The 241,728-nt window shown below is 44.4% G+C and overlaps 3 protein-coding genes across 3 annotated transcripts; 2 read left to right on the top strand and 1 right to left on the bottom strand.

The window, feature by feature from the left end:
- Window positions 1-6,950: 6,950 nt before the first annotated feature.
- Window positions 6,951-20,914, top strand: TM9SF1 (transmembrane 9 superfamily member 1). Its single transcript, XM_044287411.1, has 6 exons — window positions 6,951-7,086; window positions 8,754-9,070; window positions 16,909-17,509; window positions 17,599-17,784; window positions 19,502-19,775; window positions 19,897-20,914. The coding sequence occupies exons 2-6, from the start codon at window positions 8,756-8,758 to the stop codon at window positions 20,288-20,290; spliced, it is 1,770 nt and encodes a 589-aa protein (XP_044143346.1). The 5' UTR covers window positions 6,951-7,086; window positions 8,754-8,755; the 3' UTR covers window positions 20,291-20,914.
- A 16,568-nt stretch (window positions 20,915-37,482) lies between these two features.
- On the top strand, window positions 37,483-171,329 carry IPO4 (importin 4). Its single transcript, XM_044273143.1, has 31 exons — window positions 37,483-37,661; window positions 42,751-42,837; window positions 52,937-53,016; window positions 59,195-59,236; window positions 62,032-62,161; window positions 82,701-82,880; window positions 82,966-83,031; window positions 86,363-86,464; window positions 91,439-91,522; window positions 98,275-98,442; window positions 98,878-98,931; window positions 100,332-100,441; window positions 101,198-101,306; window positions 106,410-106,539; window positions 107,391-107,504; window positions 107,685-107,798; window positions 107,909-108,032; window positions 109,600-109,711; window positions 110,757-110,866; window positions 122,980-123,057; window positions 123,434-123,491; window positions 126,264-126,369; window positions 126,492-126,685; window positions 126,764-126,808; window positions 141,470-141,595; window positions 144,867-145,075; window positions 153,765-153,897; window positions 155,853-155,957; window positions 158,285-158,354; window positions 170,839-170,982; window positions 171,102-171,329. Exons 1-30 carry the CDS (start codon window positions 37,596-37,598, stop codon window positions 170,961-170,963), a joined length of 3,231 nt encoding a protein of 1,076 aa, XP_044129078.1. The 5' UTR covers window positions 37,483-37,595; the 3' UTR covers window positions 170,964-170,982; window positions 171,102-171,329.
- On the bottom strand, window positions 128,683-139,261 carry LOC122922526. Its single transcript, XM_044273155.1, has 2 exons — window positions 138,697-139,261; window positions 128,683-129,644 (listed from the first exon to the last, which is right to left on the bottom strand). Exons 1-2 carry the CDS (start codon window positions 138,839-138,841, stop codon window positions 128,971-128,973), a joined length of 819 nt encoding a protein of 272 aa, XP_044129090.1. The 5' UTR covers window positions 138,842-139,261; the 3' UTR covers window positions 128,683-128,970.
- Window positions 171,330-241,728: the final 70,399 nt, after the last annotated feature.

Genomic DNA, 241,728 nt, shown 5'->3' with positions numbered 1-241,728 from the left:
AACTGTCACTTACCAGTAGGAGGAGCTCCCGGCCGTTCACAGACATCGCAGCAGCAAGCAGGTAAGTATGAATCTTCTACTGTTGAGACCGCACACTGCCACCAATGTTACTGCTATAGAGGGAGGGAGGGGGGGGGTGGGTGGGGGGGGCGGGCGGCGATGGTGGTTGGCACACTGTGCCACCAACGATTTAATACAATAGAGGGAGGGAGGGGGGCGATGCTGGTTGGCACACTGTGCCACCAACGATTTAATACAATAGAGGGAGGGAGGGGGGCCGATGGTGGTTGGCACACTGTGCCACCAACGATTTAATACAATAGAGGGAGGGAGGGGGGGCGATGGTGGTTGGCACACTGTGCCACCAACGATATTCAAACTGGGGAGGGGGGGGGGGTCTGCCCCCTGCTGCCTGGCAGCCCTGATCTCTTACAGGGGAATATGATAGTACAATTAACCCCTTTAGGTGCCACACCTGAAGGGGTTAATTGTGCTATCATATCCCCCTGTAAGAGATCGGGTGCTGCCAGGCAGCAGGGGGCAGTCTTGTACAAAGTTTGCAGTGTATTCTAACTAGAAGCGTCCCCATCACCATGGGAACGCTTCTGTGTTAGAATATACTGTCGGAAATGAGTTTTCACGAAGTGAAAACTTAGATCAGAAAAAGCTTTTATGCAGACGGATCTTCGGATCCGTCTGTATGAAAGCAACCTACGGACACGGATGCCAATCTTGTGTGCATCCGTGTTCTTTCACGGACCCATTGACTTGAATGGGTCCGTGAACCGTTGTCCGTCAAAAAAATAGGACAGGTCATATTTTTTTGACGGACAGGATACACGGATCACGGCCTCGGCTGCAAAACGGTGCATTTTCCGATTTTTCCACGGACCCATTGAAAGTCAATGGGTCCGTGAAAAAAAACGGAAAACGGCACAACGGCCACGGATGCACACAACGGTCGTGTGCATGAGGCCTTAAACTGTTTTTCATCTGAAATAACGAATTTCACCTCGTCAGAGCCCATACGTTTGAAGGCTATACGGAGACGAATAGCTGTACAGCATTCAAAGTTTTAACTAAAGCGACTTTGGATCTAGGATCCTAGGCTCACTTCGCTCGACGCTAGTGAACAGAAGCAGTCGATTTATACCAGCTGCATGGCCAGAATACATTACGAAATAGGCCTCATGCACACGACAGTGATTTTCACTGTCAGTGATTTGGCTTCAGTGGTCCGTGTCCAATTTTGCTTCAGTTGCGTTTCCTTGTGTCTTCCTTTTTTTTTGTCTGACAGGGAAAAAAAAGGAAGGTTAATGAAAAGTGTAATTTTTTTGCACCAAGGTCTTGTAGAAAAAAAACGGACATGGATGACATACCAGTTGTGCATCCGTTTTTTTTTTACGGACCCGTTGACTTGAATGGGTCCGTCCTCTGTTTTCCACTAACAAGAATAGGACAGGTTATATTTTTTTTGGACGGACTGGAATCACGGACGCGGAGAAAAAACTGAGGACTATCAGTTTTTTTTTTTCACAGCTCCATAGAAATGAATGGGACCTCCGCTAAACTGTGAAAAATGACAGAACGGACGCGGATGCACACAACGGTCGTGTGCATGAGGCCATACAGTGGTCAGAACGAGCGCCATATATTTGAAGCACCTATTCCACTTTTTCTGACGTAGAATTTGGGATAAAGTGGGTGAGACCAAGGGTAACTTTTTTTTTTTATTACAGTTTTTTTTTTCTATAAGATGTCTTCCACTTAAGTAAAAAAAATAAGTCATAAATTCATCTGAAAACTGTAAAGTTTGCACTTTAACTGGGCATGTTTGATGCACATGTACTGGAAAATCGGTGGGGCAGGGGAGCCAAAACTGAGCTTTGCTATGGGGCCCTATGAGTGTGGGCCCTTGTCACTCCTATCTCAAGCATCAATGACAGTGGACCATCATTCCAGTACTTCATAACACGTCTGCTATTTAGTAATGTATGGTGAAGTATTATTCTCAGACACAGAACAAAGGGACATTTGAAACTCATTTTATTTAGGGCTCATGCACATGACAGTATTTTGCGTTCAGTATACTGCCCATTTTTTTTGTTTAGTATGCGGTACATATACTGAACCATTCATTTCAATGGTTCAGGAAAAGAAGTGTCTACGTGTGCATTCCGTTTCAGTATTTCCGTACCGTGAAAAGACAGAACATGTCCTATTCTTGTCCGCAAATCACGGTGCTTAGCTCCATTCAAGTCAATGGGTCTGCAAAAAAAAACTGAACACATACGGAAATGCATCCGTATGTCTTCCGTATCCGTTCCGTTTTTGCGGAACCATCTATTGAAAATGTTATGCCCAGCCCAATTTTTTCTATGCAATTACTGTATAATGTATATGGCATACGGAAAAACTGATCTGTAAAAAACAGACCACAAAACACAGAAAAAGCCATACGGTCGTGTTCATGAGCCCTAAGGCTGGGTTCACATCACGTTTTCCCGGTCCATTTAAAGGGAACCTGTCACCGGGATTTGGGGGTATAAGGCTGAGGACATGGGTTGCTAGATGGCCACTAGCACATCCGCAATACCCAGTCCCCATAGCTCTGTGTGCTTTTATTGTGTAAAAATAACCGATTTGTTACATATGCAAATTAACCTGAGATGTGTCCTGTCCCTGACTCATCTCACATACAGGACTCATCTCAGGTTAATTTGCATATGTATCAAATCGGGGTTTTTTACACAATAAAAGCACACAAAGCTATGGGGACTGGGTATTGCGGATGTGCTAGCGGCCATCTAGCAACCCATGTCCTCAGCTCTATACCCAAAATCCAGGTGACAGGTTCCCTTTAACTAGGAATAAGCAAACTTATATTTTGAAGTTTGGGTTGTGGTATAATCTGAATTGCGTCATGGATTCTGTTACCACGGACCATAATGCAATTTCATGATGGAATGCATAACGGAATGCCTTTAGAGACATTCCGTCATAATAGAAGTCTATGAGTCCTCTCCTGCATAACGTAAACCAGACAGATCCGTTTTGCAGCCCATAGACTTTTATTATGACGGAATGAATAACGGAATGTCTCTAAAGGCATTCCGTTATGGTCCGTGGTAACGGAATCCATAACGCAATTAAGATTATACCACAACCCGAACTCGAATTTCAAAATATAAAATTCGCTCATCCCTACATTTAACATATACAAAAACATACGTATTAGGCTAGTTTCACACTAGCGTTCGGCTGTCCGCTCGTGAGCTCCGTTTGAAGGGGCTCATGAGCGGACCCGAACACTTCCGTCCAGCCCTGATGCAGTCTGAATGGATGCGGATCCGCTCAGACTGCATCAGTCTGGCGGCGTTCAGCCTCCGCTCCGCAGGCGGACACCTGAACGCTGCTTGCAGCGTTCTGGTGTCCGTCTGGCCATGCGGAGGCGTGCGGATCCGTCCAGACTTACAATGTAAGTCAATGGGGACGGATCCGTTTGAAGATGCCACAATATGGCTCAATCTTCAAACGGATCCGTCCCCCATTGACTTTCAATGTAAAAGTCTGGACGGATCCGCTCAGGCTAATTTCACACTTAGCTATTTTTTGCCAATATAATGCAGACGGATCCGTTCTGAACGGAGCCACCGTCTGCATTAATATGATCGGATCCGTTCAGAACGGATCCGATCGAACGATAGTGTGAAAGTAGCCTTAAATAGATGCCTCAGACCAGTGCCGCACCTACAGGGGGGGGTCCAGCGGGTCTGGACCCCCCCTAGAAAAACCAGGCAAATTTATTTATTTTTTTATCCTTCAGGGCCGCACTGCCGATCACCACAGGCGGCGCGGCCCTGGATGTAATTGCGGCGGTGGGGGGGGGGGGGGCAGTAGGAGATGAGCGCTTCCATTGTCATCTCCATATCTAATCCATCTGTATCGCCGTCCTTAGGACAGCGATACAGATGCCTGTGCTGCGGCAGGGGAGGGAGAGGTGTGTCCCTCCCCTGTTCTTCTGATAGGCCGCAGGCACTAATGCCGGTTCAGGCGGCGCGATGACGTCATCATCGCGCCGCCTCAGCCGGGCAGCACACAGCAGGGACACAGGCCGCTGCTGATGGAGGTAAGTATCAGTGTATTTATTTATTTATTTTTGGAGGGGGGAGCTGGCACTATGGGGGCACTAAAGGGGAGAACGGCACTATGGGGCATCTGGTGGTACATTTTTTTGGGGTGGCACTTCTTGAGGGCACCTTATGGGGGAGAGGGGCACCATGGGGGAGAGGAGCACTATGGGGGCTCTAAAGGGGCTTTTTTTTTTTTACACATTATGGGGGGCACTATAGGGGAGAACGGCACTAGGGGGCATCTGGTCGAACTATAGGGGCATTATTTGGGGGGCACTATGGGGGCTCTAAAAGGGCTTTTTTTTGACACATTATGGGGGGCACTATAGGGGAGAACGGCACTATGGGGGCATTATTTGGGGGCACTATGGGGAAGTGGGGGTTCTAAAGGGGCCTTTTTTTCTTATTGGCACATGGGGGCATCTGGTGGCACTAAGGGGGCATTTTTTACTGGCACATTATGGGAGGCACTATAGGGGAGGGCGGCACTATGGAGGAGTGGAGCACTATTGGGGCATATGGTGGCACTTTGAAGGGGCATTTTTTACTGGCACATTATGGGGCGGCACCATGGGGGAGAGGAGCACTATGGGGGCATCTGGGGGGGTCTAAAGGGGCTTTTTTTATTGACACATTATGGGGGCACTATAGGGGCATTATTTGGGGGCACTAAGGGAAAGTGGGGGCTCTAAAGGGGCCTTTATTCTTATTGGCACATTATGGGGGCATTATGGTATCTGGTGGCACTAAGGGGGCATTTTTTTACTGGCACATTATGGTAGGCACTATGGGGGAGAGGAGCACTATTGGGGCATATGGTGGCACTTAGAAGGGGCATTTTTTACTGGCATATTATGGGGACACTATGGGGAAGGGGGAGAGGAGCACTATAAGGGCATTTACTGGGGCACTATATAGGAGTATTTTATACTGGCATACATTATGGGAACATTAGCTCAACAGCGGGCACTAAGCGGCGGTATTTCATGTACGGTCATATTGTAGGGAGAATTATTAGTACTAGGAGGTATTATGCGGAGCTTTGCTAATACTGGGGGGCTATGAGGAACATGATTACTAGTATGGGCACTATAGGGGCATTATTACTACTAAGTGTGCTATACTAAGTGTGCTCTGGCAGAGAATTATTTCTATTTTGGGGAGCCTGTTACTATGGGGGGCACCCTGCCACAGTATCAGCTTAGCACAATAATTTTTGGGGGACATTATCTTTATACTATTAGTGTCTGGGCGCAGTCATTTTTTTAGAGCACTGTGTGCCAATAATTGTTGAAGGGGGCACTATCTGTGTGGTAGTAGTATTTCCAGGGGGACTGTTTCTGCAGTATAGTATTGGGGGCACAGTGGGCACAGTATTGGGGCACTATCTGTGTGGTAGCAGTATTTTCAGGGGGACTGTCTCTGCAGTATAGTATTGGGGGCACAGCGGGCACAGTATTGGGGCACTATCTGTGTGGTAGCAGTATTTCCAGAGGGACTGTTTCTGCAGTATAGTATTGGGGGCCCGGGGTACACAGTATTGGGGGTGGCAGGAAAGGGTGTTCAGAAGATGTGAAGATGATGGAAATGTGGGAAACTAATGTCTGTTTGTCAATCTCTGCAGAGATGGGAGATGGCTGAAAAATCATCATGGCGGTCTGGTCTGAATGGAGAAGATGAGGAAAGAGAACGTCTACAACAAAGGTGGATGTAAGAGGTATGGGTGCTATATAGGAGAGGAGATGCTCCGGCTCCTCCCCTGCCATTTGCAGAAGGAGGATTCAGAGCTGGGTGAGGATGGCCAAAGGGGGCAGCAGGCAGATGGTGGGGGGAACCACAGGCCTTGAGCAGGATCGGGGGAGGGAGGAGAGCAGAGGAGCTTCCTGGCTGTAGCCTGCTGTTTATTGTATGATGTGAAGCAGGCAGTGCAGCCACTCCCCTCCGTATGATGTGTAGAGACAGGCCGCAACTATAGAATGTCAGCGGTACAGTGTTTGTTGGGAGTGGCCTATTATATGTAGGAGGGGCTTTTAATAATGGGCTTTGCGCGCCGCATTGTTATTTTCCTACAGAGCTTTTAGAATCGCCAAGTAAAAGAATCAGCGCAACACACTACACCCCTCCCCTGCATTTTTAAATATAAAGGGGGCTTTGAAAAATTTAATTAGCACAGCGCACTACACATGCCACATTTTTTTTGCCTTTCGGACCCCCCCTAGACAAAATTCCTAGGTGCTCCCCTGCCTCAGACTGATGCCATACAGTGGCATCTGTTCCGCATAGAGTTCCATTATAAAAAAATAATAAAAAAAGTATACTTTATTTACCGGACCGTGCAGGATACAAGAACGTGGGGTGCTGCATTTTTGTATCTTTTTTTTTTTTTTTTTTTTTTTTTTACGTGTACATCAAATGGAGGCATTAAACGTGATGTGAACCCACCCTAAAAACGTCGCACATTCCAATGCAGAGAAAAACGCGTGCGGCAGATGCGTCACGTGACAAAACTGACATAAGTGGAATATTCAGCACCAAGGCAATTATCCACATAAGCAGAGACGGAAGGAGAGCCCCTGGCTATCCTGGAATCACTGGCTGTGCAACCCCTTCCTAGCCATTCATGGAGAGTTGCCCAGGTAACACACCTCAGGCATGCTGAGGAACAAGTCGCGGTACCGCCCACTCCTAGGACAGAGCTGCTGACGTGTTCGGGTCGTCTAACGCAATGCCGGAAGGACCCCCTGTACTATGACGTTGTGTCCCGCCGGTAATAAGGGGCGCGGAGCGCGGTGTACTTACCTAGCATTAGGATATTTAGAACACTAAATTTAGGGACTTTCGGGAAGATACGGAGTGGAAGTGCGCTGGATCAGGCAGGCGTAGGACGAATCTATGACGTCACGAGAGTGAAGGACCCCGGGATCTGTCAGAGGATCCTGGAGACGGAGTGCAGGTAAGAAGTGGGCAACAGTCAGGTTCCCTTGGTTCGCTGCTGCCTGCTCTATGCTCATTGCAGGTAGTTCCCCTGGCAGCAGAAGCGGCGCCATATATATGTCAGTGTGCCCACTCACTATCACCATGGTGTCCATAGTGATTCCACACGCATATAGATAAGAGGTATGCTAGGTAACGCCTGTATACTGCCAGGTGTACAGAGGAAGCAGTCAGGAGGGCTGGCATAGTGAGATAGCCTAGGAGGCAGGTGCACAGCAGTCACTATTGGCACCTATGGAAGCCTCTTGCTGGGTTACCTTCCTGACTGGCTCCTCAATCTGACCGCCAACTCCTGTGTCTTATCCCATCGTTTTCTCTGAATGCCAAAAGACTGGAGATTGGTCGTACAAGCTGCAGTATTGTGACATACGTATTGTCCCATTACACTATGTATACCCATCAAAAACAGCATCTGTCAGCAGGGTCAACCCTACTAAACCAGGCCTAACCCTGCTGTATCCAACAATACTTATTTATTCTACCCTGCGCCGTTAAGAAGAAAAATCAGTTTCTTGTAATATGCAGATCAGGCTCCTGGAGCACCGATGGGCCGACTTAAGCTTTGAAGCACCAGTTTGTCAAATTCACTACTTCCCCTTGGTTGACAGGGCCAGATATCTATAAACCTAGTATTGGCACAAGCGCTGAGCGGAACGGGTGCCATAGCCGTGGGTTGCCTGCTGTTTCTTATAGCAGACACCCACAGCTGATGACCGCAACCGGCAGTAATGCCAATCGTGGACATTTAACCCCCTCAGATGCCGTAGTCAATCCTGACCACGGCATCTGAGCATGTGAAACACCGGAAGCGCGCGGGATACCCCGTGCGGTGATCGGAGGAGCCAGAGCTTGTGTGCAGCAGCCCCTGTCTTTGTGACTGACAGGAGGCTGCTGCATAGTATTTCCTATGGAGCCCCTGCCTGTAATAGGGCTCCATAGGAGACAAGCATCTTTCTCATAGACTCCAATGCTAGTGCATTGGAGTCTATGAGAATAGCAATCTAATGATTGCATGTTATAGTTCCCTATGGGAACTATAAAAAAGTGTTAAAAAAATATAACGTTTTTAAAAATAAAAAAAAACATAAAAAAATGAACCCCCATACAGCTCTGTACATATGATCACAAAAAGTTATCGGGGTCAAAATATGGCGCTGAAAAAATAAAACTGATCTTTTTTTTCCCCCACTTTTATTATTTTATCATGTATCAAAACGCAAGAAAAACTTATACCTATAAAAGGTATTGCTGGATTCGTACTGACCTGTAGAATAAAGTAGTTGGTCAGTTTTATCGCACATTAAATGTCGTAAATAAAAAAAACATAAAACTATGGTGGAAATGCATTATTTTTTGTTTTTTTGGGCAATTTCAATTTGGAATTTTCCTGCTTCCCACTACATCATATGCAATATTAAATGGTGGCGTTGGAAAGTACAGCTTGTCCTGCAAAAAAACAAGCCCTCATATGGCTACGTGAACAGACAAATAAAAAAAGTTATAGCTCTGGGAAGGCAGGGAGCGCAAAACGAAAACGCAAAATAAAACTCTGCTTTTATTTTCATACTGTTCTTGATCTTTCTTTGCAACAGTTTTTCAAATCAAGTGTTTTTTTCTCTCTTTTAGACATGTATGTCTTGCACTCTTTGGCCGTTCTTTGTGTGTGGACTATGGTTCCTTCACCGATTACCGGGGACAATCGATACAAGCAAGGTGATGCAGTAATGCTGTATGTGAATAAAGTGGGGCCATATCATAACCCACAGGAGACCTATCATTACTATCAGCTGCCAGTGTGTGCCCCTTCACAAATTCGTCACAAGAGCCTGACCCTGGGAGAGGTGCTTGATGGAGATCGGATGGCAGAGTCCATGTACAAGATAGCATTCCGCGTTAACGTGGAGAGAGAGCCCCTCTGTGAGCTCAAGCTGGCTGTTAGTCAGGTAAGACATTACACCCTCCTGTCTCAGCAGATCTCTTCATCATCGCCGTATAAAGGTTTTGTTTCCCGTTTATGATGTGCAATAATCTTTTAATTGCCTTATAATCTATGAACCAAATACTGCAATACATCAGGTCAGTGCTTTCAGTTCCCAAAAGCCTTTTAAGAAATTAAAGGTAGGTTCTGTTTCGTCGCTTTAGACAGCTCTTCCACATTTTCTATGCAGATATATGAAGACACTAGCAGAAGGTCCCGGCTTCACACGGGTACATTTCATCTATTTCATTTAATGTTTGCGTGTGTTGTTAAAAGATATCGACAGTATCCACTATAATAGTGACATCTACAGTACCATCCACAGAGGCCTGTCCCTTAACAGGAACATCCACAGCGTCCTTCCCTTATATAGTGACCTCCACAGTGGCCGCCCCTTTTTTAGTGACCTCCACAGTAACTTGTCTTGTTAACAGTGATTTCCACAATAACCCACCCCCTTAACAGTGACCTCCACAGAGCTCCATTCCCTTAAAATTTGACCTCCACACACCCTGCCCCTTAACAGTGACCTCTACAGCACCCCTCCCCTTAACACTGACCTCCATAGCAGACCAGCCCCTTACCTGTGACCTCCACCGTTTCCTGCCTCCTTAACAGTGACCTCCACAGCAGCTTGCCCCCTTAACAGTGACCTCCACAGAAGCCGCCCCTTTATTAGTGACCTCCACAGTACCCCATCTCCTTAACAGTTATTTCCACAACACTCCGTCCCCTTAACAGAAGCCTCTACAGCATTTTGCCCCTTAACACTGACCTCCACAGCAGCCTGCCGCTAGGGTGGCCAGAGGTCCAGTTTTAGGCCGGACAGTCCGTCCAGACCGTTTCAGGCTCCTTGTTCTCTGTCCGGCGTAGGGCATGGATGGACCCAGGGATGTTCTTTTGAACAGCTCACTCTCAGACAGCAGGACTGTGCTGTCTGAGCGTGAGCTGCAGGGATAAAGTCACCCTCCCTCCCCTGCAGCTGACAGAAGATGATTTTTTTTTTTTACCTTTAATTTTTTCAATTCTCGTCATCTGCGGAGTGGGAAGGGGCGTGGCTTAGCGCGACCTGGTGGTGGGGTTTTAAGTCCCCCTTAACTGTGACCTCCACAGCACTCCGCTCCCTTAACAGTGTCATCCACAGTGCCCTGCCCCTTTAAAGCTGACCTACAGCAGTGAAGAAAAATGGCTGGGTTGTTATGGAAACCTGGTGTAAAACTGTGTGTATGTGGAGACTAAGGCCTGCAAGCTTATATTGGCTGATAAGGGTCATGTGACTAGGCTTCTCTTGGCTAATGCATTTTTAGGGAATATCTCAGGAACAGTACGTGCTAGAGAGCTAAGACCTGGTCTAAAACCTTCCTTGACACGTGATGTACCCGTGTGCCAAATTTCGTGATTGTAAATGCAACGGTGCAGATTCCTTTAGCGGACATACATACACACATTCAGCTTTATACTGTATATTAGATCATTTTCCTGTTTCCACTAGGGCTGGGAAATTAATCAAATTGATTTTATTAATCCCAAAAACACAAATGCAATAGCACTCTTCAACCAGCACTCTGCCCTGCCTCTATGCTGGATGTTGAATGAGGCATTAGTGTACATTTTGGCCGAAGCGTAATAAGCCACTCACCACGTGAAGGTCGCCTCTATGAGAGGTCCCTAACACTAGTTCCTACCTGTTATGGGACATGACAGCCACCCAAAGTCCAGGAAACGCAGGTACAGCATGCATGCCAGGCACACTCTGCTTTTAACCCCGTCCGGTGCCATATCAGCTTCCATCGGATCCAGGGATGCAAGTACCAACATGCATGCTGAGCCCACTATACAGGGAGTGCAGAATTATTAGGCAAGTTGTATTTTTGAGGATTAATTTTATTATTGAACAACAACCATGTTCTCAATGAACCCAAAAAACTCATTAATATCAAAGCTGAATATTTTTGGAAGTAGTTTTTAGTTTGTCTTTAGTTTTAGCTATTTTAGGGGGATATCTGTGTGTGCAGGTGACTATTACTGTGCATAATTATTAGGCAACTTAACAAAAAACAAATATATACCCATTTCAATTATTTATTTTTACCAGTGAAACCAATATAACATCTCAACATTCACAAATATACATTTCTGACATTCAAAAACAAAACAAAAACAAATCCGTGACCAATATAGCCACCTTTCTTTGCAAGGACACTCAAAAGCCTGCCATCCATGGATTCTGTCAGTGCTTTGATCTGTTCACCATCAACATTGCGTGCAGCAGCAACCACAGCCTCCCAGACACTGTTCAGAGAGGTGTACTGTTTTCCCTCCTTGTAAATCTCACATTTGATGATGGACCACAGGTTCTCAATGGGGTTCAGATCAGGTGAACAAGGAGGCCGTGTCATTAGATTTTCTTCTTTTATACCCTTTCTTGCCAGCCACGTTGTGGAGTACTTGGACGCGTGTGATGGAGCATTGTCCTGCATGAAAATCATGTTTTTCTTACCTTGCAGACTTCTTCCTGTACCACTGCTTGAAGAAGGTGTCTTCCAGAAACTGGCAGTAGGACTGGGAGTTGAGCTTGACTCCATCCTCAACCCAAAAAGGCCCCACAAGCTCATCTTTGATGATACCAGCCCAAAACAGTACTCCACCTCCACCTTGCTGGCGTCTGAGTCGGACTGGAGCTCTCTGCCCTTTACCAATCAAGCCATCTGGCCCATCAAGACTCACTCTCATTTCATCAGTCCATAAAACCTTAGAAAAATCAGTCTTGAGATTTTTCTTGGCCCAGTCTTGACGTTTCAGCTTGTGTGTCTTGTTCAGTGGTGGTCGTCTTTCAGCCTTTCTTACCTTGGCCATGTCTCTGAGTATTGCACACCTTGTGCTTTTGGGCACTCCAGTGATGTTGCAGCTCTGAAATATGGCCAAACTGGTGGCAAGTGGCATCTTGGCAGCTGCACGCTTGACTTTTCTCAGTTCATGGGCAGTTATTTTGCGCCTTGGTTTTTCCACACGCTTCTTGCGACCCTGTTGACTATTTTGAATGAAACGCTTGATTGTTCGATGATCACGCTTCAGAAGCTTTGCAATTTTAAGAGTGCTGCATACCTCTGCAAGATATCTCACTATTTTTGCCTTTTCTGAGCCTGTCAAGTCCTTCTTTTGACCCATTTTGCCTAATAATTATGCACACCTGATATAGGGTGTTGATGTCATTAGACCACACCCCTTCTCATTACAGAGATGCACATCACCTAATATGCTTAATTGGTAGTAGGCTTTCGAGCCTATACAGCTTGGAGTAAGACAACTTACATAAAGAGGATGATGTGGTCAAAATACTCATTTGCCTAATAATTCTGCACGTAGTGTATACTTCTCCTGGAGCCAAATGGCTACTGGTAGGCGCTATGAAAGCAGACTCAGTTTTATACTGACTTTTAAAACCAGCCTCCAGGGCAGACTAACTGGTCAGGTGTGCATGACTGCATGGAGATCGCCACGCCTCCAATATATACTACAAAGAAAAAAATGTGGGTGGTTCAGTCAGCACAACCCTGTATGCAGGTGCACATTGCTATGGCGAAATACACATACAAACGCAAAAACACAAATGCAATAGCACTCTGCAACCAGCACTCTGCCCTGCCTCTATGCTGGATGTTGAATGAGGCATTAGTGTACATTTTGGCCAAAGCGTAATAAGCCACTCACCACGTGAAGGTCGCCTCCATGAGTGGTCCCTAACACTAGTTCCTACCTGTTATGGGCCACGACAGCCACACAAAGTCCATGGAGCGCAGGTACAGCATGCACGCCAGGCACATTCTGCTTTTAACCCCGTCCGGTGCCATATCAGCTTCCATCGGATCCAGGGATGCAAGTACCAACATGCATGCTGAGCCCACTATATACTTCTCCTGGAGCCAAATGGCTACTGGTAGGTGCTGTATAAGCAAACTCAGTTTTATACTGACTTTAAAACCAGCCTCCAGGGCATTTTATTAATCATCATTTCAGTGGATATCAATAGTGATTTTATTAGAATCGTGACATCAGTATAGCCTCGCCCTTGGGCCTCATGCATACAACCGTATTCTGTGATCGTACTGCAATATTTTGCGGATTGCTCACAGACCCGTTCATTTCTATCGGTCTGCAAAAAAAAAAAAAATTGATATAATCTGTGTGCCATCCGCATACATGCAGCTGGGCTGTAAATTATAGAACCTGTCCTACGCTTGCATGTTTTGTGGGTCCTGTGAAAATTGCGGGATGCAGATAGACTTCATCCATATTTTGCAGATCCGCAATTTGTGGACCACAAAACTGATATGGGGGGGTGTCAGAGGCCTTACAGACAGGGCTAATATTGGGCTGCAAGAACACTGTAGGACCCTGTACTGAGTGAAGCCGGGCTCCTACTGTAACCGAGAGCAGAAGTAAATCTGATCCAGGCTTTTTAAAGGGATATTCCAGTTGTGACTAGCTACCCCCAATTCTCAGGATAGGGGGTAAATGCTAGATTGATGGGGATCCTACTACTGGAACTCCCACCAATCACGAGAAAGGAGACCCATACACTTTAGGGACCCCTGATATGAATGGAGTGGCAAGTCGGGCATGCAAACTGCTGCTCTATTAATTTATATTCCAGAAATAGAGCGCTGTGCAGATGTTGCTTGACCTGACGCTCCTTTCATTTCAGGGGGCCCGAAGGGGGTATGGGGTCTCCGTTCTCGTGAGCAGTGGGGACCCTAGTGGTAGGATTTTATATATATATATAATATATATATTTTTTATTTATTTCTTTGCATGAGACTTATAGGCCAGACAGCCCCTTTAAATGGGTTGTATGATCATGGACAATGAATGGGGGCATATCACTAGGATATGCCCCTATTGTCTTATAGGTGTGGGTCCCACCGCTGGGACCCGCACCTATATCGAGAACGGGGCCCACAAGTGAAGGAGGGCGCAGCCGCCCTCTATTCATTTTCTATGGGGCTGGCGAAAATAGCAGCAGTGGGACCCGCACCTATAAGACAATGGGGGCATATCCTAGCGATATTCCCCCATTGTCCATGATGAGACAAACCCTTTAAGTGCTTTGCTTACTGAGCAGCAGTCATTCAGGGAAGACATGATAGTTTACTTTGTGACCAATACATTAGTTGTAAATGGAATGAATTCTTAAGATATTCTAGATAAACTGGTTGGTACATTCCAGTGTTCTCTTGGTTGGCTCTGCTTGCTGTGGTAATTGCTAATTGAGTAATTGTTGGTTTAGGCTACATTCACACAACAGTGAAAAAAAAAAAGTTTGTTTAAAACTGATAAACTGTCAGTTGTTAAAGGGGTTCTCCGGGAATTAAGAAAATGAAAATATGCAAATACTACTTTATTATAAATATATTCCCAAATACCTTTTTTTAGTTATAATGGCTCGTTTTGACTGGGGAGCAATCATCAGGAGAAACAAAATGGCCGCCATCCTACAAAACCTTTCCTAAATACACAGGAGGACAAGTTACTTCACAACACTGAGCTAAAGAGCTGCCTCATCCTCCTCTCTGCTCTGACTGTCAGAGTGACAGTCTGGTCAGCTGTGAGGAGCCCTCAAACAGCTTATTGGTGGAGTTGTCAAACATCCCCCAATCTTATATTAATGACCTGTCCTCAGGATAGGCCATCAATATAAAAATCCTGGAGCTTTTAAAAAAAAAAATAAAAAAAAAATGGCCAGACAACTGCTTTAATTTTAACAAACATAGTTAAACCTCTCTTATTATTATTTATCATTCATTGATCTCTTTATATTGATAACACACTATAGTTTAATCCTCTTCTAGTGAACAAATGAGAGAGCATCTTATCATATGGATTAAGGACCTTACTGATCGATGAGTCATTCAAAGATTGTCTTCTTTTTATTTTATGCACTTATATAGCGCTACTATATTCCGCAGCACTTTACAGACATTAGCCTCCACTTATATAGCGCTACTATATTCCGCAGCACTTTACAGACATTAGCACCCCCTAAATAGCGCTACTATATTCCGCAGCTCTTTACAGACATTAGCATCCACTTATATAGCGCTACTATATTCTGCAGCGCTTTACAGACATTAGCATCCACTTATATAGCGCTACTATATTCCGCAGCTCTTTACAGACATTAGCATCCACTTATATAGCGCTACTATATTCTGCAGCGCTTTACAGACATTAGCATCCACTTATATAGCGCTACTATATTCTGCAGCACTTTACAGACATTAGCATCCACTTATATAGCGCTACTATATTCCGCAGCACTTTACAGACATTAGCATCCACTTATATAGCGCTACTATATTCCACGGCGCTTTACAGACATTAGCATCCACTTATATAGCACTACTATATTCCACAGCACTTTACAGACATTAGCATCCACTTATATAGCGCTACTATAGTCCACAGCGCTTTACAGACATTAGCATCCACTTTATATAGCGCTACTATATTCCACAGTACTTTACAGACATTAGCATCCACTTATATAGCGCTACTATATTCCGCAGCTCTTTACAGACATTAGCATCCACTTATATAGCGCTACTATATTCCACAGCGCTTTACAGACATTAGCATCTACTTATATAGCGCTACTATATTCCGCAGCACTTTACAGACATTAGCATCCACTTTATATAGCGCTACTATATTCCACAGTACTTTACAGACATTAGCATCCACTTATATAGCGCTACTATATTCCGCAGCGCTTTACAGACATTAGCATCCACTTATATAGCACTACTATAGTCCACAGCACTTTACAGACATTAGCATCCACTTATATAGCGCTACTATATTCCGCAGCACTTTACAGACATTAGCATCCACTTATATAGCGCTACTATATTCCACAGCGCTTTACAGACATTAGCATCCACTTATATAGCGCTACTATATTGCACAGCACTTTACAGACATTAGTATCCACTTATATAGCACTACTATATTCCACAGCGCTTTACAGACATTAGCATCCACTTATATAGCGCTACTATATTCCGCAGCACTTTACAGACATTAGCATCCACTTATATAGCGCTACTATATTCCGCAGCGCTTTACAGACATTAGCATCCACTTATATAGCGCTACTATATTCCACAGCACTTTACAGACATTAGCATCCACTTATATAGCGCTACTATATTCCACAGCCCTTTACAGTCTTTAGCATCCACTTATATAGCGCTACTATATTCCACAGCACTTTACAGACATTAGCATCCACTTATATAGCGCTACTATATTCCACAGCGCTTTACAGACATTAGCATCCACTTTATATAGCGTTACTACTATATTCCGCAGCGCTTTACAGACATTAGCATCCACTTATATAGCGCTACTACTATATTCCGCAGCGCTTTACAGACATTAGCATCCACTTATATAGCGCTACTATATTCCACAGCACTTTACAGACATTAGCATCCAACTGCCTCACAATCTAAGGTCCCTATCAGTATGTCTTTGGAGTGTGGGAGGAAACCGGAGAACCAGCAAAAACCCATGCAAACACGGGGAGAACATACAAACTCCATGCAGATGTTGTCCTTGCCCTAGCGCTGCAGGGCACCAGTGCTAACCACTGAGCCACCGTCTTCTATGGATAGGAGGAACTCTGTATAAGTAATACTTGGATATGATAGTATAAAGTATTCTTGAATTCTTCAATTTTTTTTGTGTTATCTTCATCTTTTACTAATATATGCAGTGTATTTCTATTTTTCTTTCTTTAAGGTAGAGGAGCTACGTCAAGCCATTGAAGAACTGTACTACTTTGAGTTTGTTTTGGATGATATACCAATTCGTGGTTTTGTGGGATATATGGAGGAGAGTGGCTTCTTGCCACACACTCATAAGATTGGTTTGTGGGCACACCTGGACTTCAACATTGAGTATAAAGACGACCGTATAATATTCGCCAATGTTAGTGTCCGAGATGTGAAACCGTTCAGTTTGGATGATGTCAGGGAGCCTCTTAGCTTGACTCACACTTACAGTGTACGCTGGTTCCCTACATCTGTCACCTATGAGAGACGCGGTGACCGCCTTAGAGACTCTAGCTTCTTCCCAAAAAGCTTGGAGATTCATTGGCTTTCAATCATCAATTCCATGGTGCTAGTTTTTTTGCTCCTGGGGTTTGTGGTAATTATTCTCATGCGTGTTCTTAAGAGCGACCTTGCACGGTACAATCTAGATGAGGAGGGAACAGATGACATGGAACAGGGAGACAACGGATGGAAGATTATACACACAGATGTTTTCCGTTTCCCACCTTACCGAAGTCTCCTTTGTGCTGTGCTTGGAGTAGGGTCTCAGTTTCTTGCACTTGGCACAGGTAATGTTTTAGACAGTACAAGACAGATCTTTGTGTTCTGTTACTCTCATAGACTCTCCTGATTAATATATTGTCCATTCTCTCCTTAGGCATCATAGTAATGGTTCTTCTTGGCATGTTTAATGTGCACAGACATGGTGCTATCAATTCTGCCGCTATCTTACTGTATGCCCTCACTTGCTGCATCTCCGGCTATGTGTCTAGTAATTTTTATCGACAGTTGGGGGGAGATCGCTGGGTGTGGAACATCGTCTTGACTACTAGTCTTTTCTCAGGTAGTGCCTTCTTTATTACATATTCCATCTCTGATAACATCTTACTGTTTTTTAACATCTTTATGGTTTATGTCTAAGGGCTCTTTCACATCTGCGTTATTGTCTTCCGGCATAGAGTTCCGTCGTCGGGGCTCTATGCCGGAAGAATACTGATCAGGATTATCCTAATGCATTCTGAATGGACAGTCCGTCCTTCAGGATGCATCAGGATGTCTTCCGTTACGGAACGGAACGTTTTTTGGCCGCAGCAAATAGCGCAGCATGCTGCGCTTTTTGCTCCGGCCAAAAATCCGGAACACTTGCCGCAAGGCCGGATCCGGAATGAATGCCCATTGAAAGGCATTGATCCGGATCCGGCCTTAAGCTAAACGTCGTTTCGGCGCATTGCCGGATGCAACGTTTAGCTTTTTCTCAATGGTTACCATGGCTGCCGGGACGCTAAAGTCCTGGCAACCATGGTAAAGTGTAGTGGGGAGCAGCATACTTACCATCCGTGCGGCTCCCGGGGCGCTCCAGAGTGACGTCAGGGCGCCCCAGGCGCATGGATGACGTGATCGCATGGATCACATGATCCATGCGCATGGGGCGCTCTGACGTCACTCTGGAGCGCCCCGGGAGCCGCGCGGACTGTAAGTATGCCGCTCCCCCGCTCCCCACTACTACTATGGCAACCAGGACTTTAATAGCGTCCTGGGTGCCATAGTAACACTGAAAGCAATTTGAAGACGGATCCGTCTTCAAATGCTTTCAGTACACTTGCGTTTTTCCGGATCCGGCGTGTAATTCCGGCAAGTGGAGTACACGCCGGATCCGGACAACGCAAGTGTGAAAGAGGCCTAAGCTTGAAAAGTCTAACTCTGGATTTACAAGGCCCAATTATTGGGAACGAATGTTCCTACGAATGCTCGTTTCCGATACTCTGCCTTTCTCAAGGCGCCGCAGATCACCTGATGAGCGAGTGAAATGCTTCATCATCGGGTAAAACGGTTGGGCAGCAGATGTGCGGTGTGAACAGCACTCTGCTGCCCAGAAACAGTGCAGCTGTAGGAGGAAGAGCGATAGCAGTAGGCATTGCTGTAAATGCAGCTGTAGGAGGAAGAGCGATAGCAGTAGGCATTGCTGTAAATGCAGCTGCTCACTGACGAGCAGTCAATTGTTGGGAAGGAACACTTTCTTCCCAACAATCATCTGCTCATCAGCGCAGATGGACACAAATGGAGCCTGACAGACCCCGTTGACTTTTAGGGCTGTTTCACACAAGCGGATGCCATGCGTGACATCCGCTCCGTGAAAGAGTGCCAAGACCCGCTCCGGACAGCAGAGACACGGAGCAGTAACATGATTGATAATGCTCTGTGCCTCTCTGTGATCTCTTTACTACAAAATCACAGGGAGATAAAGTTGTCACTGTTATTTCGTAGTAAAGAGGTCACAGATAGGCACGGAGCATTATCAGTCATGTTACTGCTCCGTGCCTCTGCAGTCTGCATCGGGTCTTGGCTGTCATTCACGCAGCGGGTGTCACGCACGGCACCCGCTCGTGTGAAACAGCCCTTAATGGTTCTGTCAAGTTTCCATCATGGTGTCAGTTTTCATGAAGAATAGCACAGTGTGATCTGAGAGCAATGTGAAGAAAACCTAATGTTTGCTTTCATTTATAACACAAGTATCTTGCCCCGTCTGAAAATGACTCGCATAATCATTTTTCTATACGCAGCCCCATTTTTCCTTACTTGGAGTGTTGTAAACTCAGTTCATTGGGCCAACGGTTCAACACAAGCTCTTCCAGCAACCACAATCCTCCTCCTCCTCACTGTCTGGCTTCTGGTTGGATTTCCACTTACTGTTATTGGAGGCATTTTTGGTAAAAACAGTGCAGGAAACTTTGAAGCTCCATGTCGGACTAAGAACATTGCTAGAGAGATCCCTCGTCAACCATGGTACAAGTCTGCTCCAGTCCATATGGCTATTGGTGGATTCCTGCCATTCAGGTATGATGACCTTTTCCTCTTGTTTTCAGCCGTTGTTACGGACTTGCCTATAAATGTGGCTTTGCAAATATTTGCTTAGACTGTTGTGCACCTATTAATCTACCTTTTTCTTTCTTCACAGTGCCATCTCTGTGGAGCTGTACTACATCTTTGCTACTGTGTGGGGACGGGAGCAGTACACTCTGTATGGGATACTGTTCATTGTATTTGCCATCCTGCTAAGTGTTGGCGCGTGCATCTCGGTGGCACTGACCTACTTCCAGCTGTCGGGTGAAGATTATCGCTGGTGGTGGCGGTCCATTATGAGCACAGGATCCACTGGAGCGTTTATCTTTCTGTACTCTGTCTTCTACTACTGGCGGCGTTCTAATATGTCAGGGGCTGTTCAGACTGTAGAGTTCTTTGGCTACTCTTTCCTTACTGCATACGTCTTCTTTCTTATGCTTGGGACAGTCAGTTTCACAGCATCTCTTCGATTTATTCGCTATATATATGTCAACCTTAAAATGGACTGAGGTAGTGAGCCCGGAACCATTGTTGTGCTTTCAATGCTACGTATGGATAATGGACCAAGAATGGAAGAGACTATGCAAAGGGAGGACCGGAGATCATGCAGCTGCAGCTAGAGGGAAGCCTTCCAAGACCTGACATGGGGAGCTGGGAGAGGCATTCACATGGAGAACTATTTAGCGCAAGCATTGTCAAGTTCCGTGTCACGTATTGAGAGATTTAAAAGGAAAGTAGAATCCGAAATGGCAGAGGTCAGAAGCATATAAAGTATAATAAGTATTTCGGCAGTCCTTTGTGTGGAAGTATGATAGGCTCCTGTTCCTCTGCTGCCAGTCTTTTTCTATTCATGCCTTTCTCAGACTGCTAAATTTGTAAAGAATGCTTCAAATGTCTATCCAGCTACCTGTCGTAATCCAGACTGCTGCAGATTGTCTGCTCATGGAGAAGTCTCCTTTTCCCTGTGGCCTGTGTCAGGAGGTCTACTGGAATGACCTGGCCTGTCTTGTTACTTGGTCTCCTGGGTTGTCCTCGGCCTGACAGACAGTCTTGCTCTCTATTGGACTTCTGTACAAATATATTTATATCTTTTGATTTTTCCTTTTTACAAAATAAAAAAATATATATGAAAACTGTGACTAAATTTAATTGCAGCTATTGTAGATCTGGTTCATGCAAGTGCCTATGGTCAGTGGATGAGCCGTATATGTTTAGTGCGATGGAATGAATCTGGATGATTTTCAGTGAAAGTTTTTTCCTTATTGTCCAAGACAGGGATTTGATTCTACCCTTGGCACTAACCGTACCTATGACTCCTGCACGGAGCTGTAATATGGCACTATGGCTATGTGCATGACTTGCTTATATCATTTAAATACCTTTTTGAGTCTGGGTTTGGTCTTATTAGTGATGCACACCTTTATAAATGTGCATACAGAGATGGCTATCAGTCCGCCCCCTGGACTCCTTAGCCTTGAATGTGCAAGTAATCACTCCTTCAAGATCAGGCTAATTTTGAAAATTATGTTTTCGTTTATCCTCCTCACCTTTCAAGAGCCATTCCTTTGACATAGTCATATGAGGGTTTTTTTTTCTGCAGGGCAAGTTGTGCTTTTTAATGGCGGTATTTAAAGGGGTTTGTCACATTTTGGCAGAACCCCCTATCCTAGCCAGATCTGCAAAGGGAAACATACTTGCCTGCTCCCCACTGCTGGGTCCCATTTTTTTATTTTTTTTATCTCCCTGGCCTCAGCTGCCTCTCTCAAGTCCCCCGCTGTCAACATCCACTTTTACGCTGCTGCAGCCAACGACTGGTTGCAGAGGTGACCTGTCCCCTTAGCATTATGTGACAAATTGACATGAAGCAAAGGGGGGGGAGTTCACTGCAGTGGCGTCAAAGCAGATATTGACAGCAGGGAACCCAAGCGAGGTCGCCAAGGCTGGGGAGCAAAGAAGCCGGGACCCAGCGCAAGGGACATATGCTTCCTTATGCAGATCTGGCCAGGAATGGGTCTGCCCAAAAGATGGCCAATCCCATTAATGTTCCATATAACGCAAGGTAAAAATAGTCTTTATTATATCTTTATTATGCTTTGCTATTTTTACATTATTCAAAACCTTTTCAAAATTTGTGCAGTTTCTTCATATTCAAGTGTGTGAGGTTCGTTGTTTTTTTTTTTTTTTTGCAAAGTTTGCCGTAGACTTTATTGGGAAACGTGCAGCTTTTTCTGCAGTTTTTATTCAATTTCTTGGGAGGAGAGGTGACCATTGTTGCAGGTTAAATAACATGATACTTTTTCATTGCAGTTATACCAATTATGTTTCATCTTTTTTTTTCTTACCTTTTTATTTTCAATATGATAAATGACGAAAGGTGGGGAGTTTAATTTAAAGGGCATCTGTAAGCAGATTTGTACCTATGAAACGGGCATGTGTGCTTGGCAGCTGAAGGCGTTGCCATTACACCTAGAGGCTCAGCCCTCTCTGCAACTGCCTTGACCTCTGCACTTTGGTTGTCAGAGCCAGGTGTGATCACGTTCACACTGCCTGGCCCTATTAATCAAAGTGGAGAGGGTGCAGCAGTTTCGGAGAGAATGGAGCCTCTATGTTTAATGGCAACTTCCCCGTTGCAATCCGGAAACGTATGAACATGGAACCAACACAGATGCCTTCAGCTGCCAAGCCCACATGTAACAGGTCAGCCACTTTCATAGGTGCAAAACTGCTGACAGACGGTCTTTACAATATTTGTATGTTTTTATTTTAAACATGTTTTTATATCATTATTTTAGTCCCCTTAGGGCACTTGAACATGTATTATACACTGCAATAGTTATGTATTGCTTTTATTTATGAAACTGATCTAGCAAAATTAAATGAGCACTGTGATTGGTTCCTGTAAGCAACAAGGCAGTAGTCTTCTGCTGCATGAGTATTGACAGGTTGCTGGCCACTGCTTTGCAAAGCAAAGCAACCATTTAAGTAATATACAGGTTTGTTCCTTAATCCTGGAATCCCACAGCCTGCCCCTTGAAATAGAAGATTCATACTTACTTGCTCCAGCAGTGCATGGCCATGGTCACAGGTACCACCCCTGCCAGTGACTGGCTTCAGTGGTAATGTGGCCACAAGCAGCACGTCACCGCTGGAGTGGTCCATGAGACCATACCCATGGATTGCCAGATGTAAACTGTGCAGGGACCGGAAGATGGAGACAGCATGGGCAGTGCGGAGGACTGGTGCAGCATGGAGCAGGTAGGTATGAATCTCCCCTTTTCAGGGGGCAGGCTGGAGGTACTTGACAAGGGATAACTAGAGATATGTAGTTCCTGGAGCCTAGTACACATATGAGAGGAATCTTAGGGATATGTACCGTATTTTTCGGACTATAACACTTTTTCCCCCAAAAGTGAGGAAAAGCTAATTAAGCACTCGCAGCGAGTGGTGAGGGAAGTGCTTAACTGGCTGTACTCCCTGGTCTTCTTCCAGACCCCATTCTCCACTGTGTCCTGACTGCGTAAAGAGTCAGGACGTAGTGAACTTAGGCACGCACTATTACCTGATGCTGTGCGACGTCAGGTCATAGTGCAGCGCTGGCCGGAAGAAGAGTAGGTTGCCGTGAGTCCTGGATCTGCAGAGTGGCAATGCCGTCCAAAGCAGGACAGGTAAGTTTTTTGTTTTTTAATGTCTCATCTGAGGCTAATGGAGGCTGGGGGTCTGATCTTAGGCTGATGGAGCTTAAGGGTCTGATCTGAGGTCTAATGAAGACTAGGGGTCTGATTTGGGGGTATGATGAGCATTGGGGGTCTGTTCTTGATTGATTTATTTATTTTTATTATATATTTTTTTTATTGTATTATTTTCCTCCTCTAAATCCTCGGTGCTTCTCCTATAGTCCAAAAAAAGGTAATGATCCCCAATCACTTTTTCAGACACTGTCACAGTACAACCAGGCTAGTTTAATTGATTATGTGAAGGAATGGTGGCTGCCCACTGTGCCATATTAATGTAATCAAATTGAAAAATCCTTCACCAAAGATCTTTCTCTAAGGTCTCATGTACATGACTGTACGTGTTTAGCAATCTACAAAACACTGAAACTAGCAATGTGTCCTGCACTTATTCTATTCTTGTATGCAAAACGAACAAGAATGGGACATTTTCTATCTTTTCCCGGCGCTTCCCCAACGGCACTGACAGGAGGGTGTCCCCGCCTCCTGGACAGGACACAACACTGGAGCTCCAGATTTAAAAGGCATTCTCTCCTTACCTAAGCCAGTGTTGTTTCCTGTCCCTGGAGAGCGCAGAAGCTCCTGCTCTAGCTGGTATGCCGGAATATTCACTGCACGGCCTTATTGTTTCCCCGTGACTTGGGCCGATGCAGAGGTCGGGGTCAGTGCGTCACCTCCATTTATACCCACAGCCCATTATGACATCATATGTAAATGAGTCATGGCCCCTATTATGATGCCATAAGTAAGTGAGTCATCTGCCAGGATTCGAATGATGACATCACAAGCAGTGTCTCAACATGACAGCGGCCATTTTGAATGTAATAAGTTACAGACTACAGATAATGGGTTAGCACTTTGTATTTGCAGTACCCCAGAGAAGGTGGCAGCTGCAAATGGCTTGTTCTTTAATCTAATGTTATTTAATGTTAGGATATGTTTTGATTTAACATGTATTGCACCCAGCACATCCATGGATGGATGGCAAAGCCAAGGGTTAATAATCCTAGCTCAGTCCTTTGCAGTAGGTTGTGTGGGTAACCAGGATCAGCCCGCAGATCAGTTACCCTGGGTTCACACCTGAGCGTTCTGAAAGGAGCGCTCTGTATGCGTGATTGTACCGGTGTTTGCAATCGCGCATACAGAGACAAGCGAACGCCCATTGTCGTGCGTTCCCGAAAGTCTATGTATGGGAACGCGCGACAAGACGCCCCAAAGAAGCTCATGGACTTCTTGGGGCGTCTGGCGTTTTACAGCGCGATCGTACGCTGCTGTAAAACGCCCAGGTGAGAACCATTCCCGTAGGGAAGTATTGGTTTCTCCTTGTTGCCTTGTTGAGCGTTTTACAGCGCGTAGGAAACGCTCAGGTGTGAACCCAGCCTTAGGGAGTTATTGGTGAGAGTTCAGAGAGGAAGAAATTTGTGCCTGATGCTCCCTCCTCTCAGGCCCAAGAAACCTACTGAGACTAACAGATCTCTGCAAGATATATGGAAAAAGAGAAAGACAGAGAGAAAAGGAGAGCTTAGAATCTGCATGGCCAAGCATAGGAGTTAGCAACGTAATCTGTGACTACACCCATTCAGACTTTGCTGAAGCTAGGGACATTTTTAAGACGCCCTTTACACCTGGACACAACCTGCCCAGACATGCCATCAAAACCCTGTATCCTACAATGTACATTAGAGCTATTACTGCCAAGGCAATGTTTCCGGCCATAGATTCCACTGAGAGAGTCTTTAGCAAGTAAGTGTTCATAGAGGGCCATAACTGCTATCCTTGCCTAAATGCATACACCGCTATCTGGGAGAGAACTGCACTATGTACAGTTGGGAATGTGTTTAGCTTTAGTTAGATGTACTATAATTCCAATTTTGCTATATAGTAAAGCGAGATGTTTATTTTTCTTCCTGTGGCCTTTTTTTTTACTTTTATACAATACCCTGGCTATTTCTCTCTACCCGCCCTGCCTTGAACCCATCCAGACACCTAACATCACAGGCACCCCAACTACCATCCAGCAGGAGCTCCAGAATCAGGGTGTACCCCGAGGGAAGAAAAGGCACATCCTCCTTGCATGGCCCTAGGAAGCAACGGTGTGAGGACAGCCACCATGATTGCCTGTGACAGCCAGAGCCACTGCCACTTCTATCCTCCGCTCCGGCTCCTCATGGGCTTGTTGCATAGCTAAACTCTGTGTAATGCCCCCAGAATTTTTAATGCTTCATGCAGTGCCTCCAGTATAAACACTGGGAGCACTACAAGGGGCATAATAAATACTAGGGGTATTACAACAGACAGTATAACTATTGGGGCACTAAGGGCTCATTATTAATATTGGGAACACTGCAAAAGCCAGTATAAATATTGTGGGGGTGGATACAGGGGGCATTATAAATATTGGGTGCACCATTACTAATAAGTGCACTCTATGATAGGATTTGATACAGAAGCTCAGCAGACAGTATCACTCATGATGGGATTAGATACATAGCTCAGCAGACAGTATCACACATGATGGGATTAGATACTGCAGCTCAGGAGACAGTATCACACATGATGGGATTAGATACTGCAGCTCAGCAGACAGTATCACACATGATGGGATTAGATACTGCAGCTCAGCAGACAGTATGACACATGATGGGATTAGATACTGCAGCTCAGCAGACAGTATGACACATGATGGGATTAGATACTGCAGCTCAGCAGACAGTATGACACATGATGGGATTAGATACAGCAGTTCAGCAGACAGTATCACACATGATGGGATTAGATACACAGCACACCTGCTTGGTAATTTTTGGGAGTCTCATACCAGTAAATGGAGAGGGCACTGTGCATGTGTGGGGTGATCTCTGTTCACTTCAGGACCTGGTACCCACACCTATCTGATATTTATGGCATATTCTAGTGGTATACCATAAATGTCCCAGATGAGAATACCCCTTTAATAAACTTCCTCTTTGGAGTTCATTGGTTACCCATCCTTAAAGAGTTTAGCCCGTTCAATACACCCCTAGGAAAACACAACAATCTTTTATTTATTTTATTTTTTTATAAAGAAACACTTTATTTATTATAAAGTGGTTTTGGAGTTCTGTGGCTCTGGCCCTTTAAGGGATGTGGAGGCTCCTTCTTCCCTTTCTCCTGGGATTCTTCCAATGGAGGAGATTGAGTGTCGCACCTCAAGCAGGTTTTCGGGGCCCGCAGAGGGTCAAACACAGCTCTCACATTTAGGGCTGCAGCTAACGATTATTTGAATAATCGATTAGTTGCCGATTAATTTCTACGATTAATCGGGAAAAACGACAAAATTACAAAACAGAGGTTTATATGATCTTACTTGAAAAATTATGTTCAAAGGCCATATTAAAACAAATTGTGGACGACACTTATGGGGGATCTGTGGACGACACTTATGGGGGATCTGTGGACGACACTTATGGGGGATCTGTGGACGACACTTATGGGGGATCTGTGGACGACACTTATGGGGGATCTGTGGACGACACTTATGGGGGGATCTGTGGACGACACTTATGGGGGATCTGTGGACGACACTATTATGGGGGATCTGTGGACGACACTTATGGGGGATCTGTGGACGACACTTATGGGGGATCTGTGGACGACATTTATGGGGGGATCTGTGGACGACATTTATGGGGGGATCTGTGGACGACACTTATGGGGGGATCTGTGGACGACACTTATGGGGGGATCTGTGGACGACACTTATGGGGGGGGATCTGTGGACGACACTTATGGGGGGATCTGTGGACGACACTTATGGGGGGGATCTGTGGACGACACTTATGGGGGGATCTGTGGACGACACTTATGGGGGATCTGTGGACGACACTTATGGGGGATCTGTGGACGACACTTATGGGGGGATCTGTGGACGACACTTATGGGGGGATCTGTGGACGACACTTATGGGGGGATCTGTGGACGACACTTATGGGGGGATCTGTGGACGGCGTTTATGGGGGATCTGTGGACGACACTATTATGGGGGATCTGTGGACGGCGTTTATGGGGGATCTGTGGACGGCGTTTATGGGGGATCTGTGGACGGCGTTTATGGGGGATCTGTGGACGGCGTTTATGGGGGATCTGTGGACGACACTTATGGGGGATCTGTGGACGACACTATTATGGGGGATCTGTGGACGGCGTAGTTATGGAGAGGGGGATATGTGCACTGTTATGGGCATAACAGTGCACAGATCCCTTTCCTCATAACAGTGCACAGACCCCCCTTCCCATAGCAGTGCCATACACAGACCCCCCCTCCTCCCCATAGCAGTGCTATACACAGATCCTCCCCCCTCCCCATAGCAGTGCTATACACAGACCCCCCTTCCCCCTAACAGCCCCGGCGCTTGCATCTTTATTTTACCTTTTTACAATGACGCTCCCGCTCCTGTAACAGCCAGGCAGAGCGGACGGCGGCGTAACGTCACTCAATCACGTGACGCGCCTGCTCCGCCCACTTCATGAATGAAGGAGGCGGAGCAGGCGCGTCACGTGATTGAGTGACGTTACGCCGCCGTCCGCTCTGCCTGGCTGTTACAGGAGCGGGAGCGTCATTGTAAAAAGGTAAAATAAAGATGCAGCGCCCGCCCGCCCGCCCGCCCGAATAGCAACGAATCGGCGATTATTCGATAACTGGATTCGTCGACAACGAATCCAGTTATCGAATATAATCGATTACATCGATTAATCGTTGCAGCCCTACTCACATTGCATAGAAAAGAAAGAAAAGCGGCCAAACATACCCGATCTGGTCCTGTGCTGCTCGTCAGAGGCCCCTAATGGTTAGAGCCAGCCATGGAGACTGAGGCTAGGGTCAGTGCGTCACCTCAATATATAACCACCGCCCATTATGATGTCATCTGTAAATGAGCCATGGCCACTATTATGATGCCATAAGTAAGTGAGTCATCTGCCAGGAGTCTAATGATGACATCACAAGCAGGATCTCAACATGACAGCGGCCATTTTGAATGTAATAAGGTACAGACTACAGATAATGGGACAGCACTTTGTCCTTTGAGCTGATTACCTTATAAACTCACTTCAGAAACTTCCCAAATGTACTAATTTTCAGAAACTTTGCAAATGTTGGACAATGCCAATATTGCATGAAAACAATATGTACATGTGCTCAGACAGTATTAGTAAATCTATCTCACCGCACCCCCTTGTTAGATGCAGCAGATAAGCCGCCTAGTGAGTGCAGCAGCCTCCTCACAGCTTACCAAGAAGAGCGCCATATATTGTGTAGTGGTCATGCTTGGTATTGCAGCTCAGGCCCTTTCACTTTTTATTTTTTTCATAGGCTTCACTGTTATAAGGGGGAACTAACTAACAGGGCTTTACTTTTGTATAGTGGGCTCTAATAGGCCATTCTCTCGTGTGTGGGGACACTAAGGTACTGTATACCTCCCAACTTTTAAAAATCCAAAGGAGGGTGAATATTGGCAATTTTTTCATTAAACCACACCTCTAACTCAGCTCAATGTCTATCTTTAGACCCACACAGTATAATGCCCCTTTGTGCCCCCACATAGTAGAACGTCTTAGTGCCCCCATACAGAAGGATTTCCCCTAAGTGCCCCCACACAACAGAATGCCTCCTTAAAGAAGAATGCCCCATTTAGTGTCCCCTTACAGTAGAATGCCCCCTTCCTGCACCCACATAGCAGTTATGACCCCTTAGTCCCCCCATACAGTAGAATGTCCCCTTAGTGCCCCTACACAGTAGAATGCCACTTTTAGTGCCCCAACACAACAGAATGCCTCCTTTAGTGCCCCCTTAAAGAAGAATGCCCCGTTTATTGTCCCTTTACAGTATAATTCTCCCTTTAGTTCCCTCTTACAGTAGAATGCCCCTTTAGTGCCCCCAGACAGTAGTTATGCCCATTAGTTTCTAATAAGTATGTGATATCTGATTACACTCTAGTTAAGACACTAGATTTCAATGTCCTGACAGAATGAGAGGGGGCCCCCTAGAGTGTATTAGCTTGGGGGACACATGGTTGCACAGCCCCTGTGTAAAGGGGTCAGGTTTTCTCCCCTTATCTGTGTTGGAGTTTCTGCTGGACATTGTTATTTTGTCCACCTCTTTCCTTGCTGCCTACTTGTCGCTGTCCTATATTTCAATATGATGGTTACCTGCCAATGGATTGGTTACCAGTACAGAGCGCAACGCTGGTTGCGGGGCCATTGCTCAGAAGATTTTTTCAGTTGTTCACTCAGGATTGGCTTGCTGTGCGCTGTTGGGGGAAGATTGGCTTTTATATTCAGCGATCATCGTGTTCAAGCTGCACAAGTCAGAAGATTGAAGCCAGAAGCTGACCTGCGCCCACCCTCCCTGCCTGTTATTTATATTTTGTCGCAGTGTTTATTAGTGGGGACTTTGGTCACTCACTTTGCTGTGTGGACTTGGATCTGTAATGTTCATTATAAATGGATTATTTATTGATTATAGTTTATATGACTTTGTATACATACAGTACAGACCAAAAGTTTGGACACACCTTCTCATTCAAAGAGTTTTCTTTATTTTCATGACTATGAAAATTGTAGATTCACACTAAAGGCATCAAAACTATGAATTAACACATGTGGAATTATATACATAACAAAAAAGGGTGAAACAACTGAAAATGTGTCATATTCTAGGTTCTTCAAAGTAGCCACCTTTTGCTTTGATTACTGCTTTGCACACTCTTGGCATTCTCTTGATGAGCTTCAAGAGGTAGTCACCTGAAATGGTTTTCACTTCATAGGTGTGCCCTGTCAGGTTTAATAAGTGGGATTTCTTGCCTTATAAATGGGGTTGGGACCATCAGTTGCGTTGTGGAGAAGTCAGGTGGATACACAGCTTATAGTCCTACTGAATAGACTGTTAGAATTTGTATTATGGCAAGAAAAAAATCAGCTTGTTGGCCCTTTTGCCTTCACTCTGCGGTCCAGCTCACCCCAAACCATCTCGATTGGGTTCAGGTCCGGTGACTGTGGAGGCCAAGTCATCTGGCGCAGCACCCCATCACTCTCCTTCATGGTCAAATAGCCCTTACACAGCCTGGAGGTGTGTTTGGGGTCATTGTCCTGTTGAAAAATAAATGATGGTCCAACTAAACGCAAACCGGATGGAATAGCATGCCGCTGCAAGATGCTGTGGTAGCCATGCTGGTTCAGTATGCCTTCAATTTTGAATAAATCCCCAACAGTGTCACTAGCAAAGCACACGCACACCATCACACCTCCTCCTCCATGCTTCACAGTGGGAACCAGGCATGTAGAGTCCACCCGTTCACCTTTTCTGCGTCACACAAAGACACGGTGGTTGAAACCAAAGATCTCAAATTTGGACTCATCAGACCAAAGCACAGATTTCCACTGGTCTAATGTCCATTCCTTGTGTTCTTTAGCCCAAACAAGTCTCTTCTGCTTGTTGCCTGTCCTTAGCAGTGGTTTCCTAGCAGATATTCTACCATGAAGGCCTGATTCACACAGTCTCCTCTTAACAGTTGTTCTAGATATGTGTCTGCTGCTAGAACTCTGTGTGGGATTGACCTGGTCTCTAATCTGAGCTGCTGTTAACCTGCAATTTCTGAGGCTGGTGACTCGGATGAACTTATCCTCCGCAGCAGAGATGACTCTTGGTCTTCCTTTCCTGGGGCGGTCCGCATGTGAGCCAGTTTCTTGGTAGCGCTTGATGGTTTTTGTGACTGCACTTGGGGACACTTTCAAAGTTTTCCCAATTTTTCGGACTGACTGACCTTCATTTCTTAAAGTAATGATGGCCACTCGTTTTTCTTTACTTAGCTGATTTTTTTCTTGCCATAATACAAATTCTAACAGTCTATTCAGTAGGACTATAAGCTGTGTATCCACCTGACTTCTCCACAACGCAACTGATGGTCCCAACCCCATTTATAAGGCAAGAAATCCCACTTATTAAACCTGACAGGGCACACCTATGAAGTGAAAACCATTTCAGGTGACTACCTCTTGAAGCTCATCAAGAGAATGCCAAGAGTGTGCAAATCAGTAATCAAAGCAAAAGGTGGCTACTTTGAAGAACCTAGAATATGACACATTTTCAGTTGTTTCACGCTTTTTTGTTATGTATATAATTCCACATGTGTTAATTCATAGTTTTGATGCCTTCAGTGTGAATCTACAATTTTCATAGTCATGAAAATAAAAAAAACTCTTTGAATGAGAAGGTGTGTCCAAACTTTTGGTCTGTACTGTATATATTTATTTACATCTTTAATAAATACTGCAGCCTTATTCATCCAGCTAATGGCTCTTTCACACTTGCGTTGTTCTGTTCCGGCATAGAGTTCCGTCGTCGGGGCTCTATGCCGGAAGAATCCTGATCAGGATTATCCCCATGCATTCTGAATGGAGAGAAATCCGTTTAGGATGCATCAGGATGTCTTCAGTGCTGCGCTTTTTGCTCCGGCCAAAAATCCTGAACACTTGCCGCAAGGCCGGATCCGGAATGAATGCCCATTGAAAGGCATTAATCCGGATCCGGCCTTAAGCTAAACGTCGTTTTGGCGCATTACCGGATCCGACGTTTAGCTTTTTCTGAATGGTTACCATGGCTGCCAGGACGCTAAAGTCCTGTTTGCCATGGTAAAGTGTAGTGGGGAGCGGGGGAGCAGTATACTTACCGTCCGTGCGGCTCCCGGGGCGCTTCAGAGTGACGTCAGGGCGCCCCGCGCGCATGGATGACGTGATCGCATGGACACGTCATCCATGCGCATGGGGCGCTCTGACGTCATTCTGGAGCCGCACGGACGGTAAGTATACTGCTCCCCCGCTCCCCACTACTACTATGGCAACCAGGACTTTAATAGCGTCCTGGCTGCCATAGGAACACTGAACGCATTTTGAAGACTGATCCGTCTTCAAATGCTTTCAGTTCACTTGCGTTTTTCCGGATCCGGCGTGTAATTCCGGCAAATGGAGTACACGACGGATCCGGACAACGCAAGTGTGAAAGAGCCCTTAGAAGTACATCCAGGCCCCTCTTGAATCCCTTTATTATACTCACCATCACCACCTCCTCAGGCAGAGAGACTTTCAGGATACTGTAGTCCACCCATTCCAGTTATTACTTTAGTTGCCCTCCTCTGAACCCTCTCCAGCTCTGCTATGTCTGCCTTGTTCACAGGAGCCCAGAACTGTACACAGTACTCCGTGTGTAGTCTGACTAGTGATTTGTAAAGTGGTAGGACTATGTTCTCATCACGGGCATCTATGCCCCTTTTGATGCAACCCATTATCTTATTGGCCTTGGCAGCAGCTGCCTGACACTGGTTTCTGCAGCTTAGTTTGCTATTCACTAAAATTCCTAGGTCCTTTTCAATGTCAGTGTTACCGAGTGTTTTACCATTTAGTATGTACGGATGACTTGCATTATTCTTTCCCATGTGCATAACTTTACACTTGTCAATGTTAAACCTCATCTGTCACTTCTCTGCCCAAGCTTCCAATCTATCCAGATCCCTCTGAAGTAGTATATTGTCCTCTTCAGTGTTAATTACTTTACACAGTTTAGTGTCATCTGTGAAAATTGATACTTTACTATGCAAGCCTTCTACAAGATCATTAATAAATATATTGAAGAGAATAGGGCCCAATACTGACCCGAGGTACCCCACTAGTGACAGTGACTCAATCTGAGTGTGTACCACTAATAACCACCCTCTGTTTTCTATCATTGAGCCAGTTACTTACCCACTTACAGACGTTTTCTCCCAGTCCGAGCATTCTCATTTTATATACTAACCTTTTATGTGGTACAGTGTCAAATGCTTTGGAGAAGTCCAGATACACGACATCCATTGATTCCCCGCTGTCAAGTCTAGAACTTACCTCCTTATAGAAACTGATTAAATTAGTTTGACATGACCGATCCCTCATAAATCCCATGCTGATATGGAGTTATTTGTTTATTTTTTATTGAGGTACTCCAAGATAGAATCTCTAAGAAAACCTTCAAACTGTTTACCCACGACAGATGTTAAACTTACCGGCCTATACTTTCCAGGCTTTGTTTTTGGACCCCATTCTGAATATTGGCACCACATTTGCTATGCACCAATCCTGTGGGACATTCCCTGTCAGTATAGAGTCTGCAAATATCAGAAATAAGGGTCTGGCTATGACATTACTTAATTCCCTTAGGATACGGGGGTGTATGCCATCCGGTCCTGGCAATTTGTCTATTTTTCTATTTTTAAGTCGCTGTTGTACTTCTTCCTGGGTCAGACAGGACACTTTTAATGGGGAATTTACTTTTACATTCTGCATTTCATCTGACAGTTTATTTTCCTTAGTGAATACATTGGAGAAATAAATATTTAATAGCTTTGCTTTCTCCTCGTCGCTCTCTGCAATTCCCCCCTCATTACTCTGTAGGGGGCCGACACCTTCAGATTTATACTTTTTACCATTTATATAATTGAAGAACATTTTAGGGTTAGTTTTGCTCTCTTTGGCAATTAATCTCTCGGTCTCTAGTTTGGCTGCTTTTGTTTGTTTTTTACATATTTAATTTTTTTCCTTATAGTTTTTCAGTGCTTCCTCACTAGTCTCCTGTTTTAGTGATTTAAATGCTTTCTTTTTGTTATTTATTGCTTTCTTTACAGTTCTGTTTATCCACATTGGTTTCTTCTTGTTCCTTAATGTTTTATTCCCATACGGTATGTGCCTCTCATAATTAAATTTTAGGATCCTTTTAAAGATATCCAATTTTGTGGCTGTATTTTTATTTTTGAGGACTTTGTCCCAGTTAGTTTGGCCTATGGCCTCTCTTAGTTGGCTAAATTTAGCTTTTTTGAAGTTTGGTATTTTTGTTCCTCCGTGTAGAAACGCTCTTTTGAATGATAATTGGAAGGTTATTACTTTATGGTCACTATTTCCCAGGTGTCCCCCGACCTGCACATCTGTTGTTCTGTCAGGCCTATTGGTTAATACTAAGTCCAGTATGGCCGTCCCGGCCTCTAGTCGGGTCCTGAACCAGTTGGGAGAGGTAATTGTCTTTGGTTATTGCTAAGAACCTGTTTCCTTTATGAGATGTACAGGTTTCAGTTTCCCAGTCTATATCTGGGTAGTTGAAGTCCCCCATAATAACCACCTCATTATGACTTGCCCCCTCATCTATCTCGTTTAGTAGTAGATTTTCTGTGGACTCTGGTATATTAGGTGGTTTATAATAAACTCCTATTAGTAACTTATTATTGTTTTTAGCTCCATGTATCTCTACCCACAGTGGCTCCACATGTTCATGTCCCTCACTTATATCTTCACGGACTGTGGGCTTTAGACAGGACTTTACATAAAGGAGAACCCCTCCTCCTCTCCGGTTTTGACGATCCTTTCTAAACAGACTGTAACCTTGTACATTAACCGCCCAGTGATGTCTCAGTTATTCCCACTATGTCATAGTTCTCCTCACACATCACTAATTCCAGTTCCCCAGTTTTATTTGTCAGGCTTCGGGCATTAGTATACATACATTCAAGAGGTTTAAGTATATTTTTTACCCTACACCTTTCCTTCTGAACTGTTGTAGTCCCTCCTCCCATTCCTCCCCCAGTCCCACTACCTTGCCCCCGGTCTCTATCTGCACTTTCTTCCCCTCCTATAATGTAATTACCCTCCCCCCCCAGTCCCTAGTTTAATCACTTCTCCAACCTTCTAGCCATCTTTCTCCCCAGCACAGCTGCCCCTTCCCCATTGAGGTGCAGCCCATCCCTACGATAGAGCCTGTAGCAGACAGAGAAGTCGGCCCAGTTCTCCAGGAACCCAAACCCCTCCTTCCTACACCAGTTCTTGAGCCACTTGTTAACCTCCCTAATCTCCTGCTGCCTTTCTTGCGTGGTTCGTGGTACAGGTAGTATTTCAGAAAATACTAACTTTGAGGTACTTGCTCTTAGCTTGTGACCTAAATCCGTAAAATCATTTTTAAGGACAATTCACCTACCTCTAACTTTGTCACTGGTTCTGATATGGATCTTCTCCAGCCCCTCCCAGTAATCTGTCAACCCCATCCGCGATATGTCGAACTTGAGTACCAGGAAGACAACACACCATTCGACGATCCTGGTCTTTGTGACAGATCGCCCTATCTGTGCCCTCTTACGGTGGATATGCCAAGATATGTGCCCAGTGCCCCCTTCACAGGAAGTGAAAAAACAAACAATAAATACTCCTCCCCTCAGTCATCTGGCTCCTCCCATGATCTGCACTCCCCATCAGCAGCAGCAGGATACCGTGACACATTGCACTGCTGTGTAGGAGGAGCAGAGGCTGATTCCTGGGTTAACTACCACAGATCGCAGCTACTTGTCATAGAGGTCGGGTGTGGCTATATGATTCTGCAGCCAGCACCCACCTCCTGTTGAATTTTAATGAATGAGTTAGTTAACATCATTGGTGGCGCAGTGACCACAGCCCCTCCCCTCCTCTCACTGGTGGCAGCGGCACAGGGAGGAGGGAGACACTGCTTCTGTCTCCCCTGTGCTACTGAGGGAACACGGATCGCGCTGAGAGCAGCGCGATCCTTGTTCCCGATTCGTTATCGGCATATTGGCAAAATAGATGCCGATACCAATAACTTTCAAAATCCTGAATATCGGCTGATAATATCGGTAAAACCAATAATCGGTCGATCCCTACTCTGTGCGCCCCCCTTCATAGTAATAAAGTCCTCTGTGACCCCTCTGTGGCTTATGTAGATTTCTGGGTTGCAGGCTCTGCCCACACAAGCCAGCAGCTGATCTGCAGGCTGAATGGTGGAGCAGGGAGAAGTGTTTCTGCTTCACCATTCGGAGCACGACTGGCCTGAAGAAGGGGAGGAGCGTGGGTAGCTAAGCGGTGAGTGACCCAGCTCCCTGTGCTCCAGCAATGAGCGCTTCCATCTTCTGGCCTCTGGCAGCTGTGCTGTGGGCTCCCCGCACGAGCTGTGGGCCCACAGCACTTGCCCGGGTATGCCGGGTGCTGACGCCGGCCTTGAGGGGCACTATTATCAATAAAGGAGCTCTGGGATAGTATTATTACTATTGGTGGAACTTTTGGCAGCACTTTGGGGGACTATATGCTAATGTTATTCTGTAAGTATAGTGTTTGTGGAGCACAGTGGGAACAGTATTGGGGGTAGCAGGATGACAATATTGGGGCACCAGGAGGGGGACGATGATGTTAAAGTACAGACCTAAGACGTCTGTGTGGCAAACTCTACAGAGATGAGACATGACTGAAAGAAGTCATGGCGATCTGGAACAAACAGAGAAGATGAGAACATCTACTCCAGAGGAGACATCACTGTATATAAGAGGTATGTGGTGCTGTACATAATGTCCAATTCAAATATGCCTTTAGCAGTAGGGCTGGGGGGCAGGGGTTGCATTGAGAACTTCAATTTTCACCACAGAAAGCTAGAATTGACCCTGGCCACAACTTTAAGCTGTGGACAAATAGGTAACAGTGATTCCTGGCCTGCTGTCCTGGTTGGGGCCCCTTGACATAACTTTGCTTGGAGCCCCAGAAATGCCAAGCCTGCCCCTGGCCATATGATTACCAACAGAGGCGGAACAAGGCATTTGAGAGAAACAGTTGCCTCTCCTTTTCACCTAGCTTCATTGCACCCTAGACATAAGCCTATCCTGCCAACTCTTCCTCCCAACCCTTGTGATAACATAAGGGAAGGGTGAATAAAGTTACCCAGTTTAAACCCTTGATTCGCACAATCCACTTGGTGTCAAGTAATATATAAACACAATGAGACATTTTTATGTAAATGCCACAGAATGAATGTGCGGACATGGCAGCTCGCGGCTGGCAAACCCAACTATACTCTGGCAGACAGGCGGCCACGCTTTCCCTGCGAGTCTCTGCTCCTCCCAGTCAGCAGATGGCGCTGTGCTCGATTCTCGCTCGGCCGGACACCCACGTGGAGGAGACAGTTAGTGGCAGCTCCCGGTTACTGGGCTTGGCAAGACCCGTATTCCGGTGCCGGTGAACGGGGAAGCCGTTTGTCATCATGGCGCACATTCTGGAGGCCATACTAACAAGTCTCCTGCAGCCGGACAACGCTGTTATCCAGCAGGTAGTGTCTGGGGAATGGACAGTCCGTCCCGGGATGGGGGTAGAGTGTCAGGACTGCGGCAGGGATGCTGAGCCCTGGACATGGCGGCCACTTACCGTGAGGAATGTGACAGGACCAAGGGGAGACTCTGCTCCCTGTGTACTTCACAGCTGATGCTGTGTCACATATGTCCCTAAGCCCTGGATTATGTGCCAGTGATTTCCCTGGCACTGCCCTTACCCCATACCCCAGCACTGGGGACAGAAGTGTATGGGAGACTGTCAGTAATGTCCGCCAGCATCTCTGTATAGTCGGTGACTACTCTGCTCTCCTCAGTAGCATTGCGGTCCTGCATGGCCACTGTGTGGCAGTAATGTCTGTTGCTAAGCAACTTGCTGGCATTCTGATGCTATGAGGTAGTTTTGGTGCATTTTACACAGAATATAATTCTATAATCTCTGGCTTGCATTCCTCTTTTCTGTTTCTGTGACAGAACAGCGATGCAGAATGTCCATCGCAGATAGTTTCACACGTCAGTGATGACATCTGGGTCAAGCTGGTCAGTAGTTTGTCCGCGATGGAGCCGTGTTTGGTCCGAGGGTCTGTTTTTTTTGCCCTCAGGGTGTCCATGTTCCATAGACACTGCTAGCCTGAAAATTAATTTCCAGAGCATCTTCTATCAGTCGTCCATGGACATCACTGACACATCACATGATATGCCAGTTGTTTTCATGGACCCCTAGTCTTCAATGGGCTTGTTTGGTCCGCATCATGGACCAAAGTAGTGCATGTCTCAGTGGTTTCTCCACAGCCCCCAGTCAGTGGAAAATCGCCCGTGTGTAAACACATTAAAGGGAACCTGTCACCTAAAAAATGCCGCCCCTTACCCGTTCTCTCTTTACTGTGATTGACATCCTGCTGTGAGGCTGGGGTCGTGCATGATCGGTGCGCTCCTTGTCACTGCGCAATCCCAGCTCCCTCACTCAGCCGGTCTCTTTCCTCTCTCTGCGCATGCGCTGGGCTTTTCCATCGTGCGTGCACGCCTGGCACATGCGCAGAGGGAGAAAAGCGACCGGCTGAGTGTTGGTGCTGGGATTGCGCAGTGACATGGAGCACATCGAGCAAGACTTCCACGATCCCAGCCTTGATTTGTAAACATGGCGCCCACTCGCACGTGCAGCGGGCACCATGGCCAGATTTCTGCTGTTTCAAGCAGCAGAGACATGCGGCTAATTGCCGTGACCGTCAATAATGCCGATCGCGGTAATTAAATGCTTTAGATGTCGTGATCAATTGAGATCATGGCATCTAAATGCACAAAAACCCTGAAGCTTGCGCTTCTGGGCTTCCTACCGATTCCCCGTGCGTCCAATTGGGGTATCGGTAGTTCTGCTGAACACTTCCAGCCTTGCTGACGAGCCTGAAAGTGTTCATGCTGCAATTCTTGTTTTGGCCACAAAGTTTAAAAATATATAAAAAAAGATAAAAGTTTAAATCACCCCCGTTTACATATAAATAAAAAATAAATGCCTGAATAACACTAAATATGAACATCATGGGTATCACTGCGACCGAAAACGCCAATACTATTAAAATATTTAAAAAATCCAATACGGCCAATGGCGTGACAGAAAAAAGGGTCAAAATGCCATTTGCCATTTTTTCATTGCTTCTCTTACCCAAAAAAAAGAAATTAAATGTGATCAAAAAGTAACACACACTCCAAAATGGCATCGATAAAAACTACGTATTGTCCTGCAAAAAATGAGCCCCCACACAGCTCAGTAGACATAAGTATAAAAAAAGTCATGGGGGTCAGAATATGGTTATGTAAAAAAATAAAATAAAATTTTATCAAAGTTTTCATTTATTTTTACACTATTTAGACAAAAAAAACTATACATATGGGGTATCGTTGTAATCGTATTGACCCAGAGAATGAAGTTTTTGCCGCAAATGAAACGCTGTGGGGAAAAAAACTGTAAAACTGTTGAGGAATTTTTTTCCAAATTCCACCCCATTTTACCGCTTCCCACTACATTTTATGCCATAATTAATGGTGGCATTAGAAAGTGCAACTTGTCCCGCAAAAAATAAGCTGTCATACAGGTGTGTGAACAGAAATTTAAAAAAGTTATGGCTCAAGGACAATAGGGAAGAAAAATAAAAATGAAAAAACCTCCAGTAGTGAAAGGGTTAAACAGTCTGTCACCTCTTTTTCACTAATAAATCTGTACCACAGAAGATTGTAGACACATTCCACGCATACCTGTGTGCACTTTTTTGTCTGTATTTCATGTCCAAGAAAATCACTTTTAGGCCTCATGCAGACACGGCCATTATGCGGGCATCGGCACCATCACGGATGTGGACCAATTCACTTCCGTGGTGTTTCTGTCCATGCCTCCGCACCGCAAAAAAATAGAACATGTTCTATTTTTTTGTGGTGCGGACTCATCACGGACCCATTCAGGTTGAATGGATCTTGATCCATCCCGGCCGCTGCACGAGGCTTTATTCTGCTGGAAAACAGCTCTGCTGTTCCAAGTGCCCAAAGCATACCAGACTAAAGAGGGGAGGGCTACTGTAGCTGCTTATATCTTAGGAGTGGTACCAGCTAGATAGATATGGGCATTCTAACCTTTCAAACAAAAACAGAACCACGGCATTATATCCACTATATCAGAAGATATAGCCATTAGAAATCGAGTCAGGAGTGAAAGCTGTTTTTACTTTCACTTTCAGCTGGGCTCTTGGGAGCTGTTTTTGTCAGCAGAATAAGGCCCCTTTCACACGAGCGAGTTTTCCACGCGGGTGCAATGCGTGAGTTGAACGCATTGCACCCGCACTGAATCTGGACCCATTCATTTCTATGGGGCTGTGCACATGAGCGGTGAAAATCGCAGCATGTTCTATATTCTGTGTTTTTCACGCAACGCAGGCCCCATAGAATTGAATGGGGCTGCGTGAAAATCGCAAGCATCTGCCAGCAAGTGCGGATGCGGTGCGATTTTCACACACGGTTGCTAGGAGACGATCGGGATGGGGACACGATCATTATTATCTTCCCTTTTAACATGGTTATAAGGGAAAATAATAGCATTCTTAATACAGAATGCATAGTACAATAGGGCTGGAGGGGTTAAAAAAAAAAATAATAATAATATAACTCACCTTAATCCACTTGATCGCGCAGCCGGCACCTCTTCTGTCTTTATCTTTGCTGTGCACAGGAAAAGGACCTTTGATGACGGTCACTGCGCTCATCACATGGTCCGTCACATGATCCATCACCATGGTAAAAGATCATGTGATGGACCATGTGATGAGCGCAGTGACATCATCAAAGGTCCTATTCCTCAAAGAAGAAGACAGAAGAGATGCCGGCATGAACTCGCCATGCCCCTCACGGAATACCTTGGGGTGTCTTCTTTCCAAAATGGGGTCACATGTCGGGTATTTATACTGCCCTGGCATTTTAGGGGCCCTAAAGCGTGAGAAGAAGTCTGGAATCCAAATGCCTAAAAATGCCCTCCTAAAAGGTACTCATTGGAATTTGGGCCCCTTTGCCCACCTAGGCTGCAAAAAAATGTCACACATGTGGTATCGCCGTACTCAGGAGAAGTTGGTCAATGTGTTTTGGGGTGTCTTTTTACATATACCCATGCTGGATGAGAAATATCTCTCTAAAATGACAACTTTGTATAAAAAAATGTGAAAAGTTGACTTTTAGAGAGATATTTCTCTCAACCAGCATGGGTATATGTAAAAATACACCCCAAAACACATTGCCCAACTTCTTCTGAGTACGGCGATACCACGTGTGACACTTTTTTGCAGCCAAGATGCGCAAAGGGGCCCAAATTCCAAAGAGCACCTTTAGGATTTCACAGGGCATTTTTTACGCATTTGGATTCCAGACTTCTTCTCACGCTTTCGGTCCCCTAAAATGCCAGGGCAGTATAAAAAACCCATAAGTGACCCCATTTTGGAAAGAAGACACCCCAAGGTATTTCGTGATGGGCATAGTGAGTTCATGGAAGTTTTTCATTTTTTGTCACAAGTTAGTGGAATATGAGACTTCGTAAGAAAAAAAAAAAAAAACATAATTTTCTGCTAACCTGTGACAAAAAATAAAAACTTCTATGAACTCACTATGCCCATCAGCGAATACCTTGGGGTGTCTACTTTCAGAAATGGGGTCATTTGTGGGGCGTTTCTACTGTCTTGGCATTGTAGAACCTCAGGAATCATGACAGGTGCTCAGAAATACCACCAAATGAAAGCTCTATTAGTGAGAAGAAAAGGAGGTCAAATTCATTTGGGTGGTAAGTTGCAGGACCGAGCGATAAACGGTGAAAGTAGTGTAGTGCAGAATTGTAAAAAGTAGCCTGGTCATTAAGGGTGTTTAAGCTAGGGGGGCTGAAGTGGTTAAATGGATTGTCCAAGATTTTGATATTGATGACCTATCCCATTGTGTAGTTGAATGGAACTGGTAACTGCAGCGTTGCTCCCATTGAAGTGAAGAGGAGCAGCGCCATCCACTACACTGTGTAGTTCCAGCACTGCAGCTGCAAGGTAACAGCTGATCGGAGTTCGGTGTGTCGGACGCTTGCCAATCTGATATGGATGACCACTCCTCATTATCAGATTGGTGGGGGTCAGCTGTTCACCGCCGATCAGTTGATCTTGGAGCTGCCACGTACACTGGAGCGCTGGTGAGCGCAGCCGACTCCTGGCATCTCTCCAGGCTCTACGCAGCACATTGTATATGTATAGCGGCAGTGTTTGGTATTACAGCTCAACCCCTGAGTTGCGCCTACGCCATGTGACTGATGTACTATGACATCACATGGCCTAGGGAGAAGCTGTGGCACTCACAAAGTGCTGGTCTCTTCTAACAGTGATCAGCAGGGGTCTTGGGTGTCCGATAATGAACGGATAACCCCTTTAACATTATTGTTCTTTTTTTTTTTTTTTTTTTTTTTAGTTTTTTTTTAGTTTTACTTAGGGAAAACTGCAAAAAAAAAAGGCAGAGGGGGTCCAGTGTTTCTTTCCTTTTTATAGAACAGTACGTATATCAGGTTAAAATTCTTCCTGTCCTTTACAGGCCACTGCTCAGTTAAAAGAAGCTGTGAAGGATCCATCGATTATCCCAGCACTATGTGATGTACTGCAAGGTGCCCAAGACCCACAGGTACTGAGATTGTTTCCATAGATGATGTACTTGGGCCTGAATATGGACAGTCTGTAAAATCCCTTGTTATACAGTAGATAAGGCTACTTTCACACTAGCGTTCGATCGGATCCGTTCTGAACGGATCTGCTCATATTAATGCAGACGGTGGCTCCGTTCAGAACGGATCCGTCTGCATTATAACTTAGAAAAATTTTCTAAGTGTGAAAGTAGCCTGAGCGGATCCGTTCAGACTTTACATTGAAAGTCAATGGGGGACAGATCCGCTTGAAGATTGAGCCATATGGTGTCATCTTCAAGCGGATCCGTCCCCATTGACTTCCATTATAAGTCTGAACGGATCCGCACGGCCAGGCGGACACCCGAACGCTGCTTGCAGCGTTCAGGTGTCCGCTCACTGAGCGGAGCGGAGGCTGAGCGCTGGCACACGGATGCATTCTCAGTGGATCCGCCTCCACTGAGAATGCATTAGGGCCAGACGGCTGCGGTCAGGGCCGCTTGTGAGCCCCTTCAAACGGAGCTCACGAGCGGACACCTGAACGCAGGTGTGAAAGGAGCCTAAGATGAGTAACTGGAGCTAAAGGTAAGCACTGGGTGGCAGGGTGTAAAAGAAGAAGCAATTCACCAGCACCTAGTTAGAAAATTTTGACAAAACAATATGGGCGAAGGAGACATTTCCAGTTTTCTGTGAACTTTATACAGCAGGGCTCAGACACTAGTCGGGTACACTGCGAATTAGCCTTTTTTTGTAAAGAACTGCAATGTTGTGCAGAACCAGCAAGGTGGAATGAGATTTTATGGAATCTCCTCCACGTGCTATGTAAAAAAAAAAAAGAGAAAGAAGCAATATACGGTAAATGTTGGTTGATATCGGTAGCATGCCCATTTTCTACAACATAGATTTTATCCTTCGCAGTGAACACCTGTAATGATGCCGTTTTTTCCATTCGCATGCAGCAAAATCTGCACCATATATTTATCACCTAATGTTGTTAATGGGCCAAACCCTTTCATTCTCTTTGCATTAGTTATCGGATGAGGATTATTGATGTGATTGTACATTCCCTGGGAAAAGGGTTATGTAAATGAGATCCCATCCCAGACGACGAAAGCCGGCTCACTAGTGTCACCTATTAGATAGCTACCCTATTACTCAATGTCTGACCCTTTAAAGTGTACCTGTCATTCATTTATTTTTATTTTATTTTTTTAAGCTATCTTTATTTAAAACGCAACACATCTTACATAAGTTTGTACAACTGTCATCAAAACACATACAAACATATCCTGCTCATAAAGAAACATTCCATGACAAAAAACTGTGATCTGAGTGTTGCGCTCATTTATCAATCCAGCGAGAAACTTCAGCGAGCCATTTACCCTTCTACATAATGGTGATGTTGTATTAGGGTACTTTCACACTAGCATTATTCTTTTCCGTCCTAGGGGCTAAATACCGGATAAGAACTGATCAGTTTTATCCTAATGCATTCTGAATGGAGAGCAATCCGTTCAGGATGCATCAGGACGTCTTCAGTTCAGTCTTTTTGCCTTTTCAGAACAGAGATAATACAGCAGCATGCTGCGGTTTTATCTCCGTCCAAAATTCCAGAACACATGCCGGATTCGGCATTTTTTACCATTGACATGCATTAATGCCTGATCCGGCCCTGAGTGTTCCAGCAAAACGGATCCGGCATTGCGGTTTGCGCATGCTTAGACCGAAATTTTAAAAAATAAATAAAATAAATGCCGGATCCATTTTTCCAGATGACACCCGAGAGACTGATCTAGCATTTCAATGCATTTGTCATACGGATCAGGATCCTGATCCGTCTGATAAATGCCATCAGTTTGCACACATTTTGACGGATCCGGCAGGCAGTTACGGCGACGGGACTGCCTTCTGGAATCCTCTGCCTCAAGTGTGAAAGTATCCTTAGGCTGGGTTCACACCTGAGCGTTTTACAGCGCGTTCCTACACGCTGTAAAACGCCCGACGCCCCAAGAAGTACATGAGCTTCTTTAGGGCATCTTGTCGCGCGTTCCCGTACATAGACTTCAGTGGGAACGCGCGACAATGGGCGTTCGCTTGTTCCGGAGCCGCGTATGTGAGACGCCCGGAGAATCACGCATACAGAGCGCTCCATCGCGAACGCTCAGGTGTGAACCCAGCGTTGGCCTTAAATGTTGCAGCCTACCCAGCGTTCCCTTTAGTTGCTCGGTCAGGTACCATTGGGTCAAAAGTGAAGGGCCTCACTATCGATTCAATCTCTGAATTAGAGAGGAGCTGCACTATGAAACAGCTCAATTTTCTTTTTCTTTTTTTAAAGAACTTGCCTACACTTCCCTCTTTTCGAATCTCTGCTACTCTACAACCTCCTTGATGGAGTCGTGGGCTGCAGCAGTGCTGCAAAAGGCACCTCTTAGTCACGAAGTAAATGGCATGAAAAAGAACCGGAAGGCACTTTTTGTTGGGGCCCTCATTGCCAGTCTACTCGCAATATTGGAAGAGAAGTCATGGGTGTAAGGGGGATATTTATATCCCAGATCTCTTTGACTGCACCACTTGATCCCAAAGTGCATAGGACTGAGACAAGAGGTGTGGTCATACCCAGCAACAACACAGAAACAAGTGAAACCAAAAAGGCTGTCGGATCGCATCATGTGCAGCCAGTCTGTTAGATCTTCTGACCCCTGGCACGGGAGAGACTGTGACAATCAGTGAAAGTACCCTTAGCCTTCAATGTTGCAGCCTACCCAGCACTCCCTTTAGTTGCTCGGTCAGATACCATTGGGTCAAAGTGAAGGGCCTCGCTATCGATTAAATCTCCGAACTAGAGAGGAGCTGCACTATGAAACAGTGCCATTTTTTAAAGAACTTGCCTAGAGTTGAGGTATTGGGCCTGAAGGAGTCTCCTGTTCCTTCAGCTGGGAAGGAACAGGACTTCTTTGTCCTGACACTATTTCCAGGGCTATTTAGGGTCAGATAGGACTCTAGGTTCCTGCGTATGAACATTCCTACCATTGAGGTCTGTTCATACTGATAGTAGTCAGGGCTCGGTTTAGGGATTCACTAGGTGGTGACCTTTCCCCTTTCCCCTTTCCCTAGTTTCCAGGCCTAGTACCTTTTCACTTCCCTCTTGTGTTCGGTTTGGAGTTTACTACTCATACCATGCCGTGACACTGATGTCCGGAAACGCATGGGTAAGGCCCTCAGCTCTGTTTAAAGTAGAGTGCAGGGATCCCAAGGTGAACAGAAGTTTTTCTCCAGCTCATAATCCGAGTGGAAGCTCGAATGGCGCACCCAGTATACAGTGGAGGAAATAATTTTTTGACCCCTCACTGATTTTGTAAGTTTGTCCAATGACAAAGAAATGAAAAGTCTCAGAACAGTATCATTTCAATGGTAGGTTTATTGTAACAGTGGCAGATAGCACATCAAAAGGAAAATCGAAAAAATAACTTTAAATAAAAGATAGCAACTGATTTGCATTTCATTGAGTGAAATAAGTATTTGAACCCTCTAACAAAAAAAGACTTAATACTTGGTGGAAAAACCCTTGTTTGCAAGCACAGAGGTCAAACGTTTCTTGTAATTGATGACCAAGTTTGCGCACATTTTAGGAGGAATGTTGGTCCACTCCTCTTTGCAGATCATCTCTAAATCCCTAAGGTTTCGAGGCTGTCTCTGTGCAACTCTGAGCTTGAGCTCCCTCCATAGGTTTTCGATTGGATTAAGGTCCGGAGACTGACTAGGCCACTCCATGACCTTAATGTGCTTCTTCTTGAGCCACTCCTTTGTTGCCTTTGCTGTATGTTTTGGGTCATTGTCGTGCTGGAACACCCATCCACGACCCATTTTCAGTTTCCTGGCAGAGGGAAGGAGGTTGTCGCTCAGGATTTCACGATACATGGCTCCGTCCATTTTCCCGTTTATGCGAATAAGTTGTCCTGTGCCCTTAGCAGAAAAACACCCCCAAAGCAAAATGTTTCCACCCCCATGCTTGACGGTGGGGACGGTGTTTTGGGGGTCATAGGCAGCATTTTTCTTCCTCCAAACACAGCGAGTTGAGTTAATGCCAAAGAGCTCTATTTTGGTCTCATCAGACCACAGCACCTTCTCCCAGTCACTCTCTGAATCATTCAGGTGTTCATTGGCAAACTTCAGACGGGCCTGCACATGTGCCTTCCTGAGCAGGGGGACCTTGCGAGCCCTGCAGGATTTTAATCCATTGCGGTGTAATGTGTTTCCAATGGTTTTCTTGGTGACTGTGGTCCCTGCTAATTTGAGGTCATTAACTAACTCCTCCCGTGTAGTTCTAGGATGCTTTTTCACCTTTCTCAGAACCATTGACACCCCACGAGGTGAGATCGTGCGTGGAGCCCCAGAGCGAGGTCGATTGATGGTCATTTTGTGCTCCTTCCATTTTCGAACAATCGCACCAACAGTTGTCACCTTCTCTCCCAGCTTCTTGCTAATGGTTTTGTAGCCCATTCCAGCCTTGTGCAGGTCTACAATTTTGTCTCTGACATCCTTGGACAGCTCTTTGGTCTTTCCCATGTTGGAGAGTTTGGAGTCTGCTTGATTGATTGATTCTGTGGACAGGTGTCTTTTATACAGGTGACTAGTTAAGACAGGTGTCCTTAATGAGGGTGACTAATTGAGTAGAAGTGTCTAACCACTCTGTGGGAGCCAGAACTCTTAATGGTTGGTAGGGGTTCAAATACTTATTTCACTCAATGAAATGCAAATCAGTTGCTATCTTTTATTTAAAGTTATTTTTTCGATTTTCCTTTTGATGTGCCATCTGCCACTGTTACAATAAACCTACCATTGAAATGATACTGTTCTGAGACTTTTCATTTCTTTGTCATTGGACAAACTTACAAAATCAGTGAGGGGTCAAATAATTATTTCCTCCACTGTATATGTCATGTCTGAATAGGCAGGACAAGTTATACAGTAATATATTTGGTAGATTCATTCCTCCCATTATTTTTGATACCTATTCTGGGGCGCCTACCTTGCCAAAGAATATTCTGCATTCACTATGCAACCTGGTGATATCCGTATGCTTTATCAATAGGGGTAAGGACTGGAGGGGATATGAGAGTCTGGAGAAGATCATCATTTTAGTTAGATGTATCCTACCCAAGAGTGATAGGGGTATATTATGCTATTTACGCAATTCTTGAGCTATATTATGCAGTAGGGGAGTATAATTAAGTCTATATAGGGAGTCTACCGAGTGATCATTCTTTTTTTTATTTTTGTATTGTATTGGGGCAGTGATACTGACCATTTTTGTGATATACTTTAATTACTAAAATTGTTCATTTCTACTAGAACAATAGCTCTAAAGTGGCCCATTTTGAGCCTTAGCAATGCCCCTCTGTCTTCTGTTTACATAACAGTGGAGACTTGCTAAAGCTACTTTCACACTGGCGTTTTGGCTTTTTGTTAGTGAGATCCGTTCAGGGCTCTCAAAAGCGGTCCAAAACAGATCAGTTTTTCCCTGATGCACTCTGAATGGAAAAGGATCCGCTCAGAATGCATCAGTTTGCCTCCGATCAGTCTCCATTCCGCTTTGGAGGCGGACACCAAAATGCGACTTGCAGCGTTTTGGTGTCCATCTGATGAAACTGAGCCAAACAGATCCGTCCTGACACACAATGCAAGTCAATGGGGACAGATCTGTTTTCTTTGACACAATTTGGCACAATAGAAAACAAATCCGTCCTCCATTGACTTTCAGTGGTGTTCAAGATGGATCCGTCTTGGCTATGTTACAGATAATACAAACGGATCCGTTCTGAACGGATGCAGACATTTGTATTATTGGTGCAGATCCATCTGTGCAGATCCATGACGGATCCACACCAGACGGCAGTGTGAAAGTAGCCTTACACTGACTGTGTTATGTAAACTGAAAATACGATGAGTATCTCATCTGCACTGGGTTTGTGCGGCGAGCCGATGGACACAAGGCGCAAAACACAACCCGAGCTAGGATACAAGGTTTTTTATTGGAAAGATGACGCGTTTCGGGGTACTCAGGACCCCTTTATCAAGTCTGTATCCTTGTCACCGCAGGCTAGCTGGTGGACTCTCCAATAGAGTCCCTTTCAAAAGGGATAATGATTGGCACTGCTGGAAAGTGTGGCCAAGGAGTGTCCTGCTGTAGCGGCGCTTCTATGCTCACTGCACGTGTGGACTGCACGCCACACGTGCAGTGAGCATAGAAGCGCCGCTACAGCAGGACACTCCAGCAGCGCCGATCACGAGTACCCCGAAACGCGTCGTCTTTCCAATAAAAAAAACTTGTATCCTAGCTCGGGTGGTGTTTTGCACCTTGTGTCCATCGGCTCGCCGCACAAACCCAGTGCAGACGAGATCCTCATCGTATTTTCCAATACCTACCAAAGTGGCAGCTTGGCCCCCGCCCGTGGTCGTTTCAGACACCATCCGGCAGCACCAACCCAGACAACCTCTATTGTTCGAACCTCCCTCCACCAGAGTTGCACCACACTAAGTGCAACCGGACCAGGTGAGTACAGGTCCTTCTAAAAAAATTAGCATATTGTGATAAAGTTCATTATTTTCTGTAATGTACTGATAAACATTAGACTTTCATATATTTTAGATTCATTACACACCAACTGAAGTAGTTCAAGCCTTTTATTGTTTTAATATTGATGATTTTGGCATACAGCTCATGAAACCCCCAAATTCCTATCTAAAAAAATTAGCATATTACAATTTTTTTTTCTCTAAACGAGCTATTAACCTAATCATCTGAATCAACTAATTAACTCTAAACACCTGCAAAAGTTTCCTGAGGCTTTTAAAAACTCCCAGCCTGAATCATTACTCAAAACCGCAATCATGGGTAAGACTGCCGACCTGACTGCTGTCCAGAAGGCCATCATTGACACCCTCAAGCAAGAGGGTAAGACACAGAAAGAAATTTCTGAACGAATAGGCTGTTCCCAGAGTGCTGTATCAAGGCACCTGAGTGGGAAGTCTGTGGGAAGGAAAAAGTGTGGCAGAAAACGCTGCACAACGAGAAGAGGTGACCGGACCCTGAGGAAGATTGTGGAGAAGGACCGATTCCAGACCTTGGGGGACCTGCGGAAGCAGTGGACTGAGTCTGGAGTAGAAACATCCAGAGCCACCGGGTACAGGCGTGTGCAGGAAATGGGCTACAGGTGCCGCATTCCCCAGGTCAAGCCACTTTTGAACTAGAAACAGCGGCAGAAGCGCCTGACCTGGGCTACAGAGAAGCAGCACTGGACTGTTGCTCAGTGGTCCAAAGTACTTTTTTCGGATGAAAGCAAATTTTCCATGTCATTCGGAAATCAAGGTGCCAGAGTCTGGAGGAAGACTGGGGAGAGGGAAATGCCAAAATGCCTGAAGTCCAGTGTGAAGTACCCACAGTCAGTGATGGTCTGGGGTGCCATGTCAGCTGCTGGTGTTGGTCCACTGTGTTTTATCAAGGGCAGGGTCAATGCAGCTAGCTATCAGGAGATTTTGGAGCACTTCATGCTTCCATCTGCTGAAAAGCTTTATGGAGATGAAGAGTTCATTTTTCAGCACGACCTGGCACCTGCTCACAGTGCCAGAACCACTGGTAAATGGTTTACTGACCATGGTATTACTGTGCTCAATTGGCCTGCCAACTCTCCTAACCTGAACCCCATAGAGAATCTGTGGGATATTGGGAAGAGAAAGTTGAGAGACGCAAGACCCAACACTCTCGATGAGCTTAAGGCCACTATCGAAGCATCCTGGGCCTCCATAACACCTCAGCAGTGCCACAGGCTGATTGCCTCCATGCCACGCCGCATTGAAGCAGTCATTTCTGCAAAAGGATTCCCGACCAAGTATTGAGTGCAGAACTGAACATAATTATTTGAAGGTTGACTTTTTTTTGTATTAAAAACACTTTTCTTTTATTGGTCGGATGAAATATGCTAATTATTTTAGATAGGAATTTTGGGTTTTCATGAGCTGTATGCCAAAATCATCAATATTAAAACAATAAAAGGCTTGAACTACTTCAGTTGTGTGTAATGAATTTAAAATATATGAAAGTCTAATGTTTATCAGTACATTACAGAAAATAATGAACTTTATCACAATATGCAAATTTTTTTAGAAGGACCTGTAATTTCACTCATCCTGGTTAGGGACAAGGGGCAACATTTTGTTTACCTTCACCTATGAGCGCCTTCTCTCCTCTTGTGGCTGTCAAATTTATGTAAACTGAAGACAGAGGGGCATTGCTAAGGCTCAAATTGGGCCACTTCAGAGCTATTTTTCTAGTAGAAATGTACGATTTCATTAATTAAAGTATATCACAAAAATGGTCAGTATCACTGCCCCAATACATTACACAAATAAAAAGAAGGAAAGTTACACTTTAACAGGCATTGGAGCATGACTTAGAGCGTAAGTCAAAACCAGAATTGTATTTTCTTATGGAAAAAGTCTGCCATTGGCTTATGTCCTAAGTCTTCCTAAACCGACTGGTACTCTCCACAAGGAGAAATAGTACACTTGTACAAACGATGCAATAATCATGTTATTGGTTTATTGAAATTTTAAAAAAATGCATGTCTGGTAAGACGGTGCTAAGATTATGTTTAAAGGATAACTGTCATATTTTCACTCAAAATTAAATTTTCATATACTGTATGTTGCTGTTGTGGTGATAATCCATAGCCACTAATTATTGTGTTCACATACCACTGTGTTCACAACCGCTTTTGACAAGACTTCTTTCTGACTATCTTGTCAAGATGGCCGCCGATGCTCTTACCCTGAGGCTAAGACCTCCCTCCCTAACTACCTAGAATTAAGTCGGCTCATCTCGGGAACGCACAGCCTCACCCCAACCAATCGGCTTTCTCCAGACTTAAACACGCTGTCCTCCTACTGAGTAGATGATCGAGAATGTTTATCCCGAATATCTGCACTATCCCGGTCCGACGTGGCGTTCGGGACTGCCCACTACTACATCCTCCGTCTTCTGTATATAGAAGATAGGAGACGGTGGACACCTAGCAATGCTGTTTTAGCCGTACCACTGAAATGCCTGGGGAAGGAAAGAACATGCTGCAATTACTAGGTAATTCAATACCTATACAAAAGTATTAACTGGGGAACTAAGGTAAACTTAGTCAGACCAATCCAATTACATTAAAAAAAATGACAGTTACCCTTTAAAATAAATTTCTATGAGTAAATATATAATGTAAACGATAATATATGATACGTATTTTAATTCTGAAAAATTGCATTGAGCATTTCAACTTTTTCTTTAAAGGGATTCTGTCACCAGGTTTCACCCCTGTCAGATAAAAATATGCTGATGTTCAGGGCGTCTTCACGATTCCTAATGTGGGCTTATAAATGTCATCTGTAGGCTTATTTAGCTAAAAAACAGCTATTACTAACCTGTCAGTCAAACAAATAAGGTGCCCAAGGGGATGTCAATGGATGCAAGGTGCCGGCCGCACCCGCCGCCGTTCGTGCCCAGCGCTGCCTTTCCAGACTTCTGCGCCGCCTCCAAATCCTCTGTGCCGCCTCTCGCTCTCCTTCCCTCCCCCCTCCTCCTGCTGTAACATCTCGCGCATACAGGGGGTGAGCGAAGTGCCGGCGCATGCCCACTTCGCTGTATGAAGCCAAATGGAAAAGTCCGCATGGGCGCATCAGGCAGAGCCCTGTGCGCAAGCGCGAGATGTTACAGCAGAAGGAGGGGGGAGGGAGAGAGAGCGAGAGGCGGCACAGAGGATTAGGAGGCGGCGCAGAGGTCTGGAAAGGCGGCGCTGGGCATGAATGGCTGCGGGAGCGGCCGGCACCTTGCATTCATTGACATCCCCTTGGGCACCTTATTTGTTTGACTGACAGGTTAGTAATAGCTGTTTTTTAGCTAAATAAGCCCACAGATGACATTTATAAGCCCACATTAGGAAGCGTGAAGACACCCTGAACATCAGCATATTTTTATCTGACGGGTGAAACCTGGTGACAGAATCCCTTTAAACATCACAACTTTATTGTTAATTATGTATATTTATTTCATTGATACAGATTCGTCAGTTTTCAGCAGTTTTATTACGTAGACGTTTAATTAAAAGATGGAAGATAATGCCTGTAGATCAGCAAAAAAGGTGAATACATTTTATGATCAGACTGTCCTATCTCCTAGTAATTCTCACTTTCTTTACAAAATCACACTTAGGCTGGGTTCACATCACTGCTATTTATTTATTTTTTGTTTGTTCAGTGCCGTTAGAGGAGCAGAACGGCATAAATAACAGAAGTGCCAGATAAGGCAGATAACTGACCCATACATAGCTAAACAGAATGTTTTGGCTACAATAAGGTCCGTTCAGTTTCTGTGCGGAATCCTGTTATTTTACCTGCCCCAAAAAGTTTTGCATGCAGGACCTTTTCTTCTGGTGAGGCAAAGAGAGAAGGTCAACACTGTGGCCATCAATTCGCTGCATCGGTCACTTGCCCCTCTACCTCCCAGTCAACATGATTTTGTTATCAGCACAGCGAGGAGATGAAGATCCAGCAGCAGGGACCAGGTAAGTATGATCACTTCTGCTGGTTGGCCACTTTGGGAGGTCTGTTATACCCCTTTTAGGCTACATTCACACGTCAGTATTTTTCTATATCCCGAATTTCGTTTTTTTGCGGATCCGTTGTTCCTGAAAATGTTTCCGTATGTCATCCGTTTTTTGCGGATCCGCAAAAAACGGAAACATGTATAAATTTCACAAAGCAAATAAAGTTGTTTGGATTTCTTTGAAAAGAAATTGAAAAAAAAAAAAAGTGAATAAGTGATTTCTGTGGGCAGGATTTAATTTCCAGGAACGGATTCCACATAAAACGGAGCACGTCTGTAATGACATACGAATGTCATCCGTTGACTTTGTATTGTACCAGGATCCGATTTTTGCGGAAAAGAATAGGACAAGTTTTATATTTAATCGGACATGCGGAACGGAAACGGACAGCACACATTGTGTTGTCTGATTTTTTTTCCAGGACCCATTGAAAATGAATGGGTCCAGAACTGGTCCTGATCTGTTCCGCAAAAAACGGAACAGATCAGGAAAGAAACAACGGACGTGTGAATGGACCCTAATGGAACTGTGAGTAGTTTCACTACCTATTTATGGTTAAGTGCAGGTAGGAGCATGCATAGGTTTATGCATGTGCTCCTCTTCTTTCTCCAGTGCTGATGGGAAGGTGGCTTGTAATTGAGCCATGTCCAAAACCCCCACCTATGACTATAATGAAATGATAATGATACATGTGTTTGCAGCCCATTTAATTTATGCATTGACCTTTGAATATCATTACACTGTGCTTACAATAATGTACTCCTTACTGTACATATCAGTTGGGGCTCATAGAAAGACCACTATTCTAAAACATAATTCTTAAATGATAAAACCAATTCACCCATGATATGCAATGAAGAGAAAATAAATACAAAAATATATTTAAAAAAATAGCAAAACTATTCCGATGACATATGGTTGTCGGAAGGTATGGTAGACATCCTTCCACATTGTTGTTTTACATCCCCGTGTCAGGGCTGTCCTAGGGTCATTAGGAGACACGAGACACGGGATTGCCCCTATCGTTTGTAGGCAGGGCAGCAGAGATAGGGACATCACTAGGGACATTGCCCTACATCCTATGCTTATGATATGTCTACCATACCTTCCTACAACCATACGTCATCGGAATAGTTGTTTTGATATTTTTTTCAAATATATTTTTTGATTTATTTTCTCTTCATTGTATATCATGGGTAAATTGGTTTTATCATTTAAGAATTAAAGGTTATGTTTTAGAATAGTGGTCTTTCTGTGAGCCTTAGAAGTATTTACTACTTTCAGCAATAATTCCCCCCCGGACAGGGTTATGTCCCTTCTGTGATTTTGTACATATCAGTTGTCAGCCTAGTACTCTTAAACAAATCATGGAACTCCTAAAGGGACTTTTGATATTTTTAAAGGAATGTTTTCATCAAAATGGGTCTTTAAGAAGTCAATATTCATATAAATTTTCTATTTCATTTTTGGTTATATTTTGTTTCAATTTCTGCTATTGAAAAATACTAATTATTGTTCTTCTGTAGAAGTCAACACGTAGAGCTAATACATAGTTAACTCGTTGTTACTGTACTGCTGCTGTGACAGGAACATGTTATCTGCTGGTATAATAGTAGATTAGCAGAATTTGGGATAACGGTGTGACCGCTCTATTATTCTCCTGATAGTCCTAAATAAAGATGTCCTCAGAAGAGCATTGCAGTTATCAGTGTAATGTTTGATGCTCTGATTCAGTCTCTCATTTCCCTTCCCTCTCTGGCCGCAGTGAATGTTCTGGCTGAGAAACTCAAGCGAAGTTGCTTGCCATGATAAAAGTCCAAACATCACTTGTGTGAAAGAGCCCTTAGTCTTTCAAGTCAGTTGCAGTATGAATATGATGTTATACCAGATCTTCTCATAAAACACACAAAAAGTCTTAGGGTCCATTCACACGTCCGTTTTTTTTCTTTCCTGATCTGTTCAGTTTTTTCAGGAACAGATCAGGACCAGATCTGGACCCATTCATTTTCAATGGGTCCTGGAAAAAATCGGACAGCACAATGTGTGCTGTCCGTTTCCGTTGTTTCGTTCCGCATGTCCGTTTAAATATAAAACATGTCCTATTCTTGTCCTGAAAAATCGGATCCTGGTACAATGCAAAGTCAATGGTTCCGCAAAAAACGGAAGACATTCGGATGTCATTCCGTATGTCTTCCGTTTTTTGCGGAATCCGTTCCTGGAAACACATAGCAAATTTATTTATTTATTTTTTTATTTATTTTTTTCAAAGAAATCCAAACAACTTTATTTGATTATTGAAATGTATACATGTTTCAGTTTTTTGCGGATCCGAAAAAAACGGATGACATACGGAAACATTTTCAGGAACAACGAATCCGCAAAAAACGGACCGTTTTTCAGGATGAAAAAAAACAGGACGTGTGAATGGACCCTTAAGGGGACTTTCCAGGATAATCATTTTCAGAGCCTGTCCTTGCGATTGGAGATCAATATTAGATTGGTCGAGCTCCAACTCCTTCCAATGACCAATTAGGTGATTGAAAGGGCAGCATGCTCTGTGTCTGTTTCAGGGTCCCATATTTACAAATTTGAGTGCACTTAGATTTTCGCATAAATTGCACCAAAAATTGTGCTGTTTGGCACATCTAGGTTTAGAGAGAGTTTCTGTGTCTAGTCTGAGAAAAGGGTGTGGCCTAAAATTTTAGATTTTGCTTAAAAATTGTGCAATGATTCTGGTGTAAAATTCTGTCTCAAACTTAGCCAGCCAGTAGTTGGCAGAGTCAGAGAAAAGTTTCTGTCCCTGCACCAGATTTATCATCCAGCCTGACCCACTGTGTTAAACCTGGTACAGGTATAGACAGTTTGTCTAAGCGTACTCCATCTATAAGATTAGTAAACCTGGGTCAGTGTTTACCAGGCACAGCGCCATGCATTTGTAGTGGCTTATTTTGGTATTGCAGCAGCTCTGTCCATTTAAAGCAGGCATGCTCAACCTGCGGCCCTCCAGCTCTTGTAAAACTACAACTCCCACAATGCCCTGCTGTAGGCTGTTCGGGCATGCTGGGAGTTGTAGTTTTGTAACAGCTGGAGGACCACAGGTTGAGCATGCCTGATTTAAAGGGTTTCTGTCACCTGAAAATTGGGTATTAAGCTGGCTGACATTAGCGATGTGCTAATGTCAGCTGAACATAACTATATTAGTGCCATCTCACGGCCTAAAGGCTTTATTGAGAAAAACAAACTTTTATGATATATGCTAATTGGCCTCTAGGAGCAGGGGGGCCATTGCCCCTGCTCCTAGAGGCTCAGTTTGCCCACCTCTTTCTGCCCACCTCTTTTCACGACCTTCTTCTCTTGATTGACAGGGCCAGGCAGTGCTGCTCTCCTCCTGCCGGCCGTGTCTGCAGTTCAGTATTCGGCGCAGGTGCAGTGAGGGAAGGAAGCTCGGCGGCTGCTGGCTTCCTCACTGTGCCTGCGGGGAATACTGAACGGCGTGAAATTTACACTGCAGACACGGCCGGCGGGAGGAGAGCAGCGCTGCCTGGCCCTGTCAATCAAGAGAAGAAGGGCATGAAAAGAGGTGGGCAAACGAAGCCTCTGGGAGCAGGTTCAATGCCCCCCCTGCACCTAGACACTAATTGGCATATGATAAAAGTTTGTTTTTCTCAAAGGCTTTAGGCAGTGAGATGGCACTAATACAGTTATGTTCAGCTGACATTAGCATAGTATAATAGTTCATTTTTCTCAATAACGGCGCTAATATAGTTATGTTCAGCTGACATTAGCCCATCGCTAATGTCAGCCAGCTTAATGCCCATTTTTCAGGTGACAGAAACCCTTTAAGTGAGTGGAACAGAACTGCAGTACCATGCACAGCCCCTACCAGTTAGGGCCCATTCAGACGGTTCTTGTGCTTTGCGGATCCGCAAAACACTGATGCCGGTCGTGTGCGTGCCGCAATTTGAGTACCGCATATGGCCTCAACCACAGGGTTCCAGATAGCGAGCAAAATAGCGACTTTGTAGTCTTGTCGCCATTTGCGCCTAGACCCTCCGCTGCTTTGCCTCTTTCACACACAAGTTGAACTGACATGTGACGCGCTGCTCTCAGCGCGTGCCATGTTCTCCTCAGCAGCACAGGGGAGAAGGAGGCAGTCCCTCCCCCCTGTGCCACCGCCACCAATGGACTGTTAGCCGGTAGGAGGAGGGGAGGGGCTGTGGCCACTGCTCCACCAATAAATCAAGTCTATGCCTGAATATATACACGGCACCCAGCCTCTATGACTGCGCGCTGTGATCTGCCTCAATTAACCCCTCAGGTGCGGGTTCATTGCGGTGGATCGCAGCGTGCAGTCATAGAGGTCGGGTATGGGATATGGCCGGCACCCGCAGCCTGGGTTTGTATTTAGGCATAAACTATATTCATTGGTGACACAGTGCGCCCCCCCCAACCCCAGTATTATAAAGTATAATCATTGGTGGTGCAGTGTGCCCCCAACCCCTCCCCCAGTATTATAACTATTATAATCATTGGTGGCAGTGACCACAGGGTTCCCTTCCCTCCTCCTTATTAGTGGTGCAGTGGCAGCTTCTGATCGGAGTCCCAGCAGTGTAATCCTGGGGCTCCGATCGGTTACCATGGCAGCCAGGATGCTACTGAAGCCCTGGCTGCCATGGTAATCTCCCTGCTGCTGTGTGTACTATGCACACACCGTAGAGCTCTATTAGGGTGAATAGGACAAGGGATGAAAAGATCCCAGGTTCCTAGCCCCCTAAGGAGGCTAATGGTAAAAAAAAACAAAAAAAAAACACCAAATTACAAAAAGTTTAAATCGCCCCTTTCCCAAAATTAAATATATAAACAAACAAAAAATAAACTTATTACATATTGCCACGCCCGAAAAAGTGCGAACTATTAAAATATTTGAAAATATCTCCTATGCGGTGAACGCCATAACAGAGAAAACTAAAAAACTTGCAATTTGCAGGTTTTTTGTCACCTTGTCCAGAAAAAAATTAGGATCAGACTGTTCTATTATGGTCCAGACGTTCCATAGAAAGCACGTAGCTTTTTTGGTGTTTTATTTTTTTCACGTGTATCAAGTATTGCAGTACTTTTTTAGAGTGTCAAAATCGAATCAAAATTTTGGTATCGTGACAACCCTAGGTAAGACATGTCTTTTTTTTTTTTTCTTTCTTTTTTTTTTTTTATACCGTAATTATATGTATTTTAAATTTGGCGACTAAAAATTAAATTTGGCTCCTAAATTTTTCAGGTTCAGAGCCAATGGCTCCTTGATATTTTTTTTAGTCTGGAGCACTGAACCATAATAGAAAATGACTATTCTTGTCTGCTATTGCAGAGAAGAATAGGACTAGCTCTATCTTTTCTGCAGAGCCTCGGAATGGAACTATGGATGCGGACAGCACACAGTGTGCTGACTGCATCTTTTGCAGTCCCATTGAAATGAATGGGTCCGCACCCGTTCCGCAAAATTGTGGCGGTCTGAATGAGCCCTTATACAGATCTGTGACTTGTAAACAGTGTTAACTCACTGGAGCCTTTTAATCACCTCTGTTCACTATAACATTAGTTCCCTGACAAAATGGTTTCTAAAGTACAGGTGAGGACTTAGTTGTGCTTGTTTTCAGTGTTTCAGTGCTGTTTTGTATGTATTCTTTTCTTTATATTCAGCTTTTGTTTCTTTATCCAGTGTGAAAACCCTTCTGCTTGAAGCCATTCCAAAGGAACCAGAGTAAGTGAAAATGATTTGCTAATGTAATCTGCTAATAAAATACTATATGTTATTGGAAGCTTGACACGTTCTCTTAACTTAAAGGGGTTCTACGGGAATTTAGAAAATGAAAATACGTAAATATTACTTTATTATAAATATATTCCCAAATACCTCACGTTAGTTATAATGGCTTGTTTTGTCCGGGGTGCAATCATCAGGGGAAACAAAATGGCCGCCGTCCGAATTTAGTACACACAAAACCTGATAAGTTAATTTACAACACTGAGCTAAAGATTTATCTCATCCTCCTCTCTGCTCTGCTTGTCAGGGATTATGATCCTGAATAGGGCTGATAAGAACTTCACCTGAATCTCTGTAGAAATGGAGATTATGAGGAGGCATGAAATACAGAAAGGAAGGTGGGAATGTGGCTAGTGATCAGCAGCACTTGTATGCATGGATTACGACCACCCTGCAACCCAGTAGTGGTGGCCGTGCTTGTACACTATGGGAAAAAACACCTGCCTCTTGTGGCCAGGACTGTGGGCATAGGCACGCATGCGCAGTGGGTCCCGTCCCACCAACCATGTATCTGCACTGCAGCGGTGACCGTAGCCCCTGTAGGCCGCAAAAGATGCGGATAGCACACCGTGTTCTGTCCGAATATGTATGTCCTACATATATGTATGTATTTATGGACAAGAATAGGCATTTCCTTCATGGAGAAGGATGTTCCGTTCTGCAAAATGCGGAAGGCACACAGCCGGTATGTGTCTTTTGTGGAACTGGAATTTGCGGTCTGCAAAAACTGATACAGTCGTGTGAATGAGCCCTAAGGCTTTGTTCACATCTGTGGCCATGTTCAGTTATTCTGTACCAGTATAGGATCAGAAAAACGGAAAAGAAGATACTACGTTAGCCTACATGTTTTTTTTTGCTGCACTTTGCAGGATGGAAAAACCTGGTACACTACACCTTCCCTTCCTGCAGAGTCCTTAAAAAAAAAGTCCTTTTTTTGTTTTTTTTTTACAATGGAACTCCATGGTGATGATGTCACAGTATGGCATCTGTTGTGTATGTTGATCATATGACAAAAACCCACCCTTACATTCCCGATCCAGCACTTCCGTTATTTTCCTTGTTCTGCTCCATTAGATGAGAAGAACAACAGAAATAAATAGTGCTGGTGTGAATGGGGCCTAAGAAGTGGGTATTTAGGCAGGGAACCATTACTTGTCTAACAGCAGGCAATCGTAGCCAAGTGATAAAATCCAGTCCAATATGGCGGAACTTCCCTGTACTTTATCACTTGGCTATGAGGCTGGGTTCACACCTGAGCGTTTTACAGCGTGTTCCTACGCTCTGTAAAACGCTCAACAGGCAAGAACCAATTATTCCCTATGGGAATGGTTCTCACCTGAGCGTTTTACAGCGCATACGATCGCGCTGTAAAACGCCCGACGCCCCAAGAAGTACATGAGCTTCTTTGGGGCGTCTTGTCGCGCGTTCCCGTACATAGACTTCAGCGGGAACGCGCGACAATGGGCGTTCGCTTGTCTCTGTATGCGTGATTGCAAACGCCCGTACAATCGCGCATACAGAGCGCTCCATCGCGAACGCTCAGGTCTGAACCCAGCGTAATAGCCTGTCTGCATTCACTACATACTGCACCACATACATGCGTGTGATGAGTGTGTGGGGCAGGGTGTGATGTATACATGTGTGTGAAGTATGTAGTGCAGATCTTCTGCCTGTGTGAGCTAGGAGATGATCATGTCAGGTTGTGCAGAGCAGGGGGAGGGGAAGGGCAGATTTTTCACGCCCACAAATATTCATGAGGGAGAGCTCAGTCATTGTTATTACACGCCCCCCACAGTTTTGCTGCACCATAAAAAAAATGCATTAATAACAGAACTATGCAAAGGTGTAAGTATGTTGTTTTTTTTTCCCCAAAAAATCAAGCTTAACTAATGTACATGTAAGTCCGGATGAGCTTTATAATGTTTTTGTTTTTTTCTCCATTACTCGGATAACCCCTTTAATGGGAGCTGTCAGGTTACCATTGTGGATTCTGGCATTCTGCTGGACAAAATTAATAGTAGACTAAGTGGGAGATTTATCTAACTGGCTTAATTGCCCATAGAAACCAATCAGATTCCACCTTTCATTTTTGACAGCTCCTTTGGAAAATCAAAGGTGAAATCTGATTGGTTGCTATGGGCAACTAAGCCAGTTCTACTTTACACCAGTTTGATAAGTCTTCCCCTAAGTACTTTGCATTCCTTATACTACAATATGGTCTAGTGCTACATTGACATTTTTGTTTGGTTAAAACTGAAATCTTCAGCATTGATCATTCATCCTCCATGCAGCCTGGGCTGGTGAGAGCACGTACTAACTTTTTGATGCTTGTTATGGCCCCACATTGCACAATGGAGCAGCAAAGCAGTTAGAAATATGGTGGATCTGTAGACTGTTTCCACTAGCAACTGTAGAATATGTATGGCTGTTGTCATCCAGTCGTCGGTCTCCAGGGGAACTCTTGCATAATAGCTATTATGGGGGTCATTGATCAAACTGGTGTAAAGTAAAACTGGCTTAGTTGCCCATAGCAACCAATCAGATTCCACCTTTCACAGCTCCTTTGGAACACGAAAGGAGGAATCTGGTTGTTATGGGCAACTAAGCCTGTTCCACTTTAGACCAGTTTGATAAATGACCACCTATGTGCAGCAGGTTAGGGTTGGGAACTTGGGAGCTGAATGTTATCACATTGCCAGGGTTTTCTTCTGATATCTTATTGATGGTCTCAGGCACAAAGTTCGCTATGCTATTGCACAGCTTTCGGCAGTCATTCTGAGAAGTGAGAAGTTGGATCGCTGGCCACAGTTTTTCCACTTTGTGCTGCAGGCGTCTCGCAGTACCGTACCAGAACAGAGACAGGTACGTGTTTAAAACACTCACTTTGGTTTTCCATTGTCACTTTTCCTGAGATTATATATTTCTATAAATGTAGTTTCACCTTTTGACCTTGTAATAATAATATTATGCACATCTAGCATCTTAGAGGGGATATTTAGGCTACAGATATTGATGATTTATCCTCCAGATAGGGCAATAATATCAGATCCGTGGAGATATCGAGACTTGACACCTTTTTTTTTAAAGGGTTTCTGTCACCTGAAAAATGGGTATTAGGCTGGCTGACATTAGCGATGTGCTAATGTCAGCTGAACATAACTATATTAGTGCCATCTCACGGCCTAAAGCCTTTATTGAGAAAAACAAACTTTTATGATATATGCTAATTGGCCTCTAGGAGCAGGGGGGCGTTGAACCTGCTCCTAGAGGCTCCGTTTGCCCACCTCTTTTCACGCCCTTCTTCTCTTGATTGACAGGGCCAGGCAGCGCTGCTCTCCTCCCGCCGGCCGTGTCTGCAGTGTAAGTCTCATGCCGTTCAGTATTCGGCACAAGCTCAGTGAGGGAAGGACGCTCGGCGGCTGCTGGCTTCCTCACTGCGCCTGCGCCGAATACTGAACGGCGTGAGATTTACACTGCAGACACGGCCGGCGGGAGGAGAGCAGCGCTGCCTGGCCCTGTCAATCAAGAGAAGAAGGGCGTGAAAAGAGGTGGGCAAACGGAGCCTCTAGGAGCAGGTTCAACGCCCCCCCCCCCCCCGCGCCTAGAGTCTAATTTGCATATTATAAAAGTTTGTTTTTCTCAATAACAGCGGCAGGCAGTGAGATGGCACTAATATAGTTGTGTTCAGCTGACATTAGCACATCGCTAATGTCAGCCAGCTTAATACCCATTTTTCAGGTGACAGAAACCCTTTAACACTGTGGTGAATTTTTATACTACAGTTTTTGCAAGCACAATCTGTGTGCGTGCATGTGGCAGAGCACCAATCAGTAGTGTGCTCATTATGTTGGCTTGAAAGGCCAACATATTGTTCTTCGATTTTTTTATTTATTTTTTATTTATTTTTATTTTATTTTATTTTTTATTTTTTTTGTTTATTTTAGTGCCCCCTCTCTTTCTACAGTTTTGGGGGTGCATATACGCCAAACTTTCCACACTTCTTCGACCTATAGCGAAGTAAGTTGCTTGTTCTTTAATAAGCGATCCCACCCTCCGCTCCACTGCGGCGGACCACCGAAGACCCCTTTTTGGCCGTTTACTTTGACAGGGAACATTTTCAAATCGCTCCCACTCGCACAGTTTTGAAGCTACACTCCCCAAATGCAGACCACATATTGTTGGTGTCAACCCAAATAAAAAGGTTAATTTTGGGAGGGGACACTCAAAAGTAGGCGGAGCTAGCAACAACCAATGAAAATTTAGCTATTTTCTATACTCTACTCCTCTCACAGTTTTAGGAGTACAATTATGAAACTTTGCACACTTGTTCGGCGCATACCCGAATAGATTGTTTGTGCTTTGTTAACCGATCCCAACTAGGGTTGGGCGATATCCAAAATATTCAGACGATAATGATATTTTATCGCGATAGCGATATATATCTAGATAAATACCCGTTTAAAAGAAAAAAAAAACACAAGGAGACATTATACTATGCCCCCACAAATAACCCCATTTCGGAAAGTAGACACCCTAAGGTATTCACTGATGGGCATAGTGAGTTCATAGAACTTTTTATTTTTTGTCACAAGTTAGCGGAAAATGATGATTTTTCTTTTTTTCTTTTTTTTTTTTCTTACAATGTCTCATAGTCCACTAACTTGTGACAAAAAATAGAAACTTCCATGAACTCCCTATGCCCATCACGAAATACCTTGGGGTGTCTTCTTTCCAAAATGGGGTCACTTGTGGGGTAGTTATACTGCCTTGGCATTTTAGGGGCCCAAATGCGTGAGAAGTAGTTTGAAATCAAAATCTGTAAAAAATGACCGGTTAAATCCGAAAGGTGATCTTTGGAATGTGTGCCCCTTTGCCCACCTAGGCTGCAAAAAAGTGTCACACATCTGGTATCGCCGTACTCAGGAGAAGTTGGGGAATGTGTTTTGGGGTGTCATTTTACATATAACCATGCTGGGTGCGAGAAATATCTTGGCAAAAGACAACTTTTCCCATTTTTTTTTATACAAAGTTGGCATTTGACCAAGATATTTATCTCGCCCAGCATGGGTATATGTAAAATGACACCCCATAACACATTGCCCAACTTCTCCTGAGTACGGCGATTTTGTACGGGCGCACGGCAGGGCGCAGAAGGAAAGGAACGCCACATGGTTTTTGGAGGGCCGATTTCATTGGGATAATTTTAACTTGCCATGTCACATTTGAAGACCGCCTGATGCACCCATAGAGTAGAAACTCTAAAAAAAAAAAAAAAATTGCCCCATTTTGGAAACTTTGGGATAAGGTGGCAGTTTTGTTGGTACTCTTTTAGGGTACAGATGATTTTTGGTTGCTCTATATTACACTTTTTGTAAAGGAAAGGTAACAGAAAAAATAGCTGTTTTTGCACTGTTTTTATTTTTTGTTATTTACAACTTTCATCTGACAGGTTAGATCATGAGCTATTTTTATAGAGCAGGTTGTTACGGACGCGACAATACCAAATATGACAGTTTTACATAATAAAGCATTTAAAAAAAAAATATATATATTTTTTTTTGTGCCTCCATATTCTGAAAGCCATATTTTTTATTTTATTTTTTTCAGTATGAGATGACGGTTTGATTGGTACTATTTTAGGGTGCATATGACTATTTGATCGCTTGGTATTACTCTTTTTGTTACATCACCGTTTTATTTTTTTTGTTTAAGGTGTTCACCTGAGGGGTTAGGTCATGTGATATTTTTATAGAGCAGGTTGTTACGGACGTGGCAATACCTAATATGCATACTTTTGTTTATTTAAGTTTTACACAATACGGGTTGGGGAGCTGTCTTCGGGTCCCTATCTTCTCAGGGCCTCAATAATCTGGAGCTCAGGGCGATCTTTCTGGCTCTATCTCATTGGACACATCTTCTCTCCGGTCTTCCAGTCCGTGTCCAGACAGACAACTCCACTGCGGTGGCGTACCTGAATGATCAGGGGGGCACCAGGAGCAGGAGGCTTATGGAAGAGGCATCCCGCATACTTCGGTGGGCGGAGTCCTTCGTTCCGGGTTTTCCGCACCGTCCACATTCCCGGGGTCGACAATTGGGCGGCGGATTCTCTGTCGCCAAAGCCCTGACCCGGGTGAGTGGTCTCTTCACCCAGAGGTGTTTCTTCGTCTGTGTCAGCGTTGGGGCACGACGGACATAGACCTTTCCGCCTCTCAACCACAAGGTCCTGCGTTACTTTGCGATGTCTCGGGACCCTCAGGCACTGGCCTTGGATGCTCTGGTCCTTCCTTGGTCCCAGTTCGGCCACGTTTACCTCTTTCCTCCCATTCCGCTCCTTCCCAAGGTTCTCAAGCCCCTGAAGTTGGACCGGGTTCCGGCGATTCTGGTGGCCCCAGACTAGCCTCGCCGAGCATGGTACGCGGATCTTCTGTTCCTCCTCGCAGACGTGCCATGGCGCATCCCTCTGTGTCCCGACCTCCTTTCCCAAGGTCTGCTACTCTACACGAATTTACATCAGCTGCGTTTAACGGCGTGGCTGTTGAGGCCGTGGTTCTGAGGTTCCGCGGTCTCTCGGAGTCTGTTATTCAGACTATGCTCCATGCACGCAAGCCCCAGTCTTCCATAATTTATCATCGTACTTGGAAGACTTATTTTTCCTGGTGTGAGGCTGCCCAGTTTCCACATTAATGAGATGATTGTCCTTCTGTCCTAAACCTTCTCAACAGAGGGAGCGTTCTCTTCGCCGTTCGGATGTTGTTAGGGCGCTTCGCCTTTTATCTTCGGTTGACTGAGCTCTTTCGCTGGTTGGATTAGGTCCGCAGTTACGGAGGCCTATGTTGCCAAGGGTCGTGTTCCTTCCTTTTCCCTTTTGATTGACCGCTCATTCCACTAGGGCGGTTAGACATCAGGCCTTAGCTTCCCAGGTCTGCAAGGCTGCCACCTGGGCCTCTGTCCATACGTTTTCAAAATGTTACCACATCCACTCCTTGGCCTCTGCTGATACCAGTTTGGGTCGCAGGGTTCTGCAAGCAGCCGTGAATTAGTTGCGTTGCATGGCTGTTTTATTGCTGCCCTCCCTTGTGGACTGCTTTAGGACGTCCCATGGTGCTGTATCCCCCAATGCATTCAAGAGAAAATTGGATTTTTGTACTCACCGTAAGTTTTCTCTTGGTCCTTTTTGGTTTAGGACTTGTTGGCTTACAGTTTTGTCTTGTGCTCCTACTGCTTTTCTACCTACTGGTTTGCTCCTTCATCTGCAGTGAGTATAGCAGGGCTCCAGACAAAAACAAATATCAAGGAGCTATTGGCTCCTAACCTTAAAAATTTAGGAGCCAAATTTAAAATACATATAATTACAGTTTAATAATAAAAACAAAACAAAAACACAGGTCTAACCTAGGGTTGTCACAATACCAAAATTTTGACTCTATTTAATACCATAAAAAAGTATTGCGATACTTGATACCACGTTAAAAAAATAAAAACGCCAAAAAAGGCGCGTGCATTCCAGATTTTATGTCCAGTCCATTCGCTTGCATTCCAGTCCTAACCTAATTTTTGTCGGGACAAGGTGACAAAAAAATGGCAAATTGCAAGTGTTTATTTATTTTTTATTTTTTTTCTGTTACGGCGTTAAACGCATAGGAGATTTTTTTAAATATTTTAATAGTTCGCACTTTTTTTGGGCGTGGCGATATGTAATTTTTTGTATTGTTTATATATTTTATATGTAAAATTGGGCAAGGGGGTAATTTAAACTTAAAGGGACACTGACAGGGCCAATAAGCATATTGAGGTATATATATGTGACTACAGGTCTTATAATGGGTATTACAATCATATAAGTATCCCCCCTGTCCACATTATACAAACAGTAAACTTTAAGTTTTATAACCTGCTCCAAGGTCTGCAATCTGCCCAAGGGGCGGCGTTTCACTTCTCTTGCGCCCAGCCAGCCTCCCCAACTGCCGATTTGAAGCGTCGCCCAGTTCATGAATATTCAGTTTGCTGGGCGGCTTCTGCGGTCCCCGTTCTGAAGCGCTTCGCTTAACAGTGCCCGGCGCATGCGCCGGATCTTGTGAAGTCCGGTACAGTAAGCGCCGCCCAGCTCATCAATATTCACTTCGCTGGGCGGCGCTTACTGTCCCCGACTTCACAAGATCCGGCGCATGCGCAGGGCACTGTTAAGCGAAGCGCTTCAGAGCGGGGACCGCAGAAGCCGCCCAGCAAACTGAATATTCATGAACTGGGCGGCGCTTCAAATCGGCAGTTGGAGAGGCTGGCTGGGCGCAAGAGAGGTGAAACGCCGCCCCTTGGGCAGATTGCAGACCTTGGAGCAGGTTATAAAACTTAAAGTTTACTGTTTGTATAATGTGGACAGGGGGGATACTTATATGATTGTAATACCCATTATAAGACCTGTAGTCACATATATATACCTCAATATGCTTATTGGCCCTGTCGGTGTCCCTTTAATATTTTGGTGTTTTTTTAAACTTTTTTTAAACTTGTTATTTAATAACTATTTTCCCTTTTAGGGGCTAGAACCTGGGATCTTTCATCCCTTGTCCTATTCACCCTGATAGAGCTCTATCAGGGTAAATAGGACTTTACACTCTCCCTGCAGTTCTGTGCATAGCACACACGGCACAGTAGGGGCCATCCCTTCCGGCTCTTCAGCGTATGGGGCCCCAGTGAACACTGAACAGACGCGTCCACTCTGGGGTTCACCTGAACCCCCTACTTCTTTGGTGTAAGAGCGGCTCAGTCAGCTCCAACTCCGACCCCAGCTGGCTGAGCAAGGCCTACAGCTGAGCCCACCGGTAGTTATCCAGGCAGTCAAAGGGAAGGGCAGACTTCATGGACCCTGGGGCCCCCTTGTAGGGAGGCTTCCAGTAGGGCCCCTTGGGTTTGTAGTAGGGGGGCTGTAGCCAGTAAGTGGGCCCATAGTTTGGGAAGGGCGGATAGGGAGGGTGCATGATCAGAGTCCTGCAAGGAGTAGGTGGGCTGCGCGGCTGCTCCTTATATCAGCCTGTTATACCAGGCTCGTTACTTTAACGACCGGCAGCCCTGCGGCCTTTACACCTTCACTGCCAGCCACACTTGAGCCTCCCCAGCGTGGTGGCATCTCCGCATCGTAGGCTGTACAAATGGCGGAGTGCTCCCTCATACCGCTGCACATGCGCCAACCGATGGAACTGGTCACAATCCCACTTATCGGGCTCACACCAGAAAAGCCCCCCTTCCCCCCCACACTTCAGCATAATATAGGAAACTCACAGAGAGGGTTAGGTAGGCGGGGGCTATACTGGGCAGCGGCAGCCATTAGCAAGTGGCGAGGTGATCATCAGTCATCTCGCCACTTGCTAATGTTAAGTATGTAAAGGGTTAATAGGAGCCCCGTGCTGGTCAAGACACTAAAAAGCCAGTGAACCATATCTCTTTCAATAGTTCGTGCTTAGTAGGAGGGGAGGTTATCTCCTACTAAGAACGACTATTGAAAGAGATATGGTTCACTGGCTTTTTAGTGTCTTGACCAGCACGGGCTCCTATTAATCCTTTTCTTCCCTTATTAAGATAATTTTTGTGAGCCCAGGCAGGGAGCTCACACGGGCACCAGCAGCGGCTCCCTGAGTGTTATCAGGGTCGTAAAGACATAAGGATTAGCCTTTAGCAGCGGCAGCGCAGGGGTGACTGTGTCTGTGGAATGTTAAGTATGCGCTGAAAAACTTCTCAAGCTAACCTGTTCTGTGGAACAGTCTGCATGAAGCGGCTCCCCGTTTTCATGACTGAAGAGCAAGCTGCAACTGTGTTTAGCTCGGGTGAATGGGGGTGTGAGAGGAGCAGCCAATAGCAGGGCAGCCCGGGTATACTATGACCAATCGGCAGCCTCCTCACTAATAACAGAGCTCTGTACTGTGCGGAGCTCTGTTATTGGATTGCCGTCTGCCTGCTGTATGAAATCCCGTTCTTCTTAAAGCGGCAGAGCAGCAGAGGGTCTAGGCGCAAATGGCGACAAGACTACAAAGTCTTGTCGCCATTTTTTTAATTCTAGGTCGCATTTGCAATTCTAGGTCGCCATCTGGAGCCCTGTATAGCCCAGATAGCAGGAGCCAACACGTTTTACTTTTAGTGTCAGCCTCCTAGTGGCAGCTGGGCATATACCCATGGTGCTGTGTCCCCCAATGCATCCTACGAGAAAAGGATTTTACGGTGAGTACAAGAATCCAATTTTTAGTTTCTCCATATTCTGAGAGCCATAGTTTTTATTTTTTGGGCAATTGTCTTAGGTAGGGGCTAATTTTTTGCGAGATGAAATGACTGATTGGTATGATTTTGGGGTGCTTATGACTTTTTTTTATCGCTTGGTATTACACTTTTTGTGATGTAAGGTGACAAAAAACGGCTTTTTTGACACCGTTTTTTTTTTTTTTTTTAAATCTATTACGGTGTTCACCTGAGGGGTTAGGTCATGTGATATTTTTATAGAGCCGGTCGATATGGACGCTGAGATACCTAATATGTCTGCTTTTCTTTTTTTCCCTGTTTAAAAAAAATTATATTTTGAGCGATTTGTCTTGGGTAGAATATAATTTCTGCGGGATGAGGTGACTTTTGGCACTATTTTGGGGTGCGTATGACTTTTTGATCTGTTGCTATTACACTTTTTGTGATGTAAGGTAACAAAATGTTTTTTTGACACCATTTTATTAGTTTTTTTTTACGGTGTTCACCTGAGTGGTTAAATCATGTGATATTTTTATAGAGCAGGTCGTCACGGACGCGTTGATACCGAATATGTATACTTTTTATTTATTTAAGTTTTATACACTAATATTTTTGAAACAAACACATAAAAATTATGTTTTAGTGTCTCCATAGTCTGAGAGGTTTTTATTTTTATTTTTTTTGGGCGATTGTCCTAGGTAGGGTATCATTTTTGCGGGATGAGATGACTGTTTAAATGGCACTATTTTGGGGTTCATATGACTTTTTGATCGCTTGCTATTACACTGTTTGTGATGTAAGGTGACAAAATGGCTTTTTGACACAGTTTATTTTTTTACGGTGTTCTTCTGAGGGGTAAGGTCATGTGATATTTTTATAGAGAAGGTTACGGATGCGGCGATACCTAATATGTTAACTTTTTTTTTTTTACATTTAACACAATAAAAGCCTTTTTGAAACAAAAAAAATCATGTTTTAGTGTCTCCATAGTCTGAGAGCAATATATATATATATATATATATATATATATATATATATATATATATATATATATATATATATATATATATATCCAGAAAAAGGACGGCACTCCGGTCTTGTAAAAGTAGAAAAGTTCTTTATTCAACCATGCGGTGCAACGTTTCGGCTCCACTGAGCCTTTCTCATTTAAAAACACCAAGGGCTGGGGGATGGGCGAGGAGTGCTAAGTTCCAAAGAGGATGCCTAGTCCTCTATAATATACATATAAGCAAAAAACGGAACAGCATCTCCTGAGACTAATCGCAGGTGCAAGCTACCCGGCAATAATACAGCAAACAAATAAAGTAGCAGCACACCACTAAATGCACTAAGATGCACTTTTTTGCTTATATGTATATTATAGAGGACTAGGCATCCTCTTTGGAACTTAGCACTCCTCGCCCATCCCCCAGCCCTTGGTGTTTTTAAATCAGAGTGAAAATGGAGCTGGACCCTCCATGTTAGAGTAGGTCCCACCTGATAAGAAGCAACCTTGTCGCCGGGTAGGTGGGCCCGACATATTTTTGATCAATAATATGCGCTAATAGCTTCTTTACTGCATTTGCAGTAAATAATAATAATAATAATAATATTGGCGTCATGTATTTGACCCTGTTCACATATTCACCTGTATACTCAGTCTTAGTGCATTTAGTGGTGTGCTGCTACTTTATTTGTTTGCTGTATTATTGCCGGGTAGCTTGCACCTGCGATTAGTCTCAGGAGGTGCTGTTCCGTTTTTTGCTTTTATATATATATATATAATTTTTTTTAGGCGATTGTCCTATGTAGGGGCTCATTTTTTGTGGGATGAGGTGACTGTTAGATTGATAGTATTTTGGGGGGCATACACCTTTTTGATCGCTTGGTGTTGCACTTTTAGTGATGTAAGGTGACAAAAATAGCTTTTTTCTTTTACAGTTTTCATTTTTTTTTCTGGTGTCTATCGTACGGGTGGATGATGTGATATATTTATAGATATATTTCATTTTTTATTATAAAATCAGCGGAAAGGAGCGTTGAAAACACTTTTTTCCCCTTTTTAAAAAAACAACTTTATTTCAACTTTTGGGGGTCTGATGCCCTCTGCAATGCATTACAATACATCTGTATTGTAATGCATTGCATGTTAGTGTATTACACTGAGTAATACACTAACAGGTTGCCTAGGAGACGCAGCCTGAGGCTGGATCTCCTGGGCACCTGTAGAAGGCAGGTCCCCATGCCGTGCAAGGCATTGGGCAGCCTCTGCACGACATCCGGCTGCCTTGTCACACATCAGGTCCCACGCCACAGCAGCTTGGGGACCCGATGCGCTCCTTCACCTGCCGCAAACCACTTCTATGTCGCGGTCAGCGCTCACTGCGGCATAGAAGGGGTTAATCCGCCGGCATCGCTGTAAACAGCAGGGGCCCGGCTACCAGGGACTGCAGGACGCCTGCAGTGATCGGGCGGGCGCAGCTCCTGCACCCGCCCGATCAGCCCGCCGAGCATGTATGGCGAAATGCATTCTGGCACAGCTTCCCCTGCCGTACATGGCACAGCATTTTGCATTAAGGGGTTAAGGTCTCGTCTCTCTCACTCCTCGCAGGCCAAACTCTGTGTGTGGGAGTTGGAGAGACTTTTGTTGCCTGGCTGTTGTGATCACCTCTGCTTTTATCGAATTCTGTCGGTGGGCGGAGACATGAATATGGGGAGCTAGGAGGAGCCATATTGCGATATATCGCTGACACCGGTTTGCCACTCAACCCTAATCCCACCCTTCGTGCCCGTGGGGAGGCCCCCCCCGAAGACCCCACTTTTTGCCATAGACTTTCATTAGAAAATTGTAAACTTTTGCCACCCGTACAGCTTTGAAGTTAAACTCGCCAAACTTGGGTCACTTAAGTCATGGGGTCAATCTTAAAATATCTGTCACATTTCGGGGATTCTAAAAAGTGGGCGGGGCCACAAGCAGCCAATCAGATTTTCCCTATTGACTTCAATAAGAAAATGTAAAAAGCTGACATTCTCACAGTATTTTAGCCAGAGTACCCAAACTTGGCACCGTGGGTGACTGGGGTTAAAATGTATAAGAAAGTGGGCGGGTTCTACAATGGCCAATCAAATTTCAGCCATTTGTTTAAATTGGTAAAAACTGCTGCTGCTCTTAGACTGTTAATGGCAGGGTCCTCCACTTGGCACAGATGGTCACTGGAGGACTCAGATTAAAATTCAGAGAAGTGGGCGGGACCAAAAACAACCAATCGGATTTCTTTGATTTAAATGGGAAAAATTTAAAATATTGCCGTTCTCACATTATTGATGGCATGGACCTCAAATATCACAAATGTGGTCATTGGGTGTTTCAACTTCAAGCTTAGAAAAAGTGGGCAGAGCCAACAACAACTAATCAAATTTCACTCATTGATTTTCAATAGAAAAAATAAAACTGCTGCCATTTTCACACGTTAAATGCCATAATTCCCAAACCTTGGGAACCGTGTTCACAATTAGGAAAAAAAAAAAAAGGGGGACGGGATAACAACAGCCAATCAGATTTCAGCCATTGACCTTAATGAAAAAAAAAAAATAAATTGATGCTATTATCACCGTTTAAATGCCAAGTGTCCCAAACTTAGCACAATTACTCACTGGGTGACTGGTCAAAATTTAGGAAAAGTGGGTGGAGCCTAAAACAGCCAATCAGATTTCACCCATTGACTTCAATGTAAAACTTTCAATTATTGCCATTCTCACAGTTTTAAAGTCAGAGGCCAATCACATTTCAGGCATTCGTTTTATATGGGAAAATTTTAATTGCCGGCACTCTTAGACTGTTAATGGCAGGTTCCTCAAATTTGGCACTGTCAGTCATTGGGTGACTTGTATTAAAATTTTAATAAACCAGCTTAAACAGAATTTGTTCATATCTCTAGCGTTTTCAAGCCAACATCCTGTGGTTTCTTCTGAAATGACACCATCTAGTTTACATCTGCACATTTTTGAGGGTTTTTATTTACATTTTTTTGCGTGAAAAAAAGAACTGCAGTTAGTGCTAGTTAGTTAGATATAGGAGTTAGTGTCAGTTTAGAATTTTGCACGAACGCACCATCTGCGTGCGTGCATTTTGCAGAGCACTGTAGTGAATTTTTATACTACAGTTTTTGCACGCACGCACGATCTGTGTGTGTGCTGCAGAGCACAGATCAGTAGTGTGCTCATTTACATCTGCACATATTTTTATTTTATTTTTTACAGTTTTTTTGTGTGGAAAAAAGATTTGTCGTTAGATATATATACATACAGTTAGGTCCATATATATTTGGACACTGACACAAATTTTGTTTTTATTACCTGTTTACTAAAACATATTCAAGTTATAGTTATGTAATGGACATAGACATAAAGTCCAGACTTTTAGCTTTCATTTGAGGGTGTTGCCATATTTGGGGGGGGGAAATTGGGAACAAAGTGTGGTGTGCAATTTGTCCTGTTACCCTTGGGGAAAGTGAAAAATGTGGGTGTAAAGCAACTTTTTTGTGAAAAGAAAATGCAATTTTTCATTTTCACAACCATGTGTTTCCTAATTCTAGGAAACACCTTTGAGGTCAAAGTGCTCACTACACACCTTGAAATATTCCTTGAGGGGTGTAGTTTCCGGAATGGGGACACAGTTTGGGGGTTTCCACTGTAGGGCCACCTCAGGGTGTCTTCATATGTGACATAGCTCCCAATTACCATTCCAGCTTGTCGGGGATATAAAGCAAATGCTTTTTATATATATATATATAGATATATAGATATATAGATAGATAGATAGATATAAAATATAATAATTGGCAGCACCAACCTTGGAATATATTGGAGATTGGGTGCAAGCTCCAGTGGGAATAACGTCCCAGGATAATATCAATGAAAAACAGAGGAGCACTCCAGTAAGGTGAAAAAAAGAAAGCTGTTTATTCAAGCTTGACAAAGGCTTCATGTTGGAGCCGAAACGTCGCGTCACCACTGGGTGAAGAAACAGCTTTCTTTTTTTCACCTTGCTGCTCTGTTTTTCACTGAGACATATATATATATATATATATATATATATATATATATATATATACACGAATGGATCAAAAGAAAAATTATTCAAATGATATTGGTGGACATATAGGCACCTCAAAAATAGTTTGATCGAGAACCTAATTATCTTGTGCAATCAGTAAGAACAGGGTGCAAGTGTCTATGCAATATATTAATTATTTATTATACAATAATTTAGAATACAATCAAAAATGTATCAATGTAAACTTCAATGATATGCTGTACCCAGAATTCGCCACTAGATGGTGCCAACAAAACACTACTCAACCAACACAAGAATATTATGCAATACTGCTTTCAATTAGGAGAGATATATCAATCAATTGATTATGCACAGAAATTCAATAAAGACAATGACAGATGCAAACCCTTGCCCTGCCAAATCTTATGACCAATCTTGGATAATGGTAGTATTGCAATAAAACGTATAAAATATCAGCTTGATATCAAATTATGGAATACATTTTCCCATGAGAGAGTTTCTCCAATATTATGTCCTTTATTCAGTTATATGCATCGTAACTGAAATCAGCGACAATATTGATGTAGCAACTAACGTTACACGTTCGCAAATAAGCGGGTATCTGGCTAAGTATCAAGCCAATTAATTGTTATCAATACTACATATAACAATAGTATACATTACCCAAGGATGTAGGTGATAGGCAGAGTCTAGGGGAAGTCAGCTCTCCAAAATGTCCTGATAATCAAGAGCCTTCTCCCGACTCTTTCCTTTTTTTTTTTTTTCTTCTTGTGGTTCCCCTTCTTTTTGGTATGTGGTTTCTTAACCAAAACTTATCAGATGAGCACACCTTTCTAGTTTGGAACTTTCCAATCATTGTCGGATAGGCATGTACATTGATAAGGAATGTGACGTCATAACACTACCCAGAATGCACTTTTGCTACTGGTGGTGTGTTTCCTACTCATACCTAGGTGGCACTGTTGTATAAGCTATAAGCATCATACCATTAAGGGTTAACTCATACTTGCCTGACATCTTAAACTTTGAGGAGCATCTAGACAATTCTCACACTCTGGAATTCATGTTCAGATAAGAAATACAATGAAGCCTTTACTTGTATTTGTGTAGTTGTGTATCTTCTAACTGTCTAAATGTATAATTAATTGTTACAATAACACTAGTTCTTTTGAACGACGCAGTAATCTTCCCATAAATTTACTTCGGCCTACATTAAAAATCCATACAAATAGTGAATATAAACCAACATTGCTCTTAAAGGCAATGAATATCCATTATAACTAGAATAAGTAAATATATAACGGTTTACACTTCTGAAAAGGCATAACAAGCTAAATCCTCTCTCCAAAAGCCATATGGTGCTCCTTCCACTCTAAAGTCTGCTGTGCGCCCATACATCAGTTTTTGAGCACATATGGTCTGTTTCTGTAAAATCTAGATTCAGGGTAATAGATTTTGAGTTTTGTTTGGCTGTTAACCCTTGATGTGTTGCAGAAAAAAATAGATTAAAATTTAATATCTACTAAAATAAAATAAAAGTTTAATTTTGAAATTTCATTCCCATTTTCCTTTAATTCTCTGGGATACCTAAAGGGTTAACAAAGTTTGTAAAAATCAGTTTTGAATAACTTGAGGGGTGTAGTTTCTAAAATGGGGTGATTTATGGGTGGTTTATAATATGTAAGCCCCACAAAGTGACTTCATAACTGAACTGGTCCTTAAAAAATTGGGTTTTAGAAATTTTCTTAAACATTTTAAGATTTGCTTCTAAGCCTTCTAACGTCCCCAAAAAATAAAATGTCATTTTCAAAATGATCCAAACATGAAGTAGACATATGAGAAATGCAAAGTAATAACTATTTTTGAAGGTATTATTATCTATTTTAAAATTAGCGAAATTGGAAATTTGCTAATTTTTTTGTAAATTAGATATTTATATATTTTTTAAAAATAAAAATGAAATATTTTGACTTAAATTTACATGAAGTAAGTACAATATGTGACGAGAAAACAATCTCCAAATGGCCTGGATAAGTAAAAGTGTTTTAAAGTTATCACCACATAAAATTACACATGTCAGATTTGCTACAAATGGCCTGGTCCTTAAAGGGACACTGACAGGGCCAATAAGCATATTGAGGTATATATATTCGCAGTACAGGTCTTATAATGGGTATTACAATCATCTAAGTGTCCCCCCTGTCCACATTATACATACAGTAAACTTACGTTTTATAACCTGCTCCAACTGTCTTCAATCTGCCCAAGGGGCGGCGTTTCACCTCTCTTGCGCCCAGCCAGCCTCCCCAACTGCCGCTTTGATGCGTCGCCCAGCTCATGAATATTCAGTTTGCTGGGCGGCTTCTGCGGTCCCCGCTCTGAAGCGCTGCGCTTAACAGTGCTCGGCGCATGCGCCGGATCTTGTGAAGTCCGGTACAGTAAGCGCCGCCCAGCTCATCAATATTCACTTCGCTGGGCGCCGCTTACTGTCCCCGACTTCACAAGATCCGGCGCATGCGCAGGGCACTGTTCAGCGCAGCGCTTCAGAGCGGGGACCGCAGAAGCCGCCCAGCGAACTGAATATTCATGAGCTGGGCGGCGCTTCAAAGCGGCAGTTGGGGGAGGCTGGCTGGGCGCAAGAGAGGTGAAACGCCGCCCCTTGGGCAGATTGAAGACCGTTGGTGCAGGTTATAAAACGTAAGTTTACTGTATGTATAATGTGGACAGGGGGGACACTTAGATGATTGTAATACCCATTATAAGACCTGTACTGCCATATATATATACCTCAATATGCTTATTGGCCCTGTCAGTGTCCCGTTAAGGTGAAAAATGTCATGGTCCTGAAGGGGTCAAGACTCCTCATGTATTTACCATTTTTTTAAGTGTTTTTAAACATCAGCTGTTTGTGTCATGTTTCTTGTACTAATAAAGTCCATGAGATTTTATTTTTCTCTTGGTGTGCTCCTTTCGTACATGTGTACTTTAGGTTCATTTTGCACATGGTCAGCACCCTACTTTGTGCATTAACCACCTCAGCTCCCCTAGCTTAAACACCCTTAATGACCAGACCACTTTTTACAATTCTGCCCTACACTACTTTCACCGTTTATTGCTCGGTCATGCAACTTACCACCCAAATGAATTTTACCTCCTTTTCTTCTCACCAATAGCTTTCATTTGGTGGTATTTCATTGCTGTTGACATTTTTACTTTTTTTGTTATTAATCGAAATTTACCGAAATTTTTGCCAAAAAATGAAATTTTTTACTTTCAGTTGTAATTTTTTTTTTTTTAAAACGACATCTATATATAAATTTTTCTCTAAATTTATTGTTCTACATGTCTTTGATTAAAAAAAAAAGGTGGGTTTGGGTAAAAGTTATAGCGTTTACAAACTATGGTACAAAAATTTGAATTTCCGCTTTTTGAAGCAGCTCTGACTTTCTGAGCACCTGTCATGTTTCCTGAGGTTCTACAATGCCCAGACAGTAGAAAAAAATGACAAATAACCCCATTTCGGAAAGTAGACACCCTAAGGTATTCGCTGATGGGCATAGTGAGTTCATTGAACTTTTTATTTTTTGTCACAAGTTAGCAGAATTTTCTTTTTTCCTTACAAAGTCTCATATTCCACTAACTTGTGACAAAAAATAAAAACTTCCATGAACTCACTATGCCCATCATGAAATACCTTGGGCTGTCTTCTTTCCAAAATGGGGTCACTTGTGGGGTAGTTATACTGCCCTGGCATTTTAGGGGCCCAAATGCGTGCAAAGTAGTTTGAAATCAAAATGTGTAAAAAATGGCCTGTGAAATCCAAAAGGTGCTCTTTGGAATGTGGGCACCTTTGCCCACCTTGGCTGCAAAAAAATGTCACACATGTGGTATCGCCGTACTCAGGAGAAGTTGGGAAATGTGTTTTGGGGTGTCATTTTACATATACCCATGCTCTGGCTGACTTTTTTTCTCCTTTAGGCTCCTTACTTGGCCTCCATGTCAGGGAAGACACCCACAGACCGCATGCCCCCTAGGGGTTACTACATATTTTACGCACACCCATTGTTATAAATTTTTCCATGCAGACAGCCTAACCCTGTATGTGCACATTCCTTCCACCTAAACCCTCCTATGATACCCTGGGCTTCTCCATTCCCAAATCAGACAGGACTACGGCTGGTGAGTAGAGCACAAGGCTATCTTCGGCCATGCAGGATGGCATCAAGGCAGTCAGAAACATACTTCAAATTCAGGATGATCCCTCCTCCTCTCAGAACGAAGTATCTTCATTGCGCTAAGTGCCTCTCCTTGATCTTCCCTAACCATACAGATCTTAATGCATTCCTTGTTAAGGAGTGCCATCACTCTGATGAGCGGCTCCCGTCCTCTAAAAGTTCAGAAGTCCCCCTTCTCCAAGGAAACCTTGTCTAAATTGTCTTTCTGTCCTCAAATATATGCAAGTAGCTCGCCTAGTCAAGGCCACCACCCTCACTTTGGCTGACACTGCTTCTCTCTCTGATCTGTTGGACAAGAAGATAGATTCAGTCTCCAAGTCTGGCTTTGTTGCAGCTGGCTGAGGTATATGCCTGCGTTTGATGCCTCCTGGTTTGCTAAAGCCTCTTTTATATGGACCATACAGCTTCTTCAGAGCTTGTCTGCTGACCATGAACAAGCAAATGTCTCCTCGGTCTTTGAGTCCTATGCCAAACGGGCAGGGCCCCTACAGCTAATTTAGTGGCTATTCGGCATTCTGTATTTCTCCCTTCCTGGGAGGTGGACATGGCATCTAAGGAGCTCTTCCCCTTTTTGGGTGAAAATCTTTTCGGTAAATACTTGGAAGAGCTCATCTCTGAGGTGATGAGCAGCAAGAGTTCACTTTTACCCCAGAACAGCCCCCACCACCGCACCTCTTCCCAAATTCGTGTTGTTCCCTCTAGTGGGAGTCGGCTGCTCTTCTTTGGGAAATTTGGCTTGTGTCCATGGATAACCATTGGGTCCTGGATGTGGCGTCATTAGGATACAAAACAGACTTATCCGTCCCTCCCTCCAGCAGATTCTTCCTGTCATCTCCATCTCCATTCCAATTCATGCCCTCCCCTTTGAGCCTGCTAGGACCTTCTTTAGTAGCTGGCCCCTCGGACTGTTTCTCAGCAAATCTTTCCTCCCTGTTTCTGCTTGCCAACATTACTTTGTGCTCTGAACTCCTTTCCTAAGGTCCACTGTTCTTCCACAGTTTACTGCATTCAATGGTGTAGCTGTTGAATCTGTAGTTATAAGATTTTCTGGTCTCCGTGAGGCCATCATTCAGACAATGCTTAAGACATGTAAGCCTCAGCGGTGCTAGACTCTACCATTGCACTTGCTGGACCTATTTTTCCTTATTAGAATCATGGGATTTCCATCACCTGTTTTTCTCCTTTCCCAGAATTATTTCTCCAATCTGGGTTTGAAAAGGGTTCGTGGCTGGCGTCCCCTAAAGGCCAGCTCTCCGCTTTCAATTCTATTTCAGAAGACCCTAGCCTTTTTTTCATCAAGTGAAGGCTTTTCTTCACAGTGTGGCCCACTGCATTCTCCCTTTTTGCTATCCCTTTCAACTCTGGGACCTAAATCTGTTCCTTGATGCTCAGTCTCCCCCCTTCTGTTGTTCAAGGTGGATTTTCTTGTGGCTGTTAACTCTATTTCCAAGCTGACGATCCTGTCCTGTAGGTCCTCCTTTGTGTTTCTTGGCCAGGACAAGGTGGTCCTCCGCCTTGTCCCTTCGTTTCTTCCTAAGGTGGTTTCCTCCTTTCACTTTAATGAAGTCATCATTCTCCCCTCTTTTTGTCCTAACCCCTCTCATCCCTGAGACCATCTCTTGATTGGGATGATCAGAATTAATGTAGAGCGAATTGAGTTTCGGATCCAAGATCCAAAGCCTATTCACCCAAAACTCAGTTTTAATGCTTTATGGAGACCTGTCTCCGTACAGCATTAAAATGTATGGGCTCCGGCAAGGTGAAATTCGTCATCACCGAAGTCTCACGAGACTTCAGTGAATAACTTCGACATTTGATTTTTAAACTTGAAAACCATTTTAAAACAGAAATCCGAAGTTGCCTTCAGTACTGGCTGGTACCTCAGTACCAATGCCGACTTCAGACCCAAGTTTTGAAATGGTTTTCAAGTTCTAAAATCAAAGTCCGAAGTTATTCAGCACAGTCCTGCGAGACTTCGGTGATAATGAATTTCCTTCGCCAGAGCCCATACATTCGAATTCCATACGGAGACTAATCTCCATTCAGCATACAAATGATGTTTTGAGCGACTCAAGTTCAGATCTATGAATGCTTTAGGACATTCCACTATGCTGTGTCTCCCAATGTCATTCACAAGAAGATTTGGGTTTTGTACTTGCCAGAAAATACCTTTCTTGTTGGATGCATTGAGGACATAGATCCCATCTGTATTCTTTAGCTTTTCTTTCCGTTCCCATGGTTTTTCTAGGTTCTCTTTCGGGTTCAGGACGTGTCGGTTCTTGGTTCGTTTTTTTGCGGTTCGCCTCTCTCCTACTGCTTTTGGTTCCAACTAATTAGTCCAGTAAATATGTAGGTGGTATAGCCTAGTTACGCAGAGCCAACACTTCTTTTTTTCTAGTGTAAGCCTTGGCAGGTGGGCATATACCCCACGGTGCTTTGTCACCTACAGTTTAGGTGGGCTGACGTCATTTGGCAGGTTTGCTGTTGTGCTATGTTCTTTCCATTTGGTTATGATAGATTTGATGGTGCTCCTGGGGATTACCAAATATTTGGATATTTTTTATAACCTAACCCTGACTTATACTTCTTAACAACATTGTCCCTTACTTGTTTGGAGAGTTCCTTGGTCTTCATGGCAGTGTTTGGTTAGTGATGCCTCTTGCTTTGGTGTTGCAGCCTTTGGGGCCTTTCAAAAAAGGTGTGTATATGTAATGACAGATCATGTGACACTTAGATTGCACATAGATGCACATTATTTCACTAATTATGTGACTTCTGTAGGTAATTGGTTGCACCAGAGTTTTTTATGGGCTTCATAAAAAAGGGGGTGAATGCATACATAAATGCCAATTTTCTGTTTTCTATTTCTAAACAATAGTTTTATTTATATATTTTTATCATTTCACGTCACCAACTTAGACTATTGTGTTCTGATCCATCACATAAAATTCACATTAACAAAACATTGAACTAAGGCTACTTTCACACTAGCATTGTTTGAATTCGGCGTTCAATTCAGACACCGGAACTGCCCGCCGGATCCGGAAAAACGTGTGAAAACTGATCCATTTGAATCCTGATCAGGCTTTCGATCACAATGGAAAAATGCATTGGAAAAAACGGATCCGCCATTTATGGACTTTAACTTTTTTTTCCCTATTTTTTGGGTTTAACATGCAAAAGCCGGATCCGTTTTGACTGAACACATGGCGCCGGATCCGGCGTTAATGCAAGTCAATGGGAAAAAGGCCGGATCCGGCGTTCAGTCAAAGTGTTCAGGATTTTTGGCCGGAGGTAAAAATACTGCATGCTACGTTTTTCTGAAAAGCCTGATCAGTCATAAAGACTGAACAGATGACATCCTGAGGGACGGACTCTCCATTCAGAATGCATTAGGATAAAACTGATCAGTTCTTTTCCGGATTTGAGCCCCTAGGACGGAACTCAGCACCGGAAAAGAAAAACGCTAGTGTGAAAGTACCCTTAAGGCTGTAATGTACCAAAATACGAAAAAAGGCAAGGGGGTGAATACTTTTGCAAGGCACTGTATGTGTGGATATATATAGCCCACTCCACTTGCTTCTCTGTGAGATCACTGTGCCGGCACTTTGAGGAGGGGAAGAGATCGGGGAAGCTACTGAGCATGTTAGTCCACAACTGAATGCTGGAGAAAGTGGACTAGAAGGAGAAATAACAGGGAGCGGTACCAGAGAGTAAAATGTAATGTACATAACAAACCTTAAAATATATTTAATCCACATATATTGCAATAATACTTCACTTGAAATGCCCTATTCATTGCTTTCAAAAAATATATATATATTTTTTATTTTTTTAAACTTTGTTCACGTTCTCTTTTTTTTAGGTTGGCCTCCTGGTTCTGTTCTGTGCTCTAGATCTCTCTGCTAAAATCTTCCGGCCCCACATCCCAGATTTAGTTAAACTGTTTAACCAAACTCTTGATGATCTACAGAATGGACCTTTGTTGTTCTACACTGTTCAGTCTATCACAAGTATAGTGCCTGTGCTGGTTGGTAATGAAACTGTGAGTACCTCATGCTGTACTTATAATTATCATTTTATTTTTATAAAAATTTTCACCATTCTTTATCTTCATTTGTTTTATTCAGAACTTACTGAGGGCTTTGGTCCCGAAGTTGGTAACAGCAATCAAACAGTTGATTCTGATTAATGAGGTAATGCTATATTTTCTATTCCCTTAATTAAAAGATGCTTATAAAAATAGAACTATGTAAACGGCTCACCACCTCCTTCTCTTAGTGACACATCAGGCAGTACACGGCAGGGACTTAAAGGGGTTCTGTACTTTGTTTAAACTGATGATCTATCCTCTGGATATATCCAGAGGAAAGATCATCAGTTTAAACAAACTGCAGAACCCCTTTAATGATAGCTATGAGTAAGGACACTTTGTGCTGTCTGAAATGCGTAAGCATCTGTTGGGACTTTTACTACTACAGCGTTATTAATAAAGGTATAGCTTGGTGTTACAAATTGGAAATGTACAATCTAACACTTAGCAGCACTGACACACTGTGCATCAAACAAGCCCACAACTGGGAACCCAGTTGTACTTTTATTAATAAACATCTAGTAGCAATAACTGGGTAACAGAACAATGTAATTTTATAAGAAGAAATAATCCAGAATTGTTATTGCACGGGGAATACAATTATTTAGTAAAACCGACATTTAGGTCCTTTTTTAAAGGGGTTTTCCATGATTTTTATATTAAGGGTCTATCTTCAGAATAGGTCTTCAGTATCAGATTGGTAGTGTCTGACTCCCAGGACCCCCACCGATCGGCTGTACAAAGAGGCTGCGGCACTCTTTGAGCGCTTAGGCCTCTTCCTAAGCCATGTGATGTCACGTTCATCGGTCACATGGCCTAAATGCAGCTTATCCCCATTTGAGAGAATGGCGCTGAGCTGCGATATCAAGGACAGCCGCTATCAAATGGACGGCACTGTGCTTGGTAAGCTGCAATGAAACCGCTGAGCTCGCTAAAGCTGCGGTGAGCACTATAGCTTCCTCAAACAGTTGATCAGAAGGGGTGCCAGGTGTCGGACCACCGTCAATTTCATATTGATGACCTATTTTGAAGTAAATCCCAGAGATCCCCTTTAATGTCAAGTTTCAGGGTAGTGAGTCTTTAAAAAAAAATAAAAAATCACTGGCCTCCATTGGTACATTGGCAGACATGAAAGGTCACTCCTTGGTTATGAAATCAATGTGATTACTGCCACTGTTAAGTGCCATACATGTGTGGCGCTTGGTGCTGGGCTTTAATCTAGAGAGCTGTACATGCAGGATTAAAGTTCATACAGTCGAGCAGGAGCAGGTTGGATCCCTGAGGAGAAGAAAGGAGTGCTTTAATACCGCTTCTGCTTTCTCCTTTGCTCGGTGAATAGTGTTTAATGTGTTATGTAAAATGCCGGACTATGCAATTAATAGAGGAAGCACCTATGCTTCTTCCTCTAGTGGACCCAGCGATCATGTGATCACCAGGTGTTCTCTGTTAGAAAGATCTAAACATTTTTAATAAAGACCAATACAAAAAATAAAAAGATTTTTAGCCCAAAAGGAGTAAAATGCGATCATACAAAATTGTACCAAAGGTGTCCATAGCCTTTAAAAATGTATGGGTCTTTGCAGAGGGGAAGACAAAAAAAATAATAATAATTGGCCCGGTCCTTTAGGAGTTAAATGTTTTTTTGGTACTCTTTATTGATGGGCTATCCTCAGGATAGGCTTTCTGTATCAGATCTGACTCCCTACACCCCTATTGATCAGCTATAGTTTTGCATCAGTACTTCAAAACTCTGTCCGTTGTGTAGTGGACGGATCTGGTTTAAAAAAAAGTGCTTATCCCATTCACTGCAGTTTAGTCAAAGTCTCTTTGTAGTGCTGGCACCGGAGCTTCTCCTGAATGGCTGATTGGCTGGGGTGCTCGGTTTCAAACCCGCTGCTCTCTGATATTCATGATAAGAAATCAATCACAGCACACCAGATCTTGTGTGAAGGTACTGTCTATAAGTATTTAAAGAAGCACTCTCAAAAAAAATATTTATTCTCTTTCCAAATTACCCAGCATCTTATGTGTGGACAGGAAGCCAATTTTTCTTTGTATTCCTATGGGAGCCTCAATGTCAGTCTCATTGGAATGAATAGAGAGGTCACTGACTTCCTGTCTTGTGTGTCAATTGGAGATCAATTGGAGTGCTGGTTATGTGACAGAGCTGAGGCTCAGAAGGGAGGTTATAACTAGAGATGAGCGAATTTCCGCTCATGAAATTAGTTCACACTTCGTTTGTTGGTAAAAGGTGAATTGCGTTATGGATTCGGTTACCACAGACCCTAACACAATTCTGTGACGGAATGCATAACAGAATGCATTTAGAGGCATTCCATTATTCATTCCGTCATAATAGATGTCTTTGGGCTGCAAAATGTATCAGTCCTGTTTCCGTTATGCGTGGGACAGATCTGTTTTGCAGGCCATAGACTTCTTTTATTCTGTTACGCATTCCATCATAGAATTGCGTTATGGTTCATGGTTATGGAATCCATAACGCAATTCACCGTTTACCAAAAAAACAGAATGTGAACGAATTTCAAAATATGAAATTCGCTCATCTCTAGTTATAACTCACAAATACAGTCACTGTTGAGAAGATTACATTCAGATTACTACAGATTACATCATGGACCTTTCTAACAGGTCAGAGAATACAAATTTTGTGGGCATGCCACTTTAAATTTGACCGAATTTTATTTGGCTCCTGAATTTTTCAGTTTAGGACCGAAGCCTCCTAAGTATTTTAGTTCTATAGCACTGTTAAGTGAGAATATAATAAAAAGTAAATGAACGGAAAAGGAATATGGGAGACTAAATGGAGAATAAAAAGCTTGCACAGTGGCATTAAAGAAAAGAAACAAATGACAGCAAAGCAGCAGTAGTATATATAGACTGGCCTGTGTACAATATTCAAGCCCCATTGAGTCTAGGTGACTTGATACTTATAGGTATAGCGTTATGAGTATTTCTTTTCAGATTTCCCAAAGAGTGAAGGTCCTCAGGATGGCACGGATATGTTCAAATCAAAGAAATAGGGCGCTTCTTATTAGTGAAAATGTTGAGGAGCAGCCTGGTATAAGATGTACCAACTTTTATAGAATACATTTAATGGCAATTCTATAGAATACTATTTGGCAGTTCAGACGTTGTCTTACCAATAGTTTATAGTCCTCAAGCAGTCTCCAAAATATATTGCAGAGAGAGCCAGCATAGGAACTATGAGGTCAATGTAGTCCTAAATAGACTGAATTTGTGAAGGGTTGTTCTACCATGTCATGAGTCATTTTGTTATCTCTTTTTTTTCTTTTCCATTTTCTTGTAAAGGTATACTTTTTCTAAGCTGGTTCTCTGCAAGGAGAATCGGTACCTTTTTGAGAGACTTTTGATATAAACATTTTATCTGCCATTACATTTACCATTTTTACCAGGTCCAGGCCTGTGAAGCAATGGAAGTCTTTGAAGAACTAATGGAAAGTGAAGTGTCAGTCATTGTTCACTATCTATCAGAGGTTATCCACTTCTGTCTTGAGGTAAGTCATACACTTATTTCAAATAGAAGCATACACATATAAATGTGTCCATTTTCATCGATATAAGCACATTCAGTACCTGTTCACTACAAACAACTCCTTAAATGCCAGAATAGCCCTTATAGGGACTGTGCAGTTTTATTAAACTATATATACATAAGTAAAACTAATAGCTTACTAATAATAAATTGTTTCCAGTTTGGGCTCCAACTCCCTTTTCTTACTCCCCAGTCAAGTGACTGCAACTATCCAGTGTACACTTTTGCAGCATGGTGTTCCATATGCCAATAATGTGAATTCCTCCACTTGTAGCCCCCTTAGATGGGCAGTACCTTTCCTTTGACTTTGCCCCAGCACCTGCTAGTTTGAGAGCAGGCGCAGTGCACAGTCAGCACATGTAGGGCTGCAATGATTCATCGATGTAATCGATGCAAAAAAAAAAGCCTTAAAGCAGTTTCCCTGCATCGAGGATTCGTTTAAATCACGTGACCATAGAGCCTCTCGCTGACTGCACTGTGGCCTCCCGTCTACACCGTGCTGCCAGGGCCTTACATGTACACATTGTCAGCGCGCTGGCTGACGCTTTCTGTGACGTCAGGTCCCGTCCAGTGCATGCCAGGAAGTGATAAGAAGATGCGGTCCATCTCCTGCAGATTCCATGTCCGCTCACTGCCAGGAAAGGTAAGTATAAGTTAGCAGGGGCCCGAACCTGCCGGAGGGGGGTGGGGCACCTGTGATTTGAAGGGGCTGTTGGCACTGGGGGACATGAATGGAAATGGCATGGAGGGGCTGATGGCACTGGGAGAGTGGGGAACAGGACATGGATGGCATAGAAGGGCTGATGGAGCTGGGGGACATGGCATGGAGGGGCTGATGGCACTGGGGGAAGGGGACATATGGCATGGAGGTACTGGGGGAGGGGGACATATGGCATGAAGGCACTGGGGGAGGGGGACATGGCATGGAGGCACTGGGGGAGGGGGACATGGCATGGAGGCACTGGGGGAGGGCGACATGGCATGGAGGCACTGGGGGAGGGCGACATGGCATGGAGGCACTGGGGGAGGGCGACATGGCATGGAGGCACTGGGGGAGGGGGACATGGCATGGAGGCACTGGGGGAGGGGGACATGGCATGGAGGCACTGGGGGAGGGCGACATGGCATGGAGGCACTGGGGGAGGGGGACATGGCATGGAGGCACTGGGGGAGGGCGACATGGCATGGAGGCACTGGGGGAGGGGGACATGGCATGGAGGCACTGGGGGAGGGCGACATGGCATGGAGGCACTGGGGGAGGGCGACATGGCACGGAGGCACTGGGGGAGGGCGACATGGCACGGAGGCACTGGGGGAGGGCGACATGGCAGTGGATGGCACGGAGGCACTGGGGGTGGGCGACATGGCAGTGGATGGCACGGAGGCACTGGGGGTGGGCGACATGGCAGTGGATGGCACGGAGGCACTGGGGGAGGGCGACATGGCAGTGGATGGCACGGAGGCACTGGGGGTGGGCGACATGGCAGTGGATGGCACGGAGGCACTGGGGGTGGGCGACATGGCAGTGGATGGCACGGAGGCACTGGGGGAGGGCGACATGGCAGTGGATGGCACGGAGGCACTGGGGGAGGGCGACATGGCAGTGGATGGCACGGAGGCACTGGGGGAGGGCGACATGGCAGTGGATGGCACGGAGGCACTGGGGGAGGGCGACATGGCAGTGGATGGCACGGAGGCACTGGGGGAGGGCGACATGGCAGTGGATGGCACGGAGGCACTGGGGGAGGGCGACATGGCAGTGGATGGCACGGAGGCACTGGGGGAGGGCGACATGGCAGTGGATGGCACGGAGGCACTGGGGGAGGGCGACATGGCAGTGGATGGCACGGAGGCACTGGGGGAGGGCGACATGGCAGTGGATGGCACGGAGGCACTGGGGGAGGGCGACATGGCAGTGGATGGCACGGAGGCACTGGGGGAGTGGTGGACATGGCACGGAGGCACTGGGGGAGGGCGACATGGCATGGAGGCACTGGGGGAGTGGGGGACATGGCAGTGGATGGCATGGAGGGGCTGATGGCACTGGGGGGGAAGCTGATGGCATTGGTGGATAGTGGAGTTGATGGCACTGAGGGGAACAGAGCTGATGGCACTAGGGGGAACTGAAACACTTGGGCTGATCACACAGGGGGGAACGAAGGGTGTTGGGGACTGATGGAAGGGGGACTGATGAGTTTTTAAAAAAGGAAAACAGTCTATTAATTCATTTTTTCTTATTAGAGTACACGATTAATCGTAAAAATAATTGGTAGAATACTCGATTTCTTAAATAATCGTTTACTACAGCCCTAGGCACATGGATGGCTTTCCACATCATAGAAGCACTGCTACCTTAGACGGAGCGTGTCGGGGCTCGAGAAGGAGCTCAGAGCTTATTGCTGCACTGCCATCAACATGTCTCAAGTGATTCTGTCTCGGCAGTGCAGTTTGTGTGCCTGCGCTGCTGAAGCTAGCAGGTACTTGCTCTGAGCCCAAACACACTAATGGGGAGGGGCTTCTGTGACGTGGCAAGGCGTCCCAACTCCTTTGCATCTTCACTCAAACTAGTGTCAAAGGAAAGGTGCAGTCTGTCTAAGAGGTTGGGGCTACAAGTGGGGGGCTGAAGAGCAGGCAGAAAATCATACCGCATCAGTGTACGGTGGATAGCCTCACATGAGTGTCGATCAGAAAAAGGAGTTGGAGTCCAAACTGGAAACACTTTATTATTAGTAGGTGAACAGTTTTATGATTCTTTCTATATAGTTTCATATCACTGTACAACTCCTTTAAAAGGGTTTTCTGGGATTACTAAGGTTTTTAAAAGATTTACTCATGTAGTTGCTCTTGTATATCCTTTGCATCCTGTATGTAGCACTTTCTTTTCCTATACCTAACCAAACCCATGATGCACCTCTTTCCTGCCAAAGTCCCAGCACCATCCCTAACACCCAGCTAGTTTATAGCTCCTCCTACCCAGCTAGTTACATAGACACTCCCCTATCACCGTCCCTAACACCCAGCTAGTTTATAGCTCCTCCCACCCAGCTAGTTACATAGACACTCCCCTATCACTGCCCCTAACACCCAGCTAAGTTATAGCTCCTCCCACCAGCTAGTTACATAGACACTCCTCTATCACTGCCCTTAACACCCAGCTAGTTTATAGCTCCTCCCACCCAGCTAGTTACATAGACACTCCCCTATAACTGCCCCGAATAACACCCAGCTAGTTTATAGCTCCTCCCACCCAGCTAGTTACATAGACACTCCTCTATCACTGCCCTTGGCACCCAGCTAGTTTATAGCTCCTCCCACCAGCTAGTTACATAGACACTCCCCTATCACCGTCCCTAACAATACCCAGCTAGTTTATAGCTCCTCCAACCCAGCTAGTTACACAGACACTCCCCTATCACCGTCCCTAACACCCAGCTAGTTTATAGCTCCTCCCACCAGCTAGTTACATAGACACTCCCCTATCACCGTCCCTAACATCCAGCTAGTTTATAGCCCCTCCCACCCAGCTAGTTACATAGACACTCCTCTATCACTGCCACTAACATCCAGCTAGTTTATAGCTCCTCCCACCCAGCTAGTTACATAGACACTCCCCTATCACCGTCCCTAACATCCAGCTAGTTTATAGCTCCTCCCACCCATCTAGTTACATAGACCCTCCCCTATCACCGTCTCTAACATCCAGCTAGTTTATAGCTCCTCCAACCCAGCTAGTTACATAGACACTCCCCCATCACTGCCCCTAACACCCAGCTAGTTTATAGCCCCTCCCACCCAGCTAGTTACATAGACACTCCTCTATCACTGCCACTAACATCCAGCTAGTTTATAGCTCCTCCCACCCAGCTAGTTACATAGACACTCCCCTATCACTGCCCCTAACACCCAGCTAGTTTATAGCCCCTCCCACCCAGCTAGTTACATAGACACTCCCCTATCACCGTCCCTAACACCCAGCTAGTTTATAGCTCCTCCCACCCAGCTAGTTACATAGACACTCCCCTATCACCGTCCCTAACACCCAGCTAGTTTATATTCCATTACAACATTACTGCTACCTTCGTGAATGATTATTTTATAGGATGAGACAAACTGAAAAACTATACCAGTGGGCAGAGCGGTGCCCAGGGGTCCCCCTGCACTTACTAGTATGCCTGGGCGCCGCTCCGTTCGCCCGGTATAGGCTCCGGTATCTCAGCTCTGTCTGTTGTATTGGACTGATTTTTTGTAGGAGGCGTGTCCCTTGCTGCAGTGCTGGCCAATCGCAGCACACAGCTCATAGACTGGCTATGGAGCCTATACCGGGCGAACGGAGCGGCGCCCAGGCATACTAGTAAGTGCAGGGGGACCCCTGGGCGCCGCTCTGCCCACAGATAGTTAGTTTTTAGTTTGTATACGAGTGAAAGGTCCTCCATTTTCACCCAGGCAGCCCCCCTGACATGAGCATCGGAGCAGTTCATGCTCCGATGCTCTCCTTTGCCCTGCGCTAAATCGCGCAGGGCAAAGGCATTTTTCGGAGTTCCGGTGACGTACCGGGGCTCTCTATGGGGCTGACAGGCAGCCCGGTGACGTCACCGGCACTGATGGGCGGGATTTGGCTCTGCCCTAGCCAGTAAAACGGCTAGGGCAGAGCTAAAGCCCGCCCCTCAGAGCCGGTGACGTCACCGAACACACCGCTGGGCGGAAGTTACCGCCCGGCAGTGTGTTATTGAAAACACAAGAGCCTGTGCGATCTAGCGCAGGGCACGGGAGCGCATCGGAGCATGAGATGCTCCGATGCCAGGCTCAGGAGGGCTGCCGGGGTGAAAATAAGGGTATGTCCGGGTTCAGCTCTGAACCCGGACAACCCCTTTAAGCTCCGAATAGGTACAAAAGGGCATCTGTTTAAATGTTACTTTGTTCTGCTTTTCTTTTGCAGATTGCCATAAACAAATCACTGTCTGACAACCTCCGGGTGAAGTCTCTTTACTGTATTCGCTTCCTCATCAAGCTGAAGAGCAAAGTGAGTTGGTTACTGTTTGTGCGACTGAAACTCCATGATAGCTGGTGAATAAAAACAGTACTGAATGGGTGGGTGACAAGTTGTGCAGTTAAAACGGGCTGGGCGATTATTGCAAAAACATTGATTATTTCAACTTTATGGACGAATTTGATTATAATCTCAATTATTTTTTTTCTTGCCTTTGCTGTAATTTAGTGGTCACGTTGCGCTGTCCGCATCTGTATGTTCTTTCTACGGCCCCGCAAAAATATAGAACATGTCCTATTTTTGTCCGTTTTACGGACAAGGATAGGACAGGTCTATAGAGGGCAGGGCATTCCATTCCACAGAAACACACGCGGCTGGTATCCGTGTTTTGTGGATCCGCTATTTGCAGACCACAAAACAGGCAACGGTTGAGTGCTTGAGACCTTATCCATACACCTTCCTTGTGTTCTTTCCCCAGTCAATAAATCTGACCACTTTTTACACTTATGGGCCTATTAGACCACATGATTATCAGAAAATTCCCCGGGAACAAGGGTTTATAGGAATCATCGTTCGCGATTATTGACTTGTATAATCGATCAGCCAATAAATATTCAAACGCTTGTTCTTCACCTGCTGAGCATCTTCTATCAGGGTGAAGGATGCCTAATTATTGGCAGCACTTTTCTATGTGCTGCTGATAATGAGTAGAAGAGAATGAGGGAGGAACAAGTCAGGCCGGTGAAGACGAGTGGCAATGGATGTTTTATCATCCATTGGAGCTTGCACTGCCCGTACATCAGGCGGTGTAATACCTACCACCATTACAGTTGCTTCTCATCCCACCCTTTCCCCACCAAAATGGCCCAGGACAGTGACCAGCCCCCATACGATTGAAGGGGACAGTTTTTAATGTCCGTTTCTCAGAAAGGCATCCGTGAAAAAAAATGCTGTTTTTGGTGTTTTTAATGTACGTTTTTTTTCACCACTGTTGTGTGAACCGTAGCCTGAGGGTGAAAGCTATGCAGTGTCCTTTCCTTCATGAGCTAATAGCAGCTCCCTGGCTGATATACAGCAGTCCTGGCTCTTGCACTGGCTTCTACTAGCTAAAGCCTGACAGCAAGGGGACAAGTGCAGAGGCTGCTCCTACTAGACACAGACATACCGACCTCCTGTTACTTCATCAGCCGAAGCCCAACATATGCAGGTGGCCAGATGTGCCCGGCACTGCTCAACTCCTCCCCTGCTTCTTCGCACCAGAGATGCTCAATTACCGGCAACTAGGCCTGCACAATATATCGCCAAAGCAATCGCAATTAATCGCCATATCGCAATCGCCAATTGGCCGACCCAAAATTGCTGCAATTATATTACCATATTTTTCGATTTATAAGACAAACTCTACCCCCCCCCCCCCCTCCAATTGCGCCTTATAAAGCGATGGTTGACTTTTTACGTGGTTGACACGGATGTATCGCCGGCCGCTATGCTGCACAGCGCGGCCAGCAATACATCAGTTACAGTATGGGGAGGGAGCCGGGGCTGGAGGCAAGTCGTTATTTTAATGAACAAATGTTCTTTTATTTATTCTATTTTCTTTATCTGTTCTGTGCAGTGCTATTAAGAACATGGCAAATTTTGTATTTTGTACTTTTGCAGTAATGCAAATATGGTATTTTAGTAAAAGATGTTTTATTTTGAAAAACACTGTGCATTTCAGTTCTTGAGTTAAGCATAACTACATTTCAGCATTATCAGTCATTTCTGTGTGCTTTTGCCTTGAAAATCCAAGCAAATAGACCTCTAGCACAATTCCCTTAAAATATCGCATTGCATACCGTTATCGCAATTTTTAGGGCCCTAATCGCAATCGCACAAAATTCCCATATCGTGCAGCCCTACCGGCAACTCTACCTCCTGCCAGAAGCATGGTGAGTGCCATTTAAAAAAAAAATGTAATTGGCGATCAAGCAAAAACTGACATCGCCAGCCAAAACACAGGTGAATTAATTGAATTTGAATAATCGCCCAGCCCTAGTGGCAAATGCTGTCTGTGTATAATGTCACCTTCTGATGGGGATACAAAGCATAGGACTTTACAAACTAGATATGGTCAAATGTTTGCCGAGCAAGTGCTCATAATAAGCTGTCAGCTACGTGTATCTCCGTAATTGTAGTATTGTTCGTATTTGCGTAAGCATAGGTGTTCGATAGACTTGCTCCCATTGTTAAGATCTTTTACAGCTATTCTTTAGAAAAGCTATTTTCTGTTAACATCTTAGGAAATTCTTAAGAAGTATAAATAGAAGGACTGGGCACACCTATGATACTTGGTTACTAAGTATTATTTAATGTGATTGAGGTAGTTGAGGCCAGTGTTACTGGCATTTATCAAAGAGGCAGTCACTTGAGGAGATGTTGTAATATGTATCCTCTGTGACTCACCACATTGGGAATTGTGCCAGCCTGGCTAAATCTGATGCGTTACGTCCAGGAGTAAAATAAATTGGATTGTAAACTCAAATACAATACATATACGGTATAATAACAATATACATCAATACAATAGATCCGTAGTAGTTGGCAATTGATTCCGTGTTGGCAACAGTGCAAATGGCAAAGTATCAAAATATCAAAATGGTCCCAATGTTAAAATTAGTACAGATAAATAGTGAGAATTGGAGTGGCTCAAATTCCTTTAGGAAGTCTTAGGTAACAGAATATCACTTCAAATCTTCCGGTACTGTCCCCAGTATATGATAGCGATATATCACTATTTAGGCTACTTTCACACTAGCGTTGTTTAAATCCGGCATTCAATTCCGACACTGGAACTGCCCGCCGGATCCGGGAAAAACGTGTGAAAACGGATTACATTTGAATCCTGATCAGGATTTTGATCACAATGAAAAAATGCATTGGAAAAAACGAATCCGCCATTTATGTACTTTAACTTTTTTTTTCACATTTTTCGGGTTTAACATGCAAAAGCCGGATCCGGTTTGACTGAACACACGGCACCGGATCAGGCGTTAATGCAAGTCAATGGGAACAAAGCCTGATCAGGCGTTCAGTCAAAGTGTTCAGGATTTTTGGCCGGAGGTAAAAATACTGCATGCTACGGTTTTCTGAAAAGCCTGATCAGTCAAAAAGACTGAACAGAAGACATCCTGATGCATCCTGAGGGACGGACTCTCCATTCAGAATGCATTAGGATAAAACTGATCAGTTCTTTTCCGGATTTGAGCCCCTAGGACGGAACTCAGCGCCGGAAAAGAAAAACGCTAGTGTGAAAGTACCCTAAGCCCTCTAGTCGAACTTGTGGAGAGGTGCAATGGTAACAGGCAGTGTCCTGCTATATAGCTGGCCTGGCGGCATCCCGCTTTAGGTCAGAAATGAGCATAGACACATACCAGCTTTTAGTTAGGAACGGTCTTACCGGTGTTGGAGCTATCGTCCAAGTGAAAGCCTCTGCCGTCTATCAAAACTTGCTCCGGTCTTTTACTTCGGTCGGATGGATCACCTGTTTGCAGCTATGGATCACCTGTTTGCAGCTTGGTTTGGACACTGCGCGCGATCTCGCTTACTTAGATCCAGACTTGCTATTCCCACCTTCCGGGCAAAGATTCAGATCAGCTCAAAGCTGCTCCTCAATATAGTCAATGTGGTGCACTCACATATGTTTGGGGGGTCTGACCAGACGTGTTTCGGGGCTAGAGTATCCCCTTCCTCAGTGGTTATCGGACCCCCCCCCCCCCCAAACATCCCTCCTTTTATACCTCAAAAGTTGTTCATTACAAGAGCCGGCATGGACTCTATTCCGGAAGTCTTCTAAAAAGTCAATTTTCCTTTTTATTATAATTTTGCGATTTTCCTGTTTTAGCAATCATCAATATGTACACTCCTAGTTTCATAGGCGCTTATTCCACTATGATAAAAAACACAAGTGGTAACCTAGTTGCCAATATGATAATAAACCTCCAAAAATGACATATTCATGCTGTACACTACTGACATTATATAAAACGTATACAAAATATAGAAATTATTCAAAAAAATGATCAAAAAATATAAAAATTATAACTTATTAATAAAAGATTTTCATTATATAAAAAAAAACTTCCTATTATATAAAAAATCTTTTTATATATGAAAATCCTTCACTGTATATATTTAATTAATTGTGTATATAAATATATGATAAAAGGGGGGGGGGGGGGGGATATTTTATACCCAGAATAAGTTTAGGTAGGAATGAGCTGAAGTACAGGTCCCAAAAAGATTAATAAATAAATAAGAGGGAAATGTATATACATATATACATAATGATAGGGCAGATAATGTATAAATATATCACCAGCACCTATATAAATTCGTGTATCATTTTTATACGGTTTTTTGAAATTTTTTATACCTTTTTTATATATACACTCTTCATAAGGATAAAATCTTCATAAAAATGTAAAATAAAATAAGATCTGGGATGAATACACATAATAGATTTTTTAATTGAGGGAATTGATTTTAGTTTAACTCACTACATTATCTTAATGGATCTTATTATCTGCAAACTAGAGGTAATGCCATGGGCACCAGGTTCTCCCCCAGTTACGCAAACTTATTTATGGGTGAATGGGAGGACCAATTTGTGGCCCCCAAACTGGGGACGGATCTGGTGCTCTGGCAGAGATACATCGATGATGTATTTTTTTATCTGGCGATCAGGTCCTGAACAACTCAATGTGTTTTTAGACTCTATTAATCATAATGATTTTAATCTTAAATTCTCAGGGACTAATAGTAGAGAGATTTTAGAATTTTTGGACTTGAAAATCTATGTTGAGGATGATATACTAAAAACTTGTACATATATTAAGCCTCAACGCGGAACAGTTACATTTTATTCAATAGCTGTCATTTACCGAGCTGGCTTCATTTCCTTCTTTTATTTATTTATTAATCTTTTTGGGACCTGTACTTCAGCTCATTCCTACCTAAACTTATTCTGGGTATAACATATCCCCCCCCCCTTTTTATCATATATTTATATACACAATTAATTAAATAATATATACAGTGAAGGATTTTTATATATAAAAAGATTTTTTATATAATAGGAAGGGTTTTTTAATATAATGAAAATCTTTTATTAATAAGTTTTTAATTTTTTATATTTTTTGATCATTTTTTGAATAATTTCTATATTTTGTATAAATTTTATATAATGTCAGTAGTGTACAGCATGAATGTCATTTTTGGAGGTTTATTATCATATTGGCAATAATACCGCAAGGTTACCTCTTGTGTTTTTTATCATAGTGGAATAAGCGTTTATGAAACTAGGAGTGTACATATTGATGATTGCTAAAACAGGAAAATCGCTAAATTATAATAAAAAGGAAAATGGACTTTATTTGTGAGATGGAGATTTTTAGAAGACTTCCGGAATAGAGTCCATGCCGGCTCTTGTAATGAACAACTTTTGAGGTATAAAAGGAGGGATGTTTGGGGGGGGGGGGGGGTTCCGATAACCACTGAGGCAGGGGATACTCTAGCCCTGAAGCGCGTCTGGTCAGACCCCGCAAACATATGTGAGTGCACCACATTGACTATATTGAGGAGCAGCTTTGAGCCGATCTGAATCTTTGCCCGGAAGGTGGGAAAAAGCAAGTCTGGATCTAAGTAAGCGGGATCGCGCGCAGTGTCCAAACCAAGCTGCAAACAGGTGATCCATCCGACCGAAGTAAAAGACCGGAGCAAGTTTTGATAGACGGCAGAGGCTTTCACTTGGACGATAGCTCCAACACCGGTAAGACCGTTCCTAACTAAAAGCTGTTATGTTTTTTCTATGCTCATTTCTGACCTAAAGCGGGACGCCGCCAGGCCAGCTATATAGCAGGACTACTGCCTGTTACCATTGCACCTCTCCACAAGTCCGACTAGAGGGCTTAATAGTGATATATCGCTATCATATACTGGGGACAGTACCGGAAGATTTGAAGTGATATTCTGTTACCTAAGACTTCCTAAAGGAATTTGAGCCACTCCAATTCTCACTATTTATCTGTACTAATTTTAACATTGGGACCATTTTGATATTTTGATACTTTGCCATTTGCACTGTTGCCAACACGGAATCAATTGCCAACTACTACGGATCTATTGTATTGATGTATATTGTTATTATACCGTATATGTATTGTATTTGAGTTTACAATCCAATTTATTTTACTCCTGGACGTAACGCATCAGATTTAGCTACGCTGGCACAATTCCAAATGTGGTGAGTCACAGAGGATACATATTACAACATCTCCTCAAGTAACTGCCTCTTTGATAATTGCCAGTAACACTGTGTCCAAATTTTATTTCAATGTATTTTATTCAACTACCTCAATCACATTAAATAAAAGTTAGTAACCAAGTATCGTAGGTGTGCCCAGTCCTTCTATTTATACTTCTTGTTTCTATTTCAGCAGTGGGGTGACGCTGCGGGACTGAGAGCACCGTTTGGTGTACCAACCATCCTGTGCATCCTACTAATATACTATATCATTTAGGAAATTCTTACTTGACAGAGGGCATCCCACTCTTTAGGGCTTCCACTATTAATCAGAGTATGTTTTTACATGAATATCCAGATTTCTAACGCTTCACTTTCCCTGTTATAGTGCTGAGGGTCCCAGGGCCCTTGGAAGAAAAGGGCTTTTGTGTAAAGCAGATAACCTCTTGTTTGGTATTCTTCTGTTTTCTGTTATCTTCATATTTTTATATCCACTTTTTAGTCCATCTTGAAGCAAAAGCTGCTGCCTCAGATTCTCAGTGCAATTTTCCCCATCATGTGTGCTGAGCCACCTCCTGGGCAGTTGGACCCAGAAGATGAAGAGGATGATGATGATGAGTTGTTGGAAGAAGCAGCAGAGATTCAGTTACCCAAACACTATGCAGTTCAGGTCAGTTACAAAAAACATACTTTTCCACCTCGTGTCATTGGGTGACATAGTAGACCGTGGTCATCGCTGTTGCTGCTAGGAGCTGACACTAAATGCAAAAAAGTGTGAGCTCCCCTCATCAGCTATACCCTTCCTGCAGACACTGAGCTGTTCGGTATTCGCTTTTTGTCTGTAGGAAGCTGACTTGCCTGCAGAAAACATACTTATTTAGGTAATGTAGCTGGTTTGCACAAACTGTGGCCTTCTGATTACTAATTTCTCATAAGATTTGGGTGTTTTTTTTTCTTTTCCTCCAGCAGTGCATACATACTTTGTTAATAGAGGTCGGATGAAATTGACTTTTATTTGTGATGTTTGCTTAGGAAATATAATTGAAAATATTCACTAGGGACACGAATGAATTAGAGATCATGCCTAGTGTTTTTTATATTGCAGGTGATTGATATATTGGCACTTCACCTACCGCCTGAGAAATTGTTTACTCAACTGGTATGTAGACATGATTGCTTGCTGATGCAGCAATATTTTGTCAACTGAAGTTTTTACTTCTGTTTTATTGTCTTAAACATTTGATCTTGACAGAATTTACTTTATTTATTTTTAATTAATTTAAATGTTTTCATTTGTTAAATTTTTTCACTTTATTCTAATCAAACAGGGTTTTCCAGGCTTTTGATATTGCTGACTTTATTTCAGGATAGGTCATCAATATAAAATCGGTGCGGGTCAAGTAGCCCACACCTCCACGTTCAGCTGTTCACTACAGCCTCCATCTCCAGAACTAGCACATTGAGTCGGAAGCACAGCTCAATGCAAAATGTAGTAGCTGTGCTCTGTTACTGCAGTTGTGAATCCAGCTTCATTCAAAGTGCTAGTTTCCATGTTTGAGTATCATGGGGGATGCAGGGTGTTGTCCCCCCCCAAATAGGATATTTTGATGGCATATCCTGAGGATATGTCATCAATATCAGTAGCCTGAAAAACCCCTTTAAATATGTTTTTAGATTTCCACATTTTAAACTTAGGCAACAGTCTGACATGGATGACCTATCCTGGGAATTTATTACTGGATAACCCCTTTAACCCACATTCTAATATACTTTCTGCATCCATTCCTCCTGGATTTCAGCATCTGTGCTTGTAGCCATTGAATGGTAAACTTCACTGTTTACTTAAATGAAAAATCTGTTCCATCCAAGATGTAAATGGAGTGGGAAAAGTCCATGTCAAAATCTGCATTGGTTTACTTGAGGATGTGTTGCTGATTTTGCTGCTGATTTTACCCTATGTTTAAACTTACTCTTACAGTACCGTTATCAGGGATGTATCTTGTATGACCATCAAATGACCAGGACACATTCTATCCTCTGGGACAAAATGAAAATGAATCAAAGTTTCTTTTCTCTTTGGTTACATTTCTTCTGACCATACTTTCTCCTTTCTCTGACTCATTCCTACTGAACCGTAAAGGGATTGTCCGGGTTCAGAGCTGAACCTGGAGACAACCCCTTCTTCACCCATTCAGCTTCTATGAGTGCAGCATTGGAGTATTTCATGCTGCAATGCTCCCCCTTGCCCTGCGTTGAGCCCGGTGACGTCACTGGCACTTATGGACGGTCTTTTGCGCTGCCCTAGCCTGTAAAACGGCCTAGGGCAACTCCAAAGACTGCCGATTAGTACAGATGATGTCACCGACAACCCTGCTAGGTGTAAATCTCTGCCTAGCAGTGTAAAAATGTAAACAAAACTACCCTTGTCCTGCGCGATGCAGAGCAGGGCAAGGGGAATCCAAACAACCCCTTTAATTCTCATGTGTAATCTTATGTATTGATACAACAGATGTACTGTGCTTGTTAATATGCATTCTTTCTACAACTTCTTTTTCAAAGACTCCACTCATGGAGCCATGTCTTCTTAGTTCCAATCCCTATGAGCGTAAAGCTGGTCTGATGTGTCTTGCGGCAATGAGCGAGGGCTGTGCAGATCACATCCGGAACAAGTATGTATAAGAAACAATTTCACTTTTGTATAATCACTAATACATTATCCTACTATAGTTATTGAAGTTGAATTCAGAAGGCCAAAAATTCCTTGGAGATACTACTTGCATTTGCAACATGTCAATACAACATGATTGCCAGGGCTGAGAGAAGCTGGCTTCTTTTTGAATAGGGGTTGTCTTCATGAGATAACCCCTTATTTTCAATTCTACAAATCTGCTACAAATCACAGTGATTGTTACTGCGCTTTTGTAGTGCAGAATAGTATAGTCTGTGCAGGAGTGGAGTACGCAAAAGCTGGCCAAGTGTGTGCTCACACATTATGATTGTGCAAAGGTAGTGAAGCTTGTCAAAAGTGAACAAATAGATTTGCAGTCCTGACCTGGGCTCTAGTACTCAATACTGTAGAGCAGGGATGCTCAACCTGCGGCCCTCCAGCTGTTGGAAAACTGCAACTCCCAGCATGCCTGGACAGCCTACAGCTTTTAGGGCATGCTGGGAGCTGTAGTTTTGCAACTGCAACTGCTGGAGGACCGCAGATTGAGCATCCCTGTTGTAGAGCATGTTTGAAAGAAAGTTCATATTGCACTGCTAGGATAAGGCGTTGCAGAGATGCCATAAGAAGATGAGAAGCTTGATGTCCACAGCTTTTTAGGTCATACTTGCATTCAACCCGGCGGTTATAATTTGTTTTATACATTTTTATATTTATCAACCTTCCACTCATTCTAGCATTTTTGTCTATATCTTGGCAGACATCTTCAGTCTATGCTACAGTTGGTTTGTCAGGCTATCAGAGATGAAAATCATGTAGTCAGGAATGCAGCATTGTATGCCTTGGGACAGTTTTCTGAACATTTACAGGTAAAAGTTATTTAACCATTTGGTTTCTACTTTTTGAGCATGGGTTTGTTTCTTAAAGATAACCTATTACCGTCTTTAGGCGAGGGTTATTGTGGGTATCGAAATATCGATACCCAATTGATACTTTTGTCCCGGTATAGGTTTGGTACCGGGATTTGCCTTTTATCGATACTAGGCTGCGCTACAGTGCAGCCCAGTATCAGAGAACATGGAGCGCGCTATTGTCAGCGAGCGCCATGTTCCCTCAGCAGCACAGGGGAGAACGAGTCACTCTCCCTCCCCCTGTGCCGCTGCTGCTAATGAGGATTAATGAAAATACAGCTAATGCTGCTAATTAAAATTAACGTCTAATACAGATACATTAGGCGGGTGCGGCGGCAGAATCACATAGCCTGCACCCAACCTCTGTGACAGGGAACTGGGTGCTCCACCTGAGGGGTTAACTTCTGCGGATTGCAGCACCGTCATAGAGGTCAGATGAAGGCTGTGTGATTCTGCCGCCGCACCCACCTTTTGTATCTGTATTAGACGTTAATTATCATTGGAGGCGCAGTGGCCAGAGGGTGCACCAGTTCCAGTATTATAATCATTGGGTGACAGTGGCCAGAGGGTCCCCTCCCCCCCTCCTCATTGCATTGGTGGTGCAGTGGCAGCTTCTGATCGGTGACCCAGCAGTGTTATCCTGGAGCTCTGATCGGTTACCATGGCAACCCGGCCGGACGCTACTGAGGCCCTGGCTGCCATGGTAAGCTCCCTGCTGCTGTGTGCACTATGCACAGGGCAGCAGGGAGAGTGTAAGATCCTATTCGCCCTCATAGAGCTCTAGTAGGGTGAATAGGACTGCGTGATTTCCCCATTTTTTTTGTCACCCCCAAAAAATAGGATAGGACTGTTCGATTATGGGCCGGACGTTCCATAAAATGCAGAATGCATTATCGAGTATCGCAATACTTTCTCTTGAATGCATTGGGGGACACAGCACCATGGGTATATGCCCAGCTGACACTAGGAGTAAAAAGTGTTGGCTCCTCCTATCTGGGCTATACCCACTGCAGATGCAGGAGCAAACCAGTTTTTTTCTAGTGTCTATAGGAGGCAAACACGACCTGCCTTTTTCATGCAGGTCTTGCTGCTATTTTGTTGTTTTATTTTTCCGCCCCGAGGGTCCCTCTTCTGCATGACTGCGCTTTACCACATGTGGGAGGCCGCTTGCTTGACTTTCAGGAGTTGTGCCGTACAAGCATGGACGACGCATGGGTCCTGGAGATCGTCTCCTCCGGTTACAGGATAGAATTTTCCACTCTTCCTTCGGGTCTGTTTTTCATGTCGCGTCCCCCCAAGTCTCCCGCAAAGGAGGCAGATTTTTTTCCGAGCCATTCATTCCCTTCAATCCCTCGGAGTGATCGTTCCTGTCCCCGAGTCGGAACGCTTCCAGGGGTTTTATTAAAATCTTTTTACGGTCCCCAAGAAGGACGGCTTCTTCCGCCTTATCCTGGATCTGAAGGCGCTCAACGCCTTGTTTGAACCCGGCACTTTCGCAACAAGTCGCTCAGGTCAGTGATTGCCTCCCTGGCGGAGGGTGAATTTTTGTCGTCCATCGACATACAGGACGCATACCTCCATATTCCCATTGCCGTGGCCCATCATCGATTCCTTAGTTTCGCAGTGGGTTCTCTGCAGTTCCAGTTTTTGGCTCTGCCCTTTGGCTTAGCTTTCGCCCCGAGGGTCTTTGCAAAGGTCCTGGCCCCTCTTATCGCTCTCCTCCGCACTCTGGGAGTGACTCCCTACCTGGACGACCTGTTAGTGAAGGCTCCGTCCCTGGAGGACAACCTGGCTAGCCTCTGTATCACCCTGTCTGTCCTGTCTCCGTTCGGGTGGTTGGTGAACTTTCGCTGCCAGAAAATGGATTTCCTGGGCATGACCTTAGACACTCGCCTCTGTTGAGTGTTCCTTCCCTAGGACAAAGTGGTGGCTCTCTGAGATGCAGTGGTTCTCTTTCGCAAGCCGCCCCCTCTACCTTTTCGGACATGCATGCAGGTTTTGGGCCGGATGGTTGCCTCTTTTGAAGCAATTCCCTTTGCGCAATTCCACCCCAGGCCTCTTCAGCTGGCGATCCTGTCCAGCTGGGACAAGTCCCAGCTGGGCCTCGACCATCTGGTTCGTCTTCCCCATCTCGTCCGCAAGGAACTGTGCTGGTGGCTTCTACCTCACACCCTCTCTCTGGGCAAGTCCTTTCTTCCCCCTCGTTGGCAGGTGATCTCCACGGATGCCAGCCTGACGGGGTGGGGAGCCGTCTTCGGGGGGCACCAGAAGTGTGAGGGTCATGGAAGAGGCACCCTCTCTACCTTTCTATTCCCAGTGTCTTCTCTTTCCTACAGGCAGGCTTTGACAAGGGCCTTCGGCTGGCCTCTCTCAAGGGTCAGATTTCAGCCCTATCTGTTCTTTTTCAGAAACCCCCTGGGTTCTCGCTGCCAAGTGAGAACCTTTCTGCAGGGGGTTGCTCATCGCGTTCTGCATTTTCATCCTCCTGTGGAACCGTAGGACTTGAACATTGTTCTGGACGCTCCTCAGGCCTCTCCTTTTGAGCCTTTACAGGATATTTCTCTTTCCTTTGTTTCGTTTAAAGTCGCCTTTCTTGTGGCTCTCTTGCAGATCCCCTTTCTTAGTGTTTCATCAGGATAAGGTGGTTCTGCGTCCGGTCCCTTCCTTTCTCCGTAAGGTGGTGTCCTCATTCCACATTAATGAGGAGATTTTCCATCCGTCCTTCTGTCCTAACCCCTCTCATCCTAAGGAGGGTTCACTTCACCGTTTGCATGTTCGCCTCTGTCTTCGGTTGACTGGGTCCTTCTGCCGGTCGGACTCCCTCTTTGTGGTCCCTGAGGGTCCCCGCAAGGGCCTGCCAGCTTCCAATGCCACCATATCCCGTTGGATTAGGTCGGCAGTTAAGGAGGCCTATGTTGCTAAGGGTCGTGTTCCTCCCTTTCGGTTGACCGCTCATTCCACTACGGCGGTCGGGGCTTCTTGGGCGGTTAGACATCAGGCCTCAGCTTCCTAGGTCTGCAAGGCCGCCACCTGGGCCTCTGTCTATACGTTTTCCAAATTTTATCACATCCACTCCTTGGCTTCTGCTGATGCCAGTTTGGGTCGCGGGGTTCTGCAAGCAGCTGTGAGTTAGTTGCGTTGCATGGCTGTTTTTCCTTCCCTCCCTTGTGGACTGCTTTAGGACATCCCATGGTGCTGTGTCCCCCAATGCATTCAAGAGAAAACTGGATTTTTGTACTCACCGTAAAATCCTTTTCTCATAGGATGCATTGAGGGACACAGATCCCACCCTCTGTGGATAGTTTTTTCTGTTGGTCCTCTCTGGTTTAGGACTTGTTGGCTTATAATTTTGTGCTCCTACTGCTTTTATATCTACTACTACTACTTTGCTCCTGCATCTGCAGTGGGTATAGCCCAGATGGGAGGAGCCAATACTTTTTACTTAGTGTCAGCCTCCTAGTGGCAGCTGGGCATATACCCATGGTGCTGTGTCCCCCAATGCATCTTACGAGAAAAGGATTTTATGGTGAGTACAAAATCCTTTTTTTTTTTATGGTATCGAAACCGAATCAAAATTTTGGTATCGCAACAACCCTACTTTTAGGCTGCATATGTTAAAGACAGGTCTGAATACCACAGTTTCTCATTAGTGAAAAAAATTAAATAAATAAATGCTATTGACAGCCACACAGGTTCCAGCGCTGCCTTTTCTTATATCTGAATATGAAGTAGTTTTAATTTACCTTTTAGAATGGCGGCACTGGAATCCCACTGTGAGGAAGTAGTTTGATATTCCTGATCTGCTGGGGTTCACTCATCCCTGCCCTCCTGGGCTGTTGCATTCTCTGGTATATGCGATCGAACTATTGACTGTTTAAGTCCCCTGGGACTAAATATAAAAGTGAAAATTATTATTATTTTAAATATATATACTGTATGTATTTGCCAAGAATCTTACATTTATAAAGTAGCATTAGTACATTTTCTATATTGAGTATGACACGATTGTGTTTGTTGGAGTGATTTTGCATTGTTTGTTTTTGCGCTTTCCTCCATGGCAGCATACACCTGTGCAATTGAGATGTGCTGACTAACCCCCTCCTTTATTTATTTTTTTGCGGTGGTGTAGGGGTGTAGCACATCTGTATGTGTGTGTGTTGCAGGACTGTATGTGTATAGCAGAGCATACAGTTATTCATTCCGTCATAGAAGTCTATGGCCTACATAATGGATCCTGCATAAAAGATTTTTCTTTTCTTCTTTCCCTGTTTTTCAGCTCAAGATATGGTAAATTATATGGTGCCATTAAAAAAAAAAAAAAACTTGTCCCACAAAAAAACAAGCCCTCATAAGGCTGTGTTAGCAGAAAAGTTGAAAAAAGTTATGGCTCTTGGAAGGCAAGGAGGGAAAAAAAATAAAATAAAAATTAACCCATTCCTGTAGGGGTTCAATATTATATTGATGGCCCTTCCGTAGACTCGAAAGGGACTGTCGTACTGTAATGCATACTTGAGCTAAAAGTCAAGGGAAACACATTCTTCATAAGGAATTTCACATGTCTTGTAGGTAAATCATTTTGATTTTAACAAACCACAGACCAGTTTAAATGAGCAATGTACTTCAATGATTAGTCCTAAAAAATATTATAAAATAAGTCTCTGATCATTTTTGGACCAATGGAACATATTTCAGTTGAACGTGATTGGTTTCTCAGTGTAGAATTAGGGTACGGCCACACGGTCAGGTTTCTTGCCTACAATTTTGGAATGCAAAACCAGGAGTAAATTCAAATAGTAGGAGAAGTTGTATCTGTTCTTTATACTTTCTCTGCTTTTAAGATCCATTCCCTATTTTGTCTTCCAAAACTTCATGCAGAAACCTGACCATGTGGCTGTACCCTTGCTGTTCTCATTTAGTTAGCTCTTGTTTTTTTTTTTTTTTTACTGGCTTGGCCGAATTCTCATTACTTCTGACTAACCTTAGGTAATACCTTTTAGGTTACTTTATTTAGGTCGCTATTCCTTACAATTCTAATTCTAGCCTTTTGCCTCTGTTTTGTAGCCTGATATCAGTGGTTATTCCGATTCTGTCCTTCCGTTGCTGTTAGAATATTTGTCACGTGTGGATCAATCTCATACGGCTCACCTCACTAAGGCATACTATGCTCTTGAAAACTTTGTGGAAAACCTTGGTAAGAGTTGAGGCTATCACTTTTATCTGTATATATCAATAGGAATAAAATAGGATAATAAAAAGTTGTGCTCAAGTCAGAGTTGAGGCTAAGGCTACTTTCACACTAGCGTTCGGGGCTCCGCTTGTGAGTTCCGTTCAAAGGCTCTCACAAGCGGCCCCGAACGCTTCCGTCCAGCCCTAATGCATTCTGAGTGGATGCGGATCCGCTCAGAATGCATCAGTCTGGCAGCGTTTGGCCTCCGCTCCGCTCAGCAGGCGGACACCTGAACGCTGCTTGCATCGTTCGGGTGTCCGCCTGGCCGTGCGGAGGCAAACGGATCCGTCCAGACTTACAATGTAAGTCAATGGGGACGGATCCGTTTGAATATGACACACTATGGCTTAATTTTCAAACGGATCCGTCCCCCATTGACTTTCAATGTAAAGTCTGGACGGATCCGTCTGAGGCTACTTTGACACTTCGAATTTTTTTTACAATATAATGCAGATGGATCCGTACTGAACGGATCCACCGTCTGCATTATATGAGCGGATCAGTCTCAGAACGGTCCGCTCTGAACGCAAGTGTGAAAGTAGCCTAAAGCTGTTGCACATCAAGACTTGTGTTATTGTGAATGGAGGAGCGGTGAGTAACATGTAGCTAAGGACTTGTTCTAATTTTTTGTGGTATAGAAGAAAAATAATTGACGTAAAAATAATCATTTTCCTCATTGTCTATTGAGTGTTTGTGTTTAAATAAGCTCCAGGATGTCTTGTGGCATAAGAGACCATGTTGTGTAATGCTTCATTGTAAGTAGGTGTGATGCATCCAAATGCTTTCTGATACTGAACTATGCAATGTTAATGCAGGTAGTAAGATTAAGCCGTACCTCCCCACCTTGATGGAGCGGATACTGAGTTCTCTGAGCAGCTCAGACAATATCAGATTGAAGGAACTTTCAGTGAGTGCTCTGGGTGCCATCGGTGAGTGCATACTTCAATCTTTTTCTTGACCCAGTAAATTGTTCTTTCCAACATTTGTGTGGTGGATTTTCTGCATGTTTTCTACTGTCCAAGATGTAGCCACCATTTTGTCAGGGTTTTTCTTTTGCTGCTCACTTTTTTACTTGGACCCATACTACACCTCTTTTTTTCTTTTGTTAGCCAATGGAGCAGAAATGCTGCTCTGCCCATATTTCCCTTCTATAATGGAGGTATTGAAAGTGCATTTGGTACAGACAACAGAAGAAGGAAGACCTGTTCAGATTCAGTGTTTAGGTGGGTAGAATAGATAATAAAAAGGGCATTATGTGTTATTTATTTACTCTAATCTTAGCTCTTCATTTGTTTTCTTTTCTCGTTAATGTTTTTTTGTCTTTAATTGTCAGAAACCCTTGGGGTTCTGGTCTACACTCTAGGTAAAGAGACCTTCCTACCCTTGACAGAAGACTGTTGCCTCCTGGGACTACAATTATGTGATAGAATTGATGACCCAACTATAAGAAGCTGTGCGTAAGTAACAACACTTTCCAGAACTCCAGATGGCAACTAAAATGGTTGCAAATGCACTAAAAAATTTTAATTTGACTTCTGTTTTTAGGACCATGTACAGAATTCAGCCCTTCATCAGGTTTCTGAAAATGATTTCTTTGTTTTGCATGTCATCATATGACGTTTCACAGTGAAATAGGTTTTTCATATGCAACAGTTTAAGGCCTCTTTCACACGGATACGGTGGTTCCGCAATACATCGGTCACCAGCCGTGTGCATTCTGCATCACTGATGCGGACCCATTCACTTGAAAATCTGGAGATGCGGTGCGTAACGGAACCCCACAGAAGCACTACGGAGTGCCTCTGTGGTGTTTCATTCCGTACTTCCGTTATGTAAAAAGATGGCACTTGTTCTATCTTTTTGCAGAACGGACGGATCGCTGACCCCATACTAGTGAATGGGCCTGCAATCCGCATGTGGCTGCCCCACAGTCGGGGCCCGTGCATTGCGGACCGCAATTTGCGGTACACAGAACAGGCACGGAGTCCTTACGTTCGTGTGAAAGAGGCTTAATAGTGACCACTAATACACCTTTTTACTGACTTAAACAGAGAGGGTTTTAGCTAAACAGCTTGCTTTAATCAATCATTACATGTACTTAAAATGGTGCATTAAAACTATAACTTGTCCTGCAAAAAATAAGACCTCATACAAGTACATTGATGAAAAAACTAAAAAGTTATATAGCTCTTGGAATGCAACTTTTAAAATGCAATCCATCAGTGGTGATTGTACTTGCACGTTATAGGAAAAAGCATCGGCCTCTCTGGTGGCCGGGACCATGGGAGCTCACCTAGGCTGGTGCTTTTTCCTATATTGTGCAAGCAGGACCACCACTTATGGATTGCAGGGTGGTCTGTAACCATGGAAACGAAAAGTGTATAATGTGATGGAAAAATATGAATCCAGCCAGCAAAGAAAGCAATATGGATCATAACAATACATAAGTAAGTGGCTTGTATTAACTTTGTCTACATGATAAATGCCACTTACTGAAGTGAGACAACCCCTTTAGGTTTGCTGGTGCCCCTAGTCATGTTCCCCATTTATATGAAGCGACAGAAACTTTATGCGTACATACGCCCAGATATCTCTGCCAGTCCCATCGAGTTGAATGGAGTTGCAGTTCTAGTGATCAGACACTTAGAATATAAGTTGATGTAATAGTAGAACCCCTTTTAACCTCTTTGAGATGACTTCCTCAAAATTGCATTGGGAAACGTTCTTATAGGCGAGTGGTCTTCTCAGTGAAGATGGTCAGTATGCATATATATGTGGAACTGAAATTTTGTCACAGGAAACTGGTCCTGGATAACAGGGGGACTTCTCAAAAGGTGAAGAAGATTTTTGGGAGAAGTTTCATGGTATGTCACTAGTTGTTGAGGAATTAATGCCGTGTGAACCACACCTACAGAATAAGAAGAACTTTCTAATAGTTTACACTGATACAACCTTAGTTCTGTATCATCTGTTCATATTGTAATATTGCCTTTGTGGTAAATATAATGGCCTGTGTTGTTACAGCTATAGTCTGTTTGCTGCCCTTTCTGGAGTTATGGAAGATAACATTTCTCATCATCTGGAAAAAATTACAACGATGATGCTGCTGTCTCTAAAGTCGAGGGAAGGAATAGTGGTGAGTTTAAATGGGGAAAACTGTGGCATATGAAACTCAGGCCAGCTTCAGAGGGACGTATTTTGGAGCATGTATTACCAGAGCTACACTCAGACCCCACATAGTTCTATTGAACCAAACATACATTACCATGAAATCCTATCGGCTGCTTCCACCCGCCTCTTCCCAGGGGTATACACGGATATATGCCCACTCAGTTTACCAATATACATATGTCAGACTCTCTCAGGCAACACACAACATTAAGCACGACTCCCCAGATTTCTATTAAATTTACAATTATTTTAAGAGAAAGAAATTAAAAAATGTTTAAAGTTGAGCTCCACCTCACCCACTTTATCCAACTTTTGTATCAGAGGAAGTGAAACCGATGCTTCATAAATATGGCTCTCATTCCGAACAACATGTTTCTCAATATATTTACACCAGACAACTGGTGTAAATACCTAGACAAAACTTCTGCTTCTCTTCACATTGTATGTTATAAAACTGGCTGCCTGCAGCCACCACTAGGAGGAGCTCAGTGTATGGGAATTTATCTAGTTACTCTTGTAGCTGTAAAATATCTCTGCACTGAGGTCCCCCTAGTGGCAGCTGATGGAAAGTACAGTAAATCTATATTGGGAGCAGGAGAAGCAGTTCAATGCCAGGCCCCGTAGCAATTGCATGGTCTGCCTCTATGGTAGGTACGCCACTGCCCCCACCCCTCAACTTACACAGCATGGGTAGCACTTACAATCTGAGGTAGCCTGCAGCCTCACCACCTTCTCCACATCTTTAGTGATATTGCTACCAAAGAAAAGCTTTTTAGTGGACTGAAGGGCTTCCTGATACTTTCAGAGAAAATGGCATCAACCAGCAACTCTTTCCACTAATAAAATACAGTATATTGAAAAGTTTCTGGGTCTGTTTTTTTTTTTTATATTGGATCCAGTATTGGACAATATGCCATTGTCCTATAAAGGCATCCAAATCTGAAAAGCTGATTAGAAGAACTCATTTAGACTAATGTCCTCTCCTTTTATTTATTCCTTTAAACAAAAAGATCCAGTATAATGAGAATCGCACCTTCAAGTTGTTTGATGATGAAACAGATGAAGATGATGTTGCCATTAATGAAGAAGATGAAGAAGAGGAAGATCCAGACATTGAAGGGTATGCTAAAACATTTTTTAGTGGCAGCAAATGGAAAATGTTTGTTTTTGATACGTATCAGTGATTGACAGCAAACAGTGTTATTATTCAGACATTTCCAAAATCAACCCTAGTTAACTTTAAGGAAAGCCTGTGCTGTAGGCCTGAGTGGCCAAAGGTTCTAATGCCCTCACTGAAGTCAACCCTAGTGACAGACATGCTGATTCCAGTGGTATGTCACTCCTGAACTTCTTGCCAAGAACTTATTGTGTAATAGTTTTAGCCTGTATATGGGCATGAGCTGCTGACCACTGGAATGAGCGGGTTTGTCATTCCTTTATTTTTCCCTTAGTGAGGGCAGCATGTAGTTTATGATGAGCTTCCTTTTAGGGTTGTTTTGATTTTGATTATTTTTCGATAACATAAAAAAGTATTGCGATACTCTATACCATTCGATACCACGCAAAAAAAATAAAACACCCAAAAGAGCTGCGTGCATTCCGCATTTTATGGAACATCCGGCCCATAATAGAACAGTGTGATCCTATTTTTTTGCTGGGGGGGGGAACAAGGTGACTAAAAAAAAAAAAAACATGGCGAATCGCGCAGTTTTATATATTTAAAAAAAAAAAAAAATTTAATAGTTTGGACTTTTCGGATGTGGCGATATGTAATATGTTTATTTATTATTTATATATTTTATATGTAAAATTGGGAAAGGGGGTGATTAATACTCAATATTTTGGTGTGTGTGTGTGTATTTTATTTTATTTTTTACTTTTTATTTAATACCTATTTCCCCCCTTTGGGGCTAGAGCCTAGGATCTTTTGATCCCTTGTCCTATTCACCCTATTAGGGTGAATAGGACTTCACACTCTCCCTGCTGCTCTGTGCACAGTAGATACAGCAGCAAGGACATTACCATGGCAGCCAGGGCTTCAGTAGCGTCCTGGCTGCCATGGTAACTGATCGGAGCCCCAGGATTACACTGCTGGGGCTCCGATCAGAAGTTGCCACTGCACCACCAATTAGGAGGAGGGGACCCTGTGGCCTCTGCCACTAATGATTTTATTACTGGGGGGTTGAGGGGAGGGGGCGCACTGCCCCACCACTTAATTTAATACGGGGGGGGAGAGCGTAGTGCGCCGCCATTGATAATTAACATTTAATACAGGAGGCGGGTGCGGCACTTGAGGGGTTAACTGCCGCTGATCGCAGCTCGCCAGCACCTGCCTCCTGGATTTGTTTTAAACTTTACTTTCATTGGTGGCATAGTGCACCCGCCCCTCTCTCCTCATTGGTGGCAGCAGCGGCACAGGAGGGACGTAGAGACTGCTTCCTTCTCCCCTGTGCTGCTGAGGAGGACACGGAGCGTGCTGAGAGCAGCGCTCTCCATGTTCACTGATACTAGACTGCGCAACAGCGAAGCCTAGTATCGAAAAAAAAAAAGGCAAATCCCGGTATCGAGGTCGATACCAGACAAAAGTATCAATTGGGTATCGAAAATACCCAAAACAACCCTACTTCCTTTACCTTTGGTCAGCCCGAGCAGTATATTTACCAGTTGTGCTGGCCAAAGAAGAGGACATACAATTGCACTGTCCACAGTGTCCCTATACAACATAGTTGGTTCTGGACCTCTTCCTTCAGTATTAGTGAGCATCATATCATTAGCAACTTACATGGAAGGTATTCTCTTTATTTTCTATTAGAAGTATATATTTCTGTTCTGTTTAATTTCTGATCGTATATTTTCATGCATGCATGCTTTTTGAGGCAGTCATTAGTCTGAGATTTGACTGTGGCTCATTAACCATCATCTGCAGGCAACTAGATATAAGAAGACTGTGACAGGTAATGAGTCATTGAAATATATGGGAGAGTTTTGTAGGCATGCTCTATATCCTATGTAGCTGTTGGTGTGAGGGGAAGAGGACCTGAGCTTTCTCCATTACTTATAGTCACTACATCTAGTGGGTCAGGGCAACATGACTGACACAGAATTAGGTCAGGGCGACATGAGAGGGCTGGGGGGGGGGGGGGCTACCGCTCACAAACAGGGACAGGGAAACCGCGTAAGTGGTGTCTTTATGACCTGTGCACAGACGTCACCCCAGAGCAGACATTACTAGAGGTCAGTTACCTCATGGGGGAAGAGTTATATGCAACATAATACTGAACGGTCCATTCCCCTCAGAGCAGTCCGACTGCTCTGAGGGGAATGGACCGTTCAGTATTATGTTGGCCCAGAAGTCGGGGCCTCGATTTTTGAGGCGGCCAGGGCTTATCGCGGCAGGTGGGCGGGGCTTATCGGAGGCCCTCCAGACAACAAAAAAATTGGTGAAAAGGGAGAGGAGCGACGACACCCAGGGCCCTTGGACAGGCCGGGAGAAAACGCGGCTTAGTCCCGGCAAAAGCCGGGGACTAAAGTAGCTAGAAGGGCTGGAGAGGGAGCCAGGAGGGCCAGGGAGAAGAGTTTTCCCCTCCCCCTGGGAAACAGGGGGGTAGAAGGCACCCAGAACCCCGGCTAAGGTAAACCACCCCCAGGCCACAGAGGAAACTAACCTGGGGACCCCAAAGCCTTGGGGCAGGACAGGGACGGGGATGATGCTCACCATCAGACGTCTTCGAGCTCCGCAGGGTCACCCTATCAACAGACTCAACACAGGGACCGTGGGAATGCCGGCATGCCACTGCGGATGCTATCAATGGGGACTGGGTGACCGGTGAGGTACCTTAGTATGCGCCCACAGGGGGTGCAACTAAAGTGGCAGCCCACGATGGAGCACTTGCCTGCAGCAGGAGAAAACCTGCAGAAGAGAGAAAAAATAAAATAGCAGCAAGACCTGCAGGAAAAAAGCAGGTCAGGTCTGCCTCCTACGGACACTAGACTAAAATTGAATAACCTAGTGCTGTGGAGAGGGTACAGCCCACCTTGGCGGAGCCAACCTTTTTGATGTCTAGTGCCTCCTAGTGGTAGCTAGGTATATACCCTTGGTACGGTGTCCCCCCAATGCCATTAACGAGAAAATAAATATATATATAAAGATAATGTCTTATTTTCGGGGTAACACGGTAGTTGAATGGACATCAGGACGCTCCCCACCCCTGGCGGCCCTGGAAGGGGGAGTAGATCCAAGATTAGGATATGCCCCAACTTTGGTGCTAATGAGGAAAGTGTGGGCTAAGGCTAAAGTGCTTCTTGGGGTCTCAGGACTTCAAAATATGTCTCCCATATGAAACAATCCTGTCTCACCAGAACTTTCCCAACTGAAGGGATTATCTCTATGGGAAAGGAAAGGGATTTGAAACATTGGACAATTGTACTCCCAGGGCCTCCTGAAGCAATTTCAGCAATTGTGCTATGAGTTCGCTCTACCCTCAAGTCATTTCTCACACTTTTTGCTTAGTGTCTGCCTCCTAGTGGCAACAGCTATACCTTTTGGTCTTGCTTGTGTTTTTATAAACAGAAGAGAAAAAGATTTAATGGTGGGTACAAAAAAAAAGGAGATTTTTGTGAAACTCACCTGTAAAATCTTTTTCTCGTCTTTTCCATTGGGGGACACAGACCATGGGTATAGCTTAGAGGTATTACTAGGAGGGACACTATGCAAAAACGAAGCTCCTCCTCCTCGGGCTATACCCCCAGACACCTCCAGGAGGACTTCAGTCGTTGCAAAAGCAGTAGGAGAAGGAGAACTGAAAAAACCACAATGGAAACCAACACACCAACTAAACAAAAAAAGCGGGCGGGAGCTGTGTCCCCCAATGGAAAAGACGAGAAAAAGATTTTACAGGTGAGTTTCACAAAAATCTCCTTTTCTCGTACATTCCATTGGGGGACACAGACCATGGGACGTCCAAAAGCAGTCCATGGGGTGGGAAAAACCAACACCGCCAGGAGAAAAAACGTCCAACCGTTAAACGGGCACCACGGCCTGCAATACCCTGCGCCCGAGGACAGCATCAGCCGAAGCCAGCGAGTGCAACTGATAAAACTTTGTGAACGTATGCAAGGACGACCAAGTGGCAGCCTTACACAACTGGGAGGCGGAGGCGCGATTGCGTCTGGCCCAGGAAGCTCCCACTGCCCTTGTGGAGTGAGCGGTAATCCGCGACGGGGGAACCTGACCACGAGCGCGATAGGCCGCAGCAATAGCGGAACGGATCCACCGCGCCACAGTAACCTTGGAAGCCGCCAGACCCTTACGAGACCCCTCGGGAACCACAAAGAGGGAGTCCGAACGACGAAAGGAGGCGGTGGCCCCCAGATACACTTTCAGGGCCCTGACGACGTCCAGGGAGTGGAGAGCACGTTCCTTGGGGTTCGCCGGAGAAGGACAAAAAGAGGGCAGGACAAGATCCTCGTTAAGGTGGAACGGGGAAACCACCTTGGGCAAAAAAGAAGGAACCGGCCGTAGCACCACCTTATCCTGGTGGAAGACCAGAAAAGGCTCCCGACAGGAAAGCGCGGCCAGCTCCGAAACCCTCCTGATGGAGGTAATGGCCACCAGAAAAACCACCTTCCAGGTGAGGAAGACTAGGGAGACCTCCCTCAGAGGCTCAAAAGGCGCATCCTGAAGGGCGCGCAGGACCAGGTTAAGATCCCAGGGGGGTAAGGGAGCAACATACGGAGGAACCGAATGCGCCACCCCCTGCAGGAAGGTTCTCACTGGCCCCAAAAAGGCAATAGACCGTTGAAAAAAGACCGCCAAGGCCGAAACCTGACCCTTCAAAGAACTGAGCGACAGCCCCACCTCAACGCCGGACTGTAGAAAGGCCAGCACCACCGGAACAGAGAAACGAAGCGGCGGAAAACCCGACCTCACAAAAGGTTAGATAGGCCCTCCAGGTGCGATAATAGATCCGCGAAGAAGCCGGCTTTCGAGCTCTGATCATGGTTCTCACCACTGCATCAGAGAAGCCTCTCTTCCTCAGGATGTAGGTCTCAATAGCCACGCCGTTAAACGCAACTGACGTGAATTCTGGTGGAAGAGCGGTCCCTGAGATAGAAGATCCTCTCTGTCGGGAAGAGGCCACGGAACGTCCGCTAACATTCGGACGACGTTGGAGAATCAGGCGCGGCGAGGCCAATCCGGAGCGATAAGAATGGTTAGTATCCCCTACGCCTCGATCTTGCGCAGCACCTTCGGCAACAGAGGAAGTGGAGGGAAGACATAGAGGAGGTCGAATCGCTGCCAAGGAGACACCAGCGCGTCCACTCCGCACGCCCTTGGGTCCCGAGCGCGGGCCAGGAACACCGGCACCTTGTTGTTTAGCCGGGACGCCATTAAATCCACGTCCGGACGGCCCCATCGGCGGCAGATGTCCTCGAACACCTCCGGATGTAGGGACCACTCTCCCGGATCCACCTTGGTGCGGCTCAGAAAATCTGCCGTCCAGTTGTCGACGCCCGGAATGTACACCGCCGACAACACTGGAACATGAGACTCCGCCCATAAGAGGATCCTCGCCACCTCCTGCATCACTGCCCGACTGCGCGTTCCGCCCTGATGATTGACGTAGGCCACAGCCGTGGCATTGTCCGACTGAACACGCACCGGCCGAGCCGCAAGGAGGGAAGTCCAGTGGGAGAGGGAGTTGAAGATCGCCCTTAGTTCCAAAACGTTTATCGGAAGACGGGATTCCTCCGTCGACCAGACCCCCTGAACTGTGAGGTTCCGGAGAACGCCTCCCCAACCGATGAGGCTGGCATCGGTGGTGACTATCGTCCAGGAGAACGGAAGGAAGGACCTCCCTGATGAGAGATTCGGGGAGGCCTGCCACCAGGGGAGAGACAACCGAACGTGCCGGGACAGGCGGACGGGAGCGTCCAGACCACGAGAGGTCTTGTCCCATAGGGCAAGAATCCACAGTTGTAACGGTCGAGTGTGGAACTGGGCATACGGAATCGCCTCGAAGGAGGCGACCATAAGGCCCAGAACCCGCATGCACTCCCGAATGGTGGGACAAGGAGCTGGTAGAAGGAGCGACACCGCCCTCCGAATCTGAGAGGACTTGGAATCCGGAAGAAACACCCGAGAACTCGAGGTGTCCAAAATCATCCCCAGGAAGGAGAGTCTCTGGGAAGGGTGCAGAGAGGATTTTGGTAGATTGATCAGCCACCCGAACCGTTCTAGAGATTGAACGGTAATTCGGACGCTGTCCTCGGCCTGTGGAAGAGACGGGGCTTTTATCAAGATGTCGTCCAGGTAGGGCAACAACGAGATGCCCCTGGTGCGAAGAAGCGCCATGAGAGGCGCCAAAACCTTGGTGCAAACACGAGGGGCGGTCGCCAACCCAAAAGGCAGGGCGACGAACTGGTAATGACGACCCCAGATGGCAAAACGCAGAAAGCGATGGTGAGACTTCGCAATCGGGATGTGTAAGTAGGCGTCTTGAATGTCCACAGACGCGAGAAATTCCCCCGGAAGCAGAGAAGCAATAACGGAGCGAAGGGACTCCATGCGAAACTTCCGCACCCTTAGAAACTTGTTCAGAAGCTTCAGATCCAGTATCGGGCGCACCGACCCCTCCTTCGGAACGACGAACAGGTTTGAGTAAAAACCTGTTCCCTGTTCCTCCGGGGGAACGGGAAAAATGACACCCCGGTCCAGAAGAGAGGAGACCGCCAAAAGGAGGTCCGAGGCCCTGGCTGGATCCCCCGGAACGCGAGACGGGAAAAAGCGTTCCGGTGGGCTGGACGAGAACTCCAATTTGTAACCGGACGTCACAATCTCCAGAGCCCAGGCGTCCTGAACGTGAGCCCTCTAGACCTGCTGAAAGGAGAGCAAACGGCCCCCCTTCATGCGGAGGGTTGCTTGGGAGCAGGGGGACGGGTTGACTGTGCCCGTGGTCGCCAAGAGGGCTGGGGTTTGAAGAAAGGCTTCTTGCGGGATTCCTGGGATCCCCCAGCCGACGAGGACGAAGACGTCCTGGCTGTGGAGAAGCGACGAAAGGACTGGCCCCGGAACCCTGAAGCCCGAGATCGAAAGGGCCGTTTGGATCTGGGTTGAGGCAGATGAGTACTCTTGCCCCCCGTTGCGGCAGAAATGAATTCGTCCAACTGGGCTCCAAAGAGTCTAGATCCTTCAAAGGGAAGGTTAGCGAGGGAACGCTTGGAAGAAGCATCAGCATCCCACACCTTCAACCAAACCTCTCTACGCTGAATGACCGAGAGGGCCGAAATACGGGCAAATAGGGAACCGATATCCATTGAAGCCTCACAGAGATATATTTAGAAGCCTGAGACATTTGGAGAATAAATTCCAAAGTGTCTGCAGGGGCGCCCTGTTCCGTCAGATCCTGGTGGTGGCGCCGCAACCACGCCGTAAGGGCTCTGGCAACCCAAGCCGACGCAAAAGCCGGTCGCAGGGAAGTGCCCGCCAGAGAGAAGATGGACTTGGAAAGTGAATCCAGGCGTCTGTCCACCGCATCCTGCAGGGAGGAACCGTCTAGGACAGGAAGGGCCGTGTTCTTGGCCAACCTGGCCACCGGAGGATCTACCTTAGGGGAAGAAGTCCACTTTTCCACCGAGTCAGAGGGGAAAGGGGAAAGCGTATCCATGCGCTTGGTGGCCGAAAATTTCTGATTGGGTCGGTCCCAAGCCTTTGATATGACCGCTGTGAATTCCTCATGAACGGGGAACACCGCGGATTCGGGCCTTTTGGGCGGAAAGAGGGAGAACTCCCGACTAGTGGAGGGAGTGGAATCTCCGTGGATATTAAAAGTGTCACGGACAGCCTCCACCAATTCGGATACCATGGTGGAAAGCTTAGGCAGGGGTTCCCGCTCCGTGGCCTCGTCCGATCCGGACAATTCCCCTTCGGATTTGCGCTCCCCACGAGAGGGAGAATCAACCGGGCATGTCTCAAGGCGTGGGGGAGAAGCGGAGTCATCCGATGAGGAATGCTGCCGCTCACGCTGCCTCTTAGACGTCAGACGCCCCCTGTGAGAATCACTGAGAGGAGATGGAGCGGTGGACGCCACTGGAGTAGTAGCTGCCATACGCTCCATGAAGGACATGGCTGCCTTGGCAACTAGGGCCAGATCCGCTGCCGCACTAGACATGGCAGAAGCCCAGGCGGGTACCGCCGGTTCCGCAGGGGCAGAGGGAGGACTGGGCTGAGCAAGAGAAGGAGGCTGATCCTGTCCAGGAGCAGGGCACGAGTCACAGGTGCCAGAGGCAGAAAAAGGCAGAAGGCACACCTTGCATGACCCCAAAAGAGCCTGAGAGGAGGCCTTGGCAGATTTAAGTGCCCCAGGCTTTGGCATGATGGAACCCCACAGTAAAAGATCTCCTACCAGTTGCTGCAAAGATCAGGAGCAGAGCAAGCTGTTCTCCTACCACCCAGGCAACGCTAGCAGAAGTCTCCGGTGTAGAGAGATGAGGAGCTGCACGGCCGTGAGCAAACAGAGTCTCCGGTGTAAGGAGAGTCAGAGCGGCATGCCGAGGCTCCGCCCCCCCGAACGCGTCACTATGGCGCGGAAAAAGCGTGCGAAACAAGCGCGCAAAAATATGCGCGCGCGCGATTTAAACAAACACGTGGTGCAGCAGGGGTTAACGAGGCCATGGAGGAGCGGCCTGCCGGCGGGCGCTGAGAGAGCGCAGCAGCCAAGGCCCGACGAGAGAAGCGCTGAAGCCCACAGTTTAAGGGGGAAGAGATGCCAGTACTCCAGTTCAGGATCCTTCTTCAAGCTCACCCAGGTAGCCACAGACAAACAGACACAGAGGGAGGGGGAGGGACTGGGCCATACTTATCTGCTCAGCATGCTCCCTCGATGTCCAGACCAGCAGGGATGCGCCTCTTCAGACTTCTGACTCCAATCCAGGAGAACAGTGCTCTGGAGGAGGGTAGGCAGCAGGCGTCCCAGCAGCTGGTGGGATGCCAGAGCTGACATGTTGAGCCTGGACCCACTTTTCTTCTGTGGGGGGATGGGAGGTAGCCAGGACACGTCGAAAGACGGTGGCAGACACTCCACGGGGGCCAGGAAAGCGCAATGCTGACCTGCGTCCCCATCTGAACAGAAAAAAAATAACAAACAGGAGAAGAGTAAGCGTCACCTCCTTGGACAGACACTAAGCAAAGACTGAAGTCCTCCTGGAGGTGTCTGGGGGTATAGCCCGAGGAGGAGGAGCTTCGTTTTTGCATAGTGTCCCTCCTAGTAATACCTCTAAGCTATACCCATGGTCTGTGTCCCCCAATGGAATGTACGAGAAATCTAGATTTTACAGCACCAAGTATAGCCTACTCAACCAGATTACGTCAGAGTACCCCCAAGGCTATGATTATACACTGTTCTGCGTATTTAAAAGTACATCATGAGCACAGCCTGAGTATCTCCCTGTGGCACATGCCTTGTAGCTATTACAATTCTTTAAAGTCTTTGACAATGACTGCACTTGTTTTAGGAATTACTGTATTTTTCGCTTTATAAGACGCACAAGCCCCCCCCCCCCCTCCCCTTTCCGTGCGTCTTATAAAGCGGATACTTCGCTGGCCGCTATGCTGCACAGCGCTGCCAGCGAAGTATCAGTGTGGAGGGAGGAGGCGGGGACACTCATGGCGGGGCCGGTGCAGTGACGTCACTATAGTACACCGGGCCCCACAACTGTTAAATACATGCAGACAGCGCAGACCGGCAGCTCCTTCGGTCATGTGACGCCAGCACCGCCTGCTGCAGCTCCCTCCTCATGCGCCGCCTGCCGCAGCTCCCTCGGTCATGCCTGTTCATTCATAAAGTGTGATAAGCAGGCAGGCGGCGCATGACCGAAGGAGCTGCCAGTCTGCGTCGTCTTAATGCTATACTTACGGTACTACAGTAAGTACTGAACAGTGCGGTATACATTTAGATATAGATCGGATTGAATGTATTTAACAGTTGCGGGGCCCGGTGTATTAGAGTAGAGTCACTGCATCGGGCCCCACCATGAGTGTCTCCTCCTCCTCCCTCCACACTGATGCATCTGATGGGGGATCTGTAGATTACACTTATGGGGATCTGTGGATGACAGAAGTCCCCCATCAGTGGCATCCACAGATATCCCCCATCAGTGGCATCCACAGATGTCCCCCCTCAGGGGCATCCACAGATGTCCCCCCTCAGGGGCATCCACAGATGTCCCCCCTCAGGGGCATCCACAGATGTCCCCCCCCAGGGGCATCCACAGATGTCCCCCCCCAGGGGCATCCACAGATGTCCCCCCCCCAGGGGCATCCACAGATGTCCCCCCCCCAGGGCATCACAGATGTCCCCCCCCCAGGGGCATCACAGATGTCCGTCCCCCCCAGGGGCATCCACAGATGTCCGTCCCCCCAGGGGCATCCACAGATGTCCCGTCCCCCCAGGGGCATCCACAGATGTCCCGTCCCCCCAGGGGCATCCACAGATGTCCCGTCCCCCCAGGGGCATCCACAGATGTCCCGTCCCCCAGGGGCATCCACAGATGTGTCCACAATGTCCCGTCCCCCCAGGGGCATCCACAGATGTCCCCCCCCCCAGGGGCATCCACAGATGTCCCCCCCCCCCCCAGGGGCATCCACAGATGTCCCCCCCCAGGGGCATCCACAGATGTCCCCCCCCCCCAGGGGCATCCACAGATGTCCCCCCCCCAGGGGCATCCACAGACCCCCATTAGTTCAAAACCTACCAAAAGCACATCTTTTGGTACAAAATATTTTTTTCTTATTTTCCTCCTCAGAAACCTAGTTGCGGCTTATGAATCCAGTATATGTTAAAATGGCCTACTACAGTCATATTTGTCATACCATACAGGATTGATAGTATGAGTCATTGCTCATGTTCCTTACCATCTGAATTGATTAAGTAGGTCAAACATTTAGAGTATGTATTAGCATTAATAGCCTAACCCTGGATAGCAGAGAGAGATGTCTTCTGATGAGGTTTTTATAAGGTTGAAGAGTTCTTAAAATGGGATATCCATAATTTATTTTTAATTCACACCCGCCCCACTCAGCGATACCTATGAAAAAAGCTATACCTACCTGTTTTCTGCTGCTCTGTTCCAGCTCCGTGGCTCGCGGCACATCTCTGTTGGGTGATGTGCCCCTGGGATACATCACAGCTGAGGCCAGTGATTGGCTGCAGTGGTAGATGTGACCCTGCACGTGCGGAAGTTGACAAACAGGGTTCAGACGTCCAGTGAAGACAGACTGGGAGCCACGTAGTAGAAGCAGAGCAGCAGAGAGCAGTTAAAGGGGTTCTCCGGGAATTAAGAAAATGAAAATACTTAAATATTACTTTATTATAAATATATTACAAATACCTTTCATTATTTATAATGGCTTGTTTTGTCTGGGGAGCAATCATCAGGGGAAACAAAATGGCCTCTGTCCCATTAGTTAACACAAAACCTGTCCTGATCACACATGAGGAAAAGTTACTTTACAACACTGAGGTAAAGAGCTGCCTCGTCCTCTTTGCTTGTCAGGGATTATGATCCTGATTACAGATAAGAACTTTAGCTGAATCTCTAGGGAATTTAGTTCATGAGGAGACATGAAGTACAGAGGGGACGGACAGGTCAGACTGTGGTAATGTGTTGCTGTGGTAATGGAGACTGTAAACAAGAGCTGCTGCTCATTAACCACACCTCACCCTCCTCTCATGTCTCCTCATCATCTCCATTCCCACAGAGACTCACCTGTATTCAGGATCATGATTACTGACAAGCAGAGAGGAGGATGAGGCAGCACTATGGCTGAATGTGGTGAAGTAACTTGTCCTCCTGTCCGATTAGTACAGGTTTTGTGTGTACTGATAGGACGGCGGCCATTTTATTTCTCCTAATGATTGCTCTCTAAACGAAATAAGCCATTCTAAGTAATGAAAGGTATTTGTGAATATATTTATTATAAAATGCTATTTAAGTATTTTCATTGTTTTAATTCCTGGAGAACCCCTTTGAGCATTGCTTTATTCGTGGGCACTGCTGGGTGGGGGTATTAAAAAGAAATCCTGGACAACCTTTGTACTGGCAGTGCAATTCACGAATATTAACTACTCCTTGAATACAGCTACTCATGTTATTATTGTCTGTTTTTTTAGATATTTACTGATAGATTGAAGGCAAATAGATGGTGCTTTATTCTGATATATTGTGTGTCTGCAGATTTATTGTGCAGAATGCATTTGTTGATGAAAAAGAAGAGGCATTCTCTGCTCTAGGGGTGATATCGTTACATGCCAGGTAACTCTTAATATCCCTTCGCTTCTGGTTCTTATCCAGCAGCCTCTTCTTCCTTCTGTCTCTCCTGGTTTGTGTCCTTTTCTCCTCCTAACCCTCAGAAAACCCTTTAATGTAATCTTTATACATGGTAATATTAATGTAATTTTTCCCTCTCCCTTTTTATTTGTGTGTGTCTACTTACTCACTATCCCTTGCATATCTTAATTTTCTTGCTTTGCTACTGTATTTTTATTCCATATAAAATGTTGTCATTTTTCCTTCTCTCTTTTTGGCTGTACATTCATCCTTCTGCCCCTTCGCTATATTGGTTTGCTTCCCACAATATTATTATTTTTCATTATATTTTGTCACATTTTTCTTTAAATTTTTCCTTCAGCTCTTCATTTTTCCCTTATCTTGACTCATGCTTCCAGGAAGTTTTTAAACACATTGAGGTAAGATCACTATTACTGCTGTACGTACGTGAAATTTGAATCAGCAAGATACTAACGTATTTAATTTTAATTTTTTAATTCTTCAAATCTATTAGGATAGTGTTTCTTAACCTTTTTTTAAGCTATGTACTATACCCTCTAGTGACAAGTAACCCCAACAAAATAGTTATAAATATTAAAATAAGTCTTCGATCACACTGTGGTTAGTGGCTTACTTAGAAGCCTCCAGCACAGCATACAGGGCTATTGTTTCTGTCAAAACAATGGACACTGTGTGGAACCCTTGATGGACCCCAATATAACTTGGTGGGATCTGTTGGGTGACATTGTTTTTTGTGTGATAGATTCAGCACAGTCATGGCTTCCATTAATTTATATAGGATACATGCCCAACCAACAGTGTTTCAATCACAAATAGTACATATGGCCACCATCAGCAGACCCAGAAATGCATTCAGAGCCCACATCAGACCTCCTAAATTAAGATAAAGACCCCAGACCATAAACACCCCCTATAAACAGACCACACACTAGATGCCCCTGTAAACAGACCACAAACTAGGCACACCCTCTAAACAGATGTCTCCTCTAAACAGAAACCTTTTTTAAACAAACCCCAGACTCTGTGCCCCGTGTAAGCAGACCCCAGACCAGGCTCAAACTGTAAACAGGCCCCTTTCCAGGCACCATCTGTAAACAGGCACCAGGCCAGGTGCCCCTTGTAAAAAAGACTTCGACCAGGAATAAGCGCCCCTGTAGATGGGCCGCAGGTCAGGCATCCACTGTAAATGAAAACCCCTGACAACGCCATTGTTTTTTAATTCTCTGACCCTTTGCAAAGGTACATGATGTAAAATGTAGTGAAGATAATCTTTCCAGTGACTGTATTTTTGTGAGTGCTACTTTAAGCAGTCCAAATTAGGGATCGACATTCTGTGAATTTTCATTTTTGGAAAAAAAATAAAATAAAAAATCCTACGCAAATCTGCTGAAAATGAATATGTTTATTGTTAACGTGTAGTTGTTTTTTTTGTAAATCTTTCTTTTTCATTTATAATTAATATATATATATATATATATATATATATATATATATATAATATTTTTATTTTTGTTACTTACTTTTAGCACCCTTAGGGACTAGAACCCCTGTCCTATTCACCCTGATAGAGCACACAGCACCAGGGAGCTGACTATGGCAGCCAGGGCTTCAATAGCGTCCTGGCTGCCATGGTAACCGATCGGAGCCCCAGGCTTACACTGCTGGGGCTCCGATGGGAACTGTCACTGAGGAGGAGGGGAGAGGGGAACCCGAGGCCACTGCCACCAATGATTAATACGGGGGGGGGGGGGGGGGGGGCTTGGGTGGGGAGGGCGCACTGCGCCACCAATGAAGATAACTCTCATATTAATTCATATACAGGAGGCGGGAGCTGGCTGCAGAATCACATAGCCAGCTCCTGACCTCTATGACAAGTAGCTGTGATCTGCGGTAGATAACCCCTCAGGTGCTGCACCTGAGGGGTTAACTGCCGCAGATCGCAGCTACTTGTCATAGAGGTCAGGAGCTGGCTATGTGATTCTGCAGCCAGCTCCCGCCTCCTGTATATGAATTAATATGAGAGTTATCTTCATTGGTGGCGCAGTGGCCACAGCCCCTGCTCTCCTCTTGTCCTTCCTCCTCTTACTGGTGGCAGTGGCACAGGGGGAGGGAGATGCTGCTTCCTTCTCCCCTGTGCTGCTGAGGGAACACGGATCGCGCTGACAGTAGCGCGATCCTTGTTCCCGATTCGTTATAGGAATATCTGCAAAATAGATGCAGTTACCGATAACTTTCAAAATACTGAATATCGTCCGATAATATCGGTAAAACCAATAATCGGTCGATCCCTAGTCCAAATGCATCCAGCTTAGATTCCTTTTTGCATGGATCTGTGGTCATCAGGAACAAAGCAGACACTCCGATTCACTTTCAGATCATCAGAAGAGATGAGGGTTATATTTACATGTAGCAATCACCTTCACTGTATGGGGACAAGCGATTGATTCCTAAAGGCGTTGCTGGATAAGATATGCTAGTTTGTTTTAGTTATTTACTTTAAAGCGGTATTCCGGTTATCATAAATATAACTTATGTTTTAGATTAATTCATCATCAATAATTTCCTAGTATAATGTAAATTTCACATATTTACCGTTCAGTAGTTCTAAAAGTAGTCTTCTTCCTCTGCTATTCACTGTGTTTTCTCATAAATTACCATGGGATCGACCTGTAGTTCTGAGCCTTTGTTAGGTCGAGCATGCTCAGTGTGTTGCTATCAATTCTCTAGCTAAATGTCTTGTGAAACAAAGGGCGTGTTAGTGTGCTGGTGATCACTGAGTAGAGGGGGCGTGACCAGACTAATATCAGGCAGCCAATCAATAAACATCAACTCACAGCAGGAAAGCTAGGGATTGTGGGGATTGTAGTCTTTGTAGTTTTGTGAGGGAAGATCGGGCACCATGATACTCTGTGTGTTGCAGGCTTACACAGGAAGCTAGACAAGTGGATTGCAAGGTAAATCGAAGCTTTGGTTATATGTATAGGTATGGGTTCTGGTTGGGTCACAGCTGGCAGCCTTAATGCGTTTTTTGAAAAATTAAGTTACTTTACCGGAATACCCTTTTAATCATTTATATGGCGCGGACATATTCCGCAGTGCTTTACAGACATTATTATTACTTGATGGGAACAACTCGAAGTAAATTCAAATATCTGTTTCCTTTTACTCAGTCACCACATAACACTGTCCGGAAATCGGCATATGAAGCTGTAGGGAAATTTGTGCGCTCAATGCACCTTGTATGCCAGAAGAACCCTAATGAGCAGAGTGCCAAAGGTGAGTGGTACAAATATATAATGTCATAAAAAGCAGAAACGAGTAAGAAAATTGGTTTAATGTGTTTTTATAAATAATTATTTTCCCATCTTCTTCTTCTTTTTTTTTTTTTTTTTTAACAGTTTTACTTCAGCTTCTGGAAATTGTTATCCCTGCCTACCTGCAGGGTGCGGTGCAAGATAAGGAACGTGAAGTGGTAATGACCATCCTAGAGTCTTTAAACAATGTACTAAAAGATGTGAAGGAACCTTGCGTGGGTGGACCTGAGCAGCTTGGAAGAATATGTGATGTCATCAAATTAGTGCTACAGAGCAAGGTCTGTGACTTCAATACACGTATCTTAACAGTGCAGCATAATAAATAGTATATCTGATCTTTTTTTCTCTACCTTCAGACTGCATGTCAGGATGAGGCTGAAGATAACGAGGATGAACAACAGGTAGACATTTTTTCATCAGTATAAATACAGTTTTATTTTATATATTTTTTTCACAAACACATTAGGGGAGATTTTTAGAGATCTAGACTGGCATTTCTTACTACAGTCTTGATCTCCTGTGCACTGGACTGAGATGTGGCTTATTTACTAAGGCACATCTATGGCCATCTGTACACTTAAAGGGAACCTGTCATCAACTTTATGCTGACCTCACTGAGGGCCACATAAATTAGTGACAGAAATGCTGATGTCAGCGGTGTCACTCATGAGCTAAAAGTAAGTGATTGCCGAGAACCAGCATCATAATCATTGCAGCCCAGGCCTTGAGAAGAGTCACATCTGCCTGAGAAGAGTCCTGGTTATACATAATGTCCTGCTCTCCTGCCCACCTACTGATGATTGGCAGTTCTCTCCTAGAGAGATGGGGAGAAAACTAGGTAGAAGCCTCTCATCAGCAGGTGGGCAGGAGAGCAAGAATTCATGGATAACCAGGACTCTTCTCAGGTGGCCGGGACTCTTTTCCAGGCCCAGTCTGCAATGATTGTGATGTTGGTTCTCGGCAACCACTTTTAACTTAAAAATGACAGACGCTGAAATCAACTCATCTGTCTCTATTGTATACTGCTGTTAGCACGGGCAGCATAAAGGTGATGACAGGTTCCCTTTAAAGGGAATCTGTCATCTGCTGTTACCATTTTAAGCTGTCACCATTGCCATATTCACTAAAGTACCTTTTTTCCTGCAGTCGTCTTCCTTCTTTATTACGTTTTGTCCTTTTGATAAAAAAAGCCCTTTTTATGATATGCTAATGAGGCTCCAAGGTGCCCAGAGGGGCGTTTTTTTTCCCCCTCTCTGGTGCCCATTGACACCCCCCTGCAGTGCCCAGCCCGCCTTAATTTGAATCCCAAGAACGCCTCCTGATCCTCAAATAACCTCCCACAACCCCGGCAAATGGTTCCGCCCCCTCCCCACATCATCGTCTACCTTCTAGAACAGTGTTTCCCAACCAGTGTGCCTCCAGCTGTTGCAAAACTACAACTCCCAGCATGCCCGGACAGCATTTGGCTGTGCGGGCATGCTGGGAGTTGTAGTTTTGTAACAGCTGGAGGCACACTGGTTGGGAAACACTGTTCTAGAAATGCCCTGTCCTTCTTCCTGTCAGCGGTCAGAAATCTTGCGCAGGCGCAGTACCGCCTGCGGCCTGCGCAATCATCAACCTCCTCAGGGCAACAGCCTCAAAAGTCTCACTGGGCATGCGCAGAGCCCAGTGATGTAATCTGAGCGCTGCGGGAGGTTATTTGAGGATCAGGAGGCGTTCTTGGGATTCAAATTAAGGCGGGCTGATGTAACAGAGAGAGAGCTGAACCTCTAGGAATAACGGCAATGTCTGTTGCTCCTAGAGACTTATTTGCATATATTAAAACATAAATTTTCTCAGCAATGCGAGTACATATGAACATGAGACCAACACAGATGCCAATGGCAGTCCCCATAATCTTGTATAGAAAAAGTTTCTTGATCACGGTCTGGTTTTATAGGTGACACATTCCCTTTAAAGGATAACTGTCATATTTTCATAAAAAAAATCCATTTTAGCATATGTTACTACTACGGCAGTTTTGAATTCTACATTATGAGGATCTTCTCAAGATGGCTCCTCTGCCAGTTCTCCGAGGCCAAAACTGCATTCCCTCAGGTCACATACAAACTTGCTGTAGCCAGCAGCTTCCTGCCAGCCAATCAGATGGGATTACCGAGAGACCCGCCTCCTCACTCTGAAGCCTAATGTAGGCATGCAGTTTGAAGGACCGCCCCTCTGTCTTCCTAGCCGCAGACATGAGCCATAGCAATGGTCTTTTAAGGGAGCAGTGGAAAGGGACAGGGGACATTAATGAAAGCTGTTATAAGGTAATTACAGATCTTTTGACAATCGTTGACAGACTAACTCAGGTATACAGGCCTAGCTCTAATAAACTAGCAAAAAACATATGACGGTTATCCTTTAAGGGTCAAACCCCATGCAAGGTAAAAAACTAAAAGCTAAGGAAAAAGCTTCCAGCTCGGTGAAGGCCAGTGGTGAGCTGCCCCCTAATCATAATGTAACACAAAGCGCATGTTCTACAATTCATAGAGGAAATGCCAGTAAATTATCTATGGTATTATTATTTTGGCATGATGTGTTCTCCGTCCTTGACTTGCACTTGTTCCAGTGCACTGTATACAGTGTTTAGTGGCTGAGAAACCTGAAACCTTAAGAAGCTGCAAAGAGAATCTAAAGCCAGTATAGACCATGAACATACTGCGATGAAAGGGGGGAGAAAGTAGAAGGCGACTACGCTGCTTGTGATAAGTAAAAGAGGTGGCACTAGTTGCTTGAACGTTCTCTTTTTTTCAAACCATATATTTGAGATTGATTCCCTTTTTTCCATAGTACTGTGAAATAAAGTGGCGCCAAGTACTAGTCCAATTGCTAGAAGCAGCCATTCACAGGTTCTGCTTGCATGAATGTATGTAAAAAGGCACTCCCATTCCCCATGGGCACATTCTGGTGCGATGTCTAAATATTCTGGAATCATATGCTTGCCATATAAAGCGGCGATTAGCCAACAAGTCAAACTGAGAAGACGAGACTGTACGGAGAGAGGGGTTTCAGCCACGCATTGGCCACTCCACTTGTTCATACGTGGTCGACTCCACTCTTCACTGAAGCATATCCATGGGATCAGCAGAGGGATAGATCGATAGGTCTCATTTTGAAATGATAGAAATCTCAGGAAAACCACGTCTGTGCTAGGAGATAGTAACCAACCACCAAACCATAGACCTAGCAGGAATCCTGTAACAGAGAAGAAGTTAATGTACATCTGCATTGTGGATGTGTACATTTTTATTACTGATCTCTAGATACAGTAGGACATAAAATTCAAGGTGTGTGATGGAGGGAATTGAGAGCTACAGATTTTAAGTTTGCAAGGTTTCTACTAGGCTTCTTTACTTTTCATCATTTTTATTTTTAACTCCGATCTTTTTTTCTGTGTATTCAGATGGGCTGGCTAAGCGGCTGATTGTAGGGAAGGAAACGTTCTTTCCTGACAGTTGGCTGCTCGTTCAGCGAAGCAGACCGCGTATTTCCATACAGTGATGATCTTCACAGTATGAAGACGAGGAATCTCTATTGCGATCACTCGTCCTCCTACAGAAGCCATAATTGGCGGTGCCTGCATGAGCAACAGGATCACCCGATGAACGAGTGTTTTGCTCGTTCATCGGGTGATTGGCGGCACATTTAGATGGCTAGGTGATCAGAAATGGTCGGTCCTGTGATGATCTGGACCAGGCATGGGCAAACTTCTGCTCTCACGCTGTTGTAAAACTACAAATCCCATCATGACCTGCTGATAGCTGTAGGCAGACTGGGCATACTGGTTGTTGTAGTTTTACAACAGCTGGAGAGCCGCAGTTTGCCCATCCCTGATCTGGACAATTATTGGTGCATCCAAATGCAACTTTAAAGTAAAATTCCACTTTAAACAGCACCTACTAAACGGTAGGATTGATCATGCTGATTAAACCCATACCTTTCTTTTGTCTATATGTTCAATTGCTGCCAATCTGCATTTTTTGTTTATGTGCAAAATGAGCATGTTGGAACACCAGGGGCCGGACTGGGTCCTTGGAGTGCAGCTTTTGTAAGGCCCCTGAGCTCTGCACAATACACCCCTCCCCCGTGCTTGACAGGGCTAGACCTCTTGTCTAGCCCTGTATTCTTGCGCCTGTGTCAAGTCAGCTGACAGACTCGACGCTTGTGCAGTGGATCTGATGCTGTTTTCCAAGCTCATCAGATCCACTGCACAATGGCCGAGTCCTGAGCTGACTCGGCGCTTATGCAATTGATCTGCTGCTGCTTCCGAGCTTCTAGTCTAAAGATGCAACAGCTTTATCATCCAGCATCAGCCATTATGATAAATCCAGCAGCTTACACGGTATTACTTTTAGACAGTATTTTGGCCATGCACAGAATTGTGGTGTAAATCTGACATGGGATTTGCAATACACCAAATTTATAAGGGCCCATGCCTGAATAGCAATTTGTCTAATATTTAGACTAGGATTCATATTCTTAGACAGCACAAAGGTTCAACAGTATTAGTAAATCTGCCCCAATGTTACTATTGCAAGCAAAGTGCCAGCACCAAATTCATTGTATTGAACACAAATTGTAATCGGTGTGTTACAACAATGGTAAATAATGTTTTATATGAACATAACTGATCCTCAGAATAATGGCCTTTGCTCTTGGTGAATTTAGAACTACATTTTTGTGAGTATTGTTTATATCTGCATACATTTTAATACCTTTCATACCTCGGTTATATTTCTCACAGTTCTGATAGATAGACATCAGATGTCAGGTAGTCACTAGTGTACCTTATTTATAATGTAATCGCAGAGTACCTTCACCAGTGTAAAACATAATCTTTAATGATGATCATTAAAAATCACCCAATTTGTGCCCTTAAAAAGCAATTAACAATGAGGGTGGGCACGACAAGGAAAGGAAAATTGAATCACCCTCACACTTGCCCTATCCAACTATAGGCCCTGCCTAGCAAAACAAAATGGCCGCCCGATAGGGGCGATCCCGTGTCTGGAACCTCCTGTCAGGCCCTATATGTTCCTGACAAGGGATAGATACCGCCACCCAAGAAGAGACCTAGTATGACTATAGTCCAATAGTAATGTCACAAGTCAATGCATGTATCAGAAAATAATAGTTACAACAAAAAGAATCGCACATAATACATATATGCTCCCAAGTAAACCAGGTTTTGGTCACCAGTGGAAAAAAAGGAGCACATGCCATATGTCCCAGGAATGCAAACTTTGTGCCCACGTGTTTTTATGAACCGTTCTCTGGGGTCATTTCATCAGGGGACCACATATAACAAAAAGACTCCAAAAAACAAACCATACAGGAATGGAGGCAATAATATGTGTGCAAATCAGATTATATTCTTGTAGTAAAACCCAAATGATAATGGTAAATCTCATGGCCATAAAGAAAGACAATTCCCACATATTTGGGACCAAATATATTGCATCTGCGTCACATACCAAATGTCCACACTGCTGCTACTACTGAGACCCTTTTAAAAATACACCACACACCATTTAAATACTGATAATCAAAGTATGGCTTTCAACAAAAATCTAAATTGCAGCAGGATAGGCCAATAAACATAACAATCATTATGACAGAAAGGGGAGGATATGATTATACGTCCCCGAATCCTAGATAAGATGCCAAGCTTGGAGAGGGTACAATAAGGGATCAGTGTGGGTCAGCACAGGAGCATTGGTGGTGCAGTGGTGGCCATCTTGATGGCAAGTCGGGTCTCTTTCCATACCTCAGCTATAGCAAATGTAGTTCAACATGCATTCCTAAATGAAAGACTTTTAGTATATTAGGTGATTTTTTTTTTTTTATAGTATATATCTTAAAGGGGTAATTAAGAAATTATAAATACTTAAAGGGAACCTGTCACCGGGATTTTGTGTATAGAGCTGAGGACATGGGTTGCTAGATGGCCGCTAGCACGTCCGCAATACCCAGTCCCCATAGCTCTGTGTGCTTTTATTGTGTAAAAACAACTATTTGATACATATTTAGCTCTATACCGAAAATCCAGGTGACAGGTTCCCTTTAAATATTACTTTATTATAAATATATTGTTATTACCGTAGTTATAATAGCTTTTTTTGTCCGGGGAGCAGTCATCAGGGAAAATAAAATGGCTGCTGTCCTATAAGTACACACAGAACCTATCCTGATCACAAAGCAGGACAAGTTACTTCACAACACTGAGCTAAAGAGCTTAACTCATCCTTAGATCTTCAGCTGAATCTCTGTAGGAATGGAGTTCATGAGGACACATGATGTGCAGAGAGGACAGGCAGGATAGACTGTGGCTGTGGTAATCGAGACTGCATAAGTGCTGCGGCACATTAGCCACAACCTCCTATCTGTACTTCATATTCTTTTGAACGTCATTCCTACAGAGCTCCAGCTAAAGATCATATTAAACTGTATTCAAGAACATATTTTCTGACAAGCAGATAGGAGGATGAGGTAGCTCTTTAGCTCAGTGTTCTGAAGTAACTTGTTCTCGTTTGTGGTTAGGACAGGTTGTGTGTACTAATAGGATGGCGGCCATTTTATTTCTCCTAATGATTACTTCCTAGACAAAATGAGCCGTTATAACTAATGAAAAGTATTTGGGATTATATTTATAATAAAATAATATTTAAGTATTTTCATTTTCTTGATTCCCAGAGAACCCCTTTAAGGTCCCTTTACACAGGCCAAACTTTGTCTAGATAATCACTAACAAGCGTTCTTATGAACGCTCCCTGGCAGTTAGCTGCTGGTGTAAAGTGCTGACGATCATCCGATGAATGAGTGAGACGCATGTTTATCGGGTAATATGATCGTTTGTGCAGTCACCACAATCGTTTGTCGGAAGCAGATCATGCTGTGTAAACACGCTCTGCTGCCACCAAACAGCAAGTCTGTATGGTGATGAGCGATGGTATTAGTGATCACTCCTCCTCATACTGTGGAGGAGAGCGCTGTATGTAAATGCAGGGGTCACCTTCACCGACGAGCAGGCAATTGTCAGGAAGGAATGCTACCTTCCTGACAATCTCTGCTTGATTTAACAGTGTAAGCCTTTAGAAAATGCCAGGGAAGGCCACAGACTCCCAGAGGATAGGTCAATAAAGATAAGAACAGAGTCAAAGTCCGGATTAGGATGTGTTGCCAAGGTAAAGCAGAAAACTGAATGTACACGGGGTGGGGGCGGTTGATGATAATGGAAATACTGGCAAGATTTTTCATAAACTTATTTTAAAATAATTGTCATCCATTGTTTACCCATAACTACCATCAGATTGTTACCACTTCTGTCCACTGAGCTCTATGTGCGTGGATTCTCGGATAGTCAAAATCAGTAAATGTTAGAAAACTTGTCGCAGATGCATTGAACAGCCAGATCAATAGTAACCAAGCTCAGCCGAGTGTAATGATACCAAGCTCAGCTGAGTGATCCATCCGCTTCTTCATACTGGATTTAAAAAAATGTACCTTTTAAAGGAAACTTGTCAGGTTAAACATAATGTCTGAGCTTAACCCTTTTACGCCCAGCGCCGTACGGCGCTGGGTGGGTGTTTAAAGATGGCGCCCGCTCCTACCTGCTGCGGGCGCCATGGCCGCGGGTGGCTTCTTTTAGCAGACAACCACGGCTCATGTCCGCAACCGGCAGTAATGCCGATCGTGGACATTTAACCCCTCAGATGCCGTGGTCAATCCTGATCAAAAATTCATACACACCTCAAAATGGTATCAATGAAAAGTTCAGATTGCCCCGCAAAAAATTAGCCCACATACAGCTCTGTACATCTGATTACAAAAAAGTTATAGGGGTCAAAATATGGCGACAAAAAATAAAACTGATCTTTTCCCACATATACATATAAGGTATCGGCAGATTCATACTGACCTGTAGTATAAAAGTAAGTGGTCATTTTTATCGTACATCGATCGTCGTAATTAAAAACCCCATAAAACTGTAGTGGAATCGCATTTTTTATTTTTTTTGCAATTTCACCCCATTTGGAATTTTCTTCCCGCTTCCCACTACATCATATGCAATATTAAATGGTGGCGTTGGAGTGTAAAACTTTTCCCGCAAAAAACAAGGCCTCATATGGCTATGTGAACAGAGAAATAAAAAATTTATGGCTCTGGGATTGGAGGGAGCCCCAAACGAAAACACAAAAAAAAAAAAACCTCCGGTCCTGAAAGGGTTAAGGCAACATTATAGAGGACGAGCAGCTGAACAGAGTGATATACAGTGAAGAACAGAAGTATTTGAACACCCTGCGATTTTGCAGGTTCTCCCACTTAGAAATCATGGAGGGGTCTGAAATTCACATTGTAGGTGCATTCCCCCTCTGAGAGACAGAATTTTAAAAAATAAAATTCAGGAAATCACATTGTATGATATTTTTAGAGATTTTTTTGTCTTGCACTGCTGAACATAAGTATTTGAACACCTGAGAAAATCAATGTTAATATTTAGTACAGAAGCCTTTGTTTGCAATTACAGAGGTCAAATGTTTCCTGTAGTTCTTGACCAGGTTTGCACACACTGCAATGGGGATTTCTATTGGATTTAGGTCTGGAGACTGGCTAGGACACTCCAGAACGTTGATATGCTTCTTAGGCCTCATGCACTCGACCATATGGCTTTTTCAGTATCTTGCGGTCTGCAAAAAACGGATCCACAAAAAATATGGATGACGTCCGTGTGCATTCTGTTTTTTGCGGAACGGAACAGCTGGCCCCTGATAGAACAGTACTATCGTTGTCCGTTATGCGGACAATAATAGGACATGTTCTATCTTTGAACGGAAATACGGAAGGCATACGGAGTACCTTTAGTTTTTTTTGCGGATTCATTGAAATGAATGGTTCCATATACGGTCCGTATACGGAACACAAGAAAAAGGGAACGTAAACGGGGAAAAAACCATTCGTGTGCAAGAGGCCTTACGGAGCTACTCCTTGGTTATCCTGGCTGTGTGCTTCGGGTCGTTGTCATGTTGGAAGACCCAGCCACGACCCATCTTCAATGCTCTGACTGAAGGAAGGAGGATGTTGCTCAAAATCTCACAATACATGGCCCCATTCATCCTCTCCTTAATACAGTGCAGTCGTCCTGTCCCCTTCGCAGAAAAGCACCCCCAAAGCATGATGTTAGCACACCCATGCTTCACAGTAGGGATGGTGTTCTTCGGATGCAACTCATCCTTCTTTTTCCTCCAAACATAACGAGGGAAGTTTAGACCAAAAAGTTCTACTATGGTCTCATCTGACCACATGACTTTCTCCCATGCCTCCTCTGGATCATCCAGATGGTCATTGGCAAACTTCAGACGGGCCTGGACATGTGATAAGTTGATCAGGGGAACCTTTTGTGCAATGCATGATTTGAAACCATGACAGCGTAGTGTTCTACCGACAGTGACCTTTAAAACTGTGGTCCCAGCTCTCTTCATGTCATTGACCAGCTCCTCCCTTGTAGTTCTGGGCTGATTCCTCACCTTTCTTATTATCAGTGATACCCCATGAGGTGAGATCTCGCATGGAGCCCTAAGCCAAAGGAGACTGACAGTCGTCTTTAGCCTCTTCCATTTTCTAACAGTTGCTCCAACAGTTGATCTATTTTCACCAAGCTGCTTGGCAAATGCTTCGTAACCCTTTCCAGCCTTGTGGAGGTCCACATTTTTGTCTTTGGTGTCTTTTGATAGCTCTTTGGTCTTGCCCATGGTAGTACTTGGCGTCTGACTGACTGTGGGGTGAACAGGTGTCTTTAAAGAGCTCAGACAGGTGCTACTAAGTTAGATTAATGAGTGGAGTAGAGGTCGATTTTTTTAAAGGCAGAGTAACAGGTCTTTGAGAGCCAGAATTCTTGCTTTTTCTCAGGTGTTCAAATACCTATGTTCAGCAGTGCAAGACAAATAAGTTCTTTAAAAATCATACAATGTTATTTCCTGAATTTTATTTTTTAAATTCTGTCTCTGAGTGGGAATGCACCTACAAGGTGAATTTCAGACCCCTCCATGATTTCTAAGTGGGAGAACTTGCAAAATCGCAGGGTGTTCAAATACTTCTGTTCCTCACTGTATAGTTTTATGGGAAAAGATTCAGTATAACTTGTAATTTATTCATTTAAATTCATTTAAGCTCATTCTGAGGTTTAAAGTCAAGGAGTCAGTCCTATCAGTGATTGACAGCCTTCCCTAATGACTAGGTATACAGAGAACTGTCAATCACTGATAGGACCGCCTCCTGGACTTCAAAGCTCAGAAGGAGCAGAAAATCTGCTCAGCTCCTGCTGCTTTATAACATGCTACCTGCATGTTATTTAGCATTTTCATGCCTGGGCCTCTCACATGGATTATACTTATCCTGCTTCCTGGCAGCTCTGTCACTCGTGATCTCTGCACGGCTTCTCCCCGTTGCGTGGATCAAAACATACGGTGGCGGGTGCAGCCAATGGCATGCCGCAATGGGGACGAGTCTCGTTAGCATCGCAGGTGACGCTATTGTGGCCTGCTATTGGGTATACCTCCAGCTGAACCGCGTCCCCCGAAGCATGTACAGATGTGTTAACTAAACTAGTTGTTTTAAGCCGACACCTTTAATCACTTTTCAATGGCTTTTGTTTCAGGATATCAAGATGAGTTAAGAAATTTGAGTTAACAGTGTTAACTCTGCTACATCCGTAAATAGAAAGTTCCTGGCAGCAGATCGCTGTTTAGACAGTATAGCTAGTGCTCAATAGAAATGATGATTTTTGGTGTGGGCAGAATAACTTGATTATCTGATGAACGAGGGTTCATTGCTCATTCACTGAGTGATCGTCGGCACCTTTTACACAGGCCAATTATCATGAACAAGCGTTTATATAAACACCCTTCCCAGATAATTTGCTTGATTATTGGTCCCTGTAAAAGGACCTTAAGGGCTTATGCACATGACCTTGATTGGCCCGGAAATCACGGTCCAGGTGTCAGACGGTTCTCCTCGGCTGACCGCAACTACCCTAAACTGAACCGACTGTTTTACAATACAATCACAGTTTAGTACAAGGGATCCGTGATCAGATATGAACTGACTGCATCTTGGTACACTGTTCAGAGGAGCCGCGGTCGGCCCAGGAGACAATCGTGGTCGTGTGCATGAACCCTTAGGCTGAGTTCACACAGGCGTGACGGATATGTTTAGGATGCGTCCCGGGTGTACTGCGGCAAACCCGCGCGAGTATCACCACGGTGATGGATCATGTGATTGGACCACGTGATTTGACGTCACCACAGGTCATTTAGCCGGCAGCTCATGATTAAAGAAGTAAGAAGAGACCGGCAGCTACGCGATCAAGAGGAGAAGATGAGTTAATTTTTTATTTATTTTTTTAACCCTCAATTGACCACCTACTAAGCATTCTGTATTAAAGAATGCTATTATTTTCCCTTATAACCATGTTATAAGGGAAAATAATACAGTGAATAGACTGTCATCTTGGCAACCATGCATGAAAATCGCACCGCATCCGCACTTGATTGCGGATGCTTGCGATTTTCACTCAGCCCCATTCACTTCTATGGGGCCTGCGTTGCGTGATAAACGCACAATATAGAGCATGCTGCGATTTTCACGCAACTTATAAGTGATGCGTGAAAATCACAGCTCATGTGCACAGCCCCATAGAAATGAATGGGTCCAGATTCAGTGCGGGTGCAATGCGTTCACCTCCCGCATTGCACCTGTGCGGAAATCTCCCCCGTGTGAACTCAGCCTTAGTGAAAGGTATCAGCACATTCAGCTGAGCTAGCCCTACGAGGCATTTCATTTGGTTTAACAGGGAATTTTCTGACAGACTCCCTTTAAGTATGTGTGATAGTATTATAGATGGTCATATATGGCTGGCTAATATGTGTGATAGTACATGAAATGCTGTAGATGGTCATATACTCCAAAACCTTGCTTGTGGGGATTTGTTTTATGACAACCAGTGTGTGTATAGTAGGTGGCTGGCTGGAGGACCAGAATTACAATAGGAGAAGTTGCTTATGTTTAGAGTACAGGTGTTGGCACTTTATGCATACAAAGGTCCTGAAGTCACCGGTTAACATAATAAGCCACAAACCCTAAAATTACACACCCTCTAAAACCTTCTTTTATAAATTTGAGCATGAAATAAGGTACTGTATAGGAAGTCTTAGGTGTTGTACAAAGCTGCAAGATGTAAAGACACTCTTACCTGTGATGACTGTGTCTGTCATTAGGAGAATGAGCAGGGAAATGGTAGATGACTGACTGCGAGCTTCTCGTAGAAAGAGGAATGGCAAAAAATTGAAGAAGCATTTTCCCACCTGCATACATAGGACAGCCGCTTGTATTTCCATAGCTCTCAAAGCACCGTGTTCACATGCACTCTTTCTGCAGTTTCCCGTCAGTAGACGCACAACTCTCACTTCATGGTTGTCTGCCCAGGAGCAGGTCCTTTGCGTCTCACACTAATGTCTTGGCATAAGCTTGTTTGTCTAGGTTTGCCTTCTCTTGTCCTGCTCCCCTTCTCTTGTCACAGACAGGTCTTTCTCCACGTTTACACATCAAGGGTATCAGTTTTTGGTGGGTTTGCGACAGTAACGATAGGAGCTCATCAAGTGACCTGTGCGCTGCTGTGACTTCGACTTTACTCTGAGCTTACTCCTCTCTGCATATTTGCTCTTCAGGTAATTATCCTGTAGAGCAGGTAGATCAGCCAGATCAGGTGGAGGCTGTCCCGCTCCCCTGCAGCTGAATTAGCAATGCCTACTGGTCATAAACTGTCTGGTGGTGATTCAACCCCCTGACTGGTTTCAGCTCTTGGCACAAATTCTGACATATTATGAAACTGCACACTAGGACTGGCCAGAAGCATGACAAATATTTGCTTTATTATGTGCCTCCCATCAAAATAACGGATTGCTGGTTCAGTACTATTTGTAGTAAATTCGCGGATCTCCGGGTATGTTCACACATGACTGAAATAGTCTGGAATCGCTATCACAGATCCACAAGGTTGTACAGTACCAACAAAGTGGATAAAATTTAAAGAAATCTCAGCCAAACTCTACACCCAAAAACTGTAGCGTTAACTGACCTGTGGTGTGAATTAGAAATCTGCCACACGTCAATTTATGCTGCCAACCCCCTCACCGATTTCAACCTTTGGAATGAAAAGGGTGAAGTCCACAGCCATTTTTGCGTCAAAAACACATCTAACAAGGAACCGTGGCAAAAACCTTTGCAGATTTTTCTACTGTATTTTCAGTCATGTGTGGATCTACCCCTAAAAATTCTAAGGTGCTCTGCTTTTTTTTTTTTTATGCACACACAATCCATTTACAGAATTTTTATCTCGCTCATTTAAACTGGAGTTTTTATACTTGACAACAACATTTAGGACTTTTCAAGTTTAAAAAGAAATGACTGTAGAAGAGTTATTCAGATCTCTTAGTTACAATTGCAGCGGCTCTGGACGGAGTGCCACCAAAAAGATGTAAACTTGTACAGATGTGCCCGCTCTTTAGCTTTTCTTGAATTTCATTAAAGGCGTCACTTCAGCAAATGGCATTTATCATGTAGACTAAGTTAATACAAGCCACTTACTAATGTATTGTGATTGTCCATATTGCTTCCTTTGCTGGCTGTATTCATTCTTCCATCACATTATACACTGCTCGTTTCCATGGTTACAGACCACCCTGTAATCCATCAGTGGTGGTCATGCTTGCACACTATTGGTAAAAGCACTAGGCTGTGTGTGTTCCTACGGTCCTGGCCACTAAAGAAAGATGGCGATTTTTCATATAGTGTACAAGCACGGCCACCGCTGATGGATTGCAGGGTGATCATAACCATGGAAACGAGAAGTGTATAATGTGATGGAAAAATGAATTCAGCCAGCAAAGGAAGCAATATGGACAATCACAATACATTAGTAAGTGCCTTGTATTAACTTTCTCTACGTGATAAATGCCACTTACTGACGTGAGACAACCCCTTTAAAGAACCCCAGTTTCTCAAGATGCAAAATTGATACAATTTTACACCATCCAGTAGTGTACTTTGAGTCCATATAGGTGACAGATCACTTCAGTCACAGCCATTCATTAAAATAACACACAAAGTATATATTGCTTTTTTTATTATTGTTTGTGGGAGTCTATGGGGTCAGATGGCATTTATTGGAGGTGCCCACACATCTTTCATCTGTCATCTCGCCCCACACACTTTAGAATGTGTCTCACTAAGGGAGTACCTAACCTTTTTTTCCTTATGCCCATCTATAGTTGTGGTGTTTATCTTGTCCACATTGCTGGTACCATGAAATGATGCAGATTTGCCACACGCAGATCCGCAGCGTTTACACCCCATGCTCTTATACAGCAATTGTGATTCTGATATGCAAAGGAGCTTGAGGTGTTGACATTGCATGCTTTTTAAATGCTCCTGACAAAGTTTCTAAAAATAGAAAATATAGCTGCTCATACTGAACGTGTTAATGATGACTTCATTTAATTTTTATTGGTTTGCGAATGAGTGAGAGGATCAGTGGGGAACAGGGGTGCCTGTGCAGCAAGAGTTAATAGAAATGTGGATCCATACTGTTGTCTGTCGCTGGGACAGGTGGGTGATTGGGTCGTGGCATTACAGACCCATTTATTCATATCGGTGTACAGGGATATGGATGTATTACTTTGTGGGGGAGGGGCATAAAAACGGAATATTTGTCCTCAATGGAACAAAGCCTAGCTTTGTCTTCTGGCATGGAGCCTAAGTTCTATTTGTATGGTACGTTTTAGTGAATGTTTTGAGTGGCTTCCAGCGCTGGCAGTGAAATAGGAATCATATCAGCATTGTTTCAGACTATAAAGCAGTCACAAAAAATATATTGTGTGCCGCACCAAATGTCCCCAGAGGTAAACCGACATAATGCTGGAAATGGTGTGCGTCATGTAAAAAGTGATCTTGTATTTTACTCCCAGGCAGAGATGGACGCGATGTTGATGGAATATGCAGGAGAAGGAATTCCCTTGGTTGCTGCTGCAGTTGGTGGTGTGACATTTGCGCCATACTTTGCAGGTTTTCTTCCACTGCTCCTCAATAAAACGGTAAGTATTGGGGTGTTCATAAGACAAATGGATATGTACTGTGTGTGTGTATATGTGTGTGTGTGTGTATATATATATATATATATTAGAGAGGTCATTTATTAACTGTTATACGCCACTTTTTGGCGTACTAAAGTTGCAGATTTTGTTTATTAACACCGAAAAAAAATAGCAATGTTTCGACAGCAAAGTCTTTTTCAAGCTATATTTTCCCCATTCAAAGCACTTTTCCAGAGCAGTGAGAAAAATGGGTGATTCATCATTTTCCACACAATTTGTCACTACACATCTACAGGTCCTTCTAAAAAAATTAGCATATTGTGATGAAGTTCATTATTTTTGGTAATGTACTGATAAACATTAGACTTTCATATATTTTAGATTCATTACACACCAACTGAAGTAGTTCTAGCCTTTTATTGTTTTAATATTGATGATTTTGGCATACAGCTCCTGAAAACCCAAAATTCCTATCTCATAAAATTAGCATATCATGAAAAGGTTCTCTAAACAAGCTATTAACCTAATCATCTGAATCAACTAATTAACTCTAAACTCCTGCAAAAGATTCCTGAGGCTTTTAAAAACTCCCAGCCTGGTTCATTACTCAAAACCGCAATCATGGGTAAGACTGCCGACCTGACTGCTGTCCAGAAGGCCATCATTGACACCCTCAAGCAAGAGGGTAAGACACAGAAAGAAATTTCTGAACGAATAGGCTGTTCCCAGAGTGCTGTATCAAGGCACCTCAGTGGGAAGTCTGTGGGAAGGAAAAAGTGTGGCAGAAAACGCTGCACAACGAGAAGAGGTGACCGGACCCTGAGGAAGATTGTGGAGAAGGACCGATTCCAGACCTTGGGGGACCTGCGGAAGCGGTGGACTGAGTCTGGAGTAGAAACATCCAGAGCCACCGTGTACAGGCGCGTGCAGGAAATGGGCTACAGGTGCCGCATTCCCCAGGTCAAGCCACTTTTGAACCAGAAACAGCGGCAGAAGCGCCTGACCGGGGCTACAGAGAAGCAGCACTGGACTGTTGCTCAGTGGTCCAAAGTACTTTTCTCGGATGAAAGCAAATTTTGCATGTCATTCTGACATCAAGGTGCCAGAGTCTGGAGGAAGACTGGGGAGAGGGAAATGCCAAAATGCCTGAAGTCCAGTGTGAAGTACCCACAGTCAGTGATGGTCTGGGGTGCCATGTCAGCTGCTCGTGTTGGTCCACTGTGTTTTATCAAGGGCAGGGTCAATGCAGCTAGCTATCAGGAGATTTTGGAGCACTTCATGCTTCCATCTGCTGAAAAGCTTTATGGAGATGAAGATTTCATTTTTCAGCACGACCTGGCACCTGCTCACAGTGCCAAAACCACTGGTAAATGGTTTACTGACCATGGTATTACTGTGCTCAATTGGCCTGCCAACTCTCCTGACCTGAACCCCATAGAGAATCTGTGGGATATTGGGAAGAGAAAGTTGAGAGACGCAAGACCCAACACTCTGGATGAGCTTAAGGCCGCTATCGAAGCATCCTGGGCCTCCATAACACCTCAGCAGTGCCACAGGCTGATTGCCTCCATGCCACGCCGCATAGAAGCACTCATTTCTGCAAAAGGATTCCCGACCAAGTATTGAGTGCATAACTGAACATAATTATTTGAAGGTTGACTTTTTTTGTATTAAAAACACTTTTCTTTTATTGGTCGGATGAAATATTCTAATTTTTTTAGATAGGAAATTTGGGTTTTCATGAGCTGTATGCCAAAATCATCAATATTAAAACAATAAAAGGCTTGAACTACTTCAGTTGTGTGTAATGAATCTAAAATATATGAAAGTCTAATGTTTATCAGTACATTACAGAAAATAATGAACTTTATCACAATATGCTAATTTTTTTAGAAGGACCTGTACATAACTTTGGTGCTTCCTCAAGCAGTACAGAGGGACTAAAGACAGACAGTTGAAAACGCTGATCTTAATAAACGTCCTCCTATATATTTAATACAATCATCGACAAAAGAATAACCTGCAAAGAAGGAGTTGTTGGAATTGATTGAAACTTTGTGAATGTAATCGCTTACATGGTGATGTAAGTGATTATAATATTAAACCCAAAAGATAAGTTTTATTGGGGGGAAATTTTACAGCCTGTTATACCTCCTCTATCCTGGACACAAGATGAGATACGGTGGGACATGGAGGTATACAGGTTCTGTCTAGTATCCTGCAGCACATTTGTCCACACATATTGCAGCTAGACCTGTAGATCCTGTACACTCATAGGTTGCTGAAGCTGGTGACCCAGCAAGTCCCATAAATGCTTGATTTGCAAAAAAAACCTGTTCACCTGTCAGGCCAAGGAAGTGTTATGCTCCCATTTACATATATGCCCGAGACTAAACCGCATTCAGAGTTTTGCAGCAATCCGACATATTTTTGTCATTTATATACAGTACTTCCACAACTAGTACATACAGCTGTTGGGCTATTGTAGGCGAGTTTAAAGGGTTCCATAGACATCTAATGTTTATGGGGAGCTTCTGACTCTTCCCAGAAGATGTTGGAGGAGAGAAGGATCAAGCGAGTTGAATTTAAAGGGGTTCAGCAGTTATTTTAAACTGATGATCTTTCATCTGGATAGATCATCAGCATTTGATCGGCGGGGTCCGACACCTGGGACCCCCGCCAATCAGCTGTTTGAGAAGGCAGCGGCGCTCCAGGAGCTTCTTGTTGTTTACCACAGGCCCAGTGACGTCACGACTAGTATCAATGGCCTGGGCAGGGCTAAGCTCCATTCAAGTGAACAGAGCTTAGCCCTGCCCAGTCTAGTTGATACTAGTCGTGACGTCACTGGGCCTGCGGTAAACGGTGAGAAGGCCGCTGCGCTCCTGGAGCACCACTGCCTTCTCAAACAGCTGATGATCTATCCAGATGATAGATCATCAGTTTAAAATAACTGTAGAATCCCTTTAAATACCCAATCCTTTTGATCTCCACCAGAGGTGTCTGGCAGCAGCTTTTTTATTTATTTATTCCCCTTGATCCAAAGTGTGCATATGTATATGGGGGAGTCAGGCCAACAGCTATAATCACCTTAATATGACTGGTGCGTGTGCAATCGCAGGTAAAGCAGGGTGTGCAGCCGACCACCAATCTAATATATTGTGATTCTCTCCTTTTATGAATATTCTCTCTTTGAACTTAAAGAATCATTTCATCTCCTAACACATCCATGATAATCAAGTGAACCCTGTGATTTTTTTTCCTCTTCATACAGAAGTCCAGTTGCACTCCTGCAGAGAAATCCTTTGCAGTAGGCACGCTCGCAGAATCAATAGTTAGCCTGGGAGAGGCATCTGCTCAGTTTGTGGCACAGTTACTTCCTGCTCTCTTCAATGGGGCTCAAGATAAAGACAATGAAGTTCGTAGTAACGCAGTGTTTGGCCTTGGGGTCCTTGCAGAACATGGAGGTGCAGCCATACTTAAGTATCCTTGATTGGGTATAAATGCTTGCTCTTGCCGGATGGTTGCATTGTCCTACATTGTACACACCATATCAGATCCAGTGTTAAGAAGATCTATGATGGGGGTCACTTTATCAACTATGTATATATATTTCAGTTCATTACCATTGATATATTCTACAATTCATTGCTTGTGACACAACCTTTAAAAACAATTCTCCATTAACGTCCATAGAACATGCATAGAAGAAAAAAGTGCTGTGCTATTGTAATATACCTATCAGTTCTTATAGTCCATCTCAAAAAGCAAGTCCGCATTGGAGTTAGAAAGTCAGCGTGCCAGGACGCTTGGTAGTGATGTTTCAAGGGACACATTTATTTTGCAGACTGTTCATACATGTTAGCTTCCATATTGGCCGTTACAGTTTTTCAGACTGGGCGACGGATGAAAGATCTTTCTGGGAACAATCTTTTAAAGAAAGATCTTTCTTTCATGAACAGTCTTTCATTGAATGAATGATCTTTTGTCTGACTTTCAGATGAAAATATTAAACACGACTGACTTCTTTTCAAAAGTAATTGGTAAATTTCAAACAAAGAATGTTCATTTTAGTTGAAATCATCTGTTTTGATCAACTTTAGATGAATGTATTTGGCCACCTTCAGAGCTTTAGTAACCAGCGACACGTTATGAGGTAAGGCATTCTCACCATTACAGCCTTAAATCAATGACTGGCAGGTCTTGCTGACTAAGGCTACTTTCACACTGGCGTTTCTGGGTCCACTTGTGAGATCCGTTTCAGGGCTCCTGCATTTGGTCTCCGTAGCGTTTTTTAGGCGGTCACTAAAATGCAGCTTGCAGCGTTTTGGTGTCCGCCTGACTAGGCAGAGCCAAACTGATCCGTCCTGACTTACAATGTAAGTCAATGGGGGACGGATGCATTTTTCACTGACACAATATGGTGCAATTGAAAACGGATCCGTCCCCCATTGACTTTCGATTTAAGTCAAGACGGATCCATTTTGATTTAGACTTTTATTTTTTATGAATAATATGAACGGATACAAGCGTTTGCATTATCGGTGCGGATCCGTCTGTACAGATACAAGATGGATCCGCACCGAATGCCAGTGTGAAAGTAGCCTAACATAGCATTTGTTTTCTTTATTTTATGATGTTAAACCCAAAGTGACCTTATTCTCTGCACATGCGTTGTATACTGTAGGGTAGACAAGTCCGTCACGGTGACTGTTCCCTCTCTTGCAGCTGTCTCTGTTTTAACAATTTGTGTTGAACTCTTTTTTTCATTTTACATTTATAGTTGAAATCCAGTCCTAGAGACTGAGATGTCGGTAATCACTGCTATATGGATGTGTGTTTTTGTGTACACGCACATACATGCCGCATTGTGTATCGATATGTGATATTCATGGAGTGTACTGCACTGAAACAAATATCTGCTATATATTCACTCATAGTCTCAGAGAGCGAGCAAAGTGTCCAGGTACAGAGACCATGTGGCTAACAAATCCAAAGACCGATACAGTATTTGCCGGTGTATGACAAAGTATAACAGAACCACAGTATACAGAGGCACAATGAGCAGGTGACAATAGAGACGTCAGAGTCAGCTGAAATTTCCTATAGCAAATAAGCAAAATTCCGAATTTCTGAACCTTGCTTGCATACATGAGGCCACCCAAAGTAGATGCAAAGATCTAACACAGCAGGGAGCAGCACTGCAGAGGTATTCTGATGTCAGTAGTTCTCCTGTAACCAGCATAAATGAACTCTGGTCCTCCATTTTTCGCAGGACTCAGGGCTGAATTAACTGGATGAAAGATTGTTCTTCCACTGAGTACAGGGATCCTCCATTTAAAGCTAGTTTCACACTAGCGCTCTGCATTCTGGTATAGCCAGAAGCTCCCGCTTTGCCGCCGCGCCCCATTAGCCATAATGGGGATCAGCGGAGATCCGGCCGCAACCCAGCAAATATGCCGAGAATCGGCCGGACGAAAACAGCTGCACTTATGACTAGGCTGTATTGTTCCAAAATGGTGGGTTTGTGATGGCATGAACCACCTGCAGCAAGGTCTCCAGTTTTTACTTTTGCCTCAGAATGAATGTCAACAGTTATTTTTCTATGTGGTTAATTCAGTAAGCGGGTAGATTTTTGTACAGAGAGACACAAAACACAGAGCGCATTATTGGCTTCACTCTCATTTCAACAGGGTTTCTACAGATTTATGGTAAAGGACATTAGGATCGCTCCTTGTTATTCTCTTTTGTCACCCTTCTTCCTTCCCCCTTTTACCCTCTCCCTATCCCTTGTTTTTGTTTTATCATTGTATTATTTGTACTCCTTATTATCTTGAACCCCTATTTTGGGGGATTATAAGACTTGTACAAATTTATTTTGTCATTGTAAGCAAACTTACATACAAATTTTTGGTATGTATTTGTTTATTCCCTTTTTGAAAACAATAAAATCTATGTTTAAAAAAAACCCACAGAGCATACTTATACTTACAGGAACATAAGTATAAATTAACATTAATAAACTTTTATTTCCCTTGCATATGTTTATGATGACACATTAACCTGTGCAGATAGCACGTATATAAACGTCATGGCAGCTCTTTAATCCAAGCACTGCAGTGGCATCCATGAGGTTAATAGAGGGAGGGGGCTCCCTCTCTCAACCATCGGGCTGCTGCGCTGCGATGGCCTGATGGTTGCCAGAAAACCTAATAGTACGATACTTTTCAATGCAAGAGCATTTCAGCACCACTGGATCTTCAAGATCCAAGTGGGACTTAATAAAAAAAAAGTGTGAGAATAAAAAAAATATATATATAAATATGTAAAATAAAAAGAAAATAGCCTTTTCCCATATCCCCTCATTTATAAGAGATTAAAAAATGTGAAAACTAAAATAAACTTATAATTGGTATCGACGCATCCATAGTGACATGATCTATAAAATGATCATAGTACTAATCCCACAATGCTATTAAAAAAAAAATCATAAAAAGTGATCAAAAAGTCATATGCATGCCAAAAATGATATAAATAAAAACTACGACCCATCCCACAAAAAATAAGCCTTCATATAACTATGTTGACGGTCTTAGATTATGGTGATGCAAAAAAAATAAAAATTTAATAAAAAGTGATTTTATTATATAACTGTGGTAGAACATAAAACAATATAAATTTGGTATCCATAACCATATCAACCCACATAATAAAATTATCTTATCAAATATACCACATGGAGAACCTCAGAAAAAAAAATCAAAAAAACACTGGCAGAATTGCAATATTAGCCCACTTCACCTCACAAAAATGAAATAAAAAAACGATCAAAAAGTCGTATGTACCCAAAAATTGTACCATTAAAAACTACAGCCAATCCCGCAAAAAATGAGCCCCCACACAGCACATTCAACCAAATAAGAGTACTTTCACACTTGTGGCAGAGGATTCCGGCAGGCAGTTCCGTCAGCGGAACTGCCTGCCGGATCCTTCAATCCCGACGCAAACGGATGCATTTGTGAGACGGATCTGTCTCAAAAATGCATTGCAATACCGGATCAGTCTTTCCGGTTGTCATCTGGAAAAATGGATCTGGTATTTTTTTTTTTCTAATTTTTAAAGGTCTGCGCATGCTCAGACCGCAAAACCGGATCCATTTTGCCAAAACACTTGGGGCAGGATCCAGCATTAATGCATTTCAATGGAAATAAATGCCGGATCCGGCATTCTGGCAAGTGTTCAGGATTTTTGGCCGGAGAGAAAACTGCAGCATGCTGCGTTTTTTTCTCTGGACAAAAAACAAAAGAGGGACTGAACTGATGCATCCTGAACGGAATGCTCTCCATTCACAATGCATTAGGGTTCCCCTAGGACGGAACTCAATACCGGAAAACTTTAACGGAAGTCTGAAAGTACCCTAATAAAAAAGCTATGGCCCTTAAAATCTATTTCAGCAAATTGCACGTTAGAAAATGCAGATGCCACTCCTTTACTTTTGAATTCTGCCACCTACTCATACAGCAGTTTACGACCACATATGGGGTGTTTCATATATGAAAAACCGCAGCACTCACTTGTCTTTAATTATGCAGGATTTATTCACCAACAACAATGCAACGTTTCGACCGTCATGGTCTTTCTCTTTCTCTGGTTGCTTGAGAAAGACCATGACGGTCGAAACGTCGCATTGTTGTTGGTGAATATATCCTGCATAATTGAAGACAAGTGAGTGCTGCGGTTTTTCATATATGACGCATCCAAGGGGGAACTTCAGACTGGCTCCTAACACAGCTGGCACCACCACAAGAAAGGTTTCATTTTTTCGTTGTGCTGCTATTAAAAAATGTTCTACACATATGGGGTGTTGCCATATACAGGAGAAAATGGGTACCAAATTATGGGGTGCATTTTCTCCTGTTACCCCTTGTTAAAGTGAAAAATTTGGGCTTCAGCGACTTTCTTGTAAAAAATAAAAATTTTCATTTTCACAACCATTTGTTTTGAAATATTATGAAACGCCTGTGACATCACAGTGGTCAGTAAACCGCTAAATAAATTATGTGAGGGGTGTAGTTTCCAAAGTGGTGTCACTTTTGGGGGGTTTCTTCTGTAGGGGTGCCTTAGTGTGCCTTTAAATATGACACGACCCAAGAGCCATTCCAGCAAAATCTGCTCTCCAAAAACCATATGTTGTTCCTTTTCTTCTGCGTCCTGCCGTGTGCCCATACAGCAGTTTACAAACATAAATGGTGTGTTTTTGTAAACTGCAGAATTGGGATAATAGATATTGAGGTTCGTTTTGCTGTTAACCCTTGCTGTGTTATAGGAAAAATTGGATTTAAATAAAACTGCACAAAAACTGAAAATTGTTAATTTTACCTCCATATTCCTTTAATTCTTGTGGAACATAGTTTGTGAAACCAGTTTTGAGTAATTTGACAGTTGTGTAGTTTCTAAAATGGGGTCATTTATGGATAGTTTCTATTATGTAAGGACCTCAAAGTGACTTCAGAACTGAACTGGTCCTTGAAAAAGTCAGTATTGAAAATTTTATAGAAATTTTAAGAAATTGCTTCTTAAATTCTGAGCCTTCTAACGTCCTAAAACATTTTTGTGTAATTTTTTAAATGATGCCAACATAATGTAGACATATGGGGAATCTTAAGTAAAAACTATCTAATTGAGGTATCACTATCTGCCTTTTAATGTGTAGAAATTGAAATTGAGAAAATTAATTTTTTTTCCCAATTTTCTATAACTTTTTATAATATCATGGTAAAACTTATCGACCGAAATTTACCCCTATCATAAAGTACGAGATGTCACGAGAAAACTATCTCTGAATGGCTTGGATAAATAAAAGCATTCTAAAGTTATCACCACATAAAGTGATACATGTCAGAATTAAGCCTGGTCACGAGGGTGAAAATGGCTTGGTCTTGAAAGGGTTAACTATGTATGTAGGTTAATTAGATTAGCTTCATTTAAAGGATGACACAGTTTTGTCCACCTTTCATTAAGTGATGGCCTATCCTCAGGGGCGTCTGACACCCCAACTGATCAGCTTTTAGGCAATAGCTCCAGCACTGGAAACAGTTCCATCTACTTTGTAGTGGACTGAGCTTGTCCTTGCAGCATTGCTCCCACTGACTATATAAGGGGAGCTGTGCTGCAAGGACAAGCTCAGTCCACTACAAAGTAGATGGAGCTGTCTGTCTCCAGCACTGGAGTTATTGCTGATCTGCGGGGATGTGGGGTGTCGGACTCCCGCCAATCAGCTAGTGATGGCCTATCCTGAGGATAGGCCATCAAGTGATAAAAGGTGGACTACCCTTTTAAGTAGGTGTACTGTCTACAAATCGTTTTCTGAAAATTTGTAATTATTTCTCAACATTTAAAGAGGTTGTCCAAGTTATTTTTACTGATAAGCTATCCTCAGGATAGTTCATTAATTTCAGATCAGCCAGGGCCCAATACCCAGCACCTCTGCCAATCAGCTGGTTTAAGAGAAGGCACACGCCATGCCAGCGCTGTCTTCTCTTCATCGTTTACCTGATCATCGTCACAACAGCAGCTGTGAGCAGGTGTAACTACACCTAAGCCGTCCTATTGAAGTTTAAAGATGTGAAGGGGTTAAAGGGATTATCCGAGTATTTGTAACTGATGACTAGTGTTGAGCAAACTTCTGTTTTCAAGTTCGGCGTACAAGATTCGAGATATCTAAGAATTCTGTTATGGATTCTGCTACTACGGACCATAAGTTATGCTAACGGAATCCATAATGGAATTCTTAGATAACCCAAACTCAAACCTTGCACCTTTTCTTTTGGATAGGACATCAGCATCTCATCAGTGGGGGTCCACCTGGGAATCCACCGGTACGCTGTCATCAATTACAAATAGTTGGATAACTCCTTTAAAAATGGAAATATGAGAGCCAAAAAAAAACTAAAGGTTTAATGGTTAAATGTAAACTATATAAAATCAATCGGTGCAGCAGGGGATGCACACTAAATGTTGCAACTGGTTCTTATGGTATGGGTGTCATGTCCGGCCCTAACTTATCTTAACATTAAAGGGCACCCAGCAAGGTGTAACCCTGCAACATTGGAACCTACCCCTAGTTGCACCCTTCACAATCCCTATACTGTGTTGATGTGACACAATGACAAACCACTGCCCCCCCCCCCCCCCCCCCCCCCTCTTAGTACAGGTTCATCAAGAGACTCCACTTAGGGGAAAGTAACATTGCAAGTTATGACCAAAAAGTCAAGTTTATCACAGATAATGGCATATAGTATCACCAAGGTTTCAATATGTAAAAACCTGGGACAAAAAGACAAAAATAGATCTCAGATGATGACATATGGTAAAATAGAGATCTCTAGATGCAACATAATGGCACTGCTAACCATGCCTGGGTCAAGGGGTCCCCCACCTTTGCCACTACACCCATACCAGAAGAGCCCATTGCAATATCTAGTGTGCATCCCGATTTTATCTGTAGTTTACATTTATAGGGAACCTATCATCATGATATTGCTTTGTCAGCTACAGGCAGCATGTTATAGAGTAGGAGGAGCTGAGCAGATTGATATATAGTTTTATAGGGAAAAGATTCAGTATAACGTGTATTTCATTCATTTCTTCTCCTGTACATTCTGTGCTGTGAAGTCCAGGAGGCGGTCCTATCAGTGATTGACAGCCTTCCCTCTATGACTGTGTATACAGAGATAGCTGTCAATCACTGATAGGACCGCCTCCTGGACTTCACAGCACAGAATGGGCAGGAATATAAATGAATGAAATACAAGTTTTACTGAATCTTTTCCCACAAAAATATATATTAATCTGCTCAGCTCCTCCTGCTCTATCACTGGCTGCCTTTAGCACAAACACCATGTACAAAATGACAGGTTCCCTTAAACCATATTCTGGTCCTTTGGAGGGGGGCTGGGGGTTGGCTCCCCTATTTCCATTATAATACTTTAATAAAAGTTATCTTTTGTTGCTGTGCCTTCGGTGATAGCAGTGTGAAATCTATCAATGCGCTCTCTGACGGCTCAGTCTGCAGTTTCTCTTCGTTCATAAAGCTTTCATTGGCTCTTGGTTTGAGTTGATTTGCTTGGAAAGATTTTAGCTTAGTTTTGTGTTCAGGAGAGTAGAGAGGGAGCCTGCAGACAGCTGTCAGAGAGCTTGTCCGACAGGTTTCACACAAGGTAGGACTGAGCAGCCTATGATGTATGAAAATAAATGCACACTGCAGAAGAGGAAAGGGGCAGACATTTCAATAAAAAGCTATTGTAAATATGTTTAGCCCATAATATTGACTGCATGAACAAAATACCAACCCAAAAGTGTCCATAGCCTTTAAAGAGGACATATCCCCATGAAATGCAGTGCAATCTGCTGGCATGTTGTACAACAGGATAAGCTGAGCAGGTCGGTATAGTTTTGTGGTGTTACCGGTGACTGGCGGCTATCGCTGTATGCACACCTACACTGCCATACATGTTAGTCTACCCCCATCATATGTCAGGGGAGAGATTGATGGGAAGAAATTAATATTTTCACCTGATCCTTTTTGTTCTGGGAGATGAGCCGACAGAAGTTTAAGACACAGGCTTTCTCCGTTCTCATCGAAAACGCATACGCGTCCGACTTAGCTAAATTTGTATGGGGGAGTCGGGAAAGAGAACTGTCAGCCAAACAATCCAGCGATTGAATATGTATGGCTAGCTTTAGGTAGAGCAGTGTTTCCCAACCAGCGTGCCTCCAACTGTTGCAAAACTACAACTCCCAGCATGCCCAGACAGCCTTTGGCTGTAACAGCTGGAGGCACACTGGTTGGGAAACACTGATGTAGAGGATTCCGTATCGATCACTGATGACACCTCCCCTGTGAACAATGAAGTTAGAAACAGAGATATAAATGTATAAATTGCAAGTTTTACTGAATCCCTCACCATAAAACTACATATCGATCTGCTCAGCTCCTCCTGCTCTCTAATATGCAGATTCCACTGCATCAAGTAATGAAAGGTCCTCTTTAACTTAATGCATTTCATCCACCATCTGCCATGTTATAATTTTATATTATCTTTTTATCCCCTTTTTTGTCTCCATCTGTACTCTTTAATAATTACTTCTGTTTTCCTTGACAAATCTTCAGAAATTTCTCAAAGCTACTTTCTGTATTCTCCTCTATAATCAGCTCTGAGAAAAATCCACGAACTCTGGACAATGTGTGGGGGGCAGTAAGTCGTATGATAATTAGACATCCAGAATTTGTCCCTGTGGAACAGGTAGGAGTCCTTAATGTTCCACGTCCCCTTCTACTTCTATTTGGGAATTCATTAAAAGGTCACATATTGTTCCCTGGTATATATTTTCTCTCAGCATTTTAATGAATATTAATGGGGTATTCCTATCTTGGACATTTATTTTCAATCATATATTTTAGTAAAACCTTGATTCCCCACATTTTCTTTTCCCAGCTAAGGCTACTTTCACACTTGCGTTCGGGGTTCCGCTTGTGAGTTCTGTTTGAAGGCTCTCACAAGCGGCCCCAAATGGATCCGTGGATGTGGATCCGCTCAGAATGCCTCAATTTGGCACCGTTTGGCCTCCGTTCCGCTCAGCAGGCAGACACCCGAACGCAGCTTGCAGCGTTCGGGTGTCCGCCTGGCCGTGCGGATCCAAACGTGCGGACTTACAATGCAAGTCAATGGGGACGGATCCGTTTGACGTTGACACAATATGGTGCAATTGCAAACGGATCCGTCCCCCATTGACTTTCAATGTAAGGTCAGGAGTCCCTATTAATATACCATCGGATCAGAGTTTTCTCCAATCCGATGGTATATTTTAACTTGAAGCGTCCCCATCACCATGGGAACGCCTCTATGTTAGAATATACCACTGGATTTGCGTTAGATCGTCAAACTCAGATCCGACAGTATATTCTAACACAGAGGCGTTCCCATAGTGATGGTGACGCTTCAAGTTAGAATATCCTACGAACTGTGTACATGTCTGCCCCCTGCTTCCTAGCAGCACCCGATCTCTTACAGGGGACTGTGATCAGCCAGTGCGGCCCCCCCCCCCCTCCCTCCCCAGTATTATATTCATTGGTGGCCAGTGCGGCCCCCCCCCCCCCCCCCCAATATTATATTCATTGGTGGCCAGTGCGGCCCTCCCTCCCCAATATTATATTCATTGGTGGCCAGTGCGGCCCCCCCCCTCCCCGTATTATATTCATTGGTGGAAAGTGCGGCCCCCCCCCCCACACCCCCCCTCCTCCCATTGGTGGCAGCGGAGAGTTCCGGAGTCCCAGTTTAATCGCTGGGACTTCGATCGGTTACCATGGCAGCCAAGACGCTACTGCAGTCTTGGCTGCCATGGTTACTTAGTAATTTTAGAAGCATTATACTTACCTGCGATGTCTGTGACCGGCCGGGTGCTCCTCCTACTGGTAAGTGAAAGGTCTGTGTGGCGCATTGCTTATAGCACAGACCTTTCACTGATTTTTAATGGGGGGGGTGGAGGCCGCACTGGCCACCAATGAATATAATACAGGGGAGGGGAGGTCGCACTGGCCACCAATGAATATAATACTGGGGAGGGAGGGGGGCCGCACTGGCCACCAATGAATATAATGCTGGGGAGGGAGGGGGGTCTGGCCCCTGATCTCTTACAGGGGGCTATGATCCGCACAATTAACCCCTCAGGTGCGGCACCTGAGGGGTTAATTGTGCGGATCACAGCCCCCTGTAAGTGATCGGGTGCTGCCAGGCAGCAGGGGGCAGTCATGTACACAGTTCTTTTAGTATATTCTAACTTGAAGCGTCCCCATCACTATGGCAACGCCTCTGTGTTAGAATATACTGTCGGATCTCAGTTTTCACGACGTGAAAAATTAGATCTGAAAAAAAAAAAAAACAGTTATGCAGACGGATCCGTTCTGAACGGATACCATCGTTTGCATTATAGGAGCGGATCTGTCTGTGCAGACACCAGACGGATCCGCTCCGAACGCAAGTGTGAAAGTAGCCTAAGTTTTCTAGCTTGAGCGTAATGGACGGCAGTGGGCTTTTTGTACAGACCTTTTTTTACTACCTCATGTATGATTAATAGCACAAGACTACAATCAACCCCAACTTCACACACTGTAATGTGTGCTGGGGTTTTAACACTGATACATTTGACAATGTTTTTTATTTTATTTAGGCTCTTAATGTTCTGCTTCTGCTTTTCCTAGGTATTTCCAGTATTGCTTCGTTCAATGCCACTGAAAGAAGATTTTGAGGAGAACTCTACAGTATTTAAATGCATTGCATTTCTGTATGAGAAGGACCCTTCACAGGTATCTATCTATCTATATCAACAGACTTCTTACCTGCATAAATACATTATGACAACTGTCACAGCAATTAGAAATCGCACAAAAGCACACAGTTCTAAACGCATAAGCATATACAGTACTCTACCAAAGAAAAACATATAGGATCAACATATATATATATATATAATCTTAAATCAGAGCTAAAATGCACAAAAAAATTACTTAAAAATACAGTATATACATACAAGGGAGAAAAACTGATGGGCAACCTGACATGGGCAAAATCCAGTAAATGTACTGGATACAAATAGTAAAAGCCAGAAAATACACCGCACTAGATGTGTGTATTGCATGCAAGGAATGCTTTGTCCGGAGAGATGGGGGTTGCTGTTCCACAGCATTTTAGTAAAAAAATAATAATAATTTTAATTCAAGGTCTTGTCAGACTAAGTACCTCTGTAGTCATGTAACTTATGTGACCACAAGGTCCAAAAGATGCAAAGGTATTGACGACTGCTGTGTGTGTGTTGCAGCTGAAAATCATGCACCGCACACTTGCAACATGTGGTCAGTAAGTGGTTAAAGTAATATAAGTAAATAAATCTGGTATAACTCAGTATATTACATCAGATCATTTTTCTGTCTGAAGATCAGCATGGAGAGCCTAAATAATGAAAAAAATAAGGTTTACAGAAATTCATAGTCTTACATGCAGGACTTTTTTTCTTTGCAAAAAAAATAAAAATTGTGAATGGAAACAACTTAACGGATTATATTATAGTCAGTGGGATCTGCTGAGCTCCATTCCTGTCAGTTATATGCCCAATCCAGCACTTCTGTTATTTTTGTTCTTCTGCTCTTTTTACAGAGCAGAAGAACAGAAATTAATAGAGTGGATGTGAAAGAGCCCTTACATGTACATGTCATTGCATTTGCTCCTTTATTTAAAGTGACACTGTACTTTCAGAAAACTTTTGATATGTTATAGGAACATATCAAAAGTTTTGATAGGTGGAAGTCTAAGCACTGAGACCCCCACAATCTCTCCTCACTGCATGAGACAGGTCTATAGACTTTCTATTGGGTCTGACAGAGAGAATGTTCTAAGTAAGCACTTCTCTCCCCTCATTCTAAAGATTGGTTGGGGTCTCTGCTCATAACCCCACCAATCAAAACTTTTGAGCACAGTGACCCTTTAACGGAAAGATATCCAATAGTACAGAAGTAATCCCCACAGTTTCAGTGTTAACCTGTCTTCTAACCCAGGCTCGTGCCTTATGCGTTATAAAGCAGCCTTCATTCTGCTTTCACATGTAAGTGGGTAAGCACAGATAACACTGGATGACCCCTATCTTATGATGAGGACTGCGTATATCTTCCTGTATAATCATAAAGGGGTTTTCCACTATCATGTTAAAGGGGTTCTCCAGGCTTTTAATATTGATGACCTATCCTCAGGATCAGCCATAGACATAGCAGCAACGAGCAGGTAGAGAGAAGGGTTATGGCATGTGCACACTGCGCTCACCTACCCTTCATACAGCAGATCGGCGGGGGTGCCGGGTGTCGGAGCCTCACCGATCTGATATTGATGACCTATCCTGAGGATAGGTTATCAATATTAAAAGCCCAGAGAACCCCTTTAATAAGCCTTAGTTACTGTGTAGATGTAAAGTTCTACAACTCCCTAATATACAGTACATTTCCTTCTGTTTGCTCATGATGAATGTTAAAGGGGTATTCCAGCTTCACTATATCACATATCCTTAGGACAGACAATCAATATCAGTGCACCCCCACCAAATAGCTGTCTGAAGGGGCTGTGACACTTTTGGAGGTGCAGGGTGATTATGGTTTTGTCCCATGCGATTAATCCATCCGTATGTGGATATATAAACTGCATACGTGTGCTTCTTCCAGGAAATGCTCACAAGTCTAGGTAGGTAGAGGTTAATAGATGGCAATGCTAAAATACTGATCTGGTTTAAAACTGCTAAATATCTTTGTAGTTCAAACAGATGCATCCTTCTTTGTGCGGTGAGGACGACTCTGCGTTTAGTTGTGTGGAATACTAATAGTGCAGGAATTCTGGTGGCGGGGAGTCTTGGGTGACAAAATACCTGTCTAACTGGACCCACCAGAAGCCGTGTTCATTTCATCTGCAGTCAGGGGCTTAACCGTCCATTGTTGAAAGAATACATCTGCAGCACAAGAACCGCCCTGACAGCGTACAGCTGTATGCTGCACAGAAAGGATCCGGCTTGTTGAGATCATCTGCATACAGGATATTTCCACTCAGTTACCGAATGCTTACCTTCTGTTTGATGACTTTTGATTCTTCTACACAGGTTGCTGCACACATTAATGATATTGCTAGAGTATGTGGGCATGTCCTGGGAACAAAGGAAATTACACCAGGTATGACTGGCAAGATGTATTGGTTACTTTTTCTGTCATTTAGTTCATTATTCCAACTTTTTGGTACCAAATATCTCATTGTGGGGGATTTTTCTTTTGTAAAACCATATGTCCTGCACAGTGGCAGATGATCAGATATCTGAAATAACCCACCATGTCAAGGTTCTATAATAATCCATCACTTAGTTGCCTTTTCCACGAGTCCACACTAGTAATTTAGGGGAATTTATTAAGGCTAGCATTTTATACTATTAAGGCCTCTTTCACACTACAGTATGTCCATTTCAGTGTTTTGCGGTCCGTTTTTCACGGATCCGTTGTTCAGTTTTTTTGCTTCCGTTGTGGTTCCGTTTCCGTTCCGTTGTTCCGTTCCGTTTTTCCGTATGGCATATACAGTAATTACATAGAAAAAATTGGGCTGAGCATAACATTTTCAATAGATGGTTCAGAAAAAACGGAACGGAAACGGAAGACATACGGATGCATTTCCGTATGTGTTCCGTTTTTTGGGCGGACCCATTGACTTTAATGGAGCCACGGACCGTGATTTGCGGGCAATAATAGGACATGTTCTATCTTTCAACGGAACGGAAATACGGAAACGGAATGCATACGGAACACATTCCGTTTTTTGGGCGGCACCATTGAAATGAATGGTACCGTATACGGAACGCAAAAAACGGACCGCAAAACGGAAAGAAAAACGGTAGTGTGAAAGAGGCCTAACTCAAAAAATGTATAAGGGTTTGCATCTATCAGAATCTTGACACTTTACTATAATGATGATAGAGCTAATGATGATAATTATAAAAGAAAAACAAAAAAAACTTTATTGAAATCACTGATGAAATTGTCAGTTCTGATGGCTCTACCTGCCTTTTAAATATCAAATAATGGTGGTAGTGCACTTTCACCAAACTCTTTGATTCCCCTTATCTGAGCCCCTAAGCTTGTTTGTGCTCACTAGAATCAATGGCTAACTCAGGGTGGCTAATGGGTTAAATTAGGGTGTGCCCTGTATCTATTCCCTATACACATGGACCTCGCTACATACAGGCTACTTGTTTCTACATCGCGTCCTACTGACGTGTTTCTTGGCTGGACAACGCCAGCCGTTCATCAGGAGTCGGCCCGTGTTACTGAAACAAAGTAACAGAGTAACAAACTAAGCTTTACACGCTTCTGATGTAGAGTGTGCAGCCCGGCGTAGCCCCGGCACTATGATGGCCGTAGCGCGGCCGCCACAGTGCACTCCTTAAAAAGCCAACAGCCACTCCTCCTGGTGGAGCAACACAGCGGTCCGTCCAATGGAACGAGGAGGTATAAGTCAATACCACTCCTCCTGCTGCCTTAATGCTAAGTACCAGAGGATAGAAATTAAGACTGTATGTTTATATAGTAAATATACCGCGGCTGTAGTCATATTGGGGACATAGTAGAAAAATATGGCCAGGTAATAGGAGCGATCACATTGATCGCTAGTGAAAAAGAAATACTGTATCCATTATATGCATAACCTAGCAATATAAGCAATCAAGATGCTGGATATTGGATCGCACCTTATCAGAGAGAATTCCTGCTTACAGTAAGATATCTCAAACAGAGTAGGGATAACACTAACCCTGGGTTCACACCTGAGCGTTTTACAGCGCGTTCAAACGCGCTGTAAAACGCTTAAGACATGAAAACCAATGCTTCCCTATGGGAAGGGTTCACACCTGGGCTTTTTACAGCGCGTACGAACGCGCTGTAAAACGCCCGACGCTCAAACAAGTACTTGAGCTTCTTTGGGGCGTTTTGACGCGCGTTTGTGGCCATAGGACACTGCAGTCAATGACACAAACGCGCGTCAAACGCGCGTTTACTATTACAAAAAACGCGCATAAAAACGCGCGACAAAAACGCGCGTTTGAGGAACGCTCAGGTGTGAACCCAGGGTAAGGGTCCATTCACACTTCTGAAAAATTGGTCCGCATCCGTTCCGCAGTTTTGCGGAACGGGTGCAGACCCATTCATTTTCAGTGGGGCCGGAATGTGCTGTCACTTCCGCACTTCCGCTTCCGTTTCCGCAAAAAAATAGAACATGTCCTATTCTTGTCCACAATTGCGCACAAGATTAGGCATTTTCTATTATAGTGCCGGCGATGTGCGGTCCGCAAATTGCGGAATGCACATTGCCAGTGTCCGTGTTTTGCAACGGACATGTGAATGGACCCTAAGGCCTAGTTCACACGAACAATTGTTTTTTTTTTTGCAAGTGTACGGACCATTTTTATGTGTTTTGTATACGGAAGCATTCATTTCAATGGTTCCGCATTAAAAACGGAATGTGTTCCGTAAGCATTCCGTTTCCGTATTTCCGTTCCATTGAAAGATAGAACATGTCCTATATTTGGCTGCAAATCACGTTTCGTGGCTCCATTCAAGTCAAGATACAGTCTTAGACCCCATTTAGACGGCCATATAATGTTTGCAAAAATGCGGATCAGTTTTTTTGCGGACAGTTCAAAAAAGGGATTGCATTCCGTTTTTTTGCTGATCCATAGACTTCAATAGGGCCATGATTTTCACTGACAAGTATAGGACATTAATTCAAACTGAAACGTGACACGTCGGGACATTGCTAGGGCCTACTAGGGACACCGGCCCCACCAGGGTTAGGTATCCGGACGGGGTCGCTCCTTGCGGAGCAAGCACTCCGTATAGGTAGGCAGGGTCGACTAGCCCCTCCCCCTACTCAGGGATACACCAGGGAATCATCTCTCCCGACCCAGCCTACCTTTCAGTACCTGTGGTACCATCCTTATTGCACGTACTCCTGGGACCAGCACCCGCCCTGAACCAGACTCCTGACCTGCGACTCTATCTTTGAGGCTCCATCTACAGAGATCGGTTCACCATTCAACTATTCGGGTGAGAACGTTCCATTTTCTGCCATTGGGGTACAATTGTGCAAGTGTGTCTGGCCCTTTTGGGTCTGTCTATGTATATGTTGGTTTTTTATGTTCCTTTATTTGTGCCATTTTTTCTAAATCGATTACCATTAAATGCTAAGTTTTAATCCCTTTGATCCACCCATTGGATCAGGTTATATAATTCATTCAATTTGGGATTTTTGGTCAAGAATCCAAGCTTGACCCGTGCACTTTATATATATATTAATTTCAGAGCATGGCTGGCTTTCTGGCAACTGGCTTCAGTGCGGATAGTTGGCTGGTGGAGGCTCAGGAGGTGTTTTCGGACAAAGAATTCTCACAGAAAAAATACATCCCTTCCTTTAATGCTGCCTTTAAGGACTTAACGGATGTCTATAGAGACCAGATTCTTTCCTGGTGGGAGACGCAGAGCCTAGAGAGCTATCTCAAACACAATATCGTTCCTCGTGGACTCAGAATCTCGCTACTGCCCGCGGCCAGATTCAGGAGCCCAGGCTTCCTCAGTAAGTGGGAGCAGGAAGCTACTAATAGCTCCCTGCGGTTGATGCGTCTCCTACTAGCTGAAGAAAAAATTAAACTTGAAACTCTTAATAAAAAACTGACCGCGAGCATTGAAGCTGCCCAGACCTTTGCACAAGAGGCGGATTTTCCCACTAAGGAGAAGCAACTCCAAAATTACCTTGATAAATATCAGTATCATCTCAAGGAACGGAAACACCGCCAATTTGTGCGAGATCTGGCAGACTTCAAGGAGAACAGAATATACTCCTCTATAGCTCACAGAGGTGAGACTAGCGTGGCGCTGACTGACCTTTCTTCGACAGAAACCGATTACTCAGACTCAGACAGCCTACCTAAAGGTAATAGACAATCCCCACGGGGAGGGAGCCGCAGGGGGCGTAGACGAGGAAGCTCACGTGGGAGGGATCGCCGTTTTTTAGGGGGGACCCCCAACCAGGGGCAATCCAACCCGCCACCCTCACAATACCCACTACGCAACCGAGTCCAACAACTTCCAAACCCCTAGGCCCCCAGGTCGTCAATCTGTCCTCCCGTCAACTCAGTACCATCGAGACGCAAGTCCTCCAACTGGGCCTCTCTTTTGTCCCTACCCCTAGTTTCGACAGATTTGATATTATCAAGGACCTCAATCTATTCGTTCGCAAGTTACGTTGGCACAAATTTTTCAAGTTACAAGATAGGAGACAGTGTCGCGAACTGGGCATTCCGGTTGAAATCCTGTCAGACGTGCGCCTGCTCTTTGACCTTGATAAGGAGCCACCACAACACGACGGATTGGGTCCCTTCACTGCTCTCAAATTGAAAAATAATAAAATGCCACCAGTACCCGCTGATCCATCGTGTATTGATGTATTCTTAGATCTGGTTTCCAACCAGGTCGAGGAAGTCAGGCCCACACACTGCTCTAATGTCGACCGGGCCCAGGCCACCGCGATTTCCGATCTTGAGAGTGATCGGTCCATTGTCATCAAACCCTCGGACAAAGGGGGGAATACGGTGGTCATGGACCACGGTCGATATAGAGCAATGTGTGATTCTTTACTGAACGACCCCTCCACCTATGAGGTACTAGCACGAGATCCTTCTAACGAATTTAGACTTGAACTCAAATCTATCCTAGAGGAGGCCAAGTCGGCAAATCTCATCTCTGATGAAGAATTCAGGTTTTTATTTCCCCCGTGCCCCCGTATGGCAACATTCTATTGCCTCCCTAAATTACATAAAGGGGTCAATCCACTCAAGGGACGACCTATAGTCTCCGGAGTGGACAACCTTTGCCAAAATGCAGGGGTCTACGTGGACAAGATTTTGGCACCATTCGTGACTACACTCCCATCCTATACTCGCGATACGACTGACCTACTGAAACGGTTGGAGGGCATCTATACAGAGACTGATAGCCTACTGGCAAGTATAGACGTCGAGGCACTTTACTCCAGCATCCCACACTCACTAGGCCTCAAGGCTGTTGAACACTTTCTGAGTAGCCGAGGTCGTCAGTATCGCGCCCACAGTCTGTTCATTCTCCGCTTGTTAGAGTTCACGCTTACCCACAACGTGTTCTCTTTCAGCGGCAGGATCTACCACCAGCTCAGGGGCACTGCGATGGGGAGCCCTTGTGCCCCATCGTATGCCAACTTGTTCCTGGGCTGGTGGGAGGAAACCCTGGTGTTTACCGACACTGGGTCCGTACTCTTGGACCCGGTGGGACTGTGGGCGCGATACATTGACGATATCTTCATCATTTGGAACAGTGATGAGGTATCCTTCCACTCCCTGGTGAAAGCGTTGAATATCAATAACATAGGCCTTCGCTTCACCAGCGAGAATAACATCACTCAGTTACCTTTCTTGGATGTCCTCATCTCAAAATCAGCGGAAGGGGAACTGACCACGACTGTGTACAGGAAGCCTAGTTCCACTAACAACCTGCTTAGGTGGGAAAGCAGTCACCCACTCCCGCTTAGGAAAGGCATCCCAAAAGGCCAGTACCTCCGCCTTAGGAGAAATTGTTCGTCGAAAAAGGAATTTATCTGTCAGGCTGCCGATCTACGTCTGAGATTCCTTCAGAGGGGGTACCCCGATAGGGTACTACGATTAGCCTTTAGAGCAGCACTCCAGGCAGACCGAACAGACCTCCTTATCCCTAAACCCCATCAAGAACAGACGGGCAATCCAATCCGCCTAATCAGTACTTTCAACCGTGCAGCACCCGAGATCCGCAGCATTTTATCTCAAAATTGGGGTGTCCTCATGATGGATCCAGACCTCAGAGAAGTCCTGGGCCCCCACCCCAATATCACCTACCGCAGGGGTCGTAACCTCCGCGACAGATTGGTCTCGAGTGAATTCATACCGCCTGTACCCACAGGTACCGCCTGGTTACAGTCAAATATTAAGGGTTGTTACAGATGCAGTGGGTGCATTGCATGCAGCCATCTGCAAACAGGTAGGACCTTCTGTAGCCACAACACCGGCAAGGTTTACACCATCAATCACTTCATTAATTGTAAGACCCGGGGGGTGATTTACCGCCTAGCCTGCGAATGCGGCAAGGAGTATGTTGGTAAGACCATACGAGAGTTTCGCAGGCGGGTGGGTGAACACCTCAATGACATTTCAAAAAGTAAGGACACGCCCATAGCCAACCATATTCGTATCCATCATAACGGCACTGCCCACGTCACATTTATGGGCATTGACCGGGTCCTCCCGCCGCGCCGTGGAGGCGACTGGGACCGATTAATTCTTCAGCGTGAACTTCGCTGGATATATTATCTCAAATCCACGACACCACTGGGGCTCAATGAACAGCTGAATTTTAGCTGTTTTTTGTGAACAATGGACGACATTCATCGTAAATGTTATTTTATTTGAATGATCCCCGTGTTCAGCCCCTTTGCTTTTGCTTTTTCTACATTAATTTAGTCACTAATTCCTGTCCTCCATGCCTCCTGACCCCTTTGCTAGCCTTCTGTTCAGCATCTGGGTCTCCTTGCCTAGTTTATCCTCCCATAGAAGCTCTGTTTACTGAGAGCACATTCTCTCCTCTTCTTCTCTGAGACCGCTGACACGCTGGTCTCTCATATTGGCCACCGGCTCACCGCGCGTCTCTGCGTGGCGTCCGGTTGCTAGGCAGCCAGACCCGCCCCCTGTGATCTTTATTTTACCCCTCCTGCTCTCCAGCGTGTGCTCGCGGCGTCTCCGGCTGGCGCCTGCGTTCCATGTGCGTTCCACCCGACCCCGCCCCCCTTTCCTGGGGCGCGGTCGCGGTGACGTCATGTGGAGCGCACGCGCCGCCTGGCGCTGCGTTCCAGCACACGCAGATCAGCCGTCCTCTGGATCCAGCCTGTCCGGTCTCCATTGGACAATCGGAGGGGGCGTTCACAGCCAAAAAAAAGGCGCGCTCTGGTACCTTATTTAAATGGCAGCCACCAAGGTAACATTTGCTGACAGCCACCCTTGATTTGGGCCCCACTGTGACCGCATCTGGCATCCCTGCTGGTGTGCCTGGTTAGCCCACTGGCCAACCAGCACCTGCGGTCATTTGCTTAGGATTTTTGGCGGTCCGGTCCCACTGGCCCGACCACCGTACCTGGAGCTCTAAACAGGCCCCACTGGACCTTTCGGCAGTTGTAAATATCTAATTTTTGTCTCTATTTACTGCCTAAGCTCCCACTTACGTGGCTAGTCCGCGTTACAGGTCTAGCCATCAGCCCTCTTTTTACTTCCAGGCACATCTGTGCCTGCTAGCCCCTTTTTTTGACGTCCCCTGATGCGTTAATTCAAACTGAAACGTGACACGTCGGGACATTGCTAGGGCCTACTAGGGACACCGGCCCCACCAGGGTTAGGTATCCGGACGGGGTCGCTCCTTGCGGAGCAAGCACTCCGTATAGGTAGGCAGGGTCGACTAGCCCCTCCCCCTACTCAGGGATACACCAGGGAATCATCTCTCCCGACCCAGCCTACCTTTCAGTACCTGTGGTACCATCCTTATTGCACGTACTCCTGGGACCAGCACCCGCCCTGAACCAGACTCCTGACCTGCGACTCTATCTTTGAGGCTCCATCTACAGAGATCGGTTCACCATTCAACTATTCGGGTGAGAACGTTCCATTTTCTGCCATTGGGGTACAATTGTGCAAGTGTGTCTGGCCCTTTTGGGTCTGTCTATGTATATGTTGGTTTTTTATGTTCCTTTATTTGTGCCATTTTTTCTAAATCGATTACCATTAAATGCTAAGTTTTAATCCCTTTGATCCACCCATTGGATCAGGTTATATAATAACAAGTATAGGACATGTTTCATTTTTTTGCTGAGTTGGCAATGGAAGAAAAGGGCCCCATAGAAGTGAATGGGACAGGATCTAATCCGCAAAAAAACGGATAGCCCTTAATTTCTATCCTCCGTTACTTAGCGCGCATTAAGGCAGCAGGTATTGACTTATACCTCCTCGTTCCATTGGACGGACCGCTGTGTTGCTCCACCAGGAGGAGTGGCTGTTGGCTTTTTAAGGAGTGTCCAGCGTTGTCCAGCCAAGAAACACGTCAGTAGGACGCGATGTAGAAACAAGTAGCCTGTATGTAGCGAGGTCCATGTGTATAGGGAATAGATACAGGGCACACCCTAATTTAACCCATTAGCCACCCTGAGTTAGCCATTGATTCTAGTGAGCACAAACAAGCTCAGGGGATCAGATAAGGGCATGTATGTGTGTGGCTGTATATGGGTAGGTGCGCTAAATATCCCTAATTGAGTGGAAATATAAAAAACTGCAACCACCAACCTTTACCCAAAAGAAACAAGGGGAATCAAAGAGTTTGGTGAAAGTGCAGTCCCACCATTATTTGATATAAAAAATGGAGATGGCCATCAAAACTGACAATTTCATCAGGGATTTCAATAAAGTTTCTTTTTTGGTTTTCTTTTATAATTTTGGAGCTCTATCATCATTATAGTAAACTAGCATTTTATACTACAGTCTGAAGACGTGTAATAGAGAAAGAGGTGCAGGCCAGCCCCCTCCCCCAAACACACACTATTTAAAACGAACCAAAGCCAATTAGGTACACCAATTTATTCTCAGCACTGATAAGATGGACAAAAACAGTACAAGCCTGTATTGCCAGGATTCTGTAATTCCATGTCAATCCTTGTCTACAGGAACACGTTTCCTTACATATAGCCTCACAAGAAAACCTGCAATTAAGGTATCAGTTTAATCATATGTGAGATTGTACAATAATCAGCCATAACAGTTTTAACAACAGCCTAATATAATGTATGTCCTCCTCGTGCCACCTAAAGGATCTATCTCGTCTCGGCATGTAGTCTACAAGATCTCTGAATGTGTCCTGTTGTATCTGGAACCAAGATGTTTTCCGATGAGTGTGTCCGTTGAGGAAAGCATCATCCATGTGGGAGTGTGATTTCCTGTTATGGACATTGCTCCTTTTACAGGACTGCACAGCATTATAGTGATTTATAATGCTTTGTGTCTCTGCATGACCTTGCATCTACTGACGTAATGCCACCAGTATAATTGAGTAGATGCAAGGTCGATCAGAGACACATTAAATCATTATAATGCCGTGAGGTCCTGTGAAACGAGCAGTGTCCATAACTGGAAATCACGCTCCCACACACAGCGTGTTTTCCGCACAGTAGATCCTTTCAGTTTTGTAAGGCTACTTTCACACTAGCGTTTTTGCAGATCCGTCATGGATCTGCAAAAAACGCTTCCGTTACAATAATACAACCGCATGCACCCGTCATCAATGGATCCGGTTGTATTATGTGTAACATAGCCAAGACGGATCCGTTATGAACTTCATTGAAAGTCAATAAGAGACGGATCCGTTTTTTTATTGTGCAAGATTGTGTCAGAGAAAACGGATCCGTCCCTATTGACTTACATTGTGTGCCAGGGCGTGTCCGTTTGGCTTAGTTTCGTTCAGCGGACAGCAAAATGCTGCAGGCAGTGTTTTGGTGTCCGCCTCCAGAGCGGAATGAAGACTGATCGGGGGCAAACTGATGCATTCTGAGCGGATCCTTTTCCATTCACAATGCATTAGGACAAAACTGATCCGTTTTGGACCGCTTGTGAGAGCCCTAAACGGATCTCACAAACGGAAAGACAAAACGCTAGTGTAAAAGTAGCCTAAGTTGAAGGCGTGACCTCGAATGGTTCGGACTTTTTTTGGCAAGCACATCCCATTTGAAAGGAGATCTTGGAAATTTGGAGGACAAGTCAACACCGTGCTCCCTGTCATGCTCATCAAACCATTCCTGAACATTTTTGGCAGTGTAGCAGGATGCAGTATTCTGCTTAGAGGCCATTGGCATTAGAGAATACTGTTGAAATGAAGGGGTGTACCTGGTATGCAGTAATGTTTAGGTTTTAAGTAGGTGGCACATGTCAAAGTAACATCTACATGAATACCAGCACTGAAGGTTTCCCAGCAGAATATTGGCCAGGGCATCATCCGTCTTTTTCCCATAGTGCGTTCTGGTGTCCTCTTTTGCCCAGTTAAACGGGTTGTGCCAAGATAGAAACTTCCCTGTTCCCTGTCTGAAGGATAGGAAATAAGTATGTGATTGGTGTTGGTCCAACTACTGGGACCCCCACCGTTCACATAAACAGGATCCTGTGCCCCTGTATGAATGTACTGGCAGGTCCCAAGTATCTGCTGCTCCATTCATTTCTCAGATTCTGCTGTTTTGGAGATGGTGGGATCTAATTGCCCAGCTGTTAGTTTGCTCCTTATCAAAGTCACTCATCCTTACACTTGCCTATTTTTCCTGTTCAAAGAAGTGACTGTATGTATCCTGCCCCTTAAAGGGTTCCATTTTAACTAGATAATCATTGTTATTCACTTGTTATCAGTTTTAGGGTGGTTTTATATGTTAACTTAAATGTGTATTTTTTTCCCTGCAATTACAGTGACATCATTGCTGAATGTATAGTTTTTTTTAGCTAATTTGTGAAAACCGTCTACATTTTGTCGTAGTATTGCATTAAAAAAATATTCTGTGTGACTGCACCGTGTGATGGCGTCATAAATGTTATGGTTGATCAGAGTATATTGTGTCACAGGTGAAATACAGAATCGCTGATCCATGCAATGTTGATACGGCAGGACATGTCACTGTTTTAACAATGCATTCTTGACAGGGAAAATATATTAGTGCTTGGTGTGTCTACGCTTTGTTGCACATTCACCCTGTTTTCCCTGTGTTACTGCACTTTGCATTCATCACATGGATCAGTAACTTACTTAAAGGGTTTTAGTGATATTTTAATACTGATGACCTATCCTCAGGATAGGTCACCAGTATCTGATTGTTTGGGGTCTGACACAAATCAACTGTTCGAGAAGGCTTGCAGCGTTTTGATGTCCGCCTGATGATGCGGAGCCAAACGGATCCATCCTGACTTAAAATGTAAGTCGATGGGGACGGATCCGTTTTCACTGACACAATATGGTGCAATTGAAAACAGATCCGCCTCCCATTGACTTTCATTGTAAGTCAAAACGGAACCATTTGCATTATCATGAACAAAAAAAAAAAATGCAAACGGATCCGTTGTGAACGGAAACAAGCGTTTGCATTATAGGTGCGGATCCGTGTGTGCAGATACCAGGCGGATCCGCACCTAACGCAGGTGTGAATGTAGCCTTAGCTGCACTATGCTTTCTTCTTGAAGAGCTGAAAGAATTGGCCATTGAGATGTGTGTATGTATGTGTGTGTATGTATGTGTGTGTATGTGTATATATATATATATATATATCATATAATTAGATTTTGGTGCTACAAATTAAAGAAGTTTTCTTGAAACAGACAACCCCTATGAGAGTGCTTTGGTGATTAGTTCCGCACTTTAGGCCACTGGGCAAACAACCTACTTTGCCAGTGAAAGTTGCAACTACAGGAAAAAGTTGTATTACATGCAGCTCACAGTTCACCATTTATTTTTGCGTTCTTCTGATCTGTCGGAAGAACAGAAAATGAAAGACAAAAATGTATCCTGAGCATCAGTTATGCACATGTGCCACCTGTTTTAGCCATTTCTGTCAGAGATCCGTTAGTCCAGTATGCCCTGCAGTGCTCGTTACTGGATCTCTATTCTGACCATATGTTTTAATGAAGCCATGTAAAGGGCTGAACTTAAAAGCTGGGAACCTATTGGGAGATTTACCAAAAGTGGTGTAAAGAATAACCGGCTTAGGTGCCTATAGCAACCAATCAGATTCTACTTTTCTTTTTTCAGAGCTCCTTTGGAAAGTCAAAGGTCTAGTTTTATTGGTTGCTTTGGGCAATGAAACCAGCTTTCCTTTGCACTGTATTTGATAAACCTCTCCCGTAGACTTTACCCTGTAGCAACTAATTGGCGTATATGTATGCTGCTATAAAAAAAATACTACACATGATTGGTATCAGCACATGTGTAACAAAGGATACAATATAGCTACAATCTAGGTAAAAAAATAAAAAAAAGTGATTTTATTGTATGAAATATTTTAATTCCAAACAATAAAATCACTTTTTTTTTTACCTATATTGTAGCTCAGTGGTTAGCACTGGTGTCTTGCAGTGCTGGGATCCTAGGTTCAAATATGTTGCATGTTCTTTAGGAAAAAACACCAGCCTGTGTGCGCTCCTATGGTCCCGGCCATCAGAGAGGCTGATGCTTTTTCATATAGTGTGCAAGCACGGCCACCGCTGATGGAATTGCAGGGTGGTCGTAACCATGGAAACGAGCAGTGTATAATGTGATGGAAAAATGAATCCAGACAGCAAAGGAAGCAATATGTACGATCACAACACATTAGTGATTGGCTTGTATTAACTTTCTTTACATGATAAAATGCCACTTACTGAAGTGAGACAACCCCTTTAAGGGGTAAACAGACCTGGTAATCAGTTTTTGATGCATGTTTGTTTGGTATTGTAATCTTTTTGCTACAGTATAAATGGATATTTAAATGTGTGCTATTTTGTTCATGTGACTTTGGCAGACACAGAGCAGACCGTAGTTATTCTGTTGAGAGATCTGGCCCAGCGTTTCCCCCAGGAATTACAGAGTGCTGTGATGTCTCTTCCTGAAGAAATGTCTTCCAAGCTTCGTGCCGCTCTTGGCTAACCGTGAGGAGCATGTTTCAGTAAGTCTGTTTGTGACAGACAAGCAAACCATTTGCTTTTTCAAATAAACTTTTCATGCTGATTGTTTAATCCTTCTACAACACTCCTTGTAATGCCACCATGTGTCTCTTAACCTCAGGAGGACTGGATAGGATGGTTTCACCGATGTTCAAGTTGCAGTTGATAGTTTCAGTTTACACTTGGATCCAGACGACATTAGATCACCTACTCATCAGAACTTTTTGTGGACAAAAGCAAGTGTTAAGGTTCTGTGCATCATCAGAGGTCTAAGTGGAATGTGTTTTTGCCAAAAAGTTCTGCTTTGCTGTTCAAACCAAAGCAATAAAATGAAATGTTTTGTTCAGACCACAAATGAATTCCGTATTTATTCCTGAATGAGTGCCATTATCCTATGATAGTGTTTTGCGGATCCGCATATTGTGCATCCGCAAAACAACGATACTGGCCGTGTGCTGTCCACATCTTTTGCGGCCCCATTAAATGGAATGGGTCCACACCAGTTCCGCAAAATTGCAGAGCGGATGCGGACTCATTCATATGACCGTCTGAATGAACCTTTAAATAGATTTTCCCGTTTTAGAATGAATTGCTATGCAACTTTCTAATATACCTTGTGTTTCAACATTTTCTGGCTATATTCGTGGCTTTCTTACAGATTTTCTCCATGGCATCCAAGTGTGTCAGAAAATTGGACGGGGTATCTCCATCTCTGTGCAACTCATTTACCATTTGTTAGTGGTCTGCACCATACTCAGCAAAATTAATATAGTGCTCACTAGTAGTAGAGACTGGGCCACTGCTCAGAAAGTGCAATAGGTTATGTTCACAAGTTGGCTTTCTAAATTTGTGGCAAAAAACATTGCCATTGCAGTGTGTGAATGCAGCCCTTATATTGGTAAATTTTGTTCATGCATTACTTTGTCTGGACGAAAGCCAGCTTTTCTGCCAAAAACTGGCTGCATCCCATTATAGTCAGTGGGGATCCATCAGTTCATGCCACCATCTGGCTATGCCGACAGGCTGTTCCTTTACTGGATTTCCTTACACTGATGTGATTGGTGCGCTAGGCACTACACTATCTGATATGGTATTGTATAATGCTGAAAGCATCTGCAATTGAGGAAATATTGGTCCATGCTCAGCTAATTTTGGTCGTCCTATAGCGGTAGGACCAAAACTTACAGTATATTTGACATCTGTGTGAGTATCCATCCACAGCGTCACTGTATAGTGTAATGTAAAACCTGCAAGCCTGTGGTAATCCTGCAGAATTCAAGTTCTGATCCAGTACCTGATAAAACATGGATTTTGAAAAATGTTTGTTATATGGTTATAAAAGGTTATTAAAGGTAAAGAAAAAGACATCGCTTTGAATCTGAGAAGCTATGCTTTTGCTAGATGGTTTCCTTTCAAGGAAAAACACATTGATATCCTAAAGAAATACTTAGGGATACTGTATATGATGTACGTGATGTATTGCTGTGTTAACCTGGTTACTATAGAAAGCATTATGTTATACAGATCTGTTTATCTAAAGACATGACAGCAATAGTTTGAGCCATTAGCACACGGGCTATATCATTTCAGTAACAATCCCACCTTTCCAATCATCTACAGAAGTCGTTCCATTCAATTTTTTAAAAAGTTTAGTGTATGCAAATGCCATAACTTTCTGCTGTTCGATTATTTACATTTCTTTAAAAAAAAAATTTATGATACATATGTAACTTTTGACATTTGTATTTACCGTAAGTACTTTTTTGTTTTTATTTTATTTTTTTCAATGTAAAAAAAAAAGTTAAATAAGTCAAAAATGTCAGAGACAAGATGCAGTGTGGGCTAGTAGAATCTTTATTTTTAATTTTTATTTCTCGCCCAATTTCCTTGGGGGACACAGAAGACCTTGGGTATAGCTCATCTCCCTAGGAGGCGTGACACTAAGTGAAAACTGTTAAGCCCCTCCTCCACAGCTATACCCTCAGCCTGGAGAGAGAGACTGCCAGTTTTTGCTTAGTGTCCAAGGAGGCAAGACACTCCCTGCTACTGCAGGGCTGTTTTCTCCTTGTTTAAATTTTGATTTTTACTTTTTTTCTTTTCTTTTTGTTCCAGATCATCAGGGACAACAGAGACGCACTAGACCTCTCTGTTTCTCCCGGGGTTGAGCTGCGCCAGTGCCGGTCACCCGCTCTGCTGCCTCCCCCACAGAAGGCAAGGTGGATCAGGGCAGCCCAGCTCCCCTACATCCCGCCAGCGCAAGGGTCGCCCACACGCCAAGTCCCTCTTCCAGCGTCCTGCCACTACGGTGCCAGTAGCTGAAGGGGCGACCCTGCTGGAATGGACCGAGGGTGAAGACGGCTGTGGTAAGAGAGTGGCTTCTCCAGCCCTACGTCCCCCACCCCCCACCCAATGGTCTCCTGCGTGCCTGGCCCCCATACTGGGCCTCTGGACCCTTCTGTCACTACTGAACCTAGGCTGGCCCCTGGGGTGCTGCAGGGCGACATTCTACTCCCTGCTCCCTCTCCTCCCTTCCTGGCCTTCATGGGACATTGCAGCCCCCACGCTAGCTGCAGAATGCTGCAAATAGGCAGCCACATCGCCTCCCTTCACCTATCAGCGTCCCTCCTGGGAACGCTGTACTCTCATCTGCACAGGCACCCAGTCTCGGGGTCCCACCATCCCCTTACCGATGCGGGGCCGCACCTGCAGCGCTCCTTCCCGGCCTGCTGGGCCGCACCTGCAGCGCTCCTTCCCGGCCTGCTGGGCCGCACCTCCAGCAGGGCCGCACCTGCAGCGCTCCTTCCGGCCTGCTGGGCCGCACCTCCGGCGCTCCTTTGGCCCCCGACTGTTCTGGCCTGCGGGGTAGACTCCCGCGGCCGGCGTTTGGCTTGAGCACGATGCTCCACCGTTTCCGGCCGGCCGTCGACGAATTCGGTCGGCCGGGCGCCGCAAATTTTGGCCCAGGCTTCGGGCCTACTGGGCCGCATTCCGTCGCTCCACCCGGGCTCCCTGACTCGCCGGTCCGCGGGGTGGCTTCCGCGGCCGGTATGCACAGGCAGTCCACTCCGGTTTCCTGTGCGGCCCCGGTCAGCCGGGTGCCGCAAAAAATTTAGGCCCCGGCTTCACAGGAGGGGGCCTACTAGGCCGCAAACTTCCGGCCTCTGTTGGAGGGGGCGGGAACTTCTCCAGGCGCGAATTCTTCCCGCCTGGAGGTTCCCCGCCCCCAGGGGATCGGCGCCGCCTGCTCCCCCCTCCCCAGGTCGGATGTCTTAACCCTTCGGGTACCGGCGGCTCCCGAGGGGCCTGTATGGCTGCGCCCCCCCGTTTTTCCCCTACTTCTCTAAGATGCTGGGCACCTGTATGGTGGCCCCTCTTTCTGCCTCAGAGAGGCTGTTTCATTTAGAATTAAATAAGATGGATAACTAACGGATTTCTGGTGCGCGGCCATGTGCATGAGACGCTGCAGCCTTATCTCAGTAGTGCTGCTGTATGCATGCTCCTTCCGTAAGCGGCATGGTGTCGCACTCCCCGGCTGGTGCATGTTTCCCTTCTTGGGATACTGCACTCTCTCGGGCTGCGGGCTTGCATGGTGCATGGCCCCCTGCTTAGGTGGAATACTGCAATCTCACCGAATACGGTGCTGGCCATGTGCACAAGAACGCTGCACTCACTGGATTCGCTGCAGGCCATGTGCACATCCCCCTTCCATAGGCGGAATGCTGCACTCACTGCCAGTCTTGTGCATGTCCGCCTTCCATAGGTGAACTCTGCACTCTCACCGGTTACGGTGCTGGTCTGGTGCACGACCCCCTCCCATAGGGGAACGCTGCATTTTCACTGGATTCGCTACCGGCCATGTGCGTGATCCCCTTCCATAGGCGAAACGCTGCACACTCTGGATTTGATGCCGGCCATGTGCATGACCCCCTTCCATAGGCGGAATGCTGCACTCACTGGATTTGATGCCGGCCATGTGCATGACCCCCTTCCAATAGCGGAATGCTGCGTTCACTGGATTCGCTGCCGGTCTTGTGCATGACCCCCTTCCATAGGCGGAATGCGGCACTCACTGGATTCGCTGCCGGTCTTGTGCATGACCCCCTTCAATAGGCGGAATGCTGCACTCGCTGGATTCGCTGCCGGTCTTGTGCATGACCCCCTTCCATAGGCGGAATACTGCACTTCATCGGTTATGGTGCTGGGCATGTGCACGGCCTCCTTCCATAGGGAAAAGCTGCACTCACACTGGATTCGTTGCCGGCCAGAAAGCACTTTCCGTAGGCGAAATTCTGCACTCTCACTGGATTTGCTGCCGGCCATGTGCATAACCCCCTTCCATAGGCGGTATGCTGCATTCTCATTGGGTTCGCCGCCGGCCTTGGGCATGCCTTCTTCCCTCAGGCGCCATGCATACACCCTCACTGACTGGAGTCGTTCTCTCGCCGGTATGTTGCTGGCCGTGTGCATGACCCCCTTCCATGGTGGGGTGCTTGCTACTCACTGAATCCGCTGCCGGCCATATACATGTTCCCCCTTCCGTGGGCGGTGTACGGCGCTCTTACTGGATTCGCTGACGGCCATGGGCAGGTCTCCTTTCCTCAGGCAACATACACACACTCTCACTGGCTGTGTTTGTTCTCTCGCCAGTATGCTGCTGGCCAGGTGCATGACCCCCATCCATGGCGGGGTGCTCGCATTTTCCCTGGTTGCAATACTGGCCATGGGCAGGGCTCCCCCTTCTGGGCAGCATACTGCACTCTCACCAGATACGTTGCTGGCCTCTAAGATGGGTGGAGTACTGGCACTCCCATTGGATACGGTGCTGGCCTTGTGCGTGACCACCCCTCATTCCATGGGTGGACTTTTTGTACGCTCACAGGACTCACGACTGTCCTTGTATATGCTGTGCTGGACCTGTACTTGTCCCCATTCATTGGCTGAGTAGTTGTACTCTCACGAAATTCGGTGTTTGGTGGATTATTGCACTCACTTAATGCTAGGATAACCCTGTGCATGTCCCCATTTCACTAGGTGGACGTCCTGCTGGATGCTGTGTGGCCATGTGCATGGCCCTCTTTTGGGCGGGATATGGTATGACCTACTTCTCTGAAGTAGGTACTGGTCTTGGGCATCACCCCCTTGTGGGGCGGGCTTTGCACGCTTGCTGTCTGCAATTTTTTGCCAAGTACATTTCCTTCTCTTCTGGGCGGACTGCTTGAGTTCCATCGCATGCCATACTAGTCTTGTGTATATCCCCCCCTTCCGGTTGCACTTTGCACTTCCGTGGATTCTGTGGGACTCTGTGGCTGGCCCTCTTCGCTGAGTGACTATTTTGCAGTGGGCGGACGCTCTTGTGCACTCTGTGCGTTGTTGGGCCGTGTATGCCTTCTCCCTCCGTAGGTGGGTTGGCTTTCTCACTGCTTACGGGGCTGCTTGTACGTATGCCTCCATTCTTCCTGCGACATACCGTTTTTCTCTTGGGATACGATGATTGCCGCCAGCCTGGCACTCTTCTCTGATGAGATCTTTCTGTTCACCTGACCTGGTCGGGCTCTATTTGCTCTCTACTGCAGCGAGCTGGGTGGTATCCATTCTCTGTTCGGAGGGTATATTGTGTTTCCGTTGTGACGGTCCACCATGTTCGTTGGCCCTTCCGCTTGGGGAGTGTTCGTGGTTCCTAGATGCGTACCCATTAGTTCCCCTGTGGCATTGCTTCCCAGCGCAAGCGGTCACATGGTCGAGAGTGCTTTCTCCAGCGTCCCTCGAAGTCTACGTTGGCTCTGGCGGGATTGCGGTTCCCTCGCCTATTGCCATTCCTCCTCTTGGATGCGTTTTGGTATGAGTTCTTCCTGTTGCACCCTCCGTGCTTCGGTTTGTTTTGCTACCGGGTTCTAGCCGCTTTTTTCGAGCGGGTCGCCCAACTTCTCTTGGGTGCTCGATTACCCAGGTCCCAGGGACCTCCACTTTCGGTTCATTAGGGTATTCGCCTTCAGCGAATTGGTGAGCCGGACATCTCGGAGTAGCGGCGTTCTGCTTTTGAGCGGTCCTATGGCTTCCCTGTTGCCCACTCCTCCTTTCGGTTGGAGGGTGTCATCCGTCTTCTCTGCTGTTTTTTTCTCGACTGCTCTGTTTTGGCTTCCGCTGAGACGGTTTTACTCCGATGTGGCTTCTGCCCCGGCCAGGCTTCAGGGGCTGTTCCTTCGCAGCCCTCCCCTCTGGGGAGAACATGGTTGTTCATATGGATGGTTCCGGTGTTCCTTATGGCCTCATACTGTCTCCATTGTTCACACTGGCGGTACTAGCTGTGTGCCTGTTTACCGGGTTGCGGCATTCTGTCCTCCCGCTGGGTGCAGGTTATTTTTTCCATTCTGGGTAATGGTCCTGCTTGGACTTACCTTCTCGGTAACCGGGCGGGACTACTTCTTCTGTCAAGATTGCCCTTCAAGTCCCCACTCCGGGACTGTAGAACACCTTCCTGTGGTGTATAATGACAGGGACTTTAGCCTGCCTTGTCCTGGCGTCTGTTGGATGCTGGCCGGGTCGCTTTCGGTTCCTTCCATTTGTCCTTCTGCTCCCCCACTCCTGTGGATACGGGACGGCGTTGCTCGGGGGGCCGACGGGACCAGTTTTACCAACCTTTTTGCCCGTGCCACTGATCTGCGCCTGCTCGCATTGGGTTTCCTCCCGCCTGCCCAGACGAGTCCAGCGAGCACGCTAGTGTTCGCTCCCGGCCGTGCTTCGTCCAGGTTCTGTTGTCTGATTTCGGATCTTACCTGGGGTTCTTTAGGAAGCTGGGCATTCCCCCACTCGGCCTTTCTCTTCCCATGATTCTGTCTTCTCCAGTCTGGCCTGGTCCTGCGACTGGGACTCTGTTACTTGCAGTGTCTGCGTTTTTTTTTTTTTTTGCTTGGACTTCTCCGACTCTTGTCGACGCTCGGTCTCTTGTGTTCCGGGAGGTCCGCGCTAAGGTTGACGGCTCCTGGGTGCTTTCCTCCGCTTTAACCAACTGGCTGTTGCTGAGATTGCTGCATCAAAGTCAGGGGTTTGTTTTGGTGTCACCGTTCATTTCACCGGAGCGGTTAGTGCCTCCGCGGCCGGAGGCATTGGGCTTCGGCCATGCCATTGTGCAGGGTGGCCATGTCTTCCTTGCACTCCTTACCAGGTTCTCCAGAGTGCGTACTCTGGCTTCGGCGGCTGCTGCCTTGGGCCGCCTGGTTTTGCAGGCGGCATTTCCTTGCTGCCTTCGGGTGCTTCGCCTTGGTGCTGTGGTCCCTCCCCTCTTGGACTGCTTTTGAACGTCCCAAGGTCTTCTGTGTCCCCCAAGGAAATTGGGCGAGAAAACGAGATTTTTGTATAACTTACCAGTAAAATCTCTTTCTCGCTCTTTCCTTGGGGGACACAGCACCCACCCATTCATTGGTTTTTTTCTGCACGGTTTCCGAGTTTTGTTTACCCGTTGGGTAGTTGGCTTGTTGTTTCTACTTGTTGGACTTTGCCTTTTCTCACTACTTGGACACGCAACTGGCAGTCTCTCTCTCCAGGCTGAGGGTATAGCTGTGGGGGAGGGGCTTAACAGTTTTCACTTAGTGTCACGCCTCCTAGGGAGATGAGCTATACCCAAGGTCTTCTGTGTCCCCCAAGGAAAGAGCGAGAAAGAGATTTTACTGGTAAGTTATACAAAAATCTCGTTTTTACACTTCATACAAGACCTTTGGATAGCATTATGACATTACCTTTTCTATTGCTCATTTCCCTTGTACTGACGTATTAGTCCCAGTTACAGGGCTTATACAGACTCCAGAGGTTTTACAAGGCTTTTGAGCCTAGCTTCAGTGCTGATCTGGGTCTCTGCTAAAGCCCAGCAGTTTTTGCAGTCTCCCAGCACCCGAAAAGGACGCAGCATTATCACTTTCTGATCATTGAGCACTTTGTATGGTAAAAAATAATCAAAAAAAAAAAAGCATCTCTACCTGCTTTATGGGGTGCTCTGCTGTCACTGACAGACGCAGCATGCAGCTGCTAACTCTGCAAGGACGTTTAGAAACATGGAGTTGAATGCGGACAGTCTGGACATATATGAACTGATTGGTACGCAACTGGTTAAGCCAGTGTCTCGTATTGATTCTAAAGGAAGGGTAACTATATAGAAACAATTCTTTTACGTTAAAAAGAAAACTGCAGCAAAACACTGAGAGCACCTCAAGACTCCCCTGAACACTAAAGACCTGCATCCGTTGCTAACAGTTACATACCGTCACACCTCTGTCTATTGGACAATATCAGTAGACTCTGTCATGCATAAGGGTCCATTCACACGTCCGTGGTGTGTTGCGGACCCGCAACACAACCGGCCGGGACCTGATATAGAAATGCCTATTCTTGCGGACAAGAATAGGACATGTTCTATCTTTTGCGGAGCTGCGGACTGGAAGTTCGGGGCCGCGCTCCGCAAATGCGGAAGGGGATTCATGTCCAGACCCAAAGAGAATGAATAGGTCCGCACCCGTTCCACAAAATTGCGGAACGGGTGCGTACCCTTTTGCGGACGTGTGAATGGACCCTAAATCTGTAGTAGGATGTCAGTTTTTTTCGGTTATACCAGATGTGCTCCAAACAACATGTTGTGTGCACAGCTTGCCATTAATCTAATGGGAACAGCCCAAAAAAGATCATTGAGGCGCAATGTAGGCTTTCTTGACCTGATTACTGGAGTTTGTAGTTACACCTGATCCAAGCACCCTCAAGGTAAAAAGCCAGAATCTCTGACTGGAAAATATGGTCACAATTTTGCAAATGTTTTTTATCAATGTGTTTGTAAATGTCAGTATATTCTTCTCTAAGGCTGAAAATATACATAGGTTTTGTGGAGGTTTTAAACACTTTTGGGTTTTTTATTTGATTTTTGCAACAAAAAAAATTGCCAGCTTCAGATGTCAGAAGAAAGTCTATGGGAAATATGAAATGCAGGACAGAAGTGCAAGTTTTATTTAGTTTTTAAATACAGCATTAAAAAGGAAAAACACTATAAAAACCGCTTGTGTTATTGGGGAAAAAAACAGGCAGTTCCTTTGTTTTTTTTTTTAAAGCCAGACCAGAGTTGTGTGTAGGGGCCCTTGAGTGGAAACCCTAATCTGTCAACAGAGTCCTCATACCCTCCACCTGAGCCATGCTACTGTAAAAGCACATTTACTCTCTAATCTGTTCATTGTTTTCAAGATTATGAAGGATGATTTTTAGGACGGAGAGGGCATAGTGTCCCTCAAGTCCTATCAATCTGTGCCCAGAGTGAGCTACATTTCTAAAGTACCATGCATCTTCTTTAAGAACGTAGTCTATTTGTGAATTCAGTACTTGGGACAGTCCTGAAATACAGCCTGATTAAGGTGTTGGGAATACCATAAGTGCCGTAACACAATAACATGAAACCTTAACTGAAGAGAAAACTATGACCTGAGCTAGTCATAAATAGATAAAAAATTGCAGTTATAATGGTGAGCATGCTGCAGGCAACTTGGAATAGAGCAGAATCTGAGCAGACTGATATATAATTTTGTGCGAAAATATTTAGTGGAACCTTTATTTTAACCATTTAACTCCCGGAGTTCAGTGGGTGGCCCTACTTACAATACACTTGATATATATATGTCTCTGTTTGCACAATCACTGAACTCATAAGCCCGTAGGGTAAAGGGATTTATATCTGTTCTAATGCAGTGTGTTTTAGGGTATGATGAAAAACTGATTTAAGTTGAGCTTTTTCAAGAAGAGTGGCAACCCTGAGTAGGAAAGAGCAAAAGTCCAACTTTAAGTTTGAAGTCCACTAGACTACTCCTCAACAACAAGTACAAGGCATGTTTTGTATTCTTTCTAAAACTTTCAAACTGTCCTGTAGGGGAATGCATTGTGTCTATTATTCATATCCAACAAAAACATTAAAATTCAGTCAATAAACCTGTATTCTCAGCCCTGTGAATAGTGTCTTCCTTTTGTGATTTCTATTCCCCCATATGGTTCGGTCTGCTCCAGTCGAATAACTTGTTGTGTACAGAGCACTGGTAAAACAAATGGCATATGTAGCAGTTACTCTTCTTGTTGATATTGATGTGTTTCTTAAATGACTTATTGTTTAAATGCCTTATCACCTATTTACCCCCTTCCTTACCAGGCAATTTTTTCAGTTTAAGCAAGGGGCCTATCTTAATGGCAAATAATGACAGTATTTTCTGCTTTATTAGATGCACTTTTACCCCCCCCCCCCCCAAAATTGGGGGAAAATAGCAATGCGTCTTATAAAGCAAATACTAGTAGGCACTTCCATTATAGAAGAGTTTACTAGTATTCAGGAGTAGTGGGTAGTGAAGTGTACTCATCTCTCCCTGAACGTCTCCTGGCACTGTGCTGAACTGTCCTGACTTCATACAGCGTCAGGACATAGTGCACACACTATGACCTAACACTGCATGCAGTCAGGTCACAGTGCATTGCTGTCCCAGAGAAGATCAGGGAGCGCAACTGTAGGGGAGACCACCGGACCTGGAGAGTAGCGGAGCAGGAGTGGTAAGTTAATTGATTTATTTTATTTGTTATGGGCATTTGATTTGGGGTCTGACATGGGGAGTGGGGGGTTCTGATTTGAGCTCTTGTGGAGTTCTGATTTTATGAGTCTGTTCTGAGGTCTGACATGGGGGGGTCCGATCTGATATAGGGTTCTCATCTGAGGTCTCACATGGGAGTTGATATGGAGGTCTGATCTGAGGTTTCATACGGGGTTCTGATGTGAAGTCTGATGAACATTGAAGGTCTAAATTGGGGAGATCTGATGAAAAAAAATGTTTTTCTTATTTTCCTCCTGTAAAGCCTAGGTGCATCTTATAAAGCGAATAATACGGTAATTAGTTTCTGAGCCAACCCACATGTATTTGATTTTATTTTATATATAATATTTAATATTTAAAAAATATTATATTTTATATATAATATTTAATATATAATATTTAAAAAATATTTGAAGGAAAACCAGTGAAAATTTTATTTGTAAATGTTACAAAACAGTTTCACAAAACATTTGTAAATTTTTCATTTTTTAAAGCAAAAAGTGTGAATGTTTGTATATTTGACACACAAAGTCAGCTAAACTATTGATAAAACTAATATTTTTTTGTTTTTAATAAATGAAAGGAGGGGAAATGTGTGTGGAAGTAGTCTGCTATACTTTTGCTAAAGCTAGTAACTTTAGCTATAACTTTTTAATTAAATTTTCTTTATTTACTTTATAACATTTTTTTTAACTTTATTTAGTCAGGGCAGGAAGGGGTTAATTCATAGACAGCAGACTCGCAGTTAATTTTACAGCCAGCAGGGGGCGCTGTCACAAGAAGATCTCTACACTGCTGGCTTTTACACTTTAAGGAATTATTATAACACTATGCAATAACTATGCCACGTAGAAACACAGCTTCTGAGAATTTTGTAGATTTTTTTTTTCCGATTCACTATAGATAGAGAGAGAGAGAGATATAGATATATATATATCCTAAAATTCTGCAGTTTTCACACTGGCCGGCCACTTTGCCTAAGGTCCCTTTCACACGAGCGAGTTTTCCGCGCGGGTGCAATGCGTGACGTGAACGCATAGCACCCGCACTGAATCCTGACCCATTCATTTCAATGGGTCTGTGTACATGAGCGTTGTTTTTCACGCATCAGTTCTACGTTGCGTGAAAATCGCAGCATGTTCTATATTCTGCGTTTTTCACGCAGCCCTGGCCCCATAGAAGTGAATGGGGCTGCGTTAAAAACGCATTGCATCCGCAAGCAAGTGCGGGTGCGATGCATTTTTCACTGATGGTTGCTAAGAGATGTTGTTTGTAAACATTCAGTTTTTTATCACGCGCGTGAAAAACGCATCAAAACGCATTGCACCCGCGCGGAAAAAACTGAACAACTAAACGCAATCGCAGACAAAACTGACTGAACTTGCTTGCAAAATAGTGCGAGTTTCACTGAACGCACTCTGAACGCATCCGGCCCCAATCCGCAACGCCCGTGTGAAACCAGCCTAATAATATGTTGAGACTTCCTGATCTGTAAAGACCACTTTTCAGGTAGGATTACAATTAGGGATGAGCGAATCGACTTCGGATGAAACATCCAAAGTCGATTCGCATAAAATTTGTTCTAATACTGTACGGACCAGGAGCTCCGTACAGTACTAGAATGTATTGGCTCCGATGAGCCACAGTTATTGCTTCGCAAAGTCTCGCAAGACCTTGCTCAATAACTTAATTAATTTCTACTGTAAAAAAACATTTCCTGAACTCTAGTTAGGTACCACTTTGAACCGAACCAGAGATCGGGAAATGTTTTTTTACAGTACAAATAAATTTATGAAGTTATAGCGCAAAGTCTTGCAAGACTTTGCGAAGCAAGAACTTCGGCTCATCGGAGCCAATACATTCTAGTACTTACGGAGCTCGTGCTCCGTACAGTATTAGAACAAAGTTTTATGCAAATCGACTTTGGATGTTTCATCTGAAGTCGATTCACTCATCCCTAATTACAATAACAAGTAACACCTGTATACATCTGGCACAAGATCCACCATTCACAAAAGGTTATGGTCCTAAATTATCTATTCCCTCCTGACCTTTGCACAGGTCACAGAGCATGTCTAGAAAACGGTGCTATAGAGATTAGTGAGGTCCCCTTCAGCCCATTGAGTCTCTTTCCGATGTGGCTGCTGTTATACAGTCCTGATCAAAAGTTTAAGACCACTTGAAAAATGGCAAAAAAAATCATATTTAGCATGGCTGGATCTTAACAAGATTCCAAGTAGAGCTTCAACATGCAACAAGAAGAAATGAAAGTGAAACGAAACATTTTTTGATCATTCAATTTAATGAAAACAACGAATGAACTGAAATAGGCTGTTTTTCAGCTGATCAAAAGTTTAGGACCACACCTCCAAAAAAAAACTAAACCTCCCCAAAACAGAAATCCAACTTCCAAACATGAACTCAGTAATGAGAAGCTCCGCCGTTATTGTTTATCACTTCCAAAATTTGTTTTGGCATGCTTGATGCAAGCGTTTCCATGAGGTGAGTGGGAACATTTCTCCAAGTGGTGAAGACGACCACACGAAGGCCATCTACTGTCTGGAACTGTTGTCCATTTTTGTAAACTTCCCTTGCCATCCATCCCCAAAGGTACTCAATTGGATTTAGATCAGGGGAACACACAGGATGGGCCAAAAGAGTGTTGTTATTCTCCTGGAAGAAGTCCCTTGTCCTGCGGGCATTGTGTACTGTAGCGTTGTCCTGTTGAAAAACCCAGTCGTTACCACACAGACGAGGGCCCTCAGTCATGAGGAATGCTCTCTGCAACATCTGGACATAGCCAGCGGCCGTTTGACGCCCCTGCACTTCCTGAAGCTCCATTGTTCCACTGAAGGAAAAAGCACCCCAGACCATTATGGCGCCCCCTCCACTGTGGTGCGTAGAAAACATCTCAGGTGGGATCTGCTTGTCATGCCGATAACATTGGAAACCATCAGGACCATCAAGGTTAAATTTTTTCTCATCAGAGAATAAAACTTTCTTCCACCTTTGAATGTCCCATGTTTGGTGCTCTTTTGCAAAGTCCAAACGAGCAGTTCTGTGGCGTTCAAGGAGACAAGGTCTTTTGAAGACGTTTTTTGTTTTTGAAACCTTTCAGTCTCAGATGCCGTCTTATGGTTATGGGGCTGCAGTCAGCACCAGTAAGGGCCTTAATTTAGGTCGAGGATCGTCCAGTGTCTTGACGGACAGCCAATTGGATCCTCCAGCTCAGTTCTGATGAAATTTTTTTTGGGTCTTCCACTTGACTTTTTTGTTCCATAACCCTCAGGATCATTTAAGAAATTCCAAATGACTGTCTTACTGCGTCCCACCTCAGCAGCGATGGCGTGCTGTGAGAGACCCTGCTTATGCAGTTCAACAACCCGACCACGGTCAAAAAGGGAGTGTTTTTTTGCCTTTGCCATCACAACGTGTGACTACCTGACAGAAAATGACAACGAATCCACATCTTTGCAGATTTGGCCTTTTAAAGGCATGTGGTCCTAAAATTTGGATCAGCTGAAAAGCAGCCTGTTTCAGTTTAATCGTTATTTTCAATTAATTGAATGCTCAAAAAATGTTTTGTCTCACTCTCATTTCTTCTTGTTGCATGTTGAAGCTCTACTTGGAACCTTGTTAAGATCCAACAATGTAAAATATGATTTTTTTGCCATTTTTCAAGTGGACTTTTCATCAGGACTGTATCTCTAAAAAGGAAATCTAGACATATTATTAGGCCTAGTGACAAGTGAGGAAACTGTCTGACTTTAGTTTTTTTTTTTTTTTATACAGTAACATAACCTGATATAAACAATAGATAATTTTCTGATGACACATTCCCTTTTATGGTAGTATAAGACAAAACAAATGGATATGCCAGGTAACAATTCCCACCCACCATTAAAGGCTGAGATCAAGGGCGCAGGGAAACAAACTACAGGACATGTCATCTGAATCACTACAAAGACTATGGCAGATAATACTAGATTGTTTACTTCCATATACATCCATAATTGCCTTTATAACACTCACCAAGACAGCTGAAAAAGAATCTGGAGACCAACAAACGAGGGAGAGAGTGAGGGGTGAGGCCGAGGAACTCCGAATGCCCAGCTCTGTCAATCTCTGAGTGCAACTTCCTAATGAGATGGCATCAGACACATTAACACAGCTTGAATCATGGTATGGAACTAGGAAAGAGGCAGCTGAAATGTTTGACACCTTTGCAAATCACTTTGTAATACTTCTTCCATTTCAGGTAGCTCCACAATACGTTCTGGCATCTCAGAGACCATTGGTAGAAATCTGTCTTCCTGACCAGAGGGCGATCTGCCAGGCAGCAGCACAGAAGACAAAGGAGGGTTATATTGGCTAATTTCTGTGAAAAGGCATTTGGAGATGACAAACTGACAGGGAATTAAAAAGCATGGAATATGGTTCACATATGATACAGTGACCACAACAAATACAATGAATGGGTTCACTTATGATGCAGGTGGCAGTGGGATAATTGGGTCGTTTTCTCATGGTTAATTGGAGTCTTAAAGAGGATCTATTCACTGTCCTGACAGGTATGCTTTACTAAATCGATTCCTCATGAAACAATGATGCTGAAGCATCTTTTGTTATGTGTCGTGTTGTTCCTCCTAGAAATGTATGAATACATTTACAGCTGGGCATTACCATTCCCGATGTCCCTTCATAGTATAAGACCTTATTCACATGTCCATGTCAAAACCTGTGATAAGGTGGTCAGTGAATTATCCATGAAGAATCCGTGTTTAGTTTGTGTGTCCGTTTTTTTGCTCTTTATGTGTCATCCGTGTTCCACGGACACTGCACACCAGAAAATTCATTTTCAGAGCATCTCTTCTTAATGTTCCGTGTTTTACATACCCATAGACTATGATGGGCTTGATGGATCCGTAAAGAAGGACAAAACAGAGCGGGATTCCGTTTTAGTGCCACGGACTGTGCTGAAATACTCGTGTGAATACAACATTAAAATGAATGGATACATGTGCTGTCCACAGAGAACATATACGTGAATCACTGATGTGTGAATAAGGCCTAATATTGTCAACACTAATTGGACAATGTCAGAGTGTGCGGGGACACGTCCCCAACGGGCAACACCCAGTTGTCAATTTATACATATAATTTTACAAGGAATAACAGAGGAACGGTACAATGCAGAGTTAGGCTACTTTCACACTAGCGTTCGGGGCTGAGCTTGTAAGTTCCGTTCAAAGGCTTTCACAAGCGGCCCCGAACGCTTCCGTCCAGCCCTAATGCATTCTGAGTGGTGTCCGCCTGGCCGTGCAGAGGCAAACGGATCCGTCCAGACTTACAATGTAAGTCAATGGGGGCGGATCCGTTTGAATATGAAACACTATGGCTCAATTTTCAAACGGATCCGTCCCCCATTGACTTTCAATGTAAAGTCTGGACGAATCCGTCTGAGTCTACTTTCACACTTAGAATTTTTTTTACAATATAATACAGACGGATCCGTTCTGAACGGATCCACCGTCTGCATTATATGAGCGGATCTGTCTCAGACGGATCCGCTCTGAACGCAAGTGTGAAAGTAGACTTATAAGAAAAGTTGCTCCAGAATTGTTATTTTACAGGGAATCCATTTATTTACTAAAATAGACATGTCAGAAGCTGATGGGTTCTCCAAGTGCTTTATAGCATACAACATACTGGATGACTTAAACCATGTTGTATATTTGATTAGACTAAGAAGTTGTGTGCTATGCCTGCCAGAGCGTGACTATTATGTAAACTGACAGTATATGTACAGTGCTTCCCAACCTTCTTTCTTCAGGTGTCAAAAAAATGGGTCGAGAACGATCCTCCTCAGAAACTTCCAGAGAGAATTCTATAGAGGAAAAAAAATAGGATTTGAACCACATGGTAACTAGAATGTGTAGTAACACAATCTTCTATTATGGTAGGTTCAAGAGGCTGCCAGAGTTCACCGGATCTGTTCACCACCGGACTCCATGCATGCAGCTGTTTTTATCCTGCATTCAAAACATGCTTAAAAAAAAAAATCTGCTTGTTTTTTGTTTTGTTTTTCTTCAGCGTGTAACGCGCATTTTTGTTACGGATCTGCACCAAAACATGCACTGATAATGCACAAAAAAATGCATGGAGCTTTTTTTTATGCTTCCCAATCATTTCAGTGGCAGATTCAGCAATGATTCTTCCCCAAGATAGGGCATGCTGCTTCCTTTTTATTTTATTTTTTTCACTTTACTTTTTTTTTTTACACATGTGTAAAAATAAAAAATACCTATAAGAACTGGCCCTTATAGTCATTGGCAGTAGCTGGCTAGGCCGAATCCAGTGAACTCCAGCAGGCTGATCTTTGCCTGAACAGTTAGGGTCCATTCACACGTCCGTAAGTGTTTTGCGGATCCGCAAAACACAGACAACGGCAATGTGCATTCTGCCTTTTGCAGACCGCACATCACCGGACATGTTCTATTTTTTTCTGGAACAGAAATGCGGACCTGGAAGTGCGGGTCCGCATTTCTGGATCCGGGCCGCATATCATTGCGGACGTGTGAATGGGACCTTAACAGTTGTGAACCTACCCCAAGATGAGTGACTTGTAGATTTGGCTGCAATTTAATCCCTAGTGAAGTTTTAGAGCTGAACCCCTCAAAAGCACTGACATAGCTCACCTGAGGACAGTAGCATGCTGGCCCCAGATTCTGTACCTGCACGCACCTCCTGTGGGAAAAAAAAAGAAAGAGAGAGGTATTTATCATTTGCAGTCTTTTTGGTGTCGGCATTAAGTCGGAAGTGTGATGTGGTTTAGCCATAAAGTACTCCAGACGGTGGACTTTCTAAAAAGTTTCACATCAGAAATGAGACATAACCCCGTTCTAATTTCTGATCCTGATATACCTGACAGTGTCATGGCTCACCAAATGTCGTAAAAATATGCTCAAAATGTCGCACATGACACTACGTGTGACTTATCTACGCCACTAAATCGCCATAACAGATTTGAGAAAAAAACCTCAAAGACCATTAACGTCATCTGTTTATCTCAGTGGAGTTTGTAAAATGAATGTAAATGCAGAAACTGCTCCTTCTAAATGTACGGAACAGCTTTTCTGTCTCATGCACATATTCTCCTATAAGTTTATGTTTGACAGTACCGTATGGTTTGGTTGTTCTCTCACCTCCAGTTCACTGATGAATCCCTCTTCCCTTTCATAGATATACTGCAAGGGCTCTGAAAACGCACACCTAGACCATAGTTCAGTAAGTTCTGGGGCCATGAACATCTCTAATACACAGGGAAGACATCATGAAAAACACTTAACAACAATAAAACCCAATAGGCTGGATTAGAGGAAGGGCAAAACCGGCAATTGCTCACAAACCTTCTAGCGTACTCCCCTCCCAATTCCCTCCAGTGCAACCCAGACATTCCAGCACCAACATATACATTTGAAAAGCTTTAATCGGTAAGTACACACATACAGTTACACGTCATTAGTGTTTTTGCAACAGTATAAAAAGGTGTTAATTTTGTGACTGAATCCAGATGTTTATAAGACTCAGTGATCCTGCTTGGCCAAGAAGAAGAAATCCAGTGATGGAAGATACAAGCTATTTGCAGTGAGGATACAGATCTCAGTTTATGTACTGGTTCAATGAAGGATTGACCATGCTACCATCCCAGTATGTACAATCCAATCCTTGTTATACATGCTAGACTGCTGGCTGATCCTGTTGAGTTTAAAAGGGGTTGTGCTGGGGTAATTACACTACGCTGCCACTGTAGTGAAGACGGAAAGTAGAGTAATGAAGAGGGATGCATGGAACGCTGTCTCCTCTTTAAACAGCTGGTCGGATCAGATATTGATGACCTATCCTGAGGATAGGTCATCAATATAAAACCCCTGCCAGGAATTATATAATGTGCATGGCCATCTGAAGTAAACCAAGCCTTACGTTGCACTGTTACTGGGCACAGGCACCAACTGATATTTTTCCCAGTGCACCTCCACTGACCATGATTCGGCCCTACCGAAACAAAGGACTCTGCCCGAAAATAGACATATAAGAGCCATGAGGAAGAAACTGATCCCATTGAATGCACTCACGTAAGGTTGGAGACTCAAACAGAGAGGCTGGGGTTCGAGATTTCATATGAGGGATTGTCACAGGAACCTGGTTAATTAAAATCTAGTTATTAATGGTGCACGTGATGAAAACGAGAAAATTATTAAAAATTCAGCCTGTGCTGATGATGCAGTTTCATTACATGCCACAAAATACAAGGTAGACCCCTCCATATAAAAGGTCTACTAGTGGCTAATGCTATGTTTACTATGACTGCAGGGTTATTCTACCTGGTAAGGAAAAAAACATGATGCAAATGTGAACAGAGTAAGGGCTCATGCACACAAACGTATTTTCTTTCCATGTCCGTTCCGGGGTTTTTTTGGCGGAACCATTCGTTTTAACATGTCCTCAAGAAAAAACAGTAGTTACTCTGTGTGCATTCCCTTTCCGTTTGTCTGTATTTCCTTTTTGCAAAAAAAATAGAACATGTCCTATTATTGTCTGCATTACAGGCAAGGATAGGACTGTTCTATTAGGGGCCAGCTGTTCCGTTCTGCAAAATACAGAATGCACGCAGGCATAATCCGTATTATTTGCGGATCCGTTATTTGTGTACCGGAAAAAAACATATGGTCGTGTGCAAGAGGCCTAAGACTACTTTCATATCTGCACTTTGAGATCCGGCAGAGGATATCCAAACCGGAACAAAATTCTTCAGTTCGATTTAATACACTAGGACGCATCTGTTCCATTCGAGTGCTTCTGTATGGAAGTCAATGGGTGACAGATAAGTTTTTTCTGGATCCGAAGAAAATGGATCCAGCACCATTGACTTAGATTGTTTTTAGTGCTGGATCTGGTTTGTTTCGTTTAACAGACTAGACACAAAACCGCAGCTTGCAGGTCACAAACCGGAACGGAATGCATCCTGATCAGTTTTGCCCCATTAACAATGCATGGGGACAAACCGGATCTGAAAACCGGAATACAAAGCGCAGATGTGAAAGTAGCCTAATTTGTGTTTTTACTATTTTTGTTTTATCTTTTGTGTGTAGGAATTGTATATTTATAACTTGTTCAATAATCAATGTTTGCTTTGTAAAAATACCTAAAACTCTGCAATGATTAAAGGAGTCATCCAGCCATTCCGTCTAACAGGCTCCAGCAATGACTTAGGCTACTTTCACACTGGCGCTTCTGGGTCCGCTTGTCAGATCCGTTTCAGGGCTCTCACAAAAGGCCCAAAACTGATCAGTTCAGCCCCAATGCATTCTGAATGGATAAGGACCTGCTCAGAATGCATAAATTTGGCTGCGTTTGGTCTCCGTTGTGTTTTTTAGACAGTCACTAAAACGCAGCTTGCAGCGTTTTGGTGACCGTCTGACTATGCAGAGCCAAACAGATCCGTCTAGACTTACAATGTAAGTCAACGGGGACGGATCCATTTTACACTGACACAATATGGTACAATTGAAAACGAATCCATCCCCCATTGACTTTCAATGTAAGTCAAGACGGATCCTTTTTTACTTAGACTTTTTTTTGGAATGAATAATGCAAACGGATCCGTTATTAACGGATACAAGCATTTGCATTATTGGTGCAGATCCGTCTGTGCAGATACAAGACGGATCCGCACAAAACGTGAGTGTGAAAGAAGCCATATGTGGACACGTGACTGCTGGAGCTGGATGAACAGAGACCACCAGTGGGCCAGGGAAGTGTCAACCAGGCATTGGTAAGGTGAATATTACTTCTTTTATAGAATTAAAAGTTGTATGTAAAAAACACTGTGGCTGGACAATCCCTTTAAATCATTGTGGCTTATGTAGTGCATAGTAATATATTGTATAGGAGTTAGACCTCTTTTACACAGGCGTGTGCGCCCCGTGGTCGTGCTGCAGACCGCAATGCACCAGCACAGTCCGTGGGGCAGCTGCAACGGATCTCCGGCCGTTCCGCAAAAAGATAGTACATGTTTCTTTTTGCGGAACAGAAGAACTGGACGAAACCGTTATGGAAGCACTCTGTAGTGCTTCCGTAGGGTTCCGTTCTGCATCTCCGGATTTGCGGACTCATTGAAGTGAATGGGTCCACATCCGTGATGCAGAATGCCCACAGAACGGCACCCGTGCATTGTGGATCCGCAATACGGCAACGGGGCGCACACGCCCGTGTGAAAGAGGCCTTACGCTGTTATTTTTGAGCTGCTGTAACACCACAGAGATGATATAATTCCTAAACCATTGAACATTCAAGTGTATAAAGTGTTTCTGAGCTCTTGTACCTACCACTGGCTGTGTATGTATAAGGGGGTCACTGGTTTGCTCCTGCATAATCTGGCTTCCAATCTGTGTATCTTTGTCAACTATTAGACTGGTTCTCCGAACAGGACGTCTGACGGGTGGTAGATGTCCAGCTTCAAGGGGCACCTCTGGTAACATCAACTGTCCAGAACATAAATTGTGATGAGCTTTGGGATTTAGTAGTCACTACAATGCCTACAACATAGGCAGGGACACGGGCATATAGAACCCTGAAAAGCATTTAGCCACGAATCTACACAGAGCCTATCTTTACCACAAATTACCAAACACTGAACTGATGCATATGAACATTTTGATACCCTGTTTTCCCTATAAGTGTTGGATCAGCGACCTTCAGCACTCCAGCTGTTGTGAAACTACAACTCCCAGCATGCTCACTTACTTGGTCATTCTTGTAACTCTCATAGAAGTGAAAGAAGGATTTTAGGAGTTGTAGTTTCAGAACAGCTGGAGTGCTGATTCCTGATCTATAACCTGCTCTGACCAAGAGTTGCTGTTTTCAAACTCCAGCTGAGCTGCATATTACTTCCCAACAGCAGGAGAATATCACTTTGCACAACTTAGTGCAATATACAAATGTAGGGATTCGGAACGGGGACTGAATATATCATTGGCTTCTCACAGTTGGAGGACATTGCAAAGTGGTGGAAGGTCCTGCATTTGCAGTTAAATTACACATACTTGTGTATCACAGCGCGGCATTGGCCTGTATAAAGTGTATTTTTTATGGACATTTGTTTATAAGGAAAGTGTATTCAAACAATTACTCCTACTACTCACACCTGTGGTGTATGTAACTAGAACTGACTGGGCCCCAAAGCAAATTTCTAAATGGGTTTCCTCCTGTGCAACCCTCACTTCTGCAGCTAGTCAAGATGGCTCTCTCAGACTAGGTCAGGCAGCCGCTCCGTCCGTTTCCTACACGTATACACTGTATATAATGTCATTGTATAATACTGTTGGGTCCCTGACAATAACATCTTTTAGTCCTCATCTTGGGTGGACCCCTTCTGAGTTCAGGCCACATAGCAGCCACTTCCCCTGCTTCCCTTATAGCTACGCCCCTGACTCACACATCACAGGCTTTATACTATGGACTGCTATGTATTTTATGGATGATCGCATAACCTACATAATTTATAGATATATTATTATATTTTTTTTTTTGTGTGAAAACAACAATTTCCAAAAGTGTGTCAGAATTCAGAGGCTCAGTTCAGATTTAAATAAAGCACGGTTGCAGCATCACAACTAAACAAGCCCAGAGGAATAGGATGTTATCCAACTTGATTTCTGTTTTTTAATCCTCTGGCAAGTGGTTCTGTGTGTGGTTTATTCTTGTGCATTACATTACCTTTGTGCCTTATGTACAGAACCTGTAGGGGGCACCCTCATTCACAGAAGAAAAACTATGCCGCTGACAGTGAAGCTCTTAGAACAATTTTAATATTCAGTGCTTGCATATTGTGTTTGCACGGTTTTCTCACATCTTTCTATGCCTTGTTACTGCACATATAAATAGTAAAAAAAAAAAAAAGAAGAAAAAACAATGTAATGTACATCATTAAAGATAAAAGTATATATCTATTGGTTTACCTGTGGACTAGATGGGCGAGGAGAAACATGCTGAGCTGCAGTTACAGGAGACCGTATTTCTAACGCACCCTCTAGAGAGAACAATTGGCATCAAAAGACAGATCTACTGGTATTTTGAAAAGCTGATAAATTACACATACATGTATTTCTCATAGAAAAAGTTTGCAACCAAGTTCACTATACACTGGGAAAAAAAATAACGCCATATACTGTTGAAACGATACTGCTAGTCAGCGCCCTTAACAATGAATCTTGTCATTGCATTCACCTCATTTATACCATTGTGTTATAACAATACTCTTGTACAAGGCCCCTGCCTGTATCTTACCAGGAAAAAAGTCCATTGGTGGTTCTGTTACTTCTTCCAAAGGACCTGCAGCATCAAGCTCTGAAAGCATCTCTGAAGGACGACTGCATGGAAAAAAGACAAAAGCTGAAATAAGCGAAATTTCTCTGTGATTAGTAAAATAGTAAACCTGATGTTTGTATGAAACGTAGTGCTCACTGACACGTCTGACAATGAGCAGGCATAATCTGGAGCACTTTACAACTTCAAATACCTCTAGAATCTAGTGGGTTGGCTGCAATGCTAAACAGGGGCACAGTGGGCATTTTGGGGGCCCCAAGCAAAGTCATATGTGGTGTCCCTGTCATACCTCTAAGCTCTGCAGCACAGATAAGCTGCCCAAGGAATTCTTATGAATGTCTCATTTCTCTCACTTGTAGGGAGATGTCCCCATCCATATCATTAAGAAGGACTGCTACCTCATTAACCCTTAGGACACCAGAGGTTTATTTTATTTTTTTAGTTTTTTCTTCCCTGTCTTTCTGGAGCTGTAACTTTTTTTTTTTTTTTTTTTTTTTTGTTCACATATCCTTATGAGGGCTTGTTTTTTGCGGGACAAGTTGTACTTTCTAGTGCCACCATTTAATTAATTGGAAAAAAACACAAGTTCACCACAGTTTTATGGGTTTTATCCCTACCGCGTTCCCTTTGCTGCAAAACTGACCTGTGCCCTTCATTCTCTGGGTCAGTACGATAACAGTGATACCACATTTGTATAGGTTTTTATGTCTAAATACTGAAAAAATAAATTAAAACTTTGAAAAAAAAAAAATTTTTACATCACCATATTTTGACCCCTGTAACTTTTTTTTTATAGTCTTCTGAGCTGTGTTGGGGCAAATTTTTTGCGGGAAGATCTGTAGTTTTTATTGATACCATATTGGAGTGTGTGACTTTTTGATCAATAAAAGAATGCAATGAAAAAATGGCATATTGGAAAAATATTTTTATATTTTAATATTACGGGCATTTTTGGATGCGGTGATGCCAATGATGTTAATATTTTTTATTATTTATGTATTTTTTTATACTAAAGAAAAGGGGGTGATTTACATTTTTATATATTTTTAACTTTTGTATTATTATTATTTTAATGTTTTTGTGGCCACCGTATGGTGTATAGTATTACATGAATTGCTGATTTTCTATGTTGGCATGCCACCTGCTGGACGACATAGGAACTGCAGCTCTAATATGCTAGGTCTCTTCAGAGACACCCAGTCTATTAGAATTCATTACCGACATCCCTGATCGCCACACGGGGATGTCGGTTTTTCACCTTTGAGATGCCGTGATCACATTTGATCACAGCATCTAAAGTCTGTAATGACCGAGATTGGCATTACTGCCGGTCGTGGCCATTAGCCACGGACCTCTGCTGTTTGAAACAGCAGAGACCTGCCGGCTGTGGTGCTTTCTGCATGTTCACCATGTTTAAAGATTAGCAAATGGCTTTTGTTTGCTGTAAAAACTTTTGAAAAACCTTCAAGAAAAACAAGGTGTGTGTATGTGTGTGTGTATATAATATATATATATATATATATATATATCTCTGTCAAATCGCTAATATGGTGACCCCTTATGTGTCCCCAACAGTATAATGCCACTAGATGTGCCTCCAACATGCTATGATGCCCCCTGCCGTGTCCCGCATACAATATAATGCCCCCAACACGTACCTCTCACACAATATGTTGCCCCTCTGATGTGCCCTTCATACAGTATAATGCTTTCTGCATGTGCCTCTCATACAGTATAATGCTTCCTGTTTTGCCCCCCACACAGGGCACATTCACCTAATCCACAGCCCCACAACAAATGGGGCAGTTCTCTCACTGCAGCTCTGCCTGGTCTATCTGGTGGATGCTCAACAGGACACATGACATCACTTCACCGCTCCTGCCTGCACCAAACCACTGGCCGCTTTCACCCACGGTTTAGCAGAAAGGTCCTGGCTCTTAGTTTCATTCTTGACCTTGGTCAAAATTGAACATTTTACCTTGATTACGATTAATGCAGGGTTCTCTGGCAGGCACGTTGGTGCCCTGGATAGCGTGCATTCTTTGCATGCCAGGGAAGCTACTTGGACAGTCTCAGCAGCCTGGGCCCCCTAAAGAAATATGTAAACTTTTCTATGCAGTGGTCTATCTCTAATAGAGGCAGATCATGACTAGCTTCTCTCCTTTTAATGGGAGTACCACCTGTCAGTGGAAGTGCAATATAGATGTATGTGTGGTACCCTTTAAGAAACAGCAGCTGGATGTGGTTGGAGTACCTCTACTAGCTTGAGCTTCTAAATGGGAATACTAAATGTCCTTGGAGGAGACAACACAGTGTAAGGAAGAAGGGAGTGCCACCTTTCTATAGAGGGCAATGTATTATATAGCTTTACATTTTACATATTGTACTGTATAGCAATGCTTACAGCTGGATGTACTACCAGCACAATCCTGTACCAGCCTTCTGGCTTCTTGGTAGAGTTTCTGCCTCCTATACTGCAGGCCCTGGGATTTGAGACCCAGCAGAGTGAAAAAAGGAAAACATTAAAAGTGAAATATACACTGATATCCCCAAGCAGTATCAGCAGCATCCCCCTTCATTGTAAAAGTGTGGACTCCACAGAGCGGAGCAGGGACTCCTTGCAGCAGGGATTTTAGCTGTATCCAGAGGACTCCAAAGCAGTGCCCCTGCCAGGGCAGCAGGGGGATGCACACAATTGCGTGGCTTGTGTAATGGCCAAAAATGCCACTTTGCTGTGGTTTTGCTTCTTTTTGCTATGATCACAGAAATTGTGAAATAACGTAGCTATTGTAGCGTTGTAATTTTTTTCAAATCTGGATGTGTGTGAATATCATACCAATCATGTGGCTTGCCTCACTGCATATAAAAGTTTACAAATGACCACAGGAAGAAAATAAGAGAAACTTAGCTCTTAAACCTTTTTTCAGTTTTAGTCTATTCACAAGCAATGCATGGTGGGTAGAGATGAGCAAATTAGCTCTAAATTAATCAAAATCGTCTCAAATTTCACAAACTATTGACACCCTAACTAATCTGAATCACAAATCGAGTGAATCCCTCAAAATGGCATCTGCCTTTTTAAAGTTCAGAAGACAGGCACAGCCTTGGAAGATGGATAAGGAAGACCACCACATGCCCCTGGGCTGTACCTGTGCCCAGCAGGCTTGCCAATAAGTTAGTCTCAAGCAATCATATGCAACTATAGCTGTCATGGCACAATATAAGCTCCCAACCAGGGATCCCAACTATCTTAATTTCTGAACTTCTATGGAGAGAGAGCGCATAGACACTGAATACACCTAATTTAGGTTCAAACAAGATAATAGGTAGGTAATTAGATTGAATAGATTGATAGTCGTTTTAAAGGCTATGTGCACCTTTGGGGGCATTTTGCTTATTATAGCATTGTACTCATTTTGAGCTAAAAATCTTTTTTTTCAATATGTTTCTTTATTAAAGATTGTGAGTAGAGGAGCGAATTTCTCAAAAATTCGATTCGGACGGTTTGCCTAATTTCCTAAAAACATGTGATTCGATCTGAATTTATTTGTGAATAATTATGTTAAAAAACAGTTATTTCCTGTCTGCAGAGAGCCTTTATAGTGGTGTAGAACACTGCATTGCAGTAACACGCATAGGGAGTCTGCTGTGGTAGTGAAATAATACTGTGAGTCAGTATGACATGCAGATGACAGGTGTCATTCTTAGAATCACTGCACACTTCACTTATTTGGGCAGTCACGGGGCCAAAACTGACCAAATAACTCAAGTATGAACAATGTTAGCGGCATGTTGCATAGGGAGGGGGATGTTCTAACAAGCCTCCCAGGGCTGACTCCGTCCTGTTCTCTGAGAAAAGAAGTAGGAGAGTGTGATGTCTGAGGAAAAAATCTGCACCTCATCAGCCATTTTGGAGAGTTATCGAAACTCCAGAGTTAATTCCATGTACTGTTCCAGCCCATATAAGGGGAAGATTACAGAAGATCCAGGCAACCCAGAGAGGGAGTGAGAATATTGGCAAATGAAGGTAATTGTCGTTTATCAGGTTCTAGTCTCCTTTGCATTAGGTAGAGAGATTCTAAGCTACCAGCTGCCCACCATAACCAAAGATAGAAAGACCACCTGTCAGGAGATAGTATTGCTAGAGAGGATACAGAAGTACAGTGGATATAAAAAGTCTACACACCCCTTTTAAAATGTCAGGTTTCTGTGCTGTAAAAAAATTAGACCTATAAACTGTACCACTCAATTGAAAAAAAAAAAAAATGAAATCTTTTAGGTGGAGAGAGAAAACAAACAAAGTGTGCAAACCCTCTTATAACTGGGGATGTAGCTGTGTTCAGAATGAAGCAATCATGTTAAATAAGAATCAGCATACACCTGTCATCATTTAAAGTGCCTCTGAATAACCCTAAATAAAGTTCAGCTGCTCTAGTTGGCCTTTCCTGAAAGTTTCTTAGTCGCATCCCACAGCAAAAGCCATGGTCCACAGAGAATTTCCAAAGCATCAGAGGGATCTCATTGTTCAAAGGTATCAGTCAGGAGAAGGGTACAAAAGAATTTCCAAGGCATTGGATATACCATGGAACACAGTGAAGACAGTCATCATCATCAAGTGGAGGAAATATGGCACAACAGTGACATTACCAAGAACAGGACGTCTCTCCAAAATTGATAAAAAGACGAGAAGAAAACAAGTCTGGTAGGCTACCAAGAGGCCTACAGCAACATTAAAGGAGCTGCAGGAATATCTGGCAAGTACTGGCTGTGTGGTACATGTGACAACAATCTCCCGTATTCTTCATATGTCTGGGTTATGGGGTAGAGTGGCAAGACGAAAGCCTTTTCTTATGAAGAAAAACATCCAAGCCAGGCTACATTTTGCAAAAACACATCTGAAGTCTCCCAAAAGCATGTGGGAAAAGGTGTTATGGTCTGATGAAACCAAGGTTGAACTTTTTGGCCATAATTCCAAAAGATATGTTTGGCCCAAAAACAACACTGCACATCACCAAAAGAACACCATACCCACAGTGAAGCATGGTGGTGGCAGCATCATGCCAAGGGGCTGTTTTTTTCAGCTGGAACTGGGGCCTTAGTTAACCTAGAGGGAATTATGAACAGTTCCAAATACCAGTCAATATTGGCACAAAACCTTCAGGCTTCTGCTAGAAAGCTGAACATGAAGAGGAACTTCATCTTTCAGCATGACAACGACCCAAAGCATACATCCAAATCAACCAAGGAATGGCTTCACCAGAAGAAGATTAAAGTTTTGGAATGGGCCAGCCAGAGCCCAGACCTGAATTCGATTGAAAATCTGTGGGGTGATCTGAAGAGGGCTGTGCACAAGAGATGCCCTCTGACACATTTGGAGTGTTTTTGCAAAGAAGAATTCAAACTGTTCCATACCGATAGACTCATTCCCCAAAAGAATGAGTGCTGTAATAAAATCAAAAGGTGCTTCAAGAAAGTATTAGTTTAATGGTGTGCAACCATATTATTTTATTTTTATATTTTTTATTCCCTCTACCTAAAAGATTTCAGTTTGTTTTTCTATTCAGTGGTACAGTTTATAAGTCACGTTAAAGGTGGAAAAAGTTCTGAAGTGATTTATTTTTGTTAATTTTTTTTACATCACAGAAACCTGACATTTTAACAGGGGTGTGTAGACTTTTCATAGCCACGGTATATGACTATACAGTACAGCAGAGATAGTGCATCTCTCCTGCCTGGAGAAATAAGGGAAACTACCCCTTATGCAACTTTTGGGAACTAACCTGAGCCATTGTAGAAGCTGACTTGCTGTAAATGACTTTTGCGCACATTGATGACCTTTGGATCAGCTTTAGTAAAGTACTGGGAGTTTGTTAAGAGAACTAGTTTCCTTATTGTGCAAACTTATCACCTATTTGCACCCAAGGGTGCTGGCATCATGAACACCAGGGACCCAGCCTCCCCTGCACCGTAAAAACCACACCACCAAGGGTACCTCAACCACCTTCTGGCAGGAGTCCCTGGAGAACAGAGTGTGCCCTGAAGGAACTGATGCTGTCCTTTCATTCACTGCACGCCGGCCCAGGGAGCGCTTCAGAACTGTGAGTAAACAACTACTACCCCCATCGGCCCACCATAACTCACATATTGCCAATGCGGCCTGGTCGCCTGGTACACAGTCATCAACTGATTCCACATATATTTCCACAGAACCTGTTCTGTTACACACTATATACTTTTATATATGAAATAAACACCTCAAAACTGGTAGTTTTGAATAGCTTGAGGGGTGTAGTTTCTTATATGGGGTCACTTTTATGGAGTTTATACTCTAGGGGTGCATCAGGGGGGCTTCAAATGGGACATGGTGTCAAAAAAAACTAGTCCAGCAAAATCTGTCTTCCAAAAACCGTATGGCATTCCTTTCCTTCTGTGCTCTGCTGTGTGCCCGTACAGCAGTTTACGACCACATATGGGGTGTTTCTGTAAACTACAGAATCAGGGCCATAAATATTGAGTTTTGCTTGGCTGTTAATCCTTGCTTTTTTACCAGTGTCATGAAGTACAATATGTGCCGAAAAAACTATCTCAGAATGGCCTGGATAAGTCAAAGCGTTTTAAAGTTATCACCACATAAAGTGACACTGGTCAGATTTGCAAAAGATGGCCTGGTCCTTAAGGTTGAATTATGGCAGGGTCCTTAAGGGGTTAAAACAACCTAAAATCTGTAGTAATAGATCACTTTTAGTAACCCTAATTAGTGCAGCTAGGTGTAATAGTAATCGCTCCTATTACCCAGGCTTTACACTCTCCTATTGGACCCTGCTCTCTCCCTACAGTGTGGATGATGCCTCCCTATCCTTTCCCTACACTATGAATAATCTTTCCCTGAACTGGTCAATCGTTATTTTTTTTTAAATAAAGTATTTTCGAAAAACTGTCCCTAGTGCCTGTAACGTCTCTCCCTGAGCTAAGTTCAAATGGCGGAGACTGAGCAGGCTGAGACTTTTTATAGGGCTGTGACATCACAGGGGCTGGCTATCTGCTGATAGGGGCGAAGTGTGATACTAAGCACAGCCGTTATACTATGTACGGCGCTGTGCTTGTTAAGCTACGGCACTCACAGGAGCGCTGCCTTCTCAAACAGCCGATTGGCAGGGGTCCAGGGCCGTCTTTATTATTGATTGGACCCTGGGCAAAAATTTACTTGGGCCCCCTGGATCCCGCCTTCCCACACCTTAGCAGGCAATCACGCCCTCCACCACAACACACACACACAAAAAATCCACACATCTGGTAGAGTACAGTGAATGACTGTAAATACTTCCAGTTCTGAAGACTCCAGCGGCTCAGGATCAGTGCTCTGGACAGCTGGTCTCAGGCTGGAAGTGGGCACCGCTGTGCAGGAAGGAGACCAGGGCTCGGCTCACCCTAGTGTTACAGTGCACCCCACAGTATGCAGTATAGCACCCTATAGTATACAGCAACCCACAGTATGCAGTATAGCACCCTATAGTATACAGCACCACACAGTATGCAGTATAGCACCCCACACTATACAGTACCCCACAGTATATAGTAGAGCAGTATAGCAGCCCACAGTATACAGCACCCCACAGTATACAACACCTCACAGTATACAGTAGAGCAGTATAGCACCTCACCGCATACAGCACCCCAAACTATACACGATACAGCACCCCACACTATACAGTACAGTAGTATAGCACTCCACACTATACAGCACATACAGTATACAGCCCCCACAGTATACAGTACAGCAGTATAGCACGCCACAATATACAGCACCCACAGTATACAGTATACAGGCCCCCACACTATACAGGCCCCCAACACTATACAGCCCCCCCCACAGTATACAGCCCCCCACAATATACAGCCCCCCCCCCCACAGTAAACAGGCCCCCCACAGTATACAGCCCCCCACACAGTATACAGCACCCCACTATACAGTAGTTTACAGTATATTAGCATAACAGACCCTGTCACCTTTTTCTGATGTAATCTTCACAAAAAGCTCCACAGTTAAGGCAAACTTCTCCTGCAACACTCCTGGTAGGACCTGTAATGACCTCATAGCCATGTGACCAGTAATATTGCTAGGTTACTGGTCACATGGTGATGATGTGATCTAAGGTCCTAGATCACAGCTCTCATCACAGTATGCTGCCTGGACTCAGTGCCGGCAGGCATGGCAGCACCCCCTGTGTAGCTGACAGCCTGACACCCGGGGCAGTGGCTAGCAGGGCTCAAGAGGCAGCTGCCTAGGGCCCCCCAGGAGCAACTGGGCCCGGGGCAGCTGCCCTTTTTGCCCCTTGGTAAAGACGGCCCTGCAGGGGTCCTGGGTGTTAAATTCTCGGAAAACCCTTTTAACCCTTTGTGAAAGAACGGCTGAATGTTTTTAATAAAGAATAATTAAAGATTTTTGGCCCAAAATGAGTCCAATGCAATCATGAAAAATTGCCCTTAAAGGTACATAGCCTTTAAAGACCAGATAAATTCTGTTAAATTAGTCTTCGCGTGAGTGTTAATGCGCTACAACCATTTGTAAGCAGTGAAGACTGTGTGGCGCACAGCAATATTTAAAGCCACAGTACTGACATTTGTTCTATTGTGTAGGAGCAGGCTAGCAGCTCAATTAACATGAGAAAAATGTATGAATGTGCTTGCTGACATATTTTATGCACTAACTACACTGGATAAAAATCTGAATAAAAATCTCTTGCCTATGCAAACCTACTTCAATTGTTAAATTTATGGACACATCATGGCAGGGCTTCCAGATACAATTTTTCCACAGGGTAATACTCGCCCACACACAGCAAGGGTTTCCCAGGAATGTCTCTGTCACATTGCAACACGTCCTTGGCCTGCTTGGTCACCAGTTTTAGGCCGAATGCACACAGCCGTGTTCCGCGGCCGAGAGCGGTCCGTGGTATGCCGGGCTGGATTCCTGTTCAGAGCAGGAGCGCACGGCGTCATTGGTTGCTATGACGCCGTGCGCTTCATGTCGCCGCTGCTGTACAGTAATACACTTATAACAGATTCTGAGATTGTTTTCTGGTGACACATTGTACGCCATGTTAGGAGTAAATTCGGGTCAATACTTCGTTCCTTTATTTTTAATAAAAAATACAGCAACTCTGCCCTTGCTTTTTGGGGTTTTGTTACTGCAGTGTACACTTTGCGGGAAAAATTACATGTTATCTTTATTCTGCTGGTCAGTATTACAGAAATACCAAGTTTATATATCTTTATTACCTTTTGCCACTTTTACACAGAGCATTTTTGCAAAGAAAAATTATGTTTTTGTGTTGCCATTTTCTGAGAGCCATTTATTTTTTATTTTTCAAGCTATTGTCTTATGTGGGGGCTTATTTTTTGTGGGATGAGGTAACGATACTATTTTAGAGTACATTTGACTTTTTGATCGCTTTGTATTACACTTTTTGTGAGGCAAGGTGGCTGTTTTGGCGCAGTTTTTATTTTTTTACACCATTCACCTGACGAGGTATTTCATGTGATATTTTTATTTAGGCACAATAAAGGGGTTCTCCCGGAAATGACCACGAGCAACTCATGATAACTTGTGACTAGGAGTCTCTTAGGGGGTTGTGATGGGATAGGGCATCACTATACATTGAGCTTCTCCACCTGCCTTTACTTTACATCGGTGAGTGTTCCTGTCAGGCTCATATCACACTCAGGATCGCTCTAATACTACCCATTATAGAGCAGGAACTCTGCTCTACAAGACATGGTAATAGTACAATCGTGTTTGCAGTACGAGCCTGACGGGAATGCTAACCGATGTAAAGCAAAGGCAGCCCACGAAGTGCAATATATAGCATGCTTGACAGGAAGGGGGTCAGGATCACATCCTACATGAATAAGATTTGGTATCGCTGTAATCACAGTGACCCATGTAGCTGGCCAGCTAAAACCTGTCCTAGGTTGCTAATACGCCACAGGCCACTTTCACACACTGGCGTTTGGTGCGGATCCGTCATGGATCTGCACGGATGGATCCGTTCGGATAATACAACCGTCTGCAGCCGATCAGAACAGATCAGTTTGTATTATCTTTAACATAGCAATGACGCATCCGTCTTGAACACCATTGGAGGACTGATCCGTTTTCTATTGTGCCAGATTGTGCCATAGAAAACAATTCCGTCCCCATTGACTTACATTGTGTATCAGAACGGATCACTTTGGCTCAGTTTCGTCAGACGGACACCAAAACGCTGCAAAGTGGAATGGAGACAGAACTGAGGCAAACTGATACATTCTGAGAGGATCCCTTTCCATACAATGCATTAGGGCAAAACTGATCTGTTTTGGACCGCTTGTGAGAGCCCTGAACAGATCTCACAGACGGAAAGTCAAAACGCCAGCCTTATATGTTTATACAGCCAAGACCTGCCAATAACCTTAATACAGTTCCTATGTTTATGTGTAAAAGACAAAAGCAGTGTTATTTACAGTGACTTCATGTTTTGGATGTTATACAACTGTTATATATATTGTGTTCACAGAAGCAGAAAAGATTATATGCCTTTAAGATTCATTATATGGATGTAAGGTAAGCTCAATGACACAGCAGACGCAATAGAAAGCATAGAGTTAAACTGTTGTTACTGAGCAGAAGGTAAGACCAATCACAGCCAGCCTCACACACAGCAGGAGTCTTGACCAATCACAGCCAGCCTCACACACAGCCTGTGTGGGAAATTCCCTTAGCTAGAATCATTACACCAGAGGAGAGGAGCTGAACAGACATTCACTCCACTAAGAGCTGTGTTTTATGGAAGCAAGAGGCCAAAATAGGTATTTAAAACAGTTCTATAATGTTCCTACTGTTAATATAGTGATTAGAACTGTATACTGAACTGGTTATATGTATGTTTACTTACAGTTCTACCATGCAATCATACAATCCAAAGAAATTGCATACAAATACAAACTGCTCATACCAGATCATAAGCAATTGTATAGAGCAAACTGCAAACCAAGTATAGCAAGTGAACTATTGGTTAACCTTAGATATACCTCTCAGAGAGATCATAAAGTGAGAGTATAGATACTCAAGAGATATATATGCACCATTTTAAGTTGAATGACAAGATTGAACAGTTGAACCACCATCTTATACATACTGCCATTTTGTGATATCATTTCAACTCGTGTCATGTACATGGACTATCTGCTGCGGAGGTGGCAGTGTTATATATGAAGGAAAGTTGAAGTGAATAAAGAAGTTATTTCAAGCATTTGGTGTGCTCTTTAATCCTACTGTTTCCATAGAACGGTGCTAGAAGAATTACAGAGCGACAAACAGTCTGGTTGGACTAAAAAGTTAGAGATATCAAAATTCTTCTAATGCCACAGCGCAAAAGGCACCTCATAGTGCTGCGCCTGCCATAAACCGCTAAATAAAACTAATTGGTCAGTTTTACCACACAGTGAATGCCGAAAAAACAAGGCCAATAAAACAATGGCGCAATACCGTCTTTTTCCATTACTACCTCAATAATATTTTTTTTTACAGCTTCACAATGCATTGTATGGAATATTAAATGGTGCCATTTGAAAGTACAATGGGTATGTGAATGAAAAAGTAAATAAGTTATGGCATTTAGAAAGCAGGGAGTAAAAAAAACGAAATGCAATGAGTGGCTGCATTGGGAAGGGGGTTAAAGTATAGACGTGATACTCTACATGGTATGGTACACAGTGCATATTTACCCTGTTTTAGGGGATGATCTGACTGGTGAGCCTGCGGTTTCAGGTTTGCGTCTTTCATCTTCACGTTCTAATAACAGAATAAAAATTACGGTAACTAAGGACATTTGAAGAATAATAATCAAGGAACATTACAGGAATATTGATAAATGTCTAGATGGTTACATAGACCTGAAAATATATGGTATATGCAATAATCAGCAAAGGGAGACTGTGAAATATACCTCCGTTTTTAGGTTAGGTTCTGCAAAGCCTGATATCTTTCTTTTATACCATGAAAGGCAATATCTCGCTAATATACAGGGAGGGCAGAATTATTAGGCAAATGAGTATTTTGACCACATCATCCTCTTTATGCATGTTGTCTTACTCCAAGCTGTATAGGCGCGAAAGCCTACTACCAATTAAGCATATTAGGTGATGTGCATCTCTGTAATGAGAAGGGGTGTGGTCTAATGACATCAACACCCTATATCAGGTGTGCATAATTATTAGGCAACTTCCTTTCCTTTGGCAAAATGGGTCAAAAGAAGGACTTGACAGGCTCAGAAAAGTCAAAAATAGTGAGATATCTTGCAGAGGGATGCAGCACTCTTAAAATTGCAAAGCTTCTGAAGCGTATTCATCGAACAATCAAGCGTTTCATTCAAAATAGTCAACAGGGTCGCAAGAAGCGTGTGGAAAAACCAAGGCGCAAAATAACTGCCCATGAACTGAGAAAAGTCAAGCGTGCAGCTGCCAAGATGCCACTTGCCACCAGTTTGGCCATATTTCAGAGCTGCAACATCACTGGAGTGCCCAAAAGCACAAGGTGTGCAATACTCAGAGACATGGCCAAGGTAAGAAAGGCTGAAAGACGACCACCACTGAACAAGACACACAAGCTGAAACGTCAAGACTGGGCCAAGAAATATCTCAAGACTGATTTTTCTAAGGTTTTATGGACTGATGAAATGAGAGTGAGTCTTGATGGGCCAGATGGATGGGCCCGTGGCTGGATTGGTAAAGGGCAGAGAGCTCCAGTCCGACTCAGACACCAGCAAGGTGGAGGTGGAGTACTGGTTTGGGCTGGTATCATCAAAGATGAGCTTGTGGGGCCTTTTCGGGTTGAGGATGGAGTCAAGCTCAACTCCCAGTCCTACTGCCAGTTTCTGGAAGACACCTTCTTCAAGCAGTGGTACAGGAAGAAGTCTGCATCCTTCAAGAAAAACATGATTTTCATGCAGGACAATGCTCCATCACACGCGTCCAAGTACTCCACAGCGTGGCTGGCAAGAAAGGGTATAAAAGAAGAAAATCTAATGACATGGCCTCCTTGTTCACCTGATCTGAACCCCATTGAGAACCTGTGGTCCATCATCAAATGTGAGATTTACAAGGAGGGAAAACAGTACACCTCTCTGAACAGTGTCTGGGAGGCTGTGGTTGCTGCTGCACGTAATGTTGGTGGTGAACAGATCAAAACACTGACAGAATCCATGGATGGCAGGCTTTTGAGCGTCCTTGCAAAGAAAGGTGGCTATATTGGTCACTGACTTGTTTTTGTTTTGTTTTTGAATGTCAGAAATGTATATTTGTGAATGTTGAGATGTTATATTGGTTTCACTGGTAAAAATAAATAATTGAAATGGGTATATATTTGTTTTTTGTTAAGTTGCCTAATAATTATGCACAGTAATAGTCATCTGCACACACAGATATCCCCCTAAAATAGCTAAAACTAAAAACAAACTAAAAACTACTTCCAAAAATATTCAGCTTTGATATTAATGAGTTTTTTGGGTTCATTGAGAACATGGTTGTTGTTCAATAATAAAATTAATCCTCAAAAATACAACTTGCCTAATAATTCTGCACTCCCTGTAGTAATTTATAATTTTTTACATTAACCCCTAGGCCTCTCCCCTACTCACCAAACACAGCGCAATTGCTGCTCAGTCCTATTTACTTCTATGGGGATGAGCTGCACTTAGGCCATGTGACCAAAGAACGTGTCGTCACTTGGCCTAGCGAAAGCTAAGAGAAGGCCGTGGCACTACTGTAGAGCTCTGCTGCCTTCTCAAACTGATTGGTGGGGGTCCCAGGTGTCGGACCCCCAATGATCAGATTTTGATAACCTTTCCTGAGAATGTGATCACTATTTAAAAGGGGTTGTCCGGACTTTTACTATTGATGACACATCCTCAGGATAGGTCATCAATATCAGATCAGCAGTGGTCTGACGCCCGGCACCCCCGCTGACCAGCTGTATGATATGACGGTGTGCACAGAGCGCATGTGCCATCTCCCTTCTCTCTTCCTGTCCACTGCTGCTGTCTATGGCAAAGACCATAAACAGCAGGGGTAAGTAGGAATAGAAACAGCACTGCGTGCGCCTTCTCCTCGTTTGCTGTGCATCCCCGCCGATCTGATATTGATGATCTATCGTGAGGATAGTTCATCAATAGTAAAAGCCCAGACAACCCCTTTAAATACTGATGACTTATCCTCAGGATAAATTATCAGTATTTGATCATTGGGGGTCCGACATCTGGGACCCCTGCCAATCAAGTATGAGAAGGCAGTGGTGCTCGACAGTAGTGCCACTGCCTTCTCTCTTTAATGCCTCATTCACATAGTCAGTGTTTGGTCAGTGATTTCCAATAGTGATTTTGAACCAAAACCAGATGCGGCTCTAAACACAGAACAGGAGCAGGTCTTTCCCTTAGGCCCCTTTCACACTAGCGAGTTTTCCGCGCGGGTACAATGTGTGACATGAAGGCACAGCACCCGCACTGAATCCTGACCCATTCATTTCGATGGGTCTGTGTACATGAGCGTTGTTTTTCACGCATCAGTTCTGCGTTGCGTAAAAATCGCAGCATGTTCTATATTCTACATTTTCAATGCAGTGCGTTTTTCACTGATAGTTGCTTAGAGATGATGTTTGTAAACCTTCAGTTATTTATCACGCGCGTGAAAAACGCATCAAAACGCTTTGCACCCACGCGGAAAAAACTGAACAACTGAATGCAATTGCAGACAAAACTGACTGAACTTGCATGCAAAATGGTGCGAGTTTCACTAAACACACCCCAAACACATCCAGACCTAATCCGTCACGCTCGTGTGAAAGAGGCCTTATACCTTATAGCCTCATTCATACGTCCGTGTCTGTGCTCAAATCCATGAACAGGTGGTTAGTGATGCATCCGCGAAGCTGTCCGTGAAGGATCCGTGTTGGGTCCGTGTGTCCGTTTTATGCTATCCGTGTTTCACTGACACTGAACAGCTGAAAAATAATTTTCAAAGAATCTCTTCTTAATGATTCGTGAAACACAGATGCAACACGGATGGCAAACGTGTTTTTCACTGACCCATAGACTATAATGGGCGTGATGGATCCCTGAAAACTGACAAAATAGAGCATGCATCCGTGCTAATTAAAAAAACAGACCCACAGACCATGCTAAAACACTGATGTGTGAATACACACATTAAAATAAATAGGGACATGTGCTGTCCGTGAAGAACACGTACAGCACACGTCCGTGAAACACTGACGTGTGAATGAGGCTTATGTCTGTGGAGTCTCCAATCCTGGTTTTGGCTCACAATCATTGATGGAAATCCCTGACCAAAACACTGACTTGTGAATGAGGCATAAGGCCCCTTGCACACAAATGTAAATTCTTTTTTTCCATTTACGGGCCGTTCTTTGCGTTCCATATACGGTCCATATACGGAACCATTCATTTCAATGGTTCCGCAAAAAAAAATGAATGTACTCCGTATGCATTCTGTTTCTGTATTTCCGTTTTTCCTTTCCGTTGAAAGATAGAACATGTCCTATTATTTTTAAAAAGGTTGAGAGATCCGCTCACCTCTATTCCCCCAGGGTAGGTGCACCAACCACTATTTGAGTGCACCCCTCAAAATGTGGATTGTAATAGAAAAAGTATATGGATGGGCACTCGTATATGGAGGTAAATAAGATTTACATTAAAAATACAATCACAATATACAATAAAATACTATATAAAAAGATGAGTGGTACAATAGGAGAAAGTCGATTGTTGTGCTGTTTTGTGGAGCTGGGGCTGATAACCCAATACGATCCTCACTTTATATTCACAGGGCTATGTAGTCCTGGGAATTTAGATGTTATAGTGGGTGGGATAAATGGGGTGATCAGTCCTTGCTGCATTCAATGGTATTTCTCTATAATTTCATGGATATATAATCACATACTAATAAAAACACATTTCACCTTTGGTGATATAAATGGTCCTAAACAATATTGCCGCTTAATTATCCTGTTTTAGTTGTTCATGTACTTAGGAATAGTGTTCTATATATAAGAAATTTCTTCTGTGATTGGTAATCTTTGCGAACAATGACTGGTCTATTTTTGTGTCCGCAAAAGGTTGTTGCAAACTGTGACCAGTCTTTTTTGTATCAATCTTTTTATAGCTCTAGGGAATTCCTATATTGACGTCCAGGTTAAATCGCTATGACGAGAGTCCTTAGTAAAGTTTTAAGTACAGTTCGTTATTTCCCCGTTATTATTGTGTAGTACGTCAAGGATCTTTACCCACTGTGTGGGCTTACCTTTGCCTGTGACTTGCGGGGGCTTGCGAATGGCGTAGGACCTTGAAAAAATACCCCGCTTCTACAAATTCAAGTGCACTTTGAAGAAAAAGGAACCTTCTTTATCCCATTTAAAAAGACTGGAAGACGTCATTATCCTGCTCCTGAAAGGGACGTGGTCTCTACACCAAACCAGACTCTGTAATCAGCGGTGAGAGACACGTGGGACGCGACCAACTCTGCAGCCGGGACGCCGGTATACTGTGTGGAGTACGGATCCATTCGCAAGCCCCCGCAAGTCACAGGCAAAGGTAAGCCCACACAGTGGGTAAAGATCCTTGACGTACTACACAATAATAACGGGGAAATGACGAACTGTACTTAAAACTTTACTAAGGACTCTCGTCATAGCGATTTAACCTGGACGTCAATATAGGAATTCCCTAGAGCTATAAAAAGATTGATACAAAAAAAGACTGGTCACAGTTTGCAACAACCTTTTGCGGACACAAAAAGAGACCAGTCATTGTTCGCAAAGATTACCAATCACAGAAGAAATTTCTTATATATAGAACACTATTCCTAAGTACATGAACAACTAAAACAGGATAATTAAGCGGCAATATTGTTTAGGACCATTTATATCACCATAGGTGAAATGTGTTTTTATTAGTATGTGATTATATATCCATGAAATTATAGAGAAATACCATTGAATGCAGCAAGGACTGATCACCCCATTTATCCCACCCACTATAACATCTAAATTCCCAGGACTACATAGCCCTGTGAATATAAAGTGAGGATCGTATTGGGTTATCAGCCCCAGCTCCACAAAACAGCACAACAATCGACTTTCTCCTATTGTACCACTCATCTTTTTATATAGTATTTTATTGTATATTGTGATTGTATTTTTAATGTAAATCTTAATAATAAATCGTGTCCTATTTACCTCCATATACGAGGGCCCATCCATATACATTTTCTATTAAATGTCCTATTATTGCCCGCAAATCACGTTCCATGGCTCTATTCAAGTCAATGGGTCTGCAAAAAAAAAAAAACGAACACATACAGAAATGCATCCATATGTCTTCCTTATCCATTCCATTTTTTTTGCAGAACCATTTATTGAAAATGTTATGCCCAGCCGAATTTTTTCTATGTAATTACTGTATACTGTATATGCCATACGAAAAAATGTAACAGAAAAACGTAAACACAACGTAAACAAAAAAACTGAACAATGGATCCGTGAAAAACACTCAAAAAGCCATACGGTCGTGTGAAAGAGGCCTAAGCGCCCTTGCACATGACTGTATGCCCTCTGAGACATACGGTCTGTGAGTGGGCCATATGTCCTGGAGTGGCATTGATCGTGCACACAGGAGTGCACAGCATCATAGATTACAATGATGCTGTGCACGTTGGGCGCCCCGCAAGACTATTGTCCTGCACTCATATCATCTTATAAGTTTGCGACAATAGTCCCGCGGGCGGCCCGACGTGCACAGCATCATTGTAATCTATAATGCTGTGCGCTCCCGTGCGCACGATCAATGCCGCTCCGGGACATATGGCCCACTCACGGACCGTATGTCTCGGAGGGCATATGGTCGTGTGTAAGGGCCCTAAGTCTCAGAAAACCCCTTTAAGGGTCAAGCCAAACTTTGCAAATGTGACATGTCAATGTATGTAGTAATAACTTTGGGATTTGGGTTTTCATTCATCTAACCGTTTCTGAGTTTTCTCGTGACACATTGTACTTCATATTAGCGGTAAATTTGAGTTCACATACTTTACCTTTATTAAAAATGAACAGAAAATGTGGAGAAAAATTTCAATTTTCTACATTTTTATTTCTCAGTTTTTAAGGCCTCTTGCACACGAGGCTTCCGTTTTTCCGTTCCGTTCAAAGATAGAACATGTCCTATTATTGTCCGCATAACGGACAAGGATAGTACTGTTCTATCAGTGGCAAGCTGATCCGTTCCGCAAAAAACGGAATGTACACGGATGTCATCTGTATTTTTTGCGGACCGCAAAATACTGAAAAAGACATACGGTCGTGTGCAAGAGGCCTAAGACAGATAGTGGCACCTCATAAAATAGTTGTTAACCCCTTCCTGGCCCCTAACAGTTTTAAATAGCACGTACCTGGGGCTAATGTATACGATTGATGATAACGTCGATCACACACACTTAACCTATCAGATGCAGTGGTGAAATGCGTCATCAGTGAGGTTAAAAACCAGGAGCACATGCTTCTGGTTGTGCATTCGCTCACCCTAGCAAACTTTAAAAAATAAATAAATAATAAATTACTCCCTTCCCACAAACGGCGAAATGGGGAATAAAGTAAAAATGACCGATTCGCAGTTTTTTTTGGTCATTTCACCAGCAAAAAAATTGTATCAATAAAAAGAACAGATGGCCCTGCAAAAAAATTTGACCTCACACAGCTCTGTACACATAAAAATTTAAAAATTATGCGGATCAGATTTTTTTTCCCCAAGTTTTTTTTTTTTTGTATTAAAACACTAGAAGAAATATGCAAGAAAAAATTTCTGTGCGATGAGGTGATGTTGTCATTGGCACAATTTTGGAGTACATATGGCTTTGATCGCTTGTGGTTTTGATTCTTTTTGTGAGGAGAGGTGACCATAAAATTGCTGTTCTGTTATTTTTTTTTAGAGCCCCTCATTCAGGACACAGTCATACCTAATATGCGTTTTTCTTAATTTTTTTCAATTTTACACAATAAAAGCATTTTTGAAAAAAAAAAATCTTGTTTTTGTGTCACCATTTTCTGAGAGACATATTATTTTTTTCTGGTGTTAATTTTGTGTGAGGACTCTTTTTTTGAGCGGGTGACATTTTCATTTGGGTATTGTGAGGCAGTGACAGGCCTCATATATGATGGTATGTATCTCCCAGAATGGTGCAGGAAACCTATTAAGGAGATACATATTGTGGTTTGCTGTGGTGCACATGAGACGTGCCACCAAGGTACCTGGAGTGTACACTAAGATAGATAGTGGACACTGTTGATACCTAGTATAGCTGGTCACAGTTAATCCAGGCCTGGCTTTTACTGGGAGTAAGCACAGCGCTGGGTGGGTGCTTTCTCCCCACGATCCACAGGGTTTTCTACGTGGCCCATGTCCCTGTTTGCGTTTAAAAGTCAGCAGCATGAGGCAAGGTGTGTCTGTTGAATGATGGGCTGCAGATCACACACAGCAAGGCACTAGTGAAGGAAACACTGGCTTGTGTACTGATTACCTGACCCGGCTGTAACTGAACTGTAGGTTTGCTGGAACAAGCAATAAACCGTGTTGAAGACACTTTGTTGTGTCCCTGCCTTTCTTCAAAACTGGTCCTTTGAGTCCATGGCATTACAGTATGTAAAACGTTTTGATCTCTCGATAACGAGATTTTTGTATAACTTACCAGTAAAATCTCTTTCTCGCTCTTTCCTTGGGGGACACAGAAGACCTTGGGTATAGCTCATCTTCCTAGGAGGCGTGACACTAAGTGAAAACTGTTAAGCCCCTCCTCCACAGCTATACCCTCAGCCCGGAGAGAGAGGCTGCCAGTTGCGTGTCCAAGTAGTGAAAAAAAGGCAAAGTCCAAAAGAGGAACCAACAAGCCAACTACCCAACGGGTAAAACAACTCGGAAACCGTGTAGAGAAAAACAAAGAATGGGTGGGTGCTGTGTCCCCCAAGGAAAGAGCGAGAAAGAGATTTTACTGGTAAGTTATACAAAAATCTCGTTTTCTCGCCCGGTTTCCTTGGGGGACACAGAAGACCTTGGGACGTTCAAAAGCAGTCCAAAAGGGGGAGGGACCACAGCACCAAGGCGAAGCACCCAAAGGCATCAAGAAACCGCCGCCCGCAGACCAGGCGGCCCAAGGCAGCATCTGCCGAAGCCAGAGTATGCACCCTGTAGAACGCTGTAAGGCAGACCAGTGACCGCCTCGCACAGACGCAAGGCCGAAGCCAAATGCCTCCGGCCAGGAGGCACCGACCGCTCTGGTGAAAAGAACGGTGACAGCAAAAGCAGAACCCTGCCCTTGGTGCGGCAACCACAGCAATAACCACTGTGAGAAAGCGGAAGAAAGCGGAGGAAAGCCACACCGGAGGCCACCAACCCGTTGCGCGGATCTCCTGGAAAACCAAGAGACCGAACGTCGACAAGAGTCGGAGATCTCCAGTAAAAACCGCAAGGCCCAAACAACTCCCAAATCGGTGAAGTGTCCGTTCCTGGGGGTGGGAAGGGGAGGACGAAAGCCTAGTTAAAATGAAAGACAAACACCACCTTCAGAAGGAAGGAAGAGACGGGATGGAGAACAGCCCTGTCCTGAGGAAAGAGAAGGCTCGGAACAAGAAGGGCCGCCACCCAGGCACCCGCCAGAGACACGACGGCGACGGAAACATAACCGTACAGGACAGAAGGAGTAGAGAGAACTTCTGTAACGGCTCCAAGGGAAAGATTGGAGTGCCAAGAGCCCAGTATGCAATGCCCAGGGAGGTACCCAGGGGCAGTACAAGGGAACCCCAAAGCCGCTCCACGGAAGAGGATCCTGACAGGCCCGGAGGGCCGGGGAACGCCGAAAGGGGAAGGACAGCGCTGACACTTGACACTTCAAGCAACAGAGTCCCAGTCCCAGATCTAGGTCGGACTGGAGAAAGACAGAACCATGGAGAGAGAAAGGCAGAGTGGGGGAACGCCCAGCTTCCCACAGAACCCCCGGTAAAACCCCTAAATCCTACAACAGATCCTGGACAAAACACGGCCAGGAGCGAACACTAGCGAGCCCGCAAGAGTCGCCTGGGCAAGCGGGTGAAAACCCAATGCGAACAGGCGCAGACCAGTAACACGGGCAGAACGGTCGGCAAAACTGGTCCCGTCGGCCCCCGAGCAACGTTGTCCTGTAACCACCCGGAGTGGGGGAGCAGAAGGACAGACGGAAAGGAACCAAAGGGTCCGCCCAGCAACCGCCAGGGCAAGACAGGCTAAAGTCCATGTCGATGTAGCCACCACAGGAAGACGTCCTACAGTCCCGGTGTGGGAGATCTAATGACGATCTCGACCGAATGGGGGTCCTCCCAAGTTACAGCCAGAGTGAACAAGGGAGACAGTACGAGGCCAAGAGGAACATCAGAACCATCCACATGAACAACCAAGCTCTCCCCAGAGGGGAGGGCAGCGAAGGAACCGCTACTGAAGCGCGGCCGGGGCAAAAGCCACATCGGAGGGAGCCGAGCCGAACCGAGCGGGAGCCAAGCAGAGCCGGCGAGAAAAGGCAGTCGAGACAGAGGCCGGCATAACACCCTCCAACCGAAAGGGGGAGTGGGCAACAGGGAAGCCATAGGACAGCTCAAGGGCAGAACCCCGCTCACTGAGACGCCCGGTTCACTGCCACGCAGAAGGCGAGTACCCTGAAGAACCCAAGGTGGAGTTCCTACGGACCTGGGTAAGCGAGCACCCAAGAGAAGCTGGGTGACCATCCCGAGAAAGGCGGCCCGAACCCGGTAGCGGACCAGCCTGAAGCGCAGAGGGGGCGCCAAAAGAAAAGACTCATACTGCACGACACCCGAAGAGGAGGAAACAGTAGCAGGCGAGGGAACAGCAGTCCCGCCAGAGCCAACGCAGAAATCGAGTGGCACTGCAAACGGCACTCTCGACCCAGTGACCACTTGCGCCGGGAAGCGAGTGCACGGGAGAACGAAAGGGTACGTATCAAAGAACCACGAACACTCCCCAGGTGGAAAGGCCAACGGACATGGTGGATGCCGACACAACGGGACCACAATATACAGGCCAAACCAGAGAACGAGCACCACCCAGCTCGACGAAGTAGAGAGCAAGTAGAGCCCATCTACCCATATCTAAAGAATACACCTTTGAATACAATGGCATTCTTTTAATGCTTGTATGACAGCACCCAAGGGTTATACAGGTGGACAGAATGATCTCTTTAGAGAAGAGTGCAAGGCCCGTGACAAGCACCACATCCCAAGAGAAAAAGAGGATGGCAACCAGTATGGGGGTCAGTCAAGCAGGAGACCGGGGTGGGGGGGAGGGGGTCATAGGGCTGGAGAAGCCACTCTCTCACCACAGCCGCTCTTCACCCTCGGTCCGTTCCAGCAGGGTCGCCCCTTCAGCTACTGGCACCGTAGTGGCAGGACGCTGGAAGAGGGACTTGGCGTGCGGGCGACCCTTACGCTGGCGGGATGTAGGGGAGCTGGGATGCCCTGATCCACCTTGCCTTCTGTGGGGGAGGCAGCAGTGCGGATGCCGGCACTGGCGCAGCTCAACCCCGGGAGAAAGAGAGGTCTAGTGCGTCTCTGTTGTCCCGTATTCTGGAACAAAAAGAAAAGAAAAAGTAAAAATCAACAAAGGAGAAAACAGCCCTGCAGAGCAGGGAGTGTCTTGCCTCCTTGGACACTAAGCAAAAACTGGCAGCCTCTCTCTCCGGGCTGAGGGTATAGCTGTGGAGTAGGGGCTTAACAGTTTTCACTTAGTGTCACGCCTCCTAGGGAGATGAGCTATACCCAAGGTCTTCTGTGTCCCCCAAGGAAACCGGGCGATAAATTATGCTTTTTCTGAGGAAAGATGACCAAAAAATTGCTCTTTTGGCCCTGTTTTTATTCAATTTTTTTTTATTTTTTTTACAGTGTTCACTGGACAGGGTACATCATGTGATATTTTAATAGAGCTGGTCGTTACGGATGCGGTGATCATCTAGGATGCACCTAATATGTCTATTTTTTACTTTTTCTTTATTTATTTTCAATTGTAAATCTCTTTTCCAATGCAGTACAATGCAGCTGTATTGTACCGCACTGAACTGACAGTTTTACGCTGACAGTTGTCTAGCAGACCCAGCCTGGGGGTTGGGTCTCATAGGCCTCTGTAGCTGGCAGGCCCCATGGCCGTTGTAAGGGCTCAGGCTGCCTTAGAAGCCATCTGCACCAAGTGATTGCATCGTGGAGAGCCAAAGGGAGATCCCTCCTCTGCAAACTCCTTAGAAGCCATGGTCAGCATTGAGAGGCTAATCTACTGGGTGTCAGGGGCAGGGGCCTGACTGTAAGTAAAGCCTGCATTACACCTGACGATTTTTCGGCAGATAATCGCTGAGCTTTCGTATTGTTAGAGATCATCTTGCAATGTAATCCTCCACTGATGGCCCGATGAACAAGCAAACGCTCGATCATCAGGCGATCTAAATCTTTTGATATGTTAAATAATAATAATTTACAGTCCGCAGATCCTGGTGTCTAATAATGATCTGCCGCTGGCAAACCACTGTCCAGCATGGGGACGAGCTATGGCATAGCGGTCGCTCCTCGCCATGCTGCGGAGAAGATCGCTGCATGTATAAACAGCGTTCTCTTCCACTAGAGAACAGGCGATTTCGAGGAGGAAATGATTCCTTCTTGACATGACAATCTGCCACATCGGGCTCTGTAATACAGCCTTAACACTAAGGCCCCTGTACTGATTGAGTAGCACAGCTCCTGTGCCCCCTCGAACAGAGCACTGTACATGTATGTCGGGATGCAACAACAGACCACATTTCGCCTTGTACGTGACAATGCATGAAGGGATTAAGTATGTTTTCAGCTGTAACTGAAAACACAGCCAGTAAAAATATATCCTTTTGTTGTTCTTTTCTCAGTTTTTTAGGTTATGTTCACACTTTTGACACTGTTAAAACCTGCCACTCATGCCTTGGCAGAAATCCTTTTTTAACTTCACTGCTGAAGGACACTGCTAGAAACAGTCTCAAAACCGACAGGCACACAAATGGCTGAGCAGCCTCCCACTGAAAACAATGGGAGGTGGATTTCACACAGCCAAGGCGAGTTTTTATTGTGTCAACAGGCCCTGGAGCTGTCCATACATGTGTTCCTCTCAAATCCACCATAAACATTCATGTTCTGCTGAATCTGCATGTTCATTTCAATGGGGAGTGGGTAATAGGCCACTGCTAGACACAGTCCCCCCAAAAAACAAGGGACTGGGCACTGTTTTCGAATAATGTCAGAATAAGGTTTAAACGGCTGAATTTGACAACTCACCTTCTTCTGTTCTGATCTCTCTTTCTGGCTCCATTTCTATCTCGTCTAGCTGTTTTTCGGCCAGAGCCCTTTTCACCCTTTCGATCTCTTGTTCAGCTTCTCTGAGCCTCTGCTTCTCTTGTTCGCGTTGCTTTAAATACTCTCTTTCCTTTTCTTGGTCCTTCAGCTGCTGTTTTACTTTTTCAGCTTCCCACTGGCGTTGCTTCTCTTCTTGAATTTTCGTAAGGTCTTGTATCTGTTGTTCTTTTTCCAACAAGAGCTGTTCTGCAGCCCCTGTAGTTTGGAGGTGTTCTAATTCACTTGTAGCTGTCCGGAGATGCTCCATTTCTTTCTCAATTGCTTGTTGATACCTTTTCTCTCTTTCTAGTTCCTCCATCCTCCACCACTCTCTTTCATATTCCCACTGCAGCTCAGCTTGTCGTTTTTCTTCTTTGAGGAGCTCTATTTCACTTTCCCTGTTACGAAGTTCTCTTCTAAAACTGTCAACTTCACTTATTCTTTCTGCCAATTGTGTTTCTCCTTCAGCTTCTGTACCACGTATGGCCTCTCTATCTGCCTCTGGTACTTTGGGTCTGACTTCTCTGGCATCCTTTAGACGTCCCCTTGTAACTGGTTCCCCAGCTATAGGTCTCCCTCTTGGTTCAGGCAATGCTTCAACTTCAGGTAATGGAGGAAGGTCAGACATAAGTAACTCCAAGTCTAGTGCACTTACCTCTGGGAGGTCTTGGCCAAACTGTAAGGTAAGTTAATGAGATATAAAATTCCATTCTTTCATTCAATAATTCATTGTTTGAATCTAGTTACATTATTCCCACAATATTTTTTAAAGTAACTAGGGCAAGTTTTAAATGCTACCATGATATGGCAACAGTATGGACAATTTCAATACATGCCACCTCCAATATAAAGTTCAGTCCAAAAGTATTTGGACAGTGACACCGTTGCTCATATGACTTGATTGAAGTGCTGACTCCCAACCTTAGAGAACCTGTCCCCATGAAAATGAAATGCAGTCTGCAGGCAGCATGTTATAGACAAGGAGTAGCTGAGCAGATTGATGTATAGTTTTATGGGAAATGATTCAGTAATAGCTTGCAATGTATTCATTTAAACCTTTTCTCTTTCTATGCTTAGGAGTCATATGAGCTGTCTTATCAGTGACTGACAGCTAACTGCATGCCTCAGCATACATGGAAGGTGGTCATTTGGTCAGCAGGACCTCCCAGATGACTTCTAAGCATTGACAGAGCAGAGATTTAAATCAATGAACGACAGGTTTTACTGAATCTTGTCCCATAAAATGATATAAGAATCTGCTCAGCTCCTCCAGCTCTATAACATGCTGATTGCACTATATTTTCACAGTGACAGGTTTTATAAAAATAGAGTATTATCTTTTTAGGAATTACTGCTACATATTACATAGCTCCTCCATTTTCACAGGCTCAAAATAATAGGACAAACTATCATAATATAACTAATATAATATTTGGGTGCACATACTTTGTAGTCAATGACTGCCTGAAGTCTGGAACCTATGGACATCTCCAAATACGTCCAGACCTGTACTGTAGCTGTCAGGGGTCAAGTCCTGGGAAAAAAAGTGTGGGAACTCACCCAAGATCCACTGCAACCCCCCCCCCCCCTCCAAAAAATAAAAAAGCACAGAAAATCTAGCATGCTGTAATTTGTGCCGCTGCGGACTAAAAAAATAAATAAAAAAAATAACACTTTTAGAAAAGTTTGTCCTGGGATTCGATCTCATGACCTCTACACAGCAGAAGCAAGGCATATGCCCTCACAGCTATGAAAGCTGTCTAGCTTGTTACTTTAAAAAAAAAAAAAAATATAAGACTTCTACTGTAGGTAACTTTGCCCACTGTGTATGGATGTAGCAGAGCTGGGTGTGTTGGGGCAGCTGTCATGTGTATGGTTGTACACTAGGTATCAGTACACTAGGTATCAGTAGAAGTATCAGAAAAAAAAAAAAACAACACTTTTAGAAAAGTTTGTCCTGGGATTCGAACTCATGACCTCTACACATTACAGGCAAGGCATTTACCCTCACAGCCATAAAAGCTGTTGAGGTAGTTGCTTAAAAAAAAAAAAAAACTAAGACTTCCACTTATACCTAGTGTACTGATACCTAGTGTACAACCATACACGTGACAGCTGCCCCAACACACCCAGCTCTGCTACATCCTTACACAGTGGGCAGCTGTCATGTGTATGGTTGTACACTAGGTATCAGTAAACTAGGTATCAGTAGAAGTCTTATAAAAAAAAAAAAAACACTTTTAGAAAAGTTTGCCTTGGGATTCGAACTCATGACCTCTACACATCAGAGGCAAGGCATTTACCCTCACAGCCATAAAAGCTGTCTAGGTAGCTGCTTAAAAAAAAAAAAAATAAGACTTCTACTTATACCTAGTGTACTGATACCTAGTGTACTGATACCTAGTGTACAACCATACACATGACAGCTGCCCCAACACACCCAGCTCTGCTACATCCATACACAGTGGGCAGCTGTCATGTGTATGGTTGTACACTAGGTATCAGTACACTAGGTATAAGTAGAAGTCTTATATTTTTTTTTTTAAGCAACTACCTAGACAGCTTTCATGGCTGTGAGGTTAAATGCCTTCCTCTGATGTGTAGAGGTCGTGAGTTCGAATCCCAGGACAAACTTTTCTAAAAGACATTCTAAATGAAGGAGATTATGTCATTAGGGGGCGGGGCGCCATGAGAGGAGTCGCAGGCAGCGGCACCGCACAGACAGCTTCCTCTCAACTGAAGCCGCCCCTCCTCCCTTAGCCTGCCCTGCACAGTGCGCTCCGTCTCCCCCTGTGAATCTGATTCAGCCGTGTTCTCCTGACTTGAGGCTGAAAGGGAACGGCGTTCCTGCCATGAAAAAAGTGCAGGAACGCCGTTCCCATGCGTTCCCCCTCCACTCGACCCCTGGTAGCTGTCCTCAGTTACTGCCTATTTGTGGGTCTTTCTAGTTTCAGTTTTGCCATCAGTAAGTGAAAAACATGTGCAGTCAGGTTGAAGCTATTGATGAATATTGTATATCTTTGCCTTAAGAAGCTGCTGGGTTCCTTGTAGAATGTGATAGTGTTGGTCATCATTATCTTGAAGTACTGTCCTCCAAGTTTTGCAGATTACAAGCCCCTGCCATAACGCTGCCTCCGCAATGTTTGCCAAATGAAGTGCTCTGCTTCTGATAATGAGCCCTACCTTTCCTTCTTCACACTGTTTTCTTCCCGTCATTCTGGGACAAGTTCATCTCAGTTTCATCTGTCCATAGTTTTATTTCCAGAACTAGGCACACTTTTTTTTCATAGATATTTTCTATCAATGTCTCTACTTGGGTCTTTCTGTCTTAAGTGTTACCAGTGGTTTGCATCATGAAGTTGTCTCTTGATTGTAGACTTACTTCCTTGATTCTGTACTTGACCTGGCTGGATGGTCTCTTCTTTCATTGACACCTATTTGGACCACATCTTGAGAGTTCCCATGAATAGGTAGCAAATGCAAATTCAACACTTCGATTCAACTCCCTATATTTTATTTCCTTGTCATGAAATAATGAGGTAACAGCCACACCGACCATCAAATGGGTTAACAGTCAGCTATCCAATTACCTGTGCGCCTGGGAAAGCGTAGAGCTTATGTACAAAATGGCTGTAATTCCCAAACTGCTAATACAATATTTTTGTACAACCCCTTGAATAAATCAGAAAGTCCACACTCGAATCTCTGATTGATGGCTTGTTTCAAATCCATTGTTCTTGTGTATAAAGACTAATTGATGAACACTATATCACTTCTTAAAGGGAACATGTCATCAGAAAATGACCTATTGTTTAAATCACATATTTATTTTGAACACTTTATTTTTTTTTTACTTTTTTTTTGTGTGATTTTGTGTTAATTTTCCATGTTACTATGTATATAAAAATAATACAATTGTGCACTTCCTGTACTGGCCACTAGTCCTAATAATTTCTTGAGGCTTCCTGTTCTGTACAGAACTACAAAGACAGATACCACAGCTGTATAGCTAACACAGCATTCCTAGTTTACAACAGAAGATATCACAGCTTTTCAGCTCCCTCCTAAATTTTGTACAGGTCACAGAACATGTCTACAAAAATCTCCTATAGAAGTTAATGGGGTCAGCTCCCATCCATTGTGTCTATGACCCATGTGGTGGCTGTCAAAGAACAGGAAGTCGTTACATATCTTAGATGTACTAGCCAGTGTGAAAACTACATGATTTTAGGATCTTTTTAAATATAGATACAGACATGGAAAATTGAAAACAAATCTAAATTATGTTTAACATAAAACAAGACAGGTCATTTCTGACGACACATTCTCTTTAACCTGTCTGTTGATCAGAACAGTTAATGGGACTGTTGGAGCATTTCTATATAAATGACAATGGTAGCATCATAAGCAGCTAGTATGTCACCATGTTATCTAACTAAAATGAACATCAATGGTTCACATTGTAGTCTCTTATCTTCCTTGTGCCAAAAGTCTATGAAATAATTATACTGTATGTGTAAATGCTCATCCCAGTCACCTCTATTGATGGCAGCGGAGCAGGCTCCACTTCTTGAATTGTTATAGTCTCTGGAGATGTTAAATGAGAAGTGTCTACAAAAGAGAGAGAATAAAGAATTCATTTTTAAATACATTAATAAGAGACCAGAGCGGTGCAAAAAAAAATTAGAGAAAAATTACATATCATTCATATAACCCATTTAGTAACTTCCCTTCTTACCCATACTCGATCCCATATTAGGCCTCTTTCACACGAGCATGACAGATTAGGTCCGGATGTGTTCAGGGTGCGTTCAGTGAAACTTGCACCATTTTGCAAGAAAGTTCAGTCAGTTTTGGGTGCAATGCGTTTTTCACGTGCGTGATAAAAAAACTGAAGGTTTAACATCTCTTAGCAACCATCAGTTAAAATTGCATTGCATCCGCACTTGCTTCCGGATGCAATGCATTTTTCGCTGAAGCCCCATTCACTTCTTTGGGGCCAGGGCTGCGTGAAAAACGCATAATATAGAACATGCTGCATTTTTCACGCAACGCAGAACCGCTGTGTGAAAAAGAACGCTCATGTACACAGACCTATAGTTATGAATAGGTCAGGATTGAGTACTGGTGCTATGCGTTCACGTCACGCATTGCACCAACGCGGAAAACTCGCTTGTGTGAAAGGGGCCTTAGTAAAACCTAATCTCTCAGATATTCCGCAGTGGTACTACCATACCACACAGTGATAAAATAGGCGAGTATACTCTCTATTACACTCCTATAAAAATGATGGACATCTGGCTTTTCTTTTAACTTCTTTAAAAAGAAGGGGTGCAAAGGCGACACCCTCTTTGCACAAAGCAGGTCATTTGCATATAATAAAAGCATAAATTTGTCTGGAATGGGGTCACTGAACGAGATGAAAAGTCATTTGGATTACTAAGAAGGTATGTGGTGGCAGATTTCCCTTTAAAGGGAGTCTGTCAGCAGTTTTGACTCTGCAACACTGCTGACCTGGCCATGTAGAGGTCATGGTGAGGTAAGGTGGATGCTACAGCTGTCACTCCGAGCAGAGGAGAAAGGATGAGAAACTGTTAAATTCAGGGAAAGGAGAGCACTGTGCCCGGCAAAAGAGAGCCTCATTACTTCAGTCCTGCCAGTGATAACAGCAACCATAAAAGTATAATTACCCATATCACCCCAAGAGTGGTCATGGATAGCACGCTGTTCTTCAGATAAGACATTTATGGCATATCAAAAAGACTAATCTTTTATTCATTGTTACTTGTTAATTTATAATATTATATAAATAACTGCAAACACATTTTCTTTTCATAATGTCTAACTTTACAGATTTCTAATATTATTGATTTTTGATCACAATGATCACTCAATAAAATTATATTATTTATTTATTAATAATAAAATAAGAAACACAAAAAATTTGTGGCAGGAGGGGTGGACCCTGACGACAATGCTGGGTGGCTGCATGTGTTTGACCTCCCTATAAGAACTGGCCTTCTAACCCACTTATCAGCACTCCTTCGGATCTAAAATGGGGAAAAAAAGGTAGGGAGAAGCTCAAAGATCCTGTAGAAACCACTCCTGCCCGGACAATATGGAGAAATTTCCTAAAAAGAAGGCATCGGCCACTGAGGCAGCCAAGAGGGTGCCGGGTAGAACGCACCACTCTGAAGCGGACGACATTTCCAAAACGGGCAGCGTGTCAGATGCCTCAGACAGGAGAACCTCCCGAAGAGACCCTCCGATCTCTAAAGCAATATTCCAAGATGTTCTGGAGTCCGCACTTTCACCCCTATAGAAAGACTTATCTGACATTAAAGAGGACCTTTCATCTGTTTTACTTATAGGAGATAAATACCTGTACTTGCGGGGTACTCCCCGCTGATGCTGCCACCATTTTATTAATTTTTTTAAACATTGCTCCTACGCCCCGCTGTGCCCTCCTGAAGTTTTCACACTCAGTGGCTGAGGGACAGACAACAGAGGGTTGTAGTCAATGGAGTATATTCAGACCATGGTCTTGTTACCAGTGGGGTACCTCAGGGATCTGTTCTGGGACCCATTTTGTTTAATATCTTTATCAGCGAAATTGCAGAAGGCCTCGATGGTAAGCTCTTTTTGCTGATGACACAAAGATTTGTAACAGGGTTGATGTTCCTGGAGGGATACACCAAATGGAAAAGGATTTAGGAAAACTAGAGGAATGGTCAAAAATCTGGCAACTCAAATTTAATGTTGATAAGTGCAAGATAATGCACCTGGGGCGTAAAAACCCAAGAGCAGAATATAAAACAGTCCTAACCTCAGTATCTGAGGAAAGGGATTTAAGGGTCATTATTTCAGAAGACTTAAAGGTAGGCAGACAATGTCATAGAGCAGCAGGAAATGCTAGCAGAATGCTTGGGTGTATAGGGAGAGGCATTACCAGTAGAAAGAGGGAGGTGCTCATGCCGCTCTACAGAGCACTAGTGAGACCTCATTTGGAGTATTGTGCTCAGTACTGGAGTATCTCCAGAAGGATATTGATACTTTGGAGAGAGTTCAGAGAAGAGCTACTAAACTGGTACATGGATTGCAGGATAAAACTTACCAGGAAAGATTAAAGGACCTTAACATGTATAGCGTGGAAGAAAGACGAGACAGAGGGGATATGATAGAAACCTTTAAATACATAAAGGGAATCAACAAGGTAAAAGAGGAGAGGATATTTAAAAGAAGAAAAATTGCTACAAGAGAACATAGTTTTAAATTAGAGGGGCAAAGCGTTAAAAGTAATATGAGGAAGTATTACTTTACTGAGAGAGTAGTGGATGCATGGAATAGCCTTCCTGCAGAAGTGGTAGCTGCAAATACAGTGGAGTTTAAGCATGCATGGGATAGGCACAAGGCCATCCTTCATATAAGATAGGGCCAGGGGCTATTCATAGTATTCAGTATATTGGGCAGACTAGATGGGCCAAATGGTTCTGATCTGCCGACACATTCTATGTTTCTATAGAGGGCTGCAGGTTGAGCATCCCTGGTCTATGCGATTGCAACTTGTACTCCCCAATACTAATATGGTGTCTGTTGTAGTTGCCTCCTTGAATGCTAGAGGTCTGAACGAGCCAGGGAAACACTCCCAAGTCTTCTCTCTTGTAAGCAAAGACAAAGCTGCAATTGTGTTTTTCCAAGAATCGCATTTCAAGCCTCACTCCCAAACATTACACACATTGGTTCCATAGCACTCACTCCTCGGCCAGCAGGGGTGTCAGCATCGCTATACATAAACAATTACCATTTAAACATACGGCTGTCATTGCTGACCCTGAAGGTCAATACCTGTTTAAGGGATTGATTGCAGATTCTCTGGTCACAATAGCCAACCTCTATGCTTCCAACAAACGCCAAGCTCAGTGGCTCGTTCAGATGCTCAAACTGCTTTCCTCCCTAAAAGAAGGCATTGTGATTCTAGGTGGAGATTTCAACCTTCCCTTGGAACCCACTCTAGACTCCTCCATCAAACGTACACGCATCTCATATAAACTGCTTGGCCGACTCCACAGTGCCCTAAAAGAACTACAGGTCACCGATGTGTGGCGGACATTAAATCCCTCAGGCCTAGACTACACCATCTTCTCCCACACCAGCACCACTTTCCACAAGTTAGACTACCTTTGTCTGTCCTCTGCTCAAGACTAAGCGAGGATTGGAAATATCACACTCTCTGACCACGTCCCATATCTTCCTTACAATTACCCTGAGAAACCTACCCTAGAGAGAATGGAATTGGCACCTCCATGAGACCCTGATTGCGGACCCGGTCCACATATCACTAGTTAAAGCCTCCCTAGTAGAATACTTCAAATTCAACACTACTGAACAGGCATCTCCACCCATTATATGGGAAGCCCATAAATCAGTGATCCGGGGGGAACTCATAGCCCTAGGCTCCAGACTTAAAAAGAAACGTTCTGGCGCGATCTATTCCCTATTGTCCCAAATCTCCAAGCTAGAAATCTCGCACAAACAGACCATTGCTGAGGCCACAGCCCAAGAACTAACACACCTCCGCACTGAGTTAAAGGGCTTCTGTCACCCCACTAAACGCATATTATTTTTTTTTGTCTACTTATAATCCCTATCCTGCCATATTGCCATACATTATGTTATTAATCATTTTCGTTCAGTAGATTTAGCCAAAAACTTACTTTTATGATATGCTAATTACCTTTCTACCAGCAAGTAGGGCGTCTACTTGCTGGTAGCATCCGCAGAAAACCGCCCCTCCTTGTGTTGGTTGACAGGGCCAGCCGTGATCTCCTCCTCCGGCCAGCCCTGTCAGCATTTAAAAAATCACGCGCCTGTGTTGATTCGGTGCAGGCGTTCTGAGAGAAGGAGGCTCGCCTCCTCAGCACTCCCTCAGTGCGCCTGCGCCGATGACGTCTTCTCTTTCGGTGATGTCATCGGCGCAGGCGCACTGAGGGAGTGCTGAGGAGGCGAGCCTCCTTCTCTCAGAGCGCCTGCGCCGAATCAACACAGGCGCGTGATTTTTTAAATGCTGACAGGGCCGGCCAGAGGAGGAGATCACGGCTGGCCCTGTCAACCAACACAAGGAGGGGGCGGTTTTCTGCGGCTGCTACCAGCAAGTAGACGCCCTACTTGCTGGTAGAAAGATAATTAGCATATCTTAAAAGTAAGTTTTTGGCTAAGGGTACTTTCACACTTGCGTTTTTCTTTTCCGGCATAGAGTTCTGTCACAGGGGCTCTATACCGGAAAAAAACTGATCAGTTTTATCCCCATGCATTCTGAATGGAGAGTAATCCGTTCAGTTTGCATCAGGATGTCTTCAGTTCAGTCGTTTTGACTGATCAGGCAAAAGAGAAAACCGCAGCATGCTACGGTTTTCTCTCCGGCCAAAAAAACTGAATACATGCCTGAACGCCGGATCCGGCATTTTTTCCCATAGCAATGTATTAGCGCCGGATCCGGCATTCAGAATACCGGAATGCCGGATCCGTCGTTCCGGCATGCGCATGCGCAGATCGGCAAAAATGTGAAAAAATGTACAAGACGGATCCGTCTGTCCGCATGACAAGCGGAGAGACGGATCCGTCCTTGCAATGCATTTGTGAGACGGATCCGCCTCCGGATCCGTCTCACAAATGCTTTCAGTCAGCGGCAGATCGGCGGATCCGGCGGCCAGTTCCGACGACGGAACTGGCCGCCGGATCACACTGCCGCAAGTGTGAAAGTAGCCTAAATCTACTGAACGAAAATTATTAACAACATAATGTATGGCAATATCGCTGGATAGGGATTATAAGTAGACAAAAAATAATAATATGCGTTTAGTGGGGTGACAGAAGCCCTTTAAAAAGCATGCTTAACGTCAACTCGGCAAAGATCCTACTTAGGGCTAAATTTAAAACGTATGCTCATGGAGACAGCGGCAATAAACTTATGTCCGCGTGGATGAAGAAGCAGTAGTCTGACTCCTTTATTCCAACTATCAGAGACGCTAAAAGTCTTCTTCATAAATTCATCCCAAACATTGAAAAAACTTTCCAACAGTTTTACGCAGTCCTTTATAACCTCCCTACCCCAGACACATCCTCAACGACCACAGTCGTTTCAACCATAGAAACCTTCCTCTCCTCATTACAACTATTCACTTTCTCCCAGACCGACTCTGCTCACCTATTGGCCCCTATCACTAGGGTTCTATCCTCTATCCCTTCGGGGAAGAGTCCTGGACAGGCGGTCTTCCAATTCAATGGAAGCACATGTCACTGTTATCCATAAAGAGAAAAATGACGCAGTAGATTGCGGGAGCTACCATCCGATATCGCTGCTCAACGCAAACGTCAAGTGGTGGGCAAAGGTGATGCTTTCAGTCACTGATGGGACTGCCCACTTGGCAGAAACAGCTGAGTATTAAATGTATAAAATTATAAGTTTTACTGAATCTTTTACCACTGAAATATATATCAACCTCCTCGGCTCCTGCTCCATGTAGCATGCTGCCTGCAGACTGCACTGCATTTTGGGATGACAGGTTGTCTTCAAGTGATTGCTGTAAGGTATCTATTTATTATCACATTATCATACTTCTTACTCTAGAAGACCCAGTCTTAATCTTAGGAACAAAAAGAATGTGGCAAAAAATTATCTTTACGGAACCTGAGTGTTCGACTACAGTAGATCAAAATCACAGCCTCATTTCCTGTAGTGTACATACTTCCCATCTTACCTTCTCTAGGGCTTGCTCTCCTACGTCTTGGCGTAGTCTTTTCTAGTCGAACAATCTCAGGACCAGAAGTCTCTAAAAGCATGCTAAGCTGTATCATGTAAATAGAGGAGAAAATCAACTGTATTGCAGATTCACTAATGCAAACACAGTATAATTGGCAAGAAATGGTGTGGCTTAAGATGCAATATTCTGATGTACATTCCTGTAAAATAACTAATAGGCGGTATAAACTCAGATTAGACAGTCTAAAGATTCACCAAAATGTGTCATCCAGCATCACCAAATGTGATAAATGTGGCACATCTTTAGACTATCTAGTTTAAGTTTACACTGTCCACTCCCTAAAAACAGTATTCGTGAATCTGCCTCATTGTGGACAGGATCTCTTTTAGCTTAGAGCATTTAGATAAACCTATTTTACTAAACATGTAAAAGGGATAATCTAACAGTGGCGTAACAAAAAAATGACTGGGCCTAACAGCAAATTTTTGAACACCCCCCCAACAACTTCTACGTAAACCCCTCGCTGTCTCAGACCAGGCTGCTCCGTACTTTTCCTACATGTATATACTGTATGTCATGTCGCTGTATGTGACAGGAGTTCAGGCACCATAGCAGCCACTTTCCCTGCTTGCACAATAAGCACACTCCTGAAGATGTTGGTTCATGGATGTCCCATACATTACCACATGAATTTTTAGAATGTGTTTCTGTAAGGCTCCATTCACACATACGTAATAATGAGTCCGCATCCGTTCCGCAAATTCTCTAAGGAGACGAAATGGATGCGGAGAGCACACTGTGCTCTCCGCATCCGCATATCCGGAGAGAGCCCCCGATCTTCCAGTCCGCGGCTCCCCAAAAAAATAGAACATGTTCTATTCTTGTCCGCAATTGCAGACAAGAATAGGCATTTCTATGGGGGTGCCGGTCGGGTGTATTGTGGATCCGCAATGCACTACGGACGTGTCAGTGGACCCTACAATAAGTAGCAGTCGCCTTCAACCATCACATCACGTACAGTATAGCTGACTGTTTGTTAGTGTTTTATTATTTTAGCAGAAATTTTAAAAAATAGCAAGTGTAAATACTTGTGTTTGCCTAAGATGTGGTATTAAATTGCAATCTCCCAATATAAGTTTTGTTTACTTGTACCTGGATTAATCTAGATTAATTTCCATACAAGATAGAGCTTCCTGCAAATAAGTGCAGACATTGCTAAATGGTGCGGGCTTTAATGCAATCATCAACAGAAAAAGAAATGGCCTTCACTTAGTTTGTGTCTGTGTTTCACATCACATGAAGGCTAGTTTCACATTAAAAGGATCTGCCAGTGGTGAATCTAACTGGAATATCTCGTGTTTGATGAGGAGTTTGGCATGAAATCCCCCACCTAAATCCTCATCATATTTCTGCACGTGTGAACATACTCATACAGGTGTTTCGAATACAACCACAGCTGTGCCACATGGCTGATCACACAACTTTTTACCTGTGGGATCATTTCTGGTTCTGGCAGTTCAGGAGAGATTTCCATCATCCCAAAAAATGGATCCGGGGCATCCTCCAGCATCTCCATGAGCATCAGATTATCTGGAAGCAACAACTGTCTAAAATATAGACATAATGTTACATTATATGGTGCATAGAGGGAACAACACATGCTACATTAGGGAAAATCTTAGTATTTGATATTTGAACCCATATGCAGAATAAGGCCTCCGAATGAAGGAAAAAAAAGAGTAACGTCATTTACTCTTCCAGATGCTCCATCCTCTCCAACCTCACTTGCACATGAATCCAGCCATGTATTTCATTGCTGTTTCGACTGGCCGACCCCTCTTCACAGACCTGAAAGGTAACATCTTGCTGTTGAAACCAAGATCTCCATTGTATCTGGCTACAATGGTGACTCAGACTCCCTCTTTTTTCAATCAGGCACCTTGGCTGCATGTGGTATCTGTATGGCCTACCACATAGACAATGCTCATAATTCAATCGACTACCTCATAAAACCACACAAAATGTATACCATGCTCAAATGGCAATGTGCCTTTTCTGGATGTGAAAGTACCCGATGAATTTTATTTTACTCACTTATATAGTGCTGACACATTCCACAGCGTTGTACGGACATTACTATCATTTGCTGTGCCCAGTTGGGCTCACAATCTAAGCTCCCTATCAGGATGTCTTTGCCGTGTGGGAAAAAACCTGGAAGAAACCCACATTAATTTGAACCTAGAACCCAAACACTACAAGGCACGAGTGCTGACCCCTGAGCCACGCACATAAGATCCGCACAAATTTCCGTCCATATTTATTTGTGTTTCTGCAGCATATCCACACCAAAATCCACAATGTCTAATTGTGGTTTTTGGTGCGGATTTGATGCGGTTTTGCTGCAAATCTCACCCTTCCATTGAAAAGAGTGACTGCAAACATAACTGACATGCTATTTAAATTGAAATCCACAATGCAGGTCAATTTCCGCACTGAAAAAATCCTCAAAGTGTACATGAGATTGGTGTATTCTTATACGCTTTGCTGGTACTGTAATACACTGCGTTATTTTCCGCCTGGGAATCCGTACAGAAAAACCGCACATACTCCGTAATGTGTGCAGGTGGCTTTAACGTTTTTGTGTTTTTTTGCATTTTAATAACTACTCGTGTTTCAAAAAGAATTACCCAATTATTTGTTTGTTTGATGCTCACTCTTTTCAACTTGAATGGTCAACGAATAGGGAAATGTTGATAGGTTTTAAAGTGGTTAATCTATTAAATGAAAATGATCTGGAAATGAACAGTAAGATACTCACTGGTCAGAATGCAGTAAGTCAATTTTTATCTGTCTCTCAGCCTTATACAAGCGTTCTAGCGTCGTCTTCATTTCCTCTGAAAGATGAGCAAAATTTCAAGCAATGATAATCGCACAAAGTAAATATAAAATAGCAAGAGACTATTAGTGAACAAGTAACCGAAAACTTTACTGCCATGAAGATTAGCAAGGTACCACCAGTGCCAATGACACACATTTTGCAATAAGTTGATGTCATTTCTTTAATGTTTGTTTTTCTACTGCACCCCAGTATTGTTGGGGTGCCCCTCATTATTCCCCTTCCCTAATTAACTTCAAATAATAAAGAATGTAAATGTAGACAGATAATAAAATACATATTGGTTATAATACATACTATTCCTGGTGGTTTAGGTTGAGTTAGGTTTCAGCTGCACTATACTGTCCTCACTGAGGGACTCTCTGCCATGATGGCATTCAGAACTTCTATAGTACGGACCCGCCGAAGGCCACAACATGCGCTTGGTGCCCCAGCTGATGATTGTCAGGTTTCCTTTCTGTTCTGCAAACGATACCTTCAAGTCTGTATTACCATCTGTCCATAAGAATAAATTGTAGCAACTCGGATAGCCCCAATCTGTGAATTTTCCATTCAGCATAGCTCTATGATGCTCACACTCCTCACCTAGGCTCGCTATTCGTTTTGCTCACACAAACTGATAGTCTGGAAGACATGTGAGACATGGTAACTAGAGTATGGCAAAAGATTATTCCGATCCACTGGCTTTGAATACAACTTGGTAACAAAACCATTCTTTTCTTTCCTCAGTTCTACAACCAAATGAATTACCGGGGCATCATACTGTCACTGAAACGTAATAGTCTCATCACAGCTATTGAGGTGTTCCACAAACTCAAGTAAAGATTTCCATCCTCCTTCCATAATAAGAATATATTGTCCACGATGACAATGTACCCAAATCCTGATAATAAACACAAATTTAGATTCAAATGCCGTCATGAAAATGTTCTCAAAACTTGGGGTGCAGAGGACTGTGCTGTGATCTATTCTTATGGAATTGAAGGTATTGTTTGACAGGAGCAATCATTTGACTGACTATACTGTGCTGCTTTGACGTTTGTGATGAGATACATCTGATCAAACCAAGATAGTCAGTTTGCAGTGTTTGCCACCGAACACATGCGGGCTGCCATCTTTAGTAAGGTAGACTCACAAGTCCGGCGATGCACAGGTAAGCACTTACCTGTGCCTGTGCCGGGAGCCGGTCTGAAATCAAACGCAGTCACCGGGAGCAGGCAGTTCCGAGAACAGCCGCCGGGGGCCTTCATCGCTGGCGAACACTGCGAACTGACCATCACTGGTTGTGTTCACTGCTTTTTATGTTGAAAATCAATAGCAAACTAAGACTGGGTGTACACCATGTTCTAGGGCACCACTGGCTTTTCCATCTGGGGTATACACTTGAATTCAAAGTACACCCTGATAGGTAATAAGACTGGAATGAGGCAGTCTAAAATATTCATGTTTGGGCTCCGTTTGACCGGTTTTCTGTTTGTTTCCAGCTTTCTTCAGTCTGATAGACCAGCGCAGTCTACCACTGGTCAAACAGAGTCCAAAGATGAATCCTTAGGACTCTGCTTCATTACAACTTAATGTACCCATCGGGGTATACTTTGAATTCTGCTTTGGGATACTGAAATGTAAACTCTCAACAGAAAAACCAGCAGGAGGCTAGAATGCAGTGTGAACTCAGCCTTAGGGCTCATGCACACAAACATGTGTCGGTCGTGCCCGTATTGCGGCCTGCATACAGCGAGTCCGCAATATACAGGCGCCGGACGTTTTTGCACTGCATAATGGATGCAAACCCATTCATTTGAATGGGTCCGCAATCCAGAAGGTGTGGTGTGGAATGTAGGCATGGAACCCCACCGAAGCACTACAGATTGTCTCCGTAGGGTTTCTCTCCGTGCCTCTGCACCACAAAAATATTGAACATGTTCTATGTTTTTGCGGTGCGGACAGAGCACGGACCCATTCAAGTTGAATGGGTCTGAATTCAAGACGCAAATTGCGGTCCCCAATGCGCGGAGTGGCCGGGCAATGGCCGTGTGCATGAGCCCTTAATTTCACCAGGAATGCCTACATCTTTCCATACAACCGAGCTTCAAGTGAAACACAATAGTGCTTCTACTAAAAAAACTAACAGGAGACGAAGCAGATGTACGGTATATAATATGTGACTAATGAATGTTACCTGCCATTTACTATGTGCAAAGTACAAAGCTCTTTTACCTATAAGCAGGTCACATTGTCGGTGATAAACACACACTACTCCATAGCTGAGCTGTGCAGAGAGATAGAGTGATAGCCGAGGTATGGGAGAGCCACGATATGGAGGAGGGACCTGCTGAAGAATATACTGAATGATGTTCTCACTGAGAGGAGACAGAGAAACAGAACAAATAAGAATAATTAAAAATATTAATAAGAAAAAAATATTTTTATATACTTTATAAGAAAAAAAGTAAAATGGACATTAACTCCTTCACTACCGGAGGTTTTTACGTTTTCATTTTTCTTCCCTATCCTCCTTGAGCCATAACTTTTTTATATTTCCGGTCACATAGCTGTAAGAGGGTTTATTTATTGCAGGACAAGTTGTACTTTGTAATAACACCATTAATTATGGCATAAAATGTAGTGGAAAACGGTAAAAAAAAATCCAAATGGGGTGGAATTGGAAAAAAACACAATTCCTCCACCGTTTTACCGATTTTGTTCCCACTGCGTTTTGTTTGCGGCAAAATTGTCCCATGCCCTTCATTCTCTGGGTCAGTACAATTACAACGATACCCCATATGTATAGTGTTTATAATGTCTAAATAGTATAAAAATAAATTAAAACTTTGAAAAAATATATATAATTTTTTACATCACGATATTCTGACCCCCATAACTTTTGTATAGTTATATCTACTGAGCTGTGTGGGGACTAATTTTTTGCAGGACAATCTGTAGTTTTTATTCATACCATGTGTCTGTGACTTTTTTTTTATCACATTTTATAAAAAAAAACTGGGGTTAATAGAAGCAATGAAGAAATGGCAAACTGCCCATTTTGACCCTTTTTCCGTTTACACTATTCGCCGTATTGGAAAAATATTTTTACATTTTAAATAGTACGGGCGTTTTCAGTTGCAGTGATACCCATGATGTGTGTGTGTGTGTATATATATATTTGTGGCCGGGGCTATGTGTGAAAGAACCTACTGCCCTGAAATACCCCCCAAACAGTACTGGCGGCTTGAGTTGTGGCATAACCGCTTCCGTCGAGAGTACACCTGAAAGAGGGTATACCCTGTGGGAGAATGTAAAGGAATGGGGCGGGCTGGGTGGGGAACACCGCTGCCGTCCGACGTAACATGGAGAGAGGTGTGAGCCAGATATAGGCCGGGACGCCCCTCCCACAAATACAGGCCAATAAATCGGCCTTGCTACTTGTGGCCGGGGCTATGTGTGAAAGAACCTACTGCCCTGAAATACCCCCCAAACAGTACTGGCGGCTTGAGTTGTGGCATAACCGCTTCCGTCGAGAGTACACCTGAAAGAGGCCAAAAACCCAGCATGAAAATACAGACGTCTTTATTGACACATTTACAACACCAAATTCTGAAAGGCACAATGAATCTCACTGACAGGGTTCGGAACATACCGACTGTAACAAGAAGAGCGCCACCGGCCCAACTTACGAATGATGTGAGCTGGCACCTGATTCCTGGAAGCGGCCGAGGCTGCTCCTATCCTGAACGAATGCCCTGACACAGTGAGGGGGTCTAAACCTAAATTGGCCGCCAGTGTGCGTGCGTGCGCTATGAATTGGGATGTGGACAATGCTGCTGTCCCGAAGGGTAACAGTGGGGTATCAGTGCCGCGATTGGCCAGTGCCTCGGATAATTCCTGCAGAACGTGGACCGGACACCATTTGTGTGATGTGGGGAAGAATCTAATCTGGGTAGGGGGACCCGACTGGGAGGTCTTGGTCACAGGTAAAGACAAGACGAAGCCCTCTGGGCTGGGAACCAACTGTCGGCGGGATAGGAAGGGGCTGCTGAGTGACAGCGACGTGAACTCCCCCGGCCTCATGAAGCCATAAAAGGCCAAATAAATGGCGGCTTTGAGTACTAAGCTCTGGAGAACCCTGAAGGGCCTAAGGTCTAACAAATCGGACATGCCTCTGAAGATAGGGCCAGACACGGGCTGTCTACGGGGGGTAACACCTGGGGTACAGTTCTGTAAACCTTTCAACGTGGCCTTGACCACGTGGCTGGAAAACAACGACGTTCTTTCTGGCTGAAAGCGCGACAGATGATGTTGGACCCCTGCCAGGTAAGTTTTGACGGTACCGGGAGAAAGGTGCATGTGCTCATGGCAGTACCCGATGAACGCCAATATGAAGTCTATGTGGCTCAGGCCGCCTCGGGGGTGTTCCTGCTGGAATCTGCAGTACAACCGCCAGCCAGTGTTGTACGCTCGGGTGGTATTAGCCGAGAGCGACCTGGCAAACAGCCCATGGGCCGTGGTCAGGTATTTGTTTAGTTGAGAAAGAGCGTGGCCGGACGTGGAGACGGGGTTCTCGACGCGTCGGCTTCGGGGCAAACCTGGGAAAATAAAGAGTAATCCATCTTACCTAAAGCGTCAACTGCTACTACTTGCGCACCACATATAAGGGAACCACAGAATAAGAAGTTATGTAGGAGCGACAACTGTACCAGACGTCTCATCAAAGACATGACCAGCTGAGACCTGGATTTGCCACTGTCGAGGATGGCCAGGGAGGAAGGACTAGCAGAGGCGAAGACCACAGTGCGGCCTGTCCACTGGTAGCCCCAAACACGAGCTGCCGCCACTATGGGATACAAGTCCCTAACCTCCGTCGTCTGGGGGGCTCCCGTGGTCTCGCAAATCTCCCCCGGCCATGCCCCGTTCAGCCAATGGGGGCCAAAAATAGCAGCGAACCCAGGGCTGACCCCGCTGCTGGAGAATATGACGGGGGAGCTATGCGAGACCGCCGGGACAAACATGGACACGCCATTCCAATGACTCAAGAAGTGGTCCCACATGCTCAAATCCGCTTGCGCTTGACTATCCAGGAATACTGGACTATCCTGACAGGGAGCTGCTGAGAGGAGTGGTAACAATCTGGCTACAAAAGATCTACCCTGGGGAATGACGCGCATGGCAAAATTTAACATGCCTAACAATGACTGTAGTTCCACCTTGGTGGTGACCCTCCCCGTGACGAAACTGCGAACGACTGCCCTGACCCTAGCCAACTTGTCTTCTGGCAATTTTGCTGACATGGTCTCTGTGTCCAACACGATGCCCAGGAAGGTGATGGTGGTCGCAGGACCATCAACTTTTTGGGGGGAAACCGGAACCCCTAGCTGAGCGAAACAAGCTAACAAGTTCTGAAGATCGCAACGCGAGCCCTGTGGAGATTCGATCAGCAAAAAATCGTCCAAGTAATGTATCACGTGTTCGCAACCAAACCTGTTCTCGAGTATCCAGTGTAGGGCTTTTGCCAGCTGATCGAAAATCCAAGGGCTGCTACGGGATCCGAAAGTCAATTTGGTGGCAAAATAATAACGGGAATTCCACTTGATCCCGTGCCACTGCCAAAGTTCTGGCCTGATAGGCATCAACTTGAAGGCGTCTGATATGTCCGCTTTGGACAAGATCGCCCCGGTGCCTGTGGCAAGGATGAGTGCAATAGCCTGATCGATAGAGGCGTACACCATGCTGACCTCCTCCGCCGGAATGAGTGAATTCATACTGGGAGTAGCTAACCCGTGAGGAGCCGATAGATCGAAAATCAATCGCTCTTTGTGGCTGAACTTTCCCGTGACCACCCCTATGGGGCTGATCCTCCAGCGCTCGAATGGGGAGGACAAGAAGGGGCCGATGATGTACCCCTTGTCTAGCTCCAACTGGAGGAGTCTATCTATGGACCCGGGGTTGAGGGATGCGGACTGCAAGTTCCTACACTCATGGGTGTGATCCGGTAAAGCAACGAGACCTGTGTGGAAACCCTGGGTGAAACCTGACACAAGAAAGTCGCAGAAGGAAGCATCCTGATGCCCTTGTAAGTATGATTGCAAGAGATCTACATTTACCACGCTCATGCAATGTTTGTCGGTCTTTAATGAGCAGGCCACTTTCGGGTGGGCTCGAAAACAATTGGCGCAAATGTGTAACAGACGGCACTGACTATAATTGCAAGTGGCAAAATTGTAGTTGTTGCAGATCTGTGATCTGCCCAGATATTTGATTGGCCGGCCGAGTTTATCAACCGCCAAATTTTGCTGGATGCCAGTAGATGGACCAGGAACAGGAGGAGAAGGGTTGGACCTGGGGGCGCTTGCGGCATTATGACACCACTCTCCAGTGTGATAGATAGACTGGCATGAAGAGCATGCCGGTGCTTTCAGTCCAGCGAAATGCCTACAGAATATTTCTGTGTCTATGTTGGCCCAGTTGGTAGTGAACTGGAACTGACTGAGTGCAGCTGCTGCCTTAGCAGAAAAGGAGCAATGGTAGTCATAAAAACCGAAGCCTCCGTACTTGTAGCCCAACTCAGTGACCCTGAAGAGGTACAGGTCCAACTCCTCTCTCCTATCTGGTCGTACTGAACAGATGATGTCTCGGTAGAGACTAAAGGCAAGTACGAACTCCGGAATCGTTAACTTCCTGCTAAGCCTCAGATCGCGCCCCTTCAGGACGACAGAAACATCGCCGCACGCAATGACCCTATTGTCCGATAAATCACGAGTGGCAATTAGAAGGGAGGCTAAGTTCACGTCTCTGCCATCGAGGATATCCTTCTTGATGTTAGCCGGAATAAAATGAGCTGGAGTGACGTTGGGCACTGTAACAAAGTTACCTGAAGTACTGGCAACGGGTGCCGCTACGACTGGCAACAGAGTGGCGGGTGAGGACAAGCCAGCGACCCTAGCCTCTACCGACTCCAATCTGGACTGTACCCCGGACACGGAGGAGGTGAGGCTATTCAGCATGACGTGGAGCTGAGTTAACGAGGTCTGAACCGTGGCCATGGAGACCTCTTGCTGACCAGGTTCTGCCGGGGTGGACACCAGTAGCCTATACAATTCCGCCTTCCGGGCAGCGGCCGGGAAAGGAATTCCTCTTTTGGCTAACTCAGACATGAGTTTCGGCACAGTCCAATTGCGCAGAGATGGAATACTGCCGGATTCCGATGCCCTAGAACCCAGGTCTTCGCCAGAAGCATCCACAATATCTGACCCGTGAGACATGACCGGACTGTTGAAACAAGCAAAAACGACGAACCGTCACTACCACTGTTAAGTGCCAAGACTGACTAACACCCGTGTTTTGACACCACCACCGCCACTGCAGAAACGTCATGCAAAGAAACCTAACCCTGGTGACCACCTGACAGCTGAGGTATGGAGGAAGAGGAGATGTGCGACAGCGGACGAATTAGACCAAAAAGACCTTACCGAGACAGGACAATACGCTGGTATGAGAGGAACAAAAAGGGGTCAACCGCAGAAGTAGACCTGTACACATAAAACAAAATTATTATTTTTTTTTTTTTTTTTTTTTACTTCTTTCATTAACGCTAGTACCAGTGTACAATTAACCCAGGCTGGGTAACGAGGTACAACTGTCTGATTACCGGGAGAAATCGCGGAGTTGGCTGAACGATTGATGACCCAGCGCCAAAAAACACGGCTAACTAAGTGGTAAGCTGGATGTATGAAGCTGGATGTATTTTTTTTTTACTTGTGCCATGCACTGTGAAGGCCCCGGCGCCAAACATATCGGGGTTACTTGTTACTGGGGGCACGGCACCCCAACAACTCAGTGCCTCCACCCTGTATGACAAAGCTGCCCCCCCCTCCGCCCCCTACCTAGCTAAGAGCACGGCGGCCCGTGCCAGACTTTAGCCCCCCATCAAACGCTATCAGCAGCCCCTTGCTGTCAAGTTAGGTGCAGCAAATACAGTAACACACACTTTGATGCGGGCAATGCAGTAACACACACTCAATGCGGGCAATGCAGTAACACACACTTGATGCGGGCAATGCAGTAACACATACTTAATGCGGGCAATGCAGTAACACACACTCAATGCGGGCAATGCAGTAACACACACTTAATGCGGGCAATGCAGTAACACACACTCAATGCGGGCAATGCAGTGACACACACTTTGTGCGGGCAACAACTCCCGCTGGACAACTCTCACACACACCTCTGAACAACATCCCCCTGAGAAAATAAAACTTGAACGGAGGAACCGCCGAATGAATCGGAGTCTCGCTGACTCCTGCCACCTGCGTGCGAGTCACGTGGGAGCGGGGCGTGCTGCCAGACTGCCGCTCCGGTGTGGGGATGTCCCTCTCTTACCTTAGACTTGATGAACCGAAGCTGCGCTGCGGCAGCAGCTACTTACCCGCCGCACGATGCAGACCAGGACGCCGAACTGACAGAGGAAGCGCCGACCGGAAGTGACGATGTGTTACCTAGGAGACGCTGTAACAGGAACACCGCTGCCGTCCGACGTAACATGGAGAGAGGTGTGAGCCAGATATAGGCCGGGACGCCCCTCCCACAAATACAGGCCAATAAATCGGCCTTGCTACATATATATATATATATATATATATATACACACCGTATTTTTTCGCCCTATAAGATTCACTGGCCCAGAAGACGCACCTAGGTTTTTGAGGAGGAAAATAGTTTGAACCAAAAGGTGTGCTTTTGGTGGGTTTTTAACTAATGGTGGTCTGTGGATGACACTATTATGGGGGATCTGTGGATGACACTGTTATGGGGGCATCTGTGGATGGCACTGTTATGGGGGCATCTGTGGATGGCACTGTTATGGGGGCATCTAGGGATGGCACTGTTATGGGGGCATCTTGGGATGGCACTGTTATACTGGCATCTGGGGATGGCATGACACTGCTATGGGGGGGATCTGTGGATGACACATAGCATCTTATGCTATGTGTCATCCACAGATCCCCCCATAACAGTGTCCCTGTGTAGTAAATGACCCCCCAATACAGGGGGTGGTTTTGGCATCTTGTTCTGTAATGGCAGCGGGGCCCGGTGCAGTCACTGTATTCTATTACACCGGGCCCCGCTCACTGCAGTAATCATATAGGCAATGTGAAACTGTAGAAATTCTCAAAAATTTAGGCTGTAGTACTTACTACTAACTTCCATAGAAGGCAGGAGGCCGAGCGCTGGCAGTGTAAGTCACTACGTGATGCGCTGCCTGCTTCATTACTTAAAGTGGGAGGAGCAGGAGCGTGACGTAGTGAGTTACGCTGCTGCCTCCTACCCGCCCGCCCGACCTCCTGCCTGCTACGGAAGATTGTCGTAAGTACTACAGGCCGGATTGGAGAGTAATTCTACAGTTTAACATTGCCTATATGATTACTACAGTGAGTGGGGCCCGTTGTAATAGAATACAGTGACTGCACCGGGCCTCGCTGCTATTACAAAACAGCAGCGAGGCAGCGGTGTATCAGTGTAAATTGCAGCATTCGCCCCATAAGACGCAGTGCTATTTCCCCCCCACTTTTGGGGGGAGAAAAGTGCGTCTTATAGGGCGAAAAATACGGTGTATATATATATATATATATATT

This window comes from Bufo gargarizans, chromosome 1, assembly GCF_014858855.1.
Source record: "Bufo gargarizans isolate SCDJY-AF-19 chromosome 1, ASM1485885v1, whole genome shotgun sequence".
Taxonomy (NCBI): Eukaryota; Metazoa; Chordata; class Amphibia; order Anura; family Bufonidae; genus Bufo; species Bufo gargarizans.
The sequence above is the reverse complement of the archived record's forward strand: the minus strand, read 5'-3'. Positions and strand labels throughout refer to the sequence as shown.

Excerpts from the sequence above, each read along its gene's own strand:
- TM9SF1 (XM_044287411.1), top strand. The coding sequence starts at position 8,756 with ATGTATGTCTTGCACTCTTTGGCCGTTCTTTGTGTGTGGACTATGGTT. Across the intron at positions 17,785-19,501 it reads GACTACTAGTCTTTTCTCAG|CCCCATTTTTCCTTACTTGG; the intron begins GTAGTGCCTTCT and ends TTCTATACGCAG. Across the intron at positions 19,776-19,896 it reads GGTGGATTCCTGCCATTCAG|TGCCATCTCTGTGGAGCTGT; the intron begins GTATGATGACCT and ends CTTTCTTCACAG.
- IPO4 (XM_044273143.1), top strand. The coding sequence starts at position 37,596 with ATGGCGCACATTCTGGAGGCCATACTAACAAGTCTCCTGCAGCCGGAC. Across the intron at positions 107,799-107,908 it reads TGTTCAGATTCAGTGTTTAG|AAACCCTTGGGGTTCTGGTC; the intron begins GTGGGTAGAATA and ends TTTAATTGTCAG. Across the intron at positions 123,492-126,263 it reads AAGTTTTTAAACACATTGAG|TCACCACATAACACTGTCCG; the intron begins GTAAGATCACTA and ends CCTTTTACTCAG.
- LOC122922526 (XM_044273155.1), bottom strand. The coding sequence starts at position 138,841 with ATGGAAATACAAGCGGCTGTCCTATGTATGCAGGTGGGAAAATGCTTC. Across the intron at positions 129,645-138,696 it reads GACAGACACAGTCATCACAG|GATTCCTGCTAGGTCTATGG; the intron begins GTAAGAGTGTCT and ends TCTCTGTTACAG.